The sequence below is a fragment of the Falco cherrug genome, chromosome 4 (assembly GCF_023634085.1).
Source record: "Falco cherrug isolate bFalChe1 chromosome 4, bFalChe1.pri, whole genome shotgun sequence".
Taxonomy (NCBI): domain Eukaryota; kingdom Metazoa; phylum Chordata; class Aves; order Falconiformes; family Falconidae; genus Falco; species Falco cherrug.
This window is the reverse complement of record NC_073700.1, coordinates 68,953,181-69,215,473: the sequence shown is the minus strand read 5'-3', so window position 1 is coordinate 69,215,473 and position 262,293 is coordinate 68,953,181. Positions and strand designations below refer to the sequence as shown.

At 41.9% G+C, this 262,293-nt stretch overlaps 2 protein-coding genes across 9 annotated transcripts; both read left to right on the top strand.

The window, feature by feature from the left end:
• The first annotated feature begins 80,621 nt into the window (after positions 1–80,621).
• MYO3A (myosin IIIA) lies at positions 80,622–207,513 on the top strand. 6 transcript variants are annotated; one of them, XM_055709356.1, is made up of 37 exons: positions 80,622–80,934; positions 93,349–93,531; positions 97,697–97,831; positions 118,364–118,468; positions 119,232–119,331; positions 133,381–133,457; positions 134,794–134,939; positions 136,608–136,673; positions 137,090–137,245; positions 147,237–147,336; positions 149,619–149,735; positions 151,836–151,940; positions 152,025–152,108; positions 152,861–153,063; positions 155,303–155,401; positions 155,502–155,616; positions 158,908–159,034; positions 160,054–160,264; positions 161,395–161,542; positions 168,929–169,082; positions 169,590–169,678; positions 171,411–171,540; positions 171,658–171,828; positions 173,975–174,054; positions 174,185–174,226; positions 174,685–174,762; positions 176,762–176,967; positions 179,120–179,231; positions 181,475–181,637; positions 182,285–182,371; positions 185,393–185,516; positions 186,613–187,591; positions 188,276–188,414; positions 199,323–199,432; positions 201,883–201,923; positions 203,671–203,811; positions 206,013–207,513. In XM_055709356.1, the coding sequence occupies exons 2-37, from the start codon at positions 93,364–93,366 to the stop codon at positions 206,125–206,127; spliced, it is 5,223 nt and encodes a 1,740-aa protein (XP_055565331.1). In that variant the 5' UTR covers positions 80,622–80,934; positions 93,349–93,363; the 3' UTR covers positions 206,128–207,513. The 6 variants fall into 6 exon arrangements, with proteins under 6 accessions (XP_055565331.1, XP_055565332.1, XP_055565330.1 ...); XM_055709357.1 differs by lacking the exon at positions 80,622–80,934 and adding an exon at positions 83,885–83,946; XM_055709355.1 differs by lacking the exon at positions 80,622–80,934 and adding an exon at positions 84,275–84,412.
• A 1,312-nt stretch (positions 207,514–208,825) lies between these two features.
• On the top strand, positions 208,826–250,423 carry GAD2 (glutamate decarboxylase 2). 3 transcript variants are annotated; one of them, XM_055709361.1, is made up of 16 exons: positions 208,826–209,284; positions 209,546–209,605; positions 209,760–209,909; positions 210,975–211,208; positions 216,094–216,184; positions 217,026–217,138; positions 221,107–221,222; positions 231,076–231,155; positions 234,841–234,895; positions 236,353–236,469; positions 237,560–237,624; positions 241,531–241,609; positions 243,307–243,456; positions 245,223–245,330; positions 247,098–247,187; positions 247,837–250,423. In XM_055709361.1, exons 1-16 carry the CDS (start codon positions 209,209–209,211, stop codon positions 248,008–248,010), a joined length of 1,758 nt encoding a protein of 585 aa, XP_055565336.1. In that variant the 5' UTR covers positions 208,826–209,208; the 3' UTR covers positions 248,011–250,423. The 3 variants fall into 3 exon arrangements, with proteins under 3 accessions (XP_055565336.1, XP_055565338.1, XP_055565337.1); XM_055709363.1 differs by lacking the exons at positions 208,826–209,284; positions 209,546–209,605; positions 209,760–209,909; positions 217,026–217,138; positions 221,107–221,222 and having other exon boundaries at positions 211,163–211,208; XM_055709362.1 differs by lacking the exons at positions 208,826–209,284; positions 209,546–209,605; positions 209,760–209,909; positions 210,975–211,208; positions 217,026–217,138 and having other exon boundaries at positions 216,091–216,184.
• Positions 250,424–262,293: the final 11,870 nt, after the last annotated feature.

Here is a 262,293-nt window from a genome sequence, read left to right as displayed (position 1 = left end):
CCTGATTGTTGCTGGCAATATGCAATATTCTTAATATCTTATTGAACACAGTTAAAGTTCATCATATACAGCAGCAGCCTGAAGAGAACTAAAATGTTTATGTTACCAGAAAACGTGTAGCAACTTATGAATTCAGCCACAATTTAAAATCTAAAAGAAATTATGAGCATTTTTGAAAGTAAGGAAATGCATAGCTTAAATACCTTGGAAACCCCAGCTCTGCCGCTCTAGCAACATCAATCCAACTTCCTCCTGGCAGAGCTTCTCCGAGACTTATGTTCTTTGAGCCAACATACAGTGTGTTGCCATTAGGGGAGGACTAAGGAAATCTGGAAAAATGAAACTGTTCTGTGGAGAGTGTCATTGCTTGCTTACGTGGTTCTTTTCAAGTTTAATAAAAAAATTTAGGAAGCGTGATGGTAGCTTGGAGGTCATGGCGACATTGGTGCATCATGGAGAATTATCTTCTCTTTGACTAGCTGTACGTTATGAATTAAAGAAGCTATTGCTGGGTAAAGGTACATCACTACATTGCCATGAAAAAAGAAAATGGGCTGGCACATTTTCTGACAGCAATATGAAAGGCTTCATGAAAAAAAGATCTTAACCAGCTCCGGTGAGGGTATCTGTGCTATTGTCCTGGCACAATAAGTGTCCTCTGTAGTTTAGCTTTTGCCCTTTGATATGTTGCTTTCAGAAGGGCTTAAAAAAATCTTCCTGTAGCTATTGCTGCTATCTCCCACTAAGCCAGACCGCTGTATGGTGTTACTTCTCTTCCTCAAAGTTATTGCTGAGGAAGTCAACAATAAGATGAAACAGTGATCTTAAGCTGCATCTAAGAGCATTGTTTGCTAGGAAGGGAGCTGCAGAAGTGGCTTCATTCATGGTTTGCACATCTGTGGTTGAATCAGAAATGCATTCTTCTCTTTTCCCCTCCTCCTACACCCTTAAATAATAATGCAGGAAAACATTTGAAATAAAGAGCTAGTCCTTTGATAAAAATGTGTATCTTTAGTTTCCTTACTTAAACACAGGGACTTCATTAGGTAGAGAAAATCAGCTTTCATTTATATGAATTTATATGAATTAAATAGCTGCAAAGAGGATCATAAAAACATGAATCCTAAAGGCTCAAACATCAGAAGGCAATTAAACCTTGAGGCTTTGCACATACTGAGAGAAAGAGCGGCTATACAAAAATAACTTTGAGGAGGATACTTCCATGGCAGAGGAGCAGCTAACTCCTACATGCAGCAACACATACATGCAGCCTACTTTTTGTTAGGAATGGATTCAAAGGTCCCCAGGGGTCCTGTGTGAATACTGTCACTCTGCATTCACAGCTTCAGGCACAAGAAAACCCACTGCAATGTGCACTTAATCCTTCAGAGGAGCCTGGGAAACCCAGCCTGGACTTTGTTACACTCTTTATGTCAGAAATCTTCTTACAAATCCATACCTGCCCCACTTCAGGTTTCATGGAGAGCCCTTCCCTGGGCAGGTGAGTTCATTCTTCTCATTTCCTCCTCCTTTACCAGCAGCCACTGGTCTCTGGGAGTAAGGATGCAGGCAACCATCACGATCTCGGGTGGACATACTTGGGTGAGTATGTAGGCCACCTAGCAATATGAAACTGCACTGCACTCTCCCAGTCCTTTCCTGCACAACTGGACCATCACTGGCATTGGTTGCTGAATTTCCAGGGTCCCTAAAATACTCTTTTTACAACACCAGTTAAGAAAAAAACACAATGAGCACTTCAAATTCCATGTCTGATTTAAGTGTTCCTTGAACTCTATTTAAATCAGGTGCAAAACAAAACATCTCCAACATCAGTGGCCATATCAATTAGTAGAAGATGATATTTTAAGCAGAATTCTCCATGGGAGGCTCCATTTTCCCATTAGAAACTTCCTTCTCTTTCTTGATTATTTCTCCGTCATCACTGGTGGTTGCAGTTCTTCTCAATTACTGAGAACACCATTAATGTTATGCACCAGATACGTAATAACATGACTAAGAAGGGGTAAACTAGTTCACAGTAGGAAGCCAGAAGTGTACCATGCTGTGGATTAGCCTGTGAAAAGGAGCTCCAAGTGTGAGGCCAGAACCTCACAGCTATATGGGTGGATGTATATTTCATACAACTGCCTCTTACTAATTTATTTCTTCTTCCTCTGAGCCTCAAGTAATGTTACTCCACTGGGAGGCTATGAATGCATTGTGTGGGCATGAGCTAGGAAAAAAAATTGGGCCCAGCACGTTTCCATCCAAAGATGTGGAAAACTCTGATCATTCATTAGGCAAGAAAGAGCAGTATTAAAATTGTACTAAAATTAAATCCAAAGTGCAGAAATGAGTTCTGCAGCCTGCCATCAGCCTGATCCCCCTGAGGGCTACAGTTTAGGCGAACATTGTGGCAACTGTATTTGCCTAATTCTGATAGGAGAGTGTCGGTCCATCAGGGCTTGAGAATTCAGTCTTCTTTACATACTGTTTTCTTTTTTTTCCTCTGTAAATTCGTTACATTCAGGTTTGGATTGGAAAACTTTCCCTGTTTCTGTGGTTTTGTATATTTCAGGTGGTTTTGTTCAATGAACCTTCCTGGAGTACAAAGGTACTTACAGCATTACAAGAAAGCGCTTGATGCTGTAAGGAATTTGGGGTAAAAGCAGCTCCTTCTTATCCTTGGGCTTTCCACTTTGGTGTTACAGCGTTCTTCCTCCCCTGCAATGGGGAATACTGAAATCCTATGAATACCATGTTTGGGTCATGTGCTGGAGGAAGACAATCTGGAAATGCGAAGTATCTCTTTAGTGTCTGTAAGCCAAAACAAGACTGGCAAAAGATGTGAGAAACCATATCTCTGAGTAAAGGCAAATGTAAAACTTAATAACTAAGAAAGGTTTACAGATGGGAATAAAAATATAATGCATCTCTGATTTGCAATTGTCTCTTTAAGTCCTCCCAAATAAACTACCTGTATAGATAAAGTATATTGCATACATGAGGTCAGTGAAAACATACAAAACAGGCTGGTAAAGTTCATTCATGTTTTATGATTCCTTAAGAGTTAACATGGATATTATCTTCAGAAAATAGAGCATAAGGCATGTATCGGTCAAAACTGTAACGGTGGTTGGATTAATGTTGTTAAACATGTGAGTGAATCTTAATATAGAAGCGTAAGTATTGTTGTACTGGTTTCCATATGTCTCTGGCTCCCATATACCTTTCATCCAGTAGGCTGGCTCAGTAAAGAAGCATGTGGAAGATCCTCAAGGAAAGATGCAAATATTGCTTTAGTAAGTCTTTATGGAATACACAGCCTTTTGCAAGGTGGCCCACTTACTCAGAATAACTGTATCACTGATGTTCACCCTCCCATTGTTGAACCCTGCTTTGTTGTGGTGACCAGATTTTAAATCCTTTTTCTGGTCACAGACAGATTGCTGGTTTGTGATCTGCAGCAATGGACCCTCAGTGGAATCTCTTATGCCATTTCTTCTCAATCTAATTCTCCCTATGCCTTTCCCCACGGCCGATGCGTGCTGAGTGGCAGAGAGGATGCAGGTGGTGGTTCAGCCCAATGATGCTAAGGTCCTGGGAGGTTGTGGAGCTCTGAGGGCTACTTAGAGCACACAGGAGAGGGGCTACCACAGGCCACTGACCATCCACCTCAGGCATCTGAACTACATACCTTTTTCTACCTGGGAGTATTAAATTAGACTGCCATTATCCCTAATTACTCCTGCCAGTCACCACACTGCATGCCATCTCCCACCTCACTGCTCGCCCAGCTTTGCTGCAGTAAGTCTTCCTGGACTCTTCTCCATGTCTCATATTTAAATGCAAAAAAAAAAAAAAAAAAAATTGGCAGCGGGGGTGGTGGGTGGGGGTGGGGGTGGTGTTACCTCCAAATTATCTCATTTTACTGGACTTTTTCCAAAGTAATTAGTAAGCAGAGTACATATTCCTGTAGTGAATACTGTAGGCTCACCTTGTGCCATGCTGAAAATGTATTTGTTCTGATTGTTTGCTTCACTAACTGCCATTGATTCTGGTGAAAAAAAGCCTTGCATAAGAGATTAGTGAGGGACAATTTTTCTTTGGCAAAGTTACAGCAAGAACCTCATGATATCGTGACTACCCAACAGTTTTCACCATTTCACAGTTAAAATTCTTGTTAGAGCCAGCTACATACTACTGAAAATAATCCTGGGTGATGTATGCTTTTCCTGAGTTATGTCTATTAACAAGAGGACAAACACCTATTGCTTTCTGTTTCTCTCTTAGAGCCACTGCATTTTAAGAGCTGAAAAAAACAGACAGTGGGAAGTAGGAAATCCCAACAGCATGGAGGTGTTTAAGCCAACAGCTCATTGCAACCGCGTGTCCAAAGTGAGCCTATAGGAGCACATTTGGTGGAGAAGTTACAGATGATGATTCAGACCTTGGTGACGTAAGTTACAGTAGTGGGTGTAACACGAGGGTATAAAGGAACCATGCAATGCCATAGATTTACCTTACCGCTCCTCAATACAGCTTTAGGTAGCCAAAATGTAATCTTGGGCTCTATAAAATGAGTTGGAGACACTTGATGAAAAACATGGCAAGATTTACAAAATGGGACCTTTACGTCATTCTGTTTGTTCTGCATTTATTGCTAGTTGAATAAAGCGAGCCTAAGGCAATATCCTACAGGAAAAAGGCTTGTTTTCTTGAAGGTTAAGTTCATTAAATCAAATTATGACCTTTTAGAGTTTACTCTGGCTGAGCTTTTCTGCTCCCTGGACCTCCAAACGAAACTTTCGGTCCACAGATCTCACTTTTCCACAAATATTGCCCATCTTCCCGACTATTAAATGCCTCTCCTTGTTCTTAAAGTCTTTGCTGCCATTCATCAAAATGCAAACAACTAAAGGCCATCTATGAAGCAACTGTTAAAACAACATGGCTTCAGTTCTAAAGGAAATACTTTGCAAAATAAAACCATTTCTGCAATCACAGCAAATCAGCACAAATGTATAGTCAGAAGAATATCTGCATGCATTTATACATGCACATACATATTATATTTTTATAAAGATACATGTACACACATGCACACTTAAGCAGGTAAGACACTTTTTAGCTTGTTGTGGTGGCTGTGCTGTGGCCCTCACCTGAATACATCATGTTCCTTTAACTCCAGCCAGAGATGAACAGATTGCCAGCTGAATGGAGTCTTTTTATATCGCTAGTCCATGGGGAGATTCTTCAACAAAAATGTTTTTCTGATCACATTTGCAATTCATATATGCTATGAACAGGATTCTATTAATTGAACACTGAACAAAAATCCTAATTATTGCATATATTATTAATGACTTTCATGCCTCTACAATAAGCAAAACAGTGATGTTCAGTACTGATGCACATTCTGAGAGTTTTCTCCCTGCGGTTTCTGTACAACTGCTCTTCAAATGGTTATTTTTTTCCTAAGGATTTCTACATTTAGATGACAAATCAAGCTTCTCTAATTGCCAAATTGTATCTGCTCCTTCACCAAGAGACACCTCACAGAGCTTCTGAGTCAGAGTAACCAGGCAACCCCAAGCCTCTAGACTAGGAGACAAAGAAAAACCTGTACTCCTACAGTAAGAAGAAAAATGATCATTTCAATCTCTATTCAAAATTTTGTCATAATAGATAAAATGTTTGCTATGACTCAAACATTTTAAAGGGTGTTATAAATCCTCAGGTTCCCAAGATCTCCCAGACAGAAGCTGAGGGGTTTCTTGCCAGTTGTCCCAGTGCTGCTGGGCAAACTGGAGCCCTGGCAAAGAGCTGGTCAGGCAGCGCTGAGCCTCTGAGCTCTACCATGGTAATGCCTTTTGATTTCTGTTAACTGTGTAAAGTCATATCAGGGAGATAGGAAATGCCAGTCTGTTGTCTTTCCTAGTGAGAAATCCCCTGGTGGCCTGGTCAAAGCCAAGTCTTTATAGTGCAGATTCCTGCAAACCCCAGTGGTGGCCTTCCACCAAGGGCAGCTGCGTAAGCCCAGCTGTGCTTTGAGTCTCTGGGGTTCATCCAATGACCTGAAAAAGACCGCAAAATCTGAATTATTGTGGAAACCTCCACCTTATAAATAGCTATTTATACACATCTTGGACTTCTAAGCACTCTGTCATCATTTATCCTCTGTCATCTGAAAAAGCAAATCTCCTCACAGGTCAAATGTTTGTCACATCTTCTGCTGGGACTATCTCTGTTCTCAGTTTAGCAGGTAACATTTTCTACAGCTATCCACTGCACTGTTCCAGGAACACTTTGCCCCACCAGGCCAGACCAAACTGGGTTTCCACTGCAGGGAACATACCTGCTATCAGGCCTATGGGGACATACCCTGTGGACTCTGAGAAAGCCACCTTTCCATGCCATCGTATCTGTCCCATGACTCTGCAAAAGCATGGCTCCCATGGTAAAACATGGAAGCTAAAAAACAGATAAAACATTAAGTTAGGCATAGTTCCTGTCTGAAATACCATGTGAAAGGGTGTAAGTGAGAAACAATGTTAAAAAGAGTCAGTGATGAAAAAAAAAAAAAAAAAAGAAGAGGCCAGAGGAAAGGGCCATCATCACTGGTCATGATGTGGGAGGTGGCTAAAATGGGGATTCAAGGTATGTCTCGGGGTGCTCCCCATCCTGGGAAGTGTTGTCCTGTGCCGAGGAGTGCTGCTATGGCTTCAACAAGGAAAGCAGCAGGCTGGAGGGCCAAACATTCAATGGTGATTATGTGCTTGTCCCTCTCTCAGAGGCAGTCATCTCCCACAGCTAGGCAGGCAGGAGGCATAGATGAAATCTGCTTTCTATCGAAGTATTGGTTTAGGCCAGCAAATCCCTGTCCTGATTGCTTTTGGTCAGCTTGGTTTCTGTATGCAGAGTGCTAAAATAGCAGCAAAGTGACAGATACTCCTCCTCCAAGCTTCTAACCTTCCCTTCTCTTAAAGGACATGTCTGTTTGCTGATGCACAGCCTCCTCCCTACTCACTTTGTACAGCTTTTGCCCGACTTGTGGTTGTTAGTGGGTGACCTAGAGGCTAGCAAGTCTCTTTTCCATCAGTGACTATGGTTTGGAGACTTCAATCACAGTCCAAAGGGATGATCTTCTGCCTTTAAAAGGCTGACATGACACCCCCAGATTAGTCAGCAGCACTCAGCCACCATGAGATGCCTCAGGTTCAACTATACAAGACGACAAAGGTGTCAGCTACACTGTGGGTACACAGTTCCCAGGGAAACGATAATTTCTGCAGGTTAGTATCAGGACTTCCTGGTATCTAATGAGGAAGAAAAAGAAAATCTAAATACTGGAATTATCTTTGCATGTATGTGTTGCATTTACTCTCCTGTTTCCAGTGCTGGAGAGTTGCCTTCTGGCAGATACTTCTAACAAAATCCTCTGGGACTATACTCTTCACACATACTTGTTTCCCTGCTGTCTCCTCAGGGGCTGGAGCAGCAGGGAGCCACAGACCCCAGCTTGGCTGGTCCCTCTGGCTTCCTCCAACAAGGCTCTTTGAGAATGTTCTCAGGACCTTGGAAGAGCAGGACTCATCCTTTTTTCCTTTTCCTTTTCCTCCTCTTTTTCCTTTCTCATGCCAGTCCATTGGTTTCTTCCAGCCACTTGCACTTTGGGCACTGGCCCCAGGGGCTGCCACTGAGGACTCTGCACAGAACTCAACAGTCTCACAAAGAAAAATGCTTTTGCTCAGAGCACTTGCCCTTGGCCCCACTAGGTGAGACGAAAGAGGAGGAGGAGGAGAAGGAGCAGCGTTCACCGGCCCCAGTTATGGACAGGAACCAGCTGCATGCTGAACCTCAGCCATAGACTTTAGCCCCATTGATTTCACTGGGACATACCTGGATGTTTCTGTGATTTGCTGCAGGTAAAGGGATTTAGATAGTTGTTCAAATGCATAAATTAAAGCTTTAATAGTCCATTTGTATTAGCTGCTCCTGGAGTTAGATGTAGTTTGAGGCAGTAAGAGATGTGACTGGGCCCCATACTGGGTAATTTTTCATTTCTGCCATTCTTAGAAGCATATTGGATTACTGTGTTGGTGTTTTGTGAAAAATCACAGCATGAGAAATGCTATAATCCTCATATCTGAAGTGCTCTGGGCAGCCTGGCTGGAGAAGGCTGCACACACAGGCAGGTGGGTGGGAGAGAGGAGCATCCACGGGGCAAGACCGATTAATGGGCAAAAAGCACCAGGGCAGTGCTGGGTGCTTCTGTCGTGACACGGGGACCAGTCAGCAGAGTCACCCGGCTATAAATGAGGGGCACAGGGCCTTTCCTGGGGGCCTTGTCACCTCTTTTGGAGCTCCCTGGGTGCTGTGTCTCCCAGCCCCCGGGAAACCACCAGTGCTGGCAGCTCTCCCACGGCTGGGGCTGCCGTGTGCCCACACTGGGATGGGATCGCTGGATCAGCCCACTGAAAGCATCCACTGCAGGTAATGAAAGCGTCTAATAAAACCTACGCTCCTTCAGCAAACCGCCAACAACCATCGCAGATGTCCTCCCACCTCCCACCTGGGAGCCTTCCCCAGTCCCCCTTCCCAGAAGAGCCTCCTTGCAAACTCCCTCTCCCACGGGCCCTGGACCACTCCCTGTGTATCCCCCGGATGGGCACAACAGCACCACACAGCTGCACAGTGTTATTTGGCATTGAAAATTTAATTCGAGGGATATTCCTTAAAATCTGTATTTGGTAAAACGTGCGTCCTTACATATGCAAGACGTATGGCTTTACATTTATAGGGAGGATTTTCAAGTCGAACAGAGGGGCAGAGCTCCACCTGGTGATATGCTGCTGCATCTCTACCACGCCTGGGTGGGACTGGGACACTAGTCCTGCAGCTCTTTGCTGTTGGTGAAGGCTCTTGGTGCTCTTTCCAGCTTCCATTCGTAGCTTCTGCTTATGAGGACCCAAACAATATTTTAAATGAAGGAGTTTTAAGGGGAAAAAGCCCTTGTGTTGAACCATTTCTAGCATGACATTAATCTAACTGTTCACAGTGGTTATCTTACAGCACTACAAAATCCTATTTAGCAACTAATTAACATTTTCCTTTTTTTGTAAGTTGCAATACAGTCCAAGACTTAAAAAAAGGTCTTTCAGTGCCGGTTCAATGCTTAATTAGGCACTCACTCAAATCCAAATTTCCCCAAACTATACAATCAGAGTAGGGAATCTAAAGAGTGCTTTGTGTGCGAGTGTCCTAAGCATTTGACATTTCTTAGTGAAATCTGATGGATTTCTATGATATTCTGTGCTCATAAAAGCAGCTGAGTCAGATCAGTAGGTATTTGTTGCAACACAATTTCTTTATCTATAATTAACTGCAATGGAAAAAGTTCCCCCAAGTGGTTTCTAAGCCTATTGCAACATAAAGTAGAAGATGTGGATGACTCTGGAAGGAAAAATATCATGGTTACAAAATAATAGAAAAGAAAGATGCAAGGTGAGTGAATACGTAAGGATGATATGCAGTATTTATGCTTCTCCCCTTTACTATATGACCCAGTTTCTTATTTCCAGGTAGCGTTTTGGTAAACAGAATAAAAGGATACACCGGTGCTTCCAGCAAGGTGTTTTACACCTCAGTTTTAGGAGATGAGCATGCAAGAGAAATGCACTGCTCCAGGCGGCTGCCCCTTGGCCCAGGCTGCAGCAGGTGGGCATGGCCACTGAGAGCCAAGGGCTCAGCCCCAGTGCAGAGCACTGCATGGGCAAGCACTTCGTCACACCCATGGGGCAGCCTCCTCTGAGCAGGCGTGGGAGGGGAAGAGCAAAGCACCACTGTGTACTGCTGGGTTTGTCAGCAATGAAGAGCAACGGATAAAGAACAGGGCAAAAAGTGAAGGTAGGGGCTTAAAAGACTCTTAATAACTGCAGCTTTGCTGCAGGTGCTGCCTGCTGCTTCTTTTGCTCCTGTGAGCAACTCCGTGGACTTCCTGAGCCCTGCACGGATGCAAGGTGCGTGAGGCTTGAGGGAGCTCATCACACAGAACAAACCAGCAGCATCTAAGCTCACGTCTTGGTGCTTTTTGAGTCCCTGCAAATAAAGAATGCTAGCAAAAAAAGTTTGACATCTGTGATAACATGTCTGCAAACAGACGTAAAATCACATTAGTTGCAGGCAGTGGGAGGAAAGGCACAATTTAACTGTATCTGGGCTAATGAGCACCACATTTCCCACCCCCATAAACTCATTTTCCCAAACAAGGGCGGATGCAGAGAGAAAAGGAAAAGCATCTATCTGAGCATTGCATACAGCTCTGGGGTCTCATCATAAAAGCAAAAGCTGGTCTTTGGCAAAACACACAGAATAAAGGAATGAAAAGCAGAGCAGAGACAGTGGGAATGTCACACCTGAAGCACATCAGCTCCTCATGACTTCAATACCAAGTTATCTACCTATGCCCAGAGGCCATTTAGCCTACAAGTTAGTGAGGGCAAATGTGGGATTGAAAAATGGAGGATTTAATTTTCAACGAATAGCCAAAATTGTGATGCCAAGCTGCCGATAGCAGTAAGGTGCCAGACCCTGGAGGGGCCCACACAGTCCTCTCGGACAATGCGGGTGGTGATGTGCGACTTGTGCAGCAGAGAGGGAAGATAAGCAGGAGACAAAATACAAGTTGCAAACATAAAATGGCCCCTGAATAAGTGAGAAAAAGGCCCCAGAGTCCTAGAAACACTTCAACCCTGTGCTTGATAGCAGCCAAAGAGGAAAACTGAATATTGAGGATTTAACAGTGGGAGAGTAGTGACTAATGCAGGCAATGCTGCATGCCTCAGCGTAAGTACTGTAGTTATTATTTGGAGCCACCTTCTTTCCCCACACTAAAAAAGCATATTATAGGCCTGAAAAATTACTGTTTAAGATGGTCAGTGTATCTAACAGCTACTGTTTCAAGAGAGTAAACAGCCTGAAAAAATGATGACCAAAGAGACACACACTAGCAATTATTTTTAGAATAGTTTCTACACAGCAAGCAGTTACTTGGCATGGCTCCCCCTACAAGAGCTGGGAGTCACCCTGCAAAGTTTGTGCACAAAGGACTTAAAATAAAATTAAGGCTTTGTAAAAATCTTTTATTCACCACTGTGGGAATGGCAGCGCAGGTGAGCTGAAGAGCAGTCGTGGTTCCTTGCCATGGCCGAAGCCCTCAGAGCCACACACATTTTCTTCATATTTGAAATTCAGCCCGTGGATTCAGAGCTGTATTTTCCACAGTGGCTGCTGTTTCTCTCATAGGTGTTATATCCTCTTCCCATATTAGTTTCAGAAACTGCACTTTGTATGAGATTAGCAAAATCAGAATATTTTTAATGCTATATGAGATGCAGATGAGCAGGTTTGGGTGGCAGAGGTGGCCCTGGCAGAGCCCCGGGGTTGCTGTCTGCTGAGCCATGCACAAAGAGCAACTGAGCACTGTGGTGAATAGAAATGGCATGGGAGGCAGTGGGGAAGCCCGAGACCCTGGCGGTGCATGTGTCAGTCCCCCAGGGAGGCACAGGGAGCTGGAGGGGTCAATGAGCCTTCAGACAGCTGGGGGAGAATATTGGTTTGGACTTCAAGGTTTTGTCTTTGAGCCAAGAGCATGAGATCATTTGCATTTTGGTCCTGTTTTGAGGGGGAGATGTGGGCTTACGATAAGCACATCCAGTCACCTCTGAAGTTGGTTTTCCATGGAAAATTCATGGGCAATATTAATTTTCCTTCATCCTGCCCTCAAAGTTATACTCCAAATCTGCTTTGTTGGAAAGCAAAATGTCCTCAGCAAATCGGTTCTTCTTTCTCGGTGGGATCGCTGAGGGAAGACTTATTATTTAATGCTGGCACAGTGAGATCTGCCCTCTGCTGCGAATAAAAAATGTTTATTCCCAACCAAAGGCTTCCAAAGAGCTAGCTGCTCTGTGACACTGTCCTAATTTTTAATTTCTTCAACTCTGTTTATGAACAGCTCCAGTTCATTTGATTTACTTCAGTGTCTGTGGTTTATTGAATAGCATTCGCAGTATGGTTTTTGTTGATTTTCCCTAAGTATCAAAATTATTATGACTTGCAGTTAATTGTGCATTACTTTCTTTTCCTTTCTGAGAACAGGCTTAAAAAATATGTTCTCTTTTTGCAAAACTGCTTTATTAACCAGTGGAGCCCACACAGTACAGAGAATTCTAGAAATTCATGGCTATGCATAGGCTGGTATTTACTCTGGGAACATTTCCACTGCTGTGTGACGGCAGGATGGAGACGTGGAATCAGCCTTGTTCCCTCTCCCACGGGGCAGAGGAGGAAGCAGGAAAGTACAGGTATGTGAAGAGAGGCTGTAGCACATTTTCTGCAGAGTCTCTGCCTCCAAGGGAAATTTGTACCGTTGGGAGATGCCTTGGCCGGACAGAGCCAGCAGGTTTCCTCCTCTGCTCACAGGGTCCACGGGGGCTCCAATCCAGCGTACAAGTAGTAGTTCTTCATGGAGGTCACTGCCTTTCTTCATTGTGATAAATAATATTCCCTGAAGGACTAATACTTGGAAAAAGTTCTTTAGAAGGGAGAAAAAATTGGAACAGATTTCCCACAAGACTTTGAACAGATTTTTTCAACATACTTACTGTCATCATTTACTACTGAAATAAAAACTTCTGAATTAAATGTCTTTATCTGTTGAAATGACCCAAAAGCATGTGGTATCAGCCCATTGCCTCCTGGGATGTGTAGCAGATGTGGGGCTGGCTGCTTGGCAGGCCAGCAGCTGCCATGGAGCGCCCACACCTACGTCACTCTCAGCAGGTACCACAGTAGCTGAAGCCACCAAATTAGTCATGACTAATTTCTTGGTTATCTACAAATGTGTGAACTTTTCTTTTAGGAAACGGACATTTGCTGGAGCTTGCAACTAGTGGAAGTGCCTCTCTATGGAAAATACCCCCTAGAGTTTTTGTAAACCATATCATGAAAAAGAGGCACCAAAACCACTGTTAAAATTACATTAGTTATTTTCTTATGTTGGGAAAAGAGCAATGGAAATACCCAAGATATGTTAGTTTCCAGGAAGAAAGGAAAGAAGACACTAAGAGGGGCAAAGGAGGTCCCTAAATTTTCCATGCACGTATAATTTAGAATGTAACACGGTGATAAATTAAATCAAAAATACTTTTTAGATTTAATTTCAATATACATGAAAGGAAACATATTAAATGTTGTTTCCCCTTTTCCCACACAGAATGCCTCTCTTCACTCATCTCAGAAAAAGGCAGGCATAAATCTTTTATGTGACTAGAATAAAGGATGCGGGATATTTTATTCAAGGAAACTTATATGAAAAAGAAACCTAAAAGCATCAACATACCTCAGAAGGATGTGTTGTTTAACAAATGCCCTCATTATGTGTAACTCAGTTCAAGCCGCAGAACTATGTATAAAAGCCTGTGCCTGAGCAGCTGTAAAATCAGAGCCTCACCTAGGCTGGAGGGGACCTCCAGAGGTCCAACGTGTGGTGGCTGGAGGGCTGGAGAGAGCAAATGTTGCACACTTGCAGCACAGAAATGGAAATCACAGCACAGCTGCTGGTCTTAATTGTTTCTATCTTGTTCCCAGCATTCTAATAAGATGTTGCCAAGGCAGAAGACAGCATCTTTAAGAAAGTTTAGATAAAGATTTCGCTAAGAGACATTAAGCTGAGAAGTTCAGTCAGAGGCCAGAGTGGGAATAACCCAAACCCCAATTTCTCATCTTCATCTGTCACCCTTATAAATTCTGATGCCAAACAAGAATACCTGGAAGAAAGCAGTTTTTAAAGGCCACTAAACCTCCAGGCCATAATGTAGAGGAATTATAGATGAATGAGGCAGGTTAATTAACATTGATAATATACAGCTGTGGGCTTGCTTCAGGGGTGGTGGGTTGGCTGATGTGGATAATGTGCAGCTGTGGCTGGTTCCTACGAAGTAGTTAAATAGCTCTAAGGTGTATAAAAGAGGAGGAGTGGATGAAGAGAGACTCAGAAGGAGCAGAGAGAGTATGTGTGCTCTGGATGTAGGTGAGGCTGGAGAAGGAAGAATCTGGATGCAGCAGAGGCAAGAAGCAGGGTGGGCTGGCCTGAAGAGGATGGAGAAACAGCACAGACAGTAGATGAACTGTTGAAACCTTGTGTGGATTGGTGGCTGTGCTGGGGCAGGGCGTGGGAGCTACTTATTGGAGTTAACCTGGTGTGGGATGGTAAAAGCCTTGTTGCAGCTGGCTAGTGGTGCAACACCATAACAATTGCAGAGACAAGCAGTTACGTGACAGGGCAAGCCCTGGCAATGTGTGTGACTGCCCAGGAAGGTGTGAGCCATTTCCCTAAAGCCTCCATTGGTCTATGGGGTGAGAGATTGAGTAAAACAAGTTGTGCTCTGAAGTATATGCCAGACAGCAAATGCTGGCTGGGTGGCTAGTGCAGGTTTCCTTTCTCCTCTGGCACAGGAGAGCATCACAGGGTGTCCCCCAGGGGAAGAAGTGTGGATGCCAGGATTAGCTCTGCTTTGGTGGCTGCTGCCTCTCCTGATTTCTCCTTTAGTTTACATTTGATGTTAGAATTGTCTCTAATCTAGATCTGGGGAGAATTATACCCCCCACAGTCATGTATCTATCTTCTGCCCCTTCCAGTTTAGTAGTGAAGAAAAAACAGAAGTCAAATGGCAACAAATTCTACTTTAGAAGGTGAAGTCTGGCCAGATCAGATGTGGTTTTGCCATAATAACATGTGAACTTGCCTCATTCGCTCTTGTCATCACAAGATGGATGTCACTCTCATAAGGTGATGGCAACAAGCTGTGGCAGCACATCTGCCACCTTCTTTCTCCCCAGGGGAACATTAACTGTCTCCTGCTGCTGTGGATGATGCAATTTAAATGACAAAATGCCTGTCCGGGCCCCCAGGCATGCCACGACTGTGGGCTCATCATGCTAAGGTGGTTCACAGCCGAGGGGAACCAGTGGGCAGCAGCCCTCTGCCTCCCCCGGTCCCTCCCCAGATCTACTCCTAAGGGACTAAAATTCAGGTGCAATTGCCCTCTCTGGCTGCTTCTTCTTGCAAGGGGAAGATGTTTTACTCAGGAGTGGATTAGCAGAGAAAGTTGTGGAGGAGTGCATGCACCTCACTTGGGCAGTGAGCAGCATCTCACCTGACACTAGTCCTCAAAACATGGTACCTCTGTAGCAAGGAGTTAGTAACCTGTCCTCTGCAAACACCCACCTTAGCTGGGAGTGAACTGCCTTTTTTAAGACCTGTCTTGATCCACTGATTCTCCCTTAAGTGGTTGTTTCAGAACACAGTTGCCAAATGAGTGTAAGTGATCCCAGCTGCAAAATATTCTATGGCACCAAATGCTCAGCAATGAAGCTGAATGCTGAAGGGCTGTACAGGGCTGGTGGGATGGAGGGAGGGTCCTCAGGGCTTCAAAAGGGGATTTGTGCTAGCTATTAAGTCATCATTTTAAAGTAGCCCCAAAGATATATTAAATTTCATTTTCTATCTTAAATATTTGCTGTGCCACCAGTAAAATGGAACCAGATTAGTCAGCTTTTCCTTTTGACAGCCCGTGCCCTTTCCTGCAACGCCCAAAACACAAATAGTATGGTGTGCTGTGCCTCATACAAAAATAATTTTAAAAAAGCTCCTCCTTAAACCTTTGCTCCTAAAATGGGCACATCTCTGTAGAAGTGCAAAGTAGGTGACTAAATGTTATAGGACATGTGGTATGGTGACAGTGTAAATTAAATGCTATAATCACCAATTTGCTCATCTTTATGGGTATGCGATATAAGTGAGTCCACATCCTGAAATGTGCCAGCTGTGAACATGGGCACCTTGCAGCTCTAGAATATGGATTTCTGATGCATTTCTGTTTCAATCTTGTACTGTATCACCCAGGTGTATAACTGCCATTGCTGGCTGCCCTCTCAGCATTCTGGTACCATTTACTCTTTGGCTGAAGATAAATCACAGCAAACATGTCAGAGCTCTGTCGGATCATACATGTGTGTTTGGATTCCTGAGCAGGTGAAATTGGTGATAAAATTGCAGCTCTCATGAACCTCCTGTTCTTTCACCAGGCAGCATCTGCTGATACTTAAGCAGTATCTACCTGTCCACCATATCTAGGGCTATTTGCTTCAGGCTTATGTACGTAACAGGAGGAAAGCAGAGCCATCAGCAGATGGCACTCATGAAGGTGCCGGTTCCCCTTCCCCTCTCCTGGGGAAGAGATGTGAACTGTGAGGTTCAAAAGACCAGACCCAAAGGGCAATTCCTGTGCTTCAGGCCTAGATGGGTTGATATAAACTTTATACCTCTTGTCACCTGTTTCAAGCTGGATAAAGGACGTTCTTTTGTTCAATTAAATCTGCTGTGATTGAGTTAGTTACCTAAGCCTCTCTGTGTAGACTGGTGTGTGCTTCTGAAAGGTCGCCTTGGGTGGGGAGGAGCGAGGCAGGGGGTGATGGAGCAGGGCAGACAAGCAGGACCGACCTGCTGTCACACCTGCTGTAGCACCCAGCAGAGCTGGCAGAGTGACACTGGTCCCCCTGGCCCATGGCTGTGTCCCCTGGGGCAAAGGGCAGCACTGCCTCTGGGCAGCAGTGAGACTGTCTGGCCACCACAGAGGCACTTGTTACGGGATAACTTATAGTTACCTCATGGCACAGTTTTTGTAAGTTGTGCATTTCCTCTCAGCTACTGCTACAGACTGTCCTGACTTACTGAAAACTTCATTTCACTCTGGCTAAGAAATAAAAATTGTCAGTTATTGCTGTTCTTGAGGATACTCTCGGGTTTATCGCCTTCATTCAAATGCTGAATTGACTAATGGATGTCTTCAAAATGAACAGAACTTTAGGATCATTAAAATTTGTGAAGGGAGGAAAGTTATCAATAGTATTGCAAACGTTTAGAGCAGACTACTTAGATACAGGCTGATACTTACACAGGGCTGTATATGCCACCCAGAACATAAAACTCATACTTGTCATGAAAGTCAGTGTTTGAGGATTTCAGTCCTTTCTGCAGTATTAATATAATACTGTGAAAGTTAAGTATTGGAAAATATGGTGTCATCCTCCAAATTATGAGAATGCATTTCAAATGTTGCACTTGAGCGGTTTTGAAATAATTTCTGGCTAAGATTTATAAAATAAAGCAGAAACTAAAATGCTGAGGATGTCCCTTACCTCCAGTGATTGAGATTTTAGAAGAACACAAAATATTAGAAGAAACTGGGAAAACTTGTGAGAGTTAAGAGTGTCCAGGTAGAGCACCATATAAACCACATAAAGCTGTACTAACCTTTTCAGGCTGAGCAAAGTGCTGTTTTGACAAGCTAAGTTGTTAAAATAAATTGCGCAAAGCAGTTGAAAATCTTTTCTTTTAGGCTGCCATATCACTTTCATGTCCTGGAAATGTAAAAATGAGGTAGTTCATTAGCTCGCCATGCACTGTGACATCAGTTTCCAGTTCCTGCCACCAGCTCTACCGTTCCATACATCTCCCTGGTCAGCCTTTCACTGCTCTTGGACACTTCACTCAACAACATTTCTCATAACTACCAATTAATTATATAGTTGCCATCAAAATTTGTGCTGAAATGCCAGTTTCTGCTTGGAGATCTTGGGGGTTCAGTTTGTCCCCCTGCTCTGCAATGATCTGGTAGCCCCCATAGGGACCTCCCAGCATTGGGTACTCTCAAAGCCAAGTACTTTGTGGAGGCAAAGCTGCTTTGATAACATGGCATCTCCCTCTGGGAAGCTTCTTTCTGGTCAGTGGTGTAAAGGAAAGCCCTGTTAGTGTCATTCCACCTGGCACACCATTTGTGTATCACTTGAACAGATTCATAGTGTTAAAAGAGCTGTTTCTGTGTGTTTTGAGCAGGTGGACGTGGAAGAGAAGCTCCCACTCTGGGCTTTTGCATCTGTAAGTGGTAAGAGCAGCATAGCCCTGCTGTTGTGTGCCTGGGTGAGGGTGATGCTGATATCTTACACTTTAATTAAAAGTGTCTGACCCACTTTTCTTCGAAGAACACTGAAGGGATGCTTTGAAGACTTACTTGTACTGGGCCTGCCATTTGCTTACAGCTGTAGCTCTGTGAGGAAATTTTCCTGCATCTATATTTTTCCTAGGGGCTATTTATGACAAGTAAATCATAAGTGAATACCAAAGATGGGACAGACAGAGGCAGATTTCCTTGCAGAGTTTATGAGTAGAGAGGCCACCCATGCGGTCTCTGGTGCAGACTAAACCCAAAATTCCCCAGGCTGGCTCTGCCAGCAGGGCTGGTTCCTGGAGGCATTCAGGCAAATGACATGATAGAGAAAACATGTCCTGGGATGGAGAAACCGTGACCTAGGATGTGACTTTGGTGGCAGTGTGCCCTGCCCAGCAACCCACCTGCTCACAATCCCCTGTCCTACACCAAGGGTGGTGGCCTGGATGGGTAAATAATGAAGCTCAGAGTATCCTCCCACCCCAAACCTACTGCTCACAACAGCTGAACTAATTTTGGCCAGAGGTGGTTGCATGAAATGTCCTTCATTTTCTGCCAATACTGCCTAACACCCTGTGACATGAGCAAGGAGGGAACTGTATCCTTCAGCCACCTCTTTGAAATGTCTGGGAGAGCTGTGATCTCTTTAGCACTGCTTCCTTAGGACTACATAGAATGGCATGAATGTAGCTATAGCTGTGAGACCTGGCTTTACTGTGAGCCCTGTGACATGCAACATGCTTCTTCCAGCTCTTAGAGCAGTAGAATAAACAAACATCTCAGCTTTCACCTTTTAAAAAATTGCTACAGTTGTGAAGACAGGCGTGAAAACATGATGCAAGAGCTGTCTGTATATACAAAAATGAAAATACCCATCATGCTTCCATTGAAAAGGGAATAAGTTAGTTCATTTTAATTTTTGTCTATTAATGAGTCAGTTTGGCAACTTGGCAGCATTTCCAGGCTTGGAAGGGCAGGGAGGAGAATCTGTTCCAGGAAAGCTTGAGCTGCTGGAATGATGCTGGTGAACTCAGTGGTGCAAATGAAGGTGAAGGTTTGCAAAATCAAACTTTCCTACCACATACAATCAAAACAAGTCAGATTTGTCATCCCTTCAGGGTCTCTCTAAGGGGTTGCCTTTTCTGTGGTGAACATCATCTATCCTGAAATCTCCCTTCTTTCCATGAGAAACAATTGATTTTTTAACTCTTACCTTCTTCCTGCTGGCATCTGATCATACTGGTTCCTTACAGATCAGCAGCTGTGCTGTAGGTAATAGCATGCACTGTACCTCGTGTAGTTTCTGAGACAAAGGCAATAATTAAAGAGAATACAGAGCATGAAGCCTATATCTCTTGGCTCTGCTGTCAAAACTGACTTCATTTTTTTTCACCTTAGTTGCATTGATTGAAATGTGAAATTGTGTTAGTAAGTGGCTGTCTCCTACCGATTTATTAGGGTTCATTTGTTCATTAAGGCAGGCGATGGCCCGTATCTAATGCTGAATCCTCTGTTGCTTCACGCAAGCTCCTCCTTTGGCAAAAGGAGGATTTTTACCCTTAGAAATCATTTTGAGAACTGAAGTAAAGCAGTGCAGTACAATGAAATACCTGATTAAGCTAATTAAATACTACAATTGGATTAACATGTTCGCCTGAATGCAGGAAGCCACCGTTGTTACCGAAATCTCGAAATGAAGAACTTATCGACACCAATGTGATGTAGATAAGCAGACACTTCTTTATTAATGGCCGGGTGCGTGAGTGAGTCTTCTCATGATCAACACACACCAAGTTTCAAAATCAGATACCATATATAGAACTTATTCATGCATATTCATTAAGTATTCATACATAATCATGATATTTCCTGAAAATCATTAACATATTCTCCTCCCATATCCAATTCTGCGCAGTAAAGGTTAGAAAGGTCCAGAAATGGGTCTGGGGTACGATTTGAGTAGGTGGTATATGAGTCGGTGGTCGCAATCTCCCCCTGCCGGAATTACCTTTTACTAAAGTTCACGGTTTCTTGGCAGGTAACTAACTACAAGCTGTTCCAGTCGACTCTCCCTGGTTCCCATTAATCCTATATTCTGACATTTCAATACACTTTCTACATACGGAAGACTAGTTAACTACAAAGAAACCTTTCAAACCCTAAATTTATTACCTAAGTTTTAAACACTGATTCTAGCCCATTTTTCTGGCCTTGGTACGTGACTGTACAAAGGATTTCATAACAGCTTTTACTGTGCAAGTATAAGTTTCATTAAAATATATTTCTTATCCCTCTATATTTCTATCAAAAATGATTTTATAAAATCAAATAAAGTCAATCAATCTTAACTTATTAGCAAATCTGTAACACCGTGACTATGACATCTTGACTCTTGCACCGCTCCTGGGCCAGATTTTTTTCAAATTGCCAAGTTCGTTTCATGCTGTGCAAAAGGTGCAAAATTCATCTGACACCAGCTGACGTGTGGACATGAGAACTTGACTGTGCGTGTTAGGTAGTGATACAGGAGGGGAACAAGCTTATGGCAAGGGACAAAGAGCTGTATCAGTGGTAGGAATGGGAAAGAAGGCAGGTGACTTTCTACCTGGATCCATTCAGCTAAGTAAAGAGCGTGCCACTGAAGACATCGTAATACAGCACCTGCTAGATAAGCCCCTGTGAGGTCCAGGAAGCCCTGAAGACACAGACCCAGGTGGCAGGCAGCAGTGGCAGCTCGATGCTGCAGCCTGTGCTGTTGCCTGAAACGAGAACAACCACTGACCACCTTGTGTCAGCAGCTAACAGCAAAACCTACATAGAGCTGCTTTCACGTCCCACGGCTGGACCTTTGAAATAAAAGCCCTCTCATGTGTTTTCAACTACAGCTGAGAACGAGCTGTGGTGGTTTCCAGAACCGAGGAGACAGAGCACTAAAAGTCTAAGCACCCAGAAGGACGCTACCAGTTTCTGTGTGTTGTGGGCTTCGGGGATGTGTGGCTGCAATGACGCAGTGCTGCCAGTATAAGCAGCTGCCTGCGTCCACCAGGACTCCAAATCCAGCTTCTGAGAAACTTCAGCTCTGTGAAACGGTGGTGTGTATTTTGGGTGCCCAGCCTGCCCTGGCACTGCACATCAAAACTTCCACCCCAGCATTGCTCGTCTCTGGGTGAGTGCAGAGGTGGAGTTTCTAGGTACCATAACTTTTTGGCACCAAATGTCACCTTGACTGCACTAAGCTGAAGATTACTCATTACTTCTAATGACGCTGCACATACAGACGCTTGTGATGCAGAGCAGCAGACATGCAGCTGACATGGAGGCACGGGGCTCCCACCTGCAGCAGGAGTGCCCACCTGGCATTGCCCAGCCCCATAACATCCCCACCCGCCCATCGGAGCTGATGCGGTTGCAACTTTGGCTCACCCTGTACTTACAGCTCTTACTTCTAGAAAGTTATTTTGATTTTTTAGCAACTGGTTTGAAGGTGGGTTGCCTGCATTTCCATGATAATAACTACTATCAATTGTTTGTGTACTGCTGTATCCCATTTCTAATGCAGGACCCAATTATATTTATGAAAACGAATGTGTCAGAAAGTACCAGCAAATTATACCAAAGAAATCTCAAGATGGTTTCACAAGTCGTTATTATCATCATATGAGGTCAGGAGCAAACTGGTTTGTTTAGTGACACATTGTTTGATTTAGCAGCTCAGTGACTCACACCAAATTGAAGATTTGTTGCTACACTGAATGCCTAATTGCAAAGATAAGCCATGCTGTTAGTTCAAAGATAGTGTGTAGGCTGGGACGAGCAGATGCCAAAATCATGAAGACAATTACTGAAGTTTAAATTATAAAGTCTGAATTTAAAGCTGTGATTAAATATGGACTGTTCTTCATTAATCACTGTTTAGGGTTTTTCCCTCTTTGTTTCATTCCTCACTTTGACAGAAGCAACCCTATAGAGAGGACCTGAAGCGGAGCTAAATACCAGTGTCTGATTTGAATCTAGCTTACAGGGATCCTCTGTTTCCACCACTTAATTAAGACCAGTGAAGCCACCCAGGTGCAAAAGTAATCAGAATTTTTGCCTCATCCATTTTGTCTGAAATGAGGTGACAACACACAGACCTCTCCCATCACCTTTGTGCCCTGTGCTCGGCCCAAAAGGCATGTACGTGAGCCTCACATAAACTGTTCCATGTAATTACCGATGCTCACTCCTTATTCACTGTCTGGTGCAAAGCAGGGCAGCCAGCTGAGCACCTGCTGCCTCAGAGGCAGCAGAGGTTCTGCAGGGACCAGGAAAAATGGGGTGCTGAGGGGGGTGCAGCTGGAGCCTCCCTCCCTGGGGCTGCCTGGGGCTGCGCAAGGGAGAGCTGAGAGGGGGAAGAGATGCTTTTCATCTCTAAAATGTCAATTTTAAAAGTTCTGGAAGAGGCACTCCCTGTTTCTTAACTGGGAGCTGGAAGTCTTGTCTCAGTGTCTCTGGGGGAATTAGAAGGGAGGCACCAGAGATGAAGCTCTGTCTGAGTGGGGTGTCAGCTATGTATATTTAGTTTGATAATCTTCACTTTTCATCTGGTAAATCCACAAATATCATAAACTGTGGGGGCAGGAAAAGTGTGTTTGGTTAAAACTGAAGCTCCTGGCCTTGTCGCCCCTGCAGCCAAGGGGTGACCACCAGCTGCAGCCCAGCATTGCTGCTACAACACCCCAAGAGCAGCCTCATCTCCCACCATGCGTCCCCTGTGAGGGCCACCTCCCTCGGGTCACCTGCCCACCCTCCGCTTGCGATGTCTTCCCTGACTCTTCACTTCAGGACGTCGCAGCAAGACCATCACCTTGGCATCATGGTGCTTTCGTTGCATGGGATGGTCGTGGTCCCCCTGGCACGTTCTGGGGTGCATTTGGGTTTGGCCCCTCTCCGGTGCAGCGGGTGGAGCACGGGGATCCCCGCAGAGGGCTGGCAGGGCAGGGCGAGGGGTCCCAACATCTCGGGGGAGCCTCGGGCACCAGGAATGGCAGGGACACCCTTGCGACACCTCCTTCCCGCAGAGGGGGGGGTTGATGGCAGAAATCCTCCCTCGCTGACGTGAGCTCCTTCGCTTAGCTCACCAGCAGATGGTGTCGTCTCCGGTACCGGCAGACGCTCAAGGTACAGAAGAGGAAAAGCTGAATTATTCCTGCCAGAGAGCCCGTACGCTCCCCCCTCCCCCTCCCCCCACGCCGCCTCAAGGGCGGCTGCTGGTGCTGCCTTCTCGGGCACAGGCACACGTGTTCGCTGTGCCCACACGCAGCAGAAATGACTGTGGCCGACAGAAACAAAGGTAGAAACTATGATGCAATGATGCGGTAACTCCCATCGCTGCAAGCAATGCCGTGTTTGCAGTGATGTTGCTCACGCTCATTACTGGGGCAGAAGTCCGGCATGGGGCAGTGGCTCCGCAGCCAAGCGCCTCCATCCATCCCACCGCTGCCCTTGTGTGATGGCAGCGGGATAACCCTCTCCTGTGTGTGGGGAAACGTGTCTGCCAAAGCACTGCCCACTTGCCTTTCTAGGTGGAGACTGGTGTAATAATGCCCACCGCACCTTCCCCAGCCCAAGGGAGAGGGTGCGAGGTGCTAATTCCCAGGGCTGCCCAAGGAGCCACAGCTGGGTGCCCGGGTGCTCTGACAGGCGGCTGGCCCGCTGAACCCCCAGCACACTTGCGCGTTTTGCTGGGGGGAAGCTGCAGGATGTATTTGAACAGGGTAAGCACGCAGCGAGAGGACCAAAACAGAAATCATCAATAAAATAACCCCCAAAGCTGTTGGCTGAAATCCCACAAGATAGGCACGCTGAAAGGTGGAGGTGTGGGTTTGTGATGCTCTCAGCACGGCACTCCATGGGTCTTGCCATGAGCCAGGGCAATGCACTGAGGGGGGGGGGGGGGGACGGACGGACAAGGTGGTGCACAGCACTTGCACAGCTTTCCTCCCTGCCACCGCAGCCCCAAACCTGCACCAAGGAGATGACAGAGCCTTTAATCTGCAGAGGGCACCCTGAGCACACCCCATTGCTCTCATCACACCCCACATTCAGAAGCCAAACAGCTGCAATAATTTTATGGAAGTTACAGAAAAAAAAACAGTTATCAACACAGAGCCAATAGTCATCTTTTCTCATTGTTTGGGGGAAGATTAAATAAGAACCCAAGCAAAGCAATAATTGATTTGATTCAGAAATCATGAGCTTGGGGGGCAAGTTAATCGCAAAGCAAAGCTTTTCCCACTTCTGGGAGGGGGCACAACTGCACGGGATGAATCATCACTCCCAGGGGGAAAATAGCTGGGTAAAATCCTCCCCACGGCACCTAGTTGTTCCCGTGGAATAACAATACCAGCTGCAGGGCTTGTTCTCCCTTGCAAATAGATTAGGCTGCTGCCTCGTAAGCTTATTGGAGATATTGCCCCTGAGCGCGCAGGATTACCTTATCAGCAGCAACCAGACACAGCATATCAGGGCCGTGCCAGTCATTCCACACCTGTTGATCCTACATGGGACCCAAAAAATTAATTGCTTGGAAATGTAAAAGCAAAAGCTTAGAATAATGAAAAGAAAGATTAAAGGGAAAAAGCAGGGAGGACAGGGAACTTCTTGCTGATATTGGTATCAGTGTCAGCACATTTTGGAGAATGACTTACGTGGCATCTGATGCAGTTTGCAAATGCAAGAGAGGCGGAGACCCCAGAGAGCAGATATTTTTGGCAAGAAATACCTCTTTAGCAGCTACCAGCCATATTTAATTTGCATACATTTAACTCTTGGAGATAACAGCAAATGCAAAAAGCTTTCTGAAAGGATGCTGCCCAGGCAATGCGATTAGCTTCCCGCTCCTGCTCAGGGTGTCACTCCCACCCAAAGCACCCCCAGCAGGACCAGGGCTCCCTGGCACGCGGCTCTCAGCACACGAGGAGCCGCGAGGAGGAGCCCCCGTGTCAGCGTGAGTCCTCACACCCGGGCAGGCTGTGTCTGCCTCCAAGCCTCCCTGCACTGTGGAGCATGAAGGAACAATGTTTCTCAGCTCCCTTCCCATGACAATCTCCAAGTGCCAGACCCACAAGCGTGAAACCGATCACATCTCCACGGCCACCATGGGAATGTGTACCATGAAACAGCTTGGGAAGCAAACACATGCAAGCTCTCATGGGCAGGATCAGGCTTGTTCTATCTTCTGTGAATCCCTAGTCATGCTGCGGGTGATGGGAATAATGGCAACAAATTAGGGGAAAATGAATGTAAAGATGTGAATGAGAAAACTGACTTCTTTTAGCCTTGCCTTCTGCCCTGACACTCCCAGACCTGGGGAGGAGTTGAGGATATGGGCGTGTTACCCCCTGCACCCATGGGGTCTCGTGCAACCCCTGCAGCACTGGAGGAGACAGAGAGCTGTAATCTCACCCTGCCCCACACCTGGCAGCATCTCTCTGAGCGCTCTGCATGCTGCTTAGTGTTATACACATAATCCATACGCAGCCCTGCCTGTCAGGCACATGGCCTGCGGCCGGGCAGGCAGCACAGCAGCCGTGGCTTGATGGCAGCCACCAACGGGCAAGGTGCCTGTGGGGCGAGCAGCACGCGCTCAGCTGCCTGGCCTGCCCACGGCTATGGGGGACACTGGCTGGAGCCCTGGAACATCACACACCTCCAAGGAGCGCCCTAGGTTGCCTGGCAGGTACAAGCCTGCTGGTGCCAATCAAAATAAGACTCAAGAAGATGCAACTAGGGTGTCTGTGCACACCCCAGAGGGACAAGTTTTCTTCCTCTGTCTCTGTAGGTACCGGTAGCCCAAAGATACAGGTGATAGCAGGGGTTTGTGTTGTGGAGAAATGGGAGAATCACCTGTCACACCCCAGAGAAACCCTGCTCCAAGCAGTTACTCCAGAAAGCCTAATTTTTGGAAATGTCATACTGTTTTGATTCGCTGAGACTAATTTTGCATGATTCACACATATTGCTGTGCCCTATTAAATGATGGCACAAAGAAAATTCCTTTATTTACAGATAAAGAATGAAAATAGCATTGCTAAACCCAACAGTGACCGAGGAGTGCTCCTATTTAATTTGCACAGCATGCATTATTGCACCTTGTGGTTTTGGCATGATTTTTAATTAAAATTGGCAAACCTCTTAGGCCAGCCTGTATTCATGACCTTTAGCCCCAAATTTGTCCTTCCTTGCTAGAATAATTAGGCTTTAATTCTCAATCCTTGCCTCTTCTTTTAGTTCTGTTCTATTCAGTGATTCAGGAAACCATCAGAAATTTCTTATTCTCCTTATTTACACTGTTCAGACTTGCCTGACCTCTTAAGAGGACCTGGATTCTGATACACACTTCTGCACAGCTGCTATCTCATTGCATGGACCATTCATGCTGGGTGAGGTCACTGAAGTTTTAAATAAGTCCCTAACAGTGTTGCTTGAAATTCACATGGGTGTGAGGTGGAGAACAGCTAACAGAGCCAGTCTATTTACATGCAAAGAGCGGACCACTTCCTTAGCATTGTATTTCACGTCCTGCTGTAGTAACAACAGTTCTGTTTTCCTCAGTGTAAGCCTTTGGGAGCTGGGGACTGGGCTGAAACTGGGATTTATGCACCTGCCACCAACAGGAAATGTTTTTTACACCTAGACTGTAGCACTGATAATGAAATGGCACTGGAAGACTTGCTGGGCATGGGAATGCCACTGCCCATACTGCTAAATTGTCAGATCAGCTCCTGGTGTGTTTTCGGCAGGTGCTAACGAGGGCTCTCTTGAACCACTTTCAGTCCTGGGGAAGGATAGCACAGTTGCTGGGGGTTACTTTGGGGAGAGTTATTCAGCATCACGTGCTTCTTCTGGCATGTTTAGCATTGGGGAAATATGTAGAATAGTGGAGTGAAGTTTATGTAGGAAAGATCTACACACTGTTTCCAAAAACCCCTGCTGCAGAAGAAAGGGGTAGGATTCTGCTCGTCTGATGAGTCTACCCTGCAGCTGGTCACTGAAGGCTCCTGCAGCATCAGCTGGCCGAAATAGGTGCCTGTAAGTCTTTACCTACCTGACCTATCTGCTAGAAGTGTTCTTTCAGATGGAATGGATTGCTTTCCTGGAATTGCCTGTTTCTCTCCGTGGTCTTTAAAGAGAGTTCTATGTCTTCATTTGGCCAGCTGAATACCACCCCAGGCAACTGATGGGGGAAAAAAAGCTCTTCCCTTTGTCAGGAATGGGGTCTGAGTTTCTCACTGCCTCATAGTACAGGAGGTGCCTGATTTCGATTTCTGGTCAGAGGCTCTGCACACTCCTCTGTAAGGGTGGAGGGACGCAGACACCTCCGGGCAGCGCTGCCCCCGGCAATGCCTGCCCCCGCCCCCCCCCCCCAGGGCTGCGGGCAGATACAGCAGATGGATGATGCCTCTCACCAGCAGCTCGCTCCTCTATGCGACCACAGCTGCAAGCAGTCCAGCTGAGGTGAGTTACAGTATTTCCCAGGAAATAATACAAATGGAAGCAAAAAAATCAAAAATACAGTTGAAATGCATTATGGCAGCCCTGCCACATGCTACATCTACCACAGCGGAAAGCAATCCTTTATGGGAAAGATGCCTCTTAGTGCCACAAAAGGACCCATAAACACAATCGTTGTAAAATAGTTATTGAAAACGTGAGTGAGAGCTAGGGGGTTGCACAGTGGTTCTGTAATTTCGATCCTTGTGCGCAACAGTTGCGGGGGAGGGAATATAAATACATATCTATTTATTTATTAAACATTATCTGTTAAAAAGCTGTCAGTAAGATTTTTGTCTTTCATGAAACAACAGTGACATCCAGTGGTACTGTACGTGTAGCCAGGGGAAGGTAAAGCCGCCTCCCCCTGGGACGGGGTCCCTCGCCCTGGGACGGGGTCCCTGCGCCGTGGCCCCTTGGAGGACACTGGCAGGACACAGGCAGCTCCAGCTGCCCACAGCTTGGGGTAGCACTTCGGTAATGGATGAACCTGTACATGAGAAAAGAGGGGTGGAAAAGGCGCATGGAGTGAGAACACATGCATTTCAGAGGCTTTGTAACTGCACAGGGGGAAAAAAAAATCAGCCTGTTTTTGAAAAACAGTATCTGCATGTCAGTGAAAGTCTACTTCTATGTAAACAAATGCATTGTAGAAAAATTATTCCTAGGCACTTAATTTCACTTGCTCTAAGACATAATTAAAATTGCCTCTTTCTTTTCTTTTACCCCTCCCCTTCCATTTTGCATATTGATATATAACCTTCTCAAAAATATTTTTGTTGGGCTTTCTTTTTAATCTCTTCCAATTTCCCTTTATCTCCCTATGGTTTAGATTCGGATTGGCCCAGTTAAATTTTCTTTTCTACTCTTGAATAAGCTCTCAGACAGCATCTGTCTCATTCTGCTGTCATTTTGACTTACTTCCTTAGAGTTTTCCATTTATTTTCTTGTAGGACTTAATTTTAATCCAATTTATAGTGTCGGTAATCTGGGTAGCTTCTCTTAGTTAGATTTAGATTCCAACCTATGTCCTTTCCATTGACAAGAGTCCGACTTTCTCAATTTAAATCATTGTACTCACTCTGTCTTGGCCAGGCTGTTCTCTTTCTGGCTGGGTCTTGCCTGCTGCTGCCTGGAAAGCAGAGTGAGGGAATGGCTGGAGCTCAGCTGGCAGAAGACAGAGTGTCGGAGACAGGCACCCTCCTTACCGTGGGTTTCGGTTATTTAGTTGTGGCAAGAGCAAGGAGAGGGAATGCAAATATTTCCTCTGCGCCAGCGTCCCCAGCAGTCACGGTGGAGAGTCCCGCTGGATGCAGGAGTGCAGTGGCAGAGGTGATTGCTTCTGGAAGGTCCCAAGGGATGTCAAATCCAGCTTCCCAAAGACCCATGGACATTGATGGGGCTCTGGCTCCATTCAGATGGTTCTGCTGGTCTGGGTTTGTCGAGGAAGGGTCGTTCACCAGGGGCACATGTAAAGAGACATTAACTAGCAGTGTGAAGCCAAGAGTCAGTAATCACAGCATCTGAAACCCTCCCCCTCACCCCCTGAGCACAGATGCATGGGGGTTTTTTTCCTGCAGTAAAATGGTCAAAATCTGTTGCACTTTAATTGCCCTTTGTCAGGCATGAAGCAAGAGTGAGCTGTGAACACTCTCCTCTCCAGGATAAATCTAGGAGGTATTTGTAGCTGTATGATGCGCTTCTTTCTTTGGTTTCTTTCTTTTTCTTCTGCCTTATTTTCTTTTCTTACATGATTCACCCATCCAATTGCTTCTTTGAAATGTAAATGAAAAAGCTATTCCATGAGATCTATGTAGAAAATCATCAATGCTCTTATCTCAAATAGCCTAACCACACATTTGGGGAAGAAAACCTCACATTATAATACAAGTATATTTTTCTCTGAGAAATGTACTTTTTAATAATATTTAATTAAAAATAGAAAAATAGTCTTTCCAATAGATATGCCTTTCATTTCTTCTGTAGGAACAGCGGACAGACTCTTAAAAAGGAATTAAAAAGTAGCTGTGCTTGACAGGAAAGAAGCAAAGCTGCAGTATTTTCTGCTACTTACTTGACCACCACCACAAACTCCACTGCATCTATTAGGAAACATTATGTGCTCTTTCCCTGCCATGCACCCGTCTTTTGTCCAGTTGCCAACTGGCTTGATTTTTCATCAGCAAATAATTTCCACTTAATGAGAATTTACTCTCAAGTGCCTTCTCCCTCAGGAGCATGCATTTCCCCTTTGTCCAGCACGAGTCTTTCTATGCAGATTGCAGCAGTTACTGGAGCATGATGAGACTTATTACAGGTATTGATTTGTCTTAGGCTGCTGTCTAGACAACTATTCGCATTGAACCACCACCACTCCCCCACCCCACCCCCCCCACCACCCCACCGCCCCCACTACCCCACCGCCCCCACTGATCTGCCTTAATTTTTCCGTGGCTACTGGCTGGGGGATAGGCAGGTTTACTCTGACCAGCTCAGGTGATCCTCTGAAGCTGTGCTGCTCCATAACTTGTGAGGGCACAGCGAGCAAAGGCAAGACGGAGGCTGTAATGGACTGTCACAACTCACAGACTGCACGGGTTTATTTTTAGATCAGTACATCAGACACGCATTTGAGTGATGGGAACTTGCTCTCAGCTGCTCCTTCTCTAAGTGACTTTTTGAAGTAGCTCAGTGCTCCTCCCCACAATGCCTGCTCCAGGCTCTTCACTCCTGAGAGGCAAGAGAGGGGCTGCTGGCTGAGCACTGTGGGGGGGAACAAGGGAGTACAAGAGAGGTACTGAAGACAGCGAGGGTAGCACCTTGCTATAAACACGGGCAGGGCTGAAAGTCATTACAAATATCTTCAGGATGCCCTATAATGTTCTTACCTTTACATGGGCCCACTTCTTGCTACGCTCCTTGCACTTGCATAACTTTTAGCAAATGGAAGGTCCCTGGTGGGGGGTCTTGGAGCCCAGATTTTGTTCTCTTGTAACATACAAAAACACTTGAGGGAAGTTGCATGAGCAACATCCTATTGTTGTCTTGCATTTCTGCATTGATGCTTGCTGTGTTGCATATTGAGCATGTAAACACTCACTTTCAGAGTATGTTTCGCTTCCGAGGAAAACTGCCATGATATCCTGAGTGCTGCTGCTGCACAAAGGCCTAGTCCAAACTTTCCAAGGATCAATTTGCAAAAAAAAAAGGGTTATTTTCCTTCAAAGAACTTCTCTGGAAAAGATTAACCCTGTTTCTTTACTGTCTCCAGTATTATGCTGGGGCTAGTTTTCATGTACTTGGAGATCTTTACTGAAGTGCTGGGCAGCTGTTCAGTATTTATGTCCTCATTTTTTTAAGGGCCTTAGTACTATTTGCACAGTCTCCATTTGGCTGCTTCTTTTAAAGGGGAAGAACGAGCACCACAGTCTCTATTTTGTCTGGCAAAAGATGAAAGAAGGCTTGCTCTAGACCAACTTTGAATTCAAGAGGCTGCAAGTTTTTCTTTAACAAGGTATGTTAAAGCAACGATAATGTTATGCTTTATCCCCAGGCTTACATCTCCTGGGCTTCTGGTCCCAGCTTCCCATTGACTGCGTGGGACCATCAATGAATGAAGAGCCAGCCAGGCTGGGAACCTGGCCCCAGCTGCCTGCGTCAGGCAGCCAGTGTCCTCCTCTGTGGGCTTCATCAGGCTACATGGCTCATGGGTTGCCATGCAGGGGATTGCACTTAATAGAGAAGTTATTTCAGCAGTGCATCCCTTGCTCTTGAGGGTTCAACACTCTGCTAAAATATGAGAGACAATCTGATCCATCCCAAGTTAAGCAAGTCCTGCAGCCCTGAAGAAGTGCCCTAACTACCACACAGCCCTCACAAGAGGTCCAGGCAGACCAAACCCACGGGGAGTTATGGCACATACTATACCCTGCTGGCTATTAATGTTGGAATCCCCCACTGCAATGGCCTGGAGGACCCTGCGGTCCCTCAGACCTCTCCAACCAGTCGGTGCAGGGAGCAAGGCTCCCACGTGGTGTGGGCTGGGTCTCTACCTACAGCACCTTTCTCCATGCGTATACAGAAGTTAGGAAGAGTCAGCAATCCTCCTCCTCCTAAAATTCTGGGGACACAGTGCCCAAATTAAACTCCTAAAGGAAAGGCCAAGTCTGCCTCACACTTATCCTAGAAACAGGGAGCTGCCAGATACACTTCCCCTTCTCTGCCGTGACCCATTTATTGAGTTACAACATTAGGCGTAATTAGTTGTACTGCTGCATTTGCAATCAATTTAAAATTAGCAACTTCAGTTTGTTTGTTTGTTTGTTTATTTTCAGTAAAACTATCTCAAGGTCTGAAAGTACGTGCAGATTGAGAAATAATTGAAGAGATTTACAGTTCAAGTCAGGCAATCTCCTTAAGGATTCGGCAGCTGTTCAGAAGATAGCTGTTGTCAGTCACCACCAGACCCTGATCCCACCAGCACTTCCATGCACGCAGTCAGCAGCTTATGTTTTTGGAAATGACTAGTGGTCATTGAAGCTTAATATGAAGGAATTGCTACCTGACTGTACACACCTATTACAGTGCCTGAAATTAGACCTCAAAAATGCAGACTTGGGAGCCCACTGCCACTTAGTAAACACAGGGCAAGGTGTGTATGTCTTTTTCAGATCTTTGGCATATATATTTAGTTCCTTACATTTCATGGACTATTTGTAAAATAGGGTAATAGAATCATAAGTAAATCTGAGATGCAGCTGCAGCAGAAGTAGGTATCTGAGTGCTCAACCCTGAATAAAGGAGGTCTTTTTAAAGAAGTCGTTTAACAGACATCATTTGTATGCATGTTTCCTTAAAAATTTTACCTTTAAGGGGAATTATCCAGAGAAAGACTATCCTGCATTGACGTAGAAACAAAAGGAGCGATTTCATGACACTTGAAATCATGGAAGCTCTTCCCATTGAACGCAATGAGAGCAGAGCCTGTGTTTCATGACTCTCACATCAGTGCGGCTCAGACAGGCTTGCAGCTCTGTTACCATAGCATCAGAGCTCCTCTTGCAGCACATTTCCCATTAAGTGCTGGTTAAGATTTTTTTCTTAAAGCCCGTAATTCAAACCAAGTAACATGTTAATGAAATATTTTAAGAAGAAAATATATGGCTGTTAATATTATATTGTAATAAGGATGCTGAATCTGCAAGTTTCCCTTTGATTTTTCTGTCTCCTCTTTTGCAAGATATTGAATTATCATCTTCCATCAATATACTATGATTTCCATTGGCTAGAATGGAAATTTGCCATGAACTATGGAAAATGGGTGGGAGAATAAATGTAGGTACGCCCTCTTAACAGCACTGTGGATTTTGTTTCTTACTATTACATGTATTATAAATACTGCTCAAACAGATAGATAGTAAGGAAAAATCCTTGTCCAGTCTTGGTCCAAGACGCAATTAAACAGACAAAATTAAGAAGGAAGGGTGAAATGGGAGCGATACCTCCTCATATTTTCGGCCTGTGGCTTAGATTTAGGAACTTCAGGTGCTTTTTTGAGTTGCAAAAATTAGAAGCCCAGGATCCCTCAATCCTGCCTGAAGAAATAGTCACCTTCAGAGCACTTTTGATCCCATTGCTCCAAGAGATACCCCAGGCTGATGAGGGTCAGCCAGCTGTCATAATTAACTAGGATAACTTCAGTTCCATGTTCACAGTTTTTAGATATAGAGAGATTTTTTTAGTGCTCAGTTTGTGTTTCTAGGTCCAGGATGTAGTTCATCATTTACAAATATCTAAAATCATATTCTTCAGCTCCATCAAATTACTTTTCACTCAACCTGAACATTTTTATTGGCTTCTCAGCTCTCATAAACCAGTTTGCTCTCATTAGAAGATGGGAAGGCCTACCACTGCTGCCTGCCTATAAATCTAGTACCTTTTAATCAAAGAAGGAAGCTTTGTACTGTAGCAGGCAGCTTATAAAGTGGCTTTTACCAAGCTGAGCCACTTATTTGTAAGCCTCTCTGTTAGGGAGCTACAGATAAGCCATTCGTGAACTGAGCAAGGTCTGAGAGCTGGAAACCACAGTTTGCTCTCAGAGTCACCGATGCAGATTTGCAGCAACCTCCCTGAAGTCGATAGCTGGATGTATATAAGTTGAAAAGACCTCCAGCCATACTTTTGTCCACTCCAGCGTGCAGGCGTTGCTTCTCTGGAGCTTCCTGTTGTTACTGAATGAAATATTTAATTCAGAGGGAAACAGGAACACTGGATTGTTTTTCAGCACCCTTTTAATCTTGCAGCAGGATTAAAATGCTTTTTGGTTTAATGCTTATCATATGCCCCCTGATTTTAGAGTAGCCTGGAGTTCCTCTAAATTGTTCATGAGGCATGACTAGGGTGTTTCTGAGAGGATTAGAGAATTGTGCATGTCATTTAAGGTCAAAAAGGCCTCCTGTTCATTTTCAAAATACCAACACTTCTTTTCTTAAAAATTCAGTTTCCCTGCAAATACAACCATATGCATAATGCTGAAAATTAAAGTATCTTTTGTCCACTTCAGAGGCCAGCCTGGTGAGGGAAGCATCCCACATGCCATCAGCAGTGGTTACTCTGGGCTCTCACTTCCAGAGGGGATGTCCTGGTGTACCCCCAACACTTGGCTGGTGAGTGAAAATCCCCTTTGGCACCCCAGTGTCACACCAGTGGGGCGTACCCCAGGGATGTGGCTGGTTTCTCACTAGACTTCTCCTCCTGCCAAGCTGGGATAGTGGTGTTTGTAGTATTACTGTTTCCTTTACATCGTTTTGCCCCTCAGGCAAGGCCACCAGGGAAGCTTGGGTTCAGGATTGCACAAACACGAATTAAAATCTCATTAAGGGTCAAAATATCTGTCTGCAGATCTACTGCGCATTTTGTTTATGTAGCCTGCTAAGTTCTGACACACAGTGATAAAGGGCAGAGAGACTAAATCACCTTGGAGAATTAAATTATTTTCTTATAAATTAGCCATTGTCACTTTTCTAGTCGATAAATTTAGCAATGTTTTACAATATCTCTTCCTAAAGTTCTGTTACATTTAAGTGCAAATTTTTAGTTCGTGTAAGAGCGTGATGCAAGACATTTGAAGGTTTGGGGTCTTTGTCAGCAGAATTGATTGGCAGCCTGAGGTGAAAATAACTCATTATAGTCGGAAATATATAGAATATATTAATTTCCTATTGCATTCAAATGATTTGCGGGATGGAATTTTCTATGCTAGCTTAAACTCCTGCTTCTTTTCCTCCTGCCTCCTCTTACGTCTCCCACACATACTTAGGTGGTTCCTGCTGACATTTTTACTTCTGCTTTATTGCAATATTTATATTTTCAAATCTTCGAGTGTTTGAATTTGTTGCAAGACCAGAGGACTAAACAGTGAAAATAATCTTAGCCATCTCAGCACTATCTGAACTGATCTCCATCTTCAAATAGTTATTCTTCTTAGGCATATTAGCTTTATTTAAAAACATTTCATTAAGTTACTTGATTTGCTAATCAGTCATTTAACATTCAAATCTTGTCTATGGGAATATATTCTGTATAAAATCAGCTTAGAGAAACGTGACTCAGGAGAGAGAAGATAGAGAAGTATAGAAAAGGTGAAAAATTAGTGACTCTTTCTCACATGCAGCAAGTAAAGGGCATTAAATGACATTTCCAGTAAGTCTCAAAAAATGAAGCGATTTGACATAGAATGCATAATTAAACCGTGGAACTCGGTTGCTGCCACAAAACGCCAAATGTGGATACCCACACAAGGCTGGGTACTGGAGATAGGATAATGAGCTAACCTGAGCTTTCATCCAGCTCAGCATGTTGGGTCTTACGGTCTCAGGTTCTTGTTGTATTTCTTACCCTGCATCTAGAAAATTTAGAAATTCATCTAATTTCAGAGTATTAGATAACAAGTAAGCGCATTACTAATGCATGAATGTAGTGGGAATTCTTACCGTATACACTGAAGGCATAACTCCCTCAACCCATGGGGGCAGGACTCACGGTTCAGGATGACTTCCTGGCCCTAGCCCCATGGCCCATTCAGCATGTGGAACAGATGCACCATTTTGTTTCTCAGCCCTCAAGGAGAGTGATCACATTCAGATGGTAGATGGCTTTTTGAAAATAAGAGAACAGAATTTGAATAGACATGACAAGCCATGATGCACCGACACTTTGGCAGGGAAAAATGTTCCCTTTCTGTGCCAGTCCCTCATTGTCCTCTCAGGTAAATACATTGCCTGCCAAGGAGATCTGCTGCTTGCATATACACAGGAATATGCAAATCTTCAACGCTGTGTTTCAAGGGAAAGCAGGAAGAACGAGGCAGCCTGGACTCAAAAAGTCTAGTCACTGTCAGATTTCAGCTTCATGTCTTTTTCTCTTCCTTTAAAACAGAAATAATAAGTCTGTGTTGCTTGGAAAGTTGTGCCTGAAAGCTGCTGGCGACAAGTTTTTTGTATCATCCATGGCCACAAGCAAGCCAGAACCTTGGCCAGGGGAGCAGTGCACAGCCCTGGCATGTGGCTCAGCGCAGAAGCCAGCTCAGGGCTGCTCCTCCCCAGGCTCTCTGTGGTGGTGCTCCAGGGGTGGAGAGTTTCTGAAGCTGCAGAAGGGCATTTTTTGGAAGAGCCTGAATGCATTTAAATAACCACTGGGGGTTACCATACTTAGATAACCACTGGGGGTCAGCTACGTAAAGCACCTCAAGAGGCTCTGCACTTTTACATAACCTATGCCTTGCTTTTCTTTCGTAAACTGTGCACCTCTGGATTAGCTGAACTGAGGACCTGACCGAACTCCCTAGTCATAAACTCCATGGTCCTGACCTCAACTCCATGATCAAGCTAGGCTAGCAAAGGTACATGGCATTTTCTGTAAAACAAGAGAGATTACGTGGCTTGGTGGCCTGTTTTAAGAGAAAGAAAGATTTGATCTAACTCTTCGAGTCCTTGTGTCCTAATGATTTAGAAATATCAGTGTTCTCAGGTGGGCTCCTCTTCCTTCGGAGTCAGAGAGTACTGTGATCCTCTCCTCCCTCCTACTTACAACAGAGGTTAAAAAAAAAAAAAGAAAAAAAGTATTGATAGCTTTTTCTGTGTATAACTTACTTGTGCACGTATTTTTTGCAAGGATGGAAGAGCATTTGACAGCTCACAGGATGAAGCACTTCTGTCACTATATGGTTGCCCATGTTGTCAATGCCCATTTGCACAGCAAACAGGCAGGATCCCCTTTTGCAGAAAAGAGGGTCAGACAATGCAGTGTAGAAGCTCCACAGCATTTCTCCAGCCCTTCAGCCTTTAGAACTCCCTGAAGAATCAGTATGCATCTGTTTGGTGTTACACTGGGAAAGATACAATTCTCCTTTATGGTTATCCTAACGCTGTTTTTCTAGGCTGATGCAGTATTTCAAAATCATGCAGCTTCACGTGGCAGCACTTTGGCTCCTTTACTACTTCTGCTTGAGTTTTTTGTTTCGTCCATCTTTGCAGTTCAATAGATCAGCTCCGTTTAATTTTAAATAAGGCAATGGATCTCAGCACTGAAAATTTCCACTCTTTGGGAGGAGAAGAAGGAGTCAATAAGCAGCTGCCACGTGCACAAACCTTCTGTGAGGGCTTTTCTCAGACTCAGCAGGGGAAATGAGATTCAGGCGGACTGTGTAATCAGTGATTCTCTCCAGCTCCTGAAAAAGGGCAAATAGACTTAAACATCCAAATTAAAAAATGCAGCTGAATGGGCCATGAAATACAGTATCTACAAAACTAGCCTTCTTTGAATGGTGCTCGCTTTGCAATGCGGCTTCTGTGTATGAGTAGCTGTGGGAATAAAAGGAAGAAAATAGAAGACAGCTGTGCAACATAAATATTACTTTACTTCTGTTTTAAGCATAAAATATCTCTAAGCTCATCAGGGTTTGTAATAGAGGGTTATTATTTTTTGTAAATGAAAATGTCAGAAGTCCAATGTACACGTTCGTGAGTTTAATAGAAATGGTCTCTGTTGTAACGGTATGCTTTATATTCTAGTCGTGATGCATCAGCAGTTTATTCTGGAGTTCATTCTGAGGAGGTAATGACTAGGAAAATGACAAAGAAAACTGTTACTGACCATTAGTGAGCAATCACTCTGTCATATTACCAAGATAATTTAGATAAATGTGGGGTTTAGCTGTCTCCAAGGGAGACAGGATGCTGATATCTTAGATAGTGCTGCTTTTTAAAGCTTTTCCATTTGATGAATATATATTTTAGCCTCAAAGACACAGACTAGTTTCCCATATCTTCATGATGGAAATAGTAATAGCTCATTTCAGTGCTGTCATCTTTGCTTGGTTGTGTAGAACACGAAGCTACATAGTTTTGCGGCAAATATAGAAAGCTCTGTTTGGAAACATAAGGTATTTAATAAATGAATGTAGGCCATACCATGTTTTTTCTTCAATTGGCTTCCATTATTTTAGCAGCTGCTAATTATGCAGTGTTGATATTTAGAGAAAGAGTAACAGATTTATCTGTTCCGTCTGGATAGTCAGGCTTTTAGACCATGTCCTTCTACCAACATTGGACTTAGCTTTTCCTGTTTCTTTTTTCCTCCTGAGGCCATATCAGGTTAAATTAAAAGGTGCAGAATTTCATTTAGCTAGACATTTTTTTGTTCTAGTTTTTAAAAGTAATTTCACTGCAGTCATCACTGGCATAAGATGACTTACAAGGAGCTGCATTCGATCACCTTGGTGTTAATGTGCGGATTCACAGCATGGAGGCCAAAGACTTTCAAGATCCATCTGCCAACAGTAGGTTTAGGCATCCTGTATAATATGGGCTTTTCCATGTTGTACAAAAAATAGCACATCCTTCTCCAAAAGTATACAGTTTTGCAGGAAGATTTTGCAGCAGTCAAATGGTTGCCCAGCTCTAAAACCCGATATGCAGGTGCAGGGTACCCAGAGAGCCACATTTACACATTGTGCATACAGTTGAGCTACACATGCACAAGGCAATCCTACAGAGCATGTGAAAGTGCTGTAAAGCCACTTCTGTGAAGAACTCGGTTATCATTGTCCCCACAATTGCCGTATGTCCATGAACAGCCCTTAAATGGATGTGCACCTACTCATCTTGTTTGGCAGGAGCCACTCAGCTGTTGTTCCACAGCCCGAGCTTTCATCTTTAAATTGGCTTCACATTCTTTAAATTGATGCTCCACAGGACAAGAGGCAATGGGCATGAACTGCAGCACAAGAAAATCTATCTGAATATGGGGAAAAACTTCTTTACCTTGAGGGTGACAGAGCACTGGAACAGGCTGCCCAGAGAGGCCGTGGGGTCTCCTTCTCTGGAGACATTCAAAACCCACCTGGATGTGACTCTGTGCAACCTGCTCCAGGTAACTCTGCTTTAGCAGGGGGGTGGCCTAGATGACCTCCAGAAGCCCCTTCCAACCCTGACCATTCTGTGATTCTCGAGCATTGCCAAAGTGGTGAGAACTACCTGGAACTGAAAACATCCTGAGCCAGGAGCAGAAGGAGGTGCAAATCACCCTGATTCACCCCCAAGGCCATTAACTCTCTAAGCACAAATGACAATTTATATCTTCAGCTTCAGTAATCTTTGAACTAGGGATCAAACTAAACAAAAGGAGGGCTATTATAGTGTCAAAAACTGATGTTGTAATAGCGTTAGGATTAGACTTTGTTACTCCTGAACTTGTGGTCAGTTTTTGCAGTACAGCAGGATACTTTTGCCTCAATTTAAGTGGCATAGCAGCTGAATATTAGAAGGCCAACATTAAGTGCATGGTTGGAATGTGGGGGAGCAAAAAAGACAAAACTGGTGCAGTGGGCTTGTCAATGGGTGGGCTGGAGACGCAGGCTACAATGTCTTTGACTTTGATGGGATAGAAATGGTACCTGGACAGTGCGTTCAGATTAATTTGGCATGCAAAATAAACTGCCATAGGCTTTCTGTGGGGCTGAGATTTTGTTGGGCTGATGTTTTGTGGGGCCCTGCCAGTCTGTGAGAATAATCAGCAGCCCTGGCTGCAGCCTGCATGCATGCAGTCCCCTGGAGCAGGCTGCCTTTGCTCTCCAAAAGCTACTTAATTTTTCCAGTTAAGTCATGATTTCTCAACCCATGGTGTCAGCACCATTGGGTGAAAGCCAATAAGACCACCTCAACTAAATATATACTCAGCAAAATAATAAACTCATTTTGGGTGCTTGGGTGCAAGTAATTCCTCTCTGCTGTAATCCTCTTGCTGGGGGTGAGGGGCGGGGGGCAGTCCCTCTCTCTGCAGGTAAAAAAAGCCAATGAAAGCAGAATTAATAAAGGCCAAATTTTATTATCACTATTAATGTATTGTTGATACAATTCACTCGATTGGTCTACTCTGTTGACTTGGTTTACCTGGGTCAGAGTTTTCTGTTTTTTTCAGCCTGTTTTTTAAGACAGCAGAAGTCGTATTGAGCACACGATGCTGTGGCTATTTCCATAGCAACAAGCTCTTCTAAATCTTGATAAGGATTTATTGGCCAAGCTGTTTTCTCAGTGCCTGTTTTTTGAAGGAGAAAGCTTTAGTCAAATACAAATATCTGAAGAATACATATACAAAGAAAACTTTTTATGGAAAAGCTCTTCAGAATTTGGTAGGATGTGTTTCCATAGGGTTTTTGAACCTGCAACAATTGTGAGATAAGATATATGCTACATAAATCACATGGTATGTGGTGCCAAACGATGAGTAAAAAGATCAGCCTTGGGACAACACTTGTTTCTTCATATCTAAACCATACATTTTTCCCCCCAAAAGGCATGTTGCAGCACCTCCTTTCTTTACAACAGATCTTTCTCAGTGTCAGTGTGCTGATTCCTCTTTCAAGTCAGACATGTTTTCACCAAGGCTGCCTGGTCTTTATCTGGGGACAAAAGAGAGTCTATATGCTTTTGAAGTCACTTAGCAGGTACTCATTTTTGTTTGTTTTCTTTTTTCCCCTAATACATCTCTACTTTTCTGAACTTTTCAGTCTCCATGTGTTTAATTCACTGAAAGTGCAGTTCCTGAAGGGGAAAAAGAAAAAATATATGCTTGTTATGTAGTCAAAAAACTCAGACCAAAGATGCTGATGAACTGGCATAATCTCTCTAATACTATGTAAAGGTTTCAGGAGCTTTCTGATTAATCTGAATCAATCCTAAGAAATAACAGAAGAATAATGAAGCCCCAGTGTACTTTCTGCAAACAGTAGCATAAAGGCCAGCAATGATTTAATTTGGTAATCTTATATAAGCAAATTTTTTTTTATTTATCCTAGCTGGTAAATATGAGCATGGTGGTCCTCTGGCCTCCGATCAGTTCTGTACCAGCAGAGCACGGTCACGGAGCTGGGTCAGTTATAAAATACCAATTTTGACTCCCTTTACCAGGATGACAGTGCAGGTTCACTCCCCAGAAAGTCCCTGTTTTTTCAGTCTGATCATTAGTGAAAATGTTCAAGCTTACCATAGATGGACAAAACTTATAGAAACATATCTCCCAGGCAGACTCTACCAGAACAGCAACTACTACAGGATCCATTACTGCACTGTAAGGTGTTTGTCAGTTTGCCACTTTTTCAATTCTTTTTCAATATTTGTATTTAAATAATTGTAAAATGTGGAAACGTGTATTTATTGTTTGATACTTTTTCTCACAAGAGCGGTAATAACGGCCAGACCCCAACCACAGGTAGCCCAGGACTTTGCCCCGAGTAGTGCCCAGCGGCTAGAGAACAGTAAAACCACCACAAGGCAAGCTTGGAATGAGGCATCCTGGCTTTACCATTCCAGCCTCTGAAAATTTTCACCTCAGACACTTCTTGAGACAAAAATAACTTTGTATTTAATAACTGACAGTGGATTTTTCTTCCTGGAATTTGTCTCCTTGGTCCTATGGAAACAACGCTTAGAAGCCACAGTTCTGCAGCAAGGAGTATCACAGTTGTACTGTACATCATGGGAAAATCAACCTCATTTGATTTGCTTTGAGCCTATGACTTTTTTCATCTGAAGTCTGTCTACTCTTTCCTCACTATTACATCCACCCTGTCTAGGTCATTTATGCTTTTATAGAGTACCTTTGTCATGTATTACTACTCCAAGTAAAAACATCCTAGTGTATGTAATCAGTACTTAAACGGAAGCTACGCTATATCAATAACCATCCTTCCCCCTTTCTCTGAACTTCTTCCAGTTCCAGTATGTCCCTGTGGGCTGGACTCTGAGGACCAGAACTACATAAACAAGTCAAGATGCAAATGCATCATGCATCTATACAGAAGTACAACCATGTTCCCTGAGTTGTTCTCTGTTCCTTTCCTGTAACTCCTCGTTTGGTGCATTTCTTTGACTGCTATTGAACTTTGAGATGACCGTTTTAATGGGATACTTCTAGCCCAGGTTTTGCCCAAGTCAGTTTAAACAGTTTCATTGTGCTTTACATTCAACCTTATTTCCTACTTTGTTTCCCCAGTCCCTCAGCACTTGCAGGTTCTTCTTCTGCTCTTAACAATCAGCCCTTGTCTTTTTCTCCCTGAATAACTTTGTGTCACCAGCAGGCCATGTCACCTGCCTGCTCATCCCTTTTCCAGATTGTCTATGACGATGCTGCACCACTCAGGCCCCACTGGCAACCACCTCTACTGTTAAAACTGACCATTTATTCTCATCTCCTTTTTCCTATCTTTTCAGGCCAGAGCCATCTCTCTTCCTCCCTGACAACGGAACTACTTGACAAGCCCCATGATAAGGAACCTTGTCAAATAACTCTTGGGTATATACATGACATCATGTGTGTTAATGTCTAGATCTATTGATGCTGGCTGGACGTTCATCTGGCCTCAGCAAGCTGTTGCAGTTCCATTTGTCCATATTTCCTCCATAACTTTCCCCCCTGACCCTTCATGATTACTTTTTTCCCACGTATTTGGTACTAGATGTCTCCGGTACAGTCTGATGGTTCATAAGCAGCACCTGGAGTGCAGGCTGTACAGGGAACATGCTATACAGGAGCACTGAAGGTAAAACAGCCTGAGCATTACCAGGGCTCTCATTTCACATCTTATTTCTGCAAGTAATTCTAACACTTAACCTTTCGTGTCCAGTATGGATACACTCCCTAACGCACACTCATTCTTTGTTAACAGTTTCATATGTTGTTCAATGAATACAGCAACTGTCCTGTTGAAAAAAAAAGAAAAAAAAAATAGTGTGAGGAAAATGCTACAAATCCTCCTGTCCTCCTTGGAACAGGGTAAAAAAAGGTCCAGTAATACCGTGTGTCTGCTGGTACCCCACATAAACAAAAACAATTCAACAGAACATTGGTGGGACGGAAAAACTAGTCAAATGGTGCCAAAGTGAAGGTCAGCAGTGCCTTGCTGAGAGCACATCAGTGGTGGTCTCCTTGCTCCTGCTGAGACCCACCAGGCTGAACCCCACCAGGCACTGGAACACTGTCACATATGCCCCATGGGCCCTGGGGCTGCAGCACACCTGTCTCACTCCTGGTTTGGAGACCTCTTCCACAGTCTCATTGCCCTTCATGCCTCTGACATCCCCAGGTGTCTGCCTCTCCACCCCCCTCTTCAGCAGCATTATGAGAGGGTGCTGACCCTCCATCTTTATTGCTCGCTGCTCTTCTTCAGCACTGCATGTCAGAACAGGAGCCATACAGTAACGACAGCCCCAGCGAAGGCAAACCACAGGATCCAGTGTCTGTTCCGTAGCTGGAAATGGGCTCCCCATGACTTCCCTGGTGCTTACAGAGCCACCCCTGCAGCCACCCCTGCAGCCTCTGTGTGCTCCTGCCACCCCCCCAGCCCCGCACAGCTGAACAGCTGGTCTGTTTTAATAAGGGAGGAGGAAAAACACAGGCTGAAACACCAAAGCTGCCAGCAAATCGCCTTCCAGGATGTTATGTTTCCCTGAAATGGTGATGCTCTTATACAGCCTAGGGAGATTTTTAAATTGCTGTTTCTCACAGCACCATCATTCAGGTTGTGGATACCCGATAGTATGAGGGGAAGCAAACTGTGCCACTGATGGAGGAACATGGGCTGTCCACCTGTGGCTGGGGAGAGATGTGACCTGGTGTTGCAAGGCAAAACCAGAGTCTTTGTTTCCTTCTATTTTTAATGATGAAAACGATTCTGTGTTAAATGTAGTAAGAGACACTACAATATTATTTTGTTTTTCTGTCAACGCACACACACCCTGCAAAACCTAAATTTTCCAAAACCAGGAGGAAAAAAGTCAGCTTTCTGTCACAATTTTCTAATGTTTTGTAGTCAGCTGCTTGAGGTCACCATTAATTCCAAGCCTTTTTTTGAGCAGGGATTTCAGTTATCATAGCAAGTGGTTATAAGCTTGGGCTTGTCTATTTGGGGATAGAAAATCTATGCAAGATATATGAAGTAAAAGGATCTGGGGGAAGTAAATGAGTTCCTCTTCTAGCTGGATCGTGCATAACATAAGGTCACAGCAAGACAAAATAGGGTCACTTTCAGATAAATTATATGTAATAATATCAGCAAGGAATGTCTTTGATTAAAGATAACTTCTAGAGGAATTAAGTGATGTTATGAAAGTGATTTCCAAATATAGTTGCAAGATAACCTTTACTGCACTGCCTTTATGGTTATCAATTAAAATACTTATTCCCATGAAATTTAATCTGTCAGTTATAATAGCTTTGTAAATCTTAATGTTCTTCCATGTGTAGTTCAAGAGGTAAATCCATGACACAAAAAGAGGACATATTCTTTACTTCAAGCAAGTATCTGGTACTCCACAGGCATACCAAGCATAAAGAAATATAAACTCTTACACATACCAGACACATATATGCATATACATACAAAAGTTATTTAAAACCTTGTATTTCTTTTAAATGTGCTGCATCCATGGTGCTCCATGTTGAACTGGGTGCTTAACTCCTTTATCTGGGGCAACGTGGCTTCAACATTGATCACATTGTCCTTCAGCCACTAACCAATAAAAATGAAATAATTCAGCATAAACTAGACAGACATGGACCCCTGATGTCAAGTCTGCTGGAACCAAGACAAATGAATAAATAAATAGATGTCATTCTTTGCTTAGGTTCATTCTCAGACAGCAGAGCCCCGAGCAAGCCAAGCGGTCATTTTTGCAGTGCTGTTCAGGGCCCAACACGGTTTTGATGGTTTCAGTCTCCAGTTTCCTTTTGCCAGCCCAAGGCATTGCAGCTCTTAGGGGCTAAGCACAGCTTCCTAGCCCCACGTCTTGCACATCAAGCTACCTTATGTCACTAGGGTTGCTTTTGTCCACCATGTTCACTAAGAGGAGGGTAGGGTGACATGGTGGCATGCTCCTGCGCTGTCTTTATAAGTCTCCCCGTCTCACACTACCCCAGGGAATTACCATCAATTTTTTCAAGCTAACAAAAGGCAATCCTAAAAAGGACCTCACTGGTAAAACCTCAGGAAAATTCAGCATACTACAGAAAATAATGCTTTGTGAGACAGACACAATGCAGCATGCTTAGCTGTATTGCTTCGCTCTCCAATAGACTCCTTTCATTATTATATTATGACAACCTGAATAGGACTACACGTCCTCTTTATGCTTAATGATCACATGCATTTAACTAATTTTGCCTTCAAGATACTGGTAGGGACCAAGAGCTGTACCATGGACATGCCATACCCTGGACTAAAGCAATATATATTACTCAAGCAAAATGAAACATGTTTTAGGTTTGGTGCGCTGCTGAACATCACAACCATAAATTGAACGTGAACGTTTCTTCAAAATAATGTGGATACCTCAGGTAAATGTTGCCACTGTTATTACAGAACCTTTTATACTCATATAGCTATAGAAGTTTTATTATTAGGTTTTCTTCCCTCAAATCTCCTCAGCCTGCTGTAGGTGACAGGTATAAACCCAGAAGACTGACCCTCCACAAATGCCAGGCAAATATAAAACAACTGCAGTGCCTTTTACAAATGCATCAGTCACTCATATCTTAGCACACCAGTCACTCACCTCCCAAGGCTGCAAGTTTTTGATCTGAGTCATTGCAGCCTTTTTTATTTCTTGTTCTCTCTGTCCTTTGTCGGGTTCAGGATTGTCTCAAGCCCTGAGTGAGTGTGCTGTTGCTTGTCCTCCTCCAAAAATCAGCTGGTTCACTTCCAAAGGGAGAAGATTCTTTGGCTTTAGTACAGTTATCCTGCTTCCCTCAGTAGGTGCCCTGGTGCAGCCCAACATACCTTCACTAGGCAACAGTGAACTAAGAGGGTGCATTTTTTTCAAGTTTTGCCTACTAACCTCAGACCCCAGGTACTTCCCTTGGGAGTATGATTTTCAAAGTATTCCCTCCCATTGTAAGAACTTTCTAGTAAAACAAAATCTCAGTAAATTATGTTCAGCCTCTGCTTTTACAGGATACCCCATTTAAGCAAGATGTTCACCCCAAAGTATCTTCTTAGTCCTAAAACTGGTCCCCTTCAGTCTGGTGGAAACATAAAGAGTTGACAGTACATTTTACAATACAACAGGGCACAAATCCATCTGTTCAGTGCTGTGATTGACTTTTGGATCCTGATCTCTTAGATGACATTGATTACTCTGCATCCAGCAATTTAGTAGCAATCTTGCTGACATTCTGGGGTCTCCATAGATAGAGAACTCAATGCTTTAATTTATTAGACTGACATTTTGTTCTGCTATTAAACAAAAGAAAAGGAAGAGTTGAATGTTAGGGTTCATCAGAACAGTTATTTCTGATTCAGTCATTGACTAGCTGGAGCATAAATACGGTTGTTTTATGTAGGAGCAAGATGTATTGCTTTTAGCTTTGCCTTTAGGGAACAGATCATTCACTTCCCATTGCATTTAATTTTACCATAGGGAAAAACTTAATGTGACTTATGAATAAAATCATTATAATCATGATTATTGAGCATGATGAGAAGAAAGTTTGCCAGGAACTGAGCAATTTCTGTTCCTTGGCTACATATTCTATTTACTGAATAATAATGTCATTTGGAAAACAAATGAAGACTAAGATTAGCCTTGCTAAAAAGAAGACAAGAACTGCTATTAAGCAACATTTTCTCTCAGGTTGTTAGAAATAATATTCCATATGGTTTATGTTTCAGCATTTCTAGTTTTGCTGATGTAAATATTTTTCTTTTTACATAACTGACTTAAAAAATATGTCCTAGAGATCCACAAAGATACATGTCCCTCATTCAGATAGCTAGATCTTGCTTTCATGTCAAGGCTGATTAAGTCCGAGTCCATATTAAAGCATTACGCTATTGGCCATGGGAATCATAAGATGTGGCTTTTCCTGCTTCTCAAGAACGTAGAGCTGATTATTGTTATAGGCCAGGCTTCTCCTTGGCTGGGGCATTTCTGTGCCTCATTCGTGGGTGTGTGTCCACATCATCACCGTGGTTCTGACCAGGAGAGCGCTGTTTAAGCTGTCACCCCCTATCATCCAGTGTAATCTGACAGCCTGCGAAGTGTCTCCCTTTTGGGTGAAGCCAAGCAGAAGCTGGGCTCTGCAGCCACACCTCGGGTGCTTCGGCTAGCCCTGGGTGTTTGGAGGTGGCCCAAAGTGGCCCCCAGCTGCAAGCAGGGTGGACATCTTGCCCTCAGCACCAACTGCTTCACTTATCAGCTCTGCTGCTGCCGTGCCGCTCTTCCTAACACAGACAGTGGTTAGTCATTCATGCCACATGTCAGGAAAAATGATGCTAGATGAGCAACTGACAGGTCTGTTTGAGACGTGGCTGGTAACTGATGGGTGTCACGGGACTAACAGATCTGTCTATTGTAAGGGCAGAAAGAGGCTGCTGTGCTCTCTTTTTTATGACTGTGGATATTGCAAAGGAGAAAGATAACCCCGTCATTAATATTTGTACTACCCAGTCATAACACCTGCAACAACTGGAGGAAGCAGGACAAACATTTCAAAAAGAAACCCAACTTGTTTACATTTTCAAGTGGTGGCAGCAAGGACACAATCTGTAATGGTTTGTCCCCATGACTTATTGCTCTCCCTATTTAAAAAAAAAGGCCTTGTTTCAAATTGTTCAGTTTGCTGAGCTTCAGCTGCTCAGCTCCGCATGCCTGTAGCAGCCAGCCAGTGCTGGATTGCTGCAAGACTGTCTTGGTGAGGGTGCCCCCCATCCATGTCCCACCACTGCCCCATTCAGCTCCTCTCCACAGCCCCCAGCCATGTCTGTACGGCTTATGCACAGGCCATTGCTGTGCCCTGGCCTTCACCATCCCTGCCACATGCAGCACGTGAAGTTTTTGGGGAGGAAAGAAGTAGTTTGAGGACTAAGCTCTTTTCCCTGAGCACCACAGCAAGAGCAAAGGTAGCGTGTTATTTCTGAAGGCAGCTAGATGGTTTCCCGGCTGTTTCACCAGTGGGGCATCCTTGTGGCATCATCTGCCTGGATGTCCAGAGCAAAACAATGTGTGTAGTTGACAAAGTGGTGCTACCACCATGCTCTGTGACATCCATATAGATGAAGACCTGTCTCTCACCCTTAGAGCTGGGGACTGCCTGTGTGAGGAGCTGCTACCTAACATGAATAACCCCTCTGGACTTCAGCATCAATGCCCACACATATTTCTAATATGAAGCAGATGCCAGCTGTGTATTGAAGAAGTTTAAAAAAAAAAAAAAAGAAAAAAGAAAACACAAGAGGTTAGACAGTTGTGTGTCATACTAGTTTTAAGTGTCTCTTATTTGGCATTTTCTCCCATAAAGTGGCCTTTGGGTGAGGGGTGGAGGGGTGTGTGTCTATATGGAGGGAGAAGAATGGCTTTTTATGCTCAAAAAACTTGTAGCCAGATAAGATAAAATTTAATAATCTCACCCAGCACAATTACTTGGATTCTAATAAAACATGTAAATATAGTAAAGATTAAAATCCTCCTGTCAACAAAGAACATGAATCTTTAAAAGTTCACTCTGAACCAGAGGGAATGTCTCCTGACAAAAGCCTGTCAGTTCAGCAGGATCCTGTGACTGAAGCTTTGCAGCGGAAATCTGGCCAAGAAACTACTGTTCTGCTGTTCCCCCTCCATCCTCCTGGACACACAATAACATCAATTAGCTGAAGGGCTTGCAAGGCTTTCACTGCTTGTGTGCCCTCATTTCAGTTCTGCAGGCACATCTGGCAGTGTCACACTTCACTAAGTGGTACCATATAAATGGGTGAGAAACAAATGGAGGAATAGTATCAGCCAATATGAAACTGCATCTGTCATGTTAAGATACATTAAAGTAATAGCTAATGTAATTTTAATTAGGAGAAAATGCATACCTTTATTAGTATTTAGCAGGAAATTGTAAATAGACCATCACCAGGAATATGTTATGCCTATTGATTTTGCATGGTATCACTGAAGGTGGTTTTAATTCTTTTTGTGTGATTGTGAGAATGTGGGACATTTTACTTTCTTCAGTTAATTTTTCTGTTACAAAAGAACAAATATATTTGTCTTTTTACAAACAGGATGATGCCAATTGCTGGACAAGGACTCTGTGAAACCACGTGGTATATGGCATCTATTTTAGCTCTTGTATTGCCCTAGCACATTCAGGGTGAAAGCTTCACGAAATACAAAGCCCATAGGTCTCCACATCCAGTAGCTGCTCCTTGATTTCCACAGCCTACAGAACATTGCTGAGTGAAGAGGCTCTTCCATGCAAACAAGCTGCTTCCCAAATTCAGGATAAAGGTAGTTCCACTTCACTGCTAGGAAGGCTGAAGCTGCACAGTGTCACTGGGGTCAATGAATTGTCTCTTTATGAATGACTGCATCTTAGTGAATGGTAAAGAAGTTATTTAAGGAGAAGTTTGTCAGGGAAATACACTGGAATTTTATTGTGATGGTCTGGCTTTGGAGGACTCACACCATTAAATCACCGAACAGGTGAGAAAATGAATCCCAACTGACTGTAAACACAAAGCAGTGGGGTGCAATCGATAGCAACCCATCCTTGGTTCTTACTGCCTGTCTCTTTCTAAGCTTTAACTAGAGTACCTGTTTCTCTACTAAAGAGAACAACATAGGAGCATAACTACTGCTACTAGTAACATGCAACTGACACCTTTTATCTTTAAAGTGTTTGCAATGATAACTAAATAATCTTCAGAACTTCCCATCATGTATAGCCAAAGTAATTTAAAGTGTTTTCTAGACCTTCAAGGCAGAATTTTCACGTATTTTGGCAAGATTTCTGGTTCTCTGCAAGCAGCTCAGATGGAACTTTAGAAAACACTGTATTAAGAGGAGGGATTTCTCTTACACGTGAGTTCTGGTTTGATCTTGTGAACTGTCTGTGTCCTTAGGGAAGTAACTTTCAGGACCCCCAAAGACAAGGTAAGTAACTGCCTGGGTCACTGTGAGGCTGTCAGCCAGCCATGGCCCTGCTGCCTGCTCTGCCCATGCCAAGCCCTAGGACCCAGCCTGCTAACTGCTGGCACTGAGGAAGGAAGATGTGAAGACTGGCAGAGAAGTAATTACTTTCAAAAGAGTTTTGATACATTTTCCCAAAAGCACTTACTACCCTCCTTCACGTATCAGCAGCAACAGAGCAGCTGCGTTAATGACTTTTCACTGTTCCTCTTTCCTCATTCCCAAACTCAGCCATACCTTCATCCTAGTTCAGATGCTTCCCCAACACCTTCGCTAGCCCCTCTCCCTTAGAGGGGTATTAAATATATGAACTTGCCTGTGCTGCGATTGTCAGCTATGCTGTATTTTATACTATACACCCCCTGTGCTTGTGTTGACAAGACAGAGAAATTGCACACCACAAACAGATCTTGTTTGGGAAGAAAAAGGCCACTGGCAGGACAGCAGCAGGAATGGAGCACAGGAAAAGTTCAGAGGAGAAACTGTATTTTGGTGCAGGACTCCAGGTACAGAGTTCCCTGGTCATATACTGGAGCAATGAGGGCACTGAGACATAGATCGCACATTTGCGCCTTACCTCTTGGGTAGAACAATACATTTTAAATGTATTTAATGTAATCTGAAGTGAATAAAGGACATTTTGCAAAGGATGGAGCCATTCCATTCCCAAGTGCTCCTGAATTGCTCAGCAGTATCCTACAGCAGCTCCGAGATTGGAGATCCAAGGAGGACCACACATGAGCAACTCACATCTAGGAAGGGTACCTGTGCTGGGCTGGAGCATCCCATTTTCCAAGAAATGAGAAAGGGCAGCCAGTACTCTGCTCAGGAAGGATTCCAGAGGCTGAAATGTGAGATAATTCTAGAAAATCTCCCCAAAATCTGGAGATATTTCAAAGCAAACTAAGACAGCTGCCTTGAGTAATGGCTCTGATATCTTGACTGCAACCAGCTATCGCTCCTGCATAGCTAGTTATGAAACCAAGGGAAGGACCACTTCACTCAAGTATCTATTTAACATCAAAATTCAAGAGATGACATTTCTGCAGTGTGAAGCCAATTCAAACACTCAGAGAAGGGGACAACCCTGTACCAATGCTGTTGAACTGAACACCAGCCAGCCAGCGCCCTGGACCGATGCACCTTCACTAACTGGCCTCGTACTGCCAGTCCTGAAAACCTGCTTTGCTGCAAAACGTTCCCTTGGGTTCAAAGTAAAACCATCTTGTTTGGGTACATATGAGAAAAAAGGAGCCTTGTGAAGGGGCAGCAGCACAGGGCAGCTGAGGGAAGAGGTGTGACATTTCTGGGTTATTAGAACAGACATGTGACGGAGGTCAGCAAGGTTTGGTGGTCTCCTCTGCGTGGATTTAGAGACTGTTTTCTAAAGTATTTATCACTAGGGAAGGAGTGAGAGCAGGAAGCCCATTTCTTACAGATTTTTTTTTTCTTAACATTTGCATTTCCTCCCACCCACACAGAAATAGACTGAGAATGATGCTCACACCTACTGAGCCATAGACCATTTTCAGTCATTTGTTTTTTGACTCAGTGAATCTTCAAGTATTTTAAAGAGGATGACAAAAGCACCTTTCACAAGGATAATTACCTAGCACACCTGCATCAGAAGAGGGCCTCATGTTTGATTGCTTTAAAGAAGAAAAAGAATCCGATGGCAAACAATAGTATTATAAATCTATTATTTGGAATCACTCCATGACAGTAAATCAATGACTGCATCCCTTAGTTCCATTTTCAGCCTCTGTAAACTTCTTGGTACCCTTAATTGGTTTGATTCTCCTATTGATTTTCACAGCTCGCAGGGTCAGCAAGGTTACAGAGAAGCTGCCTCCCTCCTTAGCCCACTCTGTGTTACCACCCACTGTATAATAAGCCTCCTGCTACCTTTTAAAATGCTAACTTACTCTCTTTCAATATTTGAAACAAAGTACCAAAAACCAGCATTAAGCATATAAAGAACTCATTGTCAGTAAAACGCTAGATTTTTATATAGTTTTGAATGTAGCAAAATATTGTAGAACCTTATTATAAGGATTTTAGCTTGGCTGAGTTTACTTCTATATTTCAATATTTATGTCTGGAAGAGAGACAAAGAAAAGGGGGAAAAGACAGACCAAGAAAAAAAAAAAAGGAAAAAAAAAGGAGTAATTATTCAGAACTCAGTTGCCTGAATTTCCACTCACAGTGGATACATGATGGTGTTCCTCCCCTGCATCATTGCCATCACCTGCAAAGATTGCTAATAGACGTTATGAGGGTCTCTCAACTATAGAAGTGCTAATAGATGCTATTCTAATGCTGTCCATCATAACAAATTATAATCATTTACAGCATGTCCACAGAGAGGTAGGAACAAAGCAGAGATTAGTAATTGAAATAGTGCAGTGGCAATTAAAACACTTGTGGTTAGCAGCTGCTTCTAAATTGCTAGAAATGGGTATTTACATAAACAAGGGCTTTCCTTTACTGAAAGGGGCTTATGTGTCATGTAGGGTTTGCTGTTCTCTTTTCTAGTTTCTGGGCATCTAGCAGCAAATGGAGGTATTCAGCTGCATGATAGTATTTACTCCTTCCTCCTATAAAGAGCTGCTTTAGGGCATTTGCATGTCTGGGTGTCCCCTAGCAACAAAGCAATTAAATTACCCTGAGAAATAAAACACATTCTTAACTTGTAATCCAAATGCAGACATTTCGTTTTTCATATACTTTTTGAAAGGTCTTCCTTAGGTACTTCAAAATGCAATCCAAGACTGTCTTCTAAAGAAATCTGTTTGGTCTTTGGACCTTCAAGGTAATACTGTTTGAAGGATAGGATTTGTCTGAACTCCCCCTCTATGGAATTGCCTTTGGTCCCTGAGGATGCACAGAGGGGTGGCCTTACCAGCTATACCACTGGCAAGTTTTCTTTTCTGATTGTTCTAGGTATTTTCTAAACACAAGAAAAAATAAGGAGAAGTTATTATTTTAATGCACTTAGTTACATTTGTACCTATTATTAATCAACCAAATTCCTCTCTGGTTGCAGAACCAGTAATTTCAAGAGAAATTTCAATAGCAAGTGGCCCAGGAGCAGCCTGTGCCAAGGTGTGGCAGGGGCTGGGGCCAGGGTTGGCTGTTGGTGCAGGGCACTGGGACACAGGCAAGAAAACGGGAAGAAGGGTGATGCTGGCTGTGAAGGAAGGGATGCTTCAGTGCTCAGGTACCAGTGGGAGGGTGTGATGGCAGGACAGGTATATGTAAGAGGCACGGCAGGGGCACACCTGTGCCCTATCTGAGACAGGGCAGGCAGGGGAGGTTGGTATAGGGTCCTCCTATAAATAAGTTCTTGTGGTTGATGCTTCTAAGGAGACATGGGCAGCTTAAGGTAGAGAGTCTGTTTCAAAGATTATTTGAGAAAAAGGTAACCAGTGAGAAAATAATCAGTGAGCAAAGATGCTTGCTGGCTTGTGTGTTTGTGTCTCTAATGGAAGCAACAAGCTAGGGAGAAGGGGATGTTTCTAGGAAAAGGAAAAGGGATAGTATTAGAACATACTAGTTCACTTTATAAAGACATCCCCCCCCTTTTACCCTCTCTGTATAGAGAGTGTTCTTATAACATGCATCCTAGGTAGGAAGGCTTTGCTAGTGCACAGAAATACCACCCAGAAACTTCTTGACAAAAGGCAATTTTCAATGTCTGCTGACAAGATGATGCACTAATGACTTACCTTTACTTTTTTTTTTTCTATAGGCAAGTTCTGTATAGGAGGCAAAAAGAGAACTTCTATAGGAAAGAAAGAAGAAATAAGAGAGAAAAGCAATTTTCTCTCTGGGAACTGAACACTGTCAATTAAGTTATCAGATACAACAATGTGGAATGTTATTATATTAGAGATAGGTTTTGTTACCTTTTACAGACCACTGACTATGACTTGACAGCTGTCTGTAAGCATCTGGAGGGGATGAAGATTTCTCACAGCACAAGGTTCACTTTTTTCAGAAAATAAAGACATTCAGTCAAAATGACATATTACAGATAGGCAATAGAATTTAACAGTGAGAAATTAAAACTGGACAATATCAACTTGATAAGGTATGTACCCTTCATGGTATGTGGCTGCTAATGATGCACATTAGTGCTTTAGAAAGGTAGTGGTTTCTCCATTATTTGAAGCCTTAACACTGCATGTTTTCCTAAAAAAACCCCTCTCTTGGATGAGAGTCTGTAGTTGTATTGGGCAGGAGGTCATAATAAAAGGAAGATAATGGTCCCTTTCTGCTTTTAAAACACATAATTCTATTAGCAATCTGCCATCTGGGCAGAAATATCAATTTGTTGGAAACTTCTTCACAGGTACTGGAGGATTCTGACACACACCTTTCATTCATTTCAATTCCCTTGCATGACTTTGCAAAGTCTTGACTAATATTGTTTCTTGAAAAACTAATCTTCTGAGCCATATGACATTTCAGTTTGATCTATAAGCTAGCAATGATTACACTATGGAAAATATAGAACAATAGTTAATATTATAGATTTCTCTATCACTCTCTGTCATGGGTGTTATACCACTGATGCAGTCTGCACATGCTGAGAGCTTTCCACTGTTGTCTACCCAGACAGCTGTAACAGCCCCATTTGCCTGTTGCAGGAACAGTCCTTGTTCACTCCTCACAGTTTATGACAGCGAGAGTCAACTGTGCTAGTATGATCCTTTTCTTTGGTTCCCCCCCCTGCTTTTTTCTATTAAGTGATATCCCAGTCTTATGTGATAAAGTGTCAAAGTCATAATTCTGTTCTTTTTTGTCTTATATCCTTCCATTCCTTATCATTGATTAATGATTCTCATAGACTTTTGCTTTTGACTTCTTTTTTTTGCCATTTTTCATATATTATGATGCACACAGATATGTGTGATAAAGACTCATCAATGTCAGCATTGTTCTACATCTGTTTCTTTTTGAAATATCACTCTATTTGCCTGGATCTGTCTGCTCCTTTCAGAGACAGACTACTCAGGCTGCCTCTCACTGATGCCCTGCTTCATGCTGGCTGTAATTTTTGTACCCAAAAAATCTAAAATGTAGCATTTGGGGGGTTGGCGGATTGTTTGCTTTGTTGGTAGGCTATGTCTCAAAATGAAGGTGAAGCAATGTCCTGTTACAGCTGACACAGCATTAAGGTTTGGAAAATTTCAGTGGAAAAAAGTTCTAAATACCTGTCTTTATTACAAATCCTTGCTGCACCTACTGGTGCTTGTGGCTTCCTCACACGTTGTCAGGGAGGCTGACTAGATGTCCCTCTAACCTGACAGCTGACTATGTGGTACCTGCACCTCGGTCACTGGTAACTGATGGCAGCTGCTTTTCTAACTGCCTTTACATGCTGCATCTTCCAACCCTACAGTTTTCTTGGTCCATTTCGTTTCTTTTCTAGATGGCAGCTAAGATTTTCTTCTTCTCAGTGATGGCCTCCTCCGTTATGTGACTTGCCCATTACCAGTTTTGCTCATTCAGACTTATTTTGTACCTTCAATGTAATATCAACTTTTACCGTGCCTGCTGTGCTGGTGTACTTGCCACTTGAAAAGACCTGTATCACCAGGTGACAAAAACTTGCTCGAGGAGCCAGCCTCACCAGGGCACAGGCTTCCACCTATCAGTCCCAGTGCCTTGACAGTTTGTATTGCCTGCATTTCTTCCCCAAAACTATGAAAGAAATTAAATTTCCATAGGTTTTGAGTAAAGATCCCTTTACAGGTGAAAAGCTGAGTAAGGAGCAAGAAGCAAGTGGTGGTTTTTAACAATCACTTTTCAGGATGGGGAGAAGTCTGCAGTGTGGACCAGACCTCGGATGAGCTTTGTTCAACATCTTCATCAGTCACAGTGAAATTTCCAGGTTTGGACAAAGCTTTACTGGGCAGTGACATACAATCTAAACCATGCCAGATGCTGGTGAATGGAACTGGCATGTCCAACACAGGAAGGAGGTCTTCAGGTGCTCTGAAGCAAGCACAGCAGCAAGCAAGAAAGCCAATAAAATGTTGCACGTCAGCAGGAACAATACTGAGAACAAGACGGAGTGTTGGTGCTACATGTTTTGCATGTTAGCACATCCACATCTTCAGCAGCACGTGCGGTTTGGAGTGCACATCTCAGGAGAGACATGTGGAAGGGGCAGGGGCAGCTCAGGAGTCACAGGTGTGGGACAGCTGCCCTACAAGAGAGGTGAGAACACCCACTGTTCCAATGGGGCACTGGAGAAGAGCCCAGCCTTTTAGTCTGTCCTCATGAGGCAATTGCAATTCCCCCACTGAGGGTGTGCTCAACATTTACAAGATTGTGAAGGTCATGGGAAAAATGAATGTGGGCCATTATTCACAAAGTCCCACAATTCAAGAATTGTGAGGCTTCATGAAATGAGTAGGAGGTGAGTTTAAAGCAGAAAAAAAGCAAACACTTCCTTAACCAGTAGCAACTCAAAAGTTGCCTCCTTAAAAGTAGCAACCAGCTGCAAGAACCTGCTGCCATGGGAGGTTTCAGAGGCAAACAGTGTCAGTAGGTTCAAAAGCACTTACACCATTTTTTTAACAAGTCCATAAGGAGTTCTTAAAAGGATTAGGCTGGGATAGTCCTTCTAATATCCCTAATTCAACAGCCATGGATGCTGGGGGAGGTGTGAGAGGATGGACTGCAGAATGCGACCAGGCCCACATGTGCCCCCCAGACAGCAGCTCCAGCTGATGCTGGCAGAGACAGGAGGCAGGTCCTTGGGCTGTGACCCAGCAGGGCGTCTCTTCTGTCCCCATAGGTGCATGTCTGTGACACAGTAGGGCAGCCATAGCCACTGCAGCAGCCAGGACCCTCCACCCCATCCAGCAGCAATCCTGGTCCCCCATCGCCCCGTGCCAGACACAATGGGGCAGACCCGCTGCAGAGCAAGATAAAACGTGGCTTATCTTCCATGCATGCTGCGTGCAGTAATATACCCTGGCAAACTGAAGATAGATGCTCATATCTGTCTGTTCTGAATTTCTGTTACCTGGAGAGTTAGGACAGCGATTTTTTTTCTTCACACAGCCAGGTCCTATCTGGCACAAGCAGAGCATGCTCATATCTAACAGACCTTCTAGATTCAACATAATTCTCACTGAGCAACTTCAGTATCTGTCCACTGTACTCCCCCGAGCCCCAGGCTGTTGATTAATTACTCATATAATGAAGAGTTAACAGCAAAAGAATTTCCCATGAGGCTGATGTTTCAATTTCTGCGAGTCTGAGATGTGGATGATTCTGTTTAAAAAATGGAACAAATAAAGTAGCAAAAGATTTTGTATGGTCTTTATCAGAGTAGGAACATTAAAGAATGAGAAAATAAATCTCAAGGTCAAAAGCACTGTTATCATACAGTCAATGCTATTTTCATTCACAATATTTCTAGTAAGAATGTACTTCACGTGATGCTGCAGGAGTGACACAGATGTTCTTCCTACCCTTGAAAATCCTGCCCTGCAGTGCTCAGAAAAGGATCAGGTACCTCACCAGGAGGATGGAGTCAGGAACCGCATCAGTCAGGATGTGTCTCAGCAAGTAGAGACAGATTTGACCCAGAGCAGTGTACCAAAGCCCTTCAGAGGCCACACTGGAAGAATGATAATAAAAGATTGCTTCCTCTTTTTTTAATAATCTGGGGAAAATATTCTGAGTCCAGATGGCTAAGGGAAAAGAGGTGAACTCCTGTAAAAAAGCCTGCAGTTTTGGTGTTCAAACACCTGTGGCTTCAGGAAGGAAGATCTCAATGCTGATTTAACTCCCAGATGTTCCAGATTTTCTTTTATGTCTCAAAATGTACATTTTTAAACCTGCCGGCAAAACCTTATGTAGTAACATAGAGCAAGAACCTGAAGGTCAGAAAGCCCAAACGTGAGCTGAACATATCTGACCGGGAAGTAAACTGGCACAGGCAGGAAAGCTGCTGTCTGCTGTGTCCACACAGGAGAAAGCAGAGGACGACATCTAATCAGAGGACAGATACCTTGAATCTTCTCTACTGTGTCCCCAGGGATCAGCTGTGGAACTTGGTAATACCTGTTCATCTAAATGCCATAATAAGCAGCTGTGATATACATGTTTCTCCCAAATGCCAATCGAGGAAATCTTGCAGTTCATGGGACTCTGAGGAACAGCTGCTTCCCATATTGTGAAACAGACTGGACTCGTGGTAACTTATTTTCTTCCCCGTTTCTCTCATTGCAGCTGAATATCACATAGGGGAATCAGAAACCCAAAATTCAGCAGTGCCCTAAAAATTTTAAAAAAAAAAAGCAAAAAAAAAAAAAGCTGGAAATGCAAAATCATTGGCATTACTTCTGCTTAAAGCCAAGCAGGCTTCCAGTTTCTACAGAAAAGGAGACTTACAGATGAGAAAATTACGAAGTTCAAAGGTAGAATACAACCACAAAACACCGAGCCCGATGACTGCCTGTGGCTAGGTCCTATGTGAAAACCGGGCAGTCGACCAGCTTCTAGCAGATAATTTAACTATTTGACTGTATAAAACTAACGGAGGAGGTTTCTGCCTAAATGTTTCTGTGCTTGGTGTGGTGCACTGCAGTAACTGTTCCCAGGCTGAGTGGCACTATGAAATACCCTCTGTGTTCCCTTCCCGTGGAAAGAGGGGTTCATAACAAAAGTGACACCGTCACTCAATTCAAAGCACTGAAACGCTTACTCTGCCCAAAATTGCCCCCCACTCCCCCAGTTAATTTCTTTTAATTGTTATTCTAACTTTTATCTGTATCAGATAGTACATTTCCGCACTAGATGGGAAAGTGAGTGTTTTCACTCACACCATTTCACTTACATTTCTGCCTCTCCTTTCTCCCTACAATGGTCCAAACTCACCATTCCTTGTTGTTCCCATTCTCCTTTCTGAACAGGCATCATACAGCCCACCCTCCCCAGGTTTGGACCATCCCTCCCTGATGCCAGGTACCTCTGCTCCAGTACAGATTACCTCAACTGTGGGTTGAGTCTGTGCTCAAGAGGCGGCTGCCCTGAAGGCAGAACTAGTCCATGGGGAGGAGGCATTTGCACTCGCCTTTGGATGTGATCCCAGCTGAACTGGGGTGGAGGATCTGATCTGCCTGGGTTTTGAGGACATATGGCCCTACCAGAGGAGGTCATACTCAGAAACAAAGTGTAATGATCACCCTCTCAGCACCGGTAAGTACCCCTGTAGACACCACATGAAGAGGGGCAAGGCTTTAAGGCAAGCCACAGGAAGACCACAGAAGAGGATGGAGGTGCTGGGACTGACATGTTCTGCCCTAGATACGAGGGGCGAATCCTCAAGGGACTTTTGAGATAAGTATCAAAGACAGAGCTGTTTAAAAAATGTAAATGTGGTGTTTAGGGACATGGTTTAGTGATGGACTTGGCAGTCCTGGGTTAATGGTTGGACTTGATCTCAAAGGTCTTTTCCAACCTAAATGATTTCATGATTCTGTGTTTGTTTGAAGGCAATTTGCCACTTAAGAGGACAAAACAGAGGGCAATGACCAAAGTTTCTTACACACTCTGTCAATGTGGACTATTGCTTCAGGCCATATTTGCTGTGAGGCCATTCTATCCATCCCTGCTGCATGGGCCACAGCTCTACCTGGCTGGTCTGGCAAAAGGGAGTACAGAGCAGTAAGCTGAGAAACCAAAGGTAGGCATAAATACAGATTCAATCATTTTTTATCCTGAAGGATATTTTATGCAATAAGATGAAGTACTTCAGGGCCAACCCCTCAACCCAGCATGTCCATCTGTATTAAAGCAGCTGACTTCTCCACTGAGAGCACCAGACACCACTCATTTCCCAGAGTCAGCACATCCACCAGACCTGTGTATTGCACGAGACACACAGGACTTGATGGCAAAGAGTTTCTTCTGTCCTGGCATGACAAGAACCACCGTCACATCCTCACTGTGATTAATATGAAGGAACTCAGAACACATCAGAAAACGGGAGCACTATGAACATGCTGGCCTGGGGAACAGGGCAACTGCACATGAAGAGGTGGCATGCAGGTGCCAGTCTTCAATTCTGTGAGTATACAATGGCTGGATGCAATCCAGTACATTTGTACATTTTTTTTTTTGAAAAGGAACATCACCTGGAAAAAAGCATTCCATATTGACCTGTAGTGGAACGAAGCTGGGTTAATTAGCATTGATAATATACAGCTGTGGGTTGGCTTCAGGGGCAGTGGGTTGGCCGATGTAGATAAGGTGTAGGTGTGGCTGGTTAAATTAAGTGGTTGAGAGCCAATGAAGAGAGAGCAGCCGAGGAAGAAGGGGAGAGAGAGCACATGCCTGGCATGGGGAGAAGGTAGTAGAGGGACTGGCATGAAGAGCATGCTAGTATGAGGTGGTGAAAGACCTTGTTGCAGCTTGATGGTTTGGAGAGTGCTGCGACATTGACCAAAAACTTTTTTTTTTTTTTTAAGTTCTTCACTTTTGCAGTGATATCAGAACAATGATTACTTAAACAATTATAATTTTAATATAAAGAATCATGATTTGTAAATGCAAGTCTAACAGTAAAAATAATCCACCTCTGCAGTTCTCTGAAAAAAAACATGGCATTGGCAATAATCTGCCTGCTTCAAATCTGTTCTTTGCATCCCTTTCCTTCCAATGAAAAAATGATAGTATTTCCTTCCTTGTTCTTTCAGTAGAGTGTGACAGAAAGTACCGAAATATTGGTATATATTTCCATGACTATACGTGTGGCCAAAATATTTTCTTGCTGTAATCCAAAGCCCTCAGTAAAAGTCACTGTACACCGCAAAATGGCATACACAGTGCATAACTACAAATAGTTCAAAATTGCATGTTTGTATTATATTCATATTTCAAAATGATGCAGTCATTTCACTGTATCATTGACAACATCAGACTTTTCTTTGTGTCTCTTTTCCTAATTAGGAAAAGCCAAGATATGACACATAAAGCAAAAATATTTGTTTTGTTGGTTTATCAAAATGTTGTGAAGAAGTCTTCAAATATTTAATAGTTACATCTTGGAATAAAAATTACAGTGCAAGAGTTTACAAAACCAAGTTCCCTGTATATTTTTAATGTATTAGTAGTATTATTGATTTCTGCTATTTCTAGTAGAAATTTGATATTCATCTTTCTTTTTCTACTAATTAATTCAATAGCCAACTAATATCAAATAAGTTCTCTAGTGATTATTTCCTTCTCTGTAGGGTTTATGAGATGGGCTTGATAATCTTATATGATTTTCTACCTCACATTAGGCTGACTGTGAAATGGAGTAATGCTGAATGAGCCTGCAAAGTACCTAATCATGAACTCAGTTTTAAGCAATTCTTAAATCTCATTAACATTTGAATTGACTGTGCATTGATAAACATGTATCTGACATAGTGCACCAGGATGCTTAGGGAAATGATACTGAATACATACATTTTTATATATAATATGTATATCTATATATACATACATACATATTTGTAGGAGGGTTGGGGTAAGTTGTTATTTGAAGACTTGCATTTTAGTAGATTTGCTCCTAAAATGGGATGAAGAGTTCAGCAATTGCACATCTTTGTTAAGGGCTCTTGTGGATCCTACCTTATTGCTGTAGGTCAGAGGTAAAATATCAGAAGATGTACCTAAGAGAACATTGAATACTCCCTCCTGAACCTATTGGTGCTGTTGGACAAGTGATGGCCTGTGTGACAAATCACACAGAAGAGATCCCTGTCCTAATGTTACAGATCTCCACTTCATGGTGCTTCCTGGAATCATCTATGCCCCGTCCAGCCTGCTTTTCTGCAGCAGCTCTTAAGGAACAGTACACAAGTCTGTGTTGCTGTTAATCACCTTTGGCTGGCCAGGAGACTGCAGACCTTACAGCATTCATCCATGACTCCGTCTCCGCCAGGTTTGTCTATTGTCGTGCAACTATTTTGAGTTGTTCACTGAGCAGTGTGCTGCTGATGGAGGGAACGCCAAATGCCTTCTTGCAAGATTACCTCAAATAGGTATGGTTTTTTTCAGTGATTTTTCTTGTATATTTATACTTCTAAACCAATTAATTTCCATTCTATATAGAAAAGTGATATAGTGAGATTTGGTATTGCATGATGTCTGTGCTGTCTCTGCCTTTCAGTGCTAATCAACTGCCTAGAATAACAAATACAGCTGTAGATGAGCAGGAGTTTCCACACATTCCGTTGAATTATAGACAAAAAGCTTCTAAGTAGCTAATATGTTTTATGGTAAAACGGTTTGCTTGTAACAGTGTGCGGGAAATGTACACTTAGCATACTTGGAAGTTTAGAAGAGAGCCACTTCTTTTAGTAGAGGAAATAAGTACCCAGAAACTGCCTGACTACTAAGCTGCTCCAGTTTTCTTTTACTTGCAAAGATTCTTCCAGGCAGACCTAGAAAAGATTTGAAGTCGTACAAGTGAGGTACACAAAAAAGAGAGATATTAACAAGGTTTAACTTACAGGCCTTCCAGGAGGAGTCTTTCCATATTCCCATGCCTGCAGAATCTGGCTGCTTTTCAGGGCTCTTCTTTCCAGCAGGGCTTGATCCCATCAATCTGTCAAACCCCTACAAACATCGGAAAGGGACAGAGCTCCTGAGGTCACAAGCTGACCCAAACCAGAGCACTGTGAGTAGAAAGAGGGCCATTCCCCTTGCTCCTGACATTCCTTGCTCCCAACTCCCACCCCACACTCACCCACAGGGCTGGGGCAGGCAGGGGAAGGGGTAGGCAGCTGGGACAGGTGCAGGCAGCAGGGGCTGGTGCAGGCAGGTACAGGGCTGGTGCAGGCAGGTGCAGGCAGCTGGGACTGGTGCAGGCAGGTGCAGGGCTGGTGCAGGCAGGTGCAGGCAGCAGGGGTCACGGGCAGGTGCAAACGGCCGGGGGTGCGGTGCTCTCCCGCCTTCCCCCCCCACCGGGCGCTGCCCCAGCCGGCGCGGGCTGCCGGAGCCGCTGGCCGGCGTCGCCCCCTGCTGGGCCGGGCCCTGCGGGCTCCCGCGGCGGGGCGGGCTCCGGGGGCGGTCGAGCTGCTGCCCCCGGCTCGCTGCGGGCCGCCACCGCCGCGCTGGCTCGTGGTCCCGGTCTGAAAAGTGACTCCTCATGGCGCCAGCGATTCCTAAAGCAGGGCTGCCTTTCTCTGCAGGAGCGGCTCGTCAGGTCGTGTTTCTTCACCCCGCCAGTCACTGGGAAAAGAGCAGGGAGCGCGTTTGGTGTAGAGGCAGCCCAGCCACCGCAGCCTGCTATGCCCCCGGCGAAGTTCTGCTCTCATCGTGTAGAGGATGCAGGCTAAAACTGCACCAGTCCCATGGATCTGGAAATGCTACTGATTCGGTTGCTAATGTTCTCTAGTAGTCACCTGTCCCTGCAGCCCTTCCAGTGCACCTCACACCGGCAAGGGCAGACCCCATCTAGAAACTCGGGCTTAAATCGGGGAGTGGGTGGCACAGCTGTCTGCAACACTTCCTTGGCTGTTGGGCATCCATATGTCCAGTGAAAAGGCCTGAGAGAGAGGGCAGCAGGGTGGAAGGCTGCTCTTCATCCTGATGGCTCCCTTCCTGGTCCGAGGAGACCGCGCTGTCCCTCGGAGCCATGCAGCCAGCTGAGGGGACGGTGGTGTCTCAGAGGGAGGGGATGGAGGCATAAAGGCAGAGGAGAATGAAAAAGCCCCGCAAGGAAGTACAGCATTGAGGAAGGTTGGACTCGGACACAAAAGTGTTTGTGTACCACAGGAAGCCACTGAAGGCGTGTCAGATGGAGAGCAAGCCCTTACGCGTCAGACCCAGTGCTTCTGTGTCTACCACTACCCACATCTTTGGGGTTAAGAGAGTTTCATCCAGAGTGGAGTACTAAGCCAAGTGCTGCCTGATGCTCTCAGTTTAGGGGCTCAGATGCTCAGCCTGGTAACTCCTGTCTTGGATACATAATGTTCTTCCTTCCTTTCACTGTGGGTGAATGTAATGTGGCTTAACTTGCAGGAAACAGAAAATGGGAAGTGACCTGAGACCAACGTGTAAGAAATGAGTTTCTGGAAATTATGCTATATATATATATATAGTGTGATCAGTAAGTACCTCCCAATTCTGGAGAATAATACACCTACAAAAGGAAACAGTAAATATACAGAGAAGATTATATGCCTTTGGTGACAAGAAAACCTAAATGGTCATAGCCACTTTTTACTTAAGCGTACATAAGAAAAAGGTGCCTTCAGCGACTTTATATAGTAACAACAATAATAATATTACTTATGAATTGTGGCATCGACTGTGCTGTGCATGCTGGGTCTCCAGACCTGCCCACATAGGCTGTGACTGTATCAGTTCTAACATAAATATGGCCAGGCTGGGCTAGTGATTGAGTGAAGGTGATCTGCATCCTGTGGAGAGGTGGCAGGTAGCATTCTACCTTCCTTACCTGTCTGATGCAGCACCTCAGAATGGTTTAGGGACACTATGTTACTGTCCCTTTAGTTTTATAAAACAATGAGAGGTACTCCAGGCACTGAAGAACTCTGGCTTTGCCTGTCTGTGTTTCCCACCACATATACATTTGGCATAAGAAAGGATCATTAGGCTCAACTTCCCATTTTCTCTTCGCATAATTATGCCCTAATGTAGTGAAATGCCCCATCTGGCTGTGATAATCCTCTGTGTATCTTGGTGTGCACTGTAAAATGTGGGGTGCGTCACTAATCAGCTGCCAGGAATTACACTAACAAACTCTATTTCAAATACAGCTAAAGTGATTTCTCTTGTGCGTGTGTGCATTGTAACTTGCTATTACCCTTGCCTCATCTGGAACGTAGACTGTTGAAGTATTTCACATAGATCTATCGAACTATGGGCTCATTTAGTACTTCACTTAAAAAACTATCGCGAGTGGCTAGAAATACGAGAAATCTTGAAATACAAGACACATGCTAGCCTCTGATTGTTACAGTTTCCCAGCCTGCTCGCCTCATTTGCTAGGTGTTAGCTCTAACCTGACCCTAATGCAGAGCGTTTTACTGGAACAGTTTACTGCACAGAAGTTCACAGTTAAGTCCCTTAGGAGACTTTTCACAAAGGTTTGTGCAGTGGGTAATCTGATAGAGGTGATCAGAGCGTTTGCAGTTCTCTGTATTTTATTATTGAATGGAATTTCAAGTTGAGTCTTAATAGGGGAAAGTGAATCACTGAACAAGTGTGTACACTGTCCCAGGTAGTAAACCACAAAATTCCAGGCAGCCAAGCAATGTCCAAACCAACCCAGTGACTGTTCTGAAGGACAACCTGCATACATATCAGAACACATCTACATTTGTATATGCAGGTATAATTTGGAAAACTGCACCTTTTACTCATAAGATTATTATTTTTTTATTCTTTTTTTTTTTATAAGCAGTAGTCAAAAAGAAGTTTTGATGTGCTCACTTAAGTTACTTAGAGTCATAAGCTTTTGATTCCAGAATGGGGTTTGAGCAGACTGAAGCAAAAGTTTAGCTGGGCACTTCGAGAACAGGCAGAGCTAACAACCCCCCTGGATTTCTTCCTTTCGTATCCGAACACTTCAGCAAGTAATTACAGGCTAAGTATGACAGGAATCAAGAGACATACTGGTCCCTTAAATGTGATTTTTCATCCGTATGCGAAATTATTATATCCTTTCATACGTCCTCTCTTCATGAATTATTTTCTGCAAGACTTGTAGGACAAGGTCCACCGGAATTTAATCCCAGAGCGGAGGAATTATGATCCAGTGATACAAGTGCTGTGTGTGCTCTATGCAGACTTCTTACTGATGTACTTAGCTTGATTCTTCAAGCCTGTAAACCAGAGTAAGAGCTTTACAAGTGTGTTAACAGCTCACATTTATCTTGGTTCATAAAAATGAAGGCAGAACTAACACAGAAACCCCCTTTCTTTTAAGAGAGAGATTTACAGGAGTTTTAGATTAGTTCAGTGAATATTTAATGTAGGCCAAAAAAAGATGATTCAGCAAGACCAGGGTAAGATAAAAGCTATTGTGGTTCCTCGTGGATACAAAGACATGTTAGCAGTGGTCAGACCTTTGACAACATATTAACGCATTGTTGAATAGTTGATACTTGGTTTCTCTCTCCTTTGGTATTCCAGAGAGCCTTGGCTTGCTCAAAGCACTCTATGGTACTTTGTTGCTCTGGAATATTTCTTCTTATAGTTCACTACATATGATTTTTCCTCAACAGGAGGTACTGCTTTGGTTCATGCCATCCAGAGTTATACACCACTGCATAGCCATCTGCAGTATATGTACACACATGTGCATTTAAATGCAAAGTCTGGTTTAAAAAAAACACTGCATTATTATGCTTGAGATGTTAAATAAATAATATTTGGAACCCTGTCTGCAGAGGCAGCACAATGTACACACAAGTGCTGGTAAACCCCAAAGTTTTGTTTGATAGCTAGTTATCTGGAGGGATGTGGGAATGGATACCATAGGTAGATGGCTTTATCCTTGATAGGTGAGAGACTGTTCTGTATTTTTGTTGAACATCCATTAGTAGCCTGGCCACTCTTTGACTTGTAACTCATTAACACAGCTCATCAAATTTTAAAAATTTGGTAAAAATAAATTGTCTGAAAATCAGTTATTCAATCATCCAGTAATCCGACAGCACCGAGCAAAGGGGGGGCACCTGTGCATATTAGGTACTGTAAAGCAGTGTACTAACAGTGGGTCTCAAGTTCAATTTTAAATACTTGGTTTTATTCACAAAACAGACCAAAGAGCTCGTTCTGCCACACGGAGCATGTTACTCCAGTGGCTACTTCACAGTCATAGACTGGCTGGCTGAGCCTGTACTGCTCCTGTTAGGATATATGCATTGCCAGACAGGATCAAGCAGCTGTTTTCTGTTTCTCCTGTACCCCCAGCACTCCCTCCTGTTGTAGGTTCCGTGCAGCTCCCTGCCTTGTTTCCACAGCCCAATTTTCTTTCCTGTTTGCAGTGGGAGGATGTCTGTTAGGCAGTCTCACAGCGGTTCCTCCTGTCTTAGTTTCCTGACATACAATGGCTCTTTTTAACTGCCCTAGGGACTATTGTCTTTCACCCAAGAAGCCCGTGAAAGTTTGGCCCTTTGCCTGTGACGATTTCAATTAAAAGTTGCCATGTGTATTTCTGACATTGCTCAATAAATGGATCTCTCATATCTGTCCAATACCACTTTGGTCTGACTCTCTGCAGTCCTGTATGACTGCACACGGGCAGGCATAGATAGAAGTTTTCAGCTGATGTAGCAAAGGAAATTGCAGTAACGAGGAGCCACAGCCACTCTGTGCTTTTCACTGATCTGGAAAGCCCTGCTGAGCGAGCACACTGCAGTTCAAGTTCTGTCACAGCACTGGTCTGTGGTGCATGACTGTCCATACCTATGTCTCTACTCAGGAGAAGTTTCTGGTAATTCTGGAAATGTAGGTATGCTTGGACAATTCTTACACACTTTGCCTTCTGTATTTCCTCTGGATTTCATTCACGGATATCTCTACCTCTGCCAGCTATGTTTCTTTATGGTGATGCACACACCATGAATGTTCCAGACTCATCCCCTGGGCCAGATCCCTGGCTGCAATGCTGCACTGACTTGGGACTCCCAAATACATTTTTCACCTAGAGTATTACCATTTCCATTCATTTTCTTGTTGGTGTTCTTAAGTAGGTAAGTTGCTATTTCCTTCTAGTCCAGTGTTGCATAGAGCTCTCTGCAGGACATTGCTGAAGATGGACATGGCGCTTGTCACCACAGGGGCTGAGCCTCAGCCGAGTGCATCCTCCCGTGCTTTGCTGTTTCTTGACTTGCCTGGCTCACTTCACACTAAAGACAGAGTGCCAAAACTGGGGCAGCAGGATAAACTGGGAGGTTCGACTCACATGCAAGTTTAAGCCCAAGGCTACTGTGACAAAATAGATCTGAGATGATTACAAAGTCCTCTTCTCATTTCTGCAGTTTGAAAGAAATTATCTTAGCAGCTCACGCTGATAAAATGGAGCTCCGAGGCAAAGTGAGAAAGTGAAGATTCTTACCTAGGTTGTGCTTGCTTAAATTCCAGACCTTCTATAGGACATAGATTAAAGGGGAAGAAAATAAATTACTGAACTTCAAGCCTGAGTGACAGACAGCTTCCTCCTTCCAAAAGCACAGGCCTGATCCTGCTAGCAGTCTGTGCAGTGCTGGTGAGGAAATCCAAAGCATCCGATGAAGCACCTAGCTGCAGCCTCTGGCTAGTGGCAAACACCTGGATTTTCCATACACAAGAAATGAACTTAGAGCTTTGTAAGGAGAGCTAATAAGGCAAACCAGACTAATGCAGCTAAGCTGCAGACGTGATATTGAATCCATTTGCATGACCAGACATTTTTTATAGTGAAAAAACTCACTGAGGGCATCAGATCAGCTCCAGAAAGATAGGTGGTAGTTCATGGGTAGTTTTATGTAGCCAAAATCTAGAAATCCCATTTTGGATCTTCCAAACCAAGAAGGTAGTCTAGGAATTTAGCCCCAGAAGCTGCCTTGCTCAGGATTATGGTAAACCAAAAAATTCCCAAAGTCCTGAGATTTTACCTTGCTAGGAGAAAGATTAAGGTCTAGCAATAGAACTGCATGATGGATGCTGCTTGAATTGCCATCCAGAAGACAAACTGGGGGAGTCAAACTGGAGCCAAACAAAAAGTTCAATATAAATCACAAGAAAAATATATTTTACAGGTTTGAAAATTATAGCAAGTGAACTGGATGTAGGTAAGATGACAGATGAACTGTCATTTTGAAAGTATTTTTTGGAAGAGTTCCCAAGTGTTTCTAGTTCCTTCAATGGGGCCAGACTGGACTTTTTGGGGTTTGTATGTTAAAATGTTTAAACAGAAATACATTTCATGCAGCTGAAGCAGTGACAAGAAATGGATGATTGTTAGCTTGTCCTGGTGCCTGAAGAGCTTTTTCAAGTGTGGTTGGCCAGCTCTTCCTTTCTGCAGTCTCTGCTTTCATTTCCTTGAAATGAAAATGCCTTGATTTTTCTGTCTGGGATCCTCAGCATTTTGAAAGACCTCCAAGGCATCTGTAGGCTGCATGAGATATATCCTTAAACACTGAGAAGCCATTCTGAGCTTCATCCCCATTGGCATCATTCTAAGCTCAGACAGCAGGACAGAACTCTTCAGATGCACTTCATGACTCAACACAATGCCAGCATCAAAGCAGACCACTGAGGCACTCACTGATCTCCTCAGGGGTGACTATTATTTCAGTGCACCAGAGGATGTCTTACACGTGCTCCCACTGCACTGGCAGGGAGAAACCTGAGGAGCAGCTGGTCCACCCTTGCAGTGCCCTCAGCCAGTCTGGCCTCTCTGGGAGCCTGTTCAAGCCCATGTCCCATCTGTAAACAGCAAGGCATTGCCAGTGACAATCCTGGCATGACATCCTGCTCCTCTTCACTGGGCAGATATGCCTGGGAGAGGATGGCCTTCCTGAAGCCATCCAGCACTACTGCACGTGCTGCATCTCAGAGGGGTTTGTGTTGGCTCACGTTGTGCACCAGAAGCATTCTCATAATACAGTAATTTACTCGTGAATATACAAGTGGTAGAATAGGACAATAAATCCTTTGCCTCTTTACATGAAACATTTAAACATCCATGACCCAGAATCTCATCTATCTTTGCAGCATGTTCAGATGTCTCCCAACATTTGATTTTACTGTATTTTTCCTGGTTTAGGTACCTTTGTGTCCCATACTACCCACTTCAGAGATTTGTATCTTTCTCACAGTTGTCCCTGTGACATTCCATTTTAGTGTTACCATTTTTCAACAGTGCAGCAAGGAATTTGAAAGGTATACTGATAGGACTGGTTTCCAGATAACAGTAAATATGCAGGATTTCAGAAGAACCTTTGCTTTATTTGCACCAAAGGAGTGCAACTGTAAACAAACAATAATTATTGGGAAGAAGCTACAAAATCACACTGTAAGAACAGAAAATAGCTGAAAAGTAACTTGTTGAGTACTACAAATAAGCATGCCTGCATTTATGATGGAAATATCTGCTTATACTTTAAATAAAGTGTAAATAAGCAAATATAAAATTTACTTGTTATACCAAAGCAAATGTAGGCAATGCTCTTATTTTTTTCCTTGATTTTTTTAAATTTATTTATATTATCTTCTTTTTAGTTCTGCCCTTACAATGTGGATTTTTGGATAAATATTTACGTTACTTACTGCTGGGTTTTCTTAGAAGTTGGAATAATGCTGTTGCAATTTACCAGTATGATATAACAAAGAAAAACCCCAGCAGAGGCGCAAGAGTTGGGGGACACACTGCATTATCTTTGTACCAGTGCTGATTTTAGACTGCATGGTACTAACAAGTCAAAAGAAGCCAGACTGTTGGTTGTTGATGTTGGTGTTACATGGTTCAGGTTTCTGTAGTCTCTCAAATATTGACAGTATTTTTATTCTGCAACTGAATGGATTTGTTCTCTCATCTGTACATGAGAGATTAATTTGTCACATTCCCATTAGCATTAATAGGAGCTACTTGCAAAAATCTCTTGATGGCTCTGAGCCAGGTCATTCAATAGCAACACAGGCCTAATTCTGCTCTGTAGGCAGCTGTACGCTGCCTACAGACCTGTGTGAAATGAACAAAAATGGTGTTGTGGACTCAGTGTGCTGTGTTGCATTCTTTGCAAGTCACTCTTGAAGAACTGAGAGCAAAGATGTCTTAGCATTGAGGAACTTTAAATAAATGAGCCTTGAGCTTTGTCTTCTATATTTTTTCTTTGTTCTACTGGTTCTAAAGCAAAAAAAAATAATATTCATTTATCAATATGATGATAGGTGTTTTAGATAGATAGATAGATAGGTATGGAAAAATAGTTTACTATTTACATGGAGAATACAGTAAATAAAAATGTTCCTTTACCACTTTAGTGAAATCTTCTCCTTTGAGAAATGTTTCACGGGAAATAAAAAGACAGCAAAACAATAATAATACAAAAAAAATCTGTGTTATATATAACTGGACAAAGGTTGCTGCTGCCTATCTAATGTAACTTTCTTGTTTGTCTTCTTGCATAAGAAGATGCTCAAGGTAGGTTACAGAGGCAAAGTTATAAGCTATAATAAATGTCATTCAGCATCCCAATTTCCCTAGTTGGATTTAGAAACTGCAGAACATATGATACATGAGAAGAAAAAGTATTTTGAGCTATCTAAAGAATAAAATTACAGGCCCCGATCCCGCCAGCAGCCTGTGAGCTGCTGCCGAAGAAATCCAAAACAACCAACCCGAATTGCAACAGGCCTGAAAAACAAACCTAAGACTCTGACCCAGGATGATAAACATGAAGGAGACTTGGAGAAGACTGACAGAAGCTAGAATTTATTTTTTGAGCAGCTCCAGACTGAATCTTAAGAAAGCTACTGCAGACAAGGTTTGCCTGGAAGCCACATGAATCACGGTGACTTCCCAGAAGCTGTTTGAAGGCTGGAGGTTGGATGTAATTCTTATTTGCTGCTGTGTCTTTGTAAGCCCTTCATTCTGTTCTGGGGGGGGGGTCACTACCAGATGCTTCAGCACCAGAGGTTTTCACAGACTGCCACATCACCCACTTTGCAAACTAAACAGGTTTTTTTTAGTTCTTAGATTTCTGTAGGATGAATTACACACCTCTCATACTCTGAGTATATGACTATTTCAACTAGAAAACAGACAACATGTCTGCAGTTTGATTTGAAGCTTTGAGCCCTGAATCTCATGATAAAACTGAGACTGAACCTCAGCATGTTGTGAAACAATCTTTACAGATTGGAGATGTGTCCCTAAACTAGTAAAGACAGAGCTGCCTATTTTGAAAGAGAGGAAAAGAGATAACTCATGTGCTAAGAAGAGGCAGGACACTCGTTTATTGTTCTAACTGATCATAACTCCACTGGTTCCTTGATAAATCCATCTTGGCACACCTGCACAAGAGGACTGCGAATCAGATGCATAACCGTCCAAGCTTCGGTATAGGCCTTCCAACTGACATGCTCAATAAATATGGTATAAAATAGAACTAGTTAAAAAAAGTTTTTTGAGGAGTATTAATTCAGCATTGATTCATTTTTAAATGCCCTTTTGAAGAAAAATGTTATCGCTTTTAGATCAGCCAGTACCTCAATAAGCCCTCTGCTTCTAAGTGAATGAAAAAATAAGACCCTCTGTCTTAAACTGTACCTGGCACCAGAGCAAGCATTGTAAGATGGTACTGCCATCTTCATGAATAAGGAACATTTGATTTATTTATTAGTTTGAAAGTGAGAAGATTCTGGGAATTCGCTGTCAAGCCAAAAGACTTTCTATTGTATTACCTGTTCTTCCAATTTGTATTAATGAAGCTGCAGAGAGAAAGAAACTACCAACTGAGTTTTTCTTTTATAAATTCTTTCCTCAGTTATTTCCTAAGTAATCACACAAAATAATGGAGTCCTCTATATTCATATTCCCTCAGTAGTTGTTTAGGACCTAAGTGACCTGTTGCAAGTCCAGAGGAGGGGATGAAGATGATCAGGGGGCTGGAGCATCTCTCCCATGAAGACAGGCTGGGAGAGTTGGGGTTGTTAAGCCTGGAGAAAGAAGGATCCCAGGAGACCTTACAGCTGCCTTCCAGTACTTAAAGGGTACAAGAAAGCTGGAGAGGGACTTTTTATGAGGGCGTGTAGCGATAGGACAAGGGGGAATGGCTTTAAACTGAAAGAGGATAGATTTAGATTACATATTAGGAAGAAATACTTCACTATAAGAGTGGTAAGGCACTGAACGGCTTACCCAGAGAAGCTGTGGATGCCCCATCCCTGGAAGCTTCCAAGGCCAGGCTGGATGGGGCTTTGAGCAACCTGGTCTAGTGGAAAGTGTCCCTGGCCATGGCAGGGGGGTTGGAACTAGATGATCTTTAAGGTCCCTCTAACCCAACCCATTCTACAATTCAGCTTGTCACCTAGGTCCTAGGACACAGTCCCATGTAAGAAGTGTCTAGGAAATGAAAGTCTACTGCCACCTATGTGCCAGGAGAAAGTGATGGAAAGGTTATTTCCTTCCTTGTTTTCTCAGGGCTGGTCACTGTAAAGAAACAGAGCAGTAAGAAATTGGTAAATACTCACCCCGTGTACCTTGTTTATCATTCTGCTCATCAGGGAGTATAGTTTAAAGGTAAGGTAGAACATTTATTTGAATAGTCCACTAGAGATGCTCTTTATGCAAGGTCTGCATCAGTTAACAACATTTTTCCAGTCTGAGAGATGGTATTTTTCTATTATATCAGAAACTGTAGACCTCCTGCAGGCTGGTGAAATTCTTTTTATTAGTCCCAAGGGCCTAGCTGTTCAATAAATTAAGAGCAGGAAATCCAAGACATGTTATCTCTTCTCTCTAACACTACCTGAATTAATTGGCAAATTGTTCTCTGTTGCATAACAGGTGCAAAACACATCATATCCTGTGCCTTTCTCCTTCTGAGGTGCCCTGTTGCTTTCTGTGCAGCGGGTCAGATTCCAAAACTGAAATCTTGTCTGTGAGCGTGGAGATCTCTACCACCTACTGCAACCCCTTTGACAACGGGATGATGATGTGTGTAGTCTGTGGCACGTGCAGAAATCCTAGGAATAAAAAGTGCTAGAAAATGTAAAGTACTGCTCCTTATTGTTGTCATATGTCTAAACAGTCAGTAACGGAAATAACTGAATTTCTTTTAAAAATACTGCTTTCAAGGGTCAGTCCTTAGCCCATTCTAAACCAACACAAGTTCTACTGTTACCTTGAATGAGATCGAGTTTAGGAATGTAAATCTTAATAGGTACATCCGATAATCAGAAACCTGCATCCGCTCCCCAAATAGAAAATAGTGCCATATTGAACTCCCTCGTACAAATACGGTAGTTAGACGTTCGTTACTTGCATGCAGTAGCGTTCCAAACAGTAAGCCAGATGAGGTAGCTTTTCACATAACAAATTTAGGAGTTCCTTCTTGAGTCAGACAGGTGCCGGTAGCAAGGAATCAGGGCCAGTGTCCCTTGAGCACTTACAAACAGGGGAGTCAGGAGTTTTGCATCACATGGTGAGACACAGGGATAAGATTTTGCATCTCTCCGAACCTGCAGTCCCTTTTTTTAAAAAAAAAAAAAAAAACAACACAAAATTGTTTGTATTTGCAGAAAGTTTGTAAGCAATTTTCCGCTTGCTACGCACAGCTCCTTTCTTTGGATTCAAGCAGAACTGAAGGTAGAAATCTGAGCTCAATTGTCAGACGCAAGCAGGGGAGGCGGCGGGTGGCCCTTCTCTCTGCTGTGCCTCTGTGGTGAGCGCCAGCCTTCCCCCGCTGTTCTGATTTCTCTTTCCTTCTGTGTCCTGCGGTGCCTGCTAAGTAAGGCAGTTGCCACAATCAAAGCTAGAACCTCAGGACACAAAACCACCTCCGGGAAAACAGAACCTCTTCTGCGCTCAACAGGCTAATTGAGGCTGGCAGCGCACACAGGACAGCCGCAGCAGCCCTGGCCTCTGTGTAGCTTAGCTAAACAATCAGAAATTGCATTGTGTGTGAAAGCAATGATTAACTAGTGTGTTTGAGCAAAAAGGGGAAAAGGAGACAGTCTTGGAGTGTGCTGAGGACATTCTCCACAGGAGACCATGGCAGGCAACAACAGGGTAGGAAGACACCCTAATCCCGCGGCCAAGTGGCTGCAGTGGGAACACCGAATTTCCATAGCTGTGAACCAGACCTGTGGGCTACCCAGTCCAGCATCGGGTCTCCCGCAGCGAGCAATTTCAGCTCCATCAAAGAAAGGTACAGAAAGCACGGTAACAGGCAAAGGTGCGATAAGCCAACCCCATATAAAATGCCTCATCCTAATCCTTAACTGGGGACTGGCTTGGCAGCTGAAATGAGAGTTCATCTGGTCTTTCCAAATAGTGTGTGGGTTCACAATTGTCACAGTTGTGTAAGGACAGGTGAGGGAGGTGGAAATAGCATTAACTACTATAAGTTATTCTATGTAGTACATACAGCTTAGGTAAAGAGAACATTATTACGGTTGCAAAGTCAAGAACAGCCGTTAGGACAGGCTGTGCTTAAGAGTGCCTGGGAGTGAGGGCAGACCACATCTTGGGAAAAGCTGTTCTTCTCAGTGCTTAGCTTTGTAGTAGTGGGTGAAACAGCCCTACCTCTACTTCCAGCAATGCATTTCCATCCCCGTTCCCTTATCCCATGAGACACCGTGCTCTGGTGTGAAAACCAGTTCAAAGTCCAGTTCACACAAGACTCTGTAAGGGAAAACATGTCACCTACATGGATGCTTATAATTTAAGGCGGATTGACATTAAATCTCACTTTGCATGATCCATTTCTCAGAGGCAGTTCAGCATTAGCCACTGCAAAGGCTAATTGCAAAGGCTGAGTTTGAGGAGTAAAGTTTGCACCCCTCAATCTGTAACTTAGAGCACCTTCATAAAGACCATTTTCATCTTCAGGACTGAAAACTTCCACGTGGTTAGATCCATTATGGCTCCTCTGCAGGTTTGCTTAGAAATCCTTTTTAAAAAGCAATTTTAAAAGGCCAGCTAAAGATCTAATTCTGGCACTGAAGAGCAGCTAGACACAGTAACTGACGGACCATTACACTAATTGCAACTTAAATGTTTTAAAGAACAGCCAGATAAGTTTACCTCAGCTTTGCAAAGGTATATTATTTAACAAACACAAACAGTACAGTCTTCTTTGCTATCTAGAGAATGTAAAGGAGAAAACAAGCTTTTTTTGACTGCTGGCTTTTGAATGTTGGCTTTTTGATTTAATTTAAATCTTGTTTATTGAAACTTTCAATAACTTTCTTTACTCCAGAAAATTTACCTTGCCATCCTGTTGTGACTTACAGATCATACTGAACTGTCAGATACCATCTGAGGGCTAAGTGTATATAAGCCACAAAATCAGTACTACCTGATGTAGAAATTACATATAAACTTATAAAATGCATTCTGTGACAATTATTTTAATTTTTTATAATGCCAACCATAACATAGGACAGATAAGATGCATTTGAGAACTGGGAACTGGGACTCTAGTTGGAAAAACGTGGTGGGGTTATTAATCTTACCTTGATTGTCTTAAGAGTGTTTTTGACAGAATATATTAATAGCTACCTTCTTAAATGTGGGCCCTTGCTAACTACAGCAGCTTATATGAAATACCAGAGCCAGTCATTCTAGACAGCTTATATTAGTCCTAAGAATCTATAAAAGCAGTCAGTCACCATTGGACAGATTGGAAACTGGCTGCTTGTAGGTCTCAAAATCTATCATGAAATTAAAAACATCTTAAACCAGGTACATTTCTAATCAAAGTCTGTATCAATTGGTCTTGGTGCTAAAGATATTTTTCCTGACAATAGCTGGGAAGCAAGAATATTTTCTGAGTTTGTAGCTAATGGGAGAAATTGGAGGAGTTATAAATAATGGAGAGAGATGGTCATGGATAGGGCAGTTGGGACCATTTAGAACACAAGCTGCCATAATCAATATGCAATTAATACTTTCAGGAACACAGAGTTCTTGATGTTTTAACAGCCTTTCATTGTTTTAAATTCTTTGCCTTCATTTGAAGGTATTCTGAGATGGATAATATACTGGTGCCTTTCATATTTCACTGTTTAAACTACCCTCAGTGTTTAAAATCAGTGGTTTTATTTCAAAAAGTGCTTGTCAACTGGAAGAGTCCTAATGACAATTTGGCTTTAAAGAAAATGTCACCACAGAAATGCTGGAAGTACTCTGTGGAGAAGAATTGCCTCCATTGCTGCTAGCAGCTGAGATGACACAGCTGTCCCGTCATTCAGTCATTCAGGAGCACGAAGTGTTTGAAATGCTCCATACAGTTAACTGGTTGAGCACTGGGACACACGTATGGTAATAAAGGCAGATAAGAGGCTAAAAATCAGGATGGCACATAGCTTCCCTCTTTTTTTCTTTTTTTTTTCTTTTTTTTTTCAATCTGTAATTGCTCTAAATAAACATGTTATTTTCAAATGTGTTTACAATCAGCCAGAAAAGAGGAGGAGGAGCAGCTGGGAAAAGAGCAAGCTGCAGAGCAGGGAACAGGAGCTCAGCATGGCTGTGTCGCTGGCATAACCAGGCATGGGCCCCTTCAAAATGTAATCCTGTTTGTGTCACTGTTTGTTATACTCCATAACCGGATTAAAAAGAAAAAGAAGACAAATCCAGATCCTCCAAGGGCTATCTTTGGAACATCCTCAGAGCTTAACGACAGACTCATGAATAGGAAACTGTTTACAAGACTCATTTGTGGTGTGCCTCCAAATTAGGAGGCTGAGGAATTCGTAATAGTACCAGCTGAATAATGGAGAAAAACAACTAAACAAACTTTTCAGGTTATTCTCAGATTACACTGTCATTCTTCTTTTCAGCCTAGCGTGATACAAACAACCTGTCCTTTTTGCCTGAAAGAAAAAGAGAATTTTCTAGGGTTTATCTATTTGTTTATTATTTTGCAACTGTTTGGGATTAATGAAGTGTAGATCTGTGAAGTTTGTGAAGTCTGGCACTGTGCTTGTTACCTCTGGCTCCAAGGCAAGGATGATCTACACTGACAGCAAGCTCCTGGTATGTCTGAAACAGTGTAAAATAGGAAAAAAATGAGCAAAAAAAGAACACTTGAAACTTTCTGTGTATCTTTTGGAAGTATTCTGCATATTATGAGATATTCCAAACTTGAAATTGTCCAAGAATAGTTATTTGAGTACTTCCAGCCTCAAGCTTCCAAACTTCACAAGTCATACCCCTTCAAAATCATTATATTGGCTTTACAAAAGTATGGTATTAAAAATGAAAGCATAGCAAAATAAAACTCATGAAATTTCTTGCTTATCACACTTTTCTATCTTATTCCTGAATATGTAGATTAAATTTTACAGTCCTTTATATATTATGAGGATTAGAAGCTTCATTTTTCCCAATGGTAACCTTAATGTCCAGTTAATCCACAGATTAAGGAGCTGGTGCCCTGTGACTCTTGTGAGGGCCGCTGGAACTGATTCAGTCTTGAGAGAAGTGGTCTTATGTAAACCATAATGTCTTTAGTGCCTGAAATTTAACTTTATAAAGAGCTGTGATGGGTGTTTGTGGGAGGTGTGAATGTGGAGAATCTTCTGCACTAGCCAAGGCTGATTGAAACAATCAGGTCAGGTAGAAGAAAAGTGAGTGAGAGATTTGGACACCTACTGGTCAGGCAGACCCACGTGCAACTTTCTGTACAGAAATGTATGTGTTCTGGCTGCTGATCAAGACTAAATCTCTCTCCTTTTCACTCATACAAAATGCCATCTATCATTCCTGGCTGACACTTCCATTTGTGCGCTGTGACCCCTTCAGAGGCAGAAGAGAAGACACACTTGCTCAACACTTAGCCTTCTTTTATCACCTGATATAAAAAGACCTCTATTTGCTCCATTAATAAACATGGTTAAATGGCAGCACCTGGAATGCAATGAACGCAGAGACTGGATGCAACATGCTGCACACATATATATTATGTATGAGCCTCTACACTAAACAACTTCTGGGCTTTAGGTCTTATTTTAATTCAGGGTGGAAAAAAAGTAGAAATAATCTTACAGAAAGATTCTGCTGTATATCTTTTGGTTTTTTTAGCTAAAGGTCTTTTCAGCTTTCCTTAAGTACATACCAGAGCAGTACAGACGATAACTAGATGTAGACACCAAACATCAGTTTGACTGCTTGAATTATCAAGACCTTGATGCTGCTTATAGTTCACTAGTTGACAGTCCTATTTATGTAACAAAGTACATTTTGTTTAGTAATGTTAATGGTGATATTTGTTTAATGGGTATTTTTCTTAGTGCCAGTCTGATTACCTAAAACTTCAGGGGCTATGGAGAAATACAACTGTAAAGAAATACCCAGTTTATATAGAATATATTTTTGTTCACTTGGATTGTGCATAACATAGGCACTGTTACTCCAGGATATAAATAAGACCCTCCATACAACTGATTCAAAAATAATTTGCGAAAGAATATAAAGTGCCAAACCTGGAATATCTAAGCAGTTAGTAGGGAAACTGATGTATTAAGAAGATGAGCCACATGACCCATATTACCACGTGACTGGTGTTTATTGCTTAGTTTAGTTTTTCAATCCCACAATTTTCAAGCCAGCTTCAGGACTTTGATGGATCTGTTGTGCACACTTGGAAATGGCAGTAGTACAACCCCAGATCTTTATCTGCATGTTTTCAAGATTAGCACCTCACATTATACCCGGGCATGCAAAAAGCAGCACTCCTCAGATGTCCCAGCACCTTATTAGTTCACATCATTGCACGTAAGCAAAATCCTTTAAGGTCATTTTGGTGATCAGTGCATTCCAAGGAAGGGATAAGTACGCTCTCTAAGTAACTGTGGACGCTAGAAGCCATTTTGTAGCACAGATCTTCTCTGCAGTTACCACTTGGCCCCTGACCTCCTATGTGATTATTTTTTGAACAATTGTGAAAAGTTTCATATTCCCAGTTTTCCAATACCTCTTTTCCTGATACTTTATTTAAAGAAAAAAGAAAATAACTTCAGAGCATTTTTTAAAAAATCTAGTTTGAGACATGAGTTCGAATTGGGTCTGACTTAAGACTTTCTTAGATGGAAAAAAACCCACCTGCAACCCCCTAAAACCACTGGCAAACTCCTAAAAATTTGCTACCTCAAACCCTGTCAAGTAGAAACAGCTGTGAAATTCCAACACAATGCCTTGCATATGTTTGCTTGCTTGCTTGTTTGTTTTTTTCCTGCTGGGTATGACTGAGTAAGTGTGAGTTAGGCTATCACCATTCAAAGGCAATACTTCTGTGCTAGATGTGCAGCTCCTGGGTCTGATGACAGGGACTGATACAAGGAAATTGCAGTGAACTGTCAGTTTTCTAAATCACTCCTACTTTCCAGCAATTCCTGCTTTTTGATTACTATAATCCTTGCTTGTTGAGACTATGAAGGTAGTTTTGGAGTGGGAATTTTCAAAATTCTTTTGATTGCAGTTTTAATTGGATTCATTAATTGCCACTGAGCTTTTTAATTATTTACCTGTTTGTCAAATGTTCTGTATTACATGTGCAGTTGAAAAAGCCTGAAAACCACATTCTGTAAACTTAAAATAATACATACATTTCTCCTTTAGGAACTGGGTTAGGTCACAGGAGATGAAAGAGCTGTTAAATAGTCACAACTTTTCATCTGCACTGATCTGGGTTGGATGTGAAAGGTTTTGTATCCTATTAACAATCTCCTGAGCTAACCAGCCCCTTAAATGTGATTACAAGGATCACACATCTAAGACCTTCAAAAGGGGTTACGGAGCTCTTTTGATCAACTAAAGAAAATATCGGGCAAAGCTCAGGGTTTCTTCAGAGAAATCTATGCATTCAATAAATGAAGTATGCTTTTGGGCATGCCTGGTTATTCATTGTGGTGGATGGTATTTATGATCAAAGGATTATTAAGCTAGTGGTAGACAAACTCTGTGGTGGTTTTCCTAGAGGATATTTACTCGGGTGTCGCAGGAAGTATTGTTTCTCTGTAATAAACACCAAAAGGGGAGGAGTTCCTCATATTTGCTACAGGCTGTGCTCAGTTAAGCAGCCAGAGAGGTCAAAAAGCAGTCCCCCAGAGAGGTAAGTTCTTTAATTCTTACAGTGGTTGTCTCTCTTCTGCTAGTTAAACATGTTTGTTTATTGTCTTGTTATAATTTATATACCTGCTGATCTTTTTGTGCGTCACTTGTTATTTGCATATGTACATAATTAGCCATCAAAACACCTCCTCCCGGGTAGAACAGCATTAAAAGCTCAATTATAAAGGAAAGAAACAAGATTAAAAGAGGGAGCATATGCCCTAGGTCACACAAGCCCTCCACAGCTGAGCTCTGCCTAGGATTCAGAACCTAGCAGGAGCAGGAGGACCTCTTTTTGTAGGGGGGTCTGCAGTGTCCAGCACAGCAGGATTCTGACTTTATTTGGATGTGGTAAGGACTTTCACAATACAGGAAATATTTTATTAAATAAATTATAGTCTTAATTTGGTGCCTTAATCACAAGAACTTTTTTTTTCTTTTTGTCATTAGAAGCTGCTAAGAACGTAAAAGTCTGAGTTTTCCAGCTCTGAAGTAAAAGAGGTCCATTCTACTTATGTATGCTTCTGGTCCATTATATTACAATGAAGAGTAAGATTTATTCTATAAGCAGTTGTCTAGTGTGATCTAATGTTGCAGATGCTTTGAAAGGTTCATATTGCTTTCACACTTCTTCCATAGTAATTTAAAATCAGTTTTCAGATTTACACACAGTATTTCTAACAAAGTTTAAAAGTATGTTGAAAGGCAAGGGGAGAGACTGAAACCAATCTAATCGCAATCTGTTAAAAAGGTAGCGTAGTACAGACGCTCTCTCATGGCATTAAGTGCAACTTAACCTCACACAGGTACAGCTGGAGATGATCACACTTGTCTTTTAATATGTATCTAGACGTTATCAATACATAATACTTGTCCTCAATTATTTCAACTTTATTTGAGGGAAAGGGGAGCATATACCCATGTTCCCAAAGGAACTTCAAAATCTCATCTGGAAAGCTTCCTATAGAAAAGCAAAGCAGTAAATTTTTGGGAAAAAAGAGGAGCAAAAGCCAAGGCATGTTGAGATGGAGAAACAGGGAGTGAAAATGAAGGGAAAGGAGAAGTGTGGCTGGGCTGCATGACACAGAAAGTCACTTAATCACTTTGTGTCGAAGTTTTCCAGCACAGTCAGTGTCTATTTGGCATGTAGACTGTCACTCAGGGCTGAGGCTGCCTGTTTGTTTGAACAGTGCCTGCCTTTATAGGCCTCAGAGGCTGGTTGTGACTTTCACTGGTTTAAACTAGGATCCTTTCCACAACAGACTGTCATTACTTACACATCATTCAGGATCATCTAAATGAAGCAGATACTAGTTTGGGGGAATTTCACAGACCAGTTCACCTGAATAATTAATTAATGCAGGAGACAAAAGTGTGTACAACACTCCAAATGTATTCAGTTAGCTGAGTCACATCATGGATTTTTGCCTTTGAGGGCCCCTTTGACAGAAAAGGGAGAGCTCACAGGGAATTTCAGTTCTTCAGTGCTAAGGGACAGTGACTTTGGCACACAGATACTGGGAAGCAGACAAGATGGGCAGCAGTGGTTTTGTTTTAAGACAGCACTGCTAGAAGTGGAAGGGGGTATATGAACCAATCACTGAAGTTACTGTCTTTTCTGGCTCCTAAGGTTGTGTCTAAGCTTTTCTCAGCTCCTTGTTCCAGGCTTGGGATGCGTGCCAGCTCTGCTTGGGAAGAGAGGTGTGGGTGTCCACCATCCCATTTTTGTACCTGAGCTCCCAGAAAGGCTTCTAACCTTTTTTCACGGTGCACTCTGGTCAAGCTTCTGCATGATCAGAGGATTAGACTATCATGCTTCTGCATGTGACCTGCCATCCATCCAGACACACTGCCTAAAGGTGCTGGGCACTCATAAGCACAACTGAAGTCAGTGAGAGCTTTGCTCATGGAGGGGGAACCTTTGCACAATGTTGCTCACATAGCAATTCAGGCCTAAAAAATACCGATGTTTTTGCAACTGAGGCCCTATTCTGCTAGTGCTCCTAACCCCAATTAATAAAATGGGATAATAAAACTAGGAAGCTCAATTTGTATTTTTACAGGGTCTCATCCAGGGGAGGAGGAGTGGCTATAAAGAGACAGAGCAGCCAGCCATGAAAGGAGTTAATAAAGACTATATGGCATCTTAAACTTTCCCTCATAAATTCCTATGTGCGTAATGCTGTGCACAGTCTGAATATGTTAACATTTTTTATACAGTAAATAAATAGTACTTTGAGGAAGGGAATTAAGGAGGCCTCTTGTGCTTACAAATACCTGGCTTGTGGCTGTTTACTTTGGCATTTAAGAATATAGAAATCTCTACTGATTTTCCCCTAGTGATGAATTTTCTAAGTCTTCTTATCCACATCATGTCTTTGATGTCTTGGGATGGGATAAGCCACCTTTCCCATCACAGATATATTCCCATGGAAAGGCCATCCTGGTCTCTACCTTGGCCATGAACTACCTGGTCTCTATTACGCTTTCGTGAAAGACGTAGAAAATGTATAGCTCTGAAACAACTTCCCTACTGTCAAACTTGTCTGAAAACATAAAACATTCAAATGTTACTAGGAAAATGGAAGGAGACAAACTCAACGCAACAGCAGAAGTCTCCAATGGAGGCCCAAGCTCCCTGTTGCTGATTAAGTTCAGCTTCTTTGCAGTGGCTGTGGCCCTCCAAAAAAAGCATAAATAAAGCCTGGCTCACATATCATTTAGGAGCTATACTGATAGAATTCATCCATTTCCCAATGTCTGAGTACTTTGGCTTGCAACTTCACCCTGCTATTGTGTATTATGCTTAAGTTGCGTTGCTGCTGCATATTGGTCTCTCTGCGGTGTAATAACGTGAGCCCTGTGCACGCAGCAGATCTCAATTATTTTTAGCGGCTCAGGTTAAGTCCATTAGGTTTAGGCAGGGTGCACGGCCGCCGGCAGCCCCGGGGCCGCCATTCACAGCTCCCGTGAGCCGAGTCCGCGGGCTCCCCGGGCGATCCCCGGCTGGCAGGTTCGTCGCGATTCCCCGGGCGGCGGGATCCCCTGGATCCCCCGACGGCGCGATCCCATCCCCGGGCGGCAGGTGCGGCGCGATCGCCGTCGGGTGGCTCAGGCGGCGGCGGCGCGGCCCCGCTCGAGACGCAGCCGGCCCGCATCGCAGGTTGGTGGTGGCCCGCGGGCCGGTGCCTCGGCTGCCCCCCCCGCAGCCCGTTGCCCCGCCGGGAGGGAGGCCGGGCCGCCCCGGCGCCCCCCGCCGCGCCCTGCCTGGGGCGGGCCGAGCCCTGACGGCTTTGCCGGCGCTTGCGGGGGATTAGCGGGGCAAAGCGCTCATCCGCCGCTGACCCCGAGGCGGGACTGCGGCCGGCCGCGGCCGTCCGGAGGAGGAGGAGGAGGGCGGCGCACCCGAGGCGCGGTTGCCGGAGGTGGCGCGGCTCCAGGCGGGGCTGGCGCTGCGAGGACCGGAGGTTTCGCTGCGGGTAATCCCGGGACGGGCGGGCAGGGCAGGGCAGGGCAGGACGGGGGGTCCCGGGGCCGGGTGCCTGCCGGGCAGCTCCGCCGCCACCGCGCTACGCAGGGGGCCGCGCTACCCGGCGGCCACGCCTCGCCAAGGGGCTGCGGGGCGGCCCGGCCCCCGGGGGTGGCGCGGCGGGCCGGGCCGGTGCCTCCCGTCGCCGGCAGCCCCCGTGGGCGGGCGGGGCCGGGGTGCGCGGCCTGCGAGCGGCGCTGCGCGGGGCTGGGGGGCCCCGGCGCCGGCCGGCGTGTGGAGGGCGCGGGGTGGCCGGGCCCCGGCCGCTGGGCTCTCTGGTTCTGGCCCCGGGGTGAATCCGGGTTGTTTGTGCTCCTCGCTCTCCCCGTCCCCTCTGGGTTTCTGTGTGAGGAAGGTGTGTAGGGCCCTGAGCAGGGGCGCCCGGGCGGCTCCGTGTGTGGCACCAGCGGCGCTGGCAGCGCGGGGCAGGCACTGCCGCCCGGGGGACGCGCAGGCCTGGAGAGCCGTGGGCCTCGGCGAGGCGCGTGTCACCGCTTGCCGTGCCCACAGCATCCCAAAATACACTCGTACTCCGTCACTTTTTGCCTGCTGGAGTTCAGTGCTAGCAGATTTGCCTGTCGTCTCTACTGCCTGCCTTGTCTTGCCATCAAATGACTATATCGCCTTAATTTCAAGCCCTGTCAAAGCCCATTGGTATAGCTCCTAAATTAATTTTGAGTTGCCACTTCGCCACTGTTAGAAGTTCTGAGAAACAGCAAGTGAGTGAGATTGCACCATATTGATTTTTATGGCCTTATAAAGTTTTACTGTGTTAAAATAGGAAAATCAAGCGATGCTTTAGCTTTGAAAGTGGAGGCCTTTGCTAATACATTGATCTAATGTGTAGACATTGAAAAATTATTCTCATCACTTGCAATGCCTCCCTTTCTGGGAGCAGCAAAATGAGTTAGATATGATTCAGTTCATGGTTTGCTAATGTCAGTTCATTATTTCTGATGGCATGAGGTCCAAATACAAGTTGATAATGAACCATTCCCCCTTCCATTATTAATCATGTTTTCATAGTTGTAATGCCCCTGTGTAAGTATTTTCTGTTGGATGGCCATTGCCACAGAAATTTTTAGGTCTCATTTCTTTTGAAAATATCAGAGCTTTCAGAGTTCATTACAATAATTTAACTTTTGTTTCCATGTTCTTTTCATACCCTCTTCTGATCACTAAAGGTTGGCTTCAAAAAACTGGGATCCTGTACTGATGTTATGTTTGAGCTCTGCAGGATTGTCATCCAGTAGGTAGCCCCTATGCATGGGATGAGATTGAATGTTTATAGCCACTGTTGCTTAAAAACAATCCTCCTCCAACGGAGTTTCCTGAGAACTGTAAACCTCAGCGTGCAGTAGGACTCTTACTGTTGTGGGACGTGGAGGGGAATGGAAGAAAACCAAGGTGGAACCTAACACTGATGTAGATCTTTTCCAGCAGTGCCCTCTGAGAACATTCAGAGAGCAAGGAGCTGGAGCCTTCCACGAGCGGGGCTGGCCAGTTCAGTCTGCAGCAAGTCAAGATGTCAGGATTAGCTGAATAATAATCAGCAGATGAAATGTCAGTGCCGACACCCAATATGCATTTATCAATAGGAGATCAGGTGCTGATACCATACAGTACTGTTTCTCTACTGCATGTAGAAGTTTTACAGAGGTCGAGGAGTCCAGAGGCATCAAGTTTCTCTGAAAGCTGTCTTGCTTTGTTGGGAAAATTGTTGCTGGAAAACAGTCAGCAAAGAGGAAAAATGTTTTTAGAAACAAAAGCAGCATTTACCCAGCTCTTCAGAGAGTGAACACTAAAAAGTGCCCTCAAAAATAGATGAATTTTTTCCTTGAGCAGCCCTAAGATTAACATACATGCTTTGAATTGTGCCCAGGAAATACATTATCTGTGATTAAGCTAAATTTATCACCAATCCTTGGCTCCAAATGCTTTAAAGTAACCACTTATTTCTGCATTTACATTAATTTAGGGTTTGGTCATTGGGTTCAGACTTTGCTTAGCAATGTCATTGCATGGTTCTTGCCTTTTCTGTGCGTCATCAGACTATGTCCAAGTTGCCTGCCAGCTTTCAGGTGATGAGATGTGGGTGGCTTGCAGTTTGCCTGGCTGTAGCATGGAGCTGATACTAATTTTGTCAGCTGTCAAACTGTAACTCTTTGTTTCCAGCAGTTAAGTAGGATAGGGTTCATTTCACCTAACATGTCTATACCTGAAGCTGCATGACTGGGTTCCTGTTGTAGTCAATGGAAACTTGGCCAGTATAAACAACAGTCTGGAGAGCAAGTCTTCTTATGCTAAGGTAGATGCTAACCAGGTCAGATAAATCTATTTTGGATTGCTTTGACTGACTGAAATGGGATTATAGTATCTATCTTAGGTTCCAATAGGTGTATTGTACACCTATCAAGTTAGGTGAATGTAAGCGCTTTGTCTTTCTTACTTGTGTAAGCACACAACAGTGAAAGAAGTGGTCTGGCTGTTAGACAAGGTTGTTGATTTCTATTCTTCATCTACCATAGTTGGGGCTAAAGAGATTTTTTCTTTCTCCCCTCTGGGAAGTTTCTTGCAGATGAGACAGACAATTGTTCAGTTCTGGGAGAACACTGAGGGTTGCGTAGAGTAGAAAGTAGTAAGCAAACTGATATACAGTTAAAGAGGATAATTCAGATAGACACACAGATAGTACAAAAGTTAATGTAATCATGCAAAACTATTATTTGTTGTTGGTTTAGAGTGAAATTATGATGTTAATTGTATTCAGCTTTTGACAAATGAAGTAAAAAAATCCAACAAACAGTTGTGTTCTAAACACTTGTTTCTAACTCATTGTCAAACTAGATAATCTGCTCACACTGAGCTTAGATTTGATTATCGTTGCCATTCAGATACAGGTTGTATCATCATCAAAATCAGAAGCCAAATATCCCCCGGAATTAAGTGGGGGTGGTAGTGGAATTTCCAGAGGAAAACTTATTCTTTGAATGACGCATGAGATAGTATGCTGCATAAATGGCTCATTATAGCTACATTTATCCTAGCTCAGGAACTGTGCTGCAATCCATATTCATGGTTGAACAATCAAATTATTTGAGCATTATCCAGAATATGCTACGTGGTAGTATGGTAACGGCATATTGTAGCCTCATGCTCTTGGCTTGTCTTAAGAATTCCATGCAGTAGCCTTTAACTTTGTTATTAAGTACTTGTCAGTGTGGCATAAAGTCATGAAATAAGAGGGAATGTGTTGTGGGATTTTTATTGTGCTATTGCATTAAGTATTTCAAGACCCCACTGTGCCTTGTGATCAGTACCAGACCAAAGAGCTTCTAAACTAGATATTGGGTAAAGGCATCAGGTGGCGAAAAAGTGAGGCAAGAAGGATTTTTTTCTTTCATACAACAAGCCTCAGCAGTATCTATATGAACGTTGCCTGCAATTTCTTTTTTCTTTTTTTTTTTTTTTTTTTCTTTTTAGGGTGATTATTTTTCTGGCATCCGTTAGGCAAGAGGTTTAAGTTTCAGAATCTGAAGCAGTGCAAATTTCACTTTCTCAGAGGTAACAGACCCAATAGACAATGTAAGCTAGTGTTGCTGGCTCCTGACATCCGCTTCCTGTGACACATGTGAAGATGTCTGGCAAATTACAGGGCAGTATATGTGCAGAAGCTGTCTGGTTAGTGTTTGCAATGGGAAGGAGAGAGTGGTATGGACAGATGATAGAAGAGTTCAAAGATGACCACAGTAGGTGTGTTTTGAACGGAACCAATGAGGTCCTGGTTCTGACTTTCAAGACCAGCAGATTTTGGTAGCCAGGAGACAAGATACTGGATTCATTTTAGGCATGTATGAACAGGTATCTGCTTTGCTAATCATGTAGGCTCCTTTACGGAGAAGGATGAAAGACATGAGGCAAGGTGCCTCTCTTGTTTTATCAGCTCCTTATAGAGGAAATGAATATGCTTTCATCCAAGTGAGATGGTGGTCCACTCAGAAACTATTGCATGGAAAAGTTTAGAAAGAAGTTGCAAATGTAGGTAGTATGAAACAGTAATAATAATTATTGGTTTTACATGTAATGGTCCATGAGATATTCAGGTTCCTTTATACTTGCAACCCAGCCTGTTGCTTGTTTCCACTTGACTATTGTTTGTAATGCTCTGTGGCCTTGACCATAAAGCCTTTGACTGTGCAGTTGGTATGTGTCTTAAGTTTCGGGTGTGGAAAAGTGCTTCACTGAGTTACCTTTGCAGCAATCAGGTAGTCCACAGGAGATATACGGTGTTCTTCAGTAGGCTGCCCTTTCCCCTTCTGTCTCCAAGTGAGCCAGGTACTGAAAATGATGGAGAATGCAGTGATCTACCAGCATTGATGCTGAACAGGGTGTCTTAGGGACATGGTTTAGTGGCGGACTTGGCAGTACTAGTTAATGGTCGGACTTGGTGATCTTAAAGGGTTTTTCCATCCTGAATGATTCTATGATGCTCTTTCTGGGTATCTCCAGTATGCAACTTGAGGTCTGCTGCATAGGGTGTATATGTTTAATGTGACATAGGAAGCAAAAAGTCACATAGGGCAGGCTCATAAGAATTCTCACCCAGTTTGTTCTTATAACTGACACTAGATCCCCCTCTTAGAGGAATAAAACCTACAAAACAACCAAAAAACCCAACCACATTGGCTTGTTGTCTTGGGACTCCAAAACTATTTTTTTCTGCCCCACATACCCTGAATTTAATCATTGTGGCCATTGGGATCTCTCTGGTTTACAGGACAAGATGCTCTGTGCTTTATTTCCTGAGCTCTTTAAGAAATACAGCAAACAAATACAACAAACAGGAGCTCAATCCCCTTTTGCCCAGACTGGTCTGTCACGTGAATTCACTTATTCACCATTCAAGTTGAAAGGGTTGATAACTTATGACCCATAACTCCCAAAGAGTGAGGGTGCTTAGTCCTTCCTCCTCCATCAACATGCAGGCGTCCCCTGTATCACACCAAAGAGCAGCCCAGCTGTGTCTGAATTTGCTTCAGAAGCTTTTTGGGTAAGCTGATGTTTACACCTTCCAGCTTGGAGAATTGGCCTATACCATTTCCCTAAATTAGCAGATTCTGAGGAAACTTCCAGACAAAAGATAGAGGCTGCAGGAGTCAGCAGCTTGCAGGTGGTAATAGTGCTTTAGCTCTTTCTGGCTGCCTGTCCTGCCAACCAGTTGCTTTTACTTTGACCTAAAGACGCTGCTCCCAGCGTACATCACGCCTTAGCAGGAGCAGTGTTAGCCAAAATCTGAACAGAATTTGCGTGAGCTGGTGTGAGTTCTAGTGAGCACACTAGAAGTATTTTAAAGGGTTTTTATAGAGGTTCAAGGGTACGTTCCTAGCTCAGAAGTCTGGACTAAGTTGTAAGTTGTTTTTTTGAAGTAAATTTTTAATGGTGAGGGATATGATAAATTACCCAGTTGTTTGGGCATCCAGACTTATTCCACAGACAGCCCAGTTTATTGCTGAAATATGAGGTTAAATCATTATCAGCTTTCTCAACTTCACTGAGATGTAATAAAACATTATTCATCACCCAGAACAGAACACTTGAAATCATTCTATTTAATATTTTTAATAATAGAAGTAGAAGCTAAACAATTTATCTGCAGGGGCTTGTTCTTAAACATACTGGAAATGAGAAAATATGATGTTCAATACAGCTCATTCAAGTTATGATTTTGAAGCTGTAAATCAAAAGACAAAGGATTAGGGTGAATAATTCATTCTGGAATAGCACTCAAATTATTGAACTGAATGCAACAGCTATTGTATGCATTATTGTTAAGTTTGTGGTGACTTTTCTTAAGACAAGATGATGTGCAACTGATGTGATTTGCAGAGGAAAATGCATGTATATGAAGTGCCTCTCTCTTTTCTGGTAGCCAAATAGTACCTGCAGGGTCATGTTTCCACAGCCCTTTTAACAGTTCTTCTTGTACCAGTCTCCAGAGACAAATAAGCAATTGATACTGGGAGTCAATGAATTTCAGCTGTGTTCTGTTAATGTTTAGAAAGTTAACGAAGCCTGGGGAGCTGTCTGAATCTGCAGGTTTTGATGTGCGTGTTCTTACGGTGTTCTACTTGCTGTAAAACCTGTGCATGGAGGTGTGGGCCTTTGCTTAAGGGTATGTTTGAAGAGTCAAGGTTATCAGTTCCCTGCTTGGCTGTGGCACGGGCTAAACATGTGAAGCTGGTCTTTGCATTCCTGCATCTTAAGTGCTCTTTGAAGGGGAGGAAATGAGTCTTCCTTTCTTTAACTTCTGAATATCTCCTGCTGTAAGCTGCCTGGGTCCCAGGCTGTTGCTTGTATTCTTGTAATGTGGGACACAGCAGGCCCTAGATTCTGATGGAAAACTACATATTCTGTAGAAAATAATTTGTACACAGACAGATCCAGTATGATTTGGACATCTGTTCTTACGAAGGCATCCATTGATCGCTCTCTACTTTGTTTTCTCCCAGTAAATCACTGGTTATGCATTGAGTATCCAGTAAAACTTTAAGCAAATGGTTAACCTCAATTCTAAAAACTAAAGCTCAACTAAAGAAATTTTTAAATTCCATCGTTGTTGAATCCCTCAAAGCAGGGGTTTGGGATTATTAATCCTAATCATTTTATCATCCCCAGTTTGGTTATTATTTTGGATAGTCCCAATTATGAGCTAATTACAAAAAAATTGTATATGTATATATACAGTGACTAAAAAACCACCACAGAACAATTGTATTTGAGCACTATATTATAGGCAGAAGAAAAAGAAAGTGAAAAAAGAAAAGGTTGTAACTCGCTCGTGTTCATTTTCTGAGGAAGAAATGGCCTTGCCTGGAAGTGGTGAAGCTACCAAGCTATGGATAAATACTAGGCATAAGGTGGAAAGGTAATACCTTAGGAAGAGACTGCTTGCTCTGTCCTGGCTGAGTTGTGTCTACATGAATCCCAGGGAGAGGGCTGGACAGAAGGAAAAAGCAAATGTTAAATGTAGAATGGAAATTTGAGGAGTTACATATTACAGCTACATGTCTTTGGATCTTGATCCTCTGTCTTTTCTTTGACCTTAACCTGGGCTTGTTTTAAGGGAGATTTCATTGTAGCAGGTAAAATTGGGTCATTTTGTTCCCAGAGACCTCGAGATCAAGGTGTTGGGCCAGTACTAGTTGCAATCCTCAGTACACAACAGACTGCTGCAGATTGCAGGTTTCCTGGTGTTAGGGTATTTCACCACTTGGCTGCATGAGCAGGTATAGAAGTTGGTAATAGTAATTTATATTTTTTTTTTTAAAAAAAAAGGCCTTGGGGGGAGAGAGAAAAAACCCCTGTGTTCTCACTCCTCAGTGAGCTAATCAACCACGAGCAAAATGATGGGAAGAATCCTCAGCACTGTGTTCCCCAGGCAAGCTTGTATTATCCAGTAGAAAATTAGTCTGAATACACATCGTGTGCCAGTAGTCGTGTCAGATAATTGAAGGAGCTGGTACAACATATGTTTGTATAGCAGTCCATTTCACTTGCTTCTGGATGGTGTATGTGCTCCATGTCTAGTGGGATATGCATGGTTATACGAATAAGAGATGAATAAAGAAAGTATGGCTAGTATGGCATGGATGAAACTGAAATTGAAGCCATTCTCTTCATTATTAAAAAAGCAGTAAGGTATCACGGTGCAATTTCTGTCACTGGAGTAATATCACATAAAATGCTTTTATGTGTGTAGATTTGTGCTGTTGGCATAAAAAAAATCCAAGAATAATTATGCTGTAGTCTGTTGATAAAGTATAATATAAATTTTTTTTTAAAGGGTGTGTGAAAATTACTCTCCAAACCTGTCTCATTTACTACATATTGTGCTCAGGAAGGCCTCAAGCACTCAGTTGCTGGCTCACTTACTTACAGCTTGCTTACTTGGTAAGGGCTTAAGTCTATCCTCTTCCCAGCCCCTTCTCTTTTTCAGTCTTGGCTCTACAATTAAGAATATGAGAATGTATTATTTAACACATTTCTACAGTGGTTTTGGCTGTTTTTAACAATGGGTAAAGGTGGGGTTTCTGTTTTGTTGTCTGTGTGTGGTTTCTTTTCACCACTGTAGCTGCTGGATAGTTAGTCACTATGAAGGCGTGTATCTATAAGTGAATTGTATCCAGCATTAACCAGGGCATAGGTGTAACCTGGTCAGCGATGGATACAATTCCGTCATTGTAAAAGGTGTTTCCTTTACAATATGTAAAGCAGTTGTTAATGAATGTACATCAGTAAACACGTTTTCCATGACTCTGAATGCTTGGTCATCAGCAGACCGTGATGCTGTGAAAAGATCTGCCACTTTGATGTGCTTGGCCTTACAAAATCTGTATAAAAGACCAAATGGTAAAAGTAGGATTATAAAATTGACCACTTGCTGCAAAAGTTTGAATGAGCTTAATGCTGCTATTTAACGTGTCTTGTTTTGAGGATATATATTTTTTTTTCCTTTCTTGCTTGATTCTTGGTAATGGAGCCAAATTCTTTTGGATTTTATGAACTTTACTCCCGTTCCCCTGCCCCTCAAAAAATCTGAGTGACATTATAGTTTCATTGGAGTGCATGGGAAAGTTTCTACTGATTTCACTCAAGCCTGAAATTAGGTCAAATTATTATTTGGATTTCCTTTCATTTGATACTGTGTTGGCTGCACATACCTGTATTAAGTGGAGGATTTCTTGTTCATTATGCTTTCAGTGCATGCACACTACATGCAAGAACATTTCTAGTGCTTGAGACTGGTATGTGTGTGTCTCGTGTTTGTAGGAAACCAACTGCTGTTAGCCACTTGTTGAGTAAAGGTTGAAATCTCTTTTTTTCTAGGAGCCATCATTTGAGATGCTTCCGTTGACTGGGAAAACAATAATATTTGATAGCTTTCCTGATCCTTCAGATACCTGGGAAATAATTGAGACTATTGGGAAAGGAACATATGGAAAAGTGTTCAAGGTGTTAAATAAGAAAAATGGCAGCAAAGCAGCAGTCAAAATTTTGGATCCTGTTCACGTAAGCTACTTAAATTACTTTGTGCTTATTTAATTGTAAGTGAATTTATGTAGTATTTCTTTTCTTTTAATCTTGGTAGAGCATTAGAAGTGATAGTGAAATAAGCTGCTTCAACCTGCTAAGTATCAGGCTAGCTATCAATGCATTTTTCATACTGTAAGGGATCTTGGAAGTGGTTGCATATGGTAGAAGTCAGAAGTATACCTCAACTTTGTTACTTTTATTTCTAGTTACCCCTTGTTTATCTCGTACTTTCAGAAGCAGAGCTGATTATTTTCCTTTTCAGTACCAGGAGTCTTAGCTTCTATTTTTACTGTTGTTCTTTTCCTTTTCTTTTTTAATGTAATAGCCAGTAAGAAAGTTATATACTTGTAAGTACTTTAGATGTACCTTCAAGCATCTATTTTGAGTACATGCTTTTAGCTGAGTTACATGCTATGAATGATACTTTAAAAATAAAATAGCACACTTTATTGTTATTGTTGGTTCTGTGTTTTCAGAATGTGCCAAAATACATAGATATCACAGAGGAATCCATCTTTTCAAATGGAAAATGCAAAGGCAATAGCTCCTACACACAAAGCACCAGGTGTCTGGGAGGTGGAATTATTATGTTGTAGAGTATGCTTTTGTTCTCTAACTGACATTTGTTGGGTGGCAGATTAATGGTCAGAGAGTAAGGAGGAACATTAGTCTGGTTTGTAAAGGCTACCCCGCTGACTTCAGTGGTGCTGCCTGTGGCTTGGGATTTTTCTTGAGAACAGTAACCCGCAAAACGTGGACAAGGAGCTCTTCTTGTTTCAGGTAGCTCCTTTGAACTCATCTTTTTTCACTCCCGGTATAGGATTGTGAGGCACATGCTTCCATTCCCAGACCTCTGGGCAGGAATGGAAGGGAATGCTGTGCTGTGTGAAACGTTGCAGGTCTGGAGCTGCACAGCCACGCAGGGCTCTGTATACCCCTGTGTATCACCTAGTCTCAAATTATGATTCCATGGTCTGTAAATCCATGAAATGTGTTTGTGAAAATATTTTTTGCATTACCTTTGCTGTGTTTCTTGCTGATCTGCTTTTTATTTCAGCATTCTTTCAAAGCAACAAAAGGAGGCTCATCTCAGTACCTCTCTCAAAATAAACATGATTTGCAGCCAACTGATAAGGATCTTGATGAATTCAAATGCATTGGAAACTCTGTTTTTGACTCTGCTGCTTTCTGTAAACAAGGTTCTTGTGCTTACAATGAATAGGCAGGACTTCCTTGCAGTTGGTGTATATCTAAATGCCTGTGTGGCAGGAAAAGCTTCTGCTTTCATCTGTTTCACAAGTGTTCGGGAATGATTCTTAAGTGGCAGCTGACTATTGCAGGGATTATTGAAGGCATCAGGGAAACTTTTAACGTTGTGTACACTTTGGAAGTTGTAGGAAGAGGTAAAAGGATGATGACAGGAAGAAAGAAGAGGTACTAAAGCTGATGCTAGAGGAAAGAGAAATAGTTTCAAGTAGGAGATAAGGGAGTAGAATGTAAAGACGGAAGAAATACTATGGATAAAGATGCAACATAAGAAACTGAAGAAGGGAAAAGGTATAACTGATGAAAACAGATAAATTATTTTAATGAAGAAATGGAAGTTATACAGTCAACATCACACTCCAAGACTTAAATCTTTTTAACTAATTATATTCTTCTTTTTGTTCTAAGAATACTGTTCTTTTCCCCCTGCTATTTACAGGACGTCTGGAGTAGCTGCTGTGCCTTCATGTTACTGTTAAAATGGCAACCCTCTATTAGAAATAGGGTGAAAGCAATAAACGAGTTCTTTTTGTTTAAACTGAAAGTATTATTGATGGCTGCAGAGGGAGCCATTGCAATGAAGAAAAAGATACTGTGTTTACTTCTTTATTTTACTTTTTTTTTTCTTTGAAGATGGTCTCAGAATTGTGCCACCTGAGAGGTGGACTGAAAAAAGAAGCAGAAAAATGTGGGTTTATATCACTTGATTTAACTGGGAAACTACATAATCATGGGTGGTGTGAGACTGAAATAAGCATTTCATGTTTAATCCTTTAGAGCTCTTAGATTCTTTGTGTTGAATAACAGCTCAGCTTTTTGAAACTGCAACAGGAAAGTGAAGGTGTTGAGATGAGAATATATGAAGCTGGAACTGAGAATGTGCTCAGTCTTGTCCTCAGGGCTGTAAGTAAATACCATTGTAATTTAGGGTTCTTAGCCAAGTTATCTTGTGTCTAAGTTCACATGAAAATATTCCCTCTACCATTTCTAGAAGAGGTACTGTTATGCAGATAAATATGTTAAATTCAAACAAATATTTCAAGTTTTCTTCTTTTATAAAATACAGAGGAATATAAATTTTTTTTTTTTTAGTATACACAGAATGAATATTCTATTCATTTCATTCTCTCTCTTTTCATTTCTCCTTAAATAGTAAAAATCTCATAAAATCTGAGTACCCCTCAGGAGATGGAAGCCTCTATTAAATCACAGTAGGACAGTGGGCTAATTCTCTTCCAGTTTCCCCAAGGCAGTCAGCGCTATTGTACATTTTGTGTATAGTTTTTTGGCTTTCAACTCTCTGGGGTTTGGTTGGGTTTTTGTTTGTTTTGTTTTTTTTCCCTTTTGATCTGTCCTTTGTTTTTGCCAGATGCATTTTCTCTCTTCATCACTTCTTATCTTCCACTCTTTCCCTTTCCTTCCTCTGCCACCCTCAGTACATTGGTTCTTTCTTCCTTCTTTGCATCTCTTTGTTTATTGGCTGTATTCTGCATTGTGCTTATGGGAAAATTAACTTAAAGTGACTTCCTCATTTTTTTGAAAGAGGAGGAAAACTTCTACTATTTTTTGCCTACTTCAATTAAAAAGTCTCTAAAGCCCTTCCTTGTGAGAAGACTTATTCTTGTAATCTCAGTATGAGAGTTTGATGGCCCAGTTCCTGACAGGCAGAGTTCTTTGACACCAGTCAGGCTGACCTCAAGACAAAAGGCTAATATGGGGAACATGATTTAGTGTTGGAGATACCTGTATAAGAAACAAGTAAGCAAAGGCCTCTTAGGGGCAGATAGATGACTGGTGAACAAAATGAGGAGTGACATTCATTGGGAATACAAAGCATCCCTTTTCTCTGCCAGGGTCACTTCTGTTTGCAGTGGTGAGACAGGTTTTCAGCACAGAGTAGGTGCTTTTCACTGATAAGAAATGCATTCATATGGATAGCAGACTTCATAGGTAGCCTTCCTCTAGAATTAATTTTTCATTTCTATTTCTTTTTGGGTGCGTGTAAATAGCAAATTGTATTAAAAATGTTTAAATCTGGAAACAAATATGTTAACATGTGGTCAGGATGGATTGAATATTTTCTCAGCATGACTGAAACGCAGTTTGATGGAGTCCCTCAGTGAGCAATACCATGCATATGTGGAAAGGGTTACCCGAGTCATTGAGTGCCCACTGTTGCTACCATCCATGTTTGATCTGAAAGGGTTTGCATGGCTCCTGGTACATGTGTTGGCAAAATTTGCCTTCTCACCTCCAAATGGATTTCCCTCGCTGTGTAGGAAACCCAAAGTCTGTAATGAAAGACTGACAAAAAGCCATAACTCATAGCTCGGTAGGAGAAGCCAGAGAGATCATGGATGTCACCAATTTCTATGATAGAAAATGAGAAAAAAATCCAAATGATTCTAGAAAGTAAGATGATAAATGAGTAAGATGTGGTTGCAGTTGTACTCGTTCGTGCACAGAGGGGTAGAGAGGTAATTCCAGCTGCACCATCTCTAGCTGGGGATACCCTTGAGATTAGAGAAGTAACATGTGACATCCCGAGGCATCTGCATACCTACCCACTTCTGGATTGCACTGGCTTTGCCTTGAAATGCTTCTTCCCCATTCTCCTCAGGGCTACTCTGTCATACCCCTTGTGTTCATCAGCTGAAACTGGTGAAGACCAAGTAAAAAACAGATGACTCTTTTGTATTGAGTAATGAGAATCAAGTTTTGTAACCCTGCAGATGGTACATTCGTGTTCTGGTTTTTTTCTTTTTCTTTTTTCAAACGACATTTGAATAGCCAGAAAATGCTGTGTGTTGGGTTTTTTAAATGGTTATCACTATTTATTTATTAACCGCTATGTATTCCTCATTTGTGACACTAGGATATTGATGAAGAAATTGAAGCAGAGTATAACATTTTGAAAGCACTCTCTGATCATCCTAATGTAGTCAAATTCTACGGCATGTACTATAAGAAAGATGTGAAAAACGGAGACCAGCTTTGGCTAGTTCTTGAGGTAAGTAATTCAGAAAAATAGACTTTTCTTCCAGTTGGCATTGCTGTGTTGAGAATTAACTCAGTGAATGAGATGCAAGTAATTTGATGTTTTTTTTAGAGTGGTTGTATGTGAACTGATAAATGCTGTTGCTTAGTCTTCTCAGCGTTCTGAATTAATGGTCTGCTCGTGAGTTCAGCATTCTTATTTTGATATTATACTGATAGAGCTATGCCTTCAGAATTAAGATATAAATTCTAATAGGACTGACTTAATGGGATTTGTGACCTAAAATCTTTCTCTGCTGATAAGCTTGTTATGGGAATCTTCCTTTGGTAGCATTTCTTTAAATATGACTAAGATATGACATAACAGTTAAAGAAATCACTGTGATGATTTTTTTTTCCTAAATGAAATTATAGAAATTAATTGAATTGCTTTTTTTTGTGCAAGTAAATGCATAAATAGATAAATAAGCCAATAAAAATAGGCTACTGCTCAAATACTGTTGAAAGCAGCAGAATTTCCTCAGAGTCAGAGCAAGGTGAGGCCTGTAATTCATGTGTTTCAGTCTTCAGTTTTGACTAATCTAGGTGAGGCCTGTAATTCATGTGTTTCAGTCTTCAGTTTTGACTAATCTAAGAGTAAAGAGCTTGATTGCAGGGCTCTTGCTGATGTTTGATCAGTGTTTGATAAGGTTGAGATTGAAGCATCGGTTGTATTTTATGATTTTTTAGCTAAGTGAACACAAATCTCATGCCAAATATCTCAATGATACAATGTTAATCCTGGAAATAAGCTCTAAAAATGCTTAAATTCTAAAAGCTTTTCCACATTCTTCTGACTTGCATTGGGAAGATGTTTTTAAGAATATTTTGCATTGGAATTCCATGATAAATTATTAGGTTAGACTGACATCAAAAGATGTCAGCTCTTTGTGCAGTGAGCATATTTGAAAATATAGCTTCTGTTGTGTCTGCTGGGCATTTAAAACTCCATCTGTGAAACTTCTGGCCTCTAAAGGGTGGGTGCCAAACAGCCAGGATGGAACAGACAATGAGGAAAACAGTCAAATGTTTATATTTTAATTTTTATATTTCACATAGATTTGTTTTCTAAAGTGAAAAATACAAGCCTACATCTGGAATACAAGTTTTATATTTACTCTTTGCATATCAAGCTGTATGTGTGCAAGTGCTAGTATGGAGTGTGTGTCTTGGATGCTTTCTGTCACTGCACATGTAGATCCATGAATGCAGTGGATTGGAGTGTGTATGCATAGATACACATAAGAAAAATAAACTCCAATGGTGAGTTTGGTAAAGCTTTCCTTATAATAAAAGTATCTGAGAAAGAAAACTTGTGGAACAGGTTCCTCTGTTGAAGTATCACCTTCCTTTCAACTTGTATGCAGCTTTACTGTTGGGGGGGTGTTCCACAGTAGCTGTTTAGGTGTCCTACAGTTTATAAGAATGAAGATATCTTCGTCATCTTCCTTCTATTTTGTGGTTGGTTGTCGTGTGTTTTCTTTTTTTAACAATATATTTGTGTCTTAACTTCATGAAGGTGGTGATGAGTCTTTAGCTTACAGAGACCTCTGTTTCCATTGCTTTGGGTTTTAGGCTTTTTATTTATCTTGTCATAAAAGAGCGTTTTGACTTCAGGACTGTTGCATTCCCTGAAGAGGGGAGTCCAGTCTTGAAATTTAGATTTGCAGAGTTTGATACTAAGGAGGAGATCTTTCTCATCTCCTTCTCACAAAACAGTTATCAACTAATCCCTGCAATTTCTGTGTAATCCTCTGAAATGAAAGATGGACCTTTTGCAGTCAGCACCTAGCCTATAGATAAGTTCCCAAAGATGGGAAGAATGAACAGGGTAGACCACTGAAGTTTGCGTAATACGAAGCAGCTTCTGCAGTATCTGAATCCAAAATGATGTTAAGGAGGAAAAGTAGAGAATCAAATGTAGGCTATTGTGTACTGTAGTGTTCTGGATTCCTGCAAAGCTGCAGCTACTAGGAAGAGCTCACAGGAGCCATGGGGCATTGAAGGCAGAACTTACTGCTTTACTCTACTTTTGTGTTCTGTGATGGGATCTGTGGGCAGGAGGTTTTGAAGGGAAAGTTTCTCAAATTCCACTAGGAATGGCTTGTGATAGATGGCAAAACTCAGCAATGGGCTTAGAGCCACCACTGAAGTTTTCTGACAAAGTTACTCTCTGGAGTGTTTGAATCAATATATGTAGATGTTATTAAATATTTTTTTTCCTAGAAGAAAAAAATCCTCAGCTCTTTAAGACATGTCCCATGCAGTATATCAACAGCAAACCAGTCTGGAAAGAAAGATTGTTGCCAGGTTTCTTTTCTCCTAATTTTGTCATCTGCATTGGTTATATGAACCATATTGTTCAATTCTTACACCTTTGTTAGTATATACAGTGTGATGATTTTTGATGTATCCCATAGTTTTCTTTCAGTAGCTGTTTTGTATTGCACTTGATCATGTTTGTGTTTTGGGGAAAAGAGGCTAATCAGATTTGAACTAGGTTCAGGTAAGTGGCTGAGATATAATTTTGATGCTAAAACTAACCAAGTAGCTAAAAAGACTACACTACTGTAAAAGGTTCTTGACAGATTTTAGTCCTGAATACTTGAATTATCATAAAATTGTCAGACCGCATAACTTACCACCCGTTCTGAATACTGGAAAAGACCTTGGATGGGTTTATGATGAGATTATTGCAGTCTTGGTGTGAAATATTCCACTTCACCTTCCATCTGTTTTCCAAAATGAATCTATTCTTATGTGACTTGGTACCTGTTGAAGCTACTCTCAAATTCTAGGATAAGATAGTTGGTCATTCCATTTTTAACTGAAATTAGCATTTCATTTACTACTTGCTGTAAGGTGTATGTCAATAATGAGGCTCTAGATGTTCATGATCCATGTTGAAGGTATTGTCCTCTGACTAGAAATCATTAAACCGGATGGCTATCAAGAAGTATTTACCTACAACTAAATTGAATTTGGAGCTGACCTGTTGCTGTGGGTCATCTGACAGGTTCCATGTCTGTAAAAGCCAAAACTAGTTGCTTCAGAATAACGGAAATAAACCGTTACAGAATAGTCCTGGGTAAACATGACATTTCTTCTGAATCTCCTCACTTAAGTGCCTAATAGCATGTGTCTTCATAGAAAGTTTTTTTTTCATTTTGAAGTAAAATTCCTCAACGTTCGGATTTCATTTTCTCTGTTGTATTTCTCTGTCTCTGTGCTAATGTGCATGTTACCTAACTGATCTTGTAAAGCATTTTGAAGTTGCAGTGCTGTGAGCTGGAAATATGTTTCTGAGAGAATAGGAACTATTGTTCATTATTTTTTTCTTTTAAAAAAACAAATACTTTTTTTATATAATAAATTTTCAAGAGAGATGTAGTCAACTTCTTACTTTGATTTAACCTTTCAATGTAGATCTAATCCGTTAAAAATGTGCGTAATGCTTACTCGAAAAAATAAACAACCTTTTTGTGTAACACTAGTTCTGCATGTGACACTAGTACAGTATTTATAGAAGTGTAAAGTTACTGTGTTGTGTTCATCTTAACACGAGGACCTAAATTTGAGACTAGTATAGAATGTAAATTTTAACAATTAAAAAGTAGAGGAAAACTAGTAATACGAGGGCTTTTAGCATCGCTAGCATTTTTTGGTAATAAAGCAACCTAACTTTCTTGGTTCAGCATTTTTAAGGAAACCACCTACGGGAATGAAAATGAAACAGGAATACATCTGTATGGAATAACAGTACTCTTGACTCTCAGTTCAGAAATGCCCTTCTCTCTGTAGGCTGTACTCAGACAGGCTGAACATCTGCTCCTGTGTGGATACTGTTCTAATCACGGTTGTGATAAAGAATATTGCTGGAAGGAGGATTCTTGTCAGGTGTATTAAGCTTTGTCACATGTGTCCAGAGATGGAGGCAGAAAGAAACTGGCCTATTGAGTCTGTGTTGAAAACACTTGAGTTTTATACTTGGGATGAATCAGCTTAGCAGTTTCATGTTAGCAGACGTCAGCATGGTGACACTGCTAAGGCAGAGCATGCTATAGTCCATTTCTTTCAGCTCTGGATGTTAGTTCAGAAGGGAATAGATCTGAGGTAGTTGGAAATAAGCTGATGGAAGATGGAGCAGAGAGGTAAATCATATCAGGCCCTGCAGGTGAGCAGGTAGGTCAAGGGCAGGTAGGGTCAACAAGTGGCACAGCCCTTGCCTGAGATCTGGTGCAAAGAACAACTTAGTTAAGACTGAATGAAGGCTGAAAATACCACAGCAAGGTAAATGGTAGGTGTCACACAACTTTTACTTGCTACCATAAGCCAGAGGCCAAGAATCATCATGCAACATATTTCTGTAGTTCATTTCCTACACAGATAAGGTAGAACTTTAAGCATCTCAGTCCATTTTCAAAAGACACATAGTTATACATGCCATGTTTGAGATGGATTTGGGTTTGTGAGTCACATAAGTGTGTTTTATCATTCTCTGTGTATTTTTATAGGAAATAGTGGGTACGTGAATTATTTTTATAGTAAAAAAAAAAAATCCTTTAATGAGTTAAAACTTAGCTTGATAGGGGGAAAAGTTTGGATGGAGTGACTTCCCACTCCAAAATACAGTTTCATAGTATTAAAGCATTTTGCAGAAACCTCTCATTTCTAGAGAGGTGAAATGCCAAGAAATTATAGAAATACACTCCTTTGTGCTGAATGTCAAGAAGACTGACAAAGCAGGTTTTTTAGGTTTTTTTGTTCTAATGTGTAGGTGAACATTTTGAACATTTGCAGTGCCTTGTTGAGCTGGACCAGTGCTCCATGTAGTGCAGCATTCTGTCTCCTGTGGTGGCACTAGAAGATGCTGTTTAGGAGTCTGTCCAATTTTTGCAGTCCATTTCCCTCATGCTCTCCAGCAACCATGATTGTTGTATTAAGGATGTCCCAGACTATTCTGTTTAGTATCTGTTTATGGACACACTAATCCTGATGGTGACACTGCCATGCTGTACAGTCACCTCTTAGAGCATGCAGGTTTAATTTTTGTTCCATCAATATACTTATTTCTATATATAATATTGCACATAGTAGAATATAATGTCTTTGTAACGTTATTCATTCTGACATTATGAAAACATTTCCAAATCTAAATATTTTTTTTAGCAATTCACCATTACTGTTATCAAAATGTGCCTGGGCACAGCACAGTATGATAAGCAGTACAGTAGGCACCGAAAGCAAAAAGCAGCCACTAACAAGCACTAGACTCTAATGTACAGTAAGGCAAGCAAGCCCCATGGCAAGCACAGAAACTTGCCAATTAATAGCTAAACACCAATAAGAGCTATAAATTAGAACTAGCATGTTCTAATAAAATCTGTCGTTATCTTGAACCCTTTGAGCCCCACGTTTGGTGCCAAAAAGTGCTGTCGTGGTTTAACCCCAGCTGGCAACTAAGCCCCACGCAGCCGCTCGCTCACTCCCCCCACAGTGGGATGGGGGAGGTGATCAGAAGAGTAAAAATCAGACAGGTCGTTGGTTGAGATAAAGACAGTTTAATAGGTAAAGCAAAGCAAAACAAGGAATTCATTCACTGCTTCCCATGGGCAGGCAGGTGTTCAGCCACCTCTGTCACATGTAACGGTTCGCGAAGACAAAAGCCATAATGCCAGATGTCCCCCCCTTTCCTTCTTCCTCACCCAGTTTATATACTCAGGATGACGTCATATGGTATGGAATATCCCTTTGGCTACTTTGGCTCACCTGCCCTGGCTGTGTCCCCTCCCAGATTCCCGTGCCTCTCCAGCCCTCTCACTGGCAGGGCCCAAGGAACTGAAAAGTCCTTGACTTGCTATAAACATCACCCAGCAACACCCAAAAACATAGATGTGGTATCAGGGTTGTTCTCACACCAAATCCAAAACACAGCACTGCACCAGCTACCAAGAAGAAAATTAACCCTATCCCAGCTGAAACCAGGACACCAGCTCTCACGTTAAGAAGTACCTTCACAAACAGTATTCCAGTAGCTAGTGCAGTCTGTACATGTGCTGGCTGTGCACAGTCCAGGCTGAAATGAACCTGATTCATCTTTGTTCTCTTGTAGAACCTTTTCTTATTCTAGTGTAATCTTCATCAGATGTGTCACATGGGAGTGTAGAATAGCTTGGAACCAGCTTCTCTGAAGCCTTTTTCATTCCCTCAACCTTTTAACATAGGAAAATAACTGCATTAAATAAATCAGTAACTTGTGTCATTCTGCATTGTTGCAGGCAAAGCGGTATGCTTTGAGTTTGATCTTCTGGGTGTTTCTTGATGTTAATTGAACCTGCTAACCAGATACTGATAACTCAAAAGAATTGCAGAAAGATTATCGTGGAGGTTTATTGTGATTCAGCTGGCAGCTGTTTGCTAATATAAAATTTGACTGAAGTGATTCAAATTTGCTACTTCAATCTTCTGAAGTTAACAAGAAGAGGAAAAAAATTAAATGTACAAATATCTAAATTGTGTTTTTTAAATCCTTGGCACTCTTCTATTTTTGTCACTTTTTTTCAGAAAGAGCTGTATCATTAAACCCAGTAAACAGAAGCTCTCAGGAGTCTGAATTAAACTACAACACAGAGAATTGTAGTGCATCAGTTCACCTGGTAGTCTTTTGGCAAGCACAGATTAAGTACAAACCTATAGCGTGGATTCCATTTAATCAGTGAGGACACTGTAATGTATAGGTAGCTCCGTACAGAAAAAAAAAAAAAAAAAGGTATGAAGTGCCAGTGTACCAAACTGCCAACCTGCTGTACCAGGGTAATGACAGTCCATTGCTACTAGATTACATCTGTTGGCTTGCCTGACCTGGAAAAGCTTGCACACCTAGCCAAAATGGTTTGTAACAGGATAAAGAACTGAGAGAGAACCTGTCTAATGGAGGCTGTTGCTGTGTGATGAGCACAGAGAGCAAACCAGTGTAGTTCCCACTCAGATACCAATTACAAGGGCAATTGCAATTGTCTGGTGAGTCACATAAAATGAATGTATAACAAGCTGAGATCCCCTGATACGCTCTATTCTGATTTTGTGCAGATCATTTAGAATTACCATTCTTGAATTTGCACGGAGATGGAAAGCCCGGCACAATGTGTGGAGTATCAGTTACTCACTCCTTTCCAGTTCTAAAAGTGAGCCTTCATAGGAGAGAGTTAGATCAAAGCTTTAAGCCAAACAGAACAGATTTTCAAATGGAGGACCAAGGGGATAACAGAAGTCAGTTGTGACCTCAAGCAGTTGCAAGCATTTGTCAGCGTTGTAGCGCAGGAGAGTTACTAAGGAGGATTTGAAGGAAGATAGTGCTGTGGTTTGCTCCTTCAGAGCAGAAAGGAAAACATGTTGTGCCTAGAGTTACCCAGTGATGGATGCCAGCACTGTGAGCTGATCAGGGGTAGGAGAAGATCTGTTGCTGCCTAAGGAAAGATACTAGGACAGCTGTGGGTTTTGGCAGTAGAAGCAACTAGTTCATGTTTGATGTGATTGGGAAGGGGCAGCCAACACAAGGGTTCACGGGAAGAATGGCGTGGTCAGAGGTGGCCAGTTAGGGATAATTGCTCATAAGGCCCAGAGAAGAAGGTGTTACAGTAACTCCTGGGTAGAATGAATAATGCTGAACAACAAACACAGCTGCGCTGCTGTGTCTGGCCTGGAGTGCATTTGCTGTGCTGTATCTTCTGTTTGAAGAGAGAAGTTTAGCAAATCAGATGCTTCCAGATGTTCGCAAATGCTAACTGGTCGTAAAGAGAGCCCTACAATTCATGAAATATGTATACGTTTTCCTCACAGACTCATAAATGAAAAGTGACAGCACAATTTACATATGTGTCAGGTAGAGAAAAATGAGTATAATTAATGCCCAAGTCTTGAGTGGCTAATAATCTTGGATCCTTCACTGACCTACTATACATGGAAGTTTCTGATCATGTTGCCTATTCGACATCACATGTAATTCTAATATATGGTGAAACTCACTGGAGTGCATCCTTCTTCTTTAAACAACAAAAATTAAAAATAAATCCTTTGTTATGTAATGTCTTCTGTACAGAATATATTTATCTAAAGAAATACCGGTCTCAGCAGGTCCGGTTGCCTTGAGGAATGGAGATTCTTTTTCTGCTAGGGAGTTGAGATACTAACAGTGCAACTCTAAGTTGCAGTGTAGTTTCCTGTAAAAGGGAAGCAACCACTGTCCAAAGATATATATTGGTATTTTCCTTTTTAAAAAAGGGGGCTGAAATAGCCAGAAGCACAATATGGATTTCAAGGATCAGGACAACTGTAACACCCCCACATGGTCAACAGAATGAGACTTTTCACATGACACTGCTCCTTTTGTGCATCCAGACACAGACTACCACTTTGGAGTGCTGTTTCTGCCAAAGCAGGCTGGGCACGGAAAAGAAAAGCTCAGAGCAAGGCGGGTGGGTCTGTCCTTGTCTCTTGCTGAGTTTTCCAGTGCCATGTAAGACTTCTGATGGCCAGCAGAAAAGCATGTTTGTCTCCATTAGCTTGACCCCTTTCCTTTCTCAGATAACAGTGTTGTCACTATGGCATCTGTTGGTGCATGGAAGAGGGAGAGAGGAGTTGCTGTCAGTGTTGCAGAGCAGCTAAATGCTTGTTTTTGATGTGGAAAGGCATTTGGCTGTAAAAATCTGCAGCCTGCAGGAAGGCTCAGAGCCTGGGGAGAAGCTGATCATGCAATCTCGTTGGGACATTGCATGGTGGGAGTGACTTAGACTAGCGTATCTGAAGTTTAGCAGGCAATTTTCTGTCATTGAGGCTGTTGGGACTTCAATTGTTGGACTCTATTCGAATGAAGTTTTTTGTCTTTAAAAAGTAATAAAATTGTAAGAAATAAGTAGGAGTATGGGAACTGGAGTTGTTCTTATGCTGTGATAGTTTTGGCAAGAGCGGGAAAATCCAAATTCAGTGACATACATTTTTCTCTGAGGCCTCTCTGAGTTACAAGCACTGGCTGAAGTGAGTCCCACAGGAATCTGTGGGAATGCCTAGAAGCAGGACCCAGCAGTCTCATTCTGGCTTTCAAAGAGGTGAGCCTACCTGAGATAAACTAGAGACATCGCTATCTCAGTTACTTCTCTTTTCCATAAAATAGAGGATCTTGTGGTATGTACAGATGAATAATTTATTTAGGATTTTCCTTTGGCATGTTTACAGTATGCTTTTGTTAGATACAGCAGGATACATTTCCATCTAAGGGTATAAAGGCAAATTTGTGGGGTTTAAAAAAGCTTTGGATGGAAGTTGTTCTGTATAAAAGAATATATGATAAGAGTTATAATAAGAAAGCAGATATGCACCTTTTTTTTTATATGGGAGATTTACTGTAAAACAATAATCTTTCAGGAAACTAGCATAGTGGAAAATAACTAGTCCATTTGGGTTTTATGGAGCTGGGGCTGGGGGAAGGGAATTGTCATTTGTCTGAGTATTATCAGGTATTTCGAAATGACATATATAGAAGAAAAATGAAACAATTGAAAATTACTTTTTCATATTTCTCAACATGGGTCATTTTTCAGTAATGTCTGGTTATGAGTGCTCCATCCAGACTAACACTGAATATTTTGATCCATTACATGCCAGAATCAGCCTTGATTTCTCCATTTCTAGTGTGCCCCTCTTTGCTTCCTAATTATAGTAGTTTTTCACTCTTGAATTATATCCTGTTTTCTCAAGATCAAAGATGTGTGGCTATCATTTGATGCTTCAAACTTTTAGTAAATACTCGTAATTTCTCTGCTTGATGAGTATTTCGTATTACATTGTGGTTTGCACAGTCCGCATCTTTGAAACAACTGGTGAGCATATGTTATGGCCCCACCTTCCCAGAGAATACTGCACATAAAAAAAGCTGGTTCGGAATAACCTCTAACAATTTTGGCACCATGAAGTAAAGCAAAGCCAAGAAAAAAAACCCCAGAGTTTTACCACTCTACTGTGTAATTAAATAACATGTGAATACTATGCCTCTTACATTCTAATATTTAACATCCTTTGCTTTCTGTATGTTTTATTTTTGATCACATCTTTACTAAAGATGTGAGGTTACTTAAAAAAAAAAACAACCAAACACCAAAATAAAACACCAAAACCAAACCCCACATTTGCATAGCTTTTAGTTAAATCCCAGATTACCAAACCTCCTTTAGCTTTATTGTGGGGTGGCATCAATCATTGTAAGAATGCTTAGGCTGAGGCTTGTCTCTTTTTACTTCAGACATCTGAGAGTCAAATGCTTAAGTTCAGGTGTGATAGACAACATAATTGTGCTGTGTTTGTTCTCAGTTTTCATGTTGGGTCCCTTTTTAAAGAGGGTGACTGGAGCAAATGGACTTGTCTGTAGGGAGAGCTGTCTCCTCATCCTTCTTTGTTGGGCAGAGAGGGCTGGAGGCTGCAGGCTATGGGAGAAGAGTACTTAGCAAGGAACAAGAAGCCGAGACATGCAGAAAGCAGCCAGCCAGGTGTCAGCAATAACAAAAACAAAAGTTTCCTGGGCTCCAGAAAAGAGGTCAGTGTGTTGCAGTTCAGAAAGCTGCTGACTTTGCTAAAACCAAACCCTGGAATCAAGGAACTACCTTGCACAGATGCAGTGAGCAGGGAGAGATTGGTTTACGGGGCACTTTAATTTCAGTTCTCTCTGGTCTAGTCTTTCTGAATTAATCATTCCACTAGTTTATTGGAAGAAAAAAAAAAAAGTCTTTTGAGTTTAGCATCCTTTTTGTTCTTCCAAAATTATCTTTAAGAATGTTGTGGAATGTCCTTCAGGATGTTCTTGCTGTGATAGGGTCCCATGACGGTTACAGAGATGCCATAGCTCCTTTTATAGTCACCAGAGAGAGACAGGCAGCTCTGTGAGCAGTGAAGCTGACCTGTCCTGCACACTCCTGTGACAAGTGGAGCTGCTTTTTGGCTGTGTGTTTCAGCTTCACTCCTGTAAAAGGAGCCTTTAGAGAACCCCATTGTTTGGATCTGTGCTTCCCCAACCGTGCTTTCAAACTCAGTAGGGAAGATTTCTATTGCAGTAACTTAAATCACAGTGAATTATATTGTCTTCATGTAGGAGCACAGACATAAAATGAATTATGCGTAGTGTGGACATGATAGTACTCGGAACTACTGTCTGAGCCCCAAATCATATAGAAATAATTCTATAAAAGAGGAAGGTGCTTTGAAATATTTCTTAATTGGTGGAGTCAACAAAACCAACATGGTTGTGAGCAGGCAATAAACGCTGTGAAGGGCTCGCTGTTACCACAGGCTGCCCTGTTTGCTTACAAGATTCTGCGTGTTTTCCAGCACCTCAGCTAAGTTTGCAGCAGTCAAGAGAAATACTTCTGTTGACATTGTTGATCCCAAACTTAGGCCCTACTTTTTCTCCCTAGCCAAGTGAACGGTTTTGCGCTGTAAATGCTATTTTAACCACTGCTTCTTGTGTATAATGATGAATTGCACTAAGTTTTCTGTATCAAAATGTTCTGTCTTGTTAAGCTGCCTCTTGCATTTGCTCAGAAAGTGCTGGGCTCTTCTGCTGACCAGTGCCTTTTAGTTTTGTAGTTAGGTTAGCTCTGATTTTGAAAAATTATCCTTCCATTTATTTGATTTTTTAAAAATTACAGCTGTCTTATGCTGTTGCCGGGCTGTGAAGCTGTAGTTGAAGCCCCTTCAGAATTTCTGTTTGTATTTGAATTATCTGGTGGTTTAGATCTCAGTTGCTTTACACAGCACTAAAAGCACTTCAGCTGTATACTTTTTTAGGGAGATGTGGACAGGTGATACATTAATTTCTTCATTAGCAACTTTGTAAATGTATTGTATCATAACATAAATACTGTGAATTATGGGGTGGTGCAATATGAAGTTTGTGTCAGGAACAGCTAGCAGGGGGATTCAGCTGGGCTTTGCCTGGTAAACCTCTTGTATAGCACTGTCACCTATTTCCTTTTTTTTTTTTGTTTTGCTAGAGACAAAACAATATTAACAATATTAAAAATGTTTTAGAACAGAAATAATCATCCTTTGAGGGAATGACTTCTTTTTCTTTTTGTCTATGTAAAGCCTAATGTCTTCATTCAATTATGCTGAGTTTGAAAGAAGAAATCTCTAAGAATACAATATTGGCATAGATGTGGCTTTTCCATTTTGACAGTGGTGTGGGGTAGACATATCTATGTCCTGACTGAGAAAGATAAGAGGCTGTGAAGGCCAGCACTGCGTAAGATAGAATAGGCAAACTTCTTCTGGCTGGCTGTCTTGTCAGCGTGTGTACGTGACAGAAAATAAGAAGTTAAAAGCCAAACTGAAAGTGAAGAAATCAGAAGCAGCAAACAAACACGCGTGAGGCTGTGACTAACACAGCCCTGGAGGTGCTAGATGATGTAAGAGAGCAAAATTATAAATACCACATGATTTGTGATCACTGAAACTAAATAACTCAGGAAGGATGTCTGTTTCAGTGATGCGTTTCATTCACGCTAAACTGAAAGTATGAATCAACTTTACCTAAAACCACAGAGCATTTCAATGGTTTCTTTTGGTTATGGGTTATCTTGTACTGTTGTTAGGAAAACAGGAGCCACAGTGCACATCTTTGTTCCATTTGAGGTGAAATCAAAACTGTGCTGCACAGACAGGAGTGGTGTATTGAACCACTTGGTCTGTTGAAGAAGCTGATGTAGTTCCCTGTAAGTCTTCACAAGGATCTTCAAGTGTTTGTGGTAGGCGTTAGGTGCTGTCAGTGGAACGTGCTCTTTGGCGGTAGTATTTGTGAAGACATGTCACACCATAGGCAGAAAATAGGAGTTAATCTGGTCAAAGGTGGCCCTGTGTGACAGCCAGGATTGTGAGATGGACAGTCCATCAAGTTCTATTTTGGAGACAGATGGCAAAGAAAGTGATTCTTGAAATGGCTCTATCAGATTGATTCTGTTCTGATAGAGAAGATAAGATGAAGGAAATTTGAGGGAAAAAGTCCCCAAAATAATTGTGTTCACTTTCCTGAGGAAAGGAAGGACAGTGGAGCAGCAGAGTAAGGATAGTGGGTTTTAGAAGAGTATGCTTCACCCAGCTTGGGGAACTGGTAGGTACCTGTGCTAAGGAAAAATAGTGTAAAAAATGCAGGAAAGCAGGGTAGCTGGCAGTTGTTGAAAGACATTAAACACACAACAGCAAATTAGGTGATGCAGAGAAAATATGAAAGCACAGCAAGAGACAAATAAGAGTGCATCAGGGTTTGCTTCTTTTAATATTTCAGAATGCCTTCAAATAGGAGAAACAAAAATGCGCAGCTAAGGCACAGGCATGTAAGGGTAAGCTCAGAAAGGCTAATGTGGAGAGTGGTAAAGACAAGATTATGTTACTAATACAAGAGAGAAATGAGATACAAGAATCTCTAAGGCATGTCTTTACAAAGTGAGGAAAAACAATGACCTAGGGAAATACAGACCAGTCTGTTTAACTTTGTTACCCACAATTATTACAGAACAAATTAATAGAAACCTCTGTAGAAATACCCAGAACACAGTAATGTGGTAAGTGGTTGATTGGATTGGGCCAGAACAAATATTAATAAAATCTCATCTTTTAACAGGGTAACTGGTGTTACCTTGTTAACCTTGTTAAAGCAAGGAGAAAGCAATAGATGAGATGTGTCTTTTGTAGGGATTTGATGTGGTGCCATGTGACATTCTTGTGAGGAAAATGTGGAAATACAGAAACTTCACATAAACAACAAAGTGGATAACCTCTTTTTTGTAAAACTGGACTCAGTAGTTCACTTTTGGTCAGGGAGACTCTCAAGTGGGCATCTGCTTGTGGTCTGTTTCTCTTCATTAGTAACTTGAGTGATGAAATAAAGTCCACATTAAAAAGTTGGGAGTGGACACCTAGTTTAATTACAGGCATATTGGAGAACAGGATTATATTCACAGTTGTGAATACCAGAGATATTTTTTTGATCAGAGGGGGAAAAAAAAAAATCAGTAGATACATGCAAAGTACAGCTATCCGTAGGAAAAAAATGGGACATAGCTGATCAGGCAATGGGACTGCAGAAAGGGATTCTCTGCAAAGTAGAGAGTGTTCTGTTCTGTTAAGCTTTTCAAGCTAAGGCTTGCACAGGAATCCTGTATGCAGTTTGAGGCAAAATGTGTCACAAACATCAGTGGCAAATTGCAGGCAGTCTAAATTTAGAAAACATGGATGATTTGAAAAGGTTACAGCAACTAACTTTGTACAGCCTAAAAAAGAGAAAAATCATATATCATGACAGTAGTCTGACAGAGATGATGTTAAATAGAGAATAACGATAATTTATTATCAAAGCCTACTGTAGGGAATGGCAAAACTAAAGCAGTTTTATTGGAAGCAAAAAAGATTCAGGCTGGATAGTGGGAAAAATGCTTTAACTATTGGGCTAGTGAAACACAGGAACAGGCTGCTTGGAAAGACTGGTCTCCCTTACTGGGAGATTTTTAGGAGCAGATTAGACAAATATCTGTCAAGGACCACCTGAAAGTACCAGATCTCTACACAATGCAAATGCAGTGAACTAATTTCTTGAGGTCCCTTTTATGTTTCTGTAGTTCTATGGCAACACAACAGCAACAAATAAGAATCTTTTGCTCTTACAGCAGTTAGTACTAAAAGGAAGGTACAGTTAGCTCAGAGGCTGGCAGTGCTGCTGTACAGCATGCTCACTGGAACAGGTCAGATTATTGATCTAGTCTAAGAACAGAAAAAAGTAGGGATTAGTGCCTGAGATGCTTTTAGCATTCTTATGTGCGGTAACATTAAAGCAAGGTTGGACAATGCAATTTTTTCATAACTATCATTCATGCATGCCATAAGTTGTGCACATGTGATGTGCTACCCAGTCATTTATGTCTGTGCAGCCTGTGAAGATGGGCAACGTAGTAATTGTAGTTGCCCTGCTGTTTGCATCCAAGCTACTGAAATAAGATGAAAGCACCTTGACAACTGCAGGATGCAAGCAAATGTTACCTGACAGCTTAGTACTGATGCATGAATCAGGAGCAGTTGGATGATTAAAAGCTGTAATAGCCCTAATAAAAATGCAACTGATAGTTTTCTTAAAAGCAAAGCTGATACTGAATCCTTATTCAGTGGCCATCAGCATCGTGAAGAGCTGAAGAGAGAAATGTATCAGCCGGGGCAGGTGAAGAGTAAGACCCACAAAGAACACCTGCATGACTGTGATGTGATGGCAATCTCAACTGATACTTCCTGTGTTAAGGTCATGCTGTTTTATAAATCTCTTGCTGAAGATCGCTTTGCAGTAGCACAGGGTTGTGGCAGATGGGTGGGTGGGGGAGTGTGTGTCATCCCCGTATGAGTCTTTGCCTTTTGAGTGCCAGAAAATCATAAAAGAGGAGCTCTTTGCTGCCACTGTAGAACAGTCATAAGCACCTCTTCTGATACAGCTATGTATGGCCATCAGAGCTGCAGCCCTTTCAGGCAGATTTTTCACATGGATCAAGCCTTCTATCAAATTATTCTTTCCCTTGATCTGAGTACGCAAGATTTTCTTTCAGGCAGGTTTTCAACATGGATGGATCAAGCCTTTCAAATTATTCTTTTCCTTGGTCCGAGTGTGCAAGATTTCCATAGTCCTTTCACCCTGTTTCTGCTATATAAATATCCAAACTAGGGACTGAATATTTTAAAATCCAAATATTATGAATCATAGAAAATTATATCTTGGAAGGAAACTTGGGAGGTCATTTGGTTCAGCCCCCTGCTCGAAGATGATTAAATTCAGTGTTACAGGTTTGCATGGGGTCTTTTCCATTCAAGTTTTGAGTATGGAGATAACACAGACTTGCAGGGTAATCTGTTCCAGTGCTTAACTACTCTTGTTGGAAGATTTTTCCTTTATGTCCAGTAGAAATCTACTGTCTTGCAGTTGGGGATTGTTGCTTCTCTTCTTTAGCTGTGTGCCTCTGGGAAGCGTCTGTCTCTGTCTTCTCCACCCCTTTTTAGGTATCCTGAAGGGTTCTCTTTACCTCCCTTTTAGTTGCTTGTGTTTGCAGATAATATTTGCATTTTGTCAGCGCAGGCACCAAAAATACTGCCAGTAAAGAAAATTCCTGTAGATCACAAGGGAACAATAGAAGAAGTGACTAACATTAAATTGATGAAAATTGCTTATGTACAAAGTTATCAAGGTGGCATTTCGAAATAACGTCCTTGTGGGAGGTTCACTGATATCTTCCTTTATTGTGCCTCATAGGCTGGGTATTTATAAGAGTCTCTCTTTCTACATTAAGTTTATTCAAAGCTTAAAAGACTATTTTCATCCTTTGTTGGGGAATTGCAGCCTTCGGAGACTTCAAAAAACAGTTCAAACTCAAGGGCTTTGGTTTTACATGTATTTCACATACCAAAGTATGTGGTATAAGAACCAAACTGAGAAAGTCCATTCAGTTTACACCTTCCACTACTTGTGCTGCCAAACTTGAGCTAACATGCTATCAGCACTTCTCCCATACCAGATTTTTCTCCTGGGATTACTAGTTGCTTATAATAGGTATTATAAAACTGATACAAACCACAAGAAATGTGTCTGTGTATACAAGAGAGAATGTGTGTGTGTGTTTTGAGTGTGAGAGGGAGAAACAGAATTATTACTCTCTCCTCCCAGAAGGGCTCATGTCTCATGACAGGTTGAAGGACATTTGATTTGGTGAGTTACTTTGACATTTAGGGTAGGAAGCAGCCTCGTGGCACAGCTCGGGTAGACACATAGCTTCTACTGTATGTCATGTCTGTGTCCTGAGTTCTCCACATGTTTATTGTTTTCTGCTTATAGTACCCCTCATCAAGGTATTCTGAGGAGATTTTACCAAATGATGTGAAGTAATGACACAGACTGGTTAGCTATTTGACCATGTGTGTTCACGATGCTTGCAACAAAATAATAGCTACTAGCACCTTTCTTCTCTAGATGTTTCACTGGAAACTAGAAAGATCTTTTTAAAAAGTTATCTCTGTTGCCTTCATGATTTCTTGTCATTGGAGCATCACAGTTAGCTTAACTTAAACACAGTAACTTTGGTAAGAGGCTACACAAGTTTTTTACTGTGGACAGCATACTGCTAAGAAGCAGCAGAGATCATGATTGTAAGCTGCAATATTTAACAACACCCAAGGACACTTCCAGTCTGGCATTACTGCTAAATAACGTTTATCCCATAATCTCTCATTGAAGGACTGTATGAGTTAAGGAAATGTGATTTTATTTTTATTTGTTTTATGGTTTGGCGTTTTTTTCCCTTTTAAGTTTTTATGTCATGAAGTAGATCCTGGTCTACATCCCCAAGTATAATTTATCTTCCTGTCTACTCAGATTCCCAAGCCAGCATGGTCAAGAACTGCACTGGGCAGGAGTGCTGTAGTTTTCTGTAGCTGCTTCTTTTGAAAGGGAGGAGAAGATCCTGAGATCTTCTTGTTATGAGAGGGACTTTTTATGTGTTTATGATAAGCTTGCATTGAACACATAGGCAATTTGATAGCCTGAGTCAGAAGAAAGAATCACCGTTTGAACTTTAGTTATGTGTATGGTTATAGGGACATGTGACAGCTTCATCTGCAAGAACCAGGCAGTAGAAAGGTGAGTGCAACATTTTACCCATAAGGACTTGCTTAGCCTGTAGAAAAATAGAACAAGATTAATACTAAAGTGTGTCGTCATTGTCGTCATCATTCCCCGCCTCCTGCCCCAGGCAGCACAGAGCACACACAGTGTCTGCCGTAATCTCCTTTTCTAATTGTAGGTGTATTCCAATAATCCCTTTTCCTCCTTATAGCTGCTTACATTCTAACACTTAGCCTTTTTTCGCCTCTTACTCCTGTGCTGGTGGTCTCAGAAAAATACAAGTTGTCTGATATACGTAAAAGTAGAAATCTTTGAGACAGAAGTAGCAAAAGCGAAGTTGCCCTGTGTGGACAACAACCAGCAGGTATGAAATCCTCAGCTGAACTCTGCCTAAGCAGTCACCATGCCTTGGGACTCAGTGGAGGATTTCCATGGTGGTGTGGGTGATTTCTGTTTTTTTTTTTTTCTTCAAGGCCTGCTTAGCTGACCTTTTACATATCCAGGTTCAGTTTTGATTTGATCTAAAATAACCACAGTTTTAGTATCTTACTTTACCTGATATTTTAGAGAAGTTTTATCTTATAATACAGGTATTTATCTTGTAATAGGGTTTTATATCTTATGAAAGGGATAAAGCAGCATGTTTAAGAAAGCAAAAATTAACATTGTAGACCCAGGCAAATACATTCAGTCTTGCCTTTCCTGCCTAAACATTGAAAAAGGTGATTTCTGAGGTATAGTTTCTTCCTTCTGCCCCGTACAAAAAGAATATATTCTTTTCTGGATTAGTTTTCTTTACCTTGAAGAGAAATACTAGCAGATACCCAGCTCTGTAAAGAAAACAGGAAAAGATCCGTCTATAAGAAGCAAAAACTTACTACTAGATAATGAAGAAAAATAGTTTGAAGAGTATCATATGTGTAGTCTATTTCACAGTTGGTTTGTCACTTGTCAGACAGTTTTAGTGCCCTGAAATGCAAGTGCATTAAATTAACCAGAATTGTTATCATCCATTCGGTTTGATTAAACATGTCAGTGATGTGGCAAAGTTAAGACAATAGAGTCCCTGGAAAGATAATGTCATGGTAAAAAAAAACAAACCACAAACAAACAAAAAACCCCCACCCAAAACCAAAACCAAAAACCCCAACAACTAGAAAAAGTCAATGGAGAAGGCAGACCAGCATGGCTAAAGACAGTAAATTAAATCCTGCTTGGAAAACTGACCCTGATCCAGCAAAGGGCTTAATCTTGTAATTTAAACATGAGTTCTTCCTTCTCCAAGCATGCATGTTATCCCACTGAAGTAAGGGTAAGACTGAGTTCCAAGGTTGTGGCCGTAGAGCTCAGCATCTGTCAGACCAGAGCTTTCATTGACCTGATGGGGGACACATCTTGCAATAAGATGAATGGTATTTGTGTAGACATTCATGTTGTGCAAGTTCACTGCAACCCAGTGGTTCCAAAGGTAGTCAGAAAATTACTGTTATGTTTGGGTGCAAAGAGCTATAAAATGTTTTATACTGTAAGGTACAAATCTTTTTGTAATTGTACCACAGAAAAAATGTAGAGGTATAGAAGAACAGATTTAAAAATCATATACAAAAGTATCTCATGTGTGGAGTTCTGAGTTGAAAGGTTTTATTGATAAATTATGCCATTGGTCTGAATAGACTTCAAAATCTGTAGTCAAAAGGAATTCCTGTTTTGTGCTACATTGGTAAAACATATGGGTATTTTTTTTTCATATGAAAAGCTACTGGATGATGCAGTATGAAACTTGAAATTTGTTTCATTATTCTATTGGAAGCAGCTACGCCTTGACAGGCAATGGCTCTTCAATCAATGAATATTGTTAGGTGTGTTATGGATAGTTTAAGGGCTTAAGTACCAGTTTCACCTTTGTGGGGATGTAACTGCTACAGTTAGTCACTAAAGTTAGATTGCTGCTCCTTCCTGCGGAAAAATTGTAAGTGATAAAAACGAACATATGAAATATTACAGATTTAAACTAATCTGCTGGTAATGTGTGCTCACTAATCTTTTTAGAGAGCAAGGCCAAACTGCTTCCCATGTATATGGGACTGGTCAGGGGGTTGCGGGAGTCTAAGGACCATCCAGAGTAGATTGTGGCTCTGCATCTGGAACAAGAAGCTGACAGGGTTGATGCTACAAGGGCTATAATTAGTCTTACACCTGTGGCCCACCTTGTTTCAGTGGGAGATGAAACCTTTCTTTCCACAGTGCTTCCATAATCTTCCATGATGCCCATCCTTTGTGTATAACATCCTTGAACACTAGGAATTAAGTGTTGCTTGGCAAAGAGGGCAGCTTTCCTCTTGGAAGATTTTCTTGTTGGTGGAATTTCTCTGCTGCCTGTCTTCTGATGCCTTAAATCATTTTATGTTGTATGTAGCTTTTGTACCTGAGAATTGATGCTGTAATAATCTGCATTGCTGGTGAGTTGCACATGATGAATACAAGAAGCAATTAGCGTGACCCACAGAACATGCCTTCACAGCACATTTATTGCACTATAAGCTACTTCTGTTTCAGTGAAAAGCAATCGTGTATATAGGTAAACAGACTGCTGTACTTGTGTTTGGGCAAGAAGAATTAAATGCAGAAAGTACTGGAAAAAATTGGCAAAAGTTGCTGTGTATGTTGTTTGTAAAAATGGTAGACATAAGGACAAATTTATGGTTTGCCACTTCAATAGGAGCTGATTTGGCTATAAATATGAGAACTACTGAAAACTAAAACCAGATGGCCACTCCAACACTTAATTTCTTTTCATATTCCCCCGATGTTTTGTAGCTGTGCAACGGTGGATCTGTGACTGATCTCGTAAAAGGATTTCTGAAAAGAGGCGAAAGGATGAATGAACTTATAATTGCTTACATTTTACATGAAGCTCTGATGGTAAGATAATCTCTCAGTGAAAGGACAGTCAACATTCAGCTCATATTTTTTTCTTTGAATGTCCCCACTAACATGGCTCACTAGCTTGTATTGTAGCAGTGTTTAATGAAATCAAGGTAATGTGTAATTTAGATGGTTCTTTTTGAACAAGCAAGGTAAAGAGCAATTAATCTGTTTGTTTCATTATTAAAAGAATTAATTTGAATTTCTGACCATTGATTAATTTCCTTAGTAAATACAGTTCTGCATCACAATCACTTTTCTTTTGAGAAATAGCAGAAATATATCTTCAATTTCTTACGACTAGCTCCAAAATATTTTTATAGCAAGATGATCAACAGATCTAGTGAATTCAAACACTGCTACAAGAATATTTTTGTGGGTAGTCAGGCTCAAGTATCTTTATTTTTCATTTTTTTTTAACTGGAATTTGATATTCTGCAGTGAAATTTAGGCCTTAGTAGTTTTCTGTGAGTTTATACTCTAAAGGTATAATATATAGTATAGATTTATAGTGCTTTTTTCTGCTTTTATCTTAAAATTTCTATTTGACATAAAGTGAAGCAATTAAAAAATACCTATTGGTCATGGGGTATGCCAAGTGTTTTTCTAGTAAGAATGACATCTCTGTGGATTTGGGTTAAAAAAAATAATATCTGGTGAAAGTTTTTTCATACTTTTCTGCTACCTTTTTGTTTCTGCAAATGTAATACAGAGGACAGAGCTGTTAGTAAAAAGTTCTTGTTTACATCCCACCTTCCAGGGACTTCAACATTTGCATGAAAACAAAACTATCCACCGTGATATTAAGGGAAATAATATCCTTTTGACCACTGAAGGAGGAGTCAAGCTTGTGGATTTTGGTATGTTATGTTTCCTTATATATACAAAATAAAATAGAGTAAACAAATTGGAAAAGATTAATTATATTAATTTTTTATGAAGTTTTAATTAAAATTCACTTGGAAAACGAAAGTTACTTTTTAACTTGATAGAAATAAAATATTCACAGACTTGGTGTTTTTACAGCTTTGGAAATTCTGGCATGGCTAACAAATTGAAGTTATAATGTGGGTAGTAACTACCAAATGCTTTGGGGCAGACATGGTAAGTGAAGTGGGAAAGCGGGTTAATAGGGTTCAACATCAGGTTGGTGTTTAGTTCCTCCAGGACCATGTGCTGATTCAGTGAAATTAGAATCTGATAGGCAAAAGCTTCATGTTGTATATGAGAGGACTTAGAACTTACTAGGTATTGTGAAGAATGGGAGAGCTCCACCTCAATCACATACACTTCAGTAGTTTGATTTGAAATGAAACAAGAGATACTACCTGAAGACAGTAGCGGGGGAGATGCTATACAGGTAATCCCCGCTTTCTGAAGTCTGGGAAGACTAACAGTTTTGGCAAGCCTGAACCTAAGAACTGACATTAATTGAGAAGGGTCTGTTCAAGGCTGTTAGGCCTAAAGTGATTCTTGAATGCTGTCATCTGGTTTTACCACATAAAGGGAAAAGCAAAGACACAGCTAAGTGGATGCAACCTCTTGTTTATTGGCCATACCACAGGGATTTGCCTTAAAAGTGTATTGACTGGTTTTTATGTAAGGAGGGGTATAAAAATTTGCAATGCTTGTTATTATGAACTGTTATCCTCTGGTAGCACGCTGTCTTCTGATGTTTAAATTCAATTTATTGATCACTACTTCACAGCATAGCAGACAAGTATAATTATCATGTTTCCATTCAGCAGATGGAAAATATTTTTCCTTTACCCTCCTGTTTTGTTAATTGGAATTACTCAATTAGTACATAACAATTGCTTAAACTCATCATGAGTTTTTAACTCCCGTTAGTGTAGTGTCTTCCTGCCTGTAGATTGCATTTATGCAACTCTCATTACTTCACACACAGCCACCCCCCCCCCCAACTACTAAAAAGCTAGGGTTGCTAGCTTTTCAGAAAATTCATATATTTATGTTCATTATTTCATGCCTCAGATAAAATCTTCCATTGAAAAGTCTCCAGACTTCCTAAATTATCTGCCATACACCTACTAGTATTTTCTGATAGTCTGGAAGTTTAATGTAAGGCAAGATCAATATCTTTGCCCACAGGTTTTTCAATGTGTTGTGGATACTAATTTTTTTAAGGTGCTGAAGGCAATTAGAGTCATAGAGGATCAATGCTCCTGAAAATTAATTCACTTATGCAGATGTCAAAACACAGAAGCTGTAGTGATGAGGATGTGAATTCTTTATTCCCCAGTTACTGCAATCTACTGATAAGGCTGTAATTGAAAAATAATCTTAAAATCTTGTAGGAAAAATTGTGATGCTGAAGCACAGATGAGAATGTGCACAAGAAACATACATAGATATTTATGTGGCTTGAAGAGGGGCCTATAATATCTGCAGTCCACCCTTTCAAAGGATGACTTTATATATATATATATAAAGAATATATAGGAACTGCACCTTAACTTAGGAAGAGATCAAAAGTTTCTCTGCCCCCCCCCCCCCCCCCCAAGCCAATCTGAAGCCAATAATGAGTAGTTTCAAATGGGGAAAATTTATATAGACTTCACAAAATCATCAGGGAAGTCATGCCATTCACTCTTCAGGCTGATGTTTAAGGTATTCAGGTAGAATTTGGGAGATTTGTGTCTTCTACGTAGGAGGATTTAAACCCACATTAATCAGATTCCAGGAGTATTTTTTTAGCCAGGAATGTGAGTTGATCAAAATCTCTCATGTTGGTGCTGCTACAGACTGTTGTACATAAAATTTGTTGGATCAAGGACCGAAACTCGTAGCCATCTTTTATTATATAAGCCTCTGAATCTGCGGGCTACAGAATGAGATAGACATGCAGGCACAATCTCCTTTTCTCCCAATAAATACTGAGTGGAAGCAAAATTTTTGGTTTAGGTTGAACCATTTATTACATTGTGCCAAACAAACAAACAGAAATAACCCAAATAATCACACAGCTCTTTCCAGCATGCACAGCTTTTCTGTTGTGGAGAGGGGAGCAGAGACACTGGATCAAGGAATACATCAACCACCAAACACCAAACTTGACAGAGGCAGTGGGCCCTTTCCAAAATAATTTTGTGTGTGCCATTCTCCTGTATGCTGGTTGATGATGAGATGTTCCTGAAGAGTGCTTTGCTCTTCTCCGCTGATACTCTTTATGGTGGTTTTCATGTAAACAGGTGCATAAAGCCTGTATCTGAAAGATGGACCTGTGAAGTGCCTTATGGAGCACAGTACTCAAAAAGGACCTATTATCAGTCTGTATGTGTTGTGTGGTTGTGTAACTGGAACTGTGTCTTCCCCGCCCCGCCCCCCCCCCCGCTTTTTTTTTTTTTCACTACGGTTAGGAACTTTTTAAGACTCATAAGCGAAAAAAATAGTTAACTTTCAGTGGATTAAATCACCTTTGAGAATGGCTTTTCTTTCCTTTGTTCTTTTTGTAGTCTCTGTGCTTGGTGTATAGTGTACCACCATTGTGAGTCCTTTCTTGCACAGCAGTACTGACTTTCCAGAAGCTTCATTTTGTGTCACAATTGATACACATTGCCTTATGGCTGTTGTTTCATGGGTATTTATGTATGCTGTGACCATAGTTTCTGAACACTGCACAGTCTGTAATGCATGATCTTCAGAACACTTATGTGGAAGTATATTACTATAATTCCCAGTTAACAGCTGGGGATCTGAAACTTTGAGAGACTGACTTGCTAGAGGTGACACAAAAAGTGTGTGGAAAGCTCTCCCAAAATACAAGCTAACAGGCTGTTTGCCTTTCGTAAGGTTTTGATAGTTAAAGAGATGAGAAAGACTTTGAAAGAATAGCATGGCAGTGCAGTACCTCACCCGGATTGCTTTGAAGAGTGAAATCCTTGTTTTCCCTTAATATTTTGCTGTAATATTGTTTAATTACTCCAGTAATATCCTTGTACCTAAGAAACATCTGATCCCAGTTGATAGATTAATGATCAGATCAAGTAAATGAGTTTAGAACATCTCTGCAGCAATGCTTCTGAAGCCCAGTTGCTTATCAAGGAGCTGCCAGACAGAAGTTTCAGCTTAAACTGTCCAAGCCACAAGAAGTTTAAAATACCATTACCGGGGAAGCATCCTTTCTGCTCACATACGTACAGTGCAATAATTGAGATTGGCAGAGAGAAATAAAATCATTCTTTTTTACTACAGATAGTAAGTAGCAGCCAAGGGGATCTACTCTAAGCACATCCCATGATCACAGATTCAGTTGCTGAATTCAGAGAAGAAGGTTGACTGAAGGCAGTTTTGCTACCTGAACATTTGTGGGAATTAGCTGTAAAAGGTAGAAAACCTTTGGAGAAGGATGTTATGCCTGAGAATCTCAGCAATTATATTCCAAGCAAGGAGCATCCTCTACTGCATCAATAGAAACAATAAAATGTAGCTGCACTACATTCAAGTGTAGCTGCTATGTTTTCAATATCGGATGTGTTGATATACATTTACATTAAAGTGAATTCCCTGCAGCACTTTAAAGGGTGACAGCTATACAATGTATCATATAAAAAGAGTTGGAGGCAAGCGAGGTGTGAACCAAATTCCCTTTTTATAAATATTCTTAATTATATTCGCAGTTGCTTATTAGTGTTCTGGAAAGGAAATCTTTTACATCTGTTTCTCAGAACTCTGGTTGTATGCAGTGGATTAATGTTAAAAAGCCAGATTTCAGAAGAAATTCTAGCCACTAAAGGTGCAGAAAAAATTCTGGAATTTCTAGCATGTAAATCCAAATTAATTTAATGAGAGATACCTTTTGAAAGTCTTGTGACAAATTTATCTGCAGCCTTTTCAGCCTAAATATCTTTCAGTGTCTGACCTTGTTTCATCAGTTAAAAAATGGCCTGAAGTCACTTGCACACATAGCACACTTCATCTGTAATAAAAATTCATATATTCATCTGCCTTTTACAATGTGTAACTAATTCCATAGGGAACTGAATGTTTAACACCTGCTTATGCTGACAAATACTTGCTTCTTTTAATATTCCCTCTCAGTTAAATTTCTTTTCTTGAAATCAGGATGCTGCATAGGGCCTTTCATCTATTAAATAATGTTAGTCGAAGACATAGTTCCTATTTGGCAATTCTGAGATGTCAAGTAATGTGCAGTTCCAAAATGGGACAAGAGAAATTGAGCTGTATTGTTATTGTTATTATTTTAACTTTGGTCTGAAAAAGTCCAAATGACATTTCATTTTGAAAGACTGGACATGTTTCTGAAATCCCCAGCTATTGCAGTGAGCCTGGGAGCCTGAAAGCCAGAGCTTTTCGTGCTTATTGAAAGAAGAGGATCCTAGAGGATGCAATTCCCTATCAGCAAACTAGACAGGTTGCTGATGTGCAGGGAGTCATGGAGCAAAGAATCATTTTTCCACTAAAAGTTTTGAAACATCAACAGTCACATGGCAAGTGATTATTTTAGCTAAAAAGAGGAGAGTGTAATGCTGATGGAAAATTCCTCCTCAGCTATGTTTTTGAGGGTTGACCTTGTAGGTTGATAGTCTTGAACAGGAGCAACGTAGCTCATACTTCTATGGGACTGCTAAAGCCTGCTGTCACAGACTAGAAGTATCTCGAGATGCACAGCTGTTGCCTTGGAAATGTCCAGAAAAAATGTAAGTCTAAATTGTACTTCACCACTTAGGCAAATGCATAGTTTTCCAGCAGCACTGTTCCTTGCTGAAGGCCATGTCTTTCTGTGCATCAAATCAAAACATACTTTCTAACCACATGTAATTAGAATGTTGACATTATTACCATGAAAGGTCATTGGAGGAAAAAAAAGCCAGACATCTAGATGGATATTAAAAATATTCAAGTTCCCATAATGAAAATAAGAAGTTGGAGGACTCATTAAATCTTTGGAATTCAAGCTTATTTTTAACTACAAGAGATCTCATGATTCCCCCAGGTTGGCCCAGTAATTTTTCTGTGGGAAAGGGATATTGAAAAGAATTGGCACTGTCCGTTCTCAGTTTCTTCTTAAGCATTTCATTAATGGTATCTAAAACTCTCCATCATTATAGAGTCTCTGGATAAGCAATACGTAGGAAAGATCTAAGATTTTTTTATAGGTAAAACAGGTTCCAGTGGAAGACATGGAAACAAGGTAGTGTAATCTCACTGCTGCTGGCAGATGGTGGAAAATTACAAACTGTTCTGCATGCAGTTAATAGAATAATGACTTCAAGGGTTCCTTTAGTACTGTGGATAAAGTAATTGCATAATTAAAACATGCATTGTAATATGGAATATATAGTGAAGATATGGTGATTTTTGTACTTCAAATTTTTCTGCTTTTGTTTCAAATGTTAGAAGTGTTGGATTTAAAAGTGGTATGTGAATATTGTCTTGGCATTCTAAATGCAGTTTCAGATATCACACTTTGCACGTAGCTAGCACAATTTTATCGTGGATGTATAGTAGACTGAGTCAACTACAGATTTAATCTGAGTATGACTTATTGGGAAAAAAACAGAATAGGGAAGGAATACTGTACTGTTCTATTTAGACATACTGAAAACTGCCATTACTTTGTTTAATACTTGAACTATCTCTTCTATGTATTTGGGAAACTGCAGGTAGACAGAGGTCAGCCTTTGTGTTTGGAATGTAATAGGGTTATTATTTTGTTATGGAGAAGACGATCTTCTTCTTTTAAAGCTATCTGAAGTCATCCAAAGTTAAAAGCCAAGGACATCTTAATGCTGGCATTTCTGGATGGCTGCCTGATTATTCAAAATTGCAATTTGGTGAAACAAGACAATTGCAAGACACTTTTTGGTAGTGTATTTTTATATTAACTCTATTTTTACTTTGAAATGCATAAATAATTTCATTTAGGCAATAGTAAATGAAAGTATTAAGTTCATGTCATAATTCATTTGAGTTCATAAAATAAATTTCTTTGAGTTTTTTCCCCCTGGAAAGACTGTGTAGTAGTCGTCTCAGCATTCTCTGTTGTGACTCCAGTACTGGTGTGCTACTTCTTCTTTACAAATTATTGAGTGTTAGTAATGCTTTACCACTGCTAGTGATCAGTAACAATTGATCAACATAAGTTAGAATGCATAGGTGGTTTTGTTATGTTTTATTGCATCATATTCATGCCAATTCAGATACAGAAATACAGGCCAAAATATTTAAAATTCTGTGACTATGCTAAACAAGTTGAGTTTTTGAAGTGTAGATGAGCCAGCAGCTGCTATAATAACAAAGCAAGAGTAGTAAAATCAGCTATACTGTACAGTATACTGCCCAAAATAATAGGAACAGTCTCAAAGTAATTAATGAGCCCATGGTAGGATTCCATCCTGATAGTTCCATCTGCTTAATTGCTCACCTCTCCTGGTTTTCTGATGCGTGAGAGAGCTTTCTGCTGGTTTTGTGGGGAAAGCATCTGAAATCTTGGGTCAGAGATTGGGGAGGGAACCACAACACTGAGCTTCATCCTTTCATCATGACTGCTCACTAACTCTTGTGTTACCTTGCTGTGATACAGTACTATGGCTTCTCCCTACCATGAACAGGCTTGATAGATGCAGTTTGTTGACTGATCACAGATCAGTCTAGCAAACCCTGTGTGGCACATGGCGTGGCAGAGGGAGAGAAAGCTCACAGGACTGTGCTGCAAATGTACACAGTACAGGTTGGGCTGCAATGGATTGGGAGTCTGGAGCCACCTTGTGCTCAGTGAGTAGGTTGAAAAGTCAACTGTGAGTGATCCAAGTTTGAGTATTGGGGCATTTGGGGGAAGGATATTTTAATCTCTGTCCCTTTTAATATCTACCATGGTTCCCAGCCTCACATGTCCTGCTGATATTGAAGAGGAGCTCAGCGTGACCTTGAGTAGTTTTCCAAACTTTTATAGATTACTTATTCTGGAGTAGTCAGAATATCCTATTGTGTCTCTTTCGTCGTGCCCTGCATTAGCTAGAAATGCTGTCTGAATCATTCTGCAAAAATGAAACAATTAATTAAAATAATTTAATTTGAAAGTATCCAAAACTAAATTAATCTTTCTGCCCTTAGCTTACTTTAGGCAGTGAATCATAGCAAGACTTGTATTTGCCTTAGTCATTCTAGCATGTATCCATAATAAAGCTGTCTGCTTCACTGATTCAGATCAAAACCAGACTGTTATAGTGTTGTCATTTCTGCATACCATATAGCATGACATTCATATGTTGCTTCTAAAAAGCGTAACTAGGGGACAGTGGCAGAATCCAATAAAAGTAAGGACTTTGAAGAAGGCTTTCTTCGTGAGCAGCTTGTCAAACTGCTTTGAACCCAATCAGAGTAATAATTCTGATTTTTTCAGACCAGGGTTAGCAGGGATAAGATGGATTGCATTGACTTGAGCTGTGGAACATTTTCATTGTTGAATGTTTAATTCTTTGTTGAAGGCTTAGTCCTTAAAAACTTATTTTATGGGCCATGTGTGAATGAAAGCCTTTGTGCTGTCCACTAACACAAAAAAAGTAATCACGTGGCCAAATGCTGTATCCAGGATAAGCTGTTCACTTGGTCTTTCAAATATTTTCTTCTACTAATTCACATAAAGATGTCACTGATGGCTTAAACATTAAAGAAGCTTGATACAGAAAGCTGGTGTCATATGCCAGAGACACATGAAGCAAGAAAACAGCCCTTTGTGGCCAGCAAACACTTGCTTTGGGTTTTCTCATGGGTCACAAAATAGTCATCTTGTGAGGTTATTAGAAACCTTCTGGTCTCACCTGTGTATACTGAAACCTATTCATTTTTACCTGAACTTTGAACCCAATCAGTCATTTGTACTGAAGTATTCCGGTCTTTAGGTATTCTAAATATTCTGTCCCATCGGCATAGATGTTACAGTAACCCAGATAATCTTGACAGGAAAACCATGTCATATAACAAGGAGAAAAATCTCCAGGGTTTTCCCAGTCATACAGGGAAAAAATTCCTTTTTGGATCTCAGAAATGGCAGTCACTTTGAAATCTGTTATTTAAGGAAGGCAGCATCTAAGAAGGAAGGCTTTCTCCACCAGCATACTGCAGCAGATTGTGTGTAGCTGCACAGATCCCCGAGGCTCCAGAGAAGACTAGTTCTCCTATCTAAATACATCTGGCCAATTGTGCATCCCTTTCAGGAAACCAGCTGAAGCCCCGAAGCATGAGATTTGATTAGAAGCATTGGCCTTGTGCTGCACTGAACAGTCAGGAGCATGTGGAGAGCAGCCCATGGTCACCTGCTCTACTGGCAGCCATGGAGAGAGGGTGCAATCAGAATTGTAGACCAAGGGAAGCTAGAGTACATTGCCATACCATCCTGCCCAATCTCCTGTAATATGAAAGTTCTCCGATTTCTTAAAGAAAGAAGCTGTATTAAAACCTTTTGTTTAAAAAAAATTATGTATTGTATAGATTTAGTGAATGTTCTGCCTTTTTTTAAGTCACTATTTGCTATTTTATTATCAGTATGTACCTTGTAATGATTCTGTATCTGGTTTAGTATTTCCATTTTGTTCCTTACATACCTAAAAATGCCTTTTCTTTGTCCTTAATCCTTGTGGTGAGTTTACTATGAAAGTCACTGGACTTCAATGCCTCTAGTTTCCATTTATATCACTCTATATTTTTTAGTACAGATTAACTATTTTATCCCCTTTTGCTCCATGCCTCTTGGTTTTGTAGTGAACACTATGGATTTTTCATCTCCCAGGTAGTTCATGTATGTGGTCTTGGATACTAAGCTTTTGATCTTTCTGGAGTTGTAAAGCGCCATTTGGTTATCTTTTGGATATACCCTGTTTCAGTTAAAGATTTGCATCTGCAGCAGATGTTTTCCTGAGTGTTTGGGAAAACTGTAGTTTTCATCATTAAAACAGTAGGTGCATTAAAATAATGCATAAAGGCAGGGAATGTGGTGACAAAGGACATGGAAAAGGCTGAGGCACTCAATGTCATCTTTCCCGTGGTCTTTACTTCTAAGACTGGCTTTCAGGAATCCCAGATCCCTGTGATGGCTGGGAAAGTCTGGAGCAAGGCAAAGTTACCCTTGGTAGAGAGGATCAGTTTAGGGAGCATGTAACAAAACTGGACATAAGTAAGTTCATGGGACCTGGTGAGATGCACCCAAGAGTGCTGACTGAGGTAGCTGGCAAATGTCGCTGCAAGGTCATTGAGGTTGGGGGAGGTTCCTGAGAAGTGGAAGAAAGCTATTGTCACTTCTATCTTCAAGAAGGTCAGGAAGGAGGATTCAGAAAACTACAGGCTGGTCAGCCCTACTTTGATCCCTCGGAAGGTGATGGAGCAAATAATCCTGGAAATAATTTCTAAACATATGAAAGACAAGAAGGTGATTGGAAGTAGGTAGCATGGATTTATGAAGAGGAAGTCATCCTTCATAAGATAATGTTAACACCTTTCAACTTAAAATGCTGCTGAAAATTCTACTTTTTTGGCTCCTCATTTTAGCTTTGTTTCCTACTTCTTTATTTCCATCTTACTGATTAGAACCCAATTTTAGTTCTAAATTTAATGTGACCACTTATCACTGAGCAGAAGTTCTGAAGCATGCTTTTCTGTCAATAGGTCACCCAAGGAAACAGTATAGCCTCTGCACTCTTCATTTAAAAGTTCGCTTTTAAAGTCAGTTAAAAGTCTATAAGGAATTCTAATTATTGACATTGTTTCAAAAGAGTTCTGAAGCATCTCTTGTGAAGTCATCAAATCAACCACTTGTGTCTTTATGGCCTTTTAGTAACATTTTCTATTAAATATCTTTATGCTTTCTATCCGTGCTAAATAATTAGACCTGGAGAAGCTCTGTGATCTCCCTTTACATCCCTTTAGTGGGGGTGCCACCATACTTGCAATACAGTTGCCTGTGGTTACGCATCTGGTGTGTTGTGATGTTTGACATTTGGACTATCAGAATTGCTTTGTTTTAATCGTGCTTTTTCCTTGTTGTCATTATGGAGTTCAAAGGAACTATGTATATTACTTTTTTAGCATGTTTTGTGCATTTGCGATGATCTGTCCGAAATTATCCTGTCTGGATATGTACCATTAGCCCAATACAACCTACAGCAAGCAATGAGATGATGTCAAAGATATTTTTGCAATTATAGAAGAGTTGAGTTATGATCCCACCATTGTTGAATAGGAGGTAGCTACTTCCCTGTCTGCCTCCTGATAAGAATGTTGGCTGCTTCTCAAAGTAAAGCTTAGGATGCTAAAGGAAAACCTTAAGCTGTTAGGATCTGTCACCTCCAGATCTAGTGAAAAGGTGGAGCAGAGTGATGTATGAGGGACTGCCTTCACACCCTTGGACAGAGAGCCAAGGAAGGAGAGGCCACTTTTTGCAGCAAACAGCATGGAACAGGAATGCCAAAACCTATCTGCCAGCAGGCTTAAGGGGAATGCAGTGGAAGGTGCTGCTGCTATTTTACATCTCTTTTCTCTAAGGAGGTTAAAAAAATGTTGGGAAATAATTCAAAGCGTTTCAGCCTGCTTAGATCTGCAAAGTTAACAGTGTGTGCAGGTTTTGCTTGGGGAATGATTGAGTTGCAGATTCTTAATCCAGAGAAGGTCAAAATGACGATGCTTTGGTAAGGAAGTGGACACTGAAGGCACAAATGAAGAAGGGTTATGGAAGGGGCAGCCAGAGGCAGTGTGATAGCTAGAGGCTATCACGGTGTGATGGCTTTGGCGTAGGGTTTGTGGTTTTCTGTATAAATACAGTAGCTAGCATGTTGGGAATGCAGTCTCCCTGCTGTGTGCCAAATGTGAATTCAGTACAATTTTTTAGGGCTCACCATTCCCCCATTAGCATCAGCCAGTAAATTGTGCATACCTCTGTCACAGGACATAATCATAAAATGACGTTGTACAGCCTCCCGGTTTAGATCAGAACAGTGTCTACTCAGATTGGGTGCTACTATGAGACAAATCTTTTCTAATAATAGGGAGCTCATTTCTGCACTGTTTGACTTTTATTGAGTGCTAAGGTCATAACTAGGTGGCTTTACCTTCAACGTTATTTCAATATGCCAGTTCTTGCATTAAAAGGCTTGTATAATACTCATGGTATAAGTCTGCTAATTTCCAGTTTTTATTAGTAAGCTAATGCCTAAAAAAAGAAAAAGAAGAAAAGCTTTTTTCCAACTATATGCACAATATTTCCTTTTGGATATTGTGTGCATTGGTACTATTAATGCACTTACTCAGCTCTTCACTTTCATAAGATTTGATATTTGTGTGTAATAGAATACTATGTTGTGACCTATTTTTAGATTTTATTAGGAGAATATTTGACTCGTTTTGCAACAAAGCAGTAGTAAAGGGGAAGGGGGAGGAGCAAGATGGTTTTGTTAGGAAATATACAAGTTAAAAAAAGCTGGCCAGCTATATGCTTGACTGGTTACTGAAATGCTGGAAGAAATGTTACTAAGTGTGGAATTACAGCATCTTTCCTCTATACACAGAAAAGGCCCAAGGAAATAGCATTTGTCATAAGACCTACACTCCATAATCTGAAATGCCACTTTACTGCTAAGAGCAAAAGGATAAAAAAACCAACCAAACAAAAAGCACACAAAAACCCCAAGAGCCTAAAAAATTTAGTGGTGAACAATTCAAATTAAATCAGCATTTTACTGAAGTAAAAAGAGAGAGAGGAGGAAAAAATCCTTCAGTTTATTTAATAATTACAGTTCAAAGAGAAAAAAAGCCAACAGTGCAAAGACAGAGAGGACTGTGCACATTAATGCTCCTTTTATATTTTGTTCCTTATCTCTACAGAAAGTTACTATTTATAAAATCTGACACTGGAATCATAAAAATCTAGTTAGTGCCTTTCTTTGCCTGCAGCTTTGAATCCTGTTTCCTCCTCCAAGGCTGCAAAACAGAGCTTAGCACAGGGGACTCCCACAACAGGTAAAAGGGGAGAGGGAAGCATAGCCTCCTCCTCCTCCAAAACCAAGGGTCACATAATGATGTCCATTGGCATCACTGCAACGGTGGCAGACCCGTGGTGATGGGTGCTTACTGCTTGCTTTCTGAATAATGTGTCTTGCCAAGGGCACGGGACAGCCACAGACTCCATGAGCCGGAAGCTGGATCTCAGACAGCAACTTGAGAGAGCAAAAACAAAGCCGCTGCTTAGCCGAGCTGAAGTAGGATTGATGGACTTTGCGCTAAGACTCACATTGTCCTGCTTTCCGTGGTGCAAATACTGTGTATTGGCCTTTCTGCAGGCACGAGGAGAGAAGGAGATTCAACTTTCTCAAGCTTGGAGTAGACTAGAGGGAGGCAGCCACAAAAGCAATTGGTTGCGTTTGTCTCAAAGGAACAGGCAGGATCTTTCTTGCTGCCTTATTTTCAGCTGTTATATACATTTCTGTGACAGACAAATGCAAATATTTTGTGAATCAGAGCTGAACACATAGCTTTAGAGTAAAAAAACAGATCAAGCACTCTATGGTTTCTTGACCCCCACTGAAAAAAAACCCAAAACAGTCAAATTCTGTCTAGGCAAAGTTTTAGTTAGTATTTCCACTGGGCAGGTAATGTGAATTGCTTTTGTTAAGAACCATCTACAGAGTTTCAGGAAGATAAAGGTCAAGTGTGTTCAAACCAGATGATACAGAGTTGAAATTGGCCAGTGGTGCTCACTGGAGGGTCATATATTTCAGAATAATGAAATGGCATTCACAGGGTGAAACCGAGTCTTTTTACTTTTTTAAAGAGAAAGCAGATATATGTATGAAGGCAAAATAAGTGAGCTTTAGTGTCAACCAGAGTGAGGTTGGAAGAACTGCAGAACACAGCACCTTTGTTGCCATCCATGATAATCAGCACTTCAGAATACGCCTCTGGTGGACCTCACAGTTGACTTACTCAAATCCATAATAGTTCAGGACTTGCTAGCTGAGGGGCTTTTTTTCTCCGTGCATGGACCTCACAGTTGATTGTGACTCATAAATCCCTAATAGTCTGGGACATGCAAGCTGAGGGGCTGTTTTTCTCCATGTGTTGTACTCTTCTCTTTGCACACGCTAGATATTTCCAACCAACATACCCTTGTTTTGTAAGAAAGGAAATTGGTGGCAGGCTGGTCAGAAGTGTGCTGCAGCCTACTCCAATTCCTAATATTTCAGTGTCTTTTACTTTAAAACCATAAGGAATCTTTGGACTTCGCTTTAGAGTTCACTTTCCAGCTCTTGGCCTGAAATAGTTAATTCCTTAAAGTACAGCTCATGTTACAAAGCTGATTTACAGGCATTTGATGTTGCTTTGAGAATGTGCTTTGAACATGGAGGGACTTCTGTTTTTGTAAGAATTTTTGAGGTTTTGCTCTCTTGTTTCTTTTTTATGGCAGAGCAGCTGAGGGATGAGGATAAGTATCTTTTATAGTGTTCAACCTGGAATATATAAATAATGAAACAAGAAGTCTAGTATCAGTACTGAGCATTAAAAGAAAAAAAGAATCTGTGGAAGGTACAATACTTCCCCCCCAACTCAAAGGGCTTTATCGCTTCCTAAAACAGGATATAGAAAAAACTGGAATTAGCCAGTCAAAATATGTGGAGTCAGATTACTAATGAAATGCTCATTTGGGACTGAATCCTGGTCCTGCTGAAGACACTGGAAACAAAGCATGCGGAGAACCTCAGCTGAAATGCTGGGTACCTTTGAGGACTGGGCCTCTCTTTCCAGGGAACTGGGAAAATGCACTTGAGATTCACCTGCAGAGGAAGTAATAGCATGACAAGACAAGGATGTCACCGTTCAGAAGGGCTGTCTTGGATGGAAATAGCAATTGCTCTGGTTATAGCTTCCCTTCATTCTTCCAGGTGTGTCTGCTCAGCTGACCAGCACTCGACTCCGTCGGAACACCTCCGTGGGCACCCCATTCTGGATGGCTCCAGAGGTTAGATTCATGTTTCAAAACATTTTGTCATGGGTATTCAAGCTGATGCATTCTGCATTTCTGCTCTTTCTTTGTCTTTCTTCCTGACTGCTGGTACTTTCACCAAATGAAATAGTAATGTCATTTTTTAAAGTGTTTTAAACCTTCTTTCCTACATGTTTGCAAAGATTAAGTTAAAATGGGATTTATTTTTGAAATTACAAGGTTAGAGCCAGAGAGCAAGATGTTGAATTGCTTACAAAAGTGTTAAAGAAGGCAGAATACTATCACTGATCCTTTCCAGCCTTCCAGACTCTGAAACTATGACTGTCACATTTCCCCACGGATGGAAAGAGCCCAGGGTGGTAGTGGTACTGTAATACTTTATAATACTGTAATACTGTAATAATTATAGCTTTTATTTTTTGATTTCTACACCTGAAAAGTTTTTAATACTATATATCCGTAGCTGACAGCAAGAAATGAACAAAGCTATTATGAGTGAATAAGACGTACTACATATCTTTGGAGATTTTTCCAGCCTGAAATTGAAGCATATAAAGATATATTTTAAACTGAGGCAGGAAAAATAATTTTGTTATAAATAAACCTATGTACTTACATTACTTGTGTGCACATACATGCGTATACATATGTTTGTAGCACTTGAAATGACTCTGTACACATGTATTTTTATAAACCTATTCTGTTTATACACAGTGGTCTAGCCACATAGCTAACAGCATACGTGTTAGTTTAGACCAACTAATGTGTTGAAAAATGGGAGGAAAAATTCTAGATTCATCCAGCACTGTGGATGAGCTGAGATATATATGACGCTAAATACATTTGCAATAATCCAGTGGCAAACACATTGTTGAGAAATTAACTTGATCTTGAAATTGGCTGATTTGGCTGAAAAAAGACACAGCAGGAAACAGTGAATTCAGCTTCTGCTTTCCTGCTCTTTTTCACTTCATAGAGAGAGCAATAGAGCTCCATTAGTTACTTTTCAGGAATAATCCACAGAAAAGAGATTTAGGGTTGCTGAGTTTCCTTCTTCCCTCAGGCAAGGGATGCAGTTTACCACCTTCAGCTGAAAAAGCCAAGGATTTGCACCATTTTGTCAGATCAGGGAACATCTGGTCAGAGAACCTGGTGTTCATGGACATTTGCTTTCTCTAGTTTAAGCATTGCTTTTTTTTGGCAACAGAATGCTTTAGCTTGCTAAATATGTGCAAACCTGTTTATTTCACCAAGTATCTCCATCCTGTAAGGGATTCCCCTAGCTGTGGGTGTACTCCTAAATTTGGACATTTGACCATTAAATGACCATCCCAGTCTTTTACTCCAACAGGTGATTGCCTGTGAGCAGCAGCTAGATAGCTCCTATGATGCCAGATGTGATGCATGGTCACTGGGTATTACTGCAATAGAGTTGGGAGATGGAGATCCACCCCTTGCTGATTTGCACCCTATGAGGGCACTTTTCAAAATACCAAGGTAATATCTTGATGTGTTTATTTCCTGCCGGGTTAGGCTGAACTTTTCCCTTAACTGTTACTTTCTTCAAACTTAGACTGTATAAGTTGGTGAAGTTTCTTCATATTATTTATGCTAGGAGGAGGTTAGAAAAACTTTACCCAGCTGTATTTTCTGCAGACTGTACTTCAGATGTGTTCACATTGAGAAGTTCATAGCTGTCTGTGGCTATGTTTGAGAAGAAACCATAAGGCCTTCTCCTGAGTGGACTGATGCCCAATGTACGTGAGCACAGGACTTAGCTGGGTCCCGTATATTCTGTTACAAAGAGTGACTAATGATGGCAATACAGAGCCTGAGTGTGCCACTGTGGTGAACAGACCCCATACCTGTCCTCAAGAGTTAGCTCATGTCCTTTGAAGCAAAGTATTTTTCCACCACTCACATACATTTAAACTGCCACTTTTCATTAGTTTGTGCTGCTCCTGGCAGTTCCAGTGTTGCTGTCCTCAGACAGTGCAAATAGCAGCTTCATTCATGTTTTCTTTGAAGCTGGAGATAAAAGTACCCAAAGTGCCACTTACAGTGTTTCAAAGAACATCAATCTCAAAGTCTGTAGGGGATGATTGCACAACAGTTCATGGATTTCGCTCTTAACAGCTGGAGCAGTACCACAATATTTGAGACCACATAGTACACATGAGTTCTTCAAGTCCTCATCCAAGTCACCCAAGTAAGTTTAAATTACCTTCAGGTTTAAGAAATCTTGGCTAACTTGGAAGAGAATGAATGCTCTTCTTACCTTTACTTGCTATGGGAAAAGCAGTTACAAACTGCTGCGGTCAGTCATTTCAGCTAGGCCTTCAGAAAAACATCTGGCTTATGCCCTTATAAATACTGGGCACCTTCCTGCCCTGGAGCACATATAAGATCAACATCCTTTCATTCCATTAAGTAAAACCTGAAGGTGATAGAGTAAACGTTAAGCGTCACTTAAAGAAAAGCAGTTATGATGATTGAGAATAGAAAAATCACCTCGTCTATAGGTCATTCCTTTTGTCTTTATGATTATACCCAGTGAAAATGGCACCTCTGAATGGAAGACTATTGAAACAATTTGAACCAAATTAACACCTAGAATAAACAGCTCTAACAACAGAAAAGAAAGTAGTAGTATTTATTTACAATGGATCTGTACTTAGTCCTTCAATTCTAATTTTCGTCTGATAAATAAGAAGCAGTTAATAAAGAGCTAGTTCCTTCTGACACTCTCTTCAGCAAGTTGATTAATTCAGTCCTTCTGGGAAAACTTAAAATAGATACTTTTTTTTTTTAAATTCTCTTAAGAAGGTATATTGTTTCAGGCTTGAAAAGAGAAACTTGCCATTACAAGTGAATAGTGATTAATGGGTTGTTAGTTTCATTTCCGTTTATTGATTTGATTGAAAAAATTACAGTGATTCTTAGTTAGTTATGCTTGGTAGCTCATCTCCATGCTATTTCTCCTTGTTAGTTATGTAAAGTAGGAGAACCAGTGAGGCATTGTATCATCTGTCCATGCTCATTTTACCAGTGGAAATCAATATCTTTTTTCAGTGGCCTTCTAAAACTCATTACTCAGCCTGCCTTCATGCATTCTTTTTGTCAAGTGAGTAGCTTATTAACTTACCATCAAACTGACCTTTGCAGGAATCCTCCTCCAACACTACAGCAGCCTGAACTGTGGTCACCTGAATTCAATGACTTCATTAACAAGTGAGTAACAACTGAGACCACTGTAGCTGAATATGGAACATATATAAATGTCATGTGTAAAATATCTTTGCATTCTCTGTGGAAATCTATTGCTACTAATACTTTTCCTTAAAAAAGTGATTTGAGAACCCAGTTTGACTTCCAAGTGAGGCTCCAGATTTAAAACATGAAATAACAACATCTTAACACACTTGATGTTTCTGTTTTTCTTAATTATAAAGAATATTTAGTTTTGAAAGTGCAGTAATTTACTTCTTGGACTCATCAATTCTGTGAAATCTTAACAATTTTTCAGTACAGAGCTGTTGTGATTAAGATGGATATATTTATTATAGAGGCATGAACAAACTACAGACAAGCATTTCAGAATTTAACAGCAATCCTTCAGCAATCATATGCTTTTTCTGCCAGCACAGGTGCTTGACTAAAGATTATGAGAAGCGTCCGACCGTATCTAGTCTTTTACAGCATGATTTTATTAAGCAAATTGAAGGAAAAGAAAACATGCTACAAAGGCAACTCATGGAATTTATTGATGTTCATCAACAGATGGGAGTCACTGAAAAGGCAAGGTAAAAGTAGCTATAAAGCAGACCAGCTGGACAATTTTGATACTTCCACTGTTTCAGAATGGCTAGTGCTCAAAGATTCACCTCTCATAACTTTAGCCAGCCAAAACCAGAGAGCTTAACCTTTGAGGTCCACTATGGAGCCAATGGAAAGGGGGAGTGGGTGGGGGTGTGAGGCATCGTGCTTCACACGAGGTGAAACAACCTTTAGAAGTGCCTCCCCTTTCTCCTGTGACTCAAGATGCAGATTAGGATCCCAGCTTTCAGAAAGCTAAGGTTAGGTGAAATCAGTGTTTGGCACTTTCTTACATTTGCATGGTCAGCTAATGTTTAGTTCGAGTATGCTAAAAATAACTGGTCAGGTTCTTGCAAGAATTGGATGCTACCAACTGAAAGGACTGATAGTAGTACCTTGTTTTGCAAACTTACAAATCTACATGCTTTCTTTCCTCCAATAGTATTTACTAATATCAGTTCTGGATGGCTTTTATTTAAAACAACTGAAAATGGCTTGGCTCAATTTTACAATTTAAAAAACCCCACCCAGTATGCTGAAGTAACATCTCAAATGTGAAATGTTGTAGATTAGTATTGATGTACTACTGGTGTGAGTGCTCCTGTGCTTCAAGGTAAAGCATGACAATTTTTTCTTGGTTTTTTTAAGTGGAACATAAAATTTAAAAGACATTTTGGCATTATCATCTGTATTGAAAAAGCTTACACATTTCCTTTCACAATATATACAGCAATCTTCAGTTACAATTATGGAGAATTTTCTTTCACTCTGTGCTTTGAACATAATAAAAAACACATTTCTAAATGTATTTTATATTATAATTTTCAAGTTTTTTGGACTTTTAAGTGGATGTGGGGTGAGCAGTAGTTTTCCTTCTCTGGCATTTCAGTAAAAAAACTAGGCAGTTGGCTTAAATTCAGGCCTCAGGCTGGATTTGTATGTTCTGAATGGTGCAGACTTCACATTTGCTTAATCCAGAAAGAATCTGGAATTGAAATAAGCTTATCGGATGTCAGTGCTGTGCCCTAAACCAGCAACATATTCCAGACTTTTTAAAGTATTTATAAAACACAGGGAAAAGATATGTGGTAAATCAAGTCCAAACTACTGAATTACATGAATTGAGATAGTGGTAGTGCTTGTGACGCTGGTCCTTTCAAATCTTAAATAATTTTTGAAAATCAAGTTTCTTAATCAATTAAGTATTTTGAGCTTTTTTACCCATTTTATAGAACTTATATGTTTATTTTCTATCAAGTCCTATTCTTTTTTTCAAAATTCTTTCATTTTTTTTATGTTAATACTGCATTAAAGCAAATTACATTAACTTTCTTTTCCTATACAATACAAGCACAGAGTAGCCCAATTTGCATGTGCATAGAGCAGTCAAATGGCACAGGAACAGGATGATCTATTGGTACTTTCTCCATCCTGTTAGACTGATTTGTTAACCAATCTTCACGTGAACCAGAGTTTAAGGGAATGTATTACTATGTGATGAAGTTATTCTATGCTTTTACAGTTAATCAAGTGTAATTTCTACATACATTTTCCCAAAGGAAGACAGAATTTTCTCTCTGAAAATTATAATTTATTATCTGAAATGGTGCAAAAAAATTTACTTATTTAACTAATGATGTAATTTAAATGGGATGGTTAAGCTAATGGCTTGGTCCATACTTGAGTTTAGCAATTTAAAATATCAACATGTAGGCTGATAGTAGTTTAAATCTCATTTGCATTGATTTAACCAAATCTTTTAATATCTGAGATCAGTGAAGGCAGTGTGAAATATTGCAAGTAAAAATCACATTTTACAGTCACTGTACCTATAATCACTTCAGCTTTAACCTGTTTATTGACTATATTTGCTGGAAGATTGTCTTTCATAGCAGTGCCTGCAAAAAAGATTAGCTTTCTCCTAGAAACAGTAAGAATATCCATCTTAATATCTGTTGCTGTCTCTGTACAAGCAAGAAAAGCAGACATTATTTTCCAGTAGCTGAAAATGTAGTAGAGTATGTACATGATTTCACTTAAGAAGAAATTGGAATTCCAGACTTGTAAAGGACATTACTACAGAATAGCATGGTTTTTTTCTGCTGTTGAGTGATAAAAAGATTATACAAAGATCTTTGAATTCAGTAACCATACCTTTTAAAATTCTTTCAATGTTAATCATATGTGTCTTCTGACCTTCAATCTGCACAGAAGAAATGGTGTAAAAAGCAGTGTCTGTACAGAAGTACCATGTCAATCCATCTGATTCAGAGTCAAGACATAGGCTGTGTGATGACAAGTCACCTGGAAGTCTGATCTTAAAGTCTTCTGGCTTTCTTTTCTTGATTATCCTGTTCCGGGACTGATTTTACACTGGTGTGTTAGGGCCCTGCTGTAGAATTCCTGAACCTTCACCAGTTGCTGGCAACTTCCCTTGTCAAGCTCCCACCTGATCTCCAGCTCCCTCTCTCTCGGTCCGTAATTTGAAGGCATAACTCTCCTGCTTCTTGGCACTGGGAAGCAAGTAGTTTAAAGGAGTAAAGAACTCTTCCTTGTACCAAGGCAAGAAATCCTCCTTCTTGTGTCATGTTGTTTAAATTGGCATGGCATATAAACTCAAGAAATTTGGTATCATTGACTTAAAGTTGTAATTAAGGAATCCAGTTATTTTTCAGTATGTGTTTCGTTTGCTCTCCTCTTCAAATTCAACTCTATTAATAAATTTTCTATTTCAAAAGAAAAATGCCTGGAAGTTAATAGCTGAGGTCCAGCCACTGGGTTTTCCTGTATGCACGATTCCTGTTTTCACTCAAAATCAAATCACCCTCTTTGTCCAGCATGCTGAAGTGTAATTAGGTTCTGCCTGCCTTCTGCAGTGGTAATCTGTTAATGTGCTTGTGATTTTATCTTGTTGTTTGCTGAATGGGTAGTTGATATAGTTCAAAAAAGAAGAGATTGTGTTAGGTTTTGTCACATTCTTAAAAGGTTTTTGCAGGGGGCCACATCCTCAGATCCAGTCTTTGTGCACTGTGTCTGCTCAGGAACAGTGTGTGATCTCTAGGCACAGAGTGGAGCTACCCTACAGTCACTCCCATTAACACCACTGTTCCTGAGGTATTTTCTAACATAGAGTCACCAAGTCATTAGGGCATTGCACTGGGCCCTCTGAACCTTCCCATTATTGTTATTCTAGTGAAGAGGAACCTAGTTCTATGTTCTGCATTGTATTGCATCCTTTCTAGACGCCTAGCAAGAGGAACAGAGCCCACCAACCTCCTGAGTAACTAGAGAAATCTCAACGTACACTGATAAACCTTTAAATAGCAATGTGCTGTAGACCTGCTCCAGACTTAATGAAGATGATATAAGATTTTATTGTTTCTTCAGTAGCTTCTGAAAAGTCTGTTATAGTATATTTTGTGCTACTCAAGGCTCAAAGCAGCATGAATACTAGCAATGATTCAGTACAAATCCCACTTTTTTACTTTGAGTAACTTTACAATACATTTTTCTCTGAAGTCATCACTTCTTTATGCTAAAAATATCTGCAACTTAACCTTTCCTAGCTCAGATGTCAGGCTGAAATTACAATGGGAAGACCATGAGAAAATATCCCTGGAAACACTAATGTTTCATCTTGACTGAAACATCTCCAAAATCTGCTCTTTGGAATGATGAAGTAAGCTATAGGAGATACATTCATGTTAGGGAGGAGGTGAGGCAGGCAAAGTTGCATACTAAGAGCAATTAGTTTTGGGGGTTTTGTTTAGTTCTCTCTAATTTGTGAATTCCTGATGAGGACAGTGCCTTGGGCTTCTGCAAGAGTTGACTTTGCCATGGCGGTGGCAAGAAAAGCCTATTTCATTGTGCAACTTCATAAGGTGGTATTTGCCTCTTTTCAGAGGAGTTCATGACTCCTAATCATCCTGATATTTCTTTTCCCTAAGTCTTTTCAAACTGATAAACTTTAAACCACCAGAAAAATTCTGTGACATCCTAGTAGTATGATCTTGAGGTTTTAAATAAACTCTATCTTGTATCTGTTACTCCAGACCTCAGGACCACCTAGCTCTTTAAATACTGTATTCCAATTCTTTTTTGTGTTGATAGTGACACAAAAAGCATTATAATGGAATTTATTGCACAATCTTTAATGGAAACAAGACAAATTCCCTAATGAAGAAACAATAATGTCATTTGAGCCTGATCACTCACCTTTGGACACTGCTCAAGTCTCCCCTCATTTTTAGTGAATCCTTCGATCATGTACTTGCATTCTTGTAAGTCACATTACAGCTGTTAAAATGTACAATTAGTGAAGAAAATAATTATTGAAATCAGTGCTGCAGCATATACCCCAAAACTGTTCTAAAAATACACTTCTTGCTAAGCTGAATGAGGGGGAAAAACTGCATTGTAAAGAGTTTTACTTTGTAACAGAAATAGCTGTCTTTGAAACGACCTTCAGAACTGTCGCATACTACACCTGACAGTCAGGCTTGTAAAGACTTATCTTGAATTGTTTGGCTGTCTTAATCTTGACTGCTTTTACAATAATCTCTGCAGAAATATGCAATGATTAGTACAGTGTGTATTTTCTGGGAATTATGACTCATTCCAGAATGAGCTGCATATGTGAGGGATATTCACTGCACCTAGATTTCAGGAACTGACTCTGGTCCCCAAGTTAAGAGCCTCATCTTTATATGCCCTCTGAATAAATATGGGTAAGAGACCTATTCTACTGCAACATGATTCAGAGAAAGGGATTTTGGGTGAGATGAGTTACTCTCCTAAGATTTTGTCCTGTATCGGCCATGTAGGGGTAGCACTGATATCCAGTGACAGGGTGCTAAACAATTGCTCTCTTTAACTATTTGGAAGGTTCAGGGGGTAAGTTCATGTACAACATGCATAAAGGTGGTTGTCAGTTTATTCACCCTGGTTAAAAACAAGGAGTACCATATTTTCCTTCCATGACTTTGCTTGATTGTGCAGACTTGTGTCAATTATTTTCTGGGTGTTCACTCTCTCTCTGACTCATCCTGCTAGGGGAAGGCAGCTGACAGAAATCCTTCAAGTTCATTTCTGCCAGACAGGCTGTAGTGGAGGGTAGGACATCACTACACTATCTTGACAAAGTCAGTTTGAGGAGCAGAGTAAGGTAGCTCGCAGAGTCCAGTGCTGACTTGGTCAAGGTCTGCAGATGAAATATGTATCAGAGTAGGGGCTTAAACCTGAGGCTTTGGAGTTCTAGGCTAAACCTTGAGTACTTTGAGCCATTTCTTCCTCTCCTGTGACTAACTCAGTGTGGGCTTTGTTGTACCAACAAGGAGTTGTAATTCCTGCACTGAGGATACTCCTGTATAGGATGGCTGTGCTGCAAACTGCTCTCAAGCCATAGAAGCAATAAATTGTTTCTGGCAACGCAGGCCTTAGAATAAGCAGATCTCCAGTCTCCTACGCTTCTAGCTAGTATGCATCTTTACAGCAGGTTAAGAATACGCTTCCATATAATACAATGGACAGCAGCAACGCCTGAATGTAGAATAGTTTACCTCCTGAAGCAAAACAGGAGAAAGAAGTTCTTCCTGCATTCAGGTCTCCGTGGCAGTAATGCTCTGCAACTGCTGCTTTACTGTTGTGTCAGTTCACTTGCTCAGCAACTCATTTCTCCTGAAGGGGGAATACCTCACCAGGCGTTGCTTACATTTGGAGCTTCGTCCTTCATCTTCTCAGTATGATCCTGACCGTCCTTCATCTTCTCAGTATGATCCTGACCGTAGAGCATGTGCCTGACTCATGAGGGCAATAAAGAACCAATCCCAATTAGCCTTTTAGAGATCTCTTATTTGCTCGGTTAAGAACGAATATTTTCCCCTGAAATTTGTCAGGGATACAGCCATTTCTTGAGGCTGTTCTGAAGTACCAATAACGAGCTTTTTTGCAGGGCATGGTAAACCAGCACAGACTTTGGCAAACAGATCATGCAGAGCAGGACATGACCCAATTAGCTGGATGTGGGCCATCTCTAAATCAAAAGCCCCGTAGCTCTGCTGAGGAGCACTGTGCTGTCAGCAACATTGCATGAGCTTGAGCACAGCTCTCTGAGACTGCAGCCAGTGCTGTACAATCATTTAAGCATAGAGGGAGCGCAGGTTTGTCTGCAAAGCATTGTGCACAGCTGGAGTCTTATCAATACATTTGTCTAAATTCAGCTACAGATTTTGCGTAGATGTAAGACTATGGTTTTATTTAAGCATATTTCACCAGATACATCTGTCAAAGACAAAATTTTTCTTTTAAGTGTGAATTAGTATTGCTGTGTGCAGCCTCCAGAGAAATACAATCACTAGCAATGACAGATCCTGTACAGGTTTCTCTGTGTTAGTGCTTTTCTGTTTGTCACTTTAAATGCTATTTGTAACTGCTGGGAGGTGTACAGCTGTTCCCATCTTCACCTTACAGCAAATTTGATTACGTTTAGTTTCTTCTTTTCATCCTGAGTAAGGCCAGCACTTTTCCTGTCACTTTTTAGTCTATAGATGATTCTCCAACCAGTTTAGGCAGAGAGTTCAACAGGGCATCATGAGTCACACTTCCCTTTTTGTGGTATTTTTGGAACTATCAAAAATCTTTTAAATACGTTCTGACAATTTGAAGAAGAAAAAGCTGCAGTTGCCTCATCTTGATTTAACTGAATCTTGAAAGATAAGTGGGGGGAGGGGGGGTGGGATGGATGTGTAGGGCATGAAGGAGAATGCCCAGAAACAATGTTGCATTGACTCATTTTCTTGTCCATACTGACTTGATTTTTCTGGCCTTTAGCTGCTTGAATTGCTTGTTGAGAATGGCTGTGAGATCTAATGCCTCCAACAAATAATTTCTGAACAGAACAGAGAAACATGGTCATTTCAGTTCACAATGTCTATGTGCATGATGATAATGAAATTTCAGCATTGATGCCAACAGCACTGATGTGGGGGGTTTTAAGTGGCTGGAATTTTAGGAAGTGAAGCAGTATAACTGCCCTTGAGGGGTCTGTGCCCTTTGACAGCAAAGCAGAAAAATACTGTGTTCTGTGAAACTGCTGTTCTGCTGTACTCTGGAGAATAGAGAATATAATCTGGTTTAACAAGCACTAGTGTTCTTATAATGTCAGCTGAAGAAGATTACAGGAGAATCAATTTTATGTAATTAAACTTCCCTGGCATAAATAGAGATTGTTTCCATAAAAGGAAAAAAAACCCACCAAACAAATGTCTCCATGACTGGAGTGTTTTCCTCCCTTCCTGCAAGGCAGTTTTTAGCTTCCTACATCAAATGAAAGATGGTAATTGAAACAAATCAATTGGGAAATATCACTTTCTCACTGATATGCAGTAACATTTAAAAAAAAATGTGTTCAATGTGTAACAATTCCACTAGAAATGGAAACCACAACTTGACAGATGTTTTGTGTCTTCCTTTGGCAATGGAAAAAACAGAGCAGAGCTTGACATAGTCCTGCACTTCCCTCATCTTTCCCTCATGTACATGTTGATAGGTCTTTCTCAAAGTCATACTGGTATTAGATGCATCCTCTGGACACAAAATTACCTTCATGCAGGAAGAAAGGATAAATTGTTTCAACTGTCCAAATTTAAATTTTCAACTGAAACTGTTAAGAAGAGGCAGAAATAGGAGTGTGAGTTATAGTGGGGACAGATTGCTGTTGAGGGGGTAGGATTTTGCCTGCATCTCTGGCTTTGAATGTGCAAATACCTGTTATCTGGTGAATGCAAATCAAGCAGCAGCAGACCATGCAAGGCTGAAAAGTTAATTTGAATCTTAAATATTACCTTTTATATTAATTTTCATATTTAATACAACCTGGGTGTACATATAACCAAAAATTGCCTCACAGTGTTGTTCCAAGGACAGTACTACCAGGGCAGCTCTCGTGGTATAAATGAGTTCCAAAAGAAAGGGAAGAAGAGGTTGAACCTAGGAGATGTGTGGTTCCTTTACACGTGGCCCATCCCTTTTGATGCTGCCTGCTTGTTTTCCTGTGTGTTTTCTGCTTCAGCGTATCTAAATACATACCAAATTACAGCCCAGTTATGGGTTTATTGCAGCAAAAGCTGTCTTTCTTCCCCCACAGACATGTGCTCCTCCTGCATCTTTTTTTGTCTATTTGCACTGTTCGTGGTGGAATAGGCCCACGTGTTGCATGTTCTGTGCTGCATGGCAGTAGCAAGGCTCTGAGACTGTGCTGCGTAGTATTCCCATTGCTTTTCACTTCTGTGTAATTCAGCCTCACCATCATCCTTACAACTATATCTACAACAGCCTTTTTTGTCCTGTATTAAATACTGAAAGAAACATTTGGAAGTGGGTTGCTTTCCCATGCAGCTCCAGGGCCCTAACAACAGTTTGACAGTAGTCTGCCTGCAAAGCAGCTGGGTGTAAAACTGGCAAGGCTTGGTCCCTGTCTTCTGTCAGGGCAATGTAGATACTGTTGATCCATTCTGTTCATCGTGCTTCCTGGTCGTTTGGCCTCCACACTGAATATTGTGCTGCAATACTGGCACAGAGACCGTGAAACTGGGCTGGCTTTTGAAATGAAGTCTTACATGTTTGTGTCTTCATATTAAGGTTGCAGGATTAGTCAGCTGTGGGTGTGAAATTCCTGCCTTTGCACTCTGAACAATGGGAAGACCCCAGTGGTACCTGGCACCTACATAAGGGAGGAAGAAACTGTGCCATTACTGGCACCTGGGTGAGGACATGCCATTCTGTCACCCTCACAGAACAATAGTGAGAGACAAGAAAAACTGAAAGAAGTGCTAGATGAAGTGCACTCATGCCTGCACTTCCATCTTTCAGATCTTGATTGCACTCAGTTTGGAAGGGCATCATTTGCCCATTTCACACAACACAGTTTCCCTGCTGTCTCCATTTACAGCTGCCTCAGGTGTATGTTCCATGTGTTTGAGAGGTGCCTTCCTACATATAGTATCAAGGGGAGTGAGGCCATATCAGATTTACTTGATAATCTTTCCGTGCTTGTGCCGTATTACACATCAGAGCTTGATTCAATTTGTGAACTCTGCTGTTACATACCCAGTTTCCCTTTCCCTGATTTTCCCCCATCTCATAAAGCAAGTGAAATAACATGAATTGTAAGCCTTGCATTTGCTGCTTTTGCTTTTGCTTTTTTTAGCAATGCCTTTACTCTTGGATAGAGAATAATCCAAGTCTCTGGGAATGTTCTTGCTATTCTCTGTAAGATTGCATAAAATTTTCTTTGGTTTGATTAAAAGATAAAAATAATTCCACTTTAAGACAAATTTAATTGAAGTTTACCCCAATAAGAAAAAAATCTGAATTTTTTTTTTTCCTTATTTTGTATTATTTTTTTCCTGTAGAGTCCAAGAAAATTCTTCTTGGTCAGGATGTATTTCACATACCCTAGTGGTTCTGTAGCACTTTGCTCTACAATGTGGTCATCTCAGCCAGGCTTTAGAGCATTGTCATTACTAAGCTAGAAGTGTTTCCATCCTGAGTGCTTTGTCTGCATCATTCTTGTGATATTGTTTCATCATACACCCCTGGATCTTTCATATATATAATCTTTATCTGGATCATTTTTCTTTTCTCAGGTAGGTGCCAGAATTTGACTGTTAGATGCTTTATACATGTGTTCTTTCTTACCCTGTACTGCATAGCTCTAGACTTTGAGTGATCAAGCAGGGATCTGTACAGTGGAAAATTTCTTCATGGTATCAGTTGTGGGATCAAACCATAGATTTTGAATTGTCAAGTACGAGTGTGTTGCACTGAGTTCTATCCTGTCCTGTTATTCATTCATTCATGTGTTTGAATTTGGAAAAGTGCAAAGCTGGAATGTTTTGGCTGAATTGCCTTCAAGATGGTTACAGTTGCAAATCTTCTCTGTTTTCTTACATTAGGAAATCACATGTCTGTCTTTTCTAGATTTGAACGTATTCATACAAAGAAAGGGAACTACAGTAAGTCACTAGTTTCAAACCAGGAAGAAGTAGATGATTTAGCAACCCTGGAAGTACTGGATGAGGTAAGAGCCTCCTTTTTCACACTTCCCTGAAGAGGGGTAGGTAATCACATATTGAAACACAATAGTGTGCTGTTGATTTTCAAGTTCAACTATATTGTCAAACTTCAATTGTGTAAGTGTACAATGGCATTTTACCAGTTTATGGAAAACATTTTAGATGAGATGTACTGTGTCAGGAGTGAGTCCAACTCAAAGCTAAAACACGCTCTGCAGTTACAGCCTTAGACCGAGCAGTATTGTAGCACTATTTGCTTGACAGGATTTATGTTGCTGGATTTTATTACACCTAAATATCTAGTTTGCAATTATATGTTAACCTGAAATTGGTTCAGGTCCAAGTACAAGTACCTTCTTCCCTGTTGCTTGGACATCTAGAGTTGTCTTAAACTAGGTTACCATACTTTCCTAGGCTGGATCCCCACTGACTTACTTTGGTGTGGAGGTGCATTGAGATCAATGCATGTCTGCTGAGGCTCTATCCTGTCAATGTCTTCTGTTGAACTTTTGATGAAATTACTGGTTACAAATCTCACTGGTTTGTCAAAGTTCAAAAATCAGTCCACTGGGAGCAGAGGAACATGCATAATTTATGCTTTAACCTTCAAAACCAGAAAGAGGAATCAGGCCACAGCACTTTATCTGCAGGTCTTAGAGGCCATCAGTGGTTGTAAAGAAACTGTCATTCTTCCTCTACCGGGCTGTGCATAGAATGTAATTCACATTCTCTTATCTGTGAAACTTCTCTGGTATATTGTATCTTTGTCAGTCCAGAATACTAAATATGGCTCTTGAGCTGGTAAACTGCATAACGTTAACAGCCCACAGACATCTTCCATCTTCCAAGAGTTGGGTTATAGTAGCTTAGTGTTTAGTTAATATTTACTGAGCTAATCCAAACTTTGTCTATTTCACAAAACTCAAATCTAAGCATTTTTTAAATATTGGGAATAGCCATATGCTAGCAAAACTGTTTTTTGTCTTTTGCCATGAAGCATATAAAAAATCTGAGCTAAAGAGAAGACACACAAAAAAACAAGACAAGCTGGAAGATTACCCCAATCCTACCTCTTCAGAGGTGGAGCATTCTCAGGAAAGTTCTCAGGAAGCCTCCACCTAAAGGCATTATTTGACTATGTGATATGTTACTAAATCAAATACAGTTTCAAACCTCTTTTACATATTAATAGCAGCTTCTCAAAACTGTTCCATGCAAACTTTTCCTGCAGTTTGTATAACCCCATCAGAAGAGCAAACCAGGAGACTGGTGCAAGAAATAATTTCAAAAAGGGCAGAAATTCCCCTTAAAAATTCTGTTAATGGGAATCTAGTTATGGCCAAAACTATGTAGCATTGAAACCCAAAAAAGGGAAGAGTTTATCAAGGCAATGGAAAACCCAGGTTTTCTCCTTAGGTTTTCCTGTGAAGGAAATTTAACCTCTTCAGTTGTTGAGAAATCAGGTTTTAAGTGCACTGGAGAGAACACAGTGCACAACACTGGGAACAGATAGATGAGGAGGGAAAGCAATCCTTCTGTAGTCCTCTGTAGCTGCCAGTCATTCTGTTCCAGTGGAAATAGGGCCTGGATATTTTCACATGTACCTCAGAATAGTCTTGAGGCTGGTTTGAATGTCTTCATCCAGTTCTCACGTCCTGTTTTGACTGGAAACCTAACGAGGCACTTTACATACCCAGCTCTGTATGCAGAAGCAGCTGAGGGAAGTTATGTCAAGAAACTGGGTACCTTGTTTTTCTTGGTTCAGGGGGAACTGGCTCTGCAGCAGCAACGAACAATCACAGCAGAGGCTGGTTATTTATATAGAAAGATGCCCGATTGTTTACATGAATAGGATCCAAACAGTTGAACATTTGTGTCTTATCATAAATGACAGTAATGTTAAGAGCAGCTGTAATGGCAGTTATGAATTCAAGCATATGGCTCTAGCTTGATGGGCTAGATGAAGCCGTAGTGTTAGAAATGAAGACAGGACTGTCTCATGGAAACCTTTGATTAATTGAATTAAAGCAGTACTTCTTAACTCATTTTTCTACAGCCCCTTGGGGATCTATAAGTATATATTGTTCAAAGTGAGTTTGGACACAAGCATTTAGGAATACCAGTGTGTTTGAAAGTGTTACTCATTTATGATCATAAACAGTTGTATTCCTAACTATCAATACCTTCTCTATCTGTCCTCACTCATTATAACTATATAAATAATTTCTGCATTTTCTAATGTTTTTTTTCCCTGTGTGATTCAATGTTCCTATTCTTTCTCCATCAGAATACAGTAACAGAGCAGTTGCAGAAAGGTTACGCCAAGGATCAGATCTACACATATGTTGGGGACATTCTCATTGCTGTCAATCCATTTCGGAACATAGATATTTATTCTTCACAGGTGTGAAAATCTAGGTTTGGTTCTTTTGTAACACAAGTTTCCATTAAAATACGAGTATTTGTGTTATGACTACAGAAAATGTGGGTGGGGTGCTGAATGAGGTGGGTGCCCTGGTGACAAAGGACACAGAGTAGGCAGAGTGACTGGGTACTGCCTTTGCTTCAGTCTTCACTGCTAAGGCCAGCCCTCAGGACTCCCAGACCCTGGAGGCAAGAGAGAAAGTATGGAGAAAGGAGGACTTTCCCTTAGTTTAGGAAGACCAAATTATGAGATCATTTAGGCAAACCTGACACCCACAAATCCATGGGCCTTGATGAGATGCACCTCTGAGTGCTGAGGGAGCTGGCAGATGTTATTGCTAAGCCACTCTCCATCATCTTTGGAAGATCATAGAGAACAGGAGAGGTGCCTGAGAACTGGAGGAAAGCCAATGTCACTTCAGTCTTCAGAAAGGTCAGGAAGGAGGACCCAGGAAACTACAGGCTGGTCAGCCTCACCTCCATCCCTGGAAAGGTGATGGAACAGCCCATCCTGGAGGTCATCTGTAAGCATGTGAAGGAAAAGAAGGTTATCAGTAGTCAACATGGATTCACGCAGGGGAGATCATGCTTGACCAATCTGATAGCTTTCTGTGATGGAATGACTGGCTGGGTAGGTGAGGGGAGACCAGTGGATGTTGTCTACCTTGATTTCAGCAAGGCTTTTGACACCATCTCCCATAACATCCTCACAGGCAAGCTCAGGGATGTGGGTTAGGTGGGGCGACAGTGAGGTGGGCTGAGAGCTCGGAGGGTTGTGATCAGCGGCGCAGAGTCCAGCTGGAGGCCTGTAGCCAGCGGTGTTCCCCAGGGCCAGTACTGGGTCCAGTCCTGTTCAGCTTATCCACCAACGACCTGGATGAAGGGGCAGAGTGTGCGCTCAGCAAGGTTGCTGATGATGCCAAACTGGGAGGAGCGGCTGGTAGCCCAGAGGCTGCGCTGCCATTCAGCGAGACCCGGGCAGGCCAGAGAGCTGGGCAGAGAGGAACCTCCTGAAGTTCAACAAGGGCAGGTGTAGGGTCCTGCACGTGGGGAGCAGTAACCCCACGCACCAGCGCAGGCTGGGGCTGACCTGCTGGAAGGCAGCTCTGCGGGGAAGGGCCTGGCAGCCCTGCTGGACACCAAGGTGCCCGTCAGCCAGCAGTGTGCCCGTGGGGCCGAGAAGGCCAGTGGTACCCTGGGGGGCATTAGGGCCAACGTGGCCAGCAGGTCGAGGGAGGTGATCCCCCCTCTGCTGTGCCCTGGTGAGGCCGCATCTGGAGTGCTGTGTCCGGTTCTGGGCTCCCCAGTACAAGAGAGACAGGGAACTGCTGGGGAGGGTACAGCAGAGGGCTCAAAGATGGTGAGGGGACTGGAACGTGTCCCTGATGAGGAAAGGCTGAGAGAGCTGGGCCGGTTCAGCCTGGAGAAGAGAAGACCGAGAGGGGATCTCACCGATGCACCCAAATACCTTAGGGGCAGGTGTCCAGGGGCTGGGGCCAGGCTCGTTCAGTGGTGCCCGGCGACAGGACAAGGGGCAACGGGCACAAACCGCAACAGAGGGAGTTCCGTCTGAATATGGGGAGGGACTTGTTTAGCTTGAGGGTGACAGAGCACCGGAACAGGCTGCCCAGAGAGGCTGTGGGGTCTCCTTCTCTGGAGATACTCAAACCCTGCCTGTATGTGATCCTGTGCAAGCTGCTCTAGGTGAACCTGCTTTAGCAAGGGTTGGACCAGATGGTCTCCTGTGGTCACTTCCAACCCTCGCCCCTCTGTGATTCTATGGTAAGTTGGTCCTTGATGTCTGGCAACATTAAATTCTCTTCTAATAATTTGAGTTTCATAGCATAATCAGGGCTGACATCATACCAAATTATGTTTCGTCTTTTTTAGCAGTTCTTGTAGTACTGACTATATACAGATTAATGGTATAGTGAGCGTGGTAACAGCTCACTCAGAAAGGATTACTGCTGGTAACCTCAGCATGCTATACACTAATCTGAAAATAAAACTAAGTTCTGATTTTAAAAAAAAAAAAGTTGTTAAGGGGCACTGATAACATTTTCATTTTTCTTACACTTAGCATTCCAAACTGTATATTGGAGCCAAACGGACTGCCAACCCTCCTCATATTTTTGCTGTTGCTGACATAGGTTATCAGTCCATGGTGACATACAACTCTGATCAGGTATATATGAGGTGTCCTAATTATTTATATTGTCAGGCTGAGAGATACGTAATGAGCTCAGAATCATGCTCTTGTTCTCTGTAGTGTATCGTTATTTCTGGAGAAAGTGGAGCTGGCAAGACACAAAGTGCCCATCTTCTGGTCCAGCAGCTCACTGTCCTGGGCAAGGTATGTTTCAAAGGGGATGCTTCTGTAAGGCTTTGGATCTTATGCCTAGTTGACTGAACCTATGGACGGGGCACTGGCAAGGGGGCAAGACTGTAGTACATTTTCCAAAGAACTTCTGTAAGGTTAGATTGGAACGTGATGCAGATCTGTCTACCCCTTCCTCCCTCCTGAACTAGGGTCACTTGAAAATGTGTTGGGGATTCCGCAAGGAAATACCCACTGCAGTGAGGTCTGTGACTTTGTCCTTTGTTTAATTGTCTTCAAATCACCCTAACGGTACTTTTGTAGCTTTTTACCTCCTTCTACAACCACATTGCTGTCAGTGGGACATGCTCATTCTGGGAAGCGGTCACCATAATTGTCTAAATAAAATGCCATTTTTGCATGTCCCAGGTGAGATACAAGCAAACTGATCCGTTGGTAAGGTGCCGTGCAGCAGTAAGCAGATGCTAACGAGGATCCTGAAAGCAGGCTGGCCATTGCAGAGTGCTGGACCACAGAAACTGATTAGTTCTGGTGGTGTCATTGTCATTATGTGTGTGATCTCTTCCAGCCAGCCATTAGTTCTGCAGATTGCTGTATTCTGAGAGTTTTCATGATATATACGTCTTTCTTTCCATATGAGTCACATGGGAATGGCTGCTCTGATGACATCACACTTTACAATAACAACTAGAAGAGGAAAGAAACACTTAAAAATGAATATATTTGACTGATTACTGGTAATTTGAAGTAATATCTTTCATATCCAGGCTAATAACAGGACTCTACAGGAAAAGATCCTCCAGGTTAATAACCTTGTAGAAGCATTTGGGAATGCAGGCACTATCATCAATGATAACTCGAGCAGATTTGGAAAATATTTGGAAATGAAATTCACTTGTGGTGGCACTGTAGTAGGAGCCCAGATTTCAGAGTATCTCCTTGAAAAATCCAGAGTTGTTCACCAGGCAGTGTAAGTATAAAAATTACATTTTACCTCAGTTGGGTGTTACAGAGTAGGCCTACAATGCAGGAAATTATCTTTGATCAAAACATGAAAATTAATAAGGTACTGGGATTTTTTCTCATAAATGATATATGAATAGTTTATAAATCTGTAAGTTAGCTGAAAACTACTGATTTTTTTTTCATTGCCTCCTGGGTTATTTAAACAAATCTCATGAAAATATATATATGATATATAAAGTGTATCAGAATGTGTAAAGTATTAAAAACTTTCTAATAGTTTAGTTATAAATGTCTTTGTGGAATTTTGAAGTATTATGTCAAGTATATCACTTGGATTTATTTCTTCTGCGTTTCCTCTAATATTGTAGCTTGTTTGTTTGTTTGCTTGCAACGTGCTTGTTTTCCATTTTGGTTAGAAAGGGTTATGGACGAAATGCAGAACAGATCCATCTGTCATGTGTGTGATCTCATAACATAAAATGACAGTAAAATTAAATGGCATTTCCAGTTATTTTAAAATATTGACATGTATTTTCTATCCAAAAATACAGGACATCCAAGTAAAAAATATTTTGGCAACTCTATTTCTGCCATAATAACAATATGAAAAACCGAATTTGAGACAAGGAATGTTGTCACTGACTTAAATTTTTCTGCTTGCTGATCTAAGTATCTAAGTATCACTAAGTATCACTTTGAATGTTTCACTAAATTTAAAGTTAGAGGCAATTTTATGAAATTGTGGTTTTTCCCTGTTTGAACATAAGCACAGAAACTGCTTTTTCAGAATAAAATCAGCTTTTTTCTCAAAATACCACTTTTTTCATCACTTTTCATGTGTTTGTTCTGTGACTGTCAGTTTATATTTTGCCACACACAGAGACAGGAAGATAGTGAAGAATTTACATGCCTCAAATGCTATTTAGGTAGCTGTTTAGATGTGTGGATTCACAAGAAAGTGCCACCAAACAGTTTAACGTGAGAGCCACTGTAGGAGGTTAAATTTTAAGGTGTGAACTTGCAAGGGCAGCTGAAGCTGGTTGTGGGAGCATGTTAGCCTCTTCCCTGAGGTCTCTGTGTGGCTGGTCCCTGTGGCTGTGCCAGGGCAGTGAGCGGGCGTTCAGGTACCTGCATTGCAAGGGCAGTCTGTTCTGCTGTTTGGGAGAACCTGACTCCCAAACTCACGTGGAGAGCTAGGAATGACTTTTTGCGGAAAAGTGGTGACTGATTACCCAGAAAAGGGAGACCCAAGTTCCAGACTTATGTCAAGCCAAGAGATTTTGAACCTACAGGTTCTCCTACCTTTCCAAGAGAATGCACAAACCATCAGGACACAGTGAGGTTTCAGAGAGTGTGCAAAGCATGGCTCTGCAACATAATGGTTAAGATACAAAGGGGGAAGATAAGAGATCTGCTTCTACTCCTTAAATTGATTTTGGTCTCTATTACTGACTGTCCACAGTAAAATATGCAAACTAAGTTGGCCCTGGACTCTGATCTTGGCACCCCCCATGTAGAGAGGAGTGTACTGGGCTCTGATCCTGTTTCAAAGACGCACGTAATGGTGCTCCTGAGACACACCTCAGTCCATGCAGAAAGCAGGGCTTTGAACACAATTCCTTTTTGCCGTTTCATAGTGACTGACTTGGCTATCTCAAGGTTCAGTGGTGGTTGCAAATTTCCATCTAAGCATCTAGTTCTTCCTCCTAAGGTGCACAGGAACCTTGGATGTGCAATAAACCTCCTGTCCTGGGTTTGGGCACCTAATTGTTAGGCAAAGGATGCCAAGTCATAAGGCCTTTTGCTGAATGTCTGCTTATGTGCTTGGTTTAGGGCTAAAGGGCACAGCAAACATACTGGATTCATTGAAACAGGAGTGTATAGCTCTCCCATGGTCAGAAGATTTTTTTAAAATAACTGGAAGTTAAGCAGCCCATTTAATGCTAGTGGTGAGCAACATGCCGTATCTCACCCAGCATCTACCAATTGCATCAAAGGCAGAGCAGCATTTAACTGGTTGTAGCTCTGAGCAGCCACCCTGGCAGCTTCGAAACAAGTATACAATGGCACGGAAAGGGTGTTCACTTCACAGGAACTTGTCTAATAAAGCTTCTTTCAGAGTCCTCTGTCAGTTTGCATGAGCCTTGCCTGTTACTAAAATAGCTATTTAATAATAGCATGTATGTCATCATTAAGTGTAACAGTTATGTTACTAAAGCAGTTCGTTGTTTCTGTTGTTTCAGAGGAGAGAAAAATTTCCATATTTTTTATTATATTTATGCTGGTCTGGCGGAAAAGAAAAAACTGGCACATTATAAACTGCCAGAATATAGACCTCCCAGGTAATGGAGTTTATTTTTACTTAAATTGATTACTAAGGAATGCGGTGTTGAATTCACAACTTCATTTACATTCTAACTCTGTATCTATCAACTCTTTCAGATATCTGCAGAATGATCATTTCAGAATAGTGCAAGATTTCATGAACAATAGCTTTTATAAGTCTCAGTTTGAATCAATTGAACAGTGCTTTAAAGTCATAGGTTTTACACTGGAGGTGAGTGCTGATAACCCTTTTTTATTATTTTTTGTTTTGTAAACTTTAATAGCTACCTTGATCAGGAAAAGCTTGTATAAAGCATTCAAATAATATCCCTTGTTAATTTATTCATTTAGCAGTAGTGTGTTTATGTTTTAGGATATTGCATGATCAACTTACTGTTATATTACCGCATTTAAATTTTTAAGGTTTCATGGCATTGATAAACTAATAAAATTGTATTAGTCAACAAGACTTTGAAATCAATGAACACAGCACAGCTTAGTAATTGGGAAAAAAAGGCTTTTACAAATTAAATGCATAGAAAATTATGTTGTAACTATTTATTAGCCTATAATTTTAGGCCTGTGAATATGAGTCTCATCTCTGTTTTAAGATTAAGTCCATGGTGAGAGTCCTAAAAATTCATTGAGTTGATCTGAGTTTTGATGAACTCATTACATTTTCACAACTCCAGGGGTAAAGTAAAATGAAGTTTTTACATCCCATTGGAGTGAATCTCATCACTAAACATTAACTGGTCATATCATTGTTCTGCTGGCCATTAAACCCCCTCTCCTCAGGCTGTCTTTGGTGTAATTAAAATAAAAACAGGCCTCTGGATTTATGGAGTAGGATGCAAGGGAAGGAAACCTCATCCTGCACCCTAGTTCTCTCTTCCTGGGAGAAGTGGTGCATCATGGCCGTAGTTTACCACTGACTAACTTTATCACAAATGATAGTAGGACTATGATCCATATAGCATCTGTGAAATATAGCACTAGCGCTGCAAAGTGGATGTATTTTTTTAATTTCTTCGACAAAACTGCATGTTTTAAGGAGCTTTTCACAGAAGATTACTCACTTCAGTTGAATATTTCTGGCTTCCCTCAATGTAAATATTTGAATAGCTAGCAGAACAGATTTATTAATCTATTCTGTTCCTCCATACTTGTTTTGCATTAAGTCATAGTAGCGGTGGCATTCACAGTCTCTTTCTCCTCTACATGCTTATTTGCAACTGCAGTTAGTAATATCACACCTGTACTAGCACATCCTTTCACACCTGTACTTTCATCTTTCCAGAAGCAGCATGGAAGGATATGCACAGCTCAGCGCTGACAGCAGTTTTGTCACAGCACCAGAGACCTTGATAAGTCCTAATTTATACCATGAAAAGCAGCAAGTCTGGTTTTGTTCCCAGTTCTTTTGTTCACTTGGATGAACGAAGACAATAATCCTGACCATCCAAAAGAGACCTTCCTTTCATATTGAAGATCCACTTAGAACTAGGTCACTAGCTGCATTGTGCAGTTCTAGCATGGATCTTCACTTGATTAATTCAGCAAGCCACTGTGAGCTGAATCTCTAAAGAATTATCTACCTGTAGAACCCCCACAGTTTCAGAAGCAGGTTGAGTACCATAGGAACCAACTGTTTACATGTGAGCCCCATCTGCATTAGCCTGTCTTACATTCTCCACAGGGTGAATTAGCCTGTCTGAGGCTGTGTTTGCAAGACTGAAGGAACAGAGAAGTCTTCTTCCCCCACTGAGGTTTTGATATAGGATACATGTGCCGAGACAATTTATTTTCAGTGACAAAAAGATACTGTAAGACAATGAGTTCCTTTTCTAAGATCACTTTTTAGTAACACAGCCTTAAGCTTTGACATGCATCCCAGTGCACAGAGGAAGTTCTATAGAAGCATGTTCCATGTTTTATTGGCAGAAAACCTTGGACAGAGTATTTTCTCCACTTTAACTAAAACTGAGAATTAATCAAAGCTTTATTTCTTTTATTTTTAATGGATTGGCAGGCTTTAATAGAAACTGCTGTCACTACTCCCCATCTTAAAATCACACTGTTTTAATTTCAGTCTGCATGGCAAAATTAATAGGAAAAGACTGTCTGAGGTGGACAGTAATCATGCTGTATGAGACAGATCAAGCCAGATTTCAAACACACTGGAAAAGGCTATACGTACTGTACACAGCATAACAGCAGACGTTAAGCTATGTATTTCTTTGCATTTCATCTGTGTCCCTAAGCTTAAAACCCAGGTAAATTGTGTGCCAATTATTCTGAGCATAATTTTTTAGAGTGAGCTTATCTAGTTTGTCTTGCTGTCACTGGACTAATTAATTTATTAACTGCTAGATTAACTTCTGAAAGTGTTGAAAACAAGATCAAGAATTCTAAAGCAATTAAGGATTTTATCTGAGTAAATGATGCCTGACATGATACCAGCAAACTATTGAATATGAGGGAATAAAATGCTGTGCAATTATGAAAAGTCCATCATTATAAAATACCAATCAAATTTACAGAACTGTTTCTTATAAAACTACTGTAAAGCTTATAAACCTGCTATTTAAAAAATACACTATTACTGCATGCCTCAAAATATATAGTATCACAGATTCCAAGCTTCAAACCTTGTCTGCTTTACAGGAACACCTCAGCATTTCTGAGTAGAAAATACTCAGATCATCAAGTATACAGATGTCCACAGTTCAGATGAAAATTCACAGTTCAAAACTAAGTCAAACCTGCAATGACATCATTATTTCATTAATTGCAAATATGATTTTATTTGCCATATATAAGTACTTAAAATAATGTACTGTCTGTATCTCTTCACTGTCCAGGCTAATATTAGCCTTTTTCAAGGCAGAATCCCCTTCAGAACCTACTAAATAATTTGGAATTTAAATATGTTAAAGTCCATACTAAAGTGCTTTGATGAGTACACAGTTTCTAACTGACATTTTGAGGGGTAAAGTGCTTTGCCAAATCAGAGATGTGAGGTCTCACTCTTCTCCCAGTGAAACTTTTCCTGATGACATCAGTGGGAGCTGTTGCAGACCTATTATTTGGAGTACCTTGTTTCCAAGAAACACAGATGCAGATTTTTTTACGGTTTTGTTGATCTGGGTATTATTTTTTAGACATGGTTGTACCTGCAGACATGGTCAAGGGTGGATATAAATAACCTCTGAGTTCTTTCTGTGTAAGAGGATTATGTTCACCACTGTTTTGTGCTTCCCCTGCTCCATGTCAATCATGTCCTGTTGACAAGTATGGAAGAAAGATTAGGTTATAGTTTGTCTTGCCCTCTTTGGTGTCTTAGACTTGAAAGACTATGCTGAGTACAGAACAGGGAATAACTGCTGAGAACAGTATTCCTAAAAGTAGGAAGCATGTGGCAGACAACAGGAAACAACACGCACACATGCCCATTGCACAAACCAAAGTGACAAATCTATCTGGCTGTTAACTATTGCATCTTTTTTAATATACTTTTCAGGAACTTGGAAGTGTGTACAGTGTCCTGGCTGCCATTTTAAATGTGGGTAACATTGAATTTTCTGCAGTAGTATCTGAACATATGATTGACAAGAGCAACATTTCCAATCCAGTAGCCCTTGAGAATTGTGAGTGTTTTTTCTTGATTTAAGATTGGTTTCCGTTAGTGTTTTGGTAGTGAATTTCTTTTGTTGCAGGAGAGTTATCCATGAAAACTGTATTCACATTGAAATTTTGCAAGAATAATTAAATGCTGAAGATAGATTAATTCCAAGCCCACCTGAATTCAAATGCAAAAAGAAAACATCTTCCATGTTATGCAGCTTATTTGACTAACCAGTTCACTGGTATTCAGGAAACATGACTAATACTGCAGATGCTTGAAAAGAAAATCTTTGGATTTTTTCCAAGGTTATTTGAACATTTGATGGAGAACCTCATTAACACATTGAATAGGTTTTTTTCCCAGTTTCTTTCTCAGATAGTCATTGCTTGTTCCCCACTTGTGCCTGTTGAGATATGGCTCACTAATTCTTTGGAAGGGAAACCTTACACTGTAGGCTGCCAGGATACAGAGGAGGGAAAGGGGCAAAGATTATTAAGAAAGTTACTACTCTTTCTCAGTAACTACAAGTGGGGAGATAATGAAGTCCTTATGCTATCTTCTTGCATGTTTTCCTACCATAGATAGAAAAATATTGTGGAACTGGGAAAGAAGAACCCCGATTTTGGAGCAGGAGGAGGACAGCAGTGGCTTATATGGATGGATTATAACTGAGAGGGATAGTCACACCTCACAATTTACATACTCCTGACATGGTCACCTAGATTCCCTAGCATTTCTCTGTAGACAGTTTGGAGAAATAACCTCCTTGATAAAGCAATTTAGAAGCCTCCTTAATAAAGCAATTTAAAACCTACAGGCCTCTGCTTTGAATGACTTAATGACTGCAGTGGAAGCTAGGAAGGTTGGTGACTAGATTAAATATTGACAGTTGTTTGGCATGAACGCCCGCATTAGTCATAGTTCAAGACTTTGATTTGGCCCTTATTCATAATATGTTGCACTTCCAGCTTTGATTGCAGATATGCGTATTTTCACTTCCAAAATCTGCCTCTGAGCTGTGCCTGTGACCTTCCTTCCTAGGTGCATCCTTGCTGTGTATTCAGGCAGATGAACTGCAAGAGGCCCTCACCTCTCACTGTGTAGTGACTCGAGGAGAAACAATTATTCGTCCCAACACTGTGGAAAAAGCCACTGATGTCAGAGATGCCATGGCCAAAGCACTCTACGGGCGCCTTTTTAGCTGGATAGTCAATCGCATCAACACTTTACTCAAACCTGACAAACATTTAAGGTAAAAAAAGCTTTTCCAGAATAAAGATTTTCTGTGGGAATAATATTGTCTACACTAGAGCATTTGGTGTTCTCATCTACTTTTTGTCTGCTACCTTTTGTTCATGACATCTCCATGTTAAAAAAAAAAAAGAAGTTTTTATTCTATTCGTAGTATGCAGTGAAGATACAGTGGATATGGATAGCACAAGCATCTGGCGTTTTCATGTTTGACCATTGCTTATTTAACCTTTTGAAAATTACATACTAACTATTTTTCCTTTATACTTTTCCAGGGTCAACTTTTGACATTCATCTGTTGATTACATAGGTCAAATTTGCTCGTATTTGTGCTGGTGCCAATGCTTCTGTCATTTTTGTTATGAGCATGGTTTCATATATTTGTGAGAGTAGTTTCCAAACACAACTTCAGTTTGATATAAAATTATATCCCCTTAAATTTTTGTTTCAGCAAATAAATACAAATATTAAAGCTTTTTTCCAGTTGCAGAAATGACCATGTACCTCTCAGAATGCCTTAAGTAAAATTTCAAACTGAAGTTTTTACTAATAGTACTTCTTTAGACCTTAATTGGTAATTTAAGTTCATGCCACACCCTGGTCCTTAAAGTTGTTATTTAGATGCATAAAAGGTTTAGCTTTTCATTCTTTTGAATTTCATGTGAAAATAGGCAGTTTTAATTGTTGTGAAAAAGTAATATGAAGAAATAATATTTGATGACAGCAATCTTTAATTTCAAGATGCTTGTAAGAAAAGCCTGTTTTATTACAAGAGAAACAAAAATAACTACATCTTGTTTCTGTACTGTAGTCAGCTTTTTACAGTAGAATAATAACTAGCAAATACTAGTTTAAAAATAAAATTGTAAATCCTCTATACACTTATCAATTGAGTCGGTCATTATGTGATTCAGTGTATCTGGTCTGCAAATACAGGCATCTTTGAATTGATATGCATTTATTGTATTTTTTTAAAAAATATTGTTATTTTAAGAGATATCTAATGTAGCAAAAATTACCCTGTTTAACTGGTGTACAGATTTGGCCCTTTATTTCCTTTTGTGAAATAATAACGAAGCTAGTTAGTGTAAAATAAGATGCAACAATAGAAAGTTTATTTAATCTTTGCAGTGGAAATGATGATGGTTTGAACATTGGAATTCTTGATATCTTTGGCTTTGAGAATTTCAAAAAAAATTCTTTTGAACAACTTTGTATCAACATTGCCAATGAACAAATTCAGTTCTACTTCAATCAACATGTCTTTGCCTGGGAACAGGTATGTGTTGAATATTTTGATAAAGCTTTAATATTTCTTAACATATAAAACCTTGTCTGAAGAAACTACGTTGCTCCTTCTCCATAATAGGTTGTAAACTGCAGATTATAACAAATGTTTTCTGAGTGTGTGTTCTGTGAAGCTGTGCTTGCTATTTGCAAGTGAAATGCTTACATAAAATGCATTGAACTTGAAATTTACAGTATCTAAGCAACATAACACAGTGATAGTTGATTTGATGCAAATGCAGTTGTTTTCTTGAGGAAAAACATGAGTGATGTAATGTATGATTTTACAATAAAAAAATGAATGAGCGGTAACATAATTTTTAAAGTGCAGTGTTCATAATAGCTTGCTAATAACCTTAATGAACACTGAAATTCCATTATTAAAACTGAAAATCTCAACATTATTTTGTTCTTATTCAGGAACTAGTTCGTCTAAGCTAAATAATGATGCATTAAATCTAAATAATTTGATGTAAAACAGAGAAAAGAAATAGGGTTGTAATTATAAAAGTTTATGAAATTGAAGATAATACTGAAAAACCTCAAAAAAATCACCTCAAATTTTTAAATAATTCCATAGTAATTAGCTATCTTTAAATCTTTATTCAATATTTTTATTTGAAAAAAATAACGTATTTGGGAAAAAATATTAATCTTGCTGAAAATAGAAATATTTCAGAATTCTGTATGAGCAGAACATTCAACATTCAAATTTTAGGTGAAATAATACTTTCTGTGGTTTATTGAAATTATTGGGGTTTATGATACATAGATGAAAATCTGTCTGAATACTGATTTTAACTATTAGTAGAAAAAGTGTTTCATTAGTGTTAATCACTGCTTGTTTTAAGGAAGAGACAGATAAAAGTTTGGAATGTGTCTATGTATGCAAGTGTCTACGTGCATGTGTCAGTCTAGAGGTGTATATATCTATGTGTAAAATGATTTTTTTTTTCTATGATCAATGTTTTATCCTGTTTCCAGCTATTTCAGGAAATGCTGTCTTGCAGTCTGAGACCTTGTAGTTGTTTTTATAATTTATGTGCGAGATTCTGAGTCACAGGTATTTTCTTGTCTTTAATACCATCTAAAAGTCAGAGAGAAATTAGCCAGAACTACTGTAATTGCTTAGGCATCTTCTTTCCAAAGTGCATGAATTCACACTAAAAAAAAGAGTGCTTGGCTACTGCTGTTTCTTACAGCTGGAAGATGGAAATAGTACAGGCTGCAGCACCGTTATTTATTCCTGTCAAATCCAGGCACTGACCAGGTCCCATGGACTTGTGTACATCTACTTTGCTCAAATGTTCCCTAATTGATCCTATACCACTGAGGGCGTCTTCCTTGCTTCAGACTTTCCCTTTGGTCTCAGGGACCTGGGATTATCAGTCAAGACCAAGGCAAAGAAGGCATCAAGTATCTCAGCCTTTTCTGTGTCATCCACACTCGTTCAGCAGCAGGCCCACATTTTCCCTGGTTGCCTTTTTGCTGCTGATGGATGCGCCTTGGCTTTCCTGACCCTATCCCTGTACATGCAAATATTGTTTTAATATTCCTTCTCTTTTTGAATTAGACTTTGGTCCTGTTCAGTGTGATCTGCCTCTACTTGTTTCTAGATATCCTAATACAGAACATTTTGGCCAGACCTATATTCATGCAGAGGTTTGTGGTGTCACCATCTAGCAGCAACAGTTTGCTCTCCTGCGCGTGCCCTGCTGCAGAGAGGTCAGGGTGGTTATTTTGCTACTGAAGAGATGAGGGAAAAAATGAACTTCTGATTTTGGCAACATACAGCTTACTCATTTCTCCCTGTATGAAATTAGTATGACAATTACAGACCTTATGGCCGGCAAAGGTGACCTTTATTTACACGATCTCTAAGTATGTCAATTTTACCTGCTCCCACTCATTCTCTCATAGATTTCATTGACTCACACCCAGGAAAGCACTGGGATGTGTGTGTTTAAGTGGTGTGACCAGGATCATTTGTGAGCAACACAGAGAACAAAGGACACCAGCTGGCAAGTCTTCATCATGTCTCTTAGGTTCTTCTTGCTGAAATAGTTTTTGGACAGATCTTTTATGCCCTTTAGCAATCACCAGTTTTTATGGGACAGTTCTTTGCCTCAGAACCTTATTTACTTCAGCCTCCATAATCTTTAGGCAAGGTTATTATCTGGTTTTCCTTGTTTGGAACATGTACACCTTTATGCCTACAGTCAGTTTCCTTGGTGGTCTCGTAGGAAAAGGAAAGGCGTATGTGATGTGCTGTTAACCTTGCGGCCATCTGCCTGTTGTCAGATTTGGAGGGTGTTCCGTTCTGCTCGCAGTCTTTATGTGAGTGAAGGCCTTCTGATCTTGATGTAAGCAACACTTCCCTTGATTTCATCGCTGTGAACAAACGTTCTTCATTCAAATCACAGGCCATTCTTCTAAGACTCTTCTGGTACTTACACACTCATTTCCATTCATATTCCATTTACAGCAATCCTAATATTCCTAATACAAGTGTCCACATTCTGTCTGTAATGCCAATTGAGGTAGATGTCTACTTTAATTTACATGACACCACTACACCAGTTTATATCAAACTTCGTTATATTATCTTGTAGCAGTCTCCAAAGGTAGTAGTACAGCAGTGAAGAATGAACAATATAGATTAAGTTTGTGCAAGCGTGGGTGTAAATTCCCTTCCTTTCAGAGCCAGGAAATGACAAATGTATTGTTCTGCCTTACAGCCCAATGGCACGGGATGATTTGCAGTATGATTCATAGTCATTATAGGACATCAATGTTCACTTATGTATAATGGGATGGTTCCAGTTTTACATCACAAGAAAGCAGCCTTCGAGAAGGCAGGTGGCTTCAGAATCTTTTCTGTTCACTGTAAGGACTCACCTGTGTTAGCACCAGTAATGTACTTTAATTGTAAGTACAAGCCTTCCCTGCAGACAAATAAGAGAAAACTATTTGCAGGGAAATATAAGGTATAATTACTAAATTTTCTATTCATGGGGAAAAAAGGAAATACTTTCAAAATCATGTGACTGAAATTATTCTTGTTAATGATACAAAGTATCACTTAGGTAAAAGCCAAACAGTAGGATGGCTGCTGGCCTTTGCTGTGTGTCTGCCTGACTTTAATACTAGAAGGCAGGAGTTATGTTTAGAAGGCGGCTGATGCCAGCAGTCACAGAGACCTTCGCGCTGACTTGCATTAGCCCAAGCTGACTGCCACACTGATGGAGCTGTCCTGATGCTGGGCTCCCAGGCTAGTATCTCTCCACACCCCTGTGCAATGTGAGACAGATGTGTGGGATCGTTCTGTGCCATCTCAGGAATCTCTGACATGACACTGCATTGCACCCTGTAGTTCTACCCAAGGAATACTGCAGTTTAATTTCTTTCACACCTCCCTCAAGAGAGGTAAAACTTACAGGTACATTATTTCTTCATTTCTTTCCTTGTTTTGCCCTGTTCAATTCCATGACACATGCAATTAGATGAAATTTGATGTATCTAGTGGGAAGTCAAGGCCTAAATCACTTGATTATAGTCTTGTTCTCGATTAACCAATGTCAACCTAACAAGCAGCGATTATGGATCCAGGGGAGGTGAATCATTTTCTGGCAACTTGAGCAGTGAAGCCAAATAGTAAATGAATTCGCAAGGCTGAATTGGGCTTTTGGTGTTTCAGGTGATGTGTTTTTAGCATTATCAGTGGTTTCTTTTCTGAGAAGTGTTGATAGTTTTGCCTTCCTGGGAAGCGTGGCCTGCAAAAATACGGCCTCAGAAGTGGTAGGAAAGAACAGTGGTACTGTCACTGCCCAAGGCTCATGGTGTCCGCTAGAGCAGAGTGTCTGCGTGCCGATGTGGAGAAGACAAGTCAAAACTGAGGGAACTTATTCTTTATTGTTGACTTAATGCTTGAATTTAAGAATGAAGGCTTTTAGCCCTGAATGCAATATCCTTTCCCCAATTTAACAGAAAGGCTGAAGTGGAGGAGTATAGTTTAAGGTAAAAGTAGTTTAGATTCCCAATAGTCACTAGGGACAAATAGATACATCTCTGTCTCCACGGATGGGGGAGGAAATACAGGCTCTCAACTGCGCCACTTCTTTTATGTGTCTACAGTTAAGTGGAATGAATGCCAGCACAAGCCTTTTTTAGGTTGATATTAAGCAAAGCATAACTTTTTCACCTTCAGTGCTGTCCTTCAAGGTGTCTCCCTTACATGTAAGGTACCGATGTAAGTTAATTCTGTCAGCTCCGTGATCTGCAGGTAACACTGTCTAGTAAGGCAGCCTTCCCATTTCTTTCTTGCTTGTGATTATTTCATAAAAAGTAAAAGCAGTAACGTCAAATACCTAAAACATTTTGGAAAGGGGCAAGTTTACTGTCAGTTGGAAGGATGCTACTTTTTGCACTAAATGTATTTTACATTCATATGACGATTTAATTTTCTAGTTTAAACTGGAAAAGGTTCATCCTGAATAAGTTGCTGGTGTTCCCGTTTATATCAAAATATCATGATACCATGTTCTCAGTAAAATGCCATTACTTTTTTTTTTAATTAAACATGGAGACGATTTCCTAATGTCTTTAATCATTCTTTTGTTATTAAGTAAAAACAGGTTGCACAAGCTAATATTACCTAGTTTTGATAACAGAAAAGATACCATGTAATATGAAGTTGAGATAGGAGCCCAAGTATTAGTGTAACTAACTCAGTCATTCCTTTTGACATCCCATCCACAGGAATACTTTCTAGTGGATTATGTTTTAGAATTTCAATGAGCAGCTGCTGTTTTAAGAAGCTTTCTTGTCATAAAACATTATGGGGGATTACAGAATCCTGTAGCTGATTCAACCTATTAATTCAAATAGGATCCATTTCATTACAGTTTTATGATGTGCATCATTAGGCTTTTATCCTTGCTGCTTGTATCCTAATAATATGGTTGAAGACCAGCATTGCATAAGAAAATGTGATGTGATATCTTATTTCTGAGCCATCTGTCACACTGGTGCCTGGAAGACTTGCTTATCAGCCATCCTCCAGGAGCCCATGGGAAGTGATGGAGTGAAGTCCTTCCATATTCTGCTGGGCAGACGGCAGCATTACCGAAACCGTCAGTGCTGACACTCATTCAGTTGTTAAGGTGCACACACAAAAGACTGAACAGTCACAAAAGCTGCAGGCATGGAGGTCAGGCCCCGGGCACTGGCCAGGCAGGGAGGAGAGCAGACATTTCTGTTACAGTGTAGTAGTACAGCTATTACAGACCTCCTTTCAGTTCCCAGGAGAACTCTTTTTCCAGCTCTCTAAACCAGCCTCTCTCACAACATTTGAAGTTGGAAAAAGTTAATCATTATAGATAGGCTGTTTGTGAGAGCTTGTTTGAGGATGTCTGAGTGTCACAGAAACACTCTTCTCTGATAGATTCATCCTAAGCAATCTCTTCCCTTTTGCCCCTAAATAAGTGTACTCTTGGTAATCCTAAGCAGTAACAGCTGGTTTCACGAACATAACATCTGTGTGTCAGTACAGCAGCGGCCCTTGGTTAAGGTGCCCCTACTCCAGTGCTCTGTTTAGGAGATAACACAGACTCATTCCCTTCTGCCACTGGCTCCTACAGGTATGTAATTAACTTCTTTCCTATATCAGTGATACATTTATTATTCTCCTATATTCTGCTACTACTCAGGTCATTGATTAAAATAAAAAGCAAAACTCCACCTGCCCACTGCTCCAGGGGAGACATGAATGAAGTTAATGTTATGAGCTGAGGAGCCTTCATGGGGCTGTAGCAGAGATTCTTACTTACACCATTATACAGGATATAAACTGAGCCATAACCTATCCTTAGAGTTAAAAGTGTCTTGCAAAATTAGATCAGTCTGGATACTGGAAGGGTTTAGGTATATATTCTGTGTTCTCTTTCAAATGAATCAGCAGATTTATTTATTTTGGTGTGTATTTCCAGGATGGTGTTATTGATTTTATTCATTTCGTTGTTTATCTCTGACTTAAGAGATTAAGAGGTATGAAGTCAAATAATGTGCTTTTCTGGTGTATATGGCAGTTAACTCCTTTTCAAACTGCTCAATATATTGCCTTCTTCATTCATTCAGACTCAAGTAAATGACACATAAGGAGAGGTCTTTCAGGGTTAGAGGTCTTTGAACTCATTAATATTAGCTGTCATTCATGTTTATGACATTCTTCTCACAATGAATTCAGGATAGCACAACTATGTTGTTAACACCATGCATTAACGTAACACTTCTATAGAGTCCTATCTTTTGGAAGAGGCATATTTTTTAAAGTAGATCAAATGGCCTAATTATGTGTTTCATAGTATAGCCTACAGAGGACTGAAGGCAGCCTTGGTGTATGTGGGAGCACTGTGCAGTGGATAACTGCTACTGCATTATGTAATGCAGGTGACAGTAGCGGAGGGGTGGCGATCCCCAGAGCATTCTTCTCTTGGTAAATGTAAATCTGTCCTCTGCCTTGATGAAGGATTAAAGAAAGTAATTCTTGTATTCTTCAGATATAATTTATATTATTTTCAATATAAAAACTTGGCATCACACTGTGGACACAGCATTTGTTACCAGGTTTTTCTAAGTCTGGTAGAAATCCAAAGATACTTGCAGTTTTCAGGAGAAAAAACAAACAAACAAACAAACAAATAAACCACAGAAGACCCACTAGTTTTTCTATTGTTTCTTAATCTTGCTGAATACCTTTCCCTAGTTCCTTAAAAGGAGTGAAAATGTTGTAGAGGCCAACCTGAGACAATTTATTTCATTTTTAGTAAGTATGTACACCATTCTTTAATTATTATAAACTGTGTGCACCATTCTTCTCCATATAAGAACTTTTCCAGGTGTCTGAGGAGAGGGATCACACAAGTGAGGCTTCTGTAACCTGTAGTCACTTTTGTAAATCTTGGCCGCTGTACATCATATAGATCTGAGCAACAAATTGGGAAAGTAAAGGTAGCTCTAAAAGATGAAGAGATCATTTTTTACGTTGGAGACCAGGGAAGTAAATATACACTGAGATCTCCATCTGCAAACATTCAGTCTTCTTCAACTGTTTCTTTAATTCTTGTGTATTCCCGGAAAGCATCTTGCTTTACCAACTGTACCATAGGAAGCACTTGCCTATCCAAAGAGAAATTAAAATCTATAGCCTGACAGTGTGATAAATCCCTACCGACATTTGTTCCTGTAAAACCTTGATGTCTTTAGCCCTGGAGCACACTTTTTCAATGTAGTTTTCATTTGCTACAATTAAGTCTGTGAATTATTTTCTGAAGTGTTTCTGTCTACGTAGACAAAACTTGCCTTCTGATGCTTGTTGCAGAATGAATACCTATATGAAGGTGTTGATGCAAGAGTTATAGAATACGAGGACAACAGGCCCCTCTTAGATATGTTCCTGCAGAAACCAATGGGTTTATTGTCCTTGCTGGATGAGGAAAGTCGATTCCCACAAGCAACAGATCAGACACTTGTAGGTAAGTATATGGCTTATTTTATTATGGTTTTATGGTATGTGCAAAGTGTCAGATGAGAGTTTTAACCAGCAGCAAACAAAACCTGATAACATCCAGTAACAATGCCCATGCTATAGCAATTATATGAGCTTGTTGTCCTCATACTTTTTAGTCTACAACACAGAGGCCCTCAATCAGTTGGTGTTCCCTCACAATTCCCCAAGGAATCCTTAGGAAGGATTACTACATTGTTTAATATATGAAGATCCAAAGCTTAGAAAGGCAAACAATTTTCTGAGGTCACACAGAAAAAAATTGGTACAAGTAAGTGACTGATCCAAGAGCTCCCATATTCTCTATCTAGTTCCTTTTATTACAAGACCATTATAGTATGTTTTTCCTTAAAAACATCAGAGTTCGTTTTGTGCCTCGGTGTTGTCTGAGAAGTCAGGCAATATCCTTAGAGGAATGCAGCTTCAGAAGACAATATTGTGCAGTAACTCCAGTAAGATATGTGTTTCCTTTCAGAAAAATTTGAAGATAATTTGAAGTCAAAATATTTTTGGAGGCCCAAAAGAGTAGATCTAACCTTTGGGATTTACCATTATGCAGGAAAGGTAAGCGCCCTAATGATTTTAGTTGGGGATTGTGAAATGGTAGGGCTGGAAGGAAGCAGAAGAGGTCATCTGGGTTGGTTCTCAATGTTCATGTATTCAGGCCTGACATGGAAATGTTGGCAGTGCCTTACAGATCAAAAGTAAATTGAAAAGTTATTTTCCCTCAAAAAAAAAAGCATTAGCAGGAGTGTATTTTTTGTAAATGTCACCAGGTAAATGAACTGACTGTATTATAGAAGAAATGAAATGTAGCCATTATGTAATGCAGCTCTGCTCTTCCTCTTCGTTCTTCAAAGTCCTGTGCCATGCTTGTTCCCACTGCTTTGTGGATCTACCTCCATTCTTTCTACTACCCCCTACATCCCATCAGCCATACTTAGTTCTGTACTTTGTCATCAGCCAGATAGATAGTGCAGGCCCTGCTTTCTGACTCATCTGATGAGCAGTGTCTTGCCCTCCTGTACAAGGTGACTTGCTGCACGTGTCTTTCAAACTCAGGAGTTGCTGACGCACTGCAGCAAGATGCCACTGGTCACTTAAACTTTGCCTTACGAAAGCAGGACTTCCCACCTCCTTTTGAGCTCCTTCAAAGGGTATGGAGTAGGCATTGCTGTCTCACATAGGAAACTATATTGGGTCTGTGCAGTGCTGGAGCAGCTGGCATGGAAGGAGGCAACATACTGCCCATCAGCTGATGGAAGATAACTTGCCCCATGCAAGACAGCCAGCTACAAAAGGCCTGCAGTAACTCATCTGAACTACACTTCACCAGCATAGCGTATCACTGCTGAGGAGCAGAGAGCCAGCTCTTCCTGTACCATTCCTGATATCAGCCACTGAAGACAGAGGTTCCACCAGTGCCCCATCAGCCCTTTCCAGTGTTCAACAAGCTTTTTCATTAGGAAGTTTCTCCTACTGTCTAACATATCTCCATTGCTGTGATGCAAGTTCATTACTCCTGGTTCTTTTTACTGTGGAACTGGAGAAAATTATATTTCCTCTTCCTTTACAAGCCTTTTTTGTAATTTATGACTGTTACTGGGTTGTTTTGTGAAGGTTTTTTCTAAATCAAATATGCCAGTATCTTTTACCCTTCTTCACAGGCCAGGGTTTAGGGGGTTTTGTGGGATTTTTTTTTTTACAGCATCAGTGAGATAGAGCCTTGGAGCTACATTTCGAGTTAGGTACACCATTCCTGGAATTTTTAGAGAGATTTGATTTGTCAATATGCAGTTTGTGATTTTGCAGACGACTTCTACAATTAATTCAGAGATCTCCAGAAAGAATGGTAAGTCCTGGATCCAGTACAGCATTATATGAAAGGGACAGAAAGATTGTAGTCATATGGATAATCCTGCATAATATGGTTGAAATCAAGTGCATTGTTAATTGGGCATTTACATGTACTGGCATAAAGGAGGACTGCAATACACTTGTCCTAGTGATAAATCCACACTAGCTAAAACTAATATTAACACAACTGCATTAGGGAAAATAAATGCTTCAAGCTACTTTGGAATGATGGATTTGCTTTCAGTGATCTGCATCATAATGGTTCTCAGTATTGAAAAGTTAGAACTTTCAGTGATCAAAAGACTGTCAGCAAGAGCGAGCCTGATGGCTGAAAAACTATTTGTGTATCTTGATATATCAGAAGCCACATGCCAGAGTGCTTAAATCTACAATTACTTTTCAAAAGCTCAGAAGATGCATAAATGCACTTTTTAAACAGGTTCTATATAACGCAAGTGGATTCCTAGCCAAAAACAGAGATACTCTGCCAGCTGATATTGTGCTGCTACTGCGATCATCTGAAAACAATCTGACACGACAGTTGGTAACCCATCCTCTTACAAAAACAGGTATTGTTATTGTGGTAATCTTATTCTTCTCTAGCCTTCATGATGACCACTGCTAGGTTTCATATGACCACTTGTTGATGACGTTATACACTTTGTGGCTTAACTTTCCAACCCTAGAATCTATACAGAATGGAGCCCCAACCATCTCAAGCTGCAGGGGAGGGATTGGTCTGGTCAAGTGCCAAGGAATTGGTAGAGGCTTCTTTCAGGGTCCTCTCTTCAGGGTAGGGGAGCAAGACAGGGAGTGGAGTGCATCCCTTGAGTTGAGGACTGAACAGAAAGGATCAGGTAAGTCACCAGCCTTTCTTGGACAGGGCATATATAAATTGCCTGTTTTGTCTCAGTGCAATTTTTCTTTGAAGTAGTAGAGAACCAAGGTTGGGGCTCCTAACATCTGCTGCAAAGAGTGAGGAGACACTCCTCTGTTTCCCCAGTCTTTTAGTCCTTTACGATAGGTAACTGATGGGGTCCTAGTAGTGAGCACTTCCTTGGGGAGTTCATAAGTCGGGGTGGAGGACTATGACTGGCTCTACAGAAATTACTCCTGAGTTGCACCTTAGTTGAACCAGGTCCTTGCACAGTGTCCTACCTGACATTTTAGGATGATGGGTAAGTCTTAACAACCGGTTTGCTATTGTGTTGTATTACTCCCTGTGTGATGGCATTGATGCCATACAATCAGTACTTTACATTGCTTTCTTGTACAACTACATGGGAGATATAATTGTAGTAAAACAGCAAAGCTAAATTGGAAGAGCCTAATGGAAATTTCTCTAAAATGTTATCATAGCTTACAGAAACTAAGGTTTTGGTAACCTTTTTCTTCCCAAAGGGAGCTTTGCTGGTGGAATGCAAGATTTGGTTTTGAAGGTCTGTTTTCCAGTGTTCCTAGGAAAACACTGAGTTCAGTGTCCTTGCCTGAGCTTTTTGACTTGTTGATATCTGCTAAGATAGTAAACTATAATTTCTGTAGAGCCAAACTTAGGGCCCAGATGGTCCCAAGAACAGATCCCAAGTCTTATGTAATGTTTTGCAAGATAATTTTGAAGGTTGTTTTAGTCTCTTTGTTAAATGTTATGAAACAGTGTGTGTAGCCTTTCAAAACTGACCCAAACCATCCAGCTATACTCAATTAAAAATTAGATTTCTGATCTAAGTTACTAATCTAGAAACAGTGGGAATGTAGAGGTTTACCCAGAGTCCAACCCATCTTGCCTGTCTCAGGTGTTTCTCATAGGATGGGATGAATCTCCTCTGAAGGTGGCACTCTCACTGAATACAGCGGGGATCTTGTAGACACCCCGCTTTCAGATAGCTAAAGTTAGATGTGAGTAATCCTGTCTCTTTCCTTCCCACCCTGTAATACTCAGCTAAGCCCAAGAGAGGTTTAGTACTTGATATCATCACGAAATACATGACGCATTAACTTAGCATGCCAAATATTTGCAGCTGTTTATCCAACTGTTATCCACCTCTTACCGGTAGTAGCTGAGCACAGAGAGATTACAGGCTCTCCCAGTGAAGAGTGAGATTTCAGAGGTGTTATTAGCAGAAGCAATGGCAGCATGCAGCAGTGGGTGGTGTTTATCAACATAGAGTGACATGGTGGAAAGCTCAGCAGAACTTTCATTATTCCTTTAGAAGACTCATGTCTGTGTAAACCACTGCAATGCACCTAGCCCTTCAAGTCATCATAATAAAGGTATTACTTGAATAAGAACTCCAAGGTTAGAGTCTTAAGACTATAACTGTGCTAGTAAAACAAACAGGGCCAGTGAACAGTAGCTGAAACACTCCCACGGGATTGCTCATTCTGATTAATTGTTAGCACGCCTCCCTGGGACAAGTTTGGACCATGTCAGCTAGCAGTCTCCCAGAAATACCCAGGCACACTTGAAGAGAAAGCACAGGCCAACGATAGTTTCCAACAAGCTCTATGGAAAGATACAACCTTATTTTTACCAGGAAGTTAAAAGAGCAGTGAAGTATAGAGTGTAGCTGTGTGGATTGGAGTCATGCAATGTCACTTGCCCTTAGGGCCGGAGAAGGGTACGAGTGTTATTTTATTTTTTAACTAATATATATGTAGCCTTAGAACTAGAATAGTACAATAACATCCTTAGGGTAAAACCACATGGAAGCTCTCAGATGTATCTTCTTACCTTCTGCAGCAGTCTGTTTATTTTTTGGCTCTAGTAGATGACGTAAGTGCTGAAGGAGGAAAATTCAGCCCATGTTCCATCTTCATCTTCTTCAGAGCTTGTTCCAACCCAAGGGTGAAAGGGGAAACGAGGACATACTCCGAAAAAGTCAACGACCTTTAGAAAGAACCATGTGGTTGCACTGGGGGCATGAATAAGGTGGTTCAGCATAGTTTTTAGTTTAGATGAGATGTAAGCATCTTGGTAGGTTGCTTTCTTTCATTTTCCCATAGGTAACCTGGCACACACTAAAAGCAAAACTACAATCAGTTACCAGATGTGGACCCCCCAGAAATCAATCAGTCATACAAAGGTAAGAAAACTGATTTCATGGTTCTGCACTGAACCTTAAACTAAAAAGGCAATACTGTTATTGGTACTAAAAGTAAGCAAGTAACCCCTTCCTTGGTTTTTCTCCCTCTCCTATTTTCTTTTCTGTTTAGCTGGATATCTTTGTGTTGTGCAATTCATATTCCTTCCGTGAGGTAAAACCTAACATTTCCCTTCTTTCTGGCTATAGTTTTATAACAACTGTAGGGGGAAGAAAATGTTTCCTAACTGCATTGTAGCAAAAAAAGAAGTTAAAATATTGGTGTGGAGTATAGTCAAGTTCCTTAGAGAACTACCAAAATAACAGTGGTGATGAAATAACAGACAGGACCTCAGACACTGTCAGGTTATTTGTGGCAGTTATTTAGATGCTGCATTGTCAAATTGTGTCCTCTGTGTGTGAATGTTTGTGTATTGTGTAGCAAAGTAATGTAATGTACTGGTGTAACTGATTTGTGCTAGTGATCATGCTGTAACCTTTTCTATTTAGAATACTTTTTTTTTTCTTTTTAATTAATTATGATCTCTGAGGGTTGCTTTATTGTGGCATTGGAAAGTGTGCTACAGGCTCAACAGAGATAAAGAGTGTCATTTCCTTTCTTCATCTTTATAGAATGAAGCAGGAGATACTGGACATCACCCGAGAGAGACAACCAGCATGAAAACACAAACAGTCGCTTCTTATTTTAGAGTAAGATATCAGATCTTTTAATACATTTTTCTAGAGTAGAATGAATGTTTATTCTTTCACCTTTTGAAATATGCCTGTTGAGTTAGAGTCAACAGTGATCCATTTAGAGTTTGTGGACTGTATTTATGGTGTAGCAGAGGAGATTGTGATGTTCATCTTCAATTGTACCTCATTACACAGCTACATTTCTGTCATGGTGATACATGATGATCAACATTGATTTTTCACTTGCCTATTCTTCCACCAAGGGATACAAAGGGAGCCTGGACATTAGTGATACAGCATTTCTTTTAAGAGTTTAAGAAGCAAGAGGGGAAAGTTAATTTGAAGCAGGAGCTCCCGAGAAAGATCTTGATGGTCACTGCTCAGAGGCTGTCCTGAGTCCATCCTTGTAGCTCCTTCAGCAGTGCTCTTGACCTCCCCAAGCACTGGGTGTGCTGCTGGTCTTGCAATAGAAAATAGCTGTGGAGAGTATTCTGTCCTCCAAAGTGGTGCACAGGGTTGGTTGACCTGGGCTCAGCTCTGAATTTCCAGCTCTTAGTCATCTCTCCCAGAAGAAACATAAAGATGGCTGAGGTGATGTTCGTGACCTGTAAGAGTTTATTTACATCTATGACAGAGAACAGTAAGAAGAAAGTGTAGTAAAAACAATTGCACAGCTTTGTGGACTGTGAAGCATAATTTCAGCCTAGGTATCATGGTGGTCCAAAGCTGCATGGTGTTTTAAAGTTCTAGCTGGAAAACTTTATTGAATCTCTTTCAAACCTAGTGTCTGTGCTACATTACCAACACATCTAGCATCAGAGGCTGCAAATGAATTAATTATATTTACACTTCTCTCTTATTATTTTCTGTAGTGGAAATCCCTGCTCAGATCATGCTAGCTAATGCTCTTAAAGGAAGATTCAGCTTCAGCCCCAGTGGTTTACTCATACACGGAATTCTATGGGTGATTGCGAAAAGCATCTGCCACCTCAGACTGAGTGGAAAAAAAAATTATCCATTAGTGTGTCCTACTTGTTTGTGTTCTGTTGGCACACTAGTGATGAAGCTAATTAAGCACTTTGCTGCATGGTGCAGCGTCTGTCCAGAATGGAATTGCACATTTTAATAGGAAACATATGGCTCTTGATGTCCTACACTAGTTTCATGCATCCAGCTTACTGCTGAACTGCATTACCTCCTGGATGCCTCTTTCTGTTGCATCAGGTTGAATCTTGAGGAATGAGCCCCTTCATTTGTGTTTTAATAAGATCCTCCCGTGAAGCAATTTTACAAAACACCAGTCAAGGTTGTTTACAGCCAGATGAGGTGACTCAGCGTGGGGAGCTACAAACTTCATCTTCTCTGCTAGCCTGGTACCTTGGTGAGGTGGAGACATGCAACTTTGGAATTGTGATTTTGTGTACTTGTAGTTTTGCCGTCCTCAAAATTTCCTCTTGGCAGGGCAGCTGTAGTATCACCATCAGCCTATACAATGAATGGCACATGCTAGGTCAGAGCAGTCTAAACAGCCCCTCTTCTGGGGTGGCCTTAATTACCTCCAGTCTAATGAAGGGATGACAATATTTACTGGCTTGCTGTGCACTTCCACTTCCCATCTGTACATGGATGATTTACTTTCTGGGTGAATAAGGATTTCAAGTAGGTGACAAAAGGAAAAAGAAGTGGGTTGTAATTACCTAACAACGCTCCAGGAGAAGCTAACAAGTGTAAGGCAAGTTTCTGTTGTATGTGAGATATTATGGCAGTTTGTGAGAATGTTCTGGGTAAAATTTAGTACATCCATTTGGAATCAGTGTTTCTCTCAAGTAGTATATGCTAGTAACTTAAAGATCTTATCAAAGCTAGAATTGTACCCTTAAAGTACCAGCTTACTGAAACGTAAATGGGTTTGGACATGATTCTGATCATGTGGAATAAAATTTTAGCTACACATGGGCCTATATACAAGTTTTATGAATATCCCGGTGGCAGACATCTTGTTACTTTCTTGCAGTATTCTCTGATGGATTTGTTATCCAAAATGGTCGTCGGCCAGCCTCATTTTGTCAGGTGCATCAAGCCAAACAACGACCGCCAGGCAAACAAGTTTGATAAAGAAAAAGTGTTGGTTCAGCTGCGTTACACAGGAATTCTGGAGACAGCAAGAATTCGAAGACAGGGTTATTCACACCGTATACTGTTTGCTAACTTCATAAAACGGTAACATTAATGTGCAGAAGCCTTTTTCTCTCCTATCATTACTGCCGTGTTTGCTAAGCATCAGCAGTGTCTTTGGCATAGTCTTTAAAGAAAAAATGCAAAGCCATTTGCTGTGACAAAGAAGATTACAGACTGGATGACAGTAGTTCAGGCACAGGATTAGTGACCTGTTTTGGATTGGTGGGGGGAGATGATGCACCTCATCTCCCAGGTGCGGAATGATGCATCTCATCAACAGGGTGACTGTTGCAGGCTCCCTGCGTGTTTTGGTAAAAATTGTCTTGCTTATAATCTGCAAGTTTTCCTCAAAGATTTGAGGTTTAGAAATGTAATGCTTCAAATTAAAGCCAAGAATTTGGAGCAATAGCATCCAAGGAGCACAACAGTTTCTCTAGCTCCTGACATTCAGCATTGTGAAGCATCTGCTTCTGCAAGGTGGATGATAATGTGGTATGGCTAATCTAGGGCTGAGAAGTTCATTAAGTGCATATTTTTGTTTAAAATGTAATTTCTAAATATTAGTCACTTGTTAAGAAGAAGAGTAATGAACTTACTATGATTTTTTTAATTCCTTCATTTCTTCTTCCTCCGCCCCAAAAAATTAATCCTTAGCACTTAATCTGTGCTTCTCTCTTACAAATAAAGAACCTGAGTATTTGCCTCAATCAGAACTGAGATCTGTGAAATGGATATCAAAACTGGGAAGAAGCAAGCAGCACCCATTCAAACAGCAGCACTTAAAAGTAACAGTGCACTAGAAACAGAGAGCTAGCAGCAGACTGTTGCAGGTGAACAAGCAGAGAGAGGGAGGACAAAGTGATGTTTTTAAAGCACTGTTTCTGGAAAGAATCCTGGGACTCTTACTGATTTGGAAGAGCTCATCATGGGAAAGGGTAGTTATCACTGCACCAAGATGTGCTGTGGCTTTTGGTCACTGCTTTTTATAATATTTTACCATTCAGGTAAAAGAGCAAAAAGCAGTGAACATAATGGGGTAGCTCTCCAGAGAGAGTGCCCCTGACTGCAGTGAGGCTGTGCAGATCTCTGGCACTGAGAATATGGCCCTCAAACTAAAAGGGATTTTTATTAAGCATCTATCTCCTTGTCATTTTTTTTTTCTTTTTAATAGTTGAGAGTTACAGGCAGACCTGGGATAACGGCAAAATTACTTTATTAGAATAAACATAAGCCAATTCATTGTGTAGTAAAAAGAAGTAAAAAAAAGAAAAAAGAAGCTGTAGAAATTGGTGATAAGGCAGGAATCAACATTGTCTCTTTTTTATTATTCCATGAGGAAATTGTTACTGTTATTTAAAGCTGGTACAACCCAAGCTTTGTGTATAAAGGCTGACTAACAAGAAAAAAGCAGAATGTACTGTCTGGAAGCACACATAATTCATGTAATTTTCCTGAATTAAAAAACCACAAGATAGGTATGGTTCACTTTGTTACAGAGCATTTTGGAAAGTCCTGGAACACACAAGAACTTTCCTACCCAGCAGCTGAGCTGGTAATTACCAGGGTAATCTTTATGCGTGAACATCCTGACCTCTTTTCCTAGTCAAAATTAATTCTGAGTAATGAATTTGCCAGATTAAGTGCTTACATATGATATGTCATAACAGCATGTATATGTTCCCAAAGGATCTGCAAAGCTGAATCCAAGGAGGTAACAAGAGATGTGGTGCATCTCACATCATGTTAACTACCTCAAGGGTAGATGGGCTAGCACATGAGATAAGATACAAAATTTTCATGACATTTCTAGATATGAAGTAAGTTAATTTAGGCAGAAAAGCTTTAAAAATATTTTTGTTTTGCCACTGAAATCACTTCCAGGGAATGCAGAGAGCCAGAGCAGCAATGAGCTGGTGCACTACTTTACTTGGGTGGCACACTTCTTAAAAGCCTTCTGGTGTTGCTATAGAATTAAACAACCCACCAGGGTGTGCAATATGCCACTCATCCACTTTTGATTGAGTTCTCAGCATTGCATATCAATCAAAGCGATTTCTTTCATATGCTGTCTTGGTTTTTTCAGTGTTACATTTTCTTTCATGCATCTGTTTTTATTATTTATACAAATGGTTTAAATGTATTTGCATCTATTGCTTGCTATTAATGGAATAACGAATCATATATTTGTCTTTAGGTATTACCTCATCTGTTACAAAACAAATGATGATCCTCCAGTCAGCCCAGAAACCTGTGCTGCCATCTTGGAAAAAGCCCGCCTTGACAACTGGGTTCTTGGAAAAACTAAAGTAATTCTTTAATATACTGTATCTGCATTATTGCAGTATGTCAATGTTAACTTATTAAGCAGTTTGTTTTCTCACCCATTTGGTTGGGGTACCTCTCATTCTAAATTGGTTTAAAAAAAACACACCGTTTGCTGGGTACTGGTATCTGGCTGAAATCCTGACCCTGCAAAGTGTTAAAATTGTGATCAGCTTTAGTGAGGCCACAGTGCAAAGCAGAACATGACAACAACACTGCTTGCATTTTCTTCCAAAAAATGTAGTCGTAAGGATCCCAGTGAGCTTAGTCCAAGCTTTCTTAAGGAAAATAAGTTATACTGCTTCCCAAAAGCAATCAGACTCACAAAGGGAAAGGGAAATGGTTTGGCTTTCCAGCCTGAAGCCTCTGAGGCACTTTGCTGAGCACTGGGGGAAGAGGGAGCTGATGGTCCCATATATGTGAAGTAGGGAGAAGCCATTATTGTAAAAGAAACACATGCCTGTTCCCATACTCTTGTTTTTGGTTCTAGTTCAGTAGTCTTCCCGGTGTGCCACAGAGGGACACACCACTCACACACCCTCCCCCAGTTAACAGATCTCAGGAGGTCTGCCAGAGAAAAGCAGCATCAGACAAGTACTGCACCACATCTCTTTGTTAACGTAACAGAAGTGCCCAGGAAGGAGATGGAGAGAGAGAGAGATGGATCCCAACCTATTTGAAATCACCTCAGTGTAGAAGAAAACTGTTCTTCTGAGACATCTTCCTGGATAGGTGGGACAGAAGCCATGAAGTTACCTCCTCCTCAACCTTTATTTCCCTCTGCTGTCTTAGTGAGGCTAATAGACAACATGCAGCCAAAGGAAGCGTATCTGGAGATGTGAGATCTCGTTGTGACTCAACAGGCTTCCCACCTGCTACCCAGGCTGGGGAATCCACTTACCAGCTATAGACCTGGGCGGTGCAACCAAACACTAGGACTCACTGTGTGATTAATGTGATTAATAAAACACCATAAATCGCTGCTCACAAGCAAACCACTGTCCCTGTTGATATAATGGAAGTAGTGATCATATGTTGATCACCTATGATAGTATTATAATAAACAACACACAGAAAGGTAAAGAAATAGACTACAAAGTTGATCGACCCATTATAGTAAGTGGACAAAGTAAATAGACACACGACCTGCTCGGAGGAGAAGCGCTCTGTGACGATGATAAGGGGTCTCGGGCCAGCTGAGAGGGAGCTTCACAGAGCACTTTCTGAGTTAAGATTTTATACCTGTACAGTCATGAAGGCAGTTTGTATGGATAACTTTGACAGGCAAGCCTTTTTTATCAGTTTAGACACAGCATGGAGGTGTTACAACATCAGGTGGGTGCTCCCCCTTAGCCGATAGGTAGTTTTTATCTTTGGGCTTTATTCCCCTTGAGATGGAGGGTGTGAGCGAGGTACTGTTATCACATACGCACAGTAGGGATGGAGGGGTTCAGAAAGGAGAAACTACCGGGCCTATGCCTGGTCCTGCTCCTTTCTTTGTGGCTTCAATGGCTGTTTCCCTTCTTCAGCACACTACTTCTTTGTTGGTGGTGTTTTCCAAATAACAGCCTGAAGCTCACATATCTGTAGCTTACATTTACTTTAATTAGGGTTAACCTGTATCTGTACCAATTAGTGATCAAAGATCAGGGGAATTCTGCAAAATAAGAATAATTAATGTCTTAATTGCACAAGCTCTTTCTACACATTTTATTTTATTGTCATATACACCAGGAAGGTATTTGTATCCCTTGTGCTGGACTAGTTTTTCAGGGGTTATATCAGCTTCACACTTGATAAAAACAATTCAGTAAATAAACAATGCCTTAGATTTAAATTGGGAAGCAGAGAGGTTGAAGGTTCCAGATTTCATCACATTTATGTAACGCACATCAGATTTGCGAGGTTAGCAAAACTGTCAGCCTCATAGTTTTGCAAACAGATTTACAGTTACAGACTGAATTTTTGCACTTTAAAACATCCTCCCATGAAAGCACGAATAAACAGGGACTGACAAAATATGTTGAAGGGGAGAGTAAGGTAAACTAATACCCCAAACAGTGAAAATGCTATATTTAATAAGATTGACCCTTTAGGTACTACATCTGAAGAGTCTGTTCATCATTTGAAAGCAACGTGTAACTCTTGTTGATGTTAAATGAATTGAGTGAATACAAGGCCTGGGAGGGTAACTAAAACTTTTGCATGTCTGCATCCTCTTTTTAAGGTATTCCTCAAATACTATCATGTGGAGCAGCTAAATTTAATGCGGAAGGAGACAGTTGACATGATTATTTTGATTCAAGCTTGTGTCAGAGGGTGGCTGGGTTCAAGAAGATACAAAAAGATAAAGGAGCAAAGGGAACAAAGTGCTATTAAAATACAGTCAGGTAATAGCTTTAAAACATTTAACATTTTGCTTAAAGCTAATGCATGTGTACAGTTGATGGATGTGCATGCTGGGTGTGGATTTTGCTGTTTTCCCGCTGTTGCATATGACAAAATAACTTCTACTTGGTGATAACTGTTCTTATGAAGAAAAATTTCTTTTAACCAGTTATGACAATCTCTTTACCGAAGTTATGTTTATCAATGTTACATTTAAAAGGCAATTTTAACAATGGAAGGACATGATTGCACAGATGATACCGTTATTAATAATATTCTGACATGCTCTGACAAGTTAGATAATATAATAATGAAAATAAAATGTATTAACTGTCCTGGGTAATAAGACCAATTACTGTTGATGGAGACATCAACTGAAATTTTTAATACAATTCAAACTTCATCTTATTTTACATTCTGATTCTCTTATGTTTTGTATTCATTTCTTTCACAATATCTGTACTCACTGGAAGATGTAGGTTTTATGTAGATTTACTTGTGCTTGTTTGCTTTTGCTTTTTGAAAGATAAAGCCTGCAAAATATTTATGAATATTTCAATGGAGGTCTGTAATTCTTTCCAGACTTTTTTTATTCTTACAGCCTTTTGTGTAACTAATGGATTATTTCATTTTTGACATCTCTTTTCAGCTTACAGGGGGTTTGTTGCTCGTAAAGAATACACAAATGCAAAACGTAATAAAAAAGTGGAAGAATATATTACTAGATTTCAAGCAAGTAAGGACTGTTTGCTTTCATGGCTTTCAAATGTGCTATTCATACACAATATGTTAATCCAGATTCTTTGCTATTACCTAGCTACACTGATTGACTATGCTCATTTACATATTCTGAGGTATAATTTATCTATTATGTATCTATATGCAGTGGTTGAAATGGGTCGGTGTATTGCATTACCTGTAGCTCAAAGTGGCATAGAAGTACTTTGCACAGCTGTGAAGGGGGCTGGTTAAATGCCATAGCAAAGCCTTTTCACTCCTTATCCAATATAAGTGTTACAGCCGTTGTTGTTGAAGCCCCATATGACACTGCGTATAATGTGTGTGCATGCTGCTCTACTAGGAATAGGATTTGTTACATATCAGTAATAGTTATGTTTGACAAGACTACAACCTGTAATTTCACTCATGGTTTTTGCCATCACTCAATCCAGCCTAGCAAAATATTTCTTCTTTTCCGCACCAATTATCACCTTGGGCCCAGATGTATATTATGTGACAACCCTTTTTCCTCCCTATATTTCTGTCTCCCCTGTGCCTGCAGAGATGTCCCCAAGTCAGATGTAGTGTGGGCAGCTCTGAAAGCAGCAGCAGTACAACTAGAGAAGCACAGGTCTGAAAACAGCTGGCACAAATCTGTGCAGCACTTTCAGTAATTGCAAAGGCAGCAACCCCAAATATAAGGTAGTGCTGCCAGTACCCAGGCAAATCTAGATTTAAACTACCTCAGATATGCGTTCACGAGTGTATACCAACACCAATGCTGGTTTTAATCATTGTCTGATCAGTTAATTGCACTGAGCCAATGTTAGTGTGCACTGATGAGCGTGTTCTGCAGTTGGATGCAGAACTTCATCAGTGTAGAAAACAAATGAAAACCAGAATAAAATCCAGTGATGTGCCAAAAATAATGACACCTCTGAAAGTTGTCAATTATATCAGGATTTTGAGCAAATGCAAAAGTATGAATTTACCACTTTGCTTTATTTGTTGATTTCCCCAATGTTTCTTCTTGTCCACTTTGTCCTGTGTGCAGTTTCATTTCAACTTCTTTCAGTTTACAAGAAGCCAGAACAAAATAGAAGCCCATTTATACTTAGCTCTCTCAGGTTCCCACCCCACCCCTGCCGTGTATTTCTATAGCAATACAAAATTCCTCTTTCAGTTTGAAAACAAAGCTTAGACAGTTACTATCTCCTAACTGAGTTCTCGGGAAGTTTCAGAGGTGGTCCAGAATAAGTCTAAAAAGCCCAGAATTAGCTTATATTGGCATGTCCATTGACATTGTAACTTGATTTATTTCAAAATAACTCCTGTTGAGTAGCTTTTGTATGCAAATGAAATGAGGATTGGCTCAGAAGTCCAAGAAACTCTACAAGTGTTCCAAGTACTTTACAATTTGCACTTTCCTAAGGCCCTGTCAGACTGCAGTATAAAAACCAGTTGTACTACTCCTAGTAAGTATTTGGGTTCCTTTACCTTGCATCTAATTATCAAGATGTCATTTATGTCCCTTTTATATAGTGCTTCTTACACAGAACCACTGCACCTAGTGGATCCCAAGCTGTCTAAATTATGAGGGGTATACTAAAGCAAAGAAACCCTAGCACCAAGTTATGTGAATGTGTTAGAACAAACTGCTTGTGCTCCCTTCCCATTCTTAAGTGAGCTTGACCCTTTCCCTCTGATACAAACCACTGTCAGCAGAGCTGGAGTAAGAGCTCCCGTATCTACCATCTCCTCAGGGTATTTAAATCACCTGAATCCTTAAATCACCTAAACCGCCCAAGTCACGGCATTGCATTTGGAATTAAGAGTTTAACAGAATGCTATGCTCTTTTTAATTTGCCAGGGATTAGCAGATTTGTGCTGAATTCCTGGAACTGCAGACTTGTCCAAATCAAGCACTGTGGAGACTGTGCCAGTTCCCATTAGGAAATTATTTGCAAGTTCAGGAATTTTTGAAGCAACATTTCTGAATGCAATTCAATTTCTGATTAAGACACTTCAGTGTAGATGTCTACAACTGACCTAAGTGTCTAAACAACTCTTACAGTCAGCAGAGCCTATAGTTTGATTTATTTTATTCAAAACCACCAAATGCACAGCTCATTTGCCCCCATATTGGTATCTAGTGTCATCTGAGATGCCCTAGGTTATCTTGCTGGCCTCCACAGCTTTATTTCATGTGGTATACCCAGCTTTCTCTCTCCAGAAAGTCCTGTCTGTCTGACTCTTTCTGCCAGCTCTACATAGATGCCTCTGCTATGGCAGTAGATACCTAGATGCCAGCAGCTGCATCAAGCCCCGAGTCACTAGTCAGTGCCTACACATCTTACAGAAGACCCAAGTCCTTATTCATCCTTGTTCACACCAGAAACTTGAACTTTTACCTCCCACAAAGCACAAGTAGCAAGTTACCCTTGCACCCAACTACTGTGGAGCTTAGCACATCTTTCATGCTGAGCTTTTTCATTCTGACGGATGAGTCTTTGCAAAAAGGATCATGAGCTAAGTATTCTCTAACTGCTGAGCTATCAAATTTTCCAGTTTTCTCTATCTATTGAATGTTCAGCTAATTCCACGCCTGTGCCAGAAGAGAGCCTGGTAATCTCTGTAGCCTTATAATCAGGCATTTCCCAGGGAATTGAAAGACTGAGTCAAATAATTGCCTGAATCAGGCAGAGCAGGTACACGAAGCTGCGAGCACTGTGTTCCAGAGGCATTTATATAGCACTATGCTTCTGCTTCATTCTGCATCTTCCTGTATTTTCTTAAGTCAAATAAAATACAAAGAAAAAGCTTGTATGCATCCTCATGTAGAATGGGTACAGCTTTCTGAAATCTCAAAAAAAATTTTGTGGGACAGAATAATTCCAGATGAAACGTAATCATAATAACCACCCCTGTCCGTATTTCCTTATTTGTTGTTCAATGCTGTTATCATTTGACTCTCTGAAATGTGTGGGACACCCATTGCTTGTTGCCTAAGCTTGTTTTGTATTACAATTTGTGTCAGTTGCCAGAGGGTACTTACTCAGGAAGAAGAGAAAAGAACTAACTGAGACAAGAAACAAAGCAGCCATAACAATTCAGTCTCACTACAGGGGGTATAAGGAGAGGATGATCTTCAAAAGGAGCAGGTAGTAGTATTTTCTATCTCTTATGTCACTGAAATGTGTCACTGAAGAACAGTGATAAAAGATAAAAGTGAAGTGAATTAGGATTAATCTAGACATGTATGCAAAGGTAATGTACATTTATGTGGAGATTTTTAATGTCAGTAGCCAATCTTCTCATACTTTTAAGACCAGAGAATAAAGGCATATTTAGGGGAAAGATCAACAATATTGTGCTTACCTGTAATGTTAATGTGATCTGTAGACGAGTCTTTTTCTAGAACTAGCTCATCATAAAAAAAATGCTCAGGCAAGGGTGAGACAATAGCCATGTGCAAGGATCTGTTCTCAAGTCACTGTTTCAGACAAGCATAGGTGATAACAGCGGGAACCCGGATGTCTTGCTCAAATCAAACAGCTAGAAATTAGGTGAGGTGAATCACATCCTAAATCTCTCTGCAATGTGCAGTCCCAGTCTCTGAAATGGAGCTAGTAGCGCTTTGCTCATCGCCGTTGTTTTTTCAGTGATAGCATTTAGGTAGGTGGAGACTAGTCCAGAGAGGTGGAAAACAGCTGTGAGGGAGTGCAGAGTCTTTCGGAGGGAAAGAAGAGGGTGGTAGATTTCACCTGGCACTGAAATTTTATTCATAGTAACAAAGACAGTTTAGGGAATAGGCCCTTTCAATGTGACCTGGACGTATGCCCAGCATTGTTCTTTTTTTCATTCCTAGTATGTCTTGAGACAGTTTACTTTCATGAATACATTTAGGATTTTGTGCATTTATACATATTTGAGGTGCTAAAGTGTTTCTGCCTTCTTTTTTTTTAGCATTTAAATTAATTCTTTACTACTTTATCAGCCCTCATGCACCCTAAATTTTCCCCCTAGCAATTTTCTGTGAAGAGTTTAAATTATGTCCCTTTTCACTTTAAGAAATAATGATAATAATCAGAAAGACAGAAATTGTTTTGTTTTCTTTAATCCCACGAAATCTTTCCCATGTTGCAATGTATCAAATTGCCATTTAGTACACAAACATCACCAAAGGTAGTTATAAAGTTGTTGCTATCCTTCATCTCCTTCAGCTATAATTTTTGCCCAAAACTCTGTTCCATTCAGGGAATTACTTAGTAAGGAACAAACTGAAAATGCAGCATCCATTAGCGAAAAGGAAAAGGATGAAGAACTTCAAGATTATGAGGGGAGTCCAGCTGGAGTGAAGAGTGCCCTTCCTAAAAATGAAGAAGAAGCAGCTGTCATTGTTCAGAGCCATTACAGAAGCTACAGAGTCCATGTAAAAATAAAGGAACAGTGTGAAAAAATAGCAGAGGAAGAGTTATCTGCTGTGGAATTCCTTGAGGCGCAACTGCAGCCAGCTCAAAATGATACACTGGAAGAAGTAGCAAATGAGGAGACTGAAGATGAAGCTGATGCTGTTACTGACAACGAGTGCTCAGGGTACAGTGACACAGGGAATGTACGGGAGCAACAGAGGACATCTGCTGAAGGAGAAGGAGCTTCTGTGAAGCAGAACCCTGTAGCAGAAAGTTTTGGTGAAGGTGAAGAACAGACCTCTTTGGAAGAGTTTTTGAGCAAATCTTCAGTCAAAGTCACAGCTGAACCTAAGCCCAAGCAAGAGCAAGGTAATCCAGACACACTCAGTGCAGATGGGCAGAATCACAAATCTGCTGTTGTCCAGCCCAGGACTGAAAGGGATGTGGAAAGAAACCACCTGAAACATGAAGCAGTGATGCCTAGAGGAGGTAAAGGAATTATAAGAAGGGTGTCACTAAGAGGCTCACGGAAGCAAGTTGAAGCAGAAAAACAAGGTTCAGAAGACAAAGAGAAGGCAGCAGTGGTTATACAGAGTAGTTACAGGTGTTATAGAAGGAGGGGACAACTCAGAAAAGAAGGGAAACTGCCTTGCAGAAGTCAAGAGAAAACTATAAAGGAGCCAACAGAAGCAGTATGCGTTCAGAATAATGATCCTCAAATAAGAAAAGATAGGGAAAGCACCAGTACAGAAGCTGAAGTCTCTAAGACACTGAAGGGAAACTCGGAGAAAGAGGCTTGTGATTTGGCAGCCTTTTCACGGCAGGTAAGAAGCTTCTAAGCCACATATGTTGAGCATAATACTCTGAGCAGTGACGGGATGGCAAAGTTACTTCACTGGCTTCAGCGGCACCAAGGTTTTACTCTCCAAGACTGAGATTTTGGAATGGGTGTTCTACAAAAATGCATATTTTGGGCTGCAAGAGAAAATACCCTTTTCAGGAAGGAGGGAAAGACAAAGAGCAGTGGCAAAAATTATGTTGTCTTAACCTAGTTTATGTTAAATGCAGAAGCTTTGCCTTTGTTGAAATGTGCATTTGCCAGGCAAGACCCTTAATTCAGTAACCTCATGAAATATCTCTGTAAATAAAACTAGAAGTTGCTGTGTCAGAGACTCACATGTGCAGAGAAGTGTGCCTACAGCTGTAGAAGCTATTTTGCATCAGCAAGGTACCGTCTGCTCACATGTGAACCAATATGACGCAGCTCCAGGGCTGGGCTGCAGTGTGGAGTTTCCGGTGTGTGGGGTTTTTCCTTCTTCCTCCCCTCCCCCCCCTTTTTTTTCCTTCTGTTTTAAGGGAGATGGGGAGGTAAATGTGGTAGGGGTCTACACTGCAGTCAGTGGAGCAATACCTTTTGAATTCATTCTCTAGTCCACTATTTTACCTTCGATTACTTTGGAACGTGTATACTTCTATAATAATGTAAACTCCTGTGTTATATTTTTTAGATATCAAAATTATCTGAAGACTACTTAGCACTGCAGCAAAAATTGAATGAAATGATACTGTCACATCAGCTGAGACCCGTGATGCTGTCCAAAGATAAGCAAGCTAATGGCCAACTTTCTTCTCATGTTTGTCAGCCAGGTAATGTTGAACCTTACTGTTAGCAGAATTTTCATTTGTAAACAGGACTGTCAAGAAGTGACTCCTAGTCATGTTTTTAAAGGCCAGGGAACAGTGTAAGAGTTAGCTCTGGCTTTTCATATAATTCAGGTTGTACATTTTTGCACTAAACCCCAGATCAGTACGTGTCTGGAACATAGTTTTCATAGAAAAATCCAAGCCTGGTTGGAATTTATTTATTTACCATTTTTCTTGGTATTTCATTTCAGTGCTGCTTAAGATTGGTGAATGAATCATTGTAAGACCTAGACATAGCATCTCTAGGAATACTTTTATTTGGTAAAAATTCCACATTGGCTCTTTTTTACTTCTATGTTGCTGAACTGTGTGTGCTATTGGTAAGATACGGGACTATGTGTTAAAAACAAAAATTTTTTAGGTACTATGTCAAACAGTTTACTAAAGTTTGTCACATATGTGCTGAGTAAAGTTTTAGCTAGCCACAAAAGCTACTGAGGCTATAAAAATTTAAAACTTCTACCCATGTTCATAGGTAAGTCCTTAAAATTATAAAGTTTTATTAATAATTGGACTGCATTTAACTGGCACACTTAAGAGGACATTACCTCTGAATATATACTCCAAAATTATTTATATTCCAGTTAATGTGGGCAGTGGGGGCTCCTAAAATGCAGGCACACTTGGAGCAGGTTAGGTGGCAGTGGGGAGGAATGCTGGTAGAATAAAGGTGGAAGATATGGAATTCAGAGCATGCAGATAGATCATGAAGATCTGTGCCCCGTGGAGAGGTCCACAAAGAGCTGACTGAGCAGCTCAAGCCCCTTCACTTGGAATAGATGTAACATGGGATTTCCTCAGTCTGTGTCTTGGGGCTGCAGTTGTGGAGGAAAATGAGGATAAACATGGCAGATGACGGGGTGGGTCTCCATTTCTGCAGTGGGATTTTGCCAGCTCATGCCACTGCACTGCCTCTGGGGAAGATTTCTGCTTGCTCCTGCACAGCAGAGATCAGATGCAGGGCTGTCCCTTGCTGCCCAGAGCTAGTTGTACTATTTTCACAATAATGTTGTGGATTCAGCTGTCACGTATGCTGAAACTTCCTTGTGTTCCCATGGCTACACTGAAGAGATCCTAAAAGTACTTCACCCCCACCATACCGCCCTCTCAAATGGGCAAGCTGCTAAAAGGAGGGCTTGGTGTTTACAAAAGCTAAACCTTGAATTGTAAACTGGCTGCTGGTAGATACTTCACATAGTTCAGGCTCTTTCAAAGACCAGTCTGCAAGAGAAAACAAATGTGAAGTGGAAATCTAAGTGCCATGATCTTTCATTAAAGACAGAGCAATGTTTCTGATTGCCATCAATGTACAGAGTTCTCTATCAAATGTTGCTGATTTTGACAAGATAAATCTAAAGAACTAAAAATGCATGCTTTGGAAAGTAACTCTTGGTTCTCACACATTTTCCTACAGAAGCTAGAGAAGAGAGGTAGATAGAGGGAAAGGGAATACACAAATCCCTGTTTTATCAGTTAAAGATCTCATTACGTACAGAAGTGAACGAGGTGAAAATGTACCAGTATGTTCATGCCATGTGCAAAACACAACGAAGTCTACCCTTCACATTGCTATAAATTTAAGTAGCATTGCAGGAGGCGAAAGGATGCCAGGATTAGCCACCTCTGCAGGCAACCCTGTAGAGTGGTCATCAGTCAGACACTTAGCTACCCTTTATCTCTGAAAATGTCCCAGTGCTTCAAAAATCCGTGGTGTCATAATGCAGAGGTTTTCCAATGGCAAAGTGTGTGAAAGTGCTGAGTTGTAGCCTTTTGAACATTGACACGAAAAATGTCATACATCTCTTTGAACCAAGTCACAATGCTTTTTAAGACAACACTGAAACAGTTGTTGAGTTGCACAAGAGACCACGTCTTTGGCCTCATTTTAATGAATAAATGGAAATAAGAACAAGCTAACGTTGTGTGGTCTTAACAAAAGGAGTATTTATTTTCTTTGTTTTCTCCTGACAAATGTCTGCATGTGTGACATGACAGCACTTAGCTCTTTTGTGCATCAGGCAAAATCTTTAAGAAAATTCTGATTAATTACAAGCTCACGCTTTTCTTCTCTTTATCTTATGGGTGCAAAAATTAACTATTTGATATTTTGACTTATTGGCTTTTGTAAAAAGGAAGTCAGCAATAGCAATCATAACTGTAAAACAGTAGGAAGCATCAGAAAGAGTCCGGAATGCTCAGATTCATATAGATTAAAACATACTTTGTAGTCAAGGCATACTCATTTCACTATGGCTTATTGTTGTAGTTTAACCCCAGCTGGGAAGTAAGCACCACACAGCCACTGGCTCACTTCCCCCCCTACCCACCAGTGGGATGGGGGAGAGAATCAAAAGAGTAAAAATCAGACACTCATGGTCTGAGAAAAAGACAGTTTAATAAGTACAGCAAAAGCCACACAAGCAAAGCAAACCAAGGAATTCATTCATTACTTTCCATCAGCAGGCAGGTGCTCAGCCATCCCCAGGAAAGCTGGGTTCCATCACGTGTAACAGTTACTTGAGCAGACAAACACCACCACTCCGAATGTCCCCCCCTTCCTCCTTCTTCCCCCAGCTTTACATGCTGAGCATGATGCCATGTGGTACGGAATGTCCCTCCGGTCAGCTGGGGTCAGCTGTCCCGGCTGTGCCCCCTCCCAGCCCCCTGTGCCCCCCCAGCCCGCTCGCTGGTGGGGGGTGAGAGGCAGAAAAGCCCTTGGGGCTGCACAAGCCCTGCTCGGCAGGAACGAGAACAGCCCCGCGTTATCAGCGCTGCTCTCAGCACAGATCCAAAGCACAGCCCCGTACCAGCTACTGTGGAGAAAATTAACTCTATCCCAGCCCAAACCAGCATACTTGTGCGGAATTTTAGCAAAATATTTTTATCAAAATAAATATGGTGGACACATGCTTTTGGTTTTGATTAAATTGCTTTAAGTTGGCAAATAGACAAGGTGAATACAGAGCTCAGGAGGAGTTACTCTTTTCAAAGCTGAAATGGGTGCCACTCAACTAAGAAGCAATGACAGAACTCACTACAGAGAAATTTGCCACTAAAGCACAAGCCAGCTAAAGTTGTCCTACGAGCCCTTAAACACTGTAAAGCATGAGTTGGTACCTTCTATCTCAAACCAACCTATCCCTCCCAGCCGGGTTACTGCTGTCCAGCTCGTCACTTAGCGAATGCTCTGCTCCAGTAAGTCAAACCACCCCAAAACCAGCCCTCATAGAGTTCTTGACAGAACTCTTGTTCCCAGTCTTTCTGTAGCCATCTTTCCCTTTATACAAGAGGCAGTTATTATCCTTTGAGCTAGGTCTGGCTCCTTGGCCCTCCTGTCCGGCTGGTCTGAGCTGGGCAGCCGTAGTTTGTGTTCGCAGTGTTCTGTTGTTGACTTAAGTGTAGCTATTCACGATAGATGTCGTGAAGGTGAGTTTTGCCAGACACTGAACTTCAAAAAAGTGCAAAGGAAAGCCAGCCAGGTTCTAGTCAGGCTCTGTGTTCTGCTAGCCTTGCTGGCCATGATGTGAAACTTCACTCCCTGCAACACTGTGGGTTTGACAGTGGATACCAGGCTCAGCCGCCCACCTGGGGTATGGAGTGATGCAAGCCTTGACTTCTCACATCCCTGTGGCTAATCAGTCCACTGAGAGACCTTTCTAGGTGTGGAATGTGAAATTTCTTTTTCTGCATTTGAGCATAATTCACACAACAGGAAAACCGTTTCCTTTCCAGCTATGACCAATGGGCAGGATATTGAAATAAGGGTAACATATAACTTACAAGGGTAACGCTGCAGTAATTCCCCAGCTTGCCTGTGAGCCGATTGGAGCCTAAGCATTACAAAGCTCAATAACAAAACTGCATTGTCTAAAGTAGACTTTTATTATAGCAAACATGATCTAACTAGTGGAGGGAATATTTAAGTAAAAATATGCTGTGTTTAGTTCATTTAGGTTGTACTGTCTACAACACAGGAGTTACCAGCATTCTGGATACTGTACTTTCTTCCTGTATGCAATACAGCAAGATAACTACATAAAACAAAGACTTGCAGTAGCGTACTGCAGGTTGTCACGCTGAAGTGAAGCAGACAGATGTGGTGAGTGATCCACTGTCTATTAAACAGGGAGGAGCCTCCCTGTCTTCTTGCCTACATGGTGTGTTACAGTACAATTTATATGCACACATTTACAGATGGATATGCTTTTAATGCAGGTTTCCCTCTAGGGCTACCTTTGCTGTCCTGCCCTTATGAAGGCAAGGATTGTTGAGCTTTAGCTGTTCTTTAAATCATGTAGTACTTACCTATTTGTAATTACTTTGGTCATTTACATTTATTTACACTTCTTCCTCAGCTTCACTAGTTTTATATGTCATTTTACAGCTATAACACACGAATTGTATTTTATAGCTGTATGCCAGATAGGAATACTTGTCTGTCTTCATCTGTGGGCAGGTGGCCGTTGTTCAGTTTGAGAACTTACCGACTCCTCTGATAAAATATTTTATTACATTGCTACCCACAGAAGGGGAGGAACTGTGGGGCAGCTGGGTGGTGTGCTGTGACACATTCAGATTTTCAAAACTGTTTATTTTAATAAAAACACAAAGCCTGCAATTTAAAGAACATATGAGGAGAAAGGTTGAATTAGTCTTAAATCCACAAGGTTAAGTTGTTCTTAAGTGAATGTGTTTTTATAAAAATGCATAAAGCAAGCTGCACAAGGTTCCTGGAATAAACAATATTCTCTGTGGCTCAGATTTCTTGAGTGGGTTATATTTGCTTGCCAAATGTTTTCAGCTAAATGTAATGACTGCATCCCAGGACAGCACCTTTGGACTGCTAGTGAGCCTTGGGTTACTGTGGTGTCAGAATAGATGCACAAATGGCCACTGTCAAGTTTTTTGAAGTCAAAGCTTGAAGTGAGGGGAATTTGACCATTAGGGGAGCAAATTCTTTCTTTTTTTCTCCAGATGAATAATGGTGCCCATCCTTCTAAGTATTAAATGACAGTTCAAGTACAAAATCTCAGGAAGATAATTTTCTATATTTAGAATGAAATTCACACAGTACGAGGAACTCCAGTACAGCTGAGGACCTTTTCAGCTACAAGAAGTGGTGAGACAGGCAGGGTTTTCATCCAGGATATTTTACACAGCACTATTTATGGGGGCTTCATGGGCAGCCTTTGCAAGGAAAAGGGAGCCTGTGTGGCACTGGGTGAGCAGAGTAGTATTCTCTGGCTGGTCTTTCTTCTTTGCAAGGCAGGGAGCACTGAGGCGTGGGACTGGAGAAAAGCAGGGTAGTCAAGTGCTTCTGCTGTCTGATTGTTCTCGGCTACTAGAGTCACCCTTTGGACACCATACAGCCAGGACGTACAAGGAGTGTTGGGAGCTGGTCAGATCTGTGGCAGAGCATAAGATCTGGAAGGTCACGGAAGTGGAGTACAGCATTTTCTTTAAACGTCCTCTCTTAAATAGCAATAATCTCCAGTCACCATACTCCAGAAATGAGAGTATTAGTGTCAGCCAGAGACTGAAACTGCTTCCCTCAGTGTGATTGGTAGGACTTAGGCCAAGAGATCAAACTCTCAACTCCTGCTGCCTGCAATTGGAAAGTTCTCGGTCTCTTGCAGTTGCTAGTTCTAGGTCTGTGCCAGAATAATTGCTCTGTTTTTTTCCAGATTGCTAAGAGTTTGCACCCATCAACTGTAATTTCCAAATCTGGCCATGGTAAACATTCCATGAATAAACAATACCTAACAATCACTAACCAGAATATTAAAGAGCAGTGCTTTTCTATGTGCACATGCCAAACTTGAATAATTACATCCTCACACTGCGTACAATTAGGACAGTGAAAAGGAATGTACATAAATGTTGTAAGCAGTAATACCTGTTAACTTCTCATTATCAAGCCCTGGAATTCCAGTCACTATATTTGCATTTTTCTGATTATTCCCAACCCTCTCTACAAAACCCATACAATTACTGCTTTTACTCGTTATTCTTCCTGCTTTATTCTGAGCTACGCTTTATACTTCTGTCCCTGTAAGATGTGGAACAGTGCTGAATCAAACATGTAACATTACACTTAAATGACCTGAAGATGGGCTTATCTGTTTCTCCAGGTGTCCTAATAAAAGAGACCTTTCATCACTTAGATGCATATCACAGCTGTAACCACACTATTTCTCTAGTCTTCTGTATAAGATCTGTTGTAAGTCATACATTAATTTACATTAGCATCCATGGATGTTGATTCCTTGAGATTGTTGTCTTCTAAGCTTATCATTGTATGTCAGAATGTGCAGACATAGTTCAGCCTAAAGAGCTGTTGATACTGACTTATCTTTATTCAAGCATTTCTTGCACATACTTGGATGTTTCAAGCTCATGCAGCTCTCCACAATTTCCATAGTTTGTGCTGGTGTTCAGGATACACATAAATTAAATGAGCTTGTCCTAAATTTCATTGTCCCTCTTCTTATTTTTTCAGTGTATTTGGAGCTTTCAGTGAGGGGTGAGTATGAAAGTAGTAATACCTTGTAACTGAATACCATAGAGTCAAAGAGTGTGTGTGCAACTTAAGTAGGAACCTCTGAGGTAGTGTTAAATGAGCTAGCTGAGGTACTGATAGGAATAAGGAATTTTCCTTAGATTTGCTAAACCTTCTTTAATGGTGCCTGGCAGCCACACTATTCACATGCCTTCGCTGACCCTTACCTCTGTAATTCATTCATTCTCAGGCAGAATGACCTTAACTTTTATTAAACCTTCCATCATCATTTGATCAAATGTGTTTTGACAGTCTGCTTCAGGTTTGGGCAGGAGAGAGATTTAACTTCCTAGGCATAGATTACAGCGTGTTTGACGTTCACTGCTGAGGTTCAGAAGCAAAGCATCCAGGTCACGAGAGCAAAATCTCTTTCTTTTGACTAACTGAGTACTCACTGCGTGTTTGTTCAGCCTGTCTTCCTCTTGCTAAAACCTTTAAAAAGGAATGTCTGTGGAGCATCAAATGTTTTTGTTTCCGGTTTCTCCTACATGTTCCTTCTAAGGCATGTGTGGCAGCACAGACGGCACCTGTTCAGGTAGATACAACCGCAAGGCATGGGCTGGCTGCAGAGAGGGGAGTCTTGGCACAGTCCTTCAGTCCAGCTCCTTAGCTGTGTTAATGACTAACTGGGACATAACCTTAAGCAAGTCTCGGTGTGTCTTGCTTTGTGTATCTCGTTTACACTGCTAGTAGGATAGGGATAATAATAGTGCCAGCCTGACATTTCCAAAGCACTTGGACAGCTAATGTTGTGAATGGGTTTCGTATCAATGTTGTAACAGATCTGTTTAGATGTTTGTTAGACAGAAAGCATCAGTTTTCCTTTTACATATGAAGCACATGGCCAGATCTTGCTAGAGATACTTGAAGTCTTAAGGAAAACTAGGCTATAAGATATTTTACTATGGAGAGACTGGGCTTCAGTAAAAACCTGTTCTTTGTAATGGACTCTAGAAGCAACATAATTGGCCCATTAGTAAGTGAATTTACTCCTCCTTTCTGTTTCGTTGGCTACTGCAGAAAGGTATAGTCCATCTGGAAAACAAACTCATCAAACTCAGCATTTATCAGGTTTGGGTATTTAATTTGCCTTCCACCTTTAATTCTGCTAAGTAAATGATTTCTGGAATGATCAGCAACTAATAAAAAAGCAAATTTTACCTTGTGCAGTGAGTTATCCAATACAGGCAACTATCATGTCAGCTGTATTTCAGTAGCAATGAACACACAAATCTAAGGGCAGAAGGGAATCACAGGTTCACTTTCCGGTGAAACAAAGCAAGCTAAACCCATCAAACTATTTTTTACTTGCTGTGTAATTTGGAGACAAAACGCAGAATTGCATTTTCAGCCCTATATTTAATTTTAAAAAGCAACAATGGAGGTCCAGACTTAGAAGACTGCCTGCCCCAACATGGTATTTCTGTCCCCTCAGTTCTTTTGTATAGCTCATACGTATAGTACAATGCATGAGCCAAGATGAAAACCTATTTTTTATTGAAATCATTATCACTGTCATAATGATGGTTTTTGAATGTAAAAGGAGTCATCTTTGCAAAGCACATACACAAGAAGTATACAAGTAATTTCACTGGAATAATTGTAATCTAGAATATGATAATGCTTTATGTGTCTGACAGTGATGAATTAAATAATGTAACAGCATATATAATGTTGAGTTCTTAGGGGACAATAAAAAATCTTTAGGTATTATGAGAGTCTTTTCCCTGGGATTTTCCTAAAGCCCCCATTTTGGCTTCATTTTTTTGCAGATTTTCATGCAGTCATGGTCTTTGACACAGTTTTTGAAAACATCCTACAGACAAGAGCTTAGGTGTTTCTATTCAACTACACTGAATTTTAAGTTGTTGGGGTTTTTTTAAGGTATTGTTTCCAGTTTAGGCTCCTGTTGTGTTTAAAAATAAAATAGAGAAGATATGCCTCTACTCTCTCATAAATGGAAACCCAGATAACTCCAGGTGGCCCATTTGAAACACAGCAAGCTAACAACAGCCCATGTAAGAGCACAGTTAGGCCTGCTATACCTATAAAAATCAAATAATATAATTTATGTTTAATACAGGTTACTGAAATGAATTTATTGCATCTAAATTTCATTGTTTAACATAAATTATCTGTACCCTGACTTAGAATAACAACATTGTTCTCTTAAGTGCAAAATGTTATACTTGTTCATTCATTACATGAGAAGCAGTCTGCATTTCAGATAAGAAACTAAAACAACAAATGTAATCATTATCCAACTGCAATTTAAATTAACATTATTCATTCTGGCTCCTCTGTATATCCATGACCTTTACAAGCCTCTATTTATCACACATAACAAAAAACTTACACAGCTAATTTTGCTGGAGTCAACACTGATGTATTACTGATCATTTCCCATTTTAAATGATTGTGCTACCTCCTTAATTAAAAAGAGATCTGAGGTACACGGGTGCTGCGGGCATTTCGGGCGAGCGGGAGTCAGATACGAATACTCACAGAGTTCAAGATCTGATCCGTTTATTGTACAAACCAGGTAAACTTTTATAAGGCATTCTATAAACGTGCGATAATGTGATTGGCTATCTTACAAGCGTATAATAATATGATTGGTTAACAATTGTTTACTGGGAAGATTTCTGTTTCTGCTTGTTCTGGCACGTAGGCTCCTTTCTGCGGTCTCCTAGTTCCTCTTATTGCGTCCTGTCGGCCTTGGTTTTGTGCAAACATCTGCAATTTGCTCCTTTTTCTTCATCCCACTGTTCTGGTCGTAACCTCGTCTTATCTCTTCAGTATTTTTCCACTTGCTTCAGAGTTCAGTATAATCATTCAATACAGCAAGAGCCCCAACACACGGGAGAGATCTTATTTTTATCATGTAGAACCATTTCTGATGGTCATTAGAGAACAAAATACATTCTTTGTTCTAAGACTCAATCGCATGTAGTTAGCACATCTGGATTAAGGAGTTAAAGTTGCTTCATGTGAACAGATCAGATCAGCAGAACACACTTCAGTGATTCATTGAGAGCTAGATCGGCATTCCACCCTCACACTACGTTTACGAGTAAGGAGATGTTTCTTCTCATGGACAGTCCTATGAATACTTCTGTGATGGGACAAGGGCAATATAAAACCTCACTGGATAATGCAGTATACCGGGACACATGGTTCATTGTGCCTAAACCTTATGCAGTGACTTCATTCATCACCCTGTACGTGTCCCTGTGTCCCATCTCTATCATCGGTGTTCTGCTGCCACACAACTCCCTCCTCCTTCATCATGAAGGAATTGCTGTAGCCCCCTATTAGCTTTTCCTATGGCTGAAGCTGAATGTAACATGACCATGCTCACCATGCTGTATGTTTGTGGTCCTTCAGCCCCCCACAGTCAGTTCTGTGGTTTCCAAGAATCAGTAATTAGGAACCTATGCACTTATGTCACTCTGTGACAAGCAGCCTGTGAACCCTTAGCAGCCCTGCATCTTAGCACTGACAGAATTGTGTACAGATTTTTAACAAGCAAATATGCAAGACATTTTGCTAGTTCCCCACGTGCCAACAGTGTAATCCACAAGTCAGTGTCTAGCTCTGAGATGGAGACTGCCAGAGGACAGCAGTTCCATTTTGTGTTAAAATCTTGATTTCGTTTCCATTAGAATGAAGTTTGCAGGAAGATTTTGTAGAAATAGAGACCAGAAGTTGAGTACACTCAACTAGATTACACTGGATGCGATGGACATGGTCACGCTGTGTTGCCCAGAGATACATGATTTGGCTTGAACCAAGCAGCCTCAGCGGGAGTCCTTGGGGAAAGCCTACACCACGATAGAGGACCAGCCTCTGAATCAGAGATCTAATGCTAGTTCCCGTATTCGGCACCTTAACGATTGAACTGAGTCTGAAAAAAATATCATCCCTGCCGCCCAGGTGCCTGTTACAAGATGATGGGCTTCCAGTAGCCATTACTCTTCAGACCCCTTTTCTGAGTGTGGAGCACTGTCCCTTTTCAGGAGGAGACACCTGTACCAGGCAGCTTGTGGGCTGTTCCAGCCTGCCATTCACTACATGGCACGTGTGCCTGTGGGCAGTCAGGGCTGAAATGGATAAACCCATTCCCCTTTCCAGCCTGGTGGTGGAAGTGCCCCAAACAGTTGCTTTCTTGAGTTCCTGCAAGCAGAAGTGCCTACATGCTTTTGCTCTCTTTGGTGAAATTCTCTCCTGTTTTCATAAAAGCTTCCTGTTCTGTGAAGAAATAAGCATTGCTGTCTTCTGCTTTTTTACAGTTGCAGCCAAAGTAGAAGACTCTCGCCCAATGCAGAGACCCCCAAGGAGGCCACGGAAGCCCAAGACATTAAATAATCCAGAAGACTCCACGTACTACACTCTAATACATGTGAGTTTAGCAAGCTTTTGTGGGCTAAAACTGCCAGATGATTCCCCACCTGAACTTTCTAATTGGCCAATTCCCTATATTCCTTTCTAATGCAGCATAAAAGTGGCGTCCTGCTGAAAGGAGGCAGGCCACAAACTGCACATTTCAAACTAGGCTTGAAATTGAAGTTCAAAGTTAACCTGATTGGGGACCTAGGTCAGACTAATTTTTACTTCTGTACCTAAACATGCATACATTAATTTGCACTTTCAATACCCAAAATAAGTGCCCAGTCTCCATAGTTTCTTTGTAAGTCATGCAAGAGAAACAGGTTCATTCGGAGAGCTATTTTGAGTGTCTAAATTAGTGCTTGATCTTGCAGAGAAAGCAAATACTAAAATAGGCTGTATTAGTATGCGCACTGTGACTTCCTTTACAAATGTGTCAGATTGTGATTATGAAGGAATTGGCAAATACCAACAGCTCAGGAGACTAATGGATTTGAGTGTCTCTATATATAGCCTTTGGTCCAAGTTCAGATACCAAGTGCTGCTTTCCACCCTTGACTTCAGTGCACTTAGATATAGAAAAAAAACCCCACAACAAAAACACAAGAAAGCAAGCAGAAAGAGAGAAAATGTAAAAGCAGCTCAGAAAGCAGTTCCAACAAAAAAAGCAATTAAACTCATTTGCTCGAGGTGCCTGTATCTTAGTGACCTATTTTAACAGCCGGTGAGAGCCCAGCTAATAAACTAACCGTAGCAATTGCTTCTCCTTTCAACAGAAGGTGTCACCAGGGCCTTTAGGGAGAGTTGTGTCTGGCATACCAAAAAAGACAAATATGGCTGTGTTTTATGATGGGGGCTTTGAAATAATACAGCTTTGGAACAGTGATATTCTGAAAAGAAATTATATTCTAAAAAATAAATTCATATATAAGAATAAGATTTGTTTTGTGAAAGCGAGATTGGTGAGATAAAGGATTGAAATGAAAGGCATGACACTGAATTCTGTATTAGGAAATTACTGAGAAGGGTAATTCTGAAGTAAATGCATATTTAGAAAGCCAAAACTATACAACCAGGAACATAGTATTTTCTGAAAGTATTTTTTCCATATCAGAAAACAGTCATCACACCAGTGCAAACAAAAACTGCAGTAATGCTGGGGAATTTTTAGACACATTTTTAACAGCAGTTTTTCAAGGTATTAATCAATATTACCTTCAATTAGTTGTATTTTTCAAGAAGCTGTGAAAAAGAAAAGCCTGTCTTGCTGACATTAATTTCACTGGTAAGTGAAGGGTTCAGAATAAATATCTATACACTGAAGCTTAGAAGGAAGACCTACTAGTTCTTAAATTCTTAGACCTTGGGTAAGGCCTTGAGCTCTAACTTGAGATACTTGAAGCTAGTCAGCTTTCCCAGCTGTCATGGGTTTTCCACCCTATTAAAAATCTCTGTGACCTGCAGGTATTCGCAGATGATTATCAAGCCCAGATCACCTGAAAGCGAAGGCAAACAATAAGTGCATTTTGTGAAAAATTTTCTCTATCTTCTGCAAAATCAGATATTTCTCTCGCATCCTGTTACAGATATTAATTGGACACCTTCTATTCTCACTCATCTCTTTGCATATCATATGAGCTGAAGGGGTACACACGTATAAATGAAGCCTGACAATAGCTCATTGTTCATGCAAGGCACTGAAAGTTTATTTTGGGGTATATTTCTTTCAATCAGCCTATCTTTTTGAAAGACTTGCCAGTCACTAATTCTAGTAAGTTTTCACTCATTTGCCAGAAACACAATTAAGACCAAAATTAGGAGCATCTGCACTTAAAATACTGCTTTTGCAGTATGATGCATTAGGTGCCGCAACACAGCATTGTTTTGGCTGTAGGGACAGAAATCTATTATAGATAAGAAATTATTCACATTCCCTGTGAATCTTCTTTCCTCTGCATTTCTAGATGTCTTGTATCCTAAAGGTGCTTTTGCCACTGAGTATATACTGCTTTTTAAATGGGGCATTTGTCCCTTTTATTCTACTAAAACCTGCAACAAGACTGCATGGACTTTAATGAGAACAGGATTATGCCTGCTCCCACTGCGTTGCCTGTATTCATGGAAATTCTCATGGCATCACAGTAAATTTGCCTCAGTGGGATACTGTTGTTAACGTCATTAAAACAGCTATAGATATTTGAAAGTTTTTTGTTCTGATAGCAATTACTTTAGGTTTTTTTCACATTATGGTAACTGAAATGTGAGAGTAACAATGCTAATCCCATTCTCAGTTTCAAAGATTCTGAAAAGAGATTTTTCTGGGGCAGTTGCTCAGCAAACTAGATTCTCTGTGTTTTCTTTTAATGAAAACTGTATGGCACTCTCCTATCTAACATATTGATGAATTGTACCTTTCCATAAGTTTTTCTTTCAGTATTTTTTAATTGCTTTGTATTTTCTTAGAAATCTATACAAGACGAAAAACGGAAACCAAGAAAAGAAAGGTAATTTTTTTCATTATCTCACTATTGTTGTTTTAGTACTCTGGAAATAGTTCTTAGCTGTGCTTCAACCAGGAGAACAAAGCAATAAAAAAAGGCATGGTAATTTGGTGATTCACAGGAAGGACATCATATGCAAAGTTAAAATATGCAATTTTCAGCAACAAAAATCCATCATAGAATTCAGTCATTCGGCTTTACTACAGCATGGCCCTTTACCATGGCAACACAAGCATAATAATAAGTTAAGATAAGGTCCACATCAAAGATAGTTCTGACACAGAAAATAATTGAAGGTGCTTAAAATTCCAGTCAAAGCAAATGAGCAGCCAGTTCCTTTTTGTTAGCAAAAATACAAAGACTGTTAAAATTCTCTCCTAAAAATACATGGCTGTTTGGAAATAGATCATAAAAATTAAAACAATAATTATTAAGAACTGGTAAAGAAGAGTAGCCCTTGAAATTTCAAACAAAAATATTTTCTTCACAGTGTAACTAACGTATTTTGATGAAACCCTGCAGAAATAAAGCAAGCAATAGATAGATTCAGCCCTTCTGTATCTTAATAGATCCTTATGTATGCTATAGACCTGGTTCACAGCTCCTGACAGACATCATAGCTTTATTGTATTTGTGTTTCTATACTTAAACTTTTTTGCTGCTCCTCAGTGACATTGCTATGGTACCACAGCTTGAGTGTCAAGGTAGGCTGTTCATAGATGCAAGATGAATGGGCCTTTAGCACTATCCTCGGCTGAGGTTGCAGAATACAAACTCTGTATCTAAAATATGTATCTTAAAGGAAGTTACATGACATTATGTGCACGTAATATGTGTTCACAGCATCTAGCTTCATTCAACCACAGTTTAAATTGCACTTGATTATGCCACTGCTTAAAGGATTCACTTAATGTCCATGTCCCCCATGTCTGGTCCGTTACAGCTCTTTTTCCGATGTCATTTGGATCCTGAAAAAAATTCCTACCTATTTCCTGTTGTTGCCTCCTGTTTAGTAATTTAAAATAAAAATAAAAATAAAAATCTAGCTTTTTCTTTCATTTGGTCTCAGTTATCTTATCTTAAATCTAGTTAACCAGTTCCATCTTCTTTCATGTGCTGACTCAGTATTAGTAGAACATAGCAATTGAAATCAATGAGTTATTTCTGGGTTCTACCAATATGAGAATTGAATTCTGAACTTTTTCCAGGTTGCTTTTAGGATATTATTTTTTTCCCTAGCCATTCTAAACTGGATGTTTGGATTGTTTTTTCCTGTACATATGATACTCGGATACATATGATAGCATTCATCTAACAAAATAAGAGACATCTGCATTATTGACACCAATATCTGAACTAGTTGCTTTAGACAGTCTTGTACTCAGAGAAAAAAAATAGTCATCTTTAGAGAAATGATTCAAATTTTCCTCAAAGAGATATCTAAAATAGGTCAGATGAATACCATAAAAATGCCTGTCCATTGAGTATAATGGCAAACTCAAACTTTCAGTCATATATGTCTGCTTTATGAACATAGGAAAATATTTAGCATTTCAAAATTCTCAATATCTACATTGTACAGCAGTCACATTTCAGAGACTGACTTCTTGTGCTTACATATATATATCTCTCTCTCCTTAGATCCTCAACACATAAACACAATTAATAATATTTGGTTGCCTTATTTTTGAGTGTTTAATATAATATTGGAAAGTTAAACTGTTAACTTAGTGTACTTATTTATTTACAGTCTGAGCAAAGTACTAGATTTAGATATCTACTACCAAGAAATTTCATCTACTGATTCCACCTCAAAGGACAGCAGTTCTACCACAAGAAGGAAGAGGTACCCAGCTGAGCGCAGGACTTCAATTTTAAGAGCCACTGAGCGGTAATTCATACAAAATAATAATAAGAAAAAATAAATGTTGCAATATCCTTGTTGAGATACTCAAAAGATTCATAAAAAGAGAGATACACTTTCAAATTACATATAAAACTTTTTTATTGTTATTCATGGAATCTTGCCAAATTAACTTGTAAAATGTATAGCTGAAAATTTCCCATTTCTTTATGCAGCCGGGACAAATGCTAGTACGATTGGTGTTCAGCCTACCTGCTAGTTTTTGGCTTCCCAAGTGCCAGATGAGATAGGCAGACATAGATCTCTGATCTAAAATCAAATTAAACTAAAGCAGAAGGTGAAAATTGTATTTCTGATCAGTTAGGTTTAAAACAGGGTGGATGTGCCCCAAAAACGAAATTTCTGCCTGCGTTCTGCAGGTAAGACACCAGCTTGACTGCCTCCTTTTCCTGCTGTCCTGTAGGAGCATATGTGTTTATATAGCCCATGGTGGACTACACCAAGGTGGACAGCCAGGAGGAAAACCCCAGAGGGAGGGTTTGCCTCACCTTCTCTCTTCCCACATAGACTTCACAGAGGGTGACGTCTGCTGGGCTGTGGAAATTCATATTCGCACTCTTGCCAGTGAACCCGCACACATTGCATGTTCAAACACATATTAATATATCTTGATATATTTGTATCCTCATGTGTCTTCATATATGTGAGAAAAGCCTGGAAAATATCTAGGTCAAAGGCTTAAGGGAACCACTAAGCCTAGGATGATCACTGAATTTTAAAATGTTTCCATAGTAATAGAGAAAATGTTTGTAGAATATTTTGTGCCCCTTGTGTATGTTATTTTTGACATTTTTTCAGGTAGGATCTAAATTATTTTTAGGAAGGCATTGTGAAGGCATGGAATTAAAAATACTCATATTAGGGAATTACCATATAATTTACATCCCTTAGAAGATGTTGCATTTCTAGGGTGGTTAATTACACCAAATCTGTCACCCTGAGGTGTGGGTTTAGGTGAATGAGAATTTTGCCACTGAGCTTACTAAGAGGAGTGTCTTACTTTTTACTGTGTGCTGCTCTCATTGCATCCTAACTAGCAACAGTGAAAAAAATATGCATAACTTTTAAACTTACACTGTTGCCTCTGAGGGCAGATGAATGCAATTGATAAACATTTCTGCACTTCAGAATCACCGGAATGGGGTCACCTGGATCTGAAGACTATACAGTCAGTTCAATCTGCAGAAGTGAAGCACAGAGTATTTTTTATTTGGCAGTTTACCTTCAACACTGGCGTAGGACCAGTGGCAGGGTACACCTTTAGCGCAGAACACTACAAATTGTTGTAATTATTTCAGAGTAATATACTTTTTAAATAACTGAGGTTTATTTTTGATCTTGCTCCATGGTAACACCTGGTGCCAGTTCACCATTCCAGCCCGTCAGAGGTGGCTTCCAAAATGCACCTTGCTGTTGGGGCCTGCAGCAGGTCTGCAGATGAGTTAGTTGACTTTAAAGATTTGAGTCATGTACCTTTAAGATAGCCACAAAAAAAAGCACGTAAACAGGATGTGAGAAGCCAGAACTTAAAACCGCAGCATAGGGGCACATACAGCAACAGCAAATAGCAAGCAAGAAGAAAGAAAGCCTTTCAGCGTCTGACACATGTACTATCTAAGATATATAAGCAATATGTAAAAGTAATAAACACCATTTTGTTTGAACCCAGCCATGGGGATATAGTGTTTTTTGCATCCCTCTAGACTTGCATCATCACACCTTGCCATCTGAAAAAAAAAAAAAAAAACAACAGAAAAAACCCTAACAACAAAACCAATGCGATGGACACTCACAGCGAGCTCTGCAGGAGGGTTAAACACTGAGTAAACAAATTTATGCCAACTGAAAGTCTGGTTCAATAACCATCAGGCAAACACTACTGCAAAGCACCCCCATGTTCTCAACGGTTTTATTTCCTTTTATTATGACCCCTTCGTAGAAGAACATGTTGTTCTTCTGTGTTCATCTGCTTTTAGTGTATAATGTGTTTGTTCCGCGGTGCCTGCTTTATGCAGCACAGGAAGAGGCCTAGCAAAGTCAGTTGCTTATTTTTCTTTCTCCTTTTATTTTTTCCTCCGAGGGTGAAGGTTAAGCAGTCGGTTAGGAGTGTTTGCCAAGGTAAATGTTTTTACTTTAATTTCTAAAACACCTCTGCGCTTAATCCCTAGGTCGAGGGTTGCAGAAAGCCCCCTAGAAGAGAGTAAAACCGAAGATAATCCCTATGACTACAGACGACTGCTGCGGAAGACCTCACAGCGCCGGCGCCTTATCCAGCAGTTCTAGCTGCTGCTGCTGTTCCAGCTGCCATTTGGCTTTTATTAGCATAATCTTTTTTATCATTTTATACCATGTGCTTCCTTTTTTAAAAAGAAAATCCCCAATGTTTCAAGTTTACAATGTGTGTGTTCATGTGAATGTGAATTATTGTGGTTTACAGCCCAACACTGTTGCAAAGGGACACTGTCAGTCTACCATACCATATCCTTTTAAAAAAACTAATATGAAAATCAGCTTTCTTTCGGATACCACTCCTACATCATAAAATTATTAGACATTAAGCAGCTTAAATTTAGTTTACTTTCCTCTGCATATGTCTTTCTTTTTTGCATTTCATCAGTCTCATCCAATTAAAATAGATCGTTTAGTTTATAGTTCCCTGGTTAAGCTTTCAAATTCCCATATGCACCTTCAGAAAACCTTAGTTATTGTTTCTAATAAACTGTTCTACAGGAAAAAAAAAAAATTATAAGAACACCATAGGGGAATTTCTGCTTATTTTAGGTTTGCAATGCCTAAATTTTGGGATGAACCGTTTGTGGCAAGTGTCCCTCTAATGAATCAAACATAAATGATTAATTGGCTAGTATACTATGGCAGTTTATTTCATTATTGACTTTACTGTAAAGCTAGTAGCCAGTTTTAAAGGTCAACATGGTGTGTATAATCTTTATTTTGGAGATGTCCATTTATGGGAAGTATATCCAGCCCTCTGCTCTGCCTCTGAGGTCTGTGACTAAGTGATGAACTTTTAAATCGTGTTTGCTTTGTTCTCCTTTGCATTAGATTTTTAGGAATCTTAATCTCTGGGGTGCCAAGAAAGGAATAGAAATGCGCTCTCTGGTTGATTGCTGCCTAAATGTAATGATCATTCTTAATCAGTTCCACTAGAAATTAAGTGGAAATAAAAGCAATATCCATCGTGTTCAAATTCCTCCCCACCCCCCCCCCACCCCAATTCCTTATTCAAAAGACCTTGTTTCACAGAAACCACACAGATAATTGCTGTGTTTCCTTTCTGGATTCATAATTGCATATTCCCAGCTGCAAAGCAAGAGAAGGCAAATTTCATGATGCCAGTATAAAGGCCTGATCCTGCTCCCTTGCTTAGCTCTCCCGAACGCCACAATTGGCAGCAGCAGCCAGCCACAGGGGTAGGGGTTTTATCTGTTCCCCACACAGGCTTTGGCCCTTTCCCCAGGGACAGGTAACCATTGTTTCTTCTTCTGCAACTAGTTAGAAGGCTGTGTACCAGATTAAAATTTGCTGCAATGTAAAATTTGCAATCGTTTAAATTTCAAAATCCGTTTTAAAGTTGCTTTCTCCTGTATTATTAAAACAGTAAAGTAAATAAAGACGCACAAAGCAGTGACACCGTTGCCTGTGTCTGAGTTACAGCCGGACCTGACGGAAGGCTGCGGACTGGGGCAGGAGCGAGCGAGGCAGGGGAGAGCTGACAGCCCCACCGAGCCGTGGCGAGTCCTTAAAGCTGGTGTGATGCGGGAGCTGGCACAGAGCCGTGATTTCACCCGAAAGGATGCTTGGGCTGGTTTGCTGTTGCTGTCCCATCAGAGCAGTGTTTTAAAACAGCCAGATACTTCCGTGAGATTTCACGGGAGGGACACACAGTCGCGGTAACGCTGTGGGCGCCTGCCGGACCGGGAGGGAGATGCCCTGGGCTGCACACGGGCGGGGAGCCCGGGTCCTGGCTGCGAGGCGCGGCGGGGGCTGCGGACCCGTGCTCGCGGCAGGGCCGCATCCTGCCCCCGCACCGTCCTGCCTGCATCCCACCCTGGCTCAGGCTTGAAATCCCTCCTGTGCGGGAGGAGAGGCAGCCACGGCGAGGAAGGGCTCCGTGCTCCCGCGGAGAGCTGGCTGGGGGGAAGGGGGAGGTTTGGTTGCCTTCAGGAGCGACGTCGGGGAGAGAAAAGGAGCGCTGTTTTCCTCCTTTCCAGTCTCGCCCGCGGGACCTGCTGCTTCCCTGGGGCTGCTGCGGGTGGGGGGCGGCTCCGCCGGGCTCCGCATCCCTGCGGCGCTACGGAGGGGTGCCGAGAGCGGGACCGGGGACCCCAGCAGCGATGCCGGGGCGGGTCAGGCGCCGGAGCCAGGGACCGGACCCCTCCCGTCACCCCTGCGGGAGCGCAGCCGGGACCACTGCCCAACTCGGGGGCGGGAGGGGGCAGCGGGAGCCGCCCCCGCACCGGCCCCTCCACAAGCGCCTTCGCCGCTGCCGTCCTGCCCGACGGGGCCCCCGCCGGTCACTGCGGCCGGGGCGGGCCGGGGAGGCGGTGGGGGCTCGGCAGGGCTGTCCCTTCCCCGCCCGGGGACCGCTGCTCGCCGCCTGGGGCAGCGGCTGTCCCGGCCTCGGCGCCGCCGACCGGGAGTCCCCTGTTCGCAGCCGCAGGTGTGCCCGATGCAGGGGGCGAGGGGCGGGGGTGGGATGGGGTGTGATTTCTCGGCGCTTTGCCGCTCACGGGATTAGGGACGCTTCCCCGTAGCCCCAGGGACCGCTGTCCCACCCCTCCCCTCGGGGCACCGGGCTAGACCGCCACGGCCGCCAGCACCGAGGCCCGCAAAGCCAACCTCCCCACCCGCTCGGCGCTCGGCGGCTTCGGGGGGGTCGAACCCCACTCCCACCTCGCCGGGCAGCGGCCGCAGGGGCCGCGGGGCCGCCTGTGGGGTGGGGGCGGCACAAGGCACCTCACTCGTCTCCACCCCCCGAGGCAGCGGCTGCCCCACCGCCGGCTGCCCCGATCGCTCGGCTTTGCCCCGAGCATCCCCCGCCCCGCCCCTTCGGAGCAGGGTGCGGGGGACCCGTCACGGCCCGCCTCGGCGGGGCACCACCCCGCCCCCGCGGCGCCGCCCGCCCCGTCGCAGGCAGGGGGCAGCGGCAGCGCGCCCCGGGGGCGCCCACGGGAGACGCTCCCACCCACGCGTGCCCGGGGCGCCCCCGCCCCTTCGCCTGCCGCCGCCTGGCGCAGACGCGCGCACTTACACACCCGCACACTCACACTCACGCACACTCGCTCAGGCCGCCTGGGCTTGCAGCTCGCCGCTCCTCGCCCGCCCCGCCGGTTCGCCTCCGCCATGGCAAGCCCCGGCTCCGGCTTCTGGCCCTTCGGGGCCGAAGAGGGCTCCGCGGCCGCCGAGAGCCCCGGCACAGGTAGGGGGGGCGCCGAGCAGCCGGGCGGGACCGGCCCGACGGAGCCGCGGAGCCGCCGCGCCAGCGCTGCCCGGTCGCCGGAGACCCCTTTGCGGCAGCTCGACCGGCGGGACGGAGCGGCGGGGACCGGCGGGGGCTCCAGCCCGGCGCAGCGCGGCTGGGCTGGGCAGGGGGTTCCTGGGGAGCAGTGCTGGGTGTCGGACGGGGCGCCCCCAGCCCGCGCCCGTCCCCACGCACCCCCCGCTCCATTTTCTCTTGCAGCCAGAGCCTGGTGTCAGGTCGCTCAGAAGTTCACGGGAGGGATCGGCAACAAACTCTGCGGTAAGGGCGGGGAGGCCCGGCAGCCCGCGGCGGGGAAGGCTGCGCGCCCGCAGAGCGCTGGCGGGCGGCCGCGGGCCCTGCCCCGGGGCGAGTGGGCGGGGGGCCGGGGGGTGATGCCGCGGTGCTGAGGCCGTGTGTCCGTGTCGCTGTCAAGCCCTGCTCTACGGAGACGCCGAGAAGCCTGTGGAAACCGGCGCCAGGGCAGCCCCGGGGGCAGCGGAGCCGCGGCCGGCCTGTACCTGCGACAAAAAGCCCTGTGGCTGCCAGAAAGCGGAGGTGAATTACGCCTTTCTGCACTCAACAGGTAACGGCGCTCCCGGGCCACGCCGCGTCTCTAAAACGAACCAAAACCAGCCGCTCGGTCGGGAAACGGCCCCCCCGGCGGTGCGCGGCGGCCGGTGGGCCCGACGGTGCGCGGCGGCTGCTCCGCGGAGCTCCGCGCCCCCGCCTCGGCCCGCTCCTGCCGCCCGCGGGTGCCGGGCACCTCCTAGACCCGGAAAATAAGCCAGCCCGGAACCACAACAAACAAAAAGACCCCAAACCCAAGGCAGTAAAATGCCGGCGTGCTGGAGCCTGCCGGCCGCTCTGCCTAAGGAGCACTGGCAGCCGCGACCTTCTCGTTGAAGTACCTGCGATGTAATTAAGGTTTGAGGGGAGGAGGGGGAAGGAGCGCTCTCCAACAGATTTGTTATAATTCGAGGTCTTTTTGCACTTCATCTTCTCTGACCTTGGGGGTGGCGTCTCCGCTGCTCCGTAGGTCCCCGCTCCCGCAGAACGGCGCGGGCCAGCCACGCTGCCCGCCCGGCCCGGCCCGGTCCGGCGCTGCTGCTGCCGGTGCCGCTGCTGCGCTGCCCCAGCTCGGGGGGTTCCACCGCGGGCCCGAGCCACCACACTTAAACAACAGATGGCAGGGTGTGCCCTGAGCCACAGTGCAGCATCGCCTCGGAAAAAGGCATTAAATTATGAACAAGTTACCTGCATTGGAGACTCACCGTGAAGCTATTTTATCCCAAGGCAAACGGCAGTTTTTAGAGCGCTTCTTGGAGCGTTTGTTTCCCATCTTTTATTTTTCCTGAGAATCGTTTTCCCTTTTTTCTTGTTTCCCCGCTCACTCTCATTGTCTTAAAAATTGGTCCGAAATATTGCAGTGGAAAAATGTGCTGGGTTAGATAGGGTATTAAAACCTAACTATTATCTCTCAGAATATTCCTTAAAATACAGTCTTGCCAATTTGCTTATTAAATGAAAACAAAGTCTGTTTGTATGGAATACAGTGAAAAGCTTTCCTAAACGTAAATGGGAGAAGCCGTTGTTCAAAATCTGTGTCTGGTTGTAAAACGAAGTTAGCTTTTCATTTCTCCGTTCCCAGATCTTCTGCCGGCATGCAATGGAGAAATAACAACGATGTCTTTCCTGCAAGACGTTGTGGACATTTTACTTCAGTACGTGGTGAAAAGTTTTGATAGATCAACGAAAGTTATTGATTTCCATTACCCAAATGAGCTGCTCCAGGAATATAACTGGGAACTGGCAGACCAGCCACAGACCCTGGAAGAAATTTTATTGAACTGCAGAACAACTCTGAAGTATGCAATTAAAACAGGTAACGGCCATGCTCATTTTCTACCCTATAGGATCTCATCCATTGATTAAAGGTGTCATTTTATTTTATCTTGAAACGTTAGAGATTGAAGCAGCGACTCTTATTTTGTCAGTTCCAAGCAATTTCTAGCAGAGACAGAAATCGTTTTCCCGAATGATAAAATCCTCCAGCAGCCCCGTCTCGTAGCTGTCCGTGCAGCGTCGCACACCCTTTCCGATGTCAAATTAATGATTGTGTGCCACGGAGTTGCCGAGTGTGCCACTGAGCAGCCTTGTCACCGCCTTTGCGACTTTCCTCCTTTGCTGTTCGTCCATTTCACGGGTTCTGGCCCGGGGGTTGCGCCCCCCCGGCCCGGGGATGCGGCGGGCGCGGGGCTCGGAGGCAGCCGGGGCAGGGGGGGGCTGCCCCTTTAGGGGGGCAGCGGGGACCGACCCATTTAACAGCCAAAACCGCAATAAACATCCTGTAAATGGGAGCTCTCCGCGGCCATTTGCCGTGTCTCTCCCTTTAACCTGCAGGACATAAAAATGCTAGAATTTGGCAGAACTGTGCGCTGGGATAGTGAGGGTTTTTTTTCGACTTTAGGCTCAAGCAATAAAAACAAGCCCCGAATTGTTTTAGTGGCCTTTTGTTGTTGTTGTTTTCCACTGGGGAGGGCAGGGATGGGTTCACTGCTGCCTGCCCGGGACCACCGTCAGCCCTGCCCCGGTGCGGGCTGCCTGGCGCGGGGCTCGGCCAGGCGTGGGGCACCCCCGGCCCCGCACCCGGGGCCACCTGAAGTAAACTGCGGCGCAGCGGGCAAAACCCACAGTAGCTACAATTACGGCTTTGAGAAATCATGTGAAGTGCGGGGAGCTCTTGGTGGGAATTTGAGTTACCGAGAAATTGCTTAAAAATAAATGTGGAGCAATTACTGAGGGAGACAAAGGCTGATTTGTGAATAGAGGCTGAGGGGAAACAAAACCCAGGTTTTGTCGCCTTTGGGGAACAGGACAAACTGATCCCGGTAAAGATTGTGGGGGATCTGTGTAATCATCCTCGTTTAGAGGAGGAAATGTCCAGCTGGATGTTTTTAATGCATGAGTCGGGTACTGTCAAAACGTCTGAAAAATATGGGAACAAATAGATAAATGATGTCCACGGAAACAAAGTCGATCAGTCCAGTGATCCATGTGATGCATCTGGGTAGGGCATAGGAAACATATTTGCACAGAATGCTGTGAAACACAGCATCTGTGAATTTGGGAAATCAAAGAATATTGTTTCTTAAGCGATTTTCGTTAATCTTTTTTTGTTATAGCCAGTTTCACATAATGGACCTGTTCCATTTTGTGCATCCAAAAAAGACCTTTTAAAACGGCGTTTCCATTTCTCTTCCTCCCTGTAAATATGTGAGGCTTTCCCTGCTTTGCATTTTTTAATTTGCTTTAATGGAAATAATGTTTTCAAGGTCCAGGGACTGGTGCTGGGGGTGTTGTGTGAGATGCGGTGGTGTGGCAGGGTTTGGCCAGGGAGTGCAGAGCCATCTCCGCTCCTCAGCGTCCTGGGGCGGCTGCCACGGCCTGGGGGGGGCTTACAGAACGTGCGGGATTTGTACCCGGAGCCCTTCAGCATGTGCTTCGGCGTGAATTACCCTCAGAGGAAGGACAAAGGGGTGAGGTTTCTGGCAGCGGGGGTCTGCCTCTGCTCCCACTGCAGGAGCCCTTTGGAGCGGCCCCTCCTGGGCTAGTGGGGGCGCCCGGCCTGCGTTTGGCTGCAGGGCCAGGAGGGCTGATTGGAAAATAAATTGTATTGCTTAGATTAGCCTCGTAGCTGGATCCCCGAGTCCCAGCAGTGATCTCGTGTTGGGATTCAAGGAGCCAGATGGCTGATTTTTCCACTGTGGGGCAGCTGTGGGATGCTCCCAGGTGTGGCCTGTGTGCCACGGTGCGCTGGGATGCCCAGGGGAGCCACGTGCGGCTTTCTGCCCCCTTACCAGCTACCAGCATCCACCCCCAGCAACAACTCTGAGAGACTGTGAAAGGCAGCGTCTGCAAATGCGGGGAAAGATGGATGTGAAATCTGGTTCCTGTGCAGTGCTTGCCAGGGGAATTGAAATGCGAGCGTTCCGAAATGGCTTGGGAGCCCCAGGAAGGGAGCGAGGAGCTGGCGCTGGTCCAGCCTTGCTCCCTGGCAGGCCCTGGTCCGGTAGCAGGACCATGCATGTGATGGGGCCACGAGCAAGGCCGATCCCGGAGCTGCCAGCTGTGCCTTTATCTGTGCTGCCTGGCTTTGCCCGGCCCTTCCCGTCACGTCCCTGTTGAGGCTGCATGTTCGTGCTAGGGGATGTCTGTGCTGGGCAAGTGCAGGTGGGAGCATGTCTGAGAGGAGGGTGCATGGGGCAAAGGCATGTTCTTGGCAGGGAGAGCCCAGCCCTGGCTGTCGCAGTGCCTCAGCCCCAGTTCTTACCCATCATCTCCCAGTTTAGTCTAGGATTTGTGTAAATCCGTCGTGTATTACCAAACCAACCGGTAAGCAGTAATCTCCTATTTTCACATCTCTCCCCCTTCCTGCATCCTGTCGCTCTCTTTGCCAGTCACCTCTTTGTTTGGTAACAACCACCAGAAAGGATGTGCGTTTCAGGCAGATGGCACTGGGGTGGTGATTTTTGAGTCTCTCTCACAAACTCTTCTCACCTGGCTGGTGCAGCCTATATTCTAAGCAAAGCCACAAGTTCCTGGGGCTGTCTAGCGGAGGGAAGAGAGCTCGCTTACGTATTGGGGTGACAATGGCACATGGACGGACAAACCCTTGCAGCTGAGGTTGGGGTCAGATTGGGGCAGCACATTCTTTGCTGCTGTGTGTTAAAGGGAAGGGCGCCGCGTTACAGGTGTAGGTACTGGGGGCTCTTCCAGCACCCACGCCAGCAGCAGCAGCTCGTGCTGTCCCTGTCCTAACGCCTCTGCAGGAGCACAGCACCGCTCCCCCCACGCGCGCTCCAGGGTATGGCTGCCCCCACGCCAGCATGCAGCCGCCCTGTCCCCACGCCGGTTCCAAAGCAGGAGGTGTGCCGAGAGGTCTCCTTGAAGAAACAAGCAGTGACAACAGGGCTGTCGCCTGGGGGTGGGTACGGGGCTGATGGAGAGCCACTGAGACACTGCAGCTGCAAATATGAATTCTGCTATTCCCCAGCTTTTCAGTGGGGATTTATTTCCAAAGCAGGAGCTTTTCTGGCCCTTTCGAGCCTTCCTATGGCACAGGTTTACCAAAAGCTTTCAGCTCCTGATTTTCTGTTTCTGGTGGAATTTGGGAACCCACGTGGAACCTGGCTGTGATATTGAACCCAGGCTGTAAATACCGAAATCTCTCTCCAAATCCCATCGGCAAGGGAGCTGCAAGCAGAGCCCAGGGGGGTGGGATTGCTGTGGCTTTGGTGGCAGTGGTGGGTTGCCCCGGGACCACCTAGCACCTCACTCGGGAGCATGCAGGGCAGGGGATGGGTCCTGTTCGTCCTGGTGGATCTGGGCAGCATCCCTCGGTGCCTGACAGGCTTTGGCTCTCTGTCCTGGGCAGCGTGGACCGGGGGAAGGTGGCAGTCCCTGTCTCCACTGGAGAGGGCTCAGTGCAAGATGCAGTTGGGCTGGATGGCAGCAGTGTGGGGCTTGTCTCAAGTTAAGGGCTCAGGGAGCTGGATTTTGCATGTATGCCCAACCCCCCCACACACCCCCACACCCCCACCCCTCGGCCCTTGTCCCCTGCTCTGATCTGCCTGCACAGCCTGATATCTGTCTTTGTGTGCTGCAAGGTGGAAGCTGGGGAGCAATTCCCCATGCTGTTCTGCCAGCCATGTGTCCGTGCCTGATAAGAGACCACCAGGGACCGAAGATCAGTTTTCTCTTGGTGCTGTGTCTGCATTTCCTCAAGCGTCTTGCTCGTTCTTTTGTTTTCCATGATGGCAATAATAGTATGTCGTCTGTGGGTCAGGACAGGTGTTTTCCAAGCAGAGGCTGCCTTCCTTTGAGTCAGACGGCATTTTAAGTAATTGTGAAGCATCCGTAATTTGTATGGGTAATTATGCCACTTAACAGGGGCTTGCAGGGAACAACTCGTAAAAATGGAGTTTTAATGGTTCCTGGCTTTAATGGCTCTGGGCAGTTTTCAAGAAAAATCTCTAGCAGGATTTTAGAAAAAAAATCAGGAGCCAATTAGATTAACCAGGTGAATGGACTACCAGCTCTTTGAGTATATTCTTGTGCATCATTCTGCTGGGGCAGCGGTGCTGGTTTTCTTTAAAATGAGGTTTCTTTAAAATCATAATTGCAAACAGCCAGGCTATTTGTAATTGCACTCTGACAGGGAAGAAATGACAAGGACCGCCACCTTCCCTGCCATCTTCATACAATCATCAGCCATTGAGTTATGTGCAAAGCAGTCACCAAAATGTTCCATTTTCTCATTTCGCCCTGTCTATTATAATCATTAGCCATTCATCACTGATGTTATATGTACTGGCAAGCTCTTCAGATGGTGTCTCGTGCGTGGCTTTCAAACCTAGCCAGGCAAAACCACATCCAGTGACAACATGTGACACGCTAACGGGAGCAAACAGCTATTTTTGTGAGGCAGCGATGTGCAAATTTTCAAGGCATATTGAGAGGATAATAGGGAATGTTGGAATTCATTACTCTGCGTTCAGTGTCTAATTACTCTGATTTTACTGAGTTTGGAATGAGGAAGAAAAGAAATCCTGCCTTTTCCAGGAAGTGTATTTATTGCTGTTTGCTTTGTTTCATACCTTGAAAGCACTTCCTTCTCTATAGAAATCCAGAGGTAAATACACTGTTCAGCACTGAATAGTTTCATTCAGAGTCATCAGCCTTTTGGTAATGTTTTCCATTTTATGCAGGGCACCCTAGATATTTTAATCAACTTTCAACTGGATTGGACATGGTTGGATTGGCAGCAGACTGGCTGACATCAGCAGCAAATACTAATATGTAAGTAGCAGATTTTTTTCCATAGTAATATTTAATCTAATTTTACAGTTATACTCTAAAATATTAGCTGCTGTAGCTGAATGAAAGAAAGAATACATTTAATGTTAAGGTTGCTGGAAAAAAACTATCTGCTTTTTAAATGGTTGCTGCAGCTATTTACGTAAAGACTTTCAACATTGCCCTGTAGGCTGTCTTCCATAAAATTTCAACAGACTAACATGATACTGGTTTTGCTACTCACCCACCCTCAAAAAAAAACCAACAGAAAAAATATTGTAGCATTTTACATGCATAAATATGTAAAATTAAAGGTGTGCTAAGTGAACAGTTGCATTCATGTAGAGGGGTTTTGTACTTCCCATACTCAGAGCAGTTAGAGCCATTGCTTTCTGTAAGAAGGGGGTGCAGAATTTAAAGTGTGAGAGTTTTTTCACTTTGGGACTAGGAGGCATTTTGTGCACTTCCTTAGCTTCATGCACTGTCTTGTCATCCTGAACAGGATTGCTGGCATGTATGCTTCTAGACATGCACACAGGTTTTTGCAAGATGAAGGTCTGGCTCTGTCCAGCAGCTCTTGATTATAGGGCAAAGCCTTGAGCCTGGAAGAGGTGGGCAAGATTTGTTTCACTGAAATGGGTGGGAATAGAGTCTCAAGCACTCTCAGCATTTCTCCTTCTAGACATTTGATGTCAGGTCAGAAGGAGGATTATCCAGGTATTGTAAAACAGAACTCTTCCCAGTGCAAGATAGAGTATATTGTGGCTATAATGTAATGTAATATTGGAAAAAGATGTTAGTGTTATAGATGAAAGCATTAAATATGGACATTACTACGTTTCAGGTTCACCTATGAAATTGCTCCAGTGTTTGTACTTTTGGAATATGTCACACTAAGGAAAATGAGAGAGATGGTTGGCTGGCCAGGGGGCTGTGGCGATGGGATATTTTCACCTGGTACATGACATTTCAAGCTTTCTTTATTTTTCAGACTATGCTGTATGACATCCCCTGTAGTTAAAGAGTAAACATAATTAAATATGCATGTTCTAGAGGACACTTGCTAATAACCACCAGTGGCCTCTTTGAGATGAAGTATTGCATGTTTATGAATTTCAGGGATGTGATTATGAGGGTCTGTTTGAGCAAATTGCACTGCATTATGAGCAGCTGTAATGGCACATGGGAAACATAATCGGAAGAGACAGTTGCCTTGCAGTTTTCCTTTGCCCCCACTTTTTATGGATTACATGAAATAGAAAGACTGTTGTATTAATAATGGAGGGAAGACACACAGCAATGCACTGCAGGGGAAATTGGAGCAAAGAGGGAAAGACGTAGCATCCCTTTAAGTAATTTTACTGGAGTCTGCAAGATCCTGCCAACATTAAGTTTGTGGTTAGCTTTCCATGTGTGAGCTGGCCTGTTGGGCTCAGTGGGGTGCTTGGGTGGCTAGTTAATCTGAGCACCTAAAGGCTCAGAAACCTGGTTTCTTCAGGGAAAATCAATAAGGCAAAAAATTATGATTTTTTGATTATTATGGAGAAATCATTGACTCTGACAAACACTATGTTATTAAGACTTTTTTTTTTTTTTTTGTCATTCCACTTAGTCTTTTGATTTATACTCTTTGTCACCTCTCGTCTTACTCTGGAATTCCATTGCTAAAAATTTTGGCCTATCTATCTCACCAAATTGCAAAAAAGTGGATTGACATTGGGCATAGCATCTTGGCTTGTCAAAAGAGAACAGACTGATAGCTGGTGGGGAAGGAGCCCTTCTGGGAAGAAGGTCCATTGAGTTGATGGAGCAGAAAAGAGTGTTTGGACTGTTGAGCAAAGGAAGGGCCTCACTGATATAGCCTAGGATGTTCAGCTCTCTGAGGGCACAAAGGGTAAAGTTCATGCTGCGCAGAAGATCAGCCCAGGTTCATCTTCAGCTTCTTGTATCTGAATGCACACATGGGAAGTGGTACAGGAGTTTTGTCCTGGGCCTTTCCACAAAGGTGGAGAAAAAGGAGGATTTACATTACCTTTTTGAGTCCTTATTTAAAAAGCATTGAAAGCAAAAGCTGTGACAACTTTACTGTAGTACTTAGAGGTCCTGAGCCCTAGAGGCTTCCATCTCACAGGGCAGCATCTAAACGTGTATCAGAAGCCCAAGACCTTAGCCAAGGTTTTTGGAAACTGGGCAGTGATTGGTAACTGTTCAGTCCCTGGCCTGGTTCAGTACAGCTGGTCTTCAGTTCCTCACCTTGCAGGCTTGAGCTGCAGTAGCCCCACCAGGCTGGTCAGAGACCTAACTGGGGAGAGGAGAGCGATAGCAATGCTGCTCAGCCAGACCTGGTGGGCAGGGGCTGGGCACAGGCAGCAGGCAAGGGTGAAAGGCTCAGTGCATGTGCTACATCTGCCCAAGTCAGGCAAACTGCTTGAGACAGTGTGAGTCAGGAAAGATGTGTGCTTCAGGAGCTGCTGTCCCTCCCAGGTCTGTGAGAGGTCCCTGCCTGACCTGAGGGGCCAGGGTGTTGCTAGTGTGTCAGATGCGGGAGCTCACTTCATCGAGCTGAAACCTGCACGGGGGTGGGCTCTTTGGCAGGCGTGTACCTGTGCTGGCCGTTTGCATTGCTGCCCCATCTCATCCTTTCTTTCTCTGCCATTTCTGGTTTGTGCAAAGTGCATCTTCCTAATTCATTCTCTTAAGGCAGCAAAACCCAGTGTACACGTTCTGCTTTTTTAGGCAATACTCAAAATCATCTCTATGCTGTCTTCATGTTGTCATGTCTTCTACTGTCAAAAAGGCTTCAGCTGAAGACCTTATGGTTGCAAAGGAAAGATTCTAGCTACTGCCTTCTCTGGAATGAAATACACAGTATCAGTACGTGCAAAGCATAAAGGCCTGATTAGGTTCTCTAAATTCTGTAGGTGTGTTTTGTTGCCTGCCTGCAGTTAACTGGGTGTAAACACAGCTGCAAAGTTAAAAGGCAGAATGCGGGCTTATTAGTAAGGTTAAGGTTAAATGGCTAGGTAATAAATACTAATAGGAAAGCCTGGTATTAAAGAAGCTTCATGTTTCAGTCTTGATTCTTTTGATACTGAGCCAATGACTTTGGACAAGATAGGCCAAATTTCTTCAACTTGGTCACTTTAGTTCAGTCACCTAAATCATCAACAGCAGCTGTTACATGACATCTGCATTTCTTTAGGGACAGGTACCCCAGCATTGACTCTTAGTCTCTCCATTTCTTGCTTTGTTGTTTGTGAAAAGAGGTGTAGAAATACGTTCATACCTCTCAAGGTAGATGAAAGGGGAAGAAAAAGCCCAGTTTGTGCTCACCCCCATGCTAGCATTGCCATCCCACTCTGGCATTTTCCCTTGGATGTACAGGAGAGCCAGCGACAACAGGGAAAGCCGAGACCAGGGGCAGCTTCACTGCAAGAGCAGAGCTAGGACACTGATGAGAAACGAAGGGCACAGTTTCTGTGGGTGGTGGAACAGTATATATATATCTCCAATTGGATAAATACAAATCTTATAAAAGTCAAAATTACGTTAAATGTGCCAGCACATAGACCCTGCTGGTGTAACGTGGTATAACGTCATTGCTTTCAGCAGAGCTACGTTGGTCTGCTTAAAGGGTGGACTTTTATCTTACCTCGCTTTGGGTGTCTACCCTGGGCTAGTTACAGCAGCTCCCATATATTCAAGGGAGAAGGGTGGATGTGTCCGCAGGGCCAGTCATCCCACCTACTGTGAACAGCTACCTTAGGATGAGCTGGACCATCTTCTGGAAGTTCATGTCTTGTGCTCTTCACTCCATTTTTAGATGGATAAAAGTTGGGTTAGTTGAACTGTACCTCAGCTGCACTCTGACCTATGCATTTAAAAGCCTAGACTCATGATCAATACACACCTTTGCTTTACATAAATATATGTGCATAAACATCAATATATAATTAAACTGTATATATATATATAGTATATATACAGGATAAAACTGATGGATTTTTTTGTATACGTGTCTATGTCTGTGTGCACGTGTGTCTTTGTGTGCATACATACATAAAAGTACTCAGACTCTGCCTCAGGTTCTGCATTATATTCCCATAGTGCTCATGCAGCATTCTTGTGTAACCACACATCCTGCCGCTGTGGGCACAGAGGCTCCCTTTGTAAAAATCTCTCAAAGGGGAAACAAAGTGCTCATTTTTGATACATGGACTGACAATTGGAACAGAACACTGCAGAGCTGTCATCTGATACCCAGCTTCAAGTGCGCAAAATACCCATCTCGAAATGGGTATTTTAAGTCAATGTGTGCCAGTGATTGTAAGGCTAGTATTGGGGACAGCTAACCTTTTCCCCTTGGTCCCATCAGAGGACAAATAAAAATAAAAATATTTGTTAGAATGACCCTTTTTCCTTTCTCTTCCCTCTCCGCACTCCAGTTACCCAGATGTAGTGTCTGTTGGGACTCACTGTGTGGGTTTACTCAGAGCTGGGGCATGAAATGCCACCCTGACTGGGGAGGGGAGAGCCCAGGTTAGGTTGCACTTGGAAGCCCCTTAGGAAGTTTACTTGTGGTGGCACCTGCTTGGGAGGTGGAACACAGTGGGGATTGTGCGTTGATGGCGTATGAAAAGATAAGATTGGGGACTAAAGGAAAAATGGTAGCAAAAATGGGGATGCAAGGAAGCCTCGATAATTTTTTGCAGTAGTACTTTTTGCATAAATTGTTATTTGGGTGCAGTAGATCCTGTTATTACACAACTCAGCTGTAAGGGGCATCAGCAAAAGAATCCATGTTTCTGCCTCATGGTAGAAACATTAAGATTGGAGTTAGAAAAACTGTAGCAACACTTGTCGTTTGTTCTGCAATGATATTACAATGCATAGAAAAAGTAACAGTATATTACTGTGGACTCCAGGTGGTGCCATATCTAACATGTATGCTATGTTGATTGCACGTTTCAAGATGTTCCCAGAAGTTAAGGAAAAAGGAATGGCAGCTATTCCCAGACTGGTTGCCTTCACATCAGAACATGTATGTGTTTCTGTTTTTTTCCTACCTGTTGCATCTGCTTGTATGAATTTATGATGAAGAAAATAGCTGAATGGGAATTTGTAGCCAACTGTCTTCATTTCTGTTATTCCTTCACTGGGAATAAAAAAATGGGAAAGGACTGGCTTTTTGGTATAGAGAAGGATGAGCTGTGTGGTTATCTGTGGCTGAAGCCCAGGGAGAGCAGGCTCTGCAAGCCCCTGCCATTTTTTGCTCTCACTTGTGTCTGCATAGCTGTTGATGTGAATGGTAAGGACCGCATGAAATGGTGAGAGTTCATCATTGGGCTTCAGCACTTTTTGCCAGGCATGTCTTTTGTTCGGGTCACTCTGGGGAACCGAAGACCACTTTCAAGTCACAATGTTTCTAGCTGAAACCACTCATGCTGTTACTTAATGAGAGGGAGATAACATATGTGAAGACAGTAGTATGGAAATATGTGTGTGTACAGCAGAGCAGCTGCAGTGTGTGGTGGGAACTGGGCTTTGCTGTGGGTTTCTGCCTGTGAGCAAAAACTTCAGCACACGGGGGATTGTCACAGGCACCAGCAGGATCTGGCAGTGCAAGAGGTGTGGGGAGGTGGGCACAGGAGGAATCAGAGTGGTCCTCGTGGGAGAAACGCAGGGTTTTTTGCTCTTTGAACAGCCATACAGAAGTAATATTTCTGTCTGTACCGGGGGGGTGTGGGTATTTCGGCTTCATGGCCATCTAAAACTTCGCAGCTTATAGTGGAGAATGTGTGTGCAGGAGGAAGGAACAAAGGAAGGGTTATACCCAGGAGGGGCTGTGAGCTCTCTTCAGGCTTCATGGTCCCCTTCGAAATGTCTCCCCAGCTGTGTGGGCTCAGCCAGAAAGGACTCTTCCATGGCTGAGGCTCAGCGAGATAATGTCCCTGTTCGGTAAAATCATCTTCCTGGCTGCCTTCTTTGATACATCGGAGAACGCGTTTCATTCTGTGCAAGCGCAAATTGCAAAGTGTCCTAAAAACCAGCCAGAAATGTCCAGGAGGAAATCCCTCTGAGGATGCCTTTCAATGGCAACAGGGTGAGATCCAATACAAAACTGTGGGCTCTATGTTGCTGAATAATTGTCCCCAGAGCAAAGAGAAGGGTATTCTACAAATGAGCAGCAACTCTCCAAAGTTGGCTGTGCAGCTAGAGATGCGTTATTCATATGAAAGTTACAGACCTATTAAGTCTTGCAAATAAGGTTCAGTGTGATCATTTAAAATAACAAATCCTATTAATCATCAGAGAATTTCAGTGTATTCATCACGATGGAATGTTGAACAATGAACCAAATTGTGCTATCAAGCTCAAAATAATGAAATGAGCTTTAATAATTGTGGTTTCATGCCAGGGAAGAAGCAGTTCCCTTAGCAAATTAAACATTCCAAAACAAAATATAGTAGAGAACCCATAGAACAGCATTTAAAGTTACAATTTAAAAGTATCTTAAAATTGTAGTTTTGTTCCTTCCTCAATCAAATTTTTTGTAAAGTATGTATTCGCACATCTTCTAGGGAAGTTAAGAAACCATGCTAGGTGAAGACAGGACCCTGTAACCCTTAATCACCTAAAGGATTTGGCATCGGGGTTTAACCCTCAAAATAGCAGAGGCTGTTCCAGGAATTGCAGAGGCCTGGATGCACAAGCCCTTTTTTAGGTAGGAAGTGTCATGCAGAACCTGAATAGACACTTAAGATATGAGAATGTAGTTTGTCTCATTTATCACATCATGCTGATCTTCTACTTACTTCTGGGCTCCCCAGCCTGGTTCTGGTTTCTCTCTGCTACAGTTGGATGCTCTGGTAAGATGATGGCCATGGAACAAGCAGACTATAAGTGGGATACTATAATTTCCCTATGCTCTGCACATGTGGCATGATAGTAAACAAAGCTAAAAGTTACGGTGTGTGTTTAGAAACTTGGAAGATTTTTGTCTCAAAATTTTCGGTCAGAAGTATAGTGGCAATTCTCAGACAAGAATTTCAGCATAACAGATCAGACTCTATTTTCATTTCTACCAGTCTAGAGCTTCTATTACTATACATGAATGAAGTTATGCTGCAATTGCTGCCAGTATTACTGCATCAGAATTTAGCCTCAGTTTGATGCCATGATGATAGGTTCAGCTGCCAGCGCGGGAGGAGTAACTCCTAGCTCCTAAGTGATTCCTTTCCTAATTTAGGAGTGCATCATGTTCCTAAATTAGGAGCCTCGTTGTCTGCACAACCAGTGAAGAGAGGCACCTCTGGAGAGAAACTTGAAGCATCCAAATTAGGAACCTAAATATTCCTTAATTTAGGTGTTCTAAATCACCTTTGGGAGGGGTTCACCTACTTCTGTGCATTGACCATACAGAGAGATCAGCCTCCTGACATACACAACCTACATTAGGTGCCTGACATAGGTTATGTGACTATTCCAGCCATGCATGTTCCCAGTAAGCAGATCTTCCCTAAGCTGTTCAGCAGGACCGTGACGTATCTCTCACTCTGCTTCTGTTTATTTATTTTTCACCAGTGACAGTGAAGCACAATACTTGGGTCAGTCTTGGCCCAGGTATGATTTCAGATGCATTGGTGCTCAGGACTTAATTCAGTCCTCTGTATTCACCAGCATCATCAGCGGTTCTTTCATCTGCACTGGTGTGGGAGCAGAGTGATGTCCTTCAGGGCAGCCGTTCTGGACTGCACGTGATGCTAGAGACCCTGACTCAGGGGTGTAAAAGTGATGGATGCTAGCTGTAAAAACCTATTTTATTCCATAGTTTGAAACACAATGAAAAATCTAAGGTGAAGGCCTCCTCCTGTGTCCCAGCACATCAGCTGAAGGCTGCTGTGAGTGTTCAGCTGAGCACAGCCCGTTTTCAGGGTGAAGAAAGTGGATGAAAGGAGAGCTGCCTTCTCAGAATATTTTAGTTGATCCATTTGTCTATAAGGCAAGTCCTGTTGAATTTTAACCTGTTCCCTATTGTGATTTTGACCTGGCCAGCTAGCACTGTCTTACAAACAGCATCCAACAGTAGCTGGGAATAGTATGGAGCAGGGATCGCCCCTAGTAGACAAAAGACAAAGTCATCTTACCCTGAGGAGGAAAGAGGTGCAGAGGGGAAAAGTTTAGCTGCAGAGAATAGTTGGGTGCAGGTTACAGAACAGCCTTTGGCCTTTTTATTGGTAGAACAAAAGTAGCTTAAGAGACTTCAAGCTTTTCCATCGACTTGATGTTTAATTTGGGGCTGTATAGACTCAATCCACAGTTCAGAGAATGAAAAAAAAAACAAAACTGGGCATAACTGGAAAGACATGAAAAAAATTTCTATCTCCTCTCTTCTCCAACCCAGCGAGGCTGTACTCATGCAGCCCACATCAGCTTTCCTCGTTTCCCACCCCTCTAGAACCCCCCTGACATGACGACAAGGAATGCCTTGTCAGGTGCTCAGAAAGGACATAGCAATTCAGCTGTGTTCGTAGTTTTGGAGAAGAAAGTGCAGAGGAAGAACTGGCAGGTGATGAGTCTGAGCTGACAATAAGGGACCTCTTCAACCCGTTAGAGACCCAAGGAACACAGGGAGGCTCTCTGCCTCTGGCATCCTCCTGCCTGCACTGCTGTTGGGGTGAACTAGTGCCTGCCCAAGGCTTCACTGGGAGCAGCTCTGGCACCCATAACTGTGAAGGGAAGGTCTCTTGGCTGCTCAGGTGTAAAGTGTCAGCACTGTAGACAGCCGCATGTTCTTGGGGGGACCTCACCCTCTGGGGGAGCCCTAGGAGTGCCTCTGAGAGGTGGCCTGTCTGTGGTTGTAGGGGAGCACCCTCACAGCAATGACACACGCAGCATCCACATGGCAACTAGATCGGAGGAGGTAATTAGCAATAAATCACTGCTTCAGCTTCTTGCATGTTGATTTCTCCTTGTGGACACGCCCCATTACTTGCAGGGAGTACAGCAATCTACATCGATAGCTGTGGGAGAAGAGTGGCTTTGGCAAAATTTTTGTATGTGGGAACAGTTTCTGAAACCTAATATGGAGGTTCTTGGTGCTGAGGCAGAACGAAATTAAAAAGTGACTTCTGTCCCAAAGCAGACAGCTCGATAGACCACCATTTCACACAGCCTGCGGAAGATTTGGGTTTGGTTTCTGTGTAGAATGAAAAGCAGATCTCTAGTCCCACCACTTCCATGGCATGTAGCATTGTCTTCTGGCCAGGCAACTTAGGAGACAGTTGGCAGCACTTCCACCTGCAAGAAGCAGTCCAAGGGGTGACCTATGAGGTGGGACTTCCAGGAAAAGATTTGAGGAGCCTGGAGATCACATCTTCTGTTGCGTAGCATGAATTACAAACCCGAAAGTTACACTTCTGAGCGTACAGAGTATGTAGGGAATAGTTTTGATTTCACCTAAGGAAACTAAAAATCAAACTTAAATATTCATGCATTCTTTCTTTGAATTACTTAATACATAATAACTAGAAAAGTGTATTTTGGTGGTATTTGAAGCCAGGGGGAAACAGTGAAAATTTGGTCATATTTGAGGAGCAACTTAATTCAAGTAACACCATTCGAATCAAAGTAAAACCATTTTTCCAGAAAAATAGTCCTCTAGGCCCAAAGGAGGCATTTGTCATTTGGGTCTAACCCTTCATCTGGTCAGTATCTTGTGGCTTTTACACTGTCACAGGATCCTCCTGAACTCAGTGCGACATTTCTTATCAACAGATAATTCTGTAAAACTATCCACACTGGAGAAAAACAAGTGAGTCTTCCTGGATTAGAAGAGCAGTGTGAAGTTAAATAAAGATGGAAATATTAGTATGTTGTACAGAAACACAAGTTTAAAAACTAAATAGCAGGAGCTAAAGGAAACAATAGCAAACATATACATCATTACACTGTGTTTAAAAATGTGATGGGACTCAGTATACTCTTTATGTAGATAATTGAAGGAAAAGCTATACCTTAAAATTAGATGTTAAAGATAGGATTCATGTCACTTAACCTTAATCACCTAAAATGTAAACATTTCATCTGAGTTAGTCTATACACTTCTTTACAGCCATTAAAAAAGAGAGCAACTTCTGCAGCAGACAGCTCATCCTAGTCTAAAACGGATGCCACAGCCTCGGGGATGAGGTGCCTTCTAGAAGTACCTTTTCTTCCCCACTACCGAGGGGGCCCAAACAGCCAGTCTACACCAGCCACACATTTTTAGATTATTAAAGTTAAGAGAAGAGTAGCCCAGCCTACCCGTCCAGGGATCCCACATTGTTTAAAGCCCAGGAGAGGTGGAGAGGAATGCATGTTCGCCTCCTTTCCTGGCGTGTGGCTGATGGAGTGAGGCTGGGGGTCCAGGTCTGCTGGGTACCAGGCTGCCAGTGACCAAACCTCGGAGAGGATTCAGCTGCTGCATGGCTCGACTTGCACAGCATTTGGGCACTCACTCCTGATGAGCTCCTTCTGCAGAGCTTGTGCCACTCTGGATTTACATGAGCAAGGAGAAACTGCAATCTGAAAATTCAGCCGTGGCCTTTGGGGCTCATGGCGTTAAGATGGTTCTTCCTGACAGCTTCAACCATGCCAGATTATGAGCACGTAATTTAGCAAGCTATAAAAATAGAAGCATCTGTATATATTGAAGCACTGTTCTTTTAAGATAACAGTGTCATACTTTTCAGCATCATAGCTTTTTTAATTATTCTAATTATTTCTTTTTCCAAAAGGCCTATTCATCATTACACCTGTAATAAATTTACACTGTTTTTACGTTGCAAAGCTAACTATGAAAAAATGGCAATCAAGCAGACAAACCTATGCCTAACAGCATTTGAAATTTTGGACAAGGAAAATTCCCCTGGCTCAAAATGATCAATTTTTTTTCTGACCGGTAATATGCTTTTATTACTAATACTGGCTAATACTCTATACCTTCTCCTTCACCACTCAATTTTAACCACGTTTCTTTTTAGAGAGGAATTGTGGTTCCTCTCTACTGGGGATGTATTTGTAGCCTTCCATGCACCCTTTTGTAGTGCTTGAAGGGAGGGAGAGAGAAAGCCTCAGTGACAGCCCACTGCCACTTGGGTGTTCTGCCTCTGGCAAGCGCAGGACACTGGTGAAACTCTGAACCTGACAGCTTTTCCCGGCCTGTTTTTTTCTTTCAGTGCTGGCATCAGGCAGTCTGCCTTTGTCCTCCCTTTTTGACCCTGGTTCTCCCACCATAAGACTTAAGATCTGTGTAATTCCTGTATGGCTGTGTCGTGAAAGATGGTGTTCAAGCTCACTTCCTTGCATGGCTGAACAGACTGTAGCCCCTGTACTCCCAAAGAGGTCACAATTAATGTCCTTCTTCCCCATTAACCCAGCTGAACGTGCCAGTAGTTCTCTCTAACCAGGCTTATTTCTGCAAACCTTTCCTTCTCTTTGACCTTTACGTTTTCCTATGTTTACCTTTATATTACACAGGCAATCAAATTTTCAGCACCATACCGGGAATATTAAAACAATGTTTAATATCCATCATCATTAGGAAAGCTTTCTTTGTTCTTAAAACTATATTTTTTGCATTTTCATTTTCATCATGGCTCTTTTAGAGCCTCTCAGGCAGTTAGGGTAATTCCTTTGATGCTACCCTGAGACAGAAAAATGTAACAGCAGTCATATATCTGTGACTGTATACACAGATTGAGCAATTTCATACTGAAAGTTTGGTTAGAAATTGTAAATGCATTTGCCCTTCTGTGCACAGACTTCTGTATTTCTTCCTAATTTGTCCCTAAACTTGGTTTGGTTCCTGACCGCTGAATTCCCCTCAGTCTGTAAAAAGTCTTCAGGCAACGAAGCTATCAACACTACATTCATTTTTTTTCCCCAGTGCTGTTTTAGCAGAGACTTCTCAATGAGGCAGCTGAGCTTGGCCATATTCCAGTGGATGCCTCTGAGCACATGGGCATAATTTTCTTCCTCATAGTAAACCATTCAAATCTGTATTTTCTTTTTTAAGGCACTTTGAATACTTCTATTTTTTATTAGAACAACAAATGGCAATAGTAAATCTATTTTAACTAGTATGGAATGAGGAGCAACATTTATCAATGTAATGTCATTGACTCAAAACCCAGTGAAATATGTCTGACTTTTCACTCCTACATCTCTGCTTGTATTTATATATTACACTATCCAGTATGTGCACATCAGTTTGTGTAATACTTGAATAAAAAAATAGATGAAATTTTTTTAACATACATAAATTCGGTTGTAGCTTCACATGGCATATCAGTGAACTGTCGTAATGTTGGCAGTATTCTAGCTCTGTTCCATTTTTTGCAAAGCTCAAAGATACCTTCCTAAACTTGGGAATTTTTTATAAGCCTCCTCATGGCCGTTCTTCCTCGCTGCTCTCATAAAGTTGCAGTGCTGCACCATGGGGCTCAGCGAGACAGGGAGACCTGCGAGGCTGGTAAGAGACTCCAGTGTCTTCCACGTGTAGAGGTTTGTGGATTGGTCACAGTCTACAGTGCATTTGTACTTGGGAAAAGTCCACGGACTGCAGTGGAACTGATGAAGCTCATGGAAATGTGTTTGTTCAAAAAGGCGCTTTCATGAAATAAAGGAACATGCCATGAAAAATACTGGTGTGATGGCTGAGCAGGCCTGTGACGTTCAATATATAAATACTTCCTAGCACCCTGTGACTCCAACTAGAAAAACAACAGGGAAACTCCATATCTAATCCGAGCATACCACTAACCTGTGGTTTTAATAGAGCAGATAATAACAGTGTGTTAAAGTCAAACATCTGCCATTTTCCAGAGCACTGGTGCCTGCAGGTGCTGTGCTTTCCACTCTCACAGACAGCAGATACCACAGGGCTTGGTCCATAGGGAACGGGTAGAAATCTCCTCACCTGACGTTGTTCAGGGCCCACTCCAAACCAGTAGCCCTCATGCTGGATGAACCTTCCCCAGAGGTGCCCGTTTCCCCCCCGAACACAGAGGGACCAACTTGATGACTGAAGCGTGATGAGGCTAGCGGCAGTGAACCCGCTCTAATTCAGCACAACACTGAAGCACAGGCAGAAATCCCTCGTTGCTCATCTAAGCGCGTGGGTATGTGTTTCATTTGATCATCAGCTTGTGCAGAAGTCAGTCCAACGTGCTTATGTTTACATTTCAGAATTTGCTTAGTTCAGGGGCTAGGGTGGTTTGCTGTACCAGGGCCTTAAAAGCTGATTTTAGGCCTAGGCGACGTGATCAATGGCTGCTCAATACACACTGATGGCATAGTGCAGCCATGCTCCATGGGGGAAAGCTATACCCACCCTCTGCATTAAAAATAATTAATGTAGTATGAAAAATTTTACCTAAAGAAGTGTTTTCAAATTTTTCACGTATCATCAGTGAATCATGGCTCAAGCAACCTGAACTTCTTCAAAATGTCTAAACATTGAAAGAGTCAGTGGGCATCATGAAAACTTGAAGCATTTCAGCCAAAATGGTGAGAGACAGGCGTATTGAAAAAGGAGCTTGGAGTGAAAACTCTTCCACAACCTCAAACATAGCTGTCAGGACTCAAAGAAAACTACCTCCAGAGCAGTTTTTAAAACACAGGGGCTTTTTCACTTGTTAAGTTGAATGTACGTGTTGCATTTCTACTTTCCTTCCTCTCTCTTCCATAAATTTCGTTTGGAATTGGTTGGCATTTCCCGAAATGTTCGTTATGTATGGAGTCCTTTAGTATGCAGTGAAATTCCACTGACTTCACGGCCTTTAAGTGAAGTAGATGTGTGTAACCATCGTGTCCATCTCTTTCCCTACAGCTCTGTGCCGCTAGCATTACCGCTAAAGCCAAATACTCCCTTGACAGAGCAGTAGTGATTACTTCTCTGCTTTGTGGTCTTCTGCAGACTCTGTGTCTTCCTTTAATGTTACAGACACTTAAAAAGCCCTGTTAGATTGTTATCTCCTTGATCTTCTTTGTAGTGTTATCCTAAGCTAATGGTACTGTAGTATATATAAAGAATTTCCTTTTTTTTTTTTTTTAAGTTTAATAATCTGTGGTTAAAATTACTTAGGACAATATTGTTACAGCTGGGTTTGAGTTAATACAAAATCAGATTCTTGGTGGTATAATTTGATATAAAACGATTTCATTACTGTAATCACTAGGATTTAAATTGGAATTATAAACCAACACTGGCTCAGGAGTTAAGTCCTATGAGCTAGAGAAAATTAGGCTGACTTGTACTCTAGTGTAGAACTTCCACATTTTATTCTGTACATACAGATTAACTAATAGCCTTACTAATAGCCCAGTTCTGATTTTAAACTGCAGTAGCTCTACTTGATAATGGGAGTTATTACTAGCTTTCGCTGGCATGAGATCACAATTAGGCTTCCTATCTTAACTTCTCTCCGTATATTATTTGTCCACAAGTTACATAGCAGAAGCACATCGCTCTGGACGCCAAAACAAAATGAAATCTCTTGGGTGGAAATTTTTGTTTCAGTAAATCAAGTTCATAGCTGAATCCATACAAGCAATAGAAGCTGCAGGTATGCATCAAGGACAGAATTTGAGTCCATCATCAGCCACAGTTGTGTATTTAATATTCCAGGAGTGAATCCAGACTAGAGTGATTGTTGTTTCTCTAATTGACTGTAGTGACCTGATACGATAGCACCTCAAATTACAGTGATCAGTTTCCAAAAAGGCTGTGAAAAGAATTACTGCCTGTGTGCGACTGCTTGCTGAAGGGATTGCAAGAGTGTAGTATGTTGTGTTAAATTAGATAAGAAATAATAATAAAAATGATAAATAATAATAAATTATTTTTTCAGAGTCACTTTTCTGTGAAGAAAGGAGCTGCAGCCTTGGGTATTGGTACAGATAGTGTGATTTTGATTAGATGCGATGAGAGGTAAGTAAAGGTGCCAAATACAGCTCTGTTCATCGGTATGTACAAGAGGTGCTCAACTCAGAGGGAGCATATAGGATGCAGTCAGCAGTTGGTATAATTCATTGTAGCGCTGTCGTCTTCAGCCACCTTATGCTGATTTACCCTGCCTGAGGAACTGGCTCTGTCAGTAGCTTCTTCACGAGTCAGTTTTTGGGGCTCATCAGAAATCCTGGAAATTCCCTTCCGCAGGGATTTCTTATGCTGCTTTGATGCCAAAGTGAAACAAAACATCAAACTAACAACCATTCTTTACACATTCTTCTAAGAAACCAGGAAGAAGCTTGTTTTGGTCCAAATAGAGCATTTAGGGACTCTCACATTTTGATCCATTAAAATGAGCTGAAGTGGGCCTTTTGTAGGAGTGAAATGTCGAGGAGCGTTTGCTGATGTAATTCTGTCACTTCATGCCCCCACCATCTTTCTCAGCTGTTTCCCACATTTCCCGCAGTGCCCTTCGTGGGGATTGCAGTGGAATGTGGAGAGAAGGGTTTTGGCAGCGTTGTGGGCAGCAAGGCCAGGGAGAAGGATGGCCTGCAGAAGGGAGTGCCACAGCAGGCACCTGACCTGCAGGTCCCATGGGCCAGGGGTAGGTAACTTCTTGCTTAACTCACCCAACTAAAAGGTTTTGATATTCTGTGAAAACCCATTTTGAGAAAGAGAGGTATATTAACAAAACCAACGTGTTCTGATGAAGACTTTCAATTTTAGGGAAAAAAAAACTTTCTATGGGATAAAAATTAATAGAACAATCCTTACTGATTCTGCTGAGAACCTTTTCAACAGAAAATGCTCTTACTATGAGTCCCAACTATCACTATTACAAGGTATTGAATTATTTATGGCTCTGGCATAAATGGAAGGTTTTACTGCCATCAAAATACTCTGCTCCCACATTAAAAGAAGAGCACCAGCTAAGCAATTTACAGTGCTAATCACAGCGTCTGCATATTGACTTATGGGCTTATTATCTCTTTATTAACAAAAGACTGAGCACACTCTGAAGAGGAATTAATGGCGACATCAACACAACCAACACACAATAAAATAAACCTCCGATTGTTTCTCTTCACTAAAGACAGGCATGGATCAATGAAGTCGTGTCTTCCTTTTCTTCTTGTGCAAATTCAGCATGATGATTTTCTGTGAAGACCACAATGCTTACCCTGCCCACCCTGAAGTAATCAGCAGGATTACTGTGTCTCTCCCCAAATCCCAGCAGATGCCACCAGGACAAAGCAGGTTGTTTGCACAGGATGTGGGCTGGTGCGGTGGAGATGAACCTCTGTGAAGATGGGGACCTGTGGAGGGATGAAGGAACACCATGAGATCTTTCTGATGTTTTCAGCGTGACCAAGCATACTTCCTGGTGGCTCTTGCCCATCCTGACCCACACCCACCAAGTGTGCCTGGTTTTGCTGTCTGTGTAAATGTGTGGTCAATTTTAAGCATGGAGAACATGCAGAAAGTCATGTTCTTCTTGCTCATGCTCCAGACTGGACAACATACATCTCCGATGTCTGTTTTACTTCCATGCAGACATACTGGTAGCAGTAGTGTATTAGTTGCAGGTTTGGGGTCAAAGCACTTAAGGCTGGTGTGGCAGCAGTGAAGCCTGTGTGCAGATGTGGGTGATAGGAGAAGACGTTGACACCAGCACTCACTCTATCCTCAGTGCCCTTTAGCTGCTGAGTCTCTTCTGCCTCACCCAGCAGCCCTCCTGCCTCTGATGCTGCCTAGCCCATGTCTTGCAACCCCCTGCCCCATTACCTGGGTGAGGTTTGTCTAAGCACAAGCCTGTTCATTTTGCGGTGCATCTTAAGTGTTGCATATGAGCTCAGGTGATAACACATAAAAATGCTGTGCAAGTAAGCAGGGCTCTTGGCTAGTTTACTAGATTTGGAGCAGGGGGGTGTTGTGCTCCAGCATGTGTTTAGACCACGCTCAAAGCCACCCTGCTGCATGCTCCTTGATAAAGGTTGACATTGCTTGGACATTGCCTCTCCTGGCCATGAATTCCTGCACGTACTCAGTGTGGCCACGGGCTGGATGATCACTTGTCTTGGTAAAAAAATGTGGGCAACATAGGGATCTGCCCAGCTCTGTGTGTGTTTTATGCACAAGGTCAATAAATTAGGAACTATTAAAGATCAGCATCAAAACTATGTTTGGAGGAGGAACTCATTGCCTTGTTTGGCACATTGTTGTTTTTTTCTTTATTTCTCTGATGATCCCAGGAACAGTTTTTGAAGATAAGACAACTACTGCTTTTCTCTTAACATGTACATGTAAATGGGGGGAACTCACAGTGAGCTGAATACTCTTCAGACCATTCTTGAAATTCGCAAGAACCAGGACTAATTTTTAGACTTGTAGAGATTTTTATTTTCAGTTACTCTTTTAGTGTTTTAGTGTTTAGAATAAGTAAAATGCAGGACAGATTTTGCAGAAAACTCAGCAGTACAAACCCATTTCTACTGAAATAATTATTGTCTTATTGTGAGCTCTGTAAGGATGACAACTTTAAAAAACGTAGCAGTATCTTATTATGATATATTTGTAATGTTTTTTTTTAATTTACATCCATCCAAATGTCATGAAAACACTTCAGTTTTTTTTAAATGCAAAATCAGAACTAAAACTAATGTTTCTTAATTTCCCTGAAGCTACTGTTTTGAGCTTTAGTGAAGGTTGTTCTTTTTTTACAGCAGTAGGAAATCAGTGCTTAGTGAAAGAAAATTCTGAAAAAGTCTTAAAAAATATTCATCTAAATGGACAACATTCAAAGCCAGTGAAGCCTTTTTTTCCTGTAATGTGGGGAGCTGTTGTGTTTGCATTGCTGTTACGTGTCCTGTCTCTTCTTAGGTAGGCTTGCTTGTGGCTAAACAAAGAAAACCTTAACCTCATTACTCAGTGTCAGCACTGGTTTTGTCTTGTGCATAATTCATTTACAGGATTTCATAAATTAGCCTTTAAGCCTTATACCACTAAATCTCAGTCTCAGGTAAATTGTTCATACTAAAGGTGTTGCAAATACAGCGTACAGTCGACACAAGGGGTCTCGCAGTGGATTTAATGAGTCTAGACTGGTAGCTTCTTCCAATATCCTGCTTCAAGCAAATGCGAACGTGTAATGCACCAATCCATGAAATAATTGCCCTCAAATGAGTGTCCCTGGGATGGAAGCACAGAGGTGACTGCTTAACACCAGAGCTGAGTCACATTGCTCGGCGCTGTGCAGCTCAGCTGGCATTTTCTGTGCCTGCTGAAAGGGGACGGTGAGATTTGGCACCCAGTGAGCTTCTTGAGACTCTGGGCTGAGCTTCTCCCTGGGAGCCTGGAGCATATTTCTGGGGCTATAACATCAAACAGGACCAGGAGGCTCCATGGAGTAGCATCAGTCTTTAATGGGGGTGGCCATGAGGTAGCTTCTCTGTTACCATCACCATATTGATGCAGACTGGTTGGCAAAATAATTAGGGTGAAAACTCAGACTAATGGACAGAGTCTTTCTGTGCTCTTCCATGCTGCATAACCCTTGGGCAAAAAAGTCACTTTGTTCCTTCTTTGATTTTCCTATAAAGTGAAGAAATAGCAGCAAGAGCTGATTTCAAGACCAAATTATTGATATAACTCTCTCTTGCTCCAGAGGGAAAATGATCCCATCAGACCTTGAAAGAAGAATTCTTGAAGCCAAACAAAAAGTAAGTTTATTAGCTTTTCTGCTTCCAAAAAGGAAAAAAAAAACCCAAGAATGATACAGCTGGTTGTTTTGCTTTCCTTGGTAAAACAACACAGACTTGCCCATTAACTTTTTCTTTCTTTCTCAGAAATGTAGCCTGGCAATTGGTGAGGCAAGGGTTGCTGAGAAAAACAGCTTTAGAGCTACTTTATAATATCCATGAGCTGTTTGGCTTTTTTTTTTAATATGTTGCCCTACATAACATCCTCCTTTTTTACATTATCCACCTATGATACAGTTTCTCAGCTGAATATTAAAAAAGCCAGAGTAATCATTTGGGGAATTGCTGTGTTTTAATGCATTGAAAGTGCTCCTCATAGACTCGCCAAATCAATGGAAGATAAACTAAAATCCACAAAACTCTAAAAAATTCACTGCTTTTGTATGTGTTCATTAACAGAACCTAGAATTAAAACATCAGATTAAAATATGCAGTGGATTCAGCCCAGTGCCTTCAATGTTTATATAAATAGTCATTAGACACACAGCATTCAAAGCTCATTAATAACACAAATCTTCATTAAAAGCTCCCTTTTTATAAGGAAAACAATACAGTAGATGAAAAATAAGGCAAAATGACAGTACTGAGTGCCACTCAAACCCACTGACCATTGCTGAAGGAAGTTTGGACCTTTTTGATAGCTTAAACCCCAGTTCTGCAAAAAAATAGCTAGTTTTTACCTTTGTTGCACTGAGTAGTCGTTATGAAATCAACAGAACTACAAGTGAATTTAAAATGAGACACTGGTATGAATTGCAGCAGACCCAAGACCTCATAGTGCCAAAAGCTGTGTGATGGACAGTGAGTGCTCCTCTGTGAGGTGCGGCGTTTAGCAGAGGGAATCCAAGAGATGGCCCCTGGCCTCCGTGGAGGTGGCTGTCTTGCTTCAGAAGAGCTGTCTCCCTGCCCTGCACAAGGGATGGGGCTGGAGGTGAGCCCCACACCTCCCCTGTGCGCTACCCCCAGGAGACACTCCTAGACAAGATGCTCCTGCTGACGGGACTGGGCCACCACACGTTCAGGCACCTGCTGGCATGACGACAATGCAGCGCAGGGCGCAGTCCATCAGAGATGCTTTTTGCACTGTGGTGCCTGGGTGAGGTTTGGTTTACGTGGCGTCACGAAGAGCAGACCTTTTTGTTTCAGGCAGGTGGCGTGGAGCAGAATTGTTTTGAGTCCTTGCCTGTGTCATACATAAATGGAGGATGCTGGTTTGGAAGTTTGCTGCCACCTTAAGGTAGAACTTGTAATATCACCAGCATCTAAACTGGGAGAAAACCAGTGTAATGTAGCAGGGGTGTCCTCTAGGAGACACTTCTAGGCTCACTGTGGAGACAGCACAAGAGAAGTTGGGGCTGCTGCAGACTGAGGGGCTGCAGCCGTCTGACCTTGCCAAATACCTCTGGGCTTTCTTGCAGGGATTTGTTCCTTTTCTGGTGAGTGCCACAGCTGGGACAACAGTGTACGGGGCGTTTGATCCTCTCATAGCCATTGCAGACATCTGCAAGAAATACAAAATCTGGATGCACGTAGATGTAAGTATCATCTTATGTGGGGGGCTGTTCACTTTGAACAGCGTCATCTTACATAAAACCCATTGTATTTGGCTCCTGTAATTAATTTTAACATCCAGGCGCTGACTTCCCACTCCTCTGAAAGCTCGGGTCAGGGGGACGCTTCAGGAGCTGTGACACTGTGGTACTTTGGCAGCTGGGACGCTGAAGGTGACCTGGTTTGAGTGCTTTTGGCCTTCAGCGTTCTCTCTTAATGCCGTTAGTACAAGAAATACATAAGAACCATACTGAGCACTGGCCTAGCTTCTGCAGCAGCTGCAAAATAAATACGTACAGAAAAGGCTACGTTTGTCTGGAGTAAAGTACCGCAAATTGCTGAACAGGTTAATGCGAACGATAGAGAAATTTATCAGATTGGCTACTTAGCCTTATCTGGGCTTTTGCCAATAAATCTTTCTGAAGGATCATCTTTCAGCCCTAGAATGGCTTTTGTGTCATTTTTGCAAATCCTTTCTCCAAAAAGGCTTGGTAATTGAATTTCCGTAGAGCTGGGTATCTTGCTTTTGGATTACTGCGTCAGCCAAAATCAGTCCAATTCAAAGGAAGAATTAGTATTTACCTTAAACTACTTCTCAGTCACATGAAATGCCTGCTTGTCCCACATCTCTGTCAGCGAAAGCAAACAAGTAGGGGGCAAGCAGTAGTCGTCTGAAATGTGATGAAAACTCTACCAGAGCAGCTGAGATCCCAGTCTGGTTTATCATCACTTAGTCCCTAAAAAAGAAAAGGCAGCTTACCCAGGAGCAGCTCTGCAAGTCATTAATTCCAGCAGGGGGTAGCCCCGTGTGTCAGTGTCACAGGGGGTGGCGAGGGGGGGATTAGCAGACCATAAGGGTGGGCGCTCAGGCTGTGGGCTGTAAACTGCTGCCTCCAAGCTACTGGAAGAAAATTGTTAGCACAGCTAATGCCTCAGGCCCCATCTGCCTGGTCATTTTGGAACGTGCCACATCAGCAAGAAAAAATGAAGGGGCCCCAAACTGATGTGAACGCACAGATGTCATCACAGAGAAAAGCAGAGTTCTCATTAAGATAATGTGTGTTGCCTTTCTAGGGAGCGTGGGGTGGCGGGCTCCTGATGTCAAGAAAACACAAATGGAAGTTAAATGGCGTTGAAAGGTATGATTTATTAATGTTAATTGAACACATTTATTAAATGTATTTTAACACACTTGTGATCACCGTAGCGATGTCAGTAAATAAAATAAAAATCAATGTTGTCTCCAAGATACAGCAAGAAGAAATTATGCAAACTTTCCTTGTTGAAGTAGCATTGCTAAGTGCCTTTGTTCAGTGCTACAGTAGTGTGGCACTTTTTTTTGTAGTACAAACAGCAGGCATTTCTTGTTTGTTTTTCCATTCCAGCGTACATTCGCAGATCCAGAGTGTTTTCTGCAGCATTCTCTGATTTAGCGTCCAGCGTGAATTAGCAATTGCATTTCTCTAAGAAATGAATCTTGGAGGTTTTGTGTGCTGAAGTCTTAAGTATAAAAGGTGGATGCACCTGCAGTTTGTACAGGTGTCCTGGCAGTCACTGACCACTGCTCCGTCACTTCTGGAGAGAATACCCCCCTCCAGGCTGTGCTAATGACATCTTCTTAGTAAATCTGTGCCTGCATGTATACACCGTTGTAGTCAGAAGCTCATCGATATTACAGATACATACAGAAGAACGTAAGGGATGCCAATCCTGTTCAGAGTCTGGAAGGACTGAGCTTAAACTTAAAACCAGCTGATTATTCAGAAACCTTTAGTTAAGTTGTGTAACTCCTTGCCATAGGATTTTAAGATTTACCTGCAGTCAAGGAAAGACAAAAACTGTTTGGGACTCTGTGAACCACAAACGAGTGGGAGCTCAAGGGAGTATTTAGAGGAAATTTTGTATATGTTTGCCCTGTTTTGTATTCTTCCCAGGCACCTTATTTAGGCCACTTGCTAGATACGGTATACTGCGTCACTCTCACATTTGTGTATTTTCTGAAGCTCATGCTGTTTGAGAGTAAATCATTACTCCTTTCCACCTTTTTTATCTCTAAATCAAATTGCTGTTCCTTGCCAATTAAAATTACAAACAACTTCCTCATCCTGTTCCTGAAGATTAGGAGAATACCTTGATGATTCAGTTTCTTTCTCATACATATCTCATCCAAAATTTGGAAAGCAGCCAACAGTTCTGTGAATTTGATTTAGTTAAATTAAGACTGCCTCCAGCACTCCACACTTACATAGTGTGCGTGAAAAGGACATACATCCAAATATCCAGCAAGTTAGAAAAATCTACCCAATTGCCTATGAGGACAGAGTATGAAAAATGGAGTTTGCCTCTCACACTGCTCTCCAGGTTCTGCCGGAATGAGACATTCGGGTTGAATCTATATTGGAGAATTTTCCAAAGAACACACTTTAGATCCAGAACTCCACTGGATTTTATCTAGTGCTTTGATAAGAACCATCTCCATACGTTTGGCAGTGAATGAATGAAATTTGTCATTTCCAGTGCTGTTCCTCTGCTTCATGGGCAGAGTGGCTCGTTTCAGTTTGTCCAGATCTTAAATGTGAGTGCCTTTAGAGCAGACTTACCAGACCTAACTTTTATGGACGTTCCTGTTTCATGGTAGATATTCGAGTACAACCCAGTCATTACAGGTCTGGATAGAAGAGAACTGGAGCTGATACTCATATTTGATAGGGAGGAAAGGTACAAGGAGGGAGCATTAAATGGTGCAATCACTCAGTGCTCTAAGTACTTGCATCCTTCTGGTGACAGGCAGTCCAGCAAAAATAGCCTGTCAAAGGTAGGAGGAGTTGCAGGGCCATCCTTACCGTGCCCTCCAGTCCCCACGTGGCACATTTCAAGCTGCTCCAAGGCATCAGAAGGAAGCATGTCCCCTGGTGTCTGGAACAGATAGGTCTGGCCACCGTCAGGAGTTCCAGGCTCTCTGGTGCCCCTCACCCAGAGGCTGGGGCAAGGGGTGATGGCTACGTGAGAAAAGCGTGTTTGCAACTGAATGAGCTCTGCCATACAGGGTCTGGGCATCCTTCCCAGGGCTGCAGCTGGGCTGTGAATGCACCTCAGTCTGTTTTTAATGGTGGCTGAGGACCAAATTCTGCCAGTCTTGAACCTCTCCTGTCATCCATTTGAAACCTCCAAAGGGAAAATTTTCCTTTGTTTTTTTCTTTGTGACCCACATCCAGAAAATGATATAGGTGCTTGGTGCTCAGTTATTTGGGCAAACATGAGATGCTTTAAAAAAACATCTGTGGATCCGTGTAGCTTTTTTACTTTACTGTTTGTCTCAGTCAGCAGCTTCTTCAAGCACATACTGATGACTGAAGCCCAGAATAACTGATAACAAATGAAAAATGGTAAATTTTTATTTTACATAATTATTTTTTTTCTCTGTGCAGTTGGGATGTAATTGGGGGAATAAGTAACCTTAGGGTAAATTAAATGTTTCAGGCAGATAATTAACATCTGGCTTTTGTCACTAAAATAATCCTTTTGCTTGAGAAAACACATACCACTACTACTACTACTAGGAGTCTTTTAAAGAATTTCTCTCTGGTTCTGCACAGGCACAGATAAAAATTAAGAGGTATCATGTCAAAGGAAATTCATAGACCTGAATGCATGTTCAGAATCATTAGCTTTAGTGTTGTAATCAGATGACTGACTCTGAGCTGTTTAAAAGCTGCCAAATACTCAAAAAGCCAAGCCAAGTGGCCAGATGTTGCCTGTGGAAGACTGTTCCCTACAGATTTTGCATCAGGCACTTGCGCAGGCCCATTTAAATAGCAAAGAAGAAAGCACAGAAGTGCTGCTCGATGTCCATGTGAGTTTTGGATTTGCTTGCTTTGAAGGAGTGGAAGCAATTTTGGCAGGAAATTATGAGGATATGCATAAACCTATAGTGCTATTTCCAGTTCCTGCAAAGGAAAATACTGCCAGATTCTAACACGCTTACCTATGTTCACATCAATGTTACCTGCAAGTGTGTCCCGAGTCCCTTAAATTTTTACATGCCACAGTTGACTGATTTATCCCAATTTATACCACCAGAACTCAAATCATTGCACTACATGAAATCCTGTGCACAATGCATCCTTGACAGCCTGCCAAATAGAAGGCAAATGTATACATCTATCAGCTAATCATCATACTTAATAATAGTAATTAAAAAATAGCCAGTCGAGCATAACACAACATTAAAAAAATAAACAACTGGACAATCTTCCATTCAGCCCTTGCCACAGTCCTAAATGCCCCTTCTCTAGGCTGTGCTGTGACAGCACCCTGTTTGTTCACAAGATCTAGAGTGACAGCTGTTTTCGCAATGAATGTGTCCTGAAGGGAGGCAGGATTAGACTCTTCTGAAAGGGTGGATCAGTTCTGTGTTTATTACTGTGGTAATTTTGGACCCAGTCCTCCCGTTGTGTGAATTACCATAGCCAAGCTACAATTAAGGAGCCATGAAAATTTACCATCAGTAGAGCAATGAGAAAAATTACTTTGGGCCAGGTTTTCCAAGTTACGCAGAGACTTCAAGGCACCCAGAAGTATTTAAAGGAATTTTTACAAATGCCTATGTGAGCTGCTTACTAAAATCTTGCTGAAAGTGGAATCAATAGGAGGGATTCTGCTGGTCTGCCAGCTTTCTATGTGTGTCTTTCATCAGCTGTGTGACTTCAGAAAGTCAAGCGGGTGTTTTTAGGAAGTTTGCCCTATGCTTATAAAGTATAGGTGACTCCCCAGAAAGTTTATTATTGATTAAGTTGAGTAGATAAAGCAGTTATCCTGTAGTTAATTGCCAGGATTGTAATCCAAAAACCAATGAGAGTGGATTAGGTCCCTTATGAAGGCATTCCTTTCCTAGTATCAGCCATTATTATTTTAGTTTTGCTTGCTCAGAAAAGAGAAAGTTGTGCATTGCTACATGTTCATTATTATTCTGATTATTTCTAAGTGTCTCCATGGTTTCACCACCGTAGTACAATGTCTGAGTTTCATGTGGTTTGCTGTTCCAGGGCCAATTCAGTAACGTGGAACCCTCACAAGATGATGGGCGTCCCGCTGCAGTGTTCAGCCCTGCTAGTAAGAGAAGAGGTATGTCCCAGTACACTTGCTTCTCTGATCTTTTCTGACATTTTGCTTCTGAAAATCCTGGATATTTTCTTCCTTACTGTGTCATAGCTAATATTTGCTGATGTGATGGAAGACGATAAAAGAAACTGAGAAATATACCTCTAGTTACATGCTTAAGCCGTGACTGCAAAAGAAATTGAAGCAGTTGTCTAGCAGAAATGATAGATAAGTCAATGGCAGTACAGTGTTTTGTGGCTTTCCGTTCAAAATGTCCGTAGTTAATTTGTGGGTGCATAGCTGTGTAACCTGACTAGTTGCTGTGTAGCATAAAACGTAACTAGGAAAAACTCTAATTGTCTTGTGATGAATGGTGTAGTACACATGCAGTAGAATGTTTGATCCAGAATCTAGGCATCATTACGCTTTCTAGACTTTTATGACAGGTATTTCTACACAGCTTTGATCCATATATCCACTTTGGGGCACATGGGAGTAAAAATGGAACACTAAGTTTGCTTGGAATAAAAAGTAGACATTTCATTTAGTACAAGAATTTGAATTACCCTTCAAGCCTATAATTTTCATATAACCATCAGTTACTGGGACAGCTGCTATACAACCACCACTTACTAGAGCAGCTATCAAAAACCTGGTTGCTGTTTTGCTAACAGCTGTACAACAGATTGTATACAAAGTGATTGCACTTAGGAGGAGAGAATCTGGCTTTTATTTGCCCTCTGGGTCAGTTCCCTGAGACAAATCCTGCCTGGCTGAAGTCAGTACCATCCTTGACCTCTAGTGAGAACAGATGGCTCAGATTAGGAGAAAGTAAAGTTTTTTTTCTGTCTCATTTTACTATCTCGGTTTTGAGTTTACACATCGAGATTAGATTTGATGATAAGCAGCCATGTTTTGATTCTTCTTGGACTGGAAATTGCAGTTTTAGGCAACAGTCCTAAACTTGGTTGAGGACTTAACTAGAGCCAGAGCATGACTCTCTGCATTTCGCTTAAAAAGCTAAAAAGGAAACCTCATGCTTTCGTGAGCCAGGTTTCTTCACCTTGTTGGCTTCTGGCTCTCCCACAAAGCTGCCTCTCAGAACGGTGTCTTGCAGCCCAGAAATAGCTCTAGCTGGCTGTTTAAAGGCCATATGCTCTTCTGTCTGTTCAAAGCTTTCTATACCCCTACCACTTAAGCATCCAATCTGCAGCTGAGGGTTTGCAGAAAAGAATGGTGTCTACAAAGAAAGAAAACAAAGAAAATGAGGATTTTAGAAACCAAAGCGATTAGAAAAGTGGTTTGATATTATTTAGATAGTCACCAAATTGGCTTGGTCTGACTCAACCAGAAAAGATGCCTTCCAAGGAAAGGGAGCAAAGGAACCAGAACGAAGAAAAAGAGAGATCCAAAAATGAACTTACCCATAATGATGCTAGGAAGCACAATGTCCAGCTGTTTTTTTAAAAAATGCCTTGGCTCTGAGAGTGGATTACACATTGCTGGATCAGATACCAAGGTGTCCTAGGCACTGAATGGGATATGAAAAACTTGGTCCACTGGGCAGCTAGGTCTGGTTTTGTCCTTTTTTGTTGATCTTTTTGCACTTGGACACATATTCCATGAATTTGGGTGTTCATAATTTCTCACGTAAAGCAACCCCCAAAACAGTAGTCAGTCACATCTGTGCAACATCACTTTTTTGTCTTTGTTTCTGTAAGGGATTGATGCAGAGTTGCAATCAAATGCATGCTTCCTACCTCTTTCAACAAGACAAACACTATGACCTGTCTTACGACACAGGAGACAAGGCTTTGCAATGTGGGCGGCATGTTGATGTCTTCAAGCTATGGCTGATGTGGAGAGCAAAGGTAGGAGTGCCTGTAATATATTTGTTAGCATTAAAATAATGCACACCAGATACAGTTGTGGGTTTTTTTCTGTAATCATCATTCTAGAAAAAATCTGACCTGCATTTCCCATATATAACATGAAAGAAAGAACATTATTATTTTCTGGGTTTTTTATACTTTTAACAATATAGCTTCAAAGCAGCACACATGATTTTGAAACTTGAACTCCATGGCTTTGCATAGCATTTGCTTTCTGTAACTGTAGGAGTCTAACAGCATAAATCATATACCTTGGAATGTTGTTATGAAGATTTCTGGAAATAAGAAGTTTTAATGACATTCAGAAATTAAACGTGACAAATCAAGACTGGAATACTTAGTTTCATTGCACGCAGTAGATATAAAGTCATCTTTTGAAGGAGCAGAGGAAAACTCATCAAAATCTGTTCTCTGGGAAATCTGAAAACACCAGCTTTAATGATTAATTCATCTGTATTTGTAGAATGTTGCTAAATAAGTTCTTCCATGTATTTATCCAATTAATTATGTCAAGCTGCCTCAGGTTTGTTCAGAGGAGATGACATCACTCTTTCAACTTCCAGAAAGCCTTGAGGATCCTCATGTGCTTCATTAGAACTCTGAAAACAATTCTGAGGCAGGCATCATGTAGCTGGAGGTGTGGGAGTCTGCGAAGGAGGATGCAGGTTTCTGTGGTTGCAGGAGCTGTTGTGCTAACTGGGGTCTCCAGTGTGGCAGGCAGTTTCAGCCACACGTTTCTCTTTCACCCCAAGCCTTTCTCCTTGGGCTGTGCTAGCTCTAGCCTGTTCTGAAATCTCTATACACAGAGGGATAATGACATGGGCTTTTAAGTCAGTTCTGCATTGCCAGAACAGATTTAGCAGGGACGTGCACTCAGAGTAATTTCTTCTTCTAAACCCCATTTTTTCAATATGCGTGGTACTGCTTTTTCTCTTCTCACACCCTGCTTGTAATATTAGCGTTACAAAATAGGATGTGTGTTTCTTAAACAGTTTATCTGTTCCAGCTGTTTATTCCTCTTCCTCCTTCATGAAGCTGGATCCTTTGTTTGTGGCATCACAGCTGGTGATTGCAGGAGCAATTATGATGTCACAGAGAGAAGATTACGACTTCTGCCAGAGAAGAAAAAGCAGGATTTGCTGCAGCTCTTAAAAACACAGCTTCTGAGCTTATATGGTGTCTGTTAGAAAAGAAGAGAGAAAAACACTGCAGAGGCAGGACAGCATCTAAACAAAATGTTCATTTTCACAGGCTGGACTCTAAAAGCGTATCGGTCCATTCTGTGTTAACTAAAAAAGAAACATTATTCTTGGCAAAGCCCCCAGCACATCACCCCTAGAAGATTAAAATCCCCTATTCTGAAAATAGCAGGAGACTCCTCATGTCTTGAGGTCAAGACCTTCTAGAGACCTCTTTCTGTCCCCGTCCAGGCTGTCCAAAACTGTGCTCAGCCTCTTTGCAAAATGTACCGAGGGCACCCTTCCTTGGAGGTTTGCAGTATTTTGCCGAGAGCCAGGCGAGTTCCCAGTGCTTATTTTGTAGAGATGTCTGTAGCGTAGTCACTGGCAAGAGCTGGAGACAAATGAGCTCTGCTTAGCAAAGTGGCCTTCATCTTGTAGAATCCCACAGAGGCTTCTGAAAAGTGACTTGTGCTGATGCTTTGGCAAGTGCCACATGGTCCTGTCACCCTTTCAGTTCACAGAACAGATAGTCACATAACTTCTTGTCTCCCTCTCTTTGTACAGGGAACCACAGGATTTGAAGCACAAATTGATAAGTGCTTGGAACTTGCAGAATACCTATACAATAAAATAAAGAACAGAGAAGGGTATGAAATGGTGTTTGATGGAAAGGTATGTATTGCAACTTCTTTTTCCAAGTTGGACAATAGCACTTGCTTTAGTCACCTGTTGGGATGCTACCAACAGGTCAAACCAAACAGCACATGACAGAAAGCCATGTCCCTTGTAACAAAACCTGTTGTTTTGCCAATAACTCTTTTTTTTTCCTTATGGGATCCAGGCACAAGGGAGATGAGGCAGTTGTTTTATGAGTGCATGAGTGTACAGTTTTCTCAGTTTCTGAAACTAAACACTGGCATCTTGGGCTAACATTGTGCACACACAATTAGAACCAGCTCTTAAGTAATAACAAGTTGCAGTTTCCTAATAGCAGGATCTGTTATGAGTGGGTGTTACAGTGCCCCACACAGTTCTGAAGGGGTGGCTGTGCAAAGTGCTTTTATCAGTGTTCTCAGGTGGGCAGTCACAGGAGACCTGGAGAGACCTGGAGAGACCATCTGCACTGCAGTCCCTGCTGCATTGGGGTGCAGCACAGCGGGGCAGGGGCTAGTGTTGCTCAGGATCCCAGCTGGCTCACGGGGCAGAGGCGACACCACTGTGTGTGTTGTGAATATCTCTAGGCATGTTGGTTCTGTTGGGGGGGAGGGAGTCCAGCTGAGATGGGACCCCTGGGTGCCACGTGCTGAGCTGGAGCACAGTGCCCAGGGCAAGGCAGTGCAGCCTGGGTTGTGTGGCTGTACCTCTGAACTGCGCTGGACTGTCCAGTGTCTGGGCATCTCTCTGTGGGCAGCCCTCTCCAGCTGGGGTGGCTGGGGACAGGCCTGGTAGAGACCTCTGTTACAAAGTTAACTGGTATTTTGCCTGAAAAAAAGAAGAAGAAAAAAAAAAAAGATGTAATTTTAGCTTTGTTCCTCCTCCTTGTGATGGCTTTTGCGCTCTGTACTTGCCCTGGGAGGTTTTGTCTCAGAATGTTGCTCTCCAGTAGTGATCACTTCGTGCGTGCCTAAGGTGAAACATCACTACGTTTCTTCAAACAGAGATCACAGGCTCATACTCACAGGCCACGATGTGATCTATTTCCCCTACCTCACACATCATCACTGAATTTGGTCTGCTGGATCTGATGATGAGTAAAGGAACTGGCAGCAGTCGGAGTTGCTGTAACCCATACATTTAGCACGTAAATGCTAAGAGGAACATAGCAAGGCAGGCAACTCTTGGGAAACTGCAAAAGTACACAAAATGTCAACTAGTTCTTACTTTATGCCTTTCTACTTGGTGCTCCCATGTAAGTTAAACTAGCTAAGATGCTGTGGTGCATGCATATTAGTACAACAGCTAGGTGAATCGAACTGAGAAGAAATAATTTCATTAAATGTAAGAAAATCTTACACTGTCTCATGCACCACCTGTGACTTCTGTTTACAGAACCAGATTCTGTATTCCTCTGTCAGGTGATAAAAGTAAATGACACTGTCCTCACCTCTGAATGATCTGTAGTAGACTTGTAGCCACATGATCCCTTCAGCCTCTGGAGGGGATGGCACCTACAAAATCTAGATGCCTCTCAGTGGGCCATAAATATATTTGCTTAGCTGGATGATGTGTTTCCACATCACATCCACCCTGGGAATAAATCGCCTAAAATTATTTTTTCTGCATTAATAATGATGATGACTCTCAGTGGACCACAATAATGAAAACCATTGACTGCTGTCACAACGTGATGTATGAGACGGAGGGAAGGCATGAACGTAATTGCAGTTGAGATATTATGAGCTTTTGTTACAGTGTAAACCATTATTTTTCTGTGTTTAGCCTCAGCACACAAATGTTTGCTTCTGGTATATACCTCCCAGCTTGCGCAGTATGGAAGACAATGAAGAAAGAATGAGCCGCCTTATGAAGGTAAGCAGCACCCTCCAGGACATCATGCAGTGAACAGTGAAACCCTTGCAGGCAGGGCATCCACGAAATGCCCTCCAAGGGCACAGGGCAAGGTCACCTCATGATATTCTGGCAAATGGCACTTCTGTGGTCATTGTACTAGAGGTTTGTCTGGCACCACATTTGCCTCATCCCTGTGGCACTTCCCTGCCCTGCGTGTGTGTACTGAAGTTACGGTGAACTGCAGTCGCTAAACCTAGCGAGTGCCACAGAAGCTCAGTAATCCCGTGGTACTCTAGCATATGAAAACAAGATGGAAAACGATTGAACAGTATGTTTTGAGCACTGCAAAAAACAGCTACTGTCCCTGTCAGCAACGCTGAGAAAGTAGGGGGGGAAAGTTCCCCCAGTGATTTTAAAAGCAGGACAAAGAAACAGGATAAACCCAGCGTCTCTTCAATAAGGCATTTATTCCTTATCGGAGGTTAATGGTTTTATCAATATTGGATGTAATTTCAATTTAACTGCTTCTTGTAGCTGTTCATCTTTTTTTAAAAAAGAGAAAACATACTCTTGTGTTTGTTATAATAAGGATGATACTAATAATGAAAATAATGATGATGGTCAGCATCCTCCTCCTCCTCCTCCTCCGCTTTTTGTTACGCTGCAGGTGGCACCAGTGATAAAAGCCAGGATGATGGAGTATGGCACAACCATGGTGAGCTATCAGCCCCTGGGAGACAAAGTAAACTTCTTCCGGATGGTAATCTCAAACCCCGCAGCAACTCACCAAGACATTGATTTCCTGATTGATGAAATAGAACGCCTGGGACAAGATTTATAATAATTGGGTGTGAAAGTTGGTTCCTGGACCTCTAAGTAGACAATTAAGTTGTCACAAACTGTGCGAATGTATTTGTAGTTTGTTCCAAAGTAAATCTATTTCTATATTGTGGCATTGGAGTAGAGTACAGTTTAAAATCAAGAAACATGGCTCCTTTAAAGTCCTTTCCTGAGTTTTAGAATACCTCCTTAATAATTAGCTGCACAAAAAGCTGCATTGAAACAAATAAGGAAGAACAGAAGATACCTAAAATTTTATCCCAAATTTTAACATAGAAATTACTTTAAATTAAAAGCAATTGGACTGAATTATGCCAAATTTGCCCAAAATTAGGACAAAATCAAATTGGGGGAAGTGGGAGGGGGTGGTGAGAAGCAGAGTATACAAGCTGTATGTTGAAAAGTGAAAGTATTTTGCCTTTTTCGTAGTATTAGAACAGAATTTCTAATTTACCTATAGCAACATTTCAAATGTATTTAAATAGGTATAGTTTTACAAAAGGAAATATATATATATTAAAAAATCCTATTTTGTAAACTATATATTTTTATTTTATATGGGTTATAAAACTGCAAGGACAGAAGCTGAAAATTAACTAGGGTTCTTTTTCTTTTGATGGAGGTGCCTCAAATATTTATTACTGCTTATTTTAAAATACAAGCCCACATACTACATTCCTTAGAGGTACCAATACCTCATTTCTCCATGTCATACGGATTGTACATCTCCAGGGTTGATTACTGAAAAACCTCAAGAGTACTGCAGCTCTTAAAACCACTTAAGATCAATTACAGTACAATAAGATGCTATTGTTCCTAATTATGTTTCCCACTTGGCCTAACTAAGCAGACGCACAATCAATATACAGTGCTAACCAAGACTGAAATAAGGTTGTATTTGGATGGTTTCTGTGTTCTGTGATAAAAAAGCCTATCCCCCAAAAAAGTCACATGTCTGAATAAATGCTTAGCCCATAACCAGTTCTGCTATGAGCAGTTCAAAACTACGTTGAAAACAAAGGTGGACTGGAAGTCTTACTACTAAAGAAATAGCGCAAAACCTCACTGCTAGAGTGAAGACCTTCTTACAGATGTACATGTCTGCAAGACAAGGCCTGAATTAATGTGACTGTAATCTGAGTGACAGGGATGGGGTCTAAGTAACAAACTACTTCGTCAAAGATTTCTCCCTGTGCTGGACTCTATCCTTGTCTGCAGCAGCTTTTGAAATTGCAGAAAAAATTGCGATAAGGCTACATCTGCCTAAAACAGCCCACACAGAGCCTCACAGCCTTTTTAGAAACCATGGGCACAACTCCTGCAGAATTCATGTGCTGCATCATTCCTTAACATTAGAGGTGACTCTGGCATGGAAACTGAAATTTACCCTCTTTCCCCCCAACATCTGGAAGTGTTGGTAAGAGTTCTGCAGCTCAGGCCTGTCTACTTATAACCCTACTAAAGTTTTGGTTTTGACTTTGCCTAAATGGCCAGCTTTTGTTTGTAAAGCAATATTGTTCTGCTGTCTCTCAAATACTTGAAGAGGGGAAAAAAAAAAAAGTGCAATGTGGTTTTAATTTCATCAAAAATAGCTAAATGGAGTATTGATTCAATGTAATGTCACAAGGACAAGAAGTAAGAGGAAATAATTGTGTCTGTAATTGTGTTGCCTTTATTATATTGATAGTACTGTTTTGTCACCTCAGATTGAGGCTGTGCACTTTAGATTTAAACTGTACAATGTTGCAAATCAACATGTGTTGCTGTATAAGCTTGTACAATATATTATTGATATGTCATTATTTGTGTGGTAGTAGTATTGACACTTGATATTGTAAGAACTGCATTCACAGCGGCCCCTCTACTGTATCTTTGCTTGGTACCAACCTCTCCTCGTGAGCTTTTGGGCAGACCTCTCACCTCACGTCGGTGGACTCCCATTGCTACCTGTGATGCATAGTGTTGCAAGTCAAGCTACAGAGGAGATACCAATTCTGTTAGGAGGGCCTTCGATGTGACCTTGGCTAAACGTCTCAAAATCAGCAGACTAATCACTGAAATACTGAGTAGAGCAGCAAATTATATTCTTTTTTTCTTGCTGGGAAAAAAAGCAAGCAGAGAGTTTAAAAAGTAAAAACAGTGCAGGGACAATGATGAAGGTGATCAGTAGCCTGGTTACATCTTGCATGTGCAATTCCGTTTTAGAGTGCTAAGTGCAAACAACATATTTATTAGCTGTATGTGCCAATCCAAGTTTTACATTTGGTGTTCCAGGAAAACCAGCATATTTTTTTTTCACGTTACTGTATTTATTGCAGCCAGAAAAGAGCGGCATAGCAATCTGTTCTTGTGTTTGACCAAAGTATCTTATCTGTGGTGTTGATCTAAATCCAAATAAAAAGTGTAAAACGTGACTCTGGGTCTTTTCATTAGCAGCACTGACGGGCACTCTGAGCATTTATCATGTGTGCCATTTCAGAGCAAGGCCCCAATAAAAAGAATGTTTAATTGTAACTTTCTGTGTCTTCTGGATTTTTTCATGGTGAGATGCATTCTGTTAGCTATCGTAACATTAAAAAAAACCACCTCTCCATCACCAGGCCCTTTTTGAGGTGATACTCGGCACCAGCATAGAAATGTGAACCTGCCATCTGGTATTCCTTTACCTTATCTTTGCAAGGTGGTGTTAGTCAGACAGGCTGAACAATTTTTTCTGGTTTGCTTTGTCTTTTTATTCCAGAAGCGTTTATCCCCAGATTAACCATAGATTTTAATCAGCCTCCAGCACAGCAGTGAAAGCAGTTAGGGCACTTTCCAAGACAAGACAGACTTACATGATGGCAACAATTTAAAAGGGTCATGAAGTAAAAAAGACAAAACAACTGACAGAAAAATTGAGATTTTAATCCTTATGTCTCCCCTGGGCCAGGGCCTCATTCCTCCAAAAACTGCCACCTGTCTGTTCTGTTTTCCTTCCCCCACTGAAGTGATGCCCAGCGTGATGCCAGCAGCAGAGAAAGAGAAAACTCTGCCGTCAAAGCAGCAGCAGTCAGAAAGCTTACACCTGAAATGAGATTTTCTGTATCATTTCTTTAAGTCTGCAGCAGAATTTGAGATGAATGCCTGTGACAAGTACCTGCACAGAGTCCGGCTAGGAGGTCCGTAAGGAAATAGAAGGAGAAGATGTAGGCATATCATCCTCACTCCAATGAAGCTCTTTGTTTGGCACTTGGAGAGGAAGCCCTCGTTTAGTATTTTTGAGTGCTACACCCACCAAAGTGCATGAAGCTTGGGCTCTGCTGTAAACCTGTTGTACCCAGAGCTGCATGGAGTCTCCCTGAGAGAGGGGTGGCTGGAATGGATTTTCCCAACCAAGTTGAGCTCAGAGTGCTGGCTGTGCTCGAGGAAGGCAAAACAAAATTGCCGAGCAAGAGGGAATTCACACAGCAGCCTGAGTGCCTGCTCTTTACAAAGGCTGATGCCTTTGGCATTCTCCTAGGAGAACAGCAGCCCTGATTTGCCATTTCTCTGCTCCTTACCACAAAACCCCCCAAAGAGCACCCTGCACAGGGAGAACTGTGGATCTAGAGGAGGAGATGACCTAATTCACTGCAACAGCATACCAGCATGGCAGTCTCGTGTCTGCAGCTGGTGGGTTCCCATGCTGCTGTACAGTCCCATAAAAGCCCGGGAGCATTGCTGCCGCAGGACACTCTGCCTGCCCCTGCCACCCCACTGTGCTGCTTCTGCCGCTCTGCATCAGTCCCCTGCTCCACCTTTTCACGCCTCTCTTCCATCTTGCCCCTTTCCCACAACATACATATACGTGAGCATTTTAACCCTCTTCACAACTTGATGGGACCTTTTTTCCTGAAGAGATTAAGATTCCTTTGAAATGCAGTCTACAAATTCAATTAAAACCCCACCACAACAAAGCTGAGGTCCTCAATCCAAGACGTGGCAGTTCTTTCCTTTGTCATGGGGTGGCCCTGGTCCAAGCTAACTCCACAAGAAGCAGAGTACCAATGGGTGACCCCATCCCAGCACCAGTCTGCTGTGAAAAGAGGCAGAGCGCCAAGGAAGAACCCCACAAGGATGCCTCAAAACCTGCCTGGGGCTATCCCAATTGACTCACAACCACAATGCACTGTGTTTAGTGCGCTTGATAAATTGTATTGTAGTTCACTTCTTAAATCCGAGTTTAATAAAATATGGCTTAGTAAATCTTAGAAAAAACAGGTTGTGTGAAGCAAAGACCGGCTGAATGAGCAAACCTAATGGTGCCTGTACACAGCCTCATGCAGCTTTGACACACTGGTATATGGCATCTGGGATTTTACTCTGTGGTGCGTAATTTCATCCAGAGACACCTTCTTCCCACTACTGAAGAAAGCCGTTCTTACCTAAATGGGTACTGTGTCAGGAAATGGACAGAATGCAAAACTGTATCATGTCAGTAAAATGCAGCACAATATTTTACTATGATGATGCCTATGTGCTATGAGGAACTAGGGAGCAAATTCAGCTGTTGAAACAGCTATTACATGCACTGTCCAGTGCCAGCAGAACCGCATACTAAGAGCTGTGTCTGCACCAAAGCAAGCCACATCTGAAATGACATAAAACCTGGGGGATTTTTTTGTTCATTTCAATTATTATTTGGGGCAGAGGGGTGCACAGTGACACATGATATTGAAGTCCATAGCTATAAAGAACAGCAAAACAGTATGTAAAAGCAATTTCTTGACATTATGTGCCTCGATACTCAGTAGCTGCTGCTGAGGTTAACACAGAAACAACAGTGTAGGGTGGGCTTTCCTGCAGCTTTTGCAAATCCTCAGCCCTGGGATCATGTTGGTCAGAGCACGGGAGTGGCTGAGAGGCAGATGAGAGGCAGAAGTTCTCAGCTCCACTGGCCTGACAACACAAGATGGACCACTCAAATACATGGCTCATGAGGTGGTTGGATCTCAACAGTTTTGACTGTTCATGAATGCTGCTTGCTCTCCTGCAAGTGGCCTCCAGGAGGGACCCAGAGAGAAGCCCTCACCCTACAGCCCCTGGCTCCAAGGAAGGCAAGTTTAAATATCAAGTTAGTTGTATTAAACCCATTCTAGCATGGTTAAGGAAAGAACAAAGCAAGACAGAGCTCAAGGAAACGTGTAATCTTTTATCTGACTTAGCCAGGCTAACTGCCAAGTAAAAAATCATTCTAGGTAGAAAATAGAAAGTCATGGGATACTGTCTTTAATGTGCTAATGTCTTAGACTTATGTCTGAACTATCAGCTTTCTACCTGAGCAGCCTAACTAAAGGGAGTAACTCAGCCATCAAGTGCTGCAGCTGGAAGAATTACAGACCTGACTTGGCTCTTCACTGAGAAAACAGAAAAGCTGCAGGTCATGCCACTGTTCATTACAGCACTGTAGGATGCAGGTGTATAGATTTTACACTTACTCTGGAGCAAGAAATTGGATCTGAGATTAGTCAGAGGAAGAGGAATATGTACTTCACTTTGTATCAGAATAAAAGCCTATATATGTTGCTGCTGAAATTCTTGCAATACAAAGAAAGATAAAAAAATCTGTTCTCTGAATTCACATTGCATGAACAGAGCAAAGGCTATTTTCTCAGGGCACAGAAAAGTCACAGGTCAAGCAAGGATGGAAACCTCCAGTTCTCCCACAGCTGCCCCGGGCACTTTCTCACTCCAGCTGATGCCTGGTGCCGAGTCTTCCAAAAGCATTCAGATACCTAATTTACACGATGTGAATCAGACTGCTTAATCCCAGTCCTCTAGACTACTCAGTTTCAGCCTGTGACCTGTAAGCCCCTATGAGGTTAATTTCCCTGGGATATTTTCCCAGAGGTCTGTGACCAATAACTGGGAAGAACAAGTTCATGTACTACTCTGCAGTATGTGAAATTTCTGAAGGGGTCTTCAGCTTCCACAGAAAGATTTTAGAGGCTCAGAACTCACAAGAACTTGAAAACCACACAACTAGGCAAACTTTCTTTCTCAAACATCTCATTTGGCATTAAAAGTAACAGTTTAGTGTACTACTGGCATCTGCGCTGGGCACTACAGTTGTACCAGATTTTAATTATATAGCAGCCGAAAGATATGGTCTGCACAACAAGCTTTAAGCTAATACACAGGACAGGGAGTATAGGAATACATATACATAGTTTTCCTCATCACCATATAAATTTTTAGTATTTTATATAATCCTGTGTCAGTAAATTTCCATTTCCTCACACTTCTGCACTGCATACATGATGGACTTCTGTTTTCCTACCCATTCTCCTCCGTCCTGGTAATGAAAGCAGTTCTGGAAGAAAGAACAGATGTTTGGGATTTGATGTAAACATGCTTTTGCTGCTCTGAGAAACTAAAAGGAAATGGCTTGTGTTAAAATAGTTAGCTGCAGACCGCAGCTTTTTAAAGACAGTCTATAAGGAGTGATGAGGCAGTGCGGCTGAGGACTCCACGCACGCCGGGACCGCCCAATAGAGCTCTCCAGGCCCTCCTGTGCTGAGAGGCAATGCCCACCATGGGAAGCGACTCCACAACAGTCCCTGCCAAACAGCTTGCTTTGCTAATGCTAATCCAGCTAATTTCCCCATTCAGATGAACTCCTGCTGTTTGTATTACATTGGCAACCAGCTAAAGCCCAAGCTTTGTAGCAGTAAAAGCTGTAACACTGTCAGTTCAAGACCTGAAAGCATGGAAGAGACTTGGTGCACAGAGCTTGTCTCAGGACTTTGTCACACGTGGTGATTTTTCTCTTTCACCAACCTTTTCTTCCAACCAGGAGAGATAGTGGAAATAAAATATGAAACTTTTCAGCAATTATCTGTTTGGATTCATCTTTCAATTAACTAGTCTTTGGGATACAGGGTATACAGAGCTGCTCCGTTTCCTTTCATGAGTTCCCAGAAGCATGACTTTTACCAGCACGTTCGATAAATCCTCCTGGCTGCAGAAATCTCAAAGAAAGCAGGACAACACCTCTGCACAGTACCTGCAAAGAGGGTTCATTGTCCTTCCTGAGGGAGGTGGGATAGTGCACCTTCCTCCTGCAGTGGACACTGAGGTTCCACGTGGGAACAGAACCCATCTAGATGAGTTATGAATCCTCTGCAACAGATTTATTTCCACAAGCCTTCCCCATCCCTTATTCTATGGCTATGGCTCTTGCACCGACAGTTTGGGCTGCTACTCCAGACAAGCCTGTCTATATTAAATTTGAGATATTGAGAATTAAACTGTCTTAGTAGTGATACTAATGAGAGTTGGCGAGGGTGATATTAATAAAATGCAGAGTGCCTTAAGTAAGATTCTACTACTCAGTGAGATTTGTGACAGCTCTGAAGAGATGCTTTAATAGAAATTTTTGGACTGCAAGATTATCACTGGGTTATTTTCTGCAATAACTTTGGATAAAGATATAATCATTTTTTGTTTGCAGTCTACAGACCCAATAAGCTACCTTGGGAATTAGTATCCAACAGGCAAATGATAAATGGCAGGGTTATGAAATACTGCAAATGCCTCCATATCGCACTCTGTCCTTTTACCTTCGATACAAATGAGTTGCGATACTTCTTACTACAGAGGTGTTTTCCATGCTTAACCAAACAGAAGTCTGTCTATTTACATCTCACATTTACTAAAATTTCAGTAGATGTCAGTAGTTCAAAGAAATAATCACATTAAAGTGAAATACAAAATATGTATGATTAATGGTAGTGCTCAAAAATGCCAGTTGATGCACGTGCTTTGCTTAGTGCCTTGTTTGCGCATAATATGGTTCAATTTACACTGATTCATTTCTCCCTTTGCCATTTCTCTTAATTCACAGTGTCATGTTTTTATGAGCTGCTGCTGCAGGAAAATCTACAAGCAAAGCACGTATTGTTGATATGATATACACTGGCAACCCAAAAGGTATGCATGGATCATCTCACTACTTTGCTGTTGCTTCTGAAACAGTCTGCCTTTTATTTACCACTGTGATAGACTGTCTTCTACAAATGACAATTTGAAATCACTTTTCTCCTTTTCTTCGAGTAGTTCAGCTACAGTCATTATGAAAAAAAAAAAGAGAGATAAAAATAATCAAACTCAAAAATCCTTCCAGTGATTGGATGTGATTGTAGATGCCTCAATTGCAATGCAGCTGAAATTACTGGTGTATTATAGTTCTTAAAAGCAATTTTCTTGCAGTAACTCTGGTAGGAATCTCAAATAAATTGTAGCTATTGATCACTAGCCTTCATACTCCCCACACAGAAAGCCTGGCTCTTCGTTCACATTGCGGGCAGCCTTGCTTGCTCCCAGGCTTGTTTCTAGAGTGAACCAACTAATCCTTTTCTATGGGAAATGGGGCACATTTGACAGGATAGGTCACCACAGAGTGTGATCCAAGCAGACAGCATAGATGCAGACTGCACCAAGCCTGACTTCTGCATCACAGGGGACGTTGCAATTTCAAAAATAGTCCTGTTCTCTCTCAGGCACACAAAAAAACACCCCAGTGTCATGCATAAAGACATCGTTCTGCAGGCTGTCACAGAGCCTTCTCAGAACTCATAGAATTGTTTTGGTTGGAAAAGACATTTAAGATCATTAAGTCCCACCATAAACCTAACGCATCAATTCTACCACTAAACCACATCCCTATGTGGCACTTCTACACATCTTTCAAGAAGTGTTGAAAAAGTAATAGTTATGGCTCAGGACTACGCCACGGTACCCTGAAGCAACCCAGCCAAAGCGCTATGCACTGTGGATGTGCATGCTGGCCTTCAGCAGCACAGATACAAGTCAGCCCAGTCAGCCAGCCCAGGGTGTCTTTTGGGTTAGTCCACAGATGTACAACAGACACAATGACAGGACCAGCGTGCTAAATCAATCCAAGCACTCTCCCACTCCAAGACAAACACCTTGTAGCAGGGGTTGGGATATGCCAGGATACCTTTGTTCAAGCATTTCTGAAAAGGCACCACAGTAAGGTGGTAAGTGGTTTCATTTTATTTCTGGCTGCCTTGGGGCTGATGGAAAAGAGAACCTCAGAAACGGGGAATATCTTGTCCTCATGGGTGACAATGGCCTCTGCAGGGCTGTCACTGACAGTACACATCTTATGAGGCTGCTGTGCTGCTTCTCAAGGGAGTCCTCAAGTTGTGGCAAACAGCTGTGCTCTATTACCTGGCACATGAATATTTAGAGCAGAGCAGAAGGGACAGCATTTTGGAGCAATGCCATAAATAGCTCTCTTCTCTATCCTTTCCTGTTTTCTAATCCACCCAGGATGCTCCCTGCTCCTCTTGTTCTTGGGAGAAAACTGGTGCTACCCAAGCACTTCTCACCCCTGAGAAAAAGTTGCAATTTGAGTTAAGACAGACAACAAATATTACAATACACCCATATCCATTATTTGTCAACAGCTCACCTCTCACAGTGGCTGTTACAGGTCACAAGTTCTCCTGCTTGTCTCAACTACATTGGGCACCAGTTATTATAGTCACAGTCCAATTCAGTTTGCCTCCCATGGGGCCCCAACTGTTGCAGCACAAGCAAACTACCAGGCTGCAACAAGGCTTTTACCATTGGTCAGATTCTACTGTTTGTGCTGTTCCTCCTTCCTCCAGAAGCCAGACCACACTACTCCTCCTCCAACCAACCCCCTCTCCCCCCATCCTCGGTGCTATTTAACTACTTAGCAGGAACACACTACAGCTGCACTTCATCCATGTTAACCAACCCACTGCCTTCGAGGCAAGGACACAGCTGCATGTTATCAATGCTAATTAACCCATTGCCTTCATTCCTCTACAAGAAAACTCACCCTGTCACAGGACCTTTGGTCACATATAGCGTGAGCTAAGCTCTGTCCTGCAGCGATTGCAGTGCCCCTACTTCTCCACCTTGCAAGGACTCCAGCACTTTGCTTCTTTGTTTTCTTTTTCCCTTTCTGTAGGAAGATGAAGGCATACAGGTATTAGCTTCAGGATTTAGCTCAGTTCCATAAAACAATCAGATGGAAACAACTGTGGTTTTAGCTGCCTTGCACAGTAAGTCCCAGTGAGAAGCAAAGGTCTCTGTTACTGCTTCAGCTGATATAACACTGCCTTGAGGGTCTTACTGTCCACAGTAGTTCCATAAGCAGAAATTTAGAAAACTACGGATGGATCCTTATTTCTGGCTATCGGTGCCCAGGACCATGCAGGAACTGTTGGCCATTGTTGTCCACCATCCTTTGTAGTGCTATTACATAGTCATTGAATGTGAACAAACTCAAAGCTGACTTCCACAAAGGTTCACCACAGGAAGAACAACAAACAGCAGACTAAACAGGCTGAAGATCAAGAAAGCCTCACTTCTTGTTCAGTGGTTCACCGGTTGGGACCTTCAAAAACACTGCCATGAAGTTTCAGGTCCAAACTCTAATTTTGTCTAATGAGACCTGAACCCACACCAGCACATTCCAATGAAGTGCTCACTGGTACTTATAGGGGCAAGAAATGTTCTTAATCCCTCCTGCTGACATGTGGTTTGGATGAAGCTATGATGGGGTTGGTACAAAACTGGTTAATAAATGTGCTCAGAGAGTTTTCTGTAGGCCAGAGACTGTCTCTGCAGGAGCCTGTCCCAGGCCTGATTTTGTTCAGCTTCTCACTAATGACTTGAATGGTGAAATACAGGCTAGGTCTATCAAGTGCCTAGATGGTATGGTGCAAGAAGGAGCAGAATTCTGGGAAGAAGAGGGGAAAAGCAACAGCTGAACTCAAATCAGTCTTGAGAACCTGGAAAAACAGTCTGAAAAACATAGGTTAAAGCTCAGTAAAGGCAAGCGAACAGCATCACTTCAAGCAGGACTAATCATTCATAGATTGTAGGGGTAGGTTATGCAGCAGCCCTTCAAAAAAAGGGGCTCAATTATTGGTGAACAATGTGCTATCAGAGAGAAAAAGGATGTAGTCATTCTGGAATATAAGTGGGAAGATGGCTTGCACCACAAACTGAATTACGCCTCTGATCTGATCACCACTGGTGACTGGTACAGCTTTAATGGGGACACAGCAGTTCTAGGCATCACACTTCCAGGAAGCCATTAAGACAACTGCAACCATAATTATTAGCAATCTGAAAACACACTATCTGCGAGGAAATACTGAAAGTTGAACTGTCTGCCTAAAAAACATGTCAAAAATTATGATGAAATCCTGTAGTATCTAGAAGTTCACTATGGGGAGGAAGGCATATTTTTTTTCTTTGTAGTCATGAGGGCTCAGAGAAGAAATAATTTGTTCAAGTTCTAGAAGAAAGGATTCAATTTAATATTAGAAATAGCTTTCCAGTGGTAAAGGTAATAAAGCCTCAAAACAGCTCACCTTGGGAGGCCATAGGATGCTGGAGGTATTCAGAACAGGGTGAACAAATGTTAAGCGAGGAACAGCTGATCCTGCTTTGAGCAGAGGGGTGGACCAGGGAGCCTCCTTAAGTCCTTCCTGCTGTTTTTTTCTGACTCAAAGCAGCAGCCCTGGGTTAATCTGTAACTACCTGTAACTCCTTTCAATGACACTTTTCAAGACCCTGTCAGTGCTGTGGATCAACATGAAGTTAATTTCTAGGAAATCCACTGTAGCAAGAGAGCTGTGGAGATCTCAGGCAGTCAATGTCATGATGGATGTAGGGAACTGCACTGATTACCCTCCTTTGGTGAAGGCAGTGACCTTCTGAACTGCCAGCTCCCCAGACCTGCCGCTACCCTACGTTAACCATATAGTTAGTTGTCTCCTTCTAAATCATTAACTGTTGTGAAACACAGCAGAAAATTCCTAAAAAAGATTCTCAGATCTAAATACCGTGAGAGAGGTCAGGACAAGAACTCCAGATTACACTTGCAACTGAATTTTGAAGGTAACGAAGTAAAAACAGGAAAAGAGAGAGAAGGGGATGAGTTCAGATTTGCTCCCGCTAGCTCTGCTGGAGCAGCAGCTTAGGTGCTCATCTTGACCCCTTAAGACCAGGACTGGGGAAACAAACTCAGTCTTCTGTGTTCGTTTCAAATTTGTCAGCTTATTTTGCCTACATATTCTCACCACACTATGTGCTGGTACATTAATCATTTGATTATATAGATGTGACAAAATTTTAAGTAGATAAAATGGGGCGTGGAGCTGTCAGACCTCCAACACCAGGCTGTGCCTCCAGGGCATGGAGAGGGAGGGGTGTGGGAACAAGGTGGCTGGACCAGGGGTGCGATTTCCCTTGGGCTGGAGAAGGAGGACAGGTGCTGATGCTGCACATCTCAGCACAGTCCTGGTCTAGTCCCAGCTGAAATGCAGAAGCCAGACCTGGCTGGTGGTGATTCCTATTTAATTCATCTTTCCAGCTGAGTGATCTTGGATGCTGTCTCACCCTGACATGCCTTGAAAATTAACCCAGTGCAGTGGTGAGCAGGTGATAAAATATCCCTGCAGCCTCAGTAACTGACAGAGGAAGGTAGCTGTAAATCCCACTCCTCTAAACCAACACAAGCTGAGTTTGATCCAGCCCCTGACCAAGTCCATGGCAGCAAAATTCCCACTGACTGCAAATGGACTTGGACCGAGTTTATAAGCCACATAATTTACAGGATCTTGGCTGCCTGAACTAATGTCCATCTGCTTCAATGCCATTTACGATACCTAACAAACTGGTTGAGCCCAGGGGCTAGGCAGGGCCTGACAGGCAAATGCCAGATGGAAACCTGGATTGTCACTGCTGCTGCAAAGTAGCTCCTGGGACACGACCATTTCTCAGGGACCCTTCCCCAGAGCAGCGCTCACATGCTTGCTCTTCACCTCCCAGCTGAGGGGTTACTCAAGCAGGGTGTGCCTTTAGGGTCAGCTGGAGCAGGAGGAAGCATCTGATTGCCTGTCCTGGCATAGCCCCGCTGGGTCCTCATGCTCTAGGGCACGCAGCAGCCAGCGATGGGTGTTCAGGTACTTTCTAGACAGGTAAGGTGCTGCCAGACCGTTGCAAAGATCTACAAGATAAGAAAACCTGGTTCCTGACCTGCACGTGTTTTTGGAGGTAAATACTCAGTTTGTATGCCTGAGGGAATTAAAACAGGCATCAGAAACTGGGTAACAGCTACAATACGCTGGTGGTCCAACTAAGAAAACATTTTCACCTTTAAAAATGAAAAGGGGAAAATTAAGAAGTAAGAATGAAGAGACTTGGAAGAAGAATAATAGATTTTTCAGTTCAATGGTAAGAAAAAGTTCTCTTCTAAAATCTATTCAAATTGGCCTGAAATTATTTTTTTGTTGTAGAAACGAAAAATATGTATGTGTCCCTAACAATGTAATTTCTGGTCAAATAAGTGATGTTAAAACTAATGTTATGCTTTCTATTGGGATTACTTGACCTCTTAAATGTGACATTTTTTTAACACTGGTGAAGTTTTTGACAAAATCTATTTCAAAATCAATGTCATATTTTCGGCTTAAAAATGCAGAAATTACATATCTCAAACATGTTCAGATTGTCACTACACTTCTGCACAGCGTTACTAGGTGATCAGTCAAAGCTGATTTGATCCCATTTGGAGCCCACCCGGCCCTTTTCTCCCCCCAGCCCTCACTTCGTTTCTGCAGGGGTTTTGTCTTCGCCCCACACACTTGCCAAGCCCTGGGGAAAGAGTCAGTCACAGCCACAGGGAGCGGGGGGTTGAGGTGGCCTTACACCACCTCCTGACGGGACCAGGTTTGTGTGTTGACCACAGTAAAGTGAGCCAGCACTCTTTTTCTGTACTGTTTTGCCCGTGACAGGTCAGTGAGGGTAAGGCAAAGGTGTGGGGATCAGCAGCAGTTTAAACCTGACCAGCCGCCAGCCACGGCACCATGACGAGAGGAGTCCGGAGCAGCGTGAGGGATGTGGCTTTTCCTCATGCACGCCTCAGTCTGGAAACGTGGGCCTGCAATAAAAACTTCCACCACAGCAGAGCTACCGTGTGTGCAACTTTCACTCATTTCAGTCTCATCAAGTCATAAATCTGTTTCTCACTCCTGGCAGCCATTACCTTGAAGGTGTATTGGTAGAGGCGGAGGCAGCCAACCTGCACGAATGGGGGTGTTGTGAACCCCTGAGGCATGGTGTGACCATGCAGGCCTCCCTCCACTCAGGCTACCGGGTACTGGACCCAGCTCTTTAGGGCTGAAAAAAAATGAGAGAAAACTAACCAAATGCTGTTGTTTAATGTCAAAACTTCTTATCAGGCAGTGGAAGA

Coding starts and splice junctions, on each gene's coding strand:
- GAD2 (XM_055709361.1), top strand. CDS start 209,209: ATGGCAAGCCCCGGCTCCGGCTTCTGGCCCTTCGGGGCCGAAGAGGGC. Junction 209,285..209,545: donor CGCCGAGAGCCCCGGCACAG/GTAGGGGGGGCG, acceptor TTTCTCTTGCAG/CCAGAGCCTGGTGTCAGGTC. Junction 247,188..247,836: donor GAATGAGCCGCCTTATGAAG/GTAAGCAGCACC, acceptor GTTACGCTGCAG/GTGGCACCAGTGATAAAAGC.
- MYO3A (XM_055709356.1), top strand. CDS start 93,364: ATGCTTCCGTTGACTGGGAAAACAATAATATTTGATAGCTTTCCTGAT. Junction 119,332..133,380: donor AGTCAAGCTTGTGGATTTTG/GTATGTTATGTT, acceptor TCATTCTTCCAG/GTGTGTCTGCTCAGCTGACC. Junction 174,763..176,761: donor CAGTCGCTTCTTATTTTAGA/GTAAGATATCAG, acceptor ACTTTCTTGCAG/TATTCTCTGATGGATTTGTT.